General features: G+C 39.3%; 2 protein-coding genes, 1 long non-coding RNA gene and 1 other non-coding gene across 11 annotated transcripts; 2 read left to right on the forward strand and 2 right to left on the reverse strand.

The window, feature by feature from the left end:
• Nucleotides 1–1,063: 1,063 nt before the first annotated feature.
• LOC105486292 (uncharacterized) lies at nucleotides 1,064–67,052 on the forward strand. Its single transcript, XR_011621117.1, has 2 exons — nucleotides 1,064–1,317; nucleotides 66,897–67,052. It is a non-coding gene; the product is annotated as an uncharacterized lncRNA (long non-coding RNA).
• On the reverse strand, nucleotides 25,693–46,353 carry CYP2U1 (cytochrome P450 family 2 subfamily U member 1). 3 transcript variants are annotated; one of them, XR_011621116.1, is made up of 6 exons: nucleotides 45,571–46,353; nucleotides 32,312–32,947; nucleotides 30,386–30,547; nucleotides 28,448–28,615; nucleotides 27,337–27,714; nucleotides 25,693–26,779 (listed from the first exon to the last, which is right to left on the reverse strand). XR_011621116.1 is itself a non-coding variant. In XM_011749113.2 (6 exons), the coding sequence occupies exons 1-5, from the start codon at nucleotides 46,058–46,060 to the stop codon at nucleotides 27,536–27,538; spliced, it is 1,635 nt and encodes a 544-aa protein (XP_011747415.2). In that variant the 5' UTR covers nucleotides 46,061–46,353; the 3' UTR covers nucleotides 25,693–26,779; nucleotides 27,514–27,535. The 3 variants fall into 3 exon arrangements, 2 of the variants coding, with proteins under 2 accessions (XP_011747415.2, XP_070949322.1); XM_011749113.2 differs by having other exon boundaries at nucleotides 27,514–27,714; XM_071093221.1 differs by having other exon boundaries at nucleotides 25,693–27,714.
• LOC105486291 (sphingomyelin synthase 2) lies at nucleotides 66,745–153,117 on the reverse strand. 6 transcript variants are annotated; one of them, XM_071093222.1, is made up of 8 exons: nucleotides 152,962–153,117; nucleotides 120,074–120,156; nucleotides 118,251–118,357; nucleotides 80,447–81,145; nucleotides 76,782–76,899; nucleotides 73,118–73,271; nucleotides 68,683–68,849; nucleotides 66,745–67,096 (listed from the first exon to the last, which is right to left on the reverse strand). In XM_071093222.1, exons 4-8 carry the CDS (start codon nucleotides 80,899–80,901, stop codon nucleotides 66,893–66,895), a joined length of 1,098 nt encoding a protein of 365 aa, XP_070949323.1. In that variant the 5' UTR covers nucleotides 80,902–81,145; nucleotides 118,251–118,357; nucleotides 120,074–120,156; nucleotides 152,962–153,117; the 3' UTR covers nucleotides 66,745–66,892. The 6 variants fall into 6 exon arrangements, with proteins under 6 accessions (XP_070949323.1, XP_070949324.1, XP_070949325.1 ...); XM_071093223.1 differs by having other exon boundaries at nucleotides 118,251–118,360; XM_071093224.1 differs by having other exon boundaries at nucleotides 120,034–120,156.
• LOC112427491 (U6 spliceosomal RNA) lies at nucleotides 110,406–110,509 on the forward strand. The gene has a single exon (XR_003019083.2). It is a non-coding gene; the product is annotated as a U6 spliceosomal RNA (small nuclear RNA).
• Nucleotides 153,118–255,099: the final 101,982 nt, after the last annotated feature.

The raw sequence follows: 255,099 nt of genomic DNA on the forward strand, positions 1-255,099 counted from the left end.
AACAGGTGCTGGAGAGGATGTGGAGAAATAGGAACACTTTTACACTGTTGGTGGGATTGTAAACTGGTTCAACCACTGTGGAAAACAGTATGGCGATTCCTCAAGGATCTAGAACTAGAAATACCATATGACCCAGCCATCCCATTACTGGGTATATACCCAAAGGATTATAAATCATGCTGCTATAAAGACACATGCACACGTATGTTTATTGCGGCACTATCCACAATAGCAAAGACTTGGAATCAACCCAAATGTCCATCAGTGACAGACTGGATTAAGAAAATGTGGCACATATACACCATGGAATACTATGCAGCCATAAAAAAGGATGAGTTTGTGTCCTTTGTAGGGACATGGATGCAGCTGGAAACCATCATTCTCAGCAAACTATCGCAAGAACAGAAAACCAAACACCTCATGTTCTCACTCATGGGTGGGAACTGAACAATGAGATCACTTGGACTCTGGAAGGGGAACATCACACACCGGGGCCTATTATGAGGTGGGGGAACGGGGGAGAGATGGCATTGGGAGTTATACCTGATGTAAATGACGAGTTGATGGGTGCTGACGAGTTGATGGGTGCAGCACACCAACATGGCACAAGTATACATATGTAACAAACCTGCACGTTGTGCACATGTGCCCTAGAACTTAAAGTATAATAATAAAAAAAAAATAATGAAGCCATGCATCTCTCCAATTTGCCAGCAATGTCTGAAATTTCCGTGCTTAACCTAATGGGTTAATTGGATCACTCTGCCATCATTGCTTCCATTCAAAGGAGTATTTTGCACAGCATAAAAACAAATTAATTTGTATCCAAATAATTTGACATAAATTGTAGGCCTCTCAACCTCAATTGCCTTCTGGATAAAACAGGCCTAGATTCAGTATCCACATTTGTTGCAAGAATAAAATAAAAATATGTTTATAAAAAAAAAAAAAGAAATGGTTGGACAAACAGCGTTCCAGCTGTTTTCCGCTAAGAGTCTAACACCACTTATGATCTTCTAAAGTGGGAGGGCCACCACTGCCCCTCCCCCTGCCTAGTGTTGTTCAGATGACAGTTACAATAGAATCATTCTTCTTTTGCCAGAAGTGCAAATTGTTTCCCAAATGTGGCCTTGGGCTTTCAGGAGCCCAGTAGTGACTTCTGTGGTCCCTGATTTGCACCCTCACCCTGTTATTGGGGTTGTGCTTCATTTCTCTCTGTGGAAAGAGTGAAGTATTGCGAAGTATGACCCTCGTCACCAAACCAACTCAGAGACAGCAAGTGCTTTGGCAAAGGAAAGGGCTGGCACAGAGAACAGAGTAAGTAATAACTGCTTTTATTTGTCCTATAAATGGATAATTATAGTACTTAAAAAATAAACATCAAAGAAGCATTATCTAACAACATACATGATGGTGGGCTGTGAGTGCAGCAGAAGTAGTGTGTAAAGTAGGTCTTCTCCAACAGAACAGTGGTGGGCAAAAAATATCAATGGTTTTCCAGTCTTCAAGCTTTATGAAGCAGGCAGGCAGAGAGAGCTGAGCTGACACAGTACTTACACTGTCAGGTGATAGACACATCGACCCAAGCACAGGATTTTTTTGGTTGATTTGTTTGTTTTTGAGACGGAGTCTTGCTCTGTCGCCCAAGCTGGAGTGCAGTGGCGCAATCTCAGCTCACTGCAAGCTCTGCCTCCTGGGTTCACGCCATTCTCCTGCCTCAGCCGCCTGAGTAGCTGGAACTACAGGTGCCCACCACCATGCCCGGCTAATTTTTTGTATTTTTAGTAGACACGGGATTTCACCGTGTTGGCCAGGATGGTCTTGATGTCTTAACCTCGTGATCCACCAGCCTCGGCCTCACAAAGTGCTGGGATTACAGGCATGAGCCACCATGCCCAGCCCCGAGCACAGGATTTTTTAACAGCCAGGAAGGAGCATTTGGGGTTGGGATTCATTGAGTAAGTTGGGATTTTCCTTCTATTTGTGGGAAATTAATAATTTCTGGCTTACTGGATCAAAAGTGAAAAATTAATGCTGCCTCTTCTCTTTTATTGAGCAATTTAAAAATTTCATATGGCAGAAAACCAGAGGCTGGGCTGCTCAGGGTGGCATGAGAGCAGAGTCTAGAAAGTTCAATCAAAAGCTTACCTACTGCAAAATTAAAAATGGGTGACATTACCACTCTCATCTGCAGAGTTTTCAAGGAAATAATCATATGATTTGCATAATTAAGACATAATTAGTTCAGAAGGGAATGATCATAATCATGTGTTTGTATGGAAACTGAAACATGCTCTCAGGATGACTTATAAGACACATAAAGTAAAATCTCTAATAATACTGGATAATTTATCAAATAATTCTGTGCTCTTGAGCTTTTAGAAAAAAATTTATCCTGGCAGACTTTAAATATCTTGGTTTTTCTCATCATGCTAGCAGTTGTTGTAATACCAGCTACTTTCTACCTCCATTTTCTCCTCCACTTAGAAAACCTTTATTCCACTTACAGAGCATTATGGCCTTCCCAAATAACGAGTTGAAATTAAAGTCTGTGGAGTGTGAAGCATAGGATTCCTGGGATCAAAGTAGTCAAAACACATGCAAAACAAACATTTGTATAAAACGCTGCCTTTGGAAAAAAGAAGGTGATGTGTAGTACAGCTTATGCAATCTTGATTCAGGGTTTTAGGCACATTCTGCAATCTGGGTGAGAGTTTATTTGGACTCTTTTGCTAAGGAGATGAAGTGTTCATTCCACCTGAAACACAGATTTTCCACACAGTGGTTAATAATAGCCTATTTTACCATAGGTGTTAGTGGCTCTGTGGATTCATTGAGTATAGGTCAGGATTCTTTTTCTATTCTATGGAAAGGGAAAGATTTCTGAATTTTGAGAATGAACTATTTTTCTAACCTCAGCCCACAGTCTCCAGAATGCTTGCATGAGATCATAAGACTCACTAAGTGGGACAATGAGAACTGTGCAGTACACATTCACTACTACCCAAGGGGGAAACCACCTACAGAATGTGTGCTTTCACATAAATTACACCTTCTGATTTGTTTTCTTAGGAGTTCCAGGTATAAAGTTTTATACAATGAAAACTAACCATTCACTAGCTTTAAAAACAATGATAATGATGGCCATCCCTTTGAGCAATTTTTATATACCATTCAGTTAGGTTAAGTGGTTTTGCATGTAATATCAGCATTTATTGAGCCCATTATTATTTTTATACCATTCTGGGTACTTCATGTGAATTCATTCATTAAATTCTCACAATAGTCTATGTGGCAGGTACTAAGGGTACCCATCTTTTACAGGTAAGAACATTGAGACCCAGAAAGGTTCAGAAACTTAGCCAAGGTTACATGGCTAATGAATGGCACTGGCAGACTTCAAATTCAGGACTGTTTTCAGGGGTTGTGTTCTTGACTACATGCTGTTTTGCCTTTTCATAACAACCCTCAGGCTTTCGTGCTATCCTCATCTAAAATGAAGAAATAGGTTTGGAGCATTTCAGCCATTTATTAAATGTAGCTCTCCTAATACTTGACCAGGCTCAGATTTTATCCCGCTCTGACCTCAAGGCTCTCATGCTTTTCACAATTCCATACTCGTTAGACAGTACACCTGCTTGTAGAGGGGAAAAAATGAGGGAGATGTTCTCCAGTAAACATTATCTATGTTTAGATTTGGAGCTTTTTCTGTTATACTAATATTGTCATAAAAATTAGACCGATTAATATATTTGGACATTCTTACTAATAAACCCCAGAGCTGCAAGTTTCCCACAGTGATTCCCAGTGGTTCTACCTGAAGACTGAGAGTCATGTGTTTATACCATCTGATTTCCAGCATGCAGACTCTTGTTTCTCAAACACAAACATCCATTTTTAATTTTTTATTGCTCACCTCTCCTTGATACTTCAAATACATATCAGATACTTCAAATGTAACTTACCAAATTTGAGCCTGTTATTTCCTACCCTCTACCTCACTCAAATAGCTTCCACCTCTTCTTGCATTTGATGTCTCAGTTCATTATGACTCGCCCCCCTCCCCCATCCAAGGGGCCTTGTGATGTGCTGTGTATCAGCAGTTTGTTACTTTTTATTACTGAATAGTATTCCATTGCATGGCTTTACCAGGTTTTGTCTATACATTTAGCAACTGATAGACATTGAGGTTGGTTCCAGTTTGGAGTTATGAATAATGCTGCTATGAACATTCACAAGCAAGTAAATGGAGTCTTGCTATGTTGGCCAGGCTGGTCTCCAACTCCTCTCAAGCAATCCTCTCACCTCAACTTTCTAAGTAGCTGGAATTACAGACATGCACCACTGTGCCCAGCTTGGACATATATTTTCATTTCTCTTGGGTAGATAGTTTTATGTTTAACTTTTTGAGAAACCACAAAACTGTTTCCAAAATGACTACACAAATTTTATAACCACCAGCAATATATGAGTTCCTTTTTCTCCACATCTTCACCAACACTTGTTATTTTCTATAGCTTACTTTTGATAGCCATCCTAGTGTGTGTGAAAATGTACACTTAATGCTCTTCCCTAATTAATAATGATGTTGAGCATTTTTATGTGCTTATTAGCCATTTGTGTATCTTCTTTATTAAAATATTTCTTCTGGGGCCACCACTGCCCCTCTTGCACTTTTGCCAGAAGTGCAAATCATTTCCCAAATGTGGCCTTGGGCTTTCAGAAGCCCAGTAGTGACTTCTGTGGTCCCTGACTTGCACCCTCACCATATTATTAGAGTCATGCTTCATTTCTTTCTGTTGAAAGAGTGAAGTATTGGGAAGTATGACCCTGGTCAATGAGTCAACTCAGAGACTTATTTTCAGTATGTATTCATGAATTCTTAGTCTTTACAAAGGCGTATAATTCATTACTGTATTTAATTATTTTGATTTTCTAATTGAACCACATTTGGCCAGTGGGAATCTCTCCAAGATGGTTCCTTGTGACATTTCCCCACTATCTTCTCACTTCCTGATTTTTGGACATAAAAAGGCTCATCTTGTACCTCTTCTGCCCTAGCTCCAGAAACAGCCATTTCATTTAGAAACTCTGGTTCCTCTGAGTGGAAATGGTATTAGAAACCAAGGTCTGGGCACAACTGTACTTTAAAGAGAGTAACCTGGCAGCTGAGTGAAGTATGCATTAGTTCTCTATTACCCTGTGTATTAGTCTGTTCTCATGCTGCTGTGAAGAAATACCTGAGACAGGGTAATTTATAAAGAAAAGAGGTTTAATTGATCCACAGTTCCAGATGGCTGGGGAGGCCTCAGGAAACTTACAATCATGGCAGAAGGTGAAGGGGAAGCAAGGCACTTTCCTCACAAGGCAGCAGGAAAGAGAAGTGCCAAGAAAAAGGGGAAAAGCCCCTTATAAAATCATCAGATCTTGTGAGAACTCACTATCATGAAACAGCATGGAGTAACTGCCCCCATGATTCAGTTACCTCCCACTGGGTCCCTCCCATGACATGTGGGGATTATGGGAACTACAATTCAAGATGAGATTTGGGTGGGGACACAGCCAAACCATATCACTATGTGACAAATTACCACAGCTTTGTGGTCAAAAAAAGAAAAAAAAAAAGTCTCACACTTTGTTTCGATCAAAGAATCAGGGGTAACTTAGCTGGGTGGATGTAGCTAATGGTTCTTCATGAAACTATAGTCAAAATGTTGTCTAAGTCTGCAGTCATCTAAAGGCTCAACAGGAACAGAAATGTCTGTTTTTGAGATAACTTACTCGCATATAGTACATGACTGTTGACAGGATGTACCATATTCTTACTGGCTGTTAGCAGGAGGCCTTGGTGCCTTGCCACATGAGCATCTCCACAGGGCTGCTGTGTGTCCTCACATGATAGCAGCTGGCTTCCCCTGGAGCAAGTGACCCAAAAGAGAGCAAGGCAGAAACCACAATGTTTTTTTATGACCTAGCTTCGAAAGCTGCACATCTTTTGCACAATAGCCTAGTGATTACACAAGTCGGTGTTATTCAATGTGGGAGGGAACCATATAAAGAATCATCAGGGGCCATCTTGGACTCTGGCTACCACACAAGCCCAAGATGGTAAAGAGACTTTTCTATGTAATTTTTATGTTATTTTCTATGCTGTGTTTTACTTTTCACATGTAGGTGTATCACCCATCAGGAATTGTTTTTAAGATATGGTGTGAGATAGGGAGTCAGGGTTCATTTATTCCTTTACTGATAGGCAGTTGTTATGGCACCATTTATTGAAATTTCCACTCTTTCCCCCACCATACCGCAGGGGCATCTTTGTCACAAATCATGTGCTCTTATATGTATAGGTTTATTGGTCTATTTGTCTTTGTGCCAGTGCTATGCTGCCTTGCTTATTGTAGCTTTATAAGGAGTCTTGACATCTGCTACCGTGATTGTTTTGGCTATTCTTGGCCCTTTGCTTTTATAAATAAATTTTATTTAGCGTTGGCCACTTTTTGCAATTATTTCTGCTCAGGCCTAACACTGGTAAGACTCTGATTTAATTGGCCTGGGGTGAAACCTAGGCATCAGGATTTTTATCAAACACTCCAAGTGATTCTAAAATACTGCCAGAGTTGAGAACCATGGATCTAGATGAACTCTAGTCTGTGGCAGCAGGGAAAATTAAGGCCCAAGAAAGTGGAGTGCTTGCCAAAGGTTACACAGAGAGGCAGTTGCGGAACCAGGGCTCCAGTTCAGGTGCCTTGTTTTCCAGTGCAGTCCTCTTTCCAACATCTATATATACTCCTGGACATGCCACTGTAGATAAGTAGCAGAAAGGCAGAGAGGAGAGAGGTACCCAGAGACTTTTTAACTCCTTGCATCTGGGAGCTTCAGAGGAAATGGCAATTGAGGGACAAGGGGGATATTAGATGGTTAGTTTACAGACACATCCAAGATGCTCAGCAGGGAGGGCATAACAATGGAATAGTAAAGCTACACAGAGACCTGAGAGATCATCTTTCTAAATATTTGATAGATGAAGAAACAGGCCAAAGAGATCACATAACTAGTTACAAGCAGGGGCAGGACTTGGGTCTGAAGTGTGCCACACTCCTGGTTCAGTCCTCATTGTCCCACCATTGTCACAGACTGACAGGTTCTTCTTGCCTGCTGCTCAGAAAAACCAATGCACTGAGAACAGCAGGTATTGCAGCAAAGAAAGAGTTTAATTATTGTGGGGCCAGACAAATGAGGAGAATGGGAGAAATTTCTCAAATCTATCTCTCTAAGAATTCAGAGGGTAAAGTTTTTAAGGGTAAACTGGTAGTCAGGTGGTGGGGGAACTGAAACAATTGATTGGCTGAAGATGAAATCACAGGGGTGTCTAAACTGCCTTCACACAGCTAAGTCTTTTCCCAGGGAAGGGGGAAAGGGTGTTCTCAGAACCAAGTGGCATCTCTTTGTTGAAATGCTAAATCTGAAAAATATCTCAAAGACCAGTTCTTCAGGTTTCACAATAGTTATTTTATCTATAGGAGTAGTTGGGGAAGTTACAAATCTTATTACCTCTTATGTGACTTTGGAGCAGAAAGCAATGTATAGAAAAGCAAACTAAGCAGTGGTAGGTTATTGTTTAACCATGCTTATTCTTTAGCAAGGTTCAAGCCCCAACCATAATTCTAATCTTGTGTTATGAATGCAGCATCAGTCTCCAGCAAGAGGGGGGTCAGTTTTCCTTCCTTCAAAGTTTAACTGTAAACTAAATTCCTTTCATATTATCTTGGCCTCCATGCTAGAATAAACAACAACAAAAAGAAAGAAGAAAGAAAGAGAGAGAAGAAGAGAAGAAAAGAGAAGAGAAGAAAGAGAAGAGAAGAGAAGAGCCTGTGAGGTTAAAAGCAAGATAGAGTCAGTCATGTTAGATTTCTCTCATTACTTACAATTCTGCAAAGGTAGTTTCACTATGTTCAGCGTTATACTCAGGTGCATTTAGGCAAAATTGTTCATCTTGAATATTTTAACAGTGTTGCCATATGCTAACCATTCAACATATTTTTTGAATGAATAAGTGAATAACTTGAAATTTATGGATATTTAAAAACAATACCATTTCATGCAGTAACTCCCACAGGCATGAGCCACCGCACCCAGCCTAGACTAAAGACGTATTCAATTAAACATTCTTAATATGCTTTAGTAAGAGCTATTGAGGCTTTCATTTTACAGATGAATATTAAAGTATCATGAACCAAATAGGCTCAGTGCTGTAAGAAATAACTCAATAGTCCTGGCATGGTGGCTCATGCCTGTAATCCTAGCACATTGGGAGGCCAAGGTGGGAGGATTGTTTGAGCCCATGAGTTCAAGACCAGCCTGGGCAATGTGGTGAGACCCCATCTAAAAAAAATACAAAAATTAGCTGGGCACAGTGGTGCATGCCTCTGGTCCTAGGTCCTCAAGAGACCGAGGTGGGAGGCTCACTTGAGCCTGGGATGTCCAGGCTGCTGTGAGCCATGATTATGCCACTGCACTCCAGCCTAGATGACAGAGTGAGACCCTGTCTCAAAAAAAATAAAAAGAAAAAAGAAATAACACAATTGCTTCCAGATGAGCAATCGCAATCTGGTAGGACACTGTTCCTTTATTTCTCAAGGAATAGATGTTCGTTATAGAAAATTTGAGAAATATAGAAAAAAATTAAGAGTAAAACAAAAATTAAACACATAAATTGTAAGTCAGATAATGTCCCTTCTCTGCTAAAAACTCTTTTTTTTCTTTTCTTTCCATTTCTCTTCTCTTTTGCTATCAAATATGTCACTGCAATGAATAACTTACCCCAAACTATTTTTCATCTGATTATCTCCCATAGTGAATATCTTAAGAGTAGAATTTATTGGGTTAAATGACATAAATGCCTAATTTTTAAAATTTTGGGTTGATTTTAAGTTACAGAAAAATTGCAAAAGTGGTCCAAAGATCTCATATTTCCTTCACCCAACCTCTACTAATTTTGACATCTTACATAATCATGGTTCGTTTGTCAAAACTAAGAAATTAACATTGGTATAATACTATTAACTAAACTACAGACTTTATTTGAGTTCCCCAGTTTTTCCACTAAAGTCAGTATTCTGTTCAATCTAGGATGCCACTCTGTGTTTAGGAATAATTAGAATCTTGGTACATATTCTTAAATTTTCTCCAGATATGTGGTTCCAGTCTGTATTGCCAACAGCAATGTATGACTGCTTCTCCCTTATCAATAAGGGAGTGTTTTCCTTTTTCAAAAATATCTTTAAAATTCCATGGTTAAAAATGGTATCTCACTGTAATAGTTCCATTTCGATGAATTTGAAAAATGTTTTGTATTATTGGCTGTTTATATTTTTAAAAATTTTTGGCCAGGCATGGTGGCTGATGCCTGTAATCCCAGCACTTTGGAGGCTGAGGCAGGTGGATCACCTGTGGCCAGGAGTTCGAGACCAGCCTGGCCAACAGGGTGAAATGTTGTCTCTACTAAAAATATAAAAATTAGCTGGGGATGGTGGCACACACCTGTAATCCCAGTTACTCGGGAGGCTGAGGCACAAGAATCGCTTGAACCCAGAAAGTGGAGATTGCAGTGAATCGAGTTCAAGCCACTGCACTCCAGCCTGGGTGACAGAGCAAGACTGTCTCAAAAAAAAAAAAAAAAAAAAAAGTATCTCAAAATTTAACTCAAGATGGATTAAAGACTTAAATGTAAAACCCAAAACTATAAAAACTCTAGAAGACAACCTAGGCAATACCATTCAGGACGTAGGCACTGGCAAAGATTTCATGACGAAGATACCGAAAGCAATGGCAACAAAAGCAAAAATTGAAAAATGAGATCTAATTAAACTAAAGAGCTTCTGCACAGCAAAAGAGACTGTCAACAGAGTGAACAGACAACCCACAGAATGCGGGAAAAATTTTGCAAACTATACATCCAGCAAAGGTCTGATATCAAAAGTCTATAAGGAACTTAAACAAATGTACAAGAAAAAACAACCTCATTAAAAAGTGGGCAAAGGATATGAACAGACACTTCTCAAAAGAAGACATACATGTGGCCAACAAGCATATAAAAAAAGCTCAATATCACTGATCATTAGAGAAATGCAAATCAAAACTACACTGAGAAACCATTTCACACCAGTAAGATTGGCTGTTACGAAAATAAAAAAATAACAGATGCTGGTGAGGTTGTGGAAAAAAAGGAATGCTTATACACTGTTGATGGGAGTGTAAATTAGTTTAACCATTGTGGAAGACAGTGTGGTGATTCCTCAGAGACTTAAAGACAGAAATATTTTTTGAGCCAGCAATCTATTACTGGGTATATACCCAAAGGAATATAAATCATTATATCATAAAGACACATGCACACATGTTCATTGCAGCACTATTCACAATAGCAAAAACATGGAATCAATCTAAATACCCATCAATGATAGATTGGGTATAGAAAATGTGGTACATATACAGCATGGAATACTATGCAGTAATAAAAAAGAACAAGATCATATCCTTCACAGGGATGTTGTTGGAGCTGGAGGCCATTATCCTTAGCAAACTAATGCAGGAACAGAAAACCAAATCCCTCATGCTCTCACTTATAAGTGGGAGCTAAATGATAAGAACACATGGACACATAAAGGGGAACAACACACACTGGGGCCTATCTCAGGGTGGAGGATGGGAGGAGGGAGAGGATCAGGAAAAATTACTAATGGGTACTAGGTTTAATACGTGGGTAATGAAATAATCTGTACAACAAACCCCCATAGAAGCGGCTACGTTGTCTGGGGTATATACCCTGGGGTTCATGGTCATGCACCAGGAAAATGTAAGACATGGACACACAAGAGGGGTTTAGGAGTGGAGGTTTAATAGGCAGAAGAGAAGAGAAAGAGAAACAGCTTTCTATATAGAGAGAGTGGGGTCCCTGGGTGGAAAAGACCCGCAGGCGGCACTGAATTTTATAGTCAGGTTTGAGGAGGCAGCGTCTGATTTACAAAGGGTTCACAGATTGGTTCGATCAGGTATGACATTTACATAGCAGATGGGGAAAGGCCAGTTGTCCCACCCTAATCTTATTATGCAAATGGGCTTTCCAGTTGATCTGAGCCCTCTTGTCTGCTTCTTACTGTACACATGGCTGGCAGAGAAGGGAAGATGAAGCCGCCATCTTGAACACGTCTAGCCCCTAGTTCCTGCCAGCATTCACCTGTGCAAGCTCCCAGCTTGCTCGTCTATGTCCGCAGATCGACTTTACAGGCTATTCTTTGTTAGACAATGATTTGGGGCTGCTTTTCATTAAAGAGAAAAGCCTTACCGAGGACTTCCGTACCCTCACTCTCTGCCTAAGTGATTTCTTCTTAACTCCTGTATCACCATGACACAAGTTATCCTATGTAACAAACCTGCACATGTACCCCTGAACTTAAAAGTTTAACACAATAATTTGTATCTTTTGCCTATTTTTAAAATTAGGGTGTTCTACTACTGAATTATAGCACTCACAGTTCACTAGAAGAAATACTATGCTATAGTATATGAAAATACTGAAGATACTATATATTATAGTATATACAGATTTATAAGCACTGACTTATAAGCACTTTATATATTAAGGATATTGAATTTTTGGCAAGACTGATACAAACATTTTTTTCATGATTTGCCAGCCGTTTTTTGGAATACTAGAGTTTTCTATTTTTATGTCATTAAGTGTATTGTTTTAGTTTTCTGATTGATTCTATTACTTTTTTTAAGAGTTGGATTTTTTCTTTCTTTTTTTTTTGAAACAGCCTTATTGAAGAACATTGACAGATAAAAATTGTACATATTTAAGGTATACAACTTGATGTTTTGATATATGTATACATTGTGAAATGGTCTTCACAATCAAACCAATTAACATATCTATCACCTCACAAAGTTACCATTTTCTTTTTCTTCTTTTATTATTATCTTTTTTTGTGGTAAAAACATTTAAGATCTACTTCTTAGAAAATTTCAAGTAAGGAATATTGTTAACCATAGCCACCAGGCTGTACATTAGATCTGTAGAACGTATTCATCCTGCATATTGAAACTTTTTATCCTTTGACCAACATTACCATTTCCCCCTCCCCACTGCCCCTGGCAGCTACCATTCTGCTTTATAATTCTATGAGTGTGACTGTTTCAGATTTCACACATCAGTTAGATCAAGCAGTATTTGTCTTTCTATGTCTGCCTTATTTCATTTATCATAATATCCTCCAGGTTCATCCATGTTGTTGCAACTGGCAAAATTTCATTCTTTCCTGAGGCTGAATAATATTCCATCGTGTGTGTGTGTGTGTGTGTGTGTGTACACCACATTTTCTTTTATCCATTCATCCATCAGTGGATGTTTACATTCTTTTCATATTTTAGCTGTTGTGAATAATGCTGCAGTGAACATGGGAGTGCAGATAAATCTTCAAGATCTTAATCTTCATTTCCGTTTCTGTGGGTATATCCCGGAAGAGAGATTGCTAGATCATATGGTAGTTCTATTTTTTATTTTTTGAGTTTTGAGGATCCTGTATACTGTTTTTGATAAAGGCTGTCCCAATATACATTCTCACGAACACTGTACAAGAGTTCCCTTTTTCCTGCATCTTTGTCAACACTTTTAACCTCTTGTCTTTTTGATAATAGCCAATAGCCATCCTAATAGGTAAGAGGTGATGTTTCATTGGGTTTTCATCTACATTTCCCTGATTATTAGTGATGATGAGCACCACTACATATACCTGTTGGCCATTTGTATGTCTTCTTTCTAGAAATGCCTATTTAGGTCCCTTGTCCTTTTTATGATTGGATTATTTGTTTCTGCTATTGACTCGTGTGAGTTCCTTATATATTTTGGATATTAACACCTTATAAGATGTATGGTTTGCAAATATTTTCTCCCATTCCATAGGTTGCTATTTAACTCTGTGATTTTTTTTCTTTGCTGTGCAGTAGCTTTTTAATTTGATGTGATTCTACTTGTCTATTTTTGCTTTTGTTGCCTGTACTCTTGGTATCTTATTCAAACATATTATTGCCAAGACAAATGTCAAAAAGCTTTTTCCCTATGCTTTCTTATAGTAGTTTTACAGTTCTGAGTCTTATGTTTAAGTTTTTAATCCATTTTGAGTTTATTTTTGTTTATGGTATCAGATAATTTCATTCTTTTGCCTGTGAATATCCAGTTTTCCCAACATTAGTTAATGAAGAGACCATCCTTTCACTATTGTGTGTTCTTAGCACTGTAGTTAAGATTGACTGTAAATGCATGGATTTATTTATGGGCTCTCTATTCTGTTCCATTAATCTATATGTCTGTCTTTATGTCAGTACCATCTCATTTAGATTACTGTAGCTTTGAAATATCTTTTGAAATCAGGAAGTGTGATGTCGCCAGTTTTATTATTATTTCTCAAGATTGCTTTCAGCCTGGGCAACATGTCAAAACTCCATCTCTACACACACAAAAAAAAGTACAAAAATTAACTGGGTGTGGTATTGTGCATCTGCAGTTCCAGCTATTCAGGGGGATGGGGCAAGAGGATCACTTGAGCCCGAAGGTCAAGGCTGGAGTGAGCCATGATTGCGCCACCACACTCCAACCTGGGTGACAGAGCAAGACCCTGTCTTAAAAAAGCAAACAAAAAAAACCCAACCAAACAAACAAACAAAAAAGAAGACAAGCAAGATTGCTTTGGCTATTTGGGGTCTTTTGAAGTTCCGTATGAATTTTAGAATTGTTTCTCTCTACACGTGTGTAGGGAGTGCTATTTGAAATTTGTTAGGGCTTGCATTGAATCCGTAGATCATTTTGGGTAGTATAGACAATTTCATTATATCCCTCTAATTCACAAACATGGGACATCCTTCCATTTATGTAATCTTCTTTAATTTCCTTCATCAGTGTTTTGTAATTTTGAGTGTACAAGTCTTTCCCCTCTTTGGTTGGTTAAGTTTATTCCTATGTATTTTATTCTTTTTGTTGCTATTATATATGGGAATGTTTGCCTATTTCCTTTTTGGAAAATTTATTGTTAGAAACAATATAGAAACACTGCTGAATTTTGTATGTTGATTTTGTATCCTGCAACTTTATTGAATTTGTTAATTAGTTCTAACAGATTTTTTGTTGAGCCTTTAGGATTTTCCACATGTGTAAATAATCGGGGTTTTTTTTGTTGTTGTTTTTGTTTTGTTTTGTTTTTTGAGACAGGGTCTCACTCTGTCACCCAGGCTGGAATGCCGTGTTGTGATCATGGCTCCTCGCAACCTCTGCCTCCCGGGTTCAAGCAATTCTCCTGCTTCAACCTCCCTACTAGCTGGGATTACAGGCGCCTGCCACCACGCCTGGTTAAGTTTTGTATTTTTAGTAGAGGCAGAGTTTCACCATGTTGGCTACACTGGTCTCAAACTCCTGACCTCAAGTGATCTGCCTGCCTTGGCCTCCCAAAGTGCTGGAATTACAGGCATGAGCCACCATGCCTGGCCATGTGTAAATAATCTTGTCATCTGCAGAGATAATTTTACTTCTTCTTCTTCAGCTTGGATGACTTTTTATTTCTTTTTTGTGTCTAGTTGTTTTGCTTAGGTTTTCCAATATTTTATTGATAATAGTGGTAAGAGTGAGCATCCCTTCCTTGTATCAGGTCTTAGAGGAAAAGCTTTCAGTTTTTCCCCATTGATTATGATGTTGGCTGTGACCTTTACATATATGGCTTTTACTGTGTTGAGGTACGTTCCCTCTATACCTATATTGTTGAAAGTTTTTTATTATGAAAGGATGTCAAATTTTGTCAAATGCTTTTTCTGTTATCTATTAAGATGATCATGTGGTTTTTACCTGTCATTCTGTTAATGTAGTATATGGCATTGTTTGAGTTGCAGATGCTGAACCATTCTTGCATTTCAGAGATAAATCCCACTTGTTCATGGTGTATGATCTTCTTAATATGCTGTTGAATTTGGTTTGCTGGTACTACATTGAGGATTTTTATGGCTATGTTCATCAGTGATGTTGGCCTATGGTTTTCTTTTCTTGTGATATATTTGGCTTTCATATTGGGGTAATGCTGGCCTCTAAAGTGAGTATGAAAGTGTTCCCCATTCTCCTACTTTTTAAGGAGTGTAAGAGGGATTGGTTTTAGTTCTTCTTTGAATATTAGAAAAAGCCATGGTCCTGGGCTTTTCTTTATTAGCAGGTATTTGATTACTGATTCAGTGTTCTTATTTATTTTCAGATTTTAGTGTTTTCTTGATTTAGTTTTGGTAGGTTGTATGTTACTAGGGATTTTCTGTTTCTTCTAGGTTATCCAATTTGTTGATGTGTAATTGTTCATAAATTGTCTCATAATGTTTTAATTTCTGAGTCATCCATTGTAATGTCTTCTTTCTTATTTCTAATTTGTCTTCTCTTTTTTTCTTAGTTTAGCTGAAGGTTTGTTGATTTTATCTTTCCAAATAATCAACTCTTGGTTTTATTGATTTTTCTATTGCTTTTCTATTTGCTATTTATTTATGCTCTAATCTTTATTATTTCCTTTCCTCTGTTAACTATGAGCTTCGTTTGGTTTGTTCCCCCTAGTCTCTTGAGATGTAAAGTCAGGTTGTTTATTTGAGATCTTCCTCTTTTAATATATGCATTTATCACTATAAACTTCTCTCGTAACATAGCTTTTACTGCATCCCATACATTTTAGTATGTTGTGTTTAGGTTTTTATTTGTCCCAAGATGTTCCTTGAATTTCCCTTTGATTTCTTCTTTGACCCAATCTTTATTAGAGTGTGTTGTTTTGTTTTCCCATATTTGTGAATTTTTTCATTTTCTTACTGTTTTTGATTTCTAGTTTCATTTCACTATGGTTAGAAAAGATATTTGGTATGATTTCCATTTTTTTTTAATTTGTTAAGACTTGTTTTGTTACTTAATATATAAACTATCCTGGAGAATGTTTTGTGTGCACATGAGAAGAATGTATATTCTTCTGTTGGATGGAAAGTTCTGTATTTGTCTGTTAGGTCCATCTGGTCCATAGTGTTGTTCAAGTCACCTGTTTTCTTTTTTTAATTGATTTTCTGTCCAGATGTTCTATCCATTATTGAGAGCAGGGTGTTGAAGTCTCCTACTGTTATTGTATTACTGTCCATTTCTCTTTTTAGATAGATCAGTATTTGCTTTTATGTATCTAGATACCCTGATATTGGATGTGTATATATTTATAATTCTATCTTCTTCTTCAGTTGGCCCTTTTATCATTGTAAAATGATCTTTTTGTCTCTAGTTACAGTTTTTTACTTAAAGTCTATTTTATCTGGCATGAGTATAGCCATCCTTGCTCTCTTTTGGTTAACATATGCATAGAATATCTTTTTCCATTGCTTCACTTTCAGCCTATGTGTGTCCTTAAATCTGAAGTGAGTCTCTTGTAGACAACATACAGTTGGATCTTGTTTTTAAATCCATTCAGTTACTCTATGTCTTTTGATTGGGAAGTTAAGTCTATTTACATTTGAAGTAATTATCAATGGGTAAAGGCTTACTATTACCAGTTTGATAATTGTTTCTGGTCTATTTTGTTACTCTGTATGTATTTCTCCCTCTTTCTGTCTTCCCTTGTGATTTATGTTTTGGGCTTGCATAAAGCATCTTATAGTTACAACTGTCTATTTCAAGCTGATACTAACTTCAATCTCATACAAAAATGCCATTTGCGCTAACTAGAATAACCAATGCAGAGAAGTCCTTAAACGACCTGATAGAGATGAAAACCATGATACAAGAACTACTTGACAAATGCACAAGCTTCAGTAAATGACTTACTCAACTGGAAGAAAGGGTATCAGTGAGAGAAGATCAAATGAATGAAATGAAGCAAGAAGAGAAGTTTAGAGAAAAAAGAATAAAAGGAAATGAACAAAGCCTCCAAGAAATATGGGATTATGTGAAAAGACCAAATCTAAATCTGATTGGTGTACCTGAAAGTGACAGGGAGAATGAAACCAAGTTGGAAAACACTCTGCAGGATATCATCCAGGAGAACTTACCCAACCTAGTAAGGCAGGCCAACATTCAAATTCAGGAAATACAGAGAACGCCACAAAGATACTCCTTGAGAAGAGCAACTGCAAGACACATAATTGTCAGATTCACCAAAGTTGAAATGAAGGAAAAAATGTTAAGGGCAGCCAGAGAGAAAGGTCGGGTTACCCACAAAGGGAAGCCCATCAGACTAACAGCAGATCTCTTGGCAGAAACTCTCCAAGCCAGAAGACAGTGGGGGCCAATATTCAACATTCTTAAAGAAAAGAATTTTCAACCCAGAATTTCATATCCAGCCAAACTAAGCTTCATAAGTGAAGGAGAAATTAAAATCCTTTACAGACAAGCAAATGCTGAGATTTTGTCACCACCAGGCCTGCCCTACAAGAGCTCCTGAAGGAAGCAATAAACATGGAAAGGAACAACCGGTACCAGCTACTGCAAAAACATGCCAAAATGTAAAGTTCATCGATGCTAGGAAGAAACTGCATCAACTAATGAGCAAAATAACCAGCTAACATCATAATGACAGGATCAAGTTCACACATAACAATATTAACCTTAAATGTAAATGGGCTAAATACTCCAATTAAAAGACACAGACTGGCAAATTGGATAAACAGTCAAGACCCATAAGTTTGCTATATTCAGGAGGCCCATCTCACATGCAGAGACACACATAGGCTCAAAATAAAGGGATGGAGGAAGATCTACCAAGCAAATGGAAAACAAAAAAAAAGGCGGTGGTTGCATTCCTATTCTCTGATAAAACAGACTTTAAACCAACAAAGATCAAAAGAGACAAGGCCATTACATAATAGTAAAGGGATCAATTCAACAAGAAGAGCTAACTATCCTAAATATATATGCACCCAATACAGGAGCACCCAGATTCATAAAGCAAGTCCTTGGAGACTTAAAAAGAGACTTAGAATCCCATACAATAATAATGGGAAACGTTAACGCACCACTGTCAATATTAGACAGATCAACGAGACAGAAAGTTAACCAGGATGTCCAGGAAGTGAACTCAGCTCTGCACCAAGTGGACCTAATAGACATCTACAGAACTCTCCACCCCAAATCAACAGAATATACATTCTTCTCAGCACCACATCACACTTATTCCAAAATTGACCACATAGTTGGAAGTAAAGCACTCCTCAGCAAATGTAAAAGAACAGAGATTATAACAAACTGTCTGCCAGACCACAGTACAATCAAACTAGAACTCAGGATTAAGAAACACACTTAAAACTGCTCAACTACATGGAACTAAACAACCTGCTCCTGAATGACTACTGGGTACATAACGAAATGAAGGCAGAAATAAAGATGTTCTTTGAAACTAATGAGAACAAAGATACAACATACCAGAATCTCTGGGACACATTTAAAGCAGTGTGTAGAGGGAAATTTATAGCACTAAATGCCCACAAGAGTAAGCAGGAAAGATCTAAAATTGACACTAACATCGCAACTAAAAGAACTAGAGAAGCAAGAGCAAACACATTCAAAAGCTAGCAGAAGGCAAGAAATAACTAAGATCAGAGCAGAACTGAAGGAGATAGAGACACAAAAAACTCTTCAAAAAATCAATGAATCCAGGAGTTGGTTTTTTGAAATGATTGACAAAATTGATAGACCGCTAGTAAGACTAATAAAGAAGAAAAGAGAGAAGAATCAAATAGAGACAATAAAAAATGATAAAGAGGATATCACCACCGACCCCATAGAAATACAAACTACCATCAGAGAATACTATAAACACCTCTACGCAAATAAACTAGAAAACCTAGAAGAAATGGATAAATTCCCGGAAACATATACTCTCCCAAGACTAAACCAGGAAGAAGTTGAATCCCTGAATAGACCAATAGCAGGCTCTGAAATTGAGGCAATAATTAATAGCCTACCAACCAAAAAAAGTCCAGGACCAGATGGATTCACAGCCGAATTCAACCAGAGGTACAAGGAGGAGCTGGTACCATTCCTTCTGAAACTATTCCAATCAATAGAAAAAGAGGGAATCCTCCCTAACTCATTTTATGAGGCCAACATCATCCTGATACCAAAGCCTGGCAGAGACACAACAAAAAAAGAGAATTTTAGACCAGTATCCCTGATGAACATCGATGCAAAAATCCTCAATAAAATACTGGCAAACCGAATCCAGCAGCACGTCAAAAAGCTTATCCACCATGATCAAGTGGGCTTCATCCCTGGGATGCAAGACTGGTTCAACATAGGCAAATCAATAAACGTAATTCAGCATATAAACAGAACTAAACACAAAAACCACATGATTATCTCAATAGATGCAGAAAAGGCCTTTGACAAAATTCAACAGGCCTTCATGCTGAAAACTCTCAATAAATTCGGTATTGATGGAACGTATCTCAAAATAATAAGAGCTATTTATGACAAAGCCACAGCCAATATCATACTGAATGGGCAAAAACTGGAAGCATTCCCTTTGAAAACTGGCATAAGACAGGGATGCCCCCTCTCACCACTCCTATTCAACATAGTGTTGGAAGTTCTGGCTAGGGCAATCAGGCAAGAGAAAGAAATCAAGGGTGTTCAGTTAGGAAAAGAAGTCAAATTGTCCTTGTTTGCAGATGACATGATTGTATATTTAGAAAACCCCATCATCTCAGCCCCAAATCTCCTTAAGCTGATAAGAAACTGCAGCAGTCTCAGGATACAAAATCAATGTGTAAAAATCACAAGCATTCTTATACACCAGTAACTGACAAACAGCCAAATCATGAATGAACTCCTATTCACAATTGCTTCAAAGAGAATAGAATACCTAGAAATCCAAATTACAAGGGATGCAAAGGACCTCTTCAAGGAGAACTACAAACCACTGCTCAGTGAAATCAAAGAGGACACAAACAAATGGAAGAACATACCATATTCATGGATAGGAAGAATCAATATTGTGAAAATGGTCATACTGCCCAACGTAATTTATAGATTCAATGCCATCCCCATTGAATTGGAAAAAACTGCTTTAAAGTTCATATGGAACCAAAAAAGACCCTGCATTGCCAAGACAATCAATCCTAAGCCAAAAGAACAAAGCTGGAGGCATCATGCTACCTGACTTCAAACTATACTACAAGGCTACAGTAACCAAAACAGCATGGTACTGGTACCAAAACAGAGATATAGACCAATGGAACAGAAGAGAACCCCCAGAAATAATACTACACATCTAAAGCCATCTGATCTTTGACAAACCTGATGAAAACAAGAAATGGGGAAAGGATTCCCTATTTAATAAATGGTGCTGGGAAAACTGGCTAGCCATAAGTAGAGAGCTGAAACTGGATCCTTTCCTTATTCCTTATACGAAAATTAATCAAGATGGATTAGAGACTTAAATGTTAGACCTAAAACCATAAAAACCCTAGAAGAAAACCTAGGCAATACCATTCAGAACGTAGGCATGGGCAAGGACTTCATGTCTAAAACACCAAAAGCAATGGTAACAAAAGCCATAATTGACAGATGGGATCTAATTAAACTAAAAAGCTTCTGCACAGCAAAAGAAACTACCATCAGAGTGAACAGGCAACCTACAGAATGGGAGAAAATTTTTGCAATCTACTCATCTTACAAAGGGCTGATATCCAGAACCTACAAAGAACTCAAACAAATTTATGAGAAAAATACAACCCCATCAAAAAGTGGACAAAGGATATGAACAGACACTTCTCAAAAGAAGACATTCATACAGCCAACAGACACATGAAAAAATGCTCATCATCACTGGCCATCAGAGAAATGCAAATCAAAACCACAATGAGATACCATGTCCCACCAGTTAGAATGGCAATCATTAAAACATCAGGAAACAACAGGTACTGGAGAGGATGTGGAGAAATAGGAACACTTTTACACTGTTGGTGGGACTGTAAACTAGTTCAACCATTGTGGAAAACAGTGTGGCCATTCCTCAAGGATCTAGAACTAGAAATACAATTTGACCCAGCCATCCCATTACTGGGTATATACCCAAAGGTTTATAAATCATGCTGCTCTAAAGACACATGCACACATATGTTTATTGCGGCACTATTCACAATAGCAAAGACTTGGAATCAACCCAAATGTCCATCAGTGACAGACTTGATTAAGAAAATGTGGCACATTTACACCATGGAATACTATGCAGCCATAAAAAAGGATGAGTTTGTGTCCTTTGTAGGGACATGGATGCAGCTGGAAACCCATCATTCTCAGCAAACTATCGCAAGAACAGAAAACCAAACACCGCATGTTCTCACTCATAGGTGGGAACTGAACAATGAGATCACTTGGACACAGGAAGGGGATCATCATACACCAGGGCCTATTGTGGGGAGGGGGCAGGGGAAAAGGATAGCATTAGGAGATATACCTAATGTAAATGACGAGTTAATGGGTGCAGCACACCAACATGGCACATGTATACATATGTAACAAACCTGCACATTATGCACATGTACCCTAGAACTTAAAGTATAATAATAAAAATAATTTTTTTTGAAAAATAAATAAATTAATTGTATTAGCATTGCAAAAAAAAATAGATTGACCAGATATTTTCTTCACTTTCAGCCATAGCTATAAGTTTAGGTCCATACAAGGAGTTTCATTTTGTTACGCAAGGTTTCATTTCTTCCCCATTTTTAAAGCAAAGTATGTTTCTGTAAATATAAACAGTTTCCTCTAGTAAAAAAAAAAAAAAAAAAAGTGGCATGTATACAGCATGGAATACTATGCAGCCATAAAAAAGGATGAGTTCATGTGCTTTGTAGGGACATGGATGCAGCTGGAAACCATCATTCTCAGCAAACTATTGTAAGAACAGAAAACCAAACACTCATGTTCTCACTCATAGGTGGGAATTGAACAATGAGAACACTTGGACACAGGAAGGGGAATATCACACACTGGGGCCTGTTGTGGGGTGGGGGGAGTGGGGAGGGATAGCATTAGGAGACATACCTAATGTGAATGACGAGTTAATGGGTGCAGCACACCAACATGGCACATGTATACATATGTAACAAACCTGCACATTGTGCACATGTACCCTAGAACTTAAAGTATAATAAAAAAGAAAAAAAAATGCCATTCTCCCCAACGTTTGTGTCCTTGAATTCAGTGTTTAATTCTCTTTATAGTGTGTATCCATTAACAATTTTTTTGTGGTTATAATTATTCTAAATGTTTTTGTCTTTTAGCTTTTGTTGTTGTTGTTTTGTTTTTACGAAGTCTTGCTCCATCACCAGACTGCAGTGCAGTGGCACGATCTCGGCTCACAGCAACCTCCGACTCCCTTGGTTCAAGCGATTCTCCTGCCTCAGCCTCCTGAGTAGCTGGGATTACGGTGGCACAGCTAATTTTTGTATTTTTAGTAGAGATAGGGTTTCACCATGTTAGCCAGGATGATCTTTATTTCCTGACATCATGATCTGCCTACCTCAGCCTCCCAAAGTGCTGGGATTACAGGCATGAGCCACCGGGCCCAGCCGTCTTTTAGCTTTTATATTAGGGTGAAAAGTAATTTATGTACTCTTATAGTGTTACATTATTCTATATTTGCCTGTATATTTACTTTTACCAGTGAGAGTTATGCTTTCATGTTGCTATTTAACATGTTTTCATTTTAATTTGAAGAATTTCCTTAAGCATTTCTTATAAGGCGGGTCTAGTGGTAACAAACAGATTCCCTCAGTTTCATTTGTCTGGGAATGACTTTCTCTATCCTTTATTTTTAAAGGATATTTTTGCCAAATGCAATATTCTTATTTGGCAGTTTTTTTTTTTTTTTTTTAGAATTTTGAATACATCATCCTACTCTATCCTTGGCTGCAGGGATTTTGCTGAGCAATCCACTGAGAGTCTTATGGATAATTAGCCTTATCCCTTAATGAAAACTGATTTGACCCTCATACAAAGGGAAGAACTGATAAGAATATGAAATATCTTAGCCAGGCATAGTGGCATGCGCCTGTAGTCCTAGGTACTTAGGAGGCTGAGGTGGGAGGATCACTTGAGCCTGCAGTGAGGCGTGATCATGCCACCCTAGCCTGGGCAACAGAGTGAGACCCTATCTCAAAAAAATAAATAAAATAATATAAAAGTATTATCATTTCAATCATGATAATACCAAATTTACTAATGAACAAATACCCTACTTAAATGAATTTGGTTTCTAAAAACAATGCAGCAAAACTGAAGATTTGAGGGTGCCACATTATTCAGTGTTCCTCTTGTTTCACTACTGTTATTTCACTAAAACTCATACTCTGGTGGCACAGGCACAGTCACTAAGGAAGCAGACAGAAAACAATGACAGGTTTGCTTGTATCATCTCCTCTCTAGCCTAAAGGGTCAAATAATCACCTTCCATCAAACTCACTTAATTCTTCATTTGCCCAACATACTTACTGATGCCTGCTCTGCATAAGGCATCCACTCTTGGTAAGGTATCAGATACAGTTAGTCCCTGACATCCTCATGGAGTGGAGATGAGAGAGATGATAGAAACAGAAGGTTTAAGTAAACAAGATAGTTGCAGTTAGTGATGACAGCTCTGGAGGAAATAAACTGGGTGATGAGATTAGGGAGTTCTCAGGAAAGACCACTTTGGATGTCACGGTGGGTGACCTCTCTGAGGAGATGCTGTCTGAGCTGTGACTTCAGGAAGAAGAGTAGGCTGTGGAAAAAACTGGCAGGGGGTCCCTCCACAGGCAAAATAGGGTTCAAGTATGAAAAAGCTCTTTTTCCTGAGCTGGGAAATGTGAGACCAGCACTCAATACCTGGCCACAGCAGGCTCATGTGGGCCCATCTCCTCTCAACTCATGCTGGGCTTCCACAGGGAATATAAGACACCTGGGTGGTGATGCAGTCCTCTAAGAACTTCACTCCGCAGGGAAATTTTAAAAGAATTACCCTTGTTTCTAAGGACCATGCTTACATTCTATTGTGAACATCTGTCTTTGGAGGCCTATTTTCTTTTTTCATTAACTTGACATCTGGAAAACAAAATTTTGTATAGCAATTAAAACAAAACAAAAAAAACCCAGACATGACACTTTCTCAGTTAAAATAGTTTAATAAAAGCATCAAAACTGTGCTAAAGATGAGAACCAAAAATGAGATATTAGGTAGACTTATAAAACAAAGTACAGTTTTTCTTTTTTTTTTTTTTTTTTTGAGACGGAGTCTCACGCTGTTGCCCAGGCTGGAGTGCAGTGGCGCGATCTCGGCTCACTGCAAGCTCCGCCTCCTGGGTTCACGCCATTCTCCTGCCTCAGCCTCCTGAGTAGCTAGGACTACAGGCGCCCGCCACCGCGCCCGGCTAATTTTTTTGTATTTTTAGTAGAGACGGGGTTTCACTGTGGTCTCGATCTCCTGACCTTGTGATCCGCCCGCCTCGGCCTCCCAAAGTGCTGGGATTACAGGCTTGAGCCACCGCGCCCGGCCAAAGTACAGTTTTTCATTTCAAATAAACCATGATGTGCAAAATTGTAAAATGTCAACATGTCTGAGAAAAGCATTAACAGTCCTTTTAGCAATTTATATGTAAAGATTTTTTAAAGTGCTATAGCTTAAGGCATTATATTTTAAAGTTTAATAAACATCTAATTTCAACATCTCTCCAAGAACAGACTTCTTCTCAAGTAAGCTATAAACTCTTTGGTTAGGAATATTGAAAATGCCTGTAGAATTTAAGGAGTAATACACTTGTTAATGCTGAGTTATTAGTACGATTCAAAAGCATATGAATTCCATATCAAGAACAAACTGTCCTGTCCAAGGTGCATTGTAATCCACACTGTATCATCTCATCTAAAAATCTATACAGCAGCCACCCCATCCACTCAGTTCCTCTGCAGTTAGGCTATTAGCTTTTCTTTTTCAAAAAGCAAAAATTCTTAAGATACCTAAAGATTAGCCTGTATTTCATTTATCTATATTGAAAGTGCTTAATAATATTTTTAAAAAGGAAAAGAGCAGTATGGTAGATAAAGAATGTAGAGTCAAAAATCAGTCAATTATTTTAAAATCTCTTTTCTTCTTCCTCTGATTGTTTTGATTAAGCAGATATTATTTTCATTTTTTGAGCTTGCAAAAGTTTGCCTAGGCATGTGCTAAATCAAAGGAAAATCTAGCCTCATGTTCACAATTGCCCTGGAATGCCATTCCCAGACTGAGATCTAACTACACAGAGTATGGCTAACGGCAGATGAAGTCAGAGGCTGGGGAGATCTGGTATCTCCATTTATCTGGAAAACAGAGCAAAGAAGGATGATCAGTCACAGGAGGCCAGTCAGACAGAAGTGTTTAAGTTCAGGGTTTCATCTTTCGTTTAATTCCCGAAGTAACAACCATTCTGGATCTTTTCTCGCCCTCTTCTCTATCAGTAGGAACAGCAGTAGCTGCTTCTCTCCTTTAGGAAAGTGAATGAGAGGTCCCTGGATATGGCCCAGTCTTCAGGTGGTGGGAGCTTACATTCTGTTAGATATAAACAGCTAAGGCATCGTTCTAAGTTTGTTTAAAATGGTTGTTTGAAATGATAAACACAAAAGTCCGGTGATTTTTTAAAAACTGGCTTTAATGGACATTAACAAATAACATACACTGATTTATCACCTTTAAACAACAAAAATATGACTTGTAATTATTCAAATAAGGTAGGATTTTTCTCTTAAGTACACTTCTTAAAAGTCCTTCACAAGATGACTGGGCATCCACTAAGACCAAGGCACTGTGAGGGAGGCAAACAGCATGACATCCTGACCTCAAGGAGCTCAGCCTGGGATGGAGACGGACACACACAACTCCAGCATGAGGCCAAGGGGTAGCCTGTTATGGGATCAAGTGGTGGCAGAATCAAGAAGTGATTCTGAAAGTGTTCTTTAGTCACAGAGACCAGTAGGTTTGAAACCCAGTGATGTTACTTTTTAACTTTGTGCCTTACCTTCTCTAAGCCTCAGCGTCATCCACTACAGTATGCCACCCTCTTAATAGAATTTCTGTAAGAATTACAGAAATATACAAGTAAAGGATTAAGTGTAGAGCCAGCATGAGGAAAGGTTCAGGAATATGGTTGCTCATATTACTACTATGCTTGCTTCTGTACATGGAGCACTGTGGGAGAATAAAAGAAAGGGGTGGTCATTCTTTGGAGCATGTTCTCACTGGGGGAAATCCTGGCATCTTGAGCAGGACAATCCTTCACTGTATAGGACTACCTTGACATTTAGCTTCCTGGTCCCATGGCAGCAGAAGGCCAGTAGCACCCCCATCATTATGATAACCAAGAAACAAACCCACACATTTCCAAACTCCTGCTGAAGGGGTTACCACCCCTGCTGAAAACTGTTCTTCCAGAGGAACCTTCTACATTTAGAAACAATTTAGTTCTCTTAATAAAAAGAGAGTGAATTCTTTGAGAGTGTATTCAAGGATCAGATACATTGGGCCTGGTGGCAGGGAGGCTAGGACAGGAATGTTCAGTATAGTTTGAAAGCAGAATCCTTTCCTGATGAGTCCCAGCATCAAAATCCCCAAGCTCACCATTCAGGCCTTAAGTAAAAAGGCCGAGCTGCATCTTTGCAAATAACTCAGTAGAAAGGAATTCTGCCATGAAGCTACTTCTTTAGCAAGGCTCACTGCTCCTGTAGTTGAAATAGAAGGTAGACATATAAATTTATACAATAATCCTACAAGGGATTTTTTAAAATTATAATTTCTTTTTTCCTCAATATACATGACAGAGCCCACTTCATCCCACATCTACAAAAAGTAAAAACTAAAATCATAAACAAAAAGATAATAACAGAACAAGCCCAAAGAAGCTGGCATAGAATCTGTGCTGAGAAAAGTTCTCCCCCATTATAACCTAAATCCACACCCATCTCTGACAAAGCATTGCAGGCTGAACACCACTTTCATGTTGTCACAGGTCTTTAAAAGCCAGCTGATAGATCTTCTCCTGAATATCTTCTCCAGAGCTTAACAGCATTTTAGAGATACCAGAAAAGATGTAAGGCATTTGACCATCATTAGTGCTGAGAGGTAGAGAGAAGCCAAGTTTTATTACTCTCATTTTACATATGGGATGTCTGAGGCACTGAGAAATGAGAAGATCGGCCCATTGGTGGAAGCCACTGCAAGTAAAATCCAGATCTCCTGTTTCCTAGGTACTTTGGTTTCTATTCCCCAAATCACAGACCTGCATTACTAAAATGGCTGAAGCATCCTGCTGAGGAATCCTCCAAGATGAAAGCTCCCAGTATGCTTTACCCTCCTTCTGATCTCTCTGAGCCCAACCTGGATCCACTGAGTTGCTGGATTCACTGTCCCTTGCAGTAGAAAGAATCTGCTTAGAAAGATTTATATATCTTTTTACCATCTCTTCTTGGAGATGCTCTTCATCTCCTTGAAATAGTTATATTAAATGGATGTGGGGCTAAAGTTAGACCAAATCTTCCAGTCAGGAGGGGCTTCTTAGAATCCTTAGGTAAAGCAAATGCGAAACTCTGCATTAGGCTCACAAACATTAGGAATAATTCCATCTTTGCCAGTTGTTCTCCCATACACACCCGCTTCCCTAAAAATGAGATCAGAAAAAAATGAAGGATTATAACACCATTCCTTCTCCTGTTTCAAAAAGTACAAATTTATAGGAAATATCTAAATTGAGTATTCTAAATGCAGATGGAGTTTTTAAATCAAGTTGCCATTTATACTACATAGCCTCCCACAGCATATGCTGATCAGAATTTTTACATATCAAATACACATTTTAACTCCTACTCATAAAGACCTATCCTCATTCTAGACAGGAACTAGAGACGGATCCAATGTGGCAGCTACCCTGTCTCTTCTGTGCCTACTTGCCTCTTTCCTTCACTTTTACCTGGAAGATTAAGGCAAAAAAATTCAGATTAAGCATCCCTAGAGCCTCCCTTTTTCCACAGAAAGAATCCTATGTTCCTAATCTAGGAACCTAAAAGAGGAACTGTTGAGATTAGAGAACCCATCCTCTCACCCACCAGACCAGATCAGAAATTGCTCTTAACTTCAGTAGCTCCCTGGGACCCCCCAAAATTACCCGATCAGCCCTGAAAGTAAAATTTCTAATCAAATTTAGAGATTTAAAACCAACTGCTTTATTAAAATCTGAAGTGAACATAGAGGAGATGCCTTATCTAAATTATTGATCCCTTCTCTTACATTAACTTGCCAAGAAATAAACATTTTTAAAACAACATGAAATAATAAAATATTATTTTAGTTCTACTTCTTTTAAAAATTACACAGTTTAAAAAAGTGTAACTGACCTATCCCAAAAGGAATAAAGGTTTCTTTTTTAATTAGTTGTCCTTGGTCATCCAGAAATCGATTAGGGTAGAAATCCTCCGGTTTCTCCCAAATGGCTGGGTCTCTATGTACTGACCACAGGTTGGGTAAGATCAATGTGCCTTTAGGAATGGTATACCCTTGGAGCACTAAAACAAAAGACAACATATGGGTGTTATTCAGTATGCTTTTACTAGTAGTTCTCCCTAAACATCATTATCTGGAAAAAAAAAATGTAGTTATATACCTAGCACTTTAATTGGCTGAGACCAAACTGTGAGGTACTTGAGGGCAGGGATATGATCTTGTCAACTGGCATCCCTCTCCCTGCACCATCCCAGGGCCCACCTGAGACAGGGAGCAGGCAATGTTGCAATGAATGCTGAATTAATACATAAAACCATAAAAACATTACAATGAAGATAAAACACTAAAACAAAAACAATAGGGCATTTCAAGTAAACTTTCCCTAAAAATTAAAATTCCCAATATGTATAAAACTTAGTTTACAGGGTCATTTATGTACAACAATGTAGTGAGGAGGTAAACTAAGATAAAGAGATACACAGGGAAGCCAACCCTGGCTTTTACTAGCTGACAAGTCAATATGCACTTTAAACAATGCCCAAAAGATACTATAAACACGGTCTATCTAACTTGTACCAAAAAAAAAAAAAAAACCTGTTAAGTGATCCAATGTCATTTATAAGCAATGGCATGCTATAACTGTCTTAAAACTAAATCAAGCCCATTACACTATGGGCTGACTCCAGAGGTAAATTCCTTGTTAATAGGGATGTTTAAAGAGAGTCTGGACATGACCAAATAGACGTATTTCACTGTAGGTGAGAGGCTGAAACAGGTGACTTTAGAATAAGATGGGCTTTTCTATTCTTTTTTTTTTTTGAGACAGGCTGTCTCACTCTGTCGCCCAGGCTGAAGTGCAGAAGTGCAGTGGCATGACCTTGGCTCACCGCAACCTCTGCCTCCGGGTTCAAGTGATTCTTCTCCTGCCTCAGCTCCTGAGTAGCTGGGACTACAGGAGTGTGCCACCACGCCCCGTTAATTTTTGTATTTTTAGTAGAAATGGGTTTTTGCCATGTTGGCTAGGCTTGTTTTCAACTCCTGGCCTCAAGTGATCCACCCTCCTGGCCCTCCCAAAGTGCTGGAATTACAGGTGTGAGCCACTGCGCCTGACCTTTTTTTTTTTTTTTTTTGCTCTGTCACCCGGGCTAGAGTGTAATGGCACAATCTCAGCTCACTGCAACCTCCCAGGTCCAAGCGATTCTCCTGCCTCAGCCTCCTGAGTAGCTGGGACTACAGTTGTGCACCACCATGCCTGGCTAATTTCTGTATTTTTGGTAGGGATGGGGTTTCATCATCTTGTCCAGGCTGGTCTCGAACTCATGACCTCAAGTGATCCGCCTACCTCGGCCTCCCAAAATTCTGGGATTACAGGTGTTGGCCACCATGCCCAGCCTTCTAATTATTTAATATTTATGCTTCAGCTGCAGAATTTTAAAAGTTGAAGTAAGGTAATTTTCAGGCAAAATCCTTAATCCACATTTAGATTAGCTCTTCTGACCTCCATGAAAAGGAGGGAGAGTTGCCTTTGTCAATTCTGGAGCCAACATAGCCAATTTAAATTTCGACATTATTTGTTTTGCCAGTATAAGTGTGCATGTTCTGAAGGCTATAGAGCTACTAGTAAAACTAAGCAGTGGTAGAATTCTAGTACAACCAGTGATGCACAGCAGAGGGCTGAACATTCCCTAGACATTTTATTATCTAGGACACAATACTAAATCTTTAGAAGGATCAAGCTAGACAACAGTCACCACACCCCTCACCTCAACTACCCTGGATTAGAGGGCCCTGCTTCCCTCACGGGCATTCAAAGAGGAAGACCCTGGACTTGCCTGTGTTCCCTGAGGTCATATGAGGAATGGCAAGCGGAACCACCACAGTTAGCCTCTGCACTTCCATGATGGTGGCTTCTGTGTAGGGCATCTGGGCCTTGTCCGTGAGGGAAGGAGCTCGGTTGGCACCAATGACCCTTTCAATTTCTTCATGAACCTTCTCTATGTAAAAAGGGAAGAATAAACCAGAAGATAAGTGTGGGAGAGAGTTGAACCTGCCCTCCTCTGCATACTTTCCATCACCACTAATACCTAACTGGTCAGTTAGCAGTTCAGGCCTGACTCTGCCTCAGTAAAGGTGAAGCATTTGTCAGACATTTCAAGTAGAGACAGCTAGCCCCAGGGTACCTGTGCTACCCTGTGACTTAGAAGTAGGATAGTAACATACAGAGGGGCCAAAGAGAAAGCACTCTGGATTCAGGAGCATCCTAAGTCATACTCTCATATGAACATGGGATTGACTCTCTAAGTAGACTGAGACAACATGTGATAGCCTAAGGTGGCCCCCAATATTCCCTGTTCTTGTGGTTTATATCCTTGTGCAGTCCCCTCCTACTCTGTACCAAGTTGGTCTATGTGACCAAGAGACTAAGGGTGAAGTGAGGACACGTCACTTCTGAGATCAGATTATAAAAGACACTGTGGCTCCTCATCTTTGCCACTCTCTCTCTCTCTCAGGTTGCTCAGTTTTGGGGAAGTGAAGCAGCTTTATGGAAGGGTCAGAGTGGTAAGGAACTTGGCCAACAGTCATATGGATAGCCACCCTGGACCTGGATTCTTTAGTCTCAGTCAAGTCTGCAGACCCAGCCAACATCTTAACTCTAACTTCATGAGAAACCCTAAACTGGAAGTCATTCCTGGATTCTTGACCCTCAGAAACTGGGAGATAATACATGGTGGTGGTTTTTGTAAAGCTAGTAAATTTTGGGGTAGTTTGCTACCCAGCAATAATTAACTAATACAGGTAGGTATAATCACATCTATAGTAGGCAGAATAAGGGCCCATACATGTACACAGCCCAATGCCCTGGAGTCTGTAAACATAATACCTTACATGGCAAAAGGGACTAAACTGATGTAATTAAAGACATAGAGATGGGAAGATTATCTTGGGTCACTTGGGTGTGCCCAATCTAAGAACATGGGTTTTTAAGTCAGATAACCTTTCCCAGTTGAGTTCAGAGTCAGAGAAAGATGTGACTATGAACGAATGGTCAGAGAGATGCAACACTGCTGCCTTCAATGACAGAAGGAGGAAGCCATGAGCTGTGGAAGCCAAAAACAGCAAGGAAATTGATTCCTCTTTAGACCCTCCAGAAAGGAATGCAGCCCTGTCAACGTCCTGATTTTCAGCCCAATGAGACATATATCAGACTTACAATGTATAGAACTCTTAAGAAACTTGTGTTGTTTTAAGCCACTCAGTTTGTGGTAATTTGTTATAACAGCAACAGAAACTAATAATACACCATCCTCCCTGTATTCTTCTACTCTGAACTGCCATGGACTTTCAGTATCTATTGGGACTGAGGTGGTAGAACTAGCTGTGTGACCTTGTGAAAGTCACACAACTTCTCTGAGCCTTTGTTCTCCAATTTCAAAAAAACAAGATATGTTCAGATCAGCATTATGATTCCCTTCAGCTCTAGAATGTTCTTCTCTAAAGGTCTTTCACGATCATATATTTCACACAGAATCAAACCCATAGAGATTTAAGCAGGGGTAAGCAAGTTATGACCTCAGTCCTACTATCTAGAAACTTGGGTTTCACTGTTAACATCTTACCAACTCCCTGTGAGTTGCAAGTATTTGTTTGCCAGCCTGAAGACACTGCTCAGTGTTAGGAGCCACCAGATCACTGAGGTTGCTAATCCTGATTTAAATTACCTGGTTTTGCCATGAACAAAGGAAACACCTATTAATTACCTTGTACATCGGGGTTCAGTGACATATACAGCAGGCACCAAAGCAAAGAGTTAGTTGTGGTATCAGTCCCAGCAATGAACAGATCCCCAATGATATAAAATAAGTATTCTTCATCAAAACTGCTGTTACTATTATTTTTCCTCTCCTCTTCCATGTGGAGAAGGTACATGTCTATGAAGTCCTGAGGGTTCTCTCTATCCAGAGACTCTTGATGGTCTTTGATGATTTTTTTAAGGAAACTGGTTATATCCTTTTCAATTTGTCTTAATTCCTTAAATGGTCCAAAGGGAAGGTAATAAAGCCAAGGGCATATGTTGACCATGAGTACTTGACTGTTCAGACAGATTTCTAGCCCTCGTGACATAAAACCAAGCATTTTCTTGAACTCACTATTGGTGTAATCAAAGCGCTGGCCAAAGCACAAGGAGCAAATGATGTTAGAGACGGCATTGCTGATGATGGAGAAAGGGCAGAAGGGGTCTTCTCCATGCTTTTGCATTTCTGCTTTCACATATTTGAACTCCTCAATAATCTTGGGCTCCAAGCTAAGTTTTCCCAACCCAAAATGACGAAGAGTTGAATGAGAGAACTTCCTTTGTTGTCTCCAGATGGGACCATAATGTGCAAACACAACCCCTGCAAAGGGACACCAAGAAAGGAAGATGAGAAACAGCATTCCTGATAACACTAAACAGACCTACCATGGAGTGCATTCTGTATTTTTCAAGTCACTTATGGAAAACTCCTCATATATAGATAAAGACCACTAGTCAAGAAAAATGATTGGCAAAATTTAGTTATCAAGATAGTATGTGTTTCTAATAACAAAAATCATATCTAATTAAATTAGGAGAATTTGCTCTAAAGCTTATTATTATAGATAGTAACTCCTGGTGAAATGAAAAGCAATGAGTTTCCTTTTCCAAAGTTAGTGTGCATTTCAAAGTATTACATTTCATAAGAGTGAATCCAGGCTTAGAAAATTTCTCAGGTGGACAGGTACAGTGGCTCTTGCCTATAATCCCAGAGATTTGGGAAGCTGAGGTGGGAGGACTGCTTGAATCCAGGAGTTCAAGACCAGCTTGGGCAACAGAACAAGACCCCATCTCTAAAAAAAAAAAATTCGCCAGGTATGGTGGCATGCATCTGTAAGCCCCAGGTACTGAAGAGGCTAAGGTCAGAGAATCACATGAGCCCAGGGGTTGGAGGCTGCAGTCCACTATGATCATGCCACTGCACTCCAGCCTGGGTGACAGAGAAAGACCCTGCCTCTAAACAAAGAAAAAAAGACAATAAATATTTCAGGCTATATATCCCCATATTCTAAACACCTATATTCTAAACATTCTGAACTGAAGGATAACTATAGCAACAGATTAAAATGAGGGCAGAGACCATATCTCATAGTGCTCACCATTAAAATCCAGCTTCTGGCATAGTGCTTGGTACATAGGAGAGGTTGTTAAGTATTAGCTGACTAAATGAACAGCCCAACTAGATTAGAACTATTGGACATCAAAATTTGGAATCTGATAACTGGCAGGTAATCTAAAATGTGTTATTGGCAGCAGCCCTGATTTTAAAACATATGAACATGTTAAGGTCATCCACAACTACATCCTATTTGATTTTCACTTATACATCCCACCATCAAACCCCACAAAATTGCTCCCAGATATATCAGATTGTTCTCAAATATTCCTTGTTTTCTGTCACCTATTTCATCCTATTTTCCATGGTATACTCTATCATTTTGGCTAGCTCTTCTTCCTTCCCACATTACTTCTGAATTCTTACTATGTGCCAGGCATGGGGGTGCAGTAGATACAGCTGCAAATGAAATAAAGACCCTGCTCTGTGGTTAAATTTTCTCATATCCCTACAAAATGTCTTTCAATGTAAACATCCATGCAGTCAAACGTATCAGACAATTTATCAGTTCCACTTTCCTTGTTGGAATCTTCCAAATGTCTGCTCAAATCTGCAGTGGTTGCTCTGTAGGCCTTTGGTTCAGGTGCTATGACTTCTATTAGTCATTATTTGGGAATTTTCTTAGACTCTTCTGTATCAGAACCCATTTCCTGAATTATATTTCTTCCTCTTTGTTTTACTCCCTCATTTTGCTGAAGCACATCCTCTAGTAGCTTCTGAGAAAGGATGCATGGGAGGCGAATTTCTAAAGATTACGTGTGATTATTTATTCTACCATTGGACTTCCTCAGAATTTTAAAGACATTGCTAAGACTGGACTGACTGATGAGTCATAAGATATGTACATATTCAGTATGACTAGATATTGCGGATTACTCTCTGAAGTGGAGAGTACTCTGAAAGTGTATTCATAGAAGTGTTTAAATGTTCTCATTTGTTCAGAATAGTTGCCCTCACTTGATACTTGTCAATGTTTTTAGTTTTGTCAACAGAAGCCTGGAACGTATCTCATGTGATTTTTATTTGCATTTCTCTGATTGTTACCAGTGGGTCAGAGCAGCTTTTTATATAGTTATTGGCCAGATTTCCTATTCTGTAATTTGCATTTATCTACTGTGCAATTTTTTCTTATATATTTGAAATGCATAGCAGATCTTTTATCATGTGATTTTTTTACTTTCTAAGTGGTATTTGTTAAGCAGAAGTTTTAAATATAGTTGTATTTATCAATCCTTTGATTTGTGCTGCATATCTTATTTTAGAAATCTCCTCCTACCATGGGTTCATAAACATATTCTCTATTTTCTTGTAAAAATTTTAAATTTTCACATTTAAGTTTCTATAATCCACCTGGAATTGATATTTATGTTAGGTATTCCTACCTATTGTGAGGTAGGAATCCAAACATTTTTTCCGTATGTAGACAACCTATTGTTCAAGTATGATTTGTCAAAGGGTCCTCACTCCACCTCACCAAACCACCAATCTGTAATGCTGTCCTTGACAAACATTTCCTTTATAGGGGTGGGCCAGTTGACAGGCTTTCTAGTTGGTTATATTGGTCTATGTATTTATTACTGTGCTCAAAGCACATTGTCTTAACTACTGTTACCTTATAATAAGATATAAATAGACTTTAATTTTTATATCGAATAGGGAAGTCCCCTCTTCCCTACAAAACCTCGTTCTTTTTAAAAACTGTTTCAAAAACTTCAAAATCAATTTCTCAAACTTATTTAGGGATTTGGTTGGAACTGCAATTAATTTCTTTTTTTCTCTTTCTTTTTTTTTTTTTTTAAAGACAGAGGTCTGGGGGATCCACGGAGCATAGGAGGTGTTTGCTGAGGTGCAGGCAGTGGGTGGAGGAGCCTAACAGTAGTCTGGCAGCTAAGTTGTCTCCTGGGAGGGCTTGGGTTCACCCTCAGACCCCATCCCCACCCTGAGCCTGTTTGTCTCTGGATGTGGCCACCAAGACCCCAGGAGAGGGAGAATTTCTGCTGGCAGAACCTGGCTTGGATGCCCACTTTGTAGCTTCTACGTCTCCATTCTCATGCAGATACACGTAATTTCTACATTAATTTGAAAACTGCCTTCTTTATGATGATTGAACTTGTAATCTAAGAATGAATCTAAACTTGCTTGTTTTTAAGTTTCTTTAAAAAATTGCTGGATTTTGTTTCCTAATGTAAGTTTTTTAAAAATAGTATATTCACGAATGACAATGGCTTATAAGTTTCCTTTCTCATGCTGTATGTGTCTTGAATATACTGGCCTCCTAAAGCAAGCCAGGGTGTAGTCTTTGTCTCTGAAAGAATTTGTCTAAAATTGGAACATGTTTCTCTTTTCCTTTAGGTTTATTTATAATGTTGGCAATCTGACTCATTAATCGTCAGACCTCTATCTTAATAAATAATTTAAAGCTCTACATTTGCCTCTGTCTGGGTACTACTCTAGCTGCAGTCCACCAGTCTTGTTTCCATGTATTTTCATTATTTGGTTTTAAGTAAAAACAAAAACAAAAACAAAAACAAAAATATTTCTATTTTAAGTGTTCTTTGCTACCTTACCTGGTTTATCTTATGCTGATATTTGACATTTGCTTGCTTTTTTACCCTAGTATGTGGCCAATGAAATTTCTAAATAAAGTTGAGAAGAATGTCCAAGTAATTTTGAGGAATATGTCCTCTCTCTATGTCCAATAGAGAAAGCTTGATAACGGTCAAAGCCAAATTTTCTGTATCCTTAACAAATTTTTAAATATTTGATCTCTCAACCAAATACTTATATTAAGCTATTTTGCTATAATGGTGGATTTATCAGTTTCTCTTTACAGTTCTGTAAGTTTTTGCTAAAGGTAGATAAATATCAATGTAGCTATACAGATTTATATTTATATATATGCTGTTAAATATAGATATATATTAGATGACATTGTTAGGTACATTCAAGCTTAGAATTCTATCTTCCTGTTTTTAAAATTTTTTTAAAATGGATCCGTTTATCATGAATGCCCTCTTTTTCTTAACAATAAAGTATCATTTAGAGTACCTTTTGTCAAAAAAGAACCGGCTTTTCTTTTTAAAGTATTTTCTTAGTATTGTAACACCTTTTCATTTTGAACTTTTCTGTACCCTTATGTTGGGGGAATGTCTCTTTCTTGGGGAAGATAGATTATGTCTCTTAAAACAACATATAATTGGATATAAAAAATATCCATTCTGGCAAGCTGTCCTTTAGCCAGTAAGTTTAGTCCTCTTACATTTATTCTAATTACTAATTTCTAACATACTATTTTGAGATTTGTTTATCTGCTTTGCTCATTCTTTTCCCCCTTCCTTCTCATCTTCCTGTTGAGACAAACAGGGTGAATGTTCACTCTTACATTTTTAACATGCTTACTTAAAGTCTAGTTGAGCGGTTGGCAAACTACAGCCCAAAGGCCAAATCCAGCCTGCCGCCCTTGTACAGCCAGAGAGCCAAGACTAGTTTTTACATTAATAAATGGTTGAAAAAAAATCAAAAGATTATTTTGTGATATGTGAGAATCATACAAAATTTAAATCTTTCCTTTAGTGTAAAATCAAGGGGCAAAAAAGAAATTCAAATTTCATGATCTATAAATAAAGTTTAACTGGAACACAGCCAGTTCATGAGTGACATGAATTTGTTTACATATGTTCTGTGGCTGTTTTTGCATTAAAACAGCAAAATCTGCCAGGCATGGTGCCTCATGCCTGTAATCCTAGCAGGTTGGGAGGCCAAGGTAGGAGGATCGCTTGAACCTAGGAGTTCCAGACCACCTTGGTAATACAGTGAGACCCTGTCTTTACAAAATAAAAAAAAATTTAATTAGCTGGGTGTGGTGGCTCAAGCCTGTAGTTCCAGCTACTCGGGAGGCTGAGGTGAGAGGATCACTTGAGCCTGGGAGGTCAAGGCTGCAGTAAGCCGGTATCATGCCAATGAACTCCAGCCTGGGTGACACAGTGAGACTCTGTCAAAAAAAAAAAAAAGAAAAAGAAAAGAAAAGAAAGAAAAGAGAAGAAAAGAAAAGGAAAGGAAAGGCAGCATCAAGCATATAGTTGCTGCTTAGAGTGGGGGTGGGAAAACATTTTCTATGCCAAGGTCCAGGCCAAGACAGACAAACGTCTTTGTTTTCTTTTGTTGGTGGCTAGGGTTGTTGAGTGTTCTTTGTCAAACTTTCACCCAGTTGAAGCATTTCAAGAGTTCTGTCTTTGTCTAGAAACAACTTTTCATTTTGCCAGGCTGTATCTTTTCCCCACCCCCATTCTCCAGCCAAGGCCCTCCAGAGCATCTACTTACTATTTTCTGCAGGGGTGGGGTCAGTGATAAGGACCTGATCTTATTTTATGTGCATTTCACACTATCCTTCTTCTCAGTCTACTGGCTCATTTCTGTTTCCTATGATCACTGGTACCTCCAATTTCTAACCCTTTTTGAGATTCTGCATGGTAAACTAGGGGAGTAGTTCTCATTCTATCCTCTCATACTCCACTGGCATTCCCCTCTGTAGATGCTTAGGTGTAGTCATCCTCCACTCTATTAAGTCATTTGCCAATCCTATAGCCACTGTGTCTTCAGGTGTTATGGTGCAAAAATGTAGATGTGTCATTTCATTTCAATGTAGATAGAGTATGTGCTTCTGTTGAGCATCCCTCTGGTATGGTATGTGATTGTTGCGACAAAGGAGGAGTGGAAATGTCTTAACCACTCCTGAAACCAGAACTCTCCTTTTGTGTAATAAAGGCCCATAAACTATTTCCTAGGCTACCAAAGTTTAATCATTCCTCCTGTCTTTAACCATGAGCAAGTCTTCTGCTGCAGAGTATTCAGCGGCCAAGTGTTGGTGGGCCTCCTCTTTTCTTGGATAGATATGGTCTTCCACACCAGCTTTAGGATTTGATACCAATCCCACCTACCCTCTCTCTTTATTTTTATTTATTTATTTTTTTGAGATGGAGCTGCACTCTCTCACCCAGGTTGGAGTGCAGTGGCGCGATCTCAGCTCACTACAACCTCCGCCTTCTCGGTTCAAGTGATTCTCCTGCCTCAGCCTCCTGAGTAGCTGGGACTATAGGCGCATGCCACCAAGCCCGGCTAATTTTTGTATTTTTAGTAGAGATGGGGCTTTACCATGTTGGCCAGGCTGGTCTTGAACTCCTGACCTCAGGTGATCCACCCGCCTTGGCCTCCTAAAGTGCTGGGATAACAGGCGTGAGCCACCGCGCCTGGCCCTCTCCTTATTTAATATATCACATATAATATCTCTGCTTTGTCCTCTCTATCAAAAAACATTACTTTTCCTTTGTTAGGTCCTTGATCTTACCATCTACTAACGATTTTTAAACTCCATATTTGTATTTTAGAAACATTTTGTCTACCGAAATGGCTCGGAAGCAAAAATCAGGACTCTTTTGCTTCAGAATAACAAAAATATACCCTAAAGCTAGTTCATCGAACAGGCCAGTTAGGCTATGGAATGAAACAACAGGAAGGAAAGGGTATTGCCACCTCAGGGAGTACTAAATGTCACAGAACTCTTTCTCCCTGTATCTATTTTTCCCTCCTCTCTGTCTGACTTCATTCTTTCCAACTGCAAACCAGCTTTTCAATGAAACATGAGCTATCCTGAGATGCCTATTTTCCCAGTTTCACCACCAAAAGAAAAAGCCCTCTATTTTCTAGATTCAACCTGAGAAATTCTGGGGAAGGATTCAAATGCTTCAGTAGGGTGTCCTGCGGTGATACCAACTTGAGATACCTTAAATTTATTTTGTGGCTTGAGGTTTCTAACTATGTCACGCTATTCTTATCCCAAAATTATGTAGGGTTTGATGTGTAGTTGTGAATTATTGAGTTCTGTGCCTGGCCTACAGATTAACTAGTTACAAAAAGGTTAGAAATTCTGATCAGTCCACTTTTGGTCAGTGTGTCCCTCAACTTATCACTGTCGCCAAGAAGGTAAGTTCATGTAAAGATATGGCATCTCCTGTTCAATCAACAAAAGGGATTGAGGTCAGAAATAAAGAATTCCTCAGAAGAAGCGGGTATTCTTGTCCAAGGAACAGGTGCTAGGCAGTGGAAACATAAAAATCCACTCAAACCAAATAAAGGATGGACTAAATTGACATTGATACATTCTCACAAATGGATATTATACAGCTCCTAAGAACTTTAAAGGAGGATATTTAATAATATGAAAATATGTTCATAATACTTTAAGTGATAAAAAGCAATTTTTAAAATTATGAAAATTATTCCATTTTAAGGAGGCAAATATATTTCTAAAAATACATGTACATGTAGAAAAAAGACTGGAAGGTGATACATGAAAATGTCAATACTATCTCAAAATAATGCTGATCACAGATGATTTTCAGTCCGTTTTTTCGTTTTCCTCGTTTTGTTTTCCAGTAACATATACTACTATAATAAAAATACTCAAAATACATTAAACATGAAGCAATTCTACATTGACCACATATACGTCTTTATCTACTGAACAGAGAGGGTGTCATACACTGATTACACTTACCCTTTTCTTCCATGGGATCATAGAAGTATTCCTATTAGTGGGAGAATTCAGGCCATCTCAATGTGAGTGCATAACTATTTCAAAATCAGTTCAAATACCTATTTTATTGCATACTCAGTTAACTTGTTTCCCTCATTCATTTTCAAATTCCCCAGATGAACTTTCATTTTCTGTTTATCTTCATTTCCTAATTTCATTTTGCATCTTGTTGTCCTTTGAGGTATGTATCAGACTGATCTATCCCATACTTTTAAAATTCTTCAAAATTTCGTTTTACCTTCTATTTTTATGGCTTTGCAACTTGCTTTGACTCTTGCTCCAAGTCTCCAGTGATATTATCTGAGCCATATCAGGTTTTACAAGTCAAATCAGTGTTTCTTTTTCTACTTTCATGACTAGTGTCCTACAAACATTTGTGGTCGCATAGTTGGTAAGAGCAAAAAAATGTAAAATTTACCTAATTTTTATCAACAGTGAAATAGAGAATTTGATGCCATTTTATTCATTCTATTTAGTGGAATACTGCATAATATGGTTAAAACATAACACTTTTAAATAACAAAAGCTAGAGAAAGATACTTTAAGTATCCAACATATGCAAGTTTTAGAAGAACATACCAAATAAAGCTATGTGTTATTTATGAATCTGAAGCAGATCTGAGCTGCAGATAATCAAGTTTATACTGTTCTTTGAGCTTTACTTTGAATATTTTAAAATAAAAATGTATGTATACAAACCTTTTAGAAGGAACAGATCACATGTCTTACCCTGTTTTGTGTTGCTATAACAGAATACCACAGGCTGGGTAATTTATAAAGAACAGAGATTTATTTCTTACAGTTCTGAAGGCTGGGAAGTCCAAGAGGATAGCACTGGCATCTGGCAAGCGCCTTCATGCTGCATCACCCCATGGCAGAAGGCAGAAGTGTAAGAGAGGATGAAAGAGAGAGAGAGAGAAAGGGGGCCAAACTCATCCTTCTTATCAGAAACCCACTCCCACAATAACTAACCCACTCTGGTGATAACAGCACTAATCCATTGATGAGGGCAGAGCTCTCATAACCTAATCATCTTTTAAGTTCCTATCTCTCCACACTATTGCATTAGGGATTAAGTTTCTAATACATAAACTTTTGGGGACACCTTAGCAGCACACTTAAGAGTGAAACACTCCTCTGGTAGACTTAGCTCTGATTTTGTAGTTTTCTTTTTGTGCTTAGGAAAAGAATCAATCAGAATGATGGACACAGCATCTTTATGGCCTACCTAGTTTACTGTAGTTTTTATGGGCTTAAGACGACGACCAACTTGTCTAATCATGAAATTTTGAAAAATTTAAACATAACAAATAAACTTCCTACATCTGGAACTTTCAGCAAATGTATTAAGTCAACTATTTCTAGCCTCTCTTCGCACATCACTGTTTATGAAACATACTCTTCTCTGCTATTCTCATCAACTTCAGCAGCAAAGTTCTTTCAAAAAATAATAAATATTGAATAATGTTATCGGCCTCTAATTCCTAACATAATTTCTTTTCTCTTATGGCCTACACATCTTGTTTCTGGACAATATCACATTTACTTCTTTGCTACTGGGTACAGTAGCCAAAGATGGTTTGAGCTATCCTCAAGTCTTGCTGAGCTGAGCATCTTGACTGTAGTCACAGTGACCTTTCTTCTTCAGGCTGATAATGCTGTCCCTTTCTTGATCTGGGAAGTCCACTCACAACTCATCTGCTCCTTCATCCTCTGATGATCATCTTGAAATAAATTCACACCCTCCCTTTTTATTCTTCACTCTTGAAAAAGTCCTATTTAAAAAATCCTCTGCTAGCTACATTTTCTTATTCAGATGATCTGTTCTTTATTCCAAGTTAAGTCCACAAGCATTTTCTTTATGCCACATGGTTCTTGCCTTGTATTATCTTGTCAACACCTTCTCCAGCCACTGAAATTTCTCTCATTAATTCTTTGACAGCATATTCACCCAACACATACCAGAGCAGCATTGCCTAAGAAAACCCTGTCTCTTGGGGGAATACTTGAGTTGAGATACTACTGAAGCACCAAATTGCCCCCAGGCTCCCCACTCTTTTCTAAATAGAGATTTAATAGTAAGCAGTGTCCAACTAATGCTTAGAAATGACCTTATTATAGATTCTCAACCAAACAGCCACCAAGAAGCACTCTGATAAACTGTTTTTTTAAGAATTGGAAACTATACTGTTAATATCTCAAAGAAGAAAATCTAATTCCTACCTTAAGAAATCCAGAGGAAGAGACAGACACACAAAACAAATTATAATAAAATGTGATACGTACATCAATAGATGCTTGTATGCACAAATTCATTCATCTTTTGGTTCTCTATTCTGTGCCAAGAAGTAGGGATACAGTGGTTAACAAAAGGAACAAAATCTCTGCCCTAAAGAAACTCACATTCCATTGAGAGGTGGGGGTGGTAATAGGCTAAATACTATACTTCCCAGTGTTTAATGAGAAAAATATGAATGAGTAAAATAAGAGGTGGTACTGGGCATTGACCAATATAGCACTGAAAGGTAACAATTGGCCTGAGGGATGACAAGCAATCAGTCAAGCAAGAAGTTATTCCAGGCCCAAAGAAGACAAACATTGTACCTTGAGGCAGGCCCAGGCATGGCAGAAATCAGGTTAGTGTGTCTAGAGTAGGAAGGCCAGGTTGAAATGTACAAATGAAAGGAGAACTGAAAAAGAGAAATGCAGCAGCCAGATCCTTCAGGCCACAGTAGGTCAAGTATGGAGTGGGGAGGCAATTGGTTTCAGCCAGAGAGCTACAGGGTTTGATTCATAGTTTATGTAAGAGATCCTTTTGGCTGCTCTGTGGATGCAAATCTGGAGTGGAAGCAAGCAGGTTAGTCAAGAGGCTTCTAAAGTATCAGATTAGAAATGATGGTAGCTTTAGAAAAAAAGAAAAATAAATAAATGATGGTAGCTTGGATGAGGGTGCTGGCAGTAGTGATGGAGAAAAGTAGATGGATGTAGCACATATCTACTGTAGGAGTCAATAAGACTTATGGATTGATTAGAAGAGACTGGGAAGGTCTTAAAATGAAACAACAGTATCATAGAAGTTAATCTCGTTCTGCAGGGTAGGGAAGCATCTCAGGGTACACATTCTCAAAGAGGTAACATTTAAGCCCAATCTTAAAAGCAAGTGTGAAAAAAAAGAAAAAAGTGTTGGTGAGGACGTGGAGAAATTGGGACCCCTGTGTGAATGTAAACTGGTGCACTCACTGGAAAATGGTATGATGATTCTTCAAAAAATTAAACCTAGAATTACCACATGATCAAGCAACTCCTAGGGACTCAGATATTTGTACCCTTCTATTCATAGCAGCATTATTCACAATAGCCCAAAGGTGGAGGCACAAGTGTCTATCAATGGATGAATGGGTAAACAAAATGTGGTATATACAGTCGACCCTCCACATTCATGGGTTCCACATCTGTGGGTTCCACCAACCGCAGATCAAAAAACCGCATCTGTACTGAATGTGTAGACTTTTTTTCTTGTCATTCCTTAAACAATACAGTATAACTATCTACAAAGCATTTATATTGTAGTAGGTATTATAAATAATCTAGAGATGATTTAAAGTATCCAAGATCCCTATGCATAGGCTATATGCAAATACTACACCATTTTATATCAGGGACTTGAGCATCCTAGGGTTTTGTTATTCGCAGGAGGTCCTGGAAGGAATCCCCTACAGATAAGGAGGGATGATTGTACATATGATGGAATATTATTCAGTCTTCAAAAGAAAATTTTCACACATGCCACAACATGGATGAACTCTAAGACATTATGCTAAGGATTTTAAATGAGTAGAGATAAAGATCATAATACTTCAAATGCCCCACTGAAAAACAAATGTCACAGTTCACACCTCATCCACTGCATGCTTTCGTAATACTGCTTCTACCTAGAATTCTCTTCTGAGCTCATGGCTGCCTGGAGAAAACCTACCTGCTTTTCTTTTCTTTTTTAAAAATTGTGGTGAAATACATATAAAATTTACCATCTTAACCATTTTTAAGTGCACACCTTAATGGCATAAGGTACTTTCACACTGTTGTGCAACCACTGCTACTGTCCAGCCACAGAACTTTTTCATCTTGCAAAACTGAGACTTTCTGTCTCTATGAATTTCACTATGCTAGGAGGCACCTCATATAAGTGGATCATACAATATTTGTCTTTTTCGTTTAAAATCCTGATGCAAAACTCTGGCTTTATCAGATTCTGAAAAGCCTAGATCTCTCTTTGCCATGTCATAAGGACAGGAAATAGCATTCATTTATTTAATAGATACTTGAGCTCCTACTATGTTTCAGGCAGTAATGACTCTGTCCTCCTAAATGTCAGAACAGTGGTGAAGACTGACATCCAGGCCCAAGGTCATAAAGTTATGTAGCTTCAGTTTTGAAAAGTGCAGTGAAGGAAAAGTGCTTGGGTAAGGGACCTAGTTCTAATAAGGGAGCCTACCCTACTTGGAGAGACTGTGAGAAAAGGCTTCCCCGAGGAAAAGGCATTTAACACCTGACTGATGGATAGGAGTGACTCAGAAAAGAAGTCAGAGACCTAAGCCAGCCAATAAGACAAAGGGGGACGGTAGAGACAGGTTAGATTGGACATTTTATTGCAGCAGATAACACGTTTTCCAACCCGCAAAAATGTCCAATTTAGACTCCCATACGCAGGAATCAGAGGCTATGAACGAGCGCCTGAGATTTGGTAATAGGCTTCTACCGTGTTTTCTGGACTTTTTATCTTATTGGAAAATATCTTAAATTCTTGCATTTGAAACTCACAAGGTAAAAAGAACATCCTTCCCTCTTTCTAACATGGGGGCCAAAGTTTCTCTCCGAGGTCACAGCTGGTGGAAGGGAAGACTACTTTTGGAAAGATGGAACCTGGCTTGCCACCTTGTCCTCCCGCTATCCCTATTATTCTCCCGCAACCTCCGGATGACTTTTCTACTTCTGATCTTGGAGTATGAACAAGTCACGCGTCCGTCACTACTTGATGGGATCTTAAAGGCATCAGGAAGGAGAGGCGCCGCAGCCAGCAACACCTGTTAGTTCAGGATGCAGGTGTGAGGCAGGCTGGGGGCGCGTGGCCGGAAGGGGCACAGGAACTGCAGACCCCGCGCACCTGGAGACTCATCCGCTGCATCCGCATACCCACAGCCCACAGCCCACGCCCCACGCCCCCGCTCCCGCTCACCCTTCTCCTTGGTTACAATGGAGATGAGCGGCACCCGCGGGCGGTCGCTGAAGACCTCGGCCTGCTGCACCAGCGCCTCGCGCACGCTGTGGAAGTCGCTGAGGACCACCACCAGGTAGTGGCCGATAAAGAAGCTGAAGATGCTGCCGTACACACGGGCTAGGTGAGCCAGGAGCACCTGCGGGCCGACGACCGAGGGATCAATCCCTGCGGCCCTGGTCCTGCTGCTCAGCCAGCTCCGCCGCCGGAGGAAGGGAGGCAGCAGCACGTGACCGAAGTTGCCCACCAGGGGCCAGGGCGTGGGCCCGGGCGGGATGCCCCGCGCCCGGCGACGCCGCAGCCAGCTCCAGCCCAGCACCGCTACGAGGCCGCACAACAGCAGCGCGTCCCCACTCGGGTCCATCCGCAGCAGCCCCAGAGGCGCACGCAGGAGGCGCGCGGGCCAGGGCGGGTCCTCGGCGGGGGGCTGCGGCGGCCCCGGAGAGGACATGGTCGGGGCGCTGGCGGCCTCAGGTTCCCCTTGGTGCCTGGAGGAGACGCGCACGCAGCTGCCTGCCCCGCGGCGTCAGTGTCTTGCTGTGCCCTGGAAGGTCGGGGGCGGGCAGGGGCCGTAGAAGCGCGCCCGGATTGGCTGTGCCGCGCGCATTCTCCCCGCCGCCTCCATTCAGTGACGCCCGGGCGGAACCTGGAGACGCGCCGGCTGCCTGGCGGAGGGGGTTGGCGGGCGAGCGGGTGCGGAACCTGAAGTTTGCCCCGAAGTCCCGTTACGCCCCTTTGTTGGGCCGGGTCTGGTGGTGACTGTCCCTGAAACTGGGATGCTGGCAACACAACCTTGCGCTCTGATTGGCTCTTGGATTCGCTTGTGTCATTCGTTTGTGATTATCACTCGTTTGTCAGTTGACAAACGCAAACGCGTAGTTACGAAGTGCATAAACCGTGCTAGGATCTGTGCTGAGTGCGGGAAACTGGTGAGCAGGCCAGTGAGATAGCTCGGCCTTAGCACCTATACCCTGAGCTGGGAGAATGGGGTCAACGCCATATTCCCGCAGGCTTCGGTGTAGTTCTTTATCCAAACCGGGATTCGCAGCACCCTTTTCTCCACGCAGAGGCAGCAGGATGCTGGGAAGCCATGGAATGCAGAATCTGTGGGTGTCGGCTCGGCAGCCGACGCTGCGGAAGGGATGATGGCGGGAGTGGGGGAAGCGAGGGGCGGGCAGCGAGGCAGGAGTCACGTTCTGAGAACTTGCCCTGGGCTAGAAAACTTCTATGCGGAGAGCGAAAGCTGTGTCCATTCCTGCGTGTGGCCTGGGTGCAGCAGAAAATGTACTTAAATCCAGAAATAGCGAAACCAGAATTTGCTTGGGGGATTTAAGTAGCCAGAAATATAAAAAGAAAACCGGTTGAGGGAAGGGTGGCAATATTATTGGTGTTAGACAACACTTGAAAGGCTAAGGTTGAAATATTGGATATGAATTGTATAATACTTTAAAAACAAAGTCTTACTTTATTTAATCTTCCCAGATAATGGCTTTCATGATAAGGGCTTCCCTTTCTGTCTTGTTTAGGCCAAATCCTGTAGTTTCTGTTCAAGTTGGGTTGAGCATAGAACTGTCTGTACTGGGCCATTTTTCTAGCCTTTTCATTTTTCTCCATACATGAAAAGTTTGAACACCATGCTGTACCTATAAAAATGTGACCAAATAAAGCATAGTGAATCCTCTAAATAAATACATGATTCATTTTATTTTTCTATGAACAAGTGATGCCAGTAGGATGTTAAATTTCAAGTCCACTCTGTTCTCATATTCTTTTTGACAAGCTTTTCATGTTATTTTAAGCTTATGCACCCCAAACAAAAAAAAACCTCCACACCTCTCATCTTCTATAATTAACCACTACTTGTGAGATTACTTTTCTCAGTTTTTTTGAATTTTTAAATTGTTGAGAAGTTTTTAAAAATTTAAACTACTTGTTTGCAGATATGATCTTCAACATGACATTCTGGATGTCATCTGATTCTAGGGCTTTGGTCTCTAGAGCCGCTATATACATCATCCCGTACAAGCAATTTAAATTCACAAATGATTTTAAAATAGTTGAAGCTGTGACTAATTTAACAACTCCAACAGCCACCCTTTTATATTGTACAGGATGTAACTGCATGTATAGTGTTTTCCTAAATCTCTCATTTTCACTATGTTAACAGATCTGTGGGGCAGATAGGAAATCTGGGCTGAATTTGGCCTCTCCTCACCGTTCATATGTGGAAGTCCTAACCCCCAGTGCCTCAGAATAAGACTGTATTTGGAGAAAGGGCCTTTAAAGAGGTAATTAAGCTCAAATGGAGTCCTGTGGATGGGCTCTTACCACTATGACTGGTGTCTAAAGAGGAGATAAGGACAGAGAGAGGAAAGAGGATGTGAGGACACAGTCAGAAGGCAGCCATCTGCAAGTCAGGAGAGAGGTCTCAGAAGAAATCAGCCCTGCTGATACCTTGGGTTTTGACCTCTAGTCTCCAGAATGGTGAGGATATAAATATAAATTTCTGTTGTTTAAAACGTCCAGTCTGTAGTACTTTGTTATGGCTGCCCTAGCAAACTAATACAGGAAGTGATACTGTTCATCATATTATGGATACACTGTTTTATTTTATTATTATTATTTTTTGAGATAGAATTCTCACCCAGGCTGGAATGTAGTGGTGTGATCTTGGCTCACTGCAACCTCTGCCTCCCTGGTTCAAGCGATTCTCCTGTCTCAGCCTCCTGAGTAGCTGGAATTACAGGCCTGCACCACCACGCCTGACAAATTTGTATTTTTAGTAGAGAAGGGTTTTATCATGTTGGCCAGGCTCATCTCGGACTTCTGACCTCAGGTAATCTGCCCACCTCAGCTTCCCAAAGTGCTGGGATTACAGACGAGAGCCACCATGCCCAGCTGGATACACTATTTTAAACATGAAACCACACAGCTCATTCAGTGCTCCTTAAGGATGAATTCCCCCAAATTACATTCAGGGCGATTTTGCCACATAAAGGAATACTTTCTGCTTCATGTCTCTTATTTTATATAGGTAAAAAAGTAATAGCAGAAGCAGTAAAGGAAAAGAATACTAAGAGATCTTTTGGGTGGGCAGAAGTGGTAAGAAAGATAGTGAGAGGATTATGGGAAAAATCATTTTTATTGAGACCCTAAAGATAATTTTAAGCCACCCACTTTCCTACCTATATCCTTCTTGTTCTACATGGATTTTGGCCAGAATTGTTGGTTACAGTATATCTAAAATAGCTGAGTACTTATTTTGTTATAAAGAGTGGTATTAAATTACTCTATTTGTAAAACTACAATTGTTCAGTTGGTTTGTAATTCTCAGGAGGTAAATGCCACACACCACACCCATCCAGAGTCAATGAGTATGAACAGAGAGAGTGCATCGCTTAAGAAGGGTTTGCAAAATGCTAATGAAGAGAGAAAGTAGAAATGTTATTAGCACTATTTAGTTGCGCAACTCCACAGGTCATTTAAAAATTAACACCTTCGTTCCCTTTAAGTTCTTATGATTCGCTTCGTATATACTCCTTTGAGTGTCTTCTATATATGTGTTTATGCACTCTCTGAGCCTCCATGTTCCTGAACTGAAATTGAGATAATAAATATACCTATATCAAGCATAGGGATTAAATAAAATAACTAGCACAATGTCTAGCAATTAGTACTCAATAAACAAAAGCTGTAATTATAATAGTTATCACTGGGTTCTTGATAATAGTTTAAACTTAATAGGTTGTCACTATTGCTGCCTCTTTTTTGCACCTTGCAGATTTACTAGTCTTTTCCGAGCTTAGAATGTGAGACTTGCCAGGATATTGTTTCCTATATTTAGCCTTTATGTCTTGTATAATGAATAAATAAACGTGCCTATCTTCAATATCACCCACTTCATTCCTCTCCACTTGCATATATTATGTATGATTTACTTGGAGAAGAGATGACGGGAGAAAGGCCCCTGAAAAAAAAATAAATATCAGTGTAAGGCAGAATCTCAAAAGTCACAAAATCCAATTCCCAAAACATCCCTTTATTTGGTCAAGGTGGTGCCAGGATTAGGACTTATTTTTTATTTAACACCAAAATGAACACAATCCAGATGTCCTTCAACAAAAGAGGGAGGCAGGGGAAGGGAAAACTATGGTATATTTATTTGATAGATCACTATACCACAATAAAAATGAATCAGCTATGACACACTCTACAGCGTGGATAAATATCAAAAAACATGCCAAGTGAAAAAGCGAGGCACAAGAGTACATACTAAATACCTGCATTTATATGAAGTTCTGGAACAAACAAAATGAACCTATGGTGATAGACATTAGAACAGGGTGGATTGGCTGGAAAGGACATTGAAAATTTTTTCTAGGGTGGTAGAAATGTTCTATATTCTGATTGAAGTGTTGGTTACTTGGATGTATGCACTTGTCAAAACTTAACTGTACATTTCACTATAGGTAAATTATACCTCAGTAAAACAAACAAACAAAAAAAGCCAATATCTTGGTGAAAAAGACATGGTAAAGTAAGAAGACTTAGCAGGTTTAATTTATGAGATGCATGTATTGTGAAGTGGGTACCCATAGGAATAGTTAGTCACTTTAGTTAGCCTGGCCACAATTGTTACCAATTCCTGATGTTTTATTTTTGTGTAGGCCAAAGCGTTGCTGAATTCTCTGTTCCTTACTTCTTCCTCATTTACTTCCGTTTACTATGCAGAAATCATCGTGGAAACCACATGGGGACCTCTGTCCAAATCTAACTGGGTTGGCCAGGGTATGTTGTTAACATTTCTGATTTGTTTTCTTCATCTGGTCAAAAGAGAGAGTTGTAACACAAGGACTCTTAGATTCCTCTGGTGTCTAACATTCTTCTTCTTAAGTGGATTCTCAGGACTTTGACTTTGGCCTCTGATTAACAGCATGCTTAGTCAATAAAATCTGAAAGAATAAATTATATTTACATGGCAAAGTATAAGCCAGTTACTTCAATAAAACTAACACAAGGAGGCTGGGCGCGGCGGCCCATGCCTGTAATCCCAGTACTTTGGGAGGCTGAGGCAGGCAGATCACTGGAGGTCAGGAGTTTGAGACCAGCCTGGCAAACATGGTGAAACTCTATCTCTACTAAAAAAACAAAAAAATTAGCTGGGCATGGTGGCACATGCCTGTAATCCCAGCTTCTTGGGAGGCTGAGGCAGGAGAATTGCTTGAACCCAGGAGGTGGAGGTTTCAGTGAACTGAGATCACGCCACTGCATTCCACCCTGGGCAAGAAAGCAAGACTCTGTCTTGAAAAAGAAGGAAAAAAAAAAAAAACCACAAAAGAAAAACTAACACAAGGTTGTTAGCTCCTGGTTTAGGTAACTGTGCTTGGCCCTTTGCCTAATAATGAAGTCTTATTTCTAAAACTCACTAAGAATGAAGTTTTACAAAGAAAGGACATTGAAAGGTTACCTACTTCTTCTTTTAGGCAAGAACATACTCATTGCAAACCAGATAGTTCAAAGCCAATATTTTATTCTGCTTTTTAAAAGGGTAATACAGTTTTCATAGAAAATTTGAAAATGCAGGAAACTATAAAGGAGCAACGATCACCTTTTTATTCTTACCACTCAGAGGTAATCATTTATAACATTTATGTGTATATTCTTCTAGTCTTATGTATTTCTAAACTTTATAAATATTCCTATTTATAATATTCACATATTTATAAGTATATGAGGAAAAAGTATCATTAACATTTTCCATGTTGTTCTCCCACAAATTTTTTTTTACATTCTTTAAGTTCTAGGGTACATGTGCACAACGTGAAGGCTTGTTACATGGGTATACATGTGCCATGTTGGTTTGCTGTACTCTAACTCATCATTTACATTAGGTATTTCTCCTAATGCTATCCCTCCCCCAGCCCCCAACCCCAACAGGCCCCAGTGTGTGATGTTGCCTGCCCTGTGTCCATGTGTTCTCATTGTTCACCTCCCACCTATGAGTGAGAACATGCAGTGTTTGGTTTTCTGTCCTTGTGACAGTTTGCTTAGAATGATGATTTCCAGCTTCATCCATGTCCCTGCAAAGGACATGAACTCATCCTTTTTCATGGCTGCATAGTATTCCATGGTGTATATGTGCCACATTTTCTTAATCCAGTCTATCATTGATGGACATTTGGGTTGGTTCCAAGTCTTTGCTATGGTGAATAGTACCACAAATAAACATACGGTGTGGTGTGTCTTTATAGTAGCATGATTTATAAGCCTTTGGGTATATACCCAGTAATGGGATGGCTGGGTCAAATGGTATTTCTAGTTCTAGATCCTTGAGGAATCGCCACACTGTCTTCCACAATGGTTGAACTAATTTATACTCCCACCAACAGTGTAAAAGCATTCCTATTTCTCCACATCCTCTCCATCACCTGTTGTTTCCTGACTTTTTAATGATTGCCATTCTAACTGGCGTGAGATGGTATCTCATTGTGGTTTTGATTTGCATTTCTCTGATGACTAGTGATGATGAACATTTTTTCATGTGTCTGTTGGCTGCATAAATGTCTTCTTTTGAGAAGTGTCTGTCCATATCCTCTGCCCACTTTTTGATGGGGCTGTTTTTTCCTTGTAAATTTGTTTGAGTTTTTTGTAGATTCTGGATATTAGCCCTTTGTCAGATGGGTAGATTGCAAAAATTTTCTCCTATTCTGTAGGTTGCCTGTTCACTCTGATGATAGTTCCTTTTGCTGTCCAGAAGCTTTTTAGTTTAATTAGATCCCATTTATCTATTTTGGCTTTTGTTGCCATCGGTTTTGGTGTTTTAGTCATGAAGTGTTTGCCCATGCCTATGTCCTGAATGGTTTTATTTTTTTATTTTTTTTAGACAGAGTCTCACTCTGTCACCCAGGCTGGAGTGCAGTGGCACGATCTTGGCTCACTGCAACCTCCGCCTCCCATGTTCAAGTGATTCTCCTGCCTCAGCCTCCCGAGTAGCTGGGATTACAGGCACATGCCACCTCACCCGGCTAATTTTTGTTATTTTTAGTAGAGACGGGGTTTCACCATGTTAACCAGGCTGGTCTGGAACTCCTGACCTCGTGATCCGCCTGCCTTGGCCTCCCAAAGTGCTGGGATTACTGGCATAAGCCACTATGCCCAGCTCATTTGTTTTTAAATTTATTATTATTATTATTATTATTATTATTATTATTATTATTTTATGAGATAGAGTCTTGCTGTGTTGCCCAGGCTGAAGTACAGTGGTGCAATCTTGGCTCAGTGCAACCTCCACCTCCCAGGTTCAACAGATTCTCATGCCTCAGCCTCCCAAGTAACTGGGATTATAGGCGTGTGCCACCACACCTGGGTAATTTTTGTTGTTGTTGTTGTATTTTTAGTAGAGACAGCGTTTTCCCATGTTAGCCAGGCTGGTCTTGAACTCCTGGCCTCAAGTGATCCTCTTGCCTCCCACAAATCATTTTTAATTACTATATTCTAGCCCAGGGATCAGCAGTTTTTGCCTGAAAAGGACCAAATAGTAAATATTTCAGATTTTGTGTGCCATATGGTCTCTGTCACAACTGTGTAACTCTGCTTGCCGTGGGAGTAGGAAAGCAGCCATTGACAATAAGTAAATAAATGGGCATGGCTATTTCCAATAAAATTTGCTTTATGGAAAAAGGCAGCAGCTGTGCTTAGCCTGCAGGCTTTTATTTCCTCACACTTGAATTTAAAAAAATCTAGTCCATTGTTTAAAAATATTTCAAAGTTTAACCAATAGCTAGTTGTTGACCCTCGTTAAAGGTTTTTTGCTATTGTAAACCATACTGGGATATATACATCTTTGATTATTTCAGTAGGATAAATACCACAAAGAACTGGTACATTTCTAAAGCTATTGATACATAAAGTGTACACATGCACACACACATGTGCATGCACACACACACACACACACCAACTTTTGCCTTTATACCTCTCGGAGTTATTTGTATTAAAAATGTGATATATCCTTTTGGATTTCTTATGTTTACATAATTTCCCTCCTCCTCCCCCATAAATGGTGTCACACTCTGCTTTTGGTTAATTAACCTGCTCTTTTAACCTACCAGTGTATTTTGAGAATCTCTCCATGCCAATGAGAATCCATCAGCCTCATCCTTTTTAATAGCTGTCTGATAATTTCACTGAATAGATTCTTCATCAATACATTTTTACTGGAGTACACTAATTGTCATGAACTATTCTCAGCACTGGGGATACTATCTAAGCAAAACAAAGTGCTTGCCCTTAGAAGAGGTTTTTCGCGGGGGAAGACAAAAGATGGACAGGCCAGGCATGGTGGCTCAAGCCTGTAATCCCAGCACTTTTGGAAGCTGAGGCGGGTGGATTGCTCAAGCCCAGGAGTTTGAGACCAGCCTGCACAACATAGTAAAACCCCATCTCTACAAAAGATAGAAAGAGATGGACAAATGTATAATGTCAGTTGGTGATAAGTACTATGGAGGAAATAAGGCACATGAAGAGGATGGTAGGTATTTGTGTGTGTGTGTGTGTGTGTGTGTGTGTGTGTAGGGGAGTGGTTTATTCAGGTTGTTCAGGGAAGGCCTCTTTTAAATAGACAGGTGATCACCTGATGGAAGGATTTTACATACCTGGGGAAAGAGCATTCCAGACAGAGGAAATGGTGAGTGTAAAGGCCCTGAGGCTGAGGTGTGCTAGGAGTTTTCCAGGAACAAGGAGGCCACCTGGCTAGGGTGGAAAGAGCAAGGGCAAGGTGGTAAGAGTTGGAATCAGAGAGGTAGCAATGTAGGGCGTTTTAGAGATGTTGATCTTTACTCTCAGTAACATGGTGCATCACTGAAGAGTTTTTGAGAAGGAATGCAATCATTTGGCTTGTATTTTAACAGAATCACTTTCGCTGCCTGTAAAGGGGCAAAGGTCAAACCAAGGAGCCCATTAAGAAATCGATTTAAGTATGTCACAACTTATTACTCATATCCTCTACTAGTAAACATCTAAGTTATTTTCGGTTTCTTTCAATTAAAAATATGCTGAAATATCGGGAGTTTTTTGGTTTTTTTTTATTGTGGTAAAAATATGTATAACATTTACCATTTTAGTCGTTTTTAAGTGTACAGTTCAGTGGCATTAAGTACATTCACAGTGTTGTGTAACTATCACTACTATTTCTGGAAGTGTTTCATTATTCCAAATAGAAACTCTGTACCTAATAAGCAACAACTTGTCATTCTGCCTTCCCTTTAGTCACAAGCTCTATTCCATTTGTCTTTATGAATTTGCCTATTCTAGGTACCTCTTTTAAGGTGAATCATATATTTGTCCTTCTGTATCTGGCTTATTTAACTTAGAATAACATTTTCAAAGTTTACTCATGTTTGTAGCATGTGTCAGAATTCCATTCCTTTTAATAGCTGGATAATACTCCATTGTTGCATATATCACATGGTTTATCCTTTCATCTGTTGATAGACACATAGATTGTTTCCACCTTTGGGCTACTGTGAAAAATACTGTGAACACTGGTGTGCAAATATCTGTTTGAGTCCTTGATTTCAATTTATTTGGCTACATCCAGAGGAGTAAAATTGCTGGATTATATGGTAATTCTTTTGGGGACCCAACATGCTGTTCTCTACAGAAGCTGCATTATTTTACATTCCCACCAGCAACAATAAGGGTTGCAATTTCTTTTATTATTTTTTAATGGGTTCTGTAAATGGCGAATGCAATATCTTTATATCCTCACCAACACTTGTCATTTTCTGTTTGTCTTTTCCTTAATAGCCATCCTAATGGTAGTAAAGTGTATCTCATTGTGGTTTTGGACTTGTATTTTTCTAATGACTAATGATACTGAGCATCTTCTCATATGCTTTCTGGACATTTACATATATTCTTTGGAGAAATGTCTATTCAAATCCTTTGCCCATTTTTGAAAGCGGTTGTTTGGTTGTTGCTGAGTTGTAGGATCATTTTAGATATTCTGAATATGATCCTTTATCATAGGGGTCCCCAACCCTCAGGCTGCAGACTGGTACCAGTCCGTGGCCTGTTAGGAGCTGGGCTGTATAGTAGGAGGTGAGTGGCCTGTGAGCATGCATGACCGCCTGAATTCCACCTCCTTTCAGATGAGTGGTGGCATTAGATTCTCATAGGAGTGCTGACACTATTGTGAACTGTGCATGCGAAGGATCTAGGTTGCATGCTTCTTATGAGAATCTATTACCTGATGATCTGAGTTGGAACAGTTTTGTCCTGAAATCATCTCCCTCCTCCCTGCTAGTCCGTGGAAAAATTGTCTTTCACAAAACTAGTCCCTAGTGCCAAAAGGTTGGAGACGACTGCTTTATCAGATACAGGATTTGCAGCTATTTTCTGTCATTCTGTGGATTGTCTTTTTGCTCCCTTCATATTGTAATTTGATGTAATAAATTTTGATAAATTTCAGTTTATCTGTTTTTTATTGCCTATTCTTCTGATATCATACTTAATAAGTACACAGTCCAAGGTCATAAAAAGCTTCATCTATTTCTTCTAAGAGTTTCATAGTTTTAGCTCTTAAATTTAGGTCTTTGATCCATTTTTTGCATTAATTTTTGTATGGGGTATCAGGTAAGAGTCTAACTTCATTCTTTTGTATGTGGATTTCCAATTTTCACAGAGCTGTTTGTTAAAAACACTATCCTGCCCAGGCATGGTGACTCACACCTATAATCCCAGCACTTTGGGAGGCCAAAGCAGGCAGATCACTTGAGGCCAGGAGTTCAAGACGAGCCTGGCCAACATAGCGAAATCTTATCTCTACTAAAAATACACAAATTAGCTGGGTGTGGTGGCACGCACCTGTAGTCCCAGCTACTTGGGAGGCTGAGGCACAAGAATTGCCTGAACCCAGGAGGCCGAGGTAGCAGTGAGCTGAGATTGTGCCACTGCGCTCCAGCCTGGGTGACAGAGTGAGACTGTGTCTCAAAACAAACAAACAAACAGACAACAACAGCAGCAACAAAAACAGCAATCCCTCCCGCCTGCCCCAATCCTTTCTCCATCTAATGGTCTTAGCGCCTTTATTGAAAGTCAACTGACTATATATATGTGAGAGTTTATTTCAGGGGTCTCTATTCTATCCCATTAGTCTATATGTCTGTCCTTGTGCCAGTACCACACTGTTTTGACTACTGTACATTTATAGTAAGTTTTGAAATAAGGAAATATGAGTTCTCCAACCATTCCTTTTTCAATACTTTTGGCTATTTTGAAAAATTTGGCTATACTGACAAACAATTTGGCTACTATTTTAGTCCCTTGAGATTTCATATGAATTTTTAGACAGGTTTTTCTATATCTATAGAAAACACCATTGATATTTTCATAGAGATTGCATTGAATCTGTAGATTGCTTTGGGTAATATTGTCATCTTTACAATATCAAGTATTCTAATCCATGAACATGGGATGTCTTCCCATCTATTTAGATCTTTAATTTCTTTCAGCAATGTTTTGTACTTTCAGCACACAAGTCTTTTGGCTCCTTGGTTAAATTGATTCCAAAGTACTTTATTCTTTTGATGCTATTATAAATGAAATTATTTTCTTAATTTCTTTTTCAGATTGTTCATTGTTAGTGCATACAAACAACTGATTGTGTGTTTTTGTCTGCAAATTTGCTGAATTCATTCATTAAACAGTTTAAAATTTATTTTTTTATTTTTAATTTTTCATTCAGACTCATATGATTTGAAATCTACACAAGTTTTTCTGTTGAATTTTTATTTTTTAACATATAAGATCATGTCGTATGCAAATGGTTAATTTTACTTGTTCCTTTCCAATTTCAGTGCCTCATTTCTTTTTCTTGCTTAATTGCTCTGGCAAGAACTTCCAATATTATGTTGAATGCAAGTGGAGAACTGGGTATTCTTCACTTGTTCCTGATCATTCTTGACATTTCCCTTTTAGGGGAAAAGGTTTTAGTCACCATTGAGCATGATGTTAACTGGCTTTTTCATAATAACTTCCTTATGTTGAGGTAACTTCCTTTTATTCCTAGTTTGTTTAGTTTTATCATGAAATAATGTTGAATTTTGTAAAATGCTTTTTCTGCATCAATTGAAATGATCATGTCCTTTTCACCCTTCGTTCTGTTAATGTAATGTATTATGTTGATTGATTTTCATGTTAAACCATCCTTGCATTTCAGGAATAAATCCCATTTGGTCTTGTTATATATTCCTTTTAATATGCTGCTGAATTCAGCTGACTAGTAGTTTGTTGAAAATTTTTATGCCAATGTTTATAAGGGATATTAGTCTTTTTTTTTTTTTTTTTGTAGTGTTTTTGTCTAGCTTTGGTATTGGTGATAACTCTGGCTTCATAGACTGAATTAGGAAGTGTTCTTTCCTCTTTCTGGAAATGTCTGAGAAGGATTGGTTTTAATTCTTTATTTTTTGAGACAGGATCTTGCTATGTTGCCCAGGCTGGAGTTCAGTGGTATGATCACAGCTCATTGCAGCCTTAACCTCCCAGGTTCAAGCAGTCCTCCTACTTTGTGCCCAAGTAGCCGGGACCACAGGCACGTGTCACCATGCCCAATTTTTTTTTTTTTTTTTTTTTTTTTTTTTTTTTTTTTTTTTTTTATAAAGATGGGGTTTTGTTATGTTGTCCAGGCTAGTTTCAAACTCCTGGGCTCAAGTGATCCATCCACCTTAGCCTCCCAAAGAGCTGAGATTACAGGCATGAGCCACCATGTCTGGCTACTTTTTCCTTAAATGCTTAGTAGAATTCACCAACAAAGCCACGGTTCAGGGTTTTCTTTGTTGGAAAGTTTCTGATTACTCATTCTACCTCCCTGCTAATTAGAGGTCTGTTCAGATTTTCTATTGCTTCATGATTCAATACTGGTAGGTTTTGTGTACATTTGTTCATTGTACTCTTATAAACCTATTTCTGTATAATCAGTAGTAATATCTCCACTTTCATTTATGATTTTAGTAATTTGAGCCTTCTTCTTAGGCAGTCTAGCTAAAGGTTTGTCAATTCTGTTGCTCTTTTCAAAGAACCAGTTTTTCATTTCATTGATTTTTCTATTATTTTTCTATTCTCTATTTATCTCTGCTCCAGTCTTTATTATTTCCTTCCTCCTGCTAACTTTGAATTTTATTTGGTCTTCTTTTTCAAGTCCCTTAAGATCTAAAGTTACATTATTGATTTCTTCTTTTCTAAAACATATGCATTTACAGCTATACATTTCATTCAGTGCTGTGTTTGCTGCATCCCATAGTTTTGGTATGCTGTATTTTCGTTATGTCTCAAGATATTTTCAAATTCCCCTTGCACTTTCTTCTTTGATCCACTGGTTAAGTGCATTGATTAATTCCCATATATTTGCAATTTTTTTCAGTTTGGGCAATTTCATTTTATATAGCTCCAGGAGAAGTCTTGTCACCACTTCTTTTGTAAAGGCTGCTATACAAAACAACATTGAACAATTATTTCTGTTTTTGAACTGAACTCTGATATAATTTAATCTCAAAATGCTCTTGAGAATTGCCCAAACTCTGATATTCGCTCCAATATTTAGGCAGGTTATTAAAAAATCAACTCACTAGTTACTGGTGAAATACAGTAACTTTGTTGGTAGTACAGGATGGTACTAAACATATTGTGTCGCTGTGCTGGATCAGCTGTAGTTATTAGGTTGTTGCAAAAGTAATCGTGTTTTTTGAAATTAAAAGCAGTGGCAAAAACTGCAGTTACTTTTGCACCAACCTAATACTTGGGACTGGGATAACGGGATCACTTTTAATCCCATGGTCAAGGGTACCATAGATTAGTGAATGAAATCTTCCATTAGAAAAAATACATTTCCACACTAGCAATTCATCTTTCACTTTTCTGGAAGTTTCTGGAGAGATTATGGCCAAACAATTCATGTATCTGATTAGTGTGCACAAATGTAGGAAAGACAGGCAGAGTGGGGGCTTTGGAAACATAATCTTAGACATATGACATTAAAACTCATTAACAGTGAGTTTGCTTTATTCTAACAAATTTGTGGGGCTCAGACACTTGAGGATTCTTGAGGATTCTTTTGCCTTCAAGGTCATTTTGCACTAGGAGTCAACTTTTCTCCCCTTTGAAATGTAGTGAATTGTAAGAAAAATCTGTAGCATGTGACAAAGAACCTGGCCCAAGGACAGTTTGCTTCTGAAACTAATTTCCTAACAAAACCCTAACAAACGGTGATGGTGACCATAGTAATTATGCAGCAAGCTGTAGCCCACAAAAACAAAACTCAAGTTCTAGCTCTAACATTTATGAACCCTTTCATGTCATAAAATGAGGTCACCTTCTCTTGCCTTGCTTACTTCACAGGGTTTTGTGAAGATTAAAGAATGTATGTCAAGCGTTAACTGTAAAATGCTGTTTGATTACAGGTGCCACATATGGATTAAATGTGCATTATATATATATCTATATACACACACATAGTAATACATAATCCATTACTATCCTAACTTATATTAGTAATACAGCATTACACTTCTGATATTCTTATGTATTAGAAGAAAATAAAATTTACATGTCAGTCTCTGAAGCATCTGTGACTTTACTTACAAGCCCACAAGTTAGCCTGATTCCTGTTTCACTGGACACTGGGAGAAGACACAAGACTCCTGAGTCAGAGACAAAGGACTTCACTACGCATAGCATAGCAGTAGCCAAAGTGTCAGCATGGTCCCTTTGGCTCCCTTGTCTCTCAAATCCCATAGGGATGACTTGGAGAGGTCAAGACAGATGTTACATATGTAGTGGGTTTGCAACTCAACTGAGGACCACTGAGCTTGGTGTTTTTACTGCTTTACAGTAAACAGAAAAATAGACTTCTCTTATTTAGGGTGATATGCTACCTCATTACTTAACATTGCTTACTGCAAATACAATCCTGAGAAATGGCCTGGGAAACAGGAGTTAGGGCCTTGCACTCAGCATGCCCAGCAAAAAATGTCTGGATGGATGCTCAGAGACCATGGCACATCACCTCTCCCAACCTTTGGATGAGATAAAATTTGATGTCTATTTTGCGATTTTGCTAAAATACTAAATAGAAAATAATGGTAAAATTCAGTGACAATGCATCCAGAAAAGCAATTCACTTCCACTTCTGGAACATCTAGCTGGCTGTGAAGGCCCTGACCAACACTTCTTAAAACTTACAAACATTTCCTAAGACTTGCATATATTTTATGCAATTGAATTTATTATGATGTGACTTAGGAGTTATGGACGAGTCTTACAGTGCAGACATTCCCACTTTGATGTCAGGAATTTTATGTATCAGCAGCTCTAGTGCATGGCACACAGAATCACTCAAATGGTTTGTGAACATAGTCTAGTTTCCTGTCTTCCTATGTCTCAGCAGGAGATTCAAAATATCAGAGAAGGTGAACATTATTAAAAGTTGTGGTGACCTCTTAATAGCACGATCATCTGAAGAGACTGAAGGCATTGCGCAGGGTCAAGACTGTAATGACCTGCAATCAAAAAACCTTACAGACTTGAAGCTGAGTCCGTCGTTGAGTAGGCATATGGATCATACAGATGATACTTTGCTACCTTTAAATGTGGTGGGGATGGGATGGGGGTTGAAGTAAGTGAATTTAAATTCACTTTCTAGTGAGACTAGCATCTAATCCTGGTGGCAAAACTTGTTTGGACACACCACTACACTCTGATTCTAAAATCAACAGCTGTGAGGTAGAGATCTCAAACCAAGCATGAATGATCACCATTCTTTTTTGTTTCAAAGTGGTTTTATTACTTATGAAACTTGCCCATGATTAGTGTGATTGAAAATGCCACTTTAACTGCAGTTGTAAAGTTCCTATTGATTCCTTATTGGAGTAAGAGACAGAGTACTACTTTAAAAGACTTCACTATCCTCAGAACTTTCAAAAATCCCCAGAGTTTTATTCTCTCATAGGAGGCACACTCAAGAGCTTTTGTATGAAGAAAACAAATGGAACCCAGAATGAATTAGCCCCTTAGTAAAAGTTCCTGTTAGTCCCTTGCACGACAAACAAGAGTTCACATTAGTTTCTTGCACACTGCATTCTAGATAAGGGCAGCCTTTGAAGCTATGTGGCCAGCAAAATCAGCATGCCAGTGTTTCCAGAGGATAATCAGAACATCACTGTGATGAGCTTTTCGTCCAAGGTCTGAGTGGAGGTGGCAGAAAAACTATTCTGATCTATGCTCTATCATTTCTAGACAATCCAAGGATAAAGCATGGACTATCTCCTGTAACTTACTCTTTGAACCTTATTATCTTATCCTATTCACTTTACCCCACTGAATTGCTTTTACAAAATTTATCATGGAGGAGGGGCATTTGTCATCAGCAGGTTCAAAACCAACTTTCTGCACCTTGCTGTTGCAATGTCTAGCAAACTCCAGTTGAGGACATTACCTTAGGCTTCTGTCTTGTGAAGGCATAAGGAGACCTAGTGACCAAAAGGGGTCTGCTTTTCATGAGTGACTTTGTCCTCTTGTGAACAGTGAAAATCAGAATCATGGAATGTGTGATTTTCTTCTCCATGAATGACCTTGTATTGTTCTGAATTATTTTTCACCTTAAATCCATTAATTGAAAGTTATTACTTTATTTTAAAAATAGTCTTTGAAGAAAATATCCCTCTTGTGGTTTTAACAAGTACTCGAAAACTAGAACTCTTTTAAAAATGACACATTTTGTAAATGGAAAGAAACAGTAATAATTTTGAAAAGACTGTTGATATCATTGTGGTTTATTAGGTAAATACAAAGTATAGGCTCTTGCATTTTTAAAAAAGCAAAACCAAAGAGATTAGAAACCAAGTACACATATCCCCTTTAGAAGAGAAACATAAATCAGTTTCAACAGTTAGGCACTTAAAAATGTAAATGTAAGACAACATTTTAGAAGTATAAACTATAGTTACACTCCTAAATTCCTCCTGAAATGTTTACAAACACAAAATCACAAGCATGGAAAACAAATTTCCTCTTTATCAAAAAAGGAACCTGAATTTGAATCCAATGTGATAAACCAATGATTAAGGTACTGGTGGGTAGGAGAAAAGAGCTTCTGAAATTTACATACTTGATTAAAATGTAAGCATTTCATAAAACTATCACAATAGCATACAGTAGATATAATGAAAAATATATGTCAGGAAAATAATGAATTCTAGACTTAAAATTTTACTTTACAACAAGGCACTTAACACATTGAAACAGTACAGTAAATTTCCAAAAGAATGCAATTGGCTACCTCTGAAACCTTGTAATAATATTTCTTTTGTGAATATACGGTAACATAACCATACGTTTTGCAGCATTAATCATTGCATAGGAGGTAAATTAAATAATGAATTCCAACTTGGCAATTAGATTAGTTTTTGTTCATCATTTCCTCTTTTTCTTTTAAAGGACAGTTTTAAATAATTCCACAATAAAGCACTCTTCTCATTCATGATTTATTTAGAACATAGCATAGATTAATGAGTAAGAAAATAAATCAGAACTTATAAGGTGTGTATCTGTATAAAAACTTATCTTTGGGTACCATTGACATGATTTTCAGTGTTTGGGTGTTGAAGTCAAGAGCACTTCTTTATAGAAGAAATATTTTCAGCAACTGAGTCAAAGGCGTTAAATTATTGCAACACAAGGACATTAAAAACAAATACTAAAAATCTTTATATATATAAATAGAAAAGCCTTCAACACATGGCATATAACTTATAATATGCTTGATTTAAACATGTAAACTCATTAAGAAATTCCTTCTCACACTTCCTTACACTACAGAGGCTAGTGCATTAAGATTGGCTTAAAGTTTTAATCAGTTTTACAGTGCAGAACAAAAACAAAAAATAATTAGGAAAGAAATGTTCAAACTATTTAAGGGGCAAGATATGAACTTTCAATGAAAAAAGAAACTGCATGAGTTCTGTCATGTAAAAAAAAAACAAGACAACAAATTTGGTGTTTCAAAGTAAACAAAACATAGATCGTTATAAAGGGAGACACTAATGATTGTGATCATGAGAGGTAAAAATGTTCTACAAATTTCTTTGATCAAATGGATAAAAGGTTAGAATTACACGTGCCTATCATCTGAGCACATTTTACCTTTGGGAAAGGTTTAAAATGCTTTTAAAATAATTCCTTTCACATGATACTTTCAGATTATTGGCACACATAACAGAAAACAAATGCCTTTCAAAAACTTGAAAACAGGCTTTTAAAAGTGGTGTTTGCATTCCTAGTCATAAAGTATATTGCCACAAGGGGGCACTGGTAATACAGCAAAGAACCCTAATGCAATGTCATCCACAAACCAGAGTAGACTCAATGCTCACTCTCAAAACAGCCTTCCTTCCACAGCAAAACTTGTTTCCCAAGATGCCAGTAAGTTAAGTAACAAATTCACAATTAGTTCAAGTGGACTCGGGAAAGGATGCTTTATTTTCAGATCTGGTGGACGAGTTCAATGATAGGATCTGAGAGAACTTCATTTGAAATCATTTAGGAAAAAAATGTGGCATACTCTGTAGGAATTATATGTTATAGATATTTCACAGACAACCTAAATTACAGGAAAAGCTTCAACAGGAGCACAGACTTAAAAACAAAAAAAGGGATAATAAGATATGTATCTTAACTGGCAAAGAATAGGTGCTCCAAACATTTATGATTTCAAAGGCAAGATCATACTTGTTTTATATCCCAAAGTGGCACACTGGGTTGAAGGTCAAGTTTTCTTTCCTATATGTAAATGGGTTTTACTATGTTTTTTTTTTTACCATCCTGAAATTTTGATTCTCCCACCCTTATTTGCAAACCATGGACTTCCTCAACTGAATGACAGAGCTATACGACACATGCGTGTAAAGACATGGCAGTGGCAGTGGCCACATTGGCATCACAGGTGTTTTTAAAGTTCTTTAAAAGGTGATGGGGTTTTTTTTTTTAAATTAAAAAACTGGATTACTTGACTAAAATCCAAGGCTTACTGTTTCAGGGGGTCTGTAGTAATTGGTACACAATTTTTTTTTATTTATTGAGTTTAAACACTTTTTTTTATTCAATAGACGAAAGGTGGGTTATCCAGACAGAGCTGAATAAGGTTGTAAGGTGTATCGATTTGTCTTATTTGAATTAGAGGCTCAAGGAAAACACCAGTGTTAGGAGAGTAAAATCCAGGCTTCTGTGTCAGATTATTTTCTTTATAATCAGGCAACAGGAACTTAAAAATCAGTGTTTTCAAGTAGAACACCTTGTTCTTGCACAAGTTTTGCTATTTAATAAATGAATATAAGTGAACATTATATAGAATTATGTCTAAACTCATCAGGTAAACTAGGCATATGTTTATTATTGGTGTATTTAATAAGAAATACTGGAAAATTCAGTGTGCTTCAAAGCCTGCCAAGAATGTTTGGGGTTTTAATTCTTGTTTAAAATAACTGAATTAAAGAGTCTTGCTTCATGACATTAAATTCAACTACCTTTCCTTTAGTGATTATTCTATGACACACAGAAAAAGCCATTCTGAAAACATACACAAGATTTTAGCACCGAAGAATGTTGACCCTTCTGAACGATTTGCATTGTGCTTTTCTCAAGCAATTTAAAGGTCAATTTTGTGCAGTCAAGGCTGACTAGTTTATAATGATAAATTTGGGAATGTTTTCCATTCCAAATGAAAGACAAATTTCACCTTCAATATAAACATAACTGCCTCCTTCTACCCGCATTGGCCTCTCCACCCTCTGCCCTAGTGTTGATAACTTTGCAACCTTAAAACTTTTCTAAGGTTTCTAAAAGTCTTGCAAATCAACCTTCAAAAGTAGTTAAGAAATTAAGCCAAGAATTATCCAAAAGATTCAATAGCATTAAATAATGCACTAAATCTGATAACATTAAATCTGATCAGATTTTTTTAATCCATTTTTTTTGGCATCACCTTAAAGAAATTTAGAAACAGTTATCCCCCTTCACTGTGTAGCTGTAACTAACACACTGATTCCGAGAGTATATTATAGTGCAGCACCATGTTATTTTCACAGGGTAGAAGTAAAATTACTCAATTGTGGCATATGTCCTTAGGACTAGTTATGAGAAGCTGAGTCTCTTGCTAAAAGCAAGGACACATTTTTAGCAAGGATACATTAACTTTCAGGTTCCATCTTGGTTTTTCCATAAAGTACAATATAAAAAGGAAGAAATCACCTTCAATGAAATTTGACCAAATATATTTCTGTGCTCCAATTAGGAGCCCTAAAATTGATCTCACACCAGGGCCTGGCCTGGAAGGGAAACAGGCTCATTCCCCAAGTGGCGTGAGCCTCAGTTGACACACATGTGTTTTCAGCCTATGCTAGAAGAGTTGACTGCCCTGGGGCACCAGATCCAAATTTACAGGGCAGACAGCATCTAAGTGTGTACTCAAGGGCCACTCATTAACAGAAACCACCTCATGTTTCCTGTGTGTCTGTCATAGAGATTTTAAAGTGAAACGTTTACACACATGTAAAATCTGTGGGGTGTGTCAAATACTTTCATGTTTACTTGGATCAGCTTTCCTTTTTAAGATAAAATGATCTTTTAAAAACAAAACAAAACAAATTAAAAGTGATACATAGCGCGTTGGGTGGCAGCAGCAGTGTGCACTCCTGGACTCAACCCTAACTTTCCACGTGACAGGGTAGAAACAAAATTCACCCAAAGCTGACGCACAACCCGTGGATCTTCCCCTTGCTAAACCTAATGCTAGAAACCACTCTCAATATTAGGCTGTTCTATTTACACAGTGGCTGTAGATGTCCAGATATTTTATTTAAAATATTAACACATTCTTCTGACCTTGGGAGGAAAAATATCCTGAAAAAATTCTGAAGTAGAGGGTTTTGGTGGAGAAAGAATAAAGAAAGGAGGAATATGTTCTTTGGCACCTCTTTAACAAGCTCATTAGTAAAGTCCCAGGGTGGGGGCTTGTCACCAATGAATGAAGAGCTGCAAGAGAATGTATCTTTCTCGGGATGAAGAAGAAAAGCAGTCAAAGGGTAATACTTTGTTCATCTTTCTATTCATTTACACAAAATTTGGTCCATTTCTTCATTTACCAGTCAGTTCTCCTAAAATAAAAAACAAAACTATACCTTTGGTTACAGCGTTAACTCTTTTGGTGTAAGAGCTGATGCCTTTGTTTTGCTCCTCAGGTCGATTTCTCATTGTCTTCACCAATCTTCTGAACACGTGAATACTTTTTGCATGATGATTTGAAGCAGCCAGGAGGCCAAGACAGCGGCCAGGAGAAGCAGCAAGGAATTGAGCCTTGTACATTTTTCTCAAAAAAATAAAAGATGGGGAACCACCATGCTCGAGATAAGAAATTAGTCTGTGAAGAGACCTTCAAGTTCTGCAAATGGTAGGAAAAAAGTAAAATGAGACATATCTTTCTCAATTTGCATCCTAATTATTTTCTTAAATTGGCATTCACTGTAACCTAAGGAAAACAGAATTCAGATCACATAGCAGTAATGATTTTCATGTCCTTTCCCTAACTCTACCATGACTCCGGTCCCCTAACACACCTAGGTGTCTTGCCTTCCTTTATGGCTCATGCAATTTCTTCTGCCTGCAATTCCAGTAAGAATGGAGACTCTGGGAGTGGATGTCAGAATTACTCAGGAGGAATAATTTTCAGGATGTGTGAGTGATCAAATCTAGGGGTCAAAGAGTGAAAGAAGAGCTCAGAAGGTTGAACACATTTAAGAGGAAATATGAAAATTTTGGTTCAGTGTTGTCAGCAGTCAACTAGATGGAAGTGTAAGAAGGAAGATGGAAATAGGAGACTACAAAATAGGAAACAGAGCTACAAAGAGAAATAAAGTAATCCATAGAAAGAGCATTTATTAGTGGACACCAAGAGTTGGATGTCGATCCTTTGGAAATGTCATATTTCAATTGCTCACAAATTCTCCAAATTGACAATATGGCAAGTCTATTCAAAGATAAGTAAGTCATGGTACACAGACCAACTCTATTATACCAAGGACACTTACCAAGACTAGGAGAAAACAGAGACTGGGAGGAATAATTCTGCCTTGGGACCAGAGGAAGAGAGCAAGAGTTACAGAAAAAAGAGGTGGCATTTGAGCTAGCTCTTTAAGTATGAATGGGAGAAGAAAGAAAAGGGTATCTGGAAACAAGGAAGCAGCAGTAGCAAATGAGGAAGAATCGGAAGGGAAGCCAGAGAGCACCATTATCACCAGAGGATATACCAAATCCAGTCATTCATAAGCTATTTAGTTTGTGATTTTAAACAATAGCTGCTATCAGCCGGGCAAGGTGGTTCACGCCTGTAATCCTGGCATTTTGGGAGGCTGAGGCAGGAGGATCACTTGAGGTCAGGAGTTCAAGGCCAGCCTGGCCAACATGGTGAAACCCTGTCTCGACTAAAAATACAAAATAAACCAGGCGTGGTGGGGTGCACCTGTAATCCCAGCAATTTGGGAGGCTGAGGCACAAGAATCGCTTGAACTTGGAAGGTGGAGGTTGCAGTGAGCCAAGATTGCACCACTGTACTCCAGCTTGGGCAATAGAACAAGACTGTCTCAAAATAAAAAAAAATTTTTTTTTTAAATAGCTGTTACCTTCTCCTTAAAATTAAGTTGAAGGCAGGGATTATGTCTTACCCAGCTGCACTACAATGCTTTTACAGAGAAGGTTCCTAAATTTTAATTTAGTACATATATTTCTTCATTCTAGTGTAAATTACCTGAGTTAGTGATGCACTGTGCTCCATAACCTTATGGCATCTTTATCCATAAATGGCATTCATATTTGTGAAGTTCTTTATTTTAAAAAGCAGTAATGGATATATGTTTAAGTGAATGTGGCAACATCAGTTATCCCCATTAAGCTATCTAAAACCCCATGACATGAAAAGGGTCCACTGCATTCAAAGCAAAGAAATTATCCAAGCATCTTCACTGCTCTCACCTTTTCATTGGCCATTGAATGGTACCACCAAAACAGTCGTGTTGTGATATAATAAGCAATGATCACATCGACAGTGTAGTGTTCATGTGCTACAAGAATGCAGATGATCCCGGCAGCACTCAGCAGCCAGCAGATTAAATGATACCACCAGAAGTGACGAGGCGAATCTGGACAGCAGAAAAATTACAGAGTTAATAAGATTCCCAGAGATGAATATAATGATTACAGTCTGTCCTAACGACCTTAAGTAGAATAACCCAGGATCAAGAGGTCACCAGAAGGAGAAAACTGATAACGTAAACTGAGTCACTATGAACTGCCCAGGATCTGCTCAGGTAGGAGGGAGGCAGAGGGGCTCCCTGGCAGTGGGCGTAATAGTCATTCGCTGGGGAAGCTGGTAACACTAGACATTCTAGGCCTTGCCCATGTGAATAAGCTGTTTCATAAGAAAGAGAACAGAATTGTTTATTAGGTTGGCTGGAATTGCATACTGGCTCACATAAAGGAGCCACTTTCCACTGGAAAGAAAGATAGTAGGGGTCAAAAGAAAAGGTGGTTGTCTATGAAAATAAGGAGGGAAATGGGAAAACAGGAGTAATTTCAGGTTTTAAATTTATATTAGTTCTCCAGGGGTATGTGTAGGGTAAGGGCGTCAGAAGGAATGGCATTGTGGCTAGCAGTATTTTGATTCTCAGCAATTTTACACTGTTATTGCCAATAGCAACTATAAAACATTCCCTCTGTAAAGGTTAGGATTCCTGACCATTCACTTGTGGACTCAGCCTTCCTGGTAAGGCCACTTAAAAGTTCATTCTACTTATCAGCTGTAAGAAACAACTATGGCACTCACTAAGGTCTCTTAGCAATCCTGCTTCCCAATGTATAGGTCATCTGGTATTTACCTTAGAAGTTCAAAATGTTTGGGCAAACTAGAACTATTTTGCATTTGTTTATTCACAAGAAGCAAAGCTGAAGTAGGTATAGAGGTGGCCTGAATCCTCTTTTTACTACTCATGGAATTGCAAGTGAGGTTTTAGGAATGGCTGGAAACCCCAGCAGTGCTTTCACATAAAAATGTATTTCCTATTATGCTACCACATTGGGCCCACCACTCATCAACTGAGAACACTGGCTGACCCAAAGAAAAGATTGAATAGAAGGTGTTTTGAAATAGAAATGGCAAAATGGTAATCCTCTTACTTTCTCATTCATCCCCTAGGGATAACAATGAGCTAGATGATGACACAAATAGTAGTTAACATCACTGTCTGTGTGGAATTCTAGCCCTAGGAGGCATTAAATAATAGAGACAATGGACTTGGTAGGGTGGCAATGTGAAAAACCAAAAAACTGTTCTCTACTAGCCAGATGTTTGGCACTAACAGCTAGTCTGATTTCTCCAGGCTAATTTTATCAGGAATCTACACCCCAATTATAATATTTGCACGACTGTATGAAGCCCTCCCTTGTTAACCCCAAAATGGTCATGGTGCCACATTTTCATGTGCTCTCACAACTAAATTTAAATCTACTTATGACAACACAGCAAAGAAGGAAAGAGTCCAAACTGATCAAAAGGCGGAAAGTAAAAATATATATATAAATGATGCATCTAATTCTAGAAGCAGACTTTTCAAAGAAACCACTGGAACCACTGCTTACTCAGAACAAGAACGTACAGTGTAATTTAGAAGATAAATGTTTTTCCTAATTGCCTAGAAAAAAAGCAGACATAAACATGGAATGCTCTGCTTATATACAGAATTGACTATAAAATTGAGTTTGTGTTAAGTATTACAGATATGTCCCTTTATTTCTCACCAAAAATTGGAGAAAGCAAAATGGTATTCTTTGCATGCTACATATAAATTTACACAATTTTAGAAACCTCTAGTCAAAATAATGTCTTGGGGAAAAATGTCTCTACATACTGAGTGGCCTTCATTAAAGTATAAAATCAATCACAAGTTGCCTTGCTGTTGCTCTGAGGTGAAAGAATGTACAATAATGAGCAATGTCCCTGCTTATAGATAAGTATACTATTCCTTGGCAGTACAATAGAGTCAACCAGCTTGAATTTCCAAAGTTCTAAACACAGCCAAGAAATTAAAAGCAAAACCTCTGGATTCAGCCTGCTTCAACCTGAATACCTGCTTCTCCAAATGATGGCTATGCACTGTGGCCAATCACTTTCTCTATGCTTAAGTTTACTCATCTGAAAAATGGGAAAAAAGTAATGCATCCCTCAGACGGTGGTTGTAAGGATCAAATGAGTTAATTTACATCAAGGCCCTAGAATAGTGCCTGGGACAGAGTAAGTATTATGTCTATTTGCTAATATTGTTAATGATATGGTTTGGCTGTGTCCCCACCCAAATCTCATCTTGAATTGTAGCTCCCATAATTCTCATGTGTTGTGGGAGGGACCTGGTGGGAGATAACTGAATCACGGGGGTGGTTTTCCCCATACTTTTCTTGTGGTGGTAAATAAGTATCACAAGATCTGATAGTTTTATAAGGGGAAACCCCTTTTGCTTGGTTTTCATTCTCTCTTGTCTGCTGCCATGTAAGATGTGGCTTTTGCCTTCCACCATAATTGTGAGGCCTCCTCGGCCACATGAAACTGTGAGTCCATTAAACCACTTTTCTTTATAAATTACCCAGTCTTGGTTATGTCTTTATCAGCAGTGTGAAAACAGACTAATACAGTTAATATCAGTTGGTTTTCAGTTATTTTAGAAAACTGAATCTAAGTTTCCTGGGGGTGTTTTTATTACTTTAAACCTACAATGCCTTCACTCTGAAATGCCCTTCCCCACCTCCACCCTCATCCCCATCTCCTTCTGTAAGTTTTTTATGATCTTCAGATTAGAGAGAAGATCCGAAACTCAAATGTACATCTAGACTAGACAATGACTGATCTTACATTGCACACTGATGGAATTTTCCTTGGCAAAATTAGAGTTAGAACCATAGCAACATATATCCTTCCACCCAACCCCCCAGAACCAATAACTCAATATTAGAAATGGAGTGACTAAATTTAAGGAAGAGACCATCCTCTGATGATGGTGCAGAGACAGATCCAGGACCCACCCCACCACCCCAAGAGTGTGAGAATAGAAATAAGGGAAAAGGTGCAGAGGCTTCAACTTTTAAGTCAAGTATGAAGACCCCACATGTATCCCAATTTCTCCCTACCGCAGGTCTGTATGTAGAATTTACAAAGGAAGCAACAAAGAGATGCTACAATTCTCACAAAAAAAGACTTGACTTCATCTACTACAGAGAACCTCAACTCTTTTGTCATCTTGCCCTCACAGCAGAACTTAAACCAAATACCCCAGGTAATCAAAGGGGCAATAATTCACTTCTGCACCACTGAAGATAACCCTTGACTTCCACACCACCATTCAATTAGGATGAACCTATTTGGATTAACAAAGGGCCAAGTGAGGAGGGAAGAGCAAGGAGGACAGGGGAGGGGAAGCTGCCTTCTGCTGCTCTCTGCTGAAAGACCTCCTTTTAAATATGTCCAGTGAAAAGGATTAAGATAAACCTCTTAAAAATACTGGCATGAGGTAACTTGGAACTAAAGATGAAGGGTAATACTGACCAGCTTTGCAAACCTGAAGGGAGAAGCATTATTACTTCAAAAGGATTTTGAGGTAACAGGCCTAAATATACAAAACCTCGGAAATATATAAAAATGGGATCTACTGGGCAGCTAAAACAGTACAACCCTACAAAGAACAAGACATGATAGACATGATTTTGGCCATAAAACCTACTAGAAAACCCAAGGATTTTCTATAATGTGAACTAAGCACATAAATATAGAAAGATTTTTATTTTTGGCCACCACATTTCTTCTTGAGAAGAAAATAATCAGTATTGGCAAAATGGTCCATGAAGACTCCTATGAAAGCATAGAAAGTGCTGGAAAATGATGAAATTAGAATAAAGTGAGACTTGGAAATGTTTTAAAAAGAGGAACACATTAACTGAATTATTTGGAATGCTAGAATGGAAGTGTCCTACAAATGATGCAAAGGTCATTACAACTGTCTTTAGAATGTACCAATCCTTTTTGCAATAAAATTAACAATTAATTCTAATATTAAGATAGATTTTCATACCTTAAGAAGTACTAACCAAGAAGGGAGATGTTTTAGAGGCATGTTAAATGCTAGAGAGAAGCCAGGGCCAAGTTTTAAGCCTTCAGGGTTCAAATCACATATGACTAGTTGAAATATTATATATATATATATACACACACACACACCCACACATATATTCTCACACACACACACACACACACCTGTCTCTTTCACAGCTTATCAATCCCAAGAAAATAAGGGCTCCTATCAATTTCAGAGCCCAGGGACCCCTCCCACTACAGTTATCAGTTCAGTGGGAATGGGCTATTACTTACATTCTTTGATGAACAAATAAGTCAGTGTCAGCGTAACCGTGTGACCGCTGAAGAGGAAGTCTCCACATAAGATATGTGATCCAGTTATGGACAATCCACCACCAGAAATCAATCGTAGAATCCGTTGTACTTTTGCCTGAGAGTCTCCATTAAGCTGAACGACACAAGAAGGTTAAGAAGGGAATCTACAAGTGGCTAAAATCATGTTTCAGTCTAATTGTGTGACTCTTAGAAAGGACACCAGGTTGTGATTTTTTTTTTTCTTTTTAACCTAAAAAGTCAAAAAGAATCCAAGGAGAAGCTCCTCAAACTGGGTTTTATTCATTTATTGGCAAGTTTTATTGACATGTTTTAAATTATTCAATATGTTACTAATAATATGTCTTGGTGGTGGTGTGTCCTTGGGCAAAGCTTTTAAAAATATTAATAACCAATGACTTCACCATGACTATGTGCTAAAAAGCAGATCAAAGCTACTTTCTTTCCTTTTTGCAGGGGGAAGTGAGGGTTTTGAATGGTTAATATTTGATTCAGCTGCATACCACATTACCAATATTCTCTACAGTGAATTGGTACCTTGTATTAGGTGGGCAGCCTAAAGTGGACAGACATATAGCTGTATTAATGTCTGATCAAAACATTTACAATTAAGAAGAGGAGTTGCAACTCATTAAATAATTTAAATAGGTTTGAAAATGATGGATTAGGGATGCACTGGCAGCTTTAAAAACGAGTAGCTTTGATTAGGAAAAACATCCCTAAAGAAATAGCCTGTGTGCTATGGCAGGAGGCTAGGAGAGCTCCTTTGGACAAGGTGCAGCAGCCCCACAAAGCCACTGTGATGACATGAGAAACAATGCTGGGCTAGGCCAAGGGCTGGAGAGGTTTGTACTCCATTACAATTTAATCATACAGGAAGGAGTTGGTCAAAACTGTAGGCACAGAAAATTGGAATACTGAATTATTGAGGGGCTAGATTGGGTGGGGGATTCAGATCAGACGAGTGTAGAGCAAATTGATTGAGAAAATCAAAGAATAATGCTCAGAAAAAAAATCATGTAATAGAATACACGGGAGAGAAATACAGAAAGACCTTTTGAGACAGGGTCTTGCTCCTTCACCCAGGCTGGAGTGCAATGGGTGGTACATTAGGTACAGGAGAGACCAACTTGGCTACTGCCAAATAGGAAAGCTTATCATCTACATTGTTTCTTCCATTAAGAAGGTAAGTATCTGAGGTCGAGAGTTCGAGATCAACCTGATCAACATGGAGAAACCCTGTCTCTACTAAAAAAACAAAAACAAAAACAAAAACCAGCTAGGTGTGGTGGCACATGCCTGTAATCCCAGCTACTCGGGACACTGAGGCAGGAGAACTGCTTGAACCTGGGAGGTGGAGGTTGTGGTGAGCCAAGATTGCACCATTGCACTCCAGCCTGGGCAACAAGAGCAAAACTCTGTCTCAAAAAAAAAAAAAAAAAAAGTAGGTGTTTGGCCACCTGTGGCCAAGGTGAGGGATAGCTCGCCCTAGAAAACTTTCTCAGGGAAGGGGAATGTTGCTCTCCCAGCCAAACATTCTTATATGTGGAAAAATAGGTTTGCAAAGCTAAATCATTTCATGTAATCATTTTATAATAACTGGGCCAACACTCATCTAAACACACTTTGAAGAACACAGATTGTCCGACTGTCAATCAAAACTTGGATTGGAGATTAAAGCAAATTCTAAGCAAAAAATTAAAAGTGAACCATAGGATACATAAAGGAGAAGGCAACTGGAAAACTAGGAAAGCAAAGCTTTCACTATGATGGCTCTTGTAAGCATGTCTGGTGAGTTACAAGTTGTACAGGCATCAATTACTATAACAGATATGACACTTTTCCATAGTGAGTGGCTTCCATATACAAAGTTCTGATATTCCTTATAGTCATGAAGGACATTCTATAGAGTCAGCAACACAGGAGACAAGTAGATTATCTAATAGCTTTGTAACCATAAACATCTAAGCAGCACCCAAAGCCAGCAGACGAACCAAATTCAGAACACAACTCTGATGCCTGTTCTATGACACCACCTCACCTCTAGTCAAACCAACTGATTTGTGTTTCTTTTACTGAACCATGATTCAGGCATGTATAGCTTGCTTATGCTTCAGGAAGGGGTCCCAACAAGTGAACCTGGGAGATGATTAGTAAGGATGTTACCAGAGGTTCCACTGTGACTATTTGTAGCTTGGCTATCCAACAGCACTGATGTGGCTTCTGAAGATTGCAACTCTTCCACGGAGGACAATCTTTAATTTACTTTCTTTCTATAATCATAGCAATTCATCCTGCAAACCTCATCCGTTACTAAGATGGGTTTGCCTTCTTTTCTGTGGCCATTTCTCCATTTAACACATTGCAATAGCCCCTTAGAAGTGTTTATTACACTTCTGAACTTCTCCCACGCCTTAAATTAGCTTCACTAAAATCAGCCAGTGTTTAAATTCAATATGTACACTGTTTTAATTACAGACATTTTCTGCTTTGATGGCTTTGGAAAAGTATAGCTTCTCCAGCCACACCTATATTTGGTGAGGGAGACTGTGGACGTCTTCAGAGAAGCTCGATTTTTCTTTCACCTCAGACATCTGCTTAGTGTTCAGTAAAATATGATGTTAGACTTCATTCCTTTGTCCAGAAAGCACATGATTTGTAATTTTCCATTTTGTAAACCAGGGTGCACTGAAGTCCAAGATGATTAACAGCTCTCTCAAGAACTCGCTCTTTCTGGATAAACTGTAATTCCTTCTTAGGACGGTTTCAGAAGACATCCTCACGCACTGTCTCACTCAAAGGCCACTCTCTCTTTCCAGCTGCTAAAAACCTTGGAGTCATCCTTGACTCCTTTCTCTCAAACCCATATCCAAGTTATTAGCATATCCTATATCCCGAACTGAACAACTTCTCATTATTTCCACTGCTACCGCTAAGGCTGAAGTTCCTATACCACACTGCGAGACCCTATGTGATCTGTGGTCTGCAAACCCCGACCCTTCACAACTCCACTCTGACACACCGGCCTCCCTACTCTTCCTTTATTCACTGTGAATAAGCAGTGTTTTAGCCTAGAGCTCTCATGCCATCCACATGCCTCATTTCCTGGTCTTGGTTCCTGCCCAAATGCTTTGTTATTAAAGACCTCTATATCATCAAATAGAACCCTCAAGCACCCTTTCACCTTACTCAGCTCTGCTGTTCTCCATGTGACAATCACCTGACTTATCATCATGTGACAAATTATGACTTTGTTTATAATTTGTCATCCCTAATAGAATATAAGCTCCAGAAGAGGGATATTGTTTGGGTTACTACAATCCCTGGTACATAAGCTTAATGCCTGTAGAATGAATGCATTAATGAATAAGTAAATGAGAAGGTAACAAAGTAGAGTCAAACCCCCAATGGTAATTTTCAGTTAGCAGAAAATATTTTTTTTTAGCACAAAATATATTTTATAAATACATTTTAATTTCTTCCTCTCAAATCTAAATAGAAGACAGAAAAGATGCTAGATTTCAGTTAACACATAGGAAAGTGTCTAGAAGAATGTATAATAAAGGGTAAGTGATCAATGACTGTTTGCCTGGTTTCTTCTAAGTGGTAGTTTGGAAGTACTGACCTTTGGAGCACACTGGAAATGCATTCCAGGCACAGGTAGAGTAGTAACATACATTGTAATGCAGCGATACAGGTATAAAGTTCCAATAATAAAACAGAATCTGCGTCCCACTATTGACCTAAAGGAAAAAATAGGGATGGGGAAAAACAGGTTTACTGTTTGTTTTTATTCCTAATGAAAAATAAAACAATGTTTAACAGGATAAAGAATAATCGGTACAGAATGGCATTAACAAACAAACCACAGTTTCACAGAGTTTAAAGGCTTACTTGTGAGTTGCCCATCCCTACAGTTCCATGGAGAGATTGCACCACAGTTTTCAAAATGAAGATTCACTTACTGCAATAAATCTAGGTGGTTTGACTTCCAAAGGATGTGTGTGTGTGCAGTGGGGGAACTAAAGTAGACGAAGAGTCTACGTAATCACCTCTCCTCAAAGGCACTCTTTACCAGAGAATTCAATGAACCTGTCTGTATTTTCAGTCAACTCACCGCATTAAAACCCTCTCTTGAGAACATATGAAAGGAATAAGCAAGCTACGATCACAGAGGAATTAACTAATGAGTCAAGGTGACATTACATCATTAGACACATAGGGAAATGTGACAACACATTTAACCCACGGTATAAGCAGGGTTTATTTGAGGACCATCTGAAGGTATTTTGACAACACAGGATGAACTATTCTCTCTGTGGCTAAATAGATTTTCAAAAAACTCTATCTTGAAAATGTCCATAAGTGTTCTCATACAATTAATTACATTTAATAGTGAATTATAAGCTGATTATTTTATTCAATCTTGATCAAAAAAGGACAAAAAAATCCCACAAGTCATTTTTCACTTTATATTTCTGTGGGAAGAAAGTTGTCTTAACTAACATTAGCCCCTGTGCTTCATGACCTGAGTTCTCAGCCTAAGCCAGGCTTCCCAGTGGATGACTGAGGATCCTGTCTTCAAAGGGGAAGGGCTCTGCCATTGTACCATTGCCTCATGGGTATCTGAATGGGCATCACAGGTCTGAATGTCCTCAGTCCAGCTGAACAGGACAGCTCCTTTTCTGTTGTATAGTTAGGTCTATAAGCTCTGGGCTCTGGGGATTAAGAGATGAGTGGGACTCCACATAAAGCCCCTAGACTTGCTAGGTGTTATTTCCTTAGTACATAAAACATATTACTCGAGGTCTCTCATTTTCAGAGCTCTCAAGCTTTCAAGACTGGTAGTGATCAAAGACTTCGGGAAAAACAGGCAGTTTCAGGTAATGTGACATATTTTAAGTTTTCCGTAAGATTGTGGTTCTGACATGAATCAAAGTCTAACTCAGGTACCATCTGGAACTTCTAATTTCAAGAATTATGTGTAAATATATATTTCAGCTGTTTCCAATAGCTATTTTAAGAGTATTCCAAGGTTTCTGGGGTCAAAAGAAAAAAAAAAATAGAAGGGAACACTACCTAGACTGGTAGATGAGAGTATTTATTTATCCCTAAGGCATTTCTTTAAAGGTTTGCTATTCTAGTTCTGCCTTTCCTGGTACTAAAAAGGAGCAGGTAATAAACAGTGCTGAGTTTCTCCCCTCGGTTAAGGGAAAACCAATTCAGCCTTTGATCCAACCTCAGGTTCCAACAGAGTGCTGTTTTGAATTGTGCTCCATGCTGTTAGACAAGGTGAAGTAATAAGCAGAAATTATTATGAGTCAATTACATTCATCCCAGCATTCTGAGTTCAGCTGTACTCAAAACAGAAAACTTAGAAGGTGAAAGATGTACTCTACAGCCTTATTTAGAAAATGAACTAGTGCTAATGATTTTTTTACCATAGCTTTGAAAGGTGCTTTTAAAAGAGAGAGTAAGCAACATTCCTCACTCAGCTGGGATGCTCAAAACAGGTTATAAAAATTATTCTACTAGTTACTAAAATGTAAGATCCAATTCTACTTCAAATGTAAAAAGGCAAACTTGTGTGAATTGCAACTGAAACAGTGGATATCATTAAAATGTATGGTCCGGCTATGTGACCCTGTGTTTGGATATGTTGAAATCTAAGGTGGTAAGTACAGGCAGTTAACAATAACTATCTAATGAAAATTCAAAAAGAATCTAGATGAAAATATAGCTAAATTGAGGGAAAAACTATACTTCAGGGTGGAGTCCACATACTTACCAGATCCTGGACAATTTCTCGTTTCACACATATATCAATAAAACCTTGCTCTAAATAAAGAAGAAAGCAAATTATCTGCAGCCTTAGCAGGCTCTCTTACATTGTGTTAATTTCCAGACACTAAAAAGAAAAACACTGAAGTTCATAAATACATTTTTTGCTTTTAGCATAAAGCATCCTTTAACAATTTAAGGAGCAAGTTACTTTTTTAAGTAAAAGACAACTCATAGTTAAGTCTATTACTTAAGCATATTAAGGAAACACATGAAGAGTTATATTAAGGAAAATGCTTAGGAATGACTGCAGTTTGTGGAATAACGTTTTAAGACTGCAAAGTTGCATTTGGGGAACTCTTTGAATTCCTCTAATCACAAAACAGTAACAGTGTTAGGGTCTGAGTGGATATACCACATTGAGAGTCCTATAATTGATCAAGTAATGAAAAATGTTACCAACTGAAAAACAATACAGCCAAAATTCTCTAAGAATGATCTTGTGGCATTAATACTGAAATCCTATGTGACCTGGAATCTTCATATTGTATACAAGTTAGCATATATTACATTTTTAAACTCCATATTATGATCAGTGTTTTGATCAAAATCATATTTTAGTGATTTAATCACTACCATCCCAGTAGAAAACAAATGTCTAAATGATGAATGAGAGGAAAGGAGGAATTAAGGAGCCTTTGTTTTTATGGACTAGGAGTCAGAATTCACATAGAGAAGCAGAAATAACCACTTCAGGGCTATGTCCAATTCTTAAGTGTCTTCAAAGCAAAAGTACCTGACTTATTTCTTCTTGATTTCCTACTATTCCAAAAATGAGGAGGCTGAACCCAGTGAACCATGAGCTCCTTTGTGATGTCCAAGGAAAACCAGAGGGCAAGTTTACTTTAGAAATCTAAAAATCAAAACCGCATGGATTCAGTTCTAAACTCAGTTTCTTAAACTCTTGTAACTAGATAGCAAGCAAACAAAAAACCAAAACCACACCCACACACCCAGCCCCACAGAAATGTAAAATTTGAGAACTGAATCCAGGCAAACCTTAAAGCAGGCTATTGACTCTAGACCAATACAGACATCACATTATGAGTAATGGAGAAAAAAGTTTCTCAACCTATTCCTTTTCCCACTTGTCAAGAGCCTGAAATAACAAACATGATGGAAGTGAATGTTATTCCTTTCCAAGCCTCTTGATTTATCATACAAATACCATAGCTGGAAGTCAGGAACTGCACCTTAAATTCATCAACTCTGAGTCACCCACCACAGTACTGCTGTACACTGCCACTTTCATACACAGTTGCTCAACAAACACTTACTGAATAGTGACTGAATTTATTCAATGTGGTAGAGCTTTCTACTGCTTTCTTTCATCAAATGTTTGGGTAAGACTGAATTTATTGGAATAAAAAGGAAAGATGATCTCAATTACTCATCTATTCACTCAAAAACAAACCCATGGCAAATCCCCAAAACATTAGATTTACTTACTTGTATCTCAGAAACAGCCACTGGGTGATCCATAATCCAACTAATATAATCCCATTTATTTCTGATACAGAAAATGCCCATTTCACCCTATCAATGTAATCAAAAAACTTGTCTGGGAGTGGAGGGCTAAGCTCCTTGGGAGGGACCCTCTCATGTACAACTGTGATCATGACGGTTGTCAAGACGAGGTTGAAAACCGCATATATGAAGGCAATGCCCGTTTTCCACCACTCTAGTGGAAATTTGTTCCTTGATTCAGTGGGCATAGCAATTTGGATATAGTCCGGGTACTTTTTGGTGCCTTTTCGCAGCCCACTGGATAAGCTCTTGGGTTTACCATTGCCATTTTTGTTTTCTTCTTCAACAGGTTCAGTGGGTCTTGTGTAAGTGTTTGTAGGATCACTGGGTTGATTTTCCAAATGTTCTTCAAGTTTTGCTGTCTCTATGATATCCATTGTCCCGTAGTCTTCAGATCAAAAAGGAGATGGTCAAGTTCTTGTTCTTTGTGGAAATTTAGCTTTTTTCAATCCTTCTATTTCCAAGATCAACATGGACTCTTACAATGGACTTTGTTTCCTAACACAAAAGGTAGAAGGTAGCCATCTGATTACCGTTCCTTCCATGCAACTATATGCTGTACCTTCACCACTTTCAAGAAAGGAAGCCAATTCTTCCCTCAAAAAGATGTTACTATCCCACCTAAAAGAAAAACAAAATTATGTTCAGAAACTATGCTTGTCCAATTATCAACCATCCAAAAAAAAAATTCTTAAAATAAGGAAACAAATACCAAAGTCATTTGCTTTATAAACATAATGTCAGAACCTAGTTAAAGCTGCCGAGATCAAGTTGATTTACAAAATACTGAACTGTTTTATCTTGGAATTCTCATCTCTTTTTGAGCTAGTATCGGTAGAAATAGGAAATAGGAACATTTTAACAATCAGTTCCCTTTAAATTTCCTTAAAGAAAAATCAGGACCCAACATTGCAAACACTTCATCAGACACTATCACTTGTTGCTAATCATGAAGTCATAATAAGCTAGAAATTAACCAGAGATCACATCAATCCTTCCAAAGACTGTATTTTCTATGAGCCATAAAGAAAGAATACAAAACTGGTAGGTGGCTTATATGCATTGAATAATTGTTACTCTCTGCATTTGTCAAAATAGTCAATTTTCTATTTTCTAATTAAAAAACAAGTCTTTTTAAGTGCTCGCTTTCAAGAACAGATTCAAGAACACCACATTCAAGATATTTAAAATGGCACAGCCTCAGTTTATCCTTTTATATTCAGAGATGCATGCCATATACAAGAAAAGCTGGCAGTCTTCAAAATAACTCTGAAAAGATACACCAAGCTTTAGCTATGTCTCTCACACAGGTAACAAGTAGAATTTATTTGAAGGATAAAAATACCTCACTACAATTGGCATGATAAATTAGTAACTAATGACATTTTGATGCAGCCACCACAATTTCTACCAAACAATAGAAACGGGCCTCCAGAGGACCAGCTCAGGGGACTCACCCACCACGACACTGATGAGGATAACTACCTTTGGCTTCAGCTTCACAGGTTCCAGAGAGCACACATTTCTTTAAGACACAGGGTGCCACTGCCACCTCTTTTATACTTGCTCGTACACGGCCCCAGCTGTTCTCAATTTAGGAGAGCAGTCTTTTAGTCCTGCTACAGAAGCCAGCCACCTGATGAGGTTTTCAAACCTTGTAATTAGTCCCCTCCCTGGATACACTGCTCAACTTAAGCACAATCCACTGCATTTTAAAGCGCCCCCCACCCCCTTTCAGGGTAACTTCAGGGAAAACTGAGGAGGACAAACTCAAAGTGATGACAGCTAAGCCTTTATTTAATGAAAGAAAAAAAAAGTGAAAATGGCAGTCAATATGTACAGGCAATGCCTGTTTACAATTATGGGTGGCAAATAAGCCACAAGTGTTTACTGTACACCTAAATGCCCCAGTGCTGAGGGCTATGTAGGGGAAATTAAAAGGAGTGAAAAACACCTGACCTGAACATTCAGCCAAAGAGCTTGCAGTCTAACCAAAGAGACAGGGCTAAAACGATGAAAGACTACTGGAGAAGACTGATTGGCATATTGTGAAAGGAAGGAGTGGGATATGCTGGTCACTAGATAAAGTGAGAGGTTTGGTTGTACTGTTTCCCTGCTCCCGGGACAAGATGTGTCCACACACAGGCTCTGATTCTGAGAAAGCAAAAGCATATGGAAAGCTGGCCTGGTAGAGAAATAGGGGATAAGGGAGCATGAGACTAGCTAAAAGGTGCTACTGAGAATTATAAACATCTCACCTTTCTCTTGTCCTTCTGCAGAGCCCCCAGCTATCAATACATTACAGCAGGATAAGAAAGGCCCAGTGGCCCTCTGGCTTGACAGTGTCTTGGCACAATGTTGTGGGAAGAATAAGCACAATGAAGAGGTGCCTCAGGAAGGTATTTTCAACAACAAACCTTCAACACCATGAACTACTACTTCTAACGGAGGTCGGTCCGAAGCACTAACACAGCCATTTCCTGTATCTCTTTAGCAGCCTTGCCTAATCCACTTACAGCATCTTGCCAAACCATCATCCAAATTCCCTTCAACTTTACTCTTTCATATGTGCTCCTAGACTTGTGTTCATGTGTGAAAGAAGCTTGTGATTTTGAAACTCCATTTCACAGTGGATGTACAGATGGTCTTTATAAGGTAGCTACTTGGTTCTAGAACACAGAATGTGGAACAGAAGAAAATCCAATTAGTAACCTTTTTTCTTTTTTTTTCCCCAAGAGGAAACACTCAGCCACCCACCTCATGGGACTGCTATGAGAATGACTAAATAATTGTGAAGAGCTTTGTGCCTCTGGGAGTAAGAACACTATGTGAGTACAATGCCCATTTATCGTCATTAGTGTTAAAATTAATATTTTCCTTGGGATTAAGATTAAATATACACAGCACATTCATCATGTGTCAACAAATCTTGGGACAGAATGTTTGTCATCAAGACAATGATCGCAACATATTCATTCCTATTGTGAAAGGAAAATATCTCGGGGTCCCAAAATCACTAAGCTAGAGGGAAAAGTCAAGCTGGGAACTGCTTAGGGCAAACCTGCCTCTCATTCTCACACATCTGCTCACTGAGATAAATGCATATCTCATTGCCTGCTTTGGAGAGGCTAATCAGAAGCCCAAAAGAATGCAACCATTTATTTCTTATCTACTTATGACCTGGAAGCCCCCTCCCTGCTTTGAGTTGTCCCACCTTTCCAGACCGAACCAATGTTCATCTTACATATGTTGATTCATGTCTCATGTCCCCCTAAGATGTATAAAACCAAACTGTGCTCTGACCACCTTGGGCACATGTCATCAAGACCTCCCAAGGCTGTGTCATGGGCGTGCATCCTCAACCTTGGCAAAATACTTTCTAAATTAACTGAGACCTGTCTCAAATTTTCAGGGTTCACATTTTGGTAACCACAGAGGGATTCTGAGTGGAGATGCCCCTAACCTTTGACAAATCTATCAGTGCTTGGTTGAGTCTTGGGCTATCTTTATGGCTTAAACCAACAGGACAATTTGCTGAGGCCTGGAAGCACCCATTCCAGAGAATCCCTGATCTCCCCAATTCTAGTTGAGATCTAAAGTTTATTTTGCTGTCACAACTTTTTTTTTGGAGTTTTAGTTGCTTCCAATACAAGGAAGACACGTTTTCTTGCTTCCATGATGATGGAACGCAGGTAACTCCTTTACGGAGTTTCCCTTCCAAAAGGGAAGATGAGTTTTTTTTTTCCTGCTCCTAGTGACACAGAAGATAGAAAAGTTATTTAGGCAGATAGTGAGGGTAAAAGAGTCCTCAGCAAGGCTTCCCTTCTAACAGAAAGCAGCCCGAGAAACATTTTTTTTTTTGTCTAATGAAGAGCAGCCTGAAAAATTGAGCTGCAAACATAGATAAGCAAGCTGGAAGCTTGCACAGGTTGCTGCTGGCAGCTGTGCCAATACAAAATGGCTACCTGGTAGCCAGGTATGTTCAACGTGGAGGCTCCATCTTCCCTTTTGTCACCATGTGTACAGTAAAGACACAGGCAACATGGTGCTGGCCAGGAAGATAACCTATTTGCATAATAAAAGATTAGGGTGGAGGTGGCCAGTTTTTTGCACCCTTATGCAAATGGCACACCTGGTCCAGGCAATCTTTCATGCCCTATGTAAATCAAACACCACCTCCTCAGGCTCATCTGTAAAACCTCCTGCATTTCACTGAGGAAGCAGAAACCCATTTGGGACCCCTCTCTCTGCAGGAGAAAGCTCTTTTCCTTTTGCCTATTAATTCTCTGCTTTTAACCTCGCTCCATGTGTGTCCATGTCCTTGATTTCCTCTGCATGAGACAATGAACCTCAGGTATCACCCCAGACAACAAGGCTGCTTCATTAGGATAGACAGCAGTCTTCAGTCTGAGACCCACCCACCCCTAGATAACTAACTAAATCGGGTTTTGTCTTGGCTAAAGTTAACATTAACAACCAGCTGCTCTTAATGTCTCTTTACCATTAGAGCGTTCAGTAATCATATAAGTTGTGTAATCATTTGTTTTGCTTAACTGGTTTTTTATTTATTGTTTCTGTTTTTGATATTGTTTCAGTCTTTTTCCCATTGGGTTTAACCAACTTCACCCAACTTGATCAAATCCGAATGAAAGTTCCAAATTATGGGGAACAAGGCCTCTGAAGTGGCTAAATTCTCATAGACACACACAAAAAAGGTAGTATGGTAAGGTGGTATAGTGGGGGGAGAAAAACAGCCAGAAAAAGGAAAAAAAAAAAAAAAAGGAAAGATTTTTAATTTTGATTACTTAAGGGGCTTTATTTACATAACAAAGCCACCTTTTTGCTAGCCAGGTCAAACTGAAAGCAATGGCAGTCACCCCATGCTGCATTTCAATAGCTAAGGTTCTGCCTTTTCTTTTCCCACCATGACAGCCTGAGATTTGGTTACTAAATCAAGCCCTTTCTGGTTTGATACTTGGTACTTCTGAAATAGCGGCAATTTGTCCTAGTTCGTGAAATATGGAAATGAGATTTAAAGAGTATTTTTTTTTAAAGGAACTCAATGGTTAAAGTCAGCTTAATTGAAAACTACCATCCACGAGGTGGGTCTGTATGTTTGCATGTGTTTGTATTTAAGAGGACTTCATGTTTTTCTTTTTTCTCCCCTAGGACCTTGTCCTTTTTTTTGTTTTTTTTGTTTTTTGAGACAGAGTCTTGCTCTGTTGTCCAGGCTGGAGTACAGTGGTGTGATTGTGGCTCACTGCAACCTCAGCCTCCTGGGTTCAAAGGATTCTCCTGCTTCAGTCTCCCAAGTAGCTGGGATTACAGGCACACACCACCATGCCCAGCTAATTTTTGTATTTTTAGTACAGATGGGGTTTCACCATGTTAACCAGGCTGGTCTTGAACTTCTGACCTCAGTTGATCCACCTGCCTTGGCCTCTCAAAGTGCTGGAATTATAGGTATGAGCCACCATGCCCAGCACCCTTTTTAAAAAAATTTTTTCTTCTCAGTTGACTGGATTCTGTTTTCTTCCTTTACTTCTGCTGTCTCTCCTTTCTCTTTCACCCTCTGCTTCATGAGGGACCAAAAATACTTTATAATAGCCTGGGGTTCCTTAAAGAAAATGGAGAAGGCATCAGACTCCCTTTCAGGGAGAAACCTGTTTCTCCTTATGGAACTTCAAGAGTATAAACAGACAAGTTCATCTCAGCTTTTAAACTGCTTGCTTTTGTATTGTTACCTGATTTATTGACTAAAATAGTTATTGCAACAGAGGCTTAGCTTCAGTTTTTAAAGAAAAGTGTAGTTTAAACACTTAGAAATATCTTTGTGTAAAAAAATTTTTTAAAGTGCACCATAAAATCATCACATGGTCTAGCCTCACAAAAATTCTCCCTTTTTGGAAACCCAGGATTCAGTGTGGGCTCTGCCCAGGGTTCAGAGATCTGGTTAAAAGATAGATAGGTAATCTCTAAATAAAATTGGTTTCCTTATGCAATCCTATGATAGATTTTTATAATTTTACGTTTGATTTGGCATTCATCTTTAATCTCCCTCTAGACTTTTTCTCTCTGTATCTTATGATGCAAATTTTGCTATTTGATTTTCACCTGAGTTGTTTCCTTTAATATGCAAATTTAAGGCTACCTAGCTGACAACTACCTAAGGTTATGAAACAGGTTATCAAGATCCTGAAAATCTGGGGTGTGCCCAAGATGGCCGAATAGGAATAGCTCCAGCCTCCAGCTCCCAGCATGAATGACACAGAAGACAGGTGATTTCTGCCTTTTCAACTGAGGTACCGGGTTCATCTCACTGGGGCGTGTCAGACAGTCGGTGCTGGTTCAAGGGTGCAGCCCAACCAGCGAGAACTGAAGCAGCGCGAGGCATCGCCTCACCTGGGAAGTGCAAGGGGGAAGGGAATTCCTTTTCCTAGCCAAAGGAAATTGAGACACACAACACCTGGAAAATTGGGTAACTCCCACCCTAATACTGCGCTTTACCAAGGGTCTTAGCAAACGACACACAAGGAGATTATATGCCACACTTGGCCCAGATGGTCCCACGCCCATGGAGCCTCCCTTCATTGCTAGCACAGCAGTCTGAGATCTAACTGCAAGGTGGCAGCCAGGCTGGGGGAGGGGCACCCACCATTGCTGAGGTTTAAGTAGATAAACAAAGCCACCAGGAAGCTCAAATTGGGTGGGGCCCACTGCAGCTCAAGGAGGCCTGCCTGCCTCTGTAGATTCCACCTCTGGGGACCAGGCATAGCTAAACAAAAAGCAGCAGAAACTTCAGCAGAGGTAAATGTCCCTGTCTGACAGCTTTGAAGAGAGCAGTGGTTCTCCCAGCATGGAGGTTGAGATCTGAGAATGGACAGACTGACTGCTCAAGTGGGTACCTGACCCCTGAGTAGCCTAACTGGGTGACATCCCCCACTAGGTGCAGACTGACATCTCACACCTCACATGGCTAGGTACACCTGTGAGACGAAGCTTCCAGAGCAAAAATCAGACAGCAACACTCACTGTTCAGCAATAGTCTATCTTCTGCAGCCTCCGCTGCTGATACCCAGGCAAACAGGGTCTGGAGTGGACCTCAAGCAAACTCCAACAGACCTGCAGCTGAGGGTCCTGACTGTTAGAAGGAAAACTAAGAAACAGAAAGGACACCCACACCAAAACCCCATCAGGATGTCACCATCATCAAAGACCAAAGGCAGATAAAACCACAAAGATGGGGAAAAAGTAATGCAGAAAAGCTGGAAATACAAAAAATCAGAGCACATCTCCCCCTCCAAAGGAACACAGCTCATCGCCAGCAATGGAACAAAGCGGGATGGAGAATGACTTTGATGAGTTGAGAGAAGAAGGCTTCAGTCGATCAAACTTCTCAGAGCTCAAGGAGGAACTACATAACCAGCACAAAGAAACTAGAAACCTTGAAAAAGGAATGAATGGATAACTAGAATAATCAATGCACAGAAGACCTTAAAAGAATGGATAGAGATGAAAACCATGACACGAGAACTACATGACAAATGCACAAGCTTCAGTAACCGACTCGATCAACTGGAAGAAAGATTATCAGCGACTGAAGATTGAACAAATGAAATGAAGCAAGAAGAGAAGTGTAGAGAAAAAAGAGTAAAAAGAAATGAACAAAGCCTCCAAGAAATATGGGATTATGTGAAAAGACCAAATCTAAATCTGATTGGTGTACCTGAAAGTGACGGGGAGAATGGAACCAAGTTGGAAAACACTCTGCAACATATCATCCAGGAGAACTTCTCCAACCTAGCAAGGCAGGCCAACATTCAAATTCAGGAAACACAGAGAATGCCACAAAGATACTCCTTGAGAAGAGCAACTGCAAGACACATAATTGTCAGATTCACCAAAGTTGAAATGAAGGAAAAAATCTTAAGGGCAGCCAGAGAGAAAGGTCGGGTTACCCACAAAGGGAAGCCCATCAGTCTAACAGCAGATCTCTCGGCAGAAACTCTACAAGCCAGAAGACAGTGGGGGCCAATATTCAACATTCTTAAAGAAAAGAATTTTCAACCCAGAATTTCATATCCAGCCAAACTAAATTTCATAAGTGAAGGAGAAATTAAAATCCTTTACAGACAAGCAAATGCTTAGAGATTTTGTCACCACCAGGCCTGCCCTACAAGAGATCCTGAAGGAAGCACTAAACATGGAAAGGAACAACCAGTACCAGCCATTGCAAACACATGCCAAAATGTAAAGTCCATCGATGCCAGGAAGAAACTGCATCAACTAACGGGCAGAACAACCAGCTAACATCATAATGACAGGATCAAGTTCACACATAACAATATTAACCTTAAATGTAAACGGACTAAATGGTCCAATTAAAAGACACAGACTGGCAAATTGGATAAAGAGTCAAGACCCATCAGTTTGCTGTATTCAGGAGAGCCATCTCACATGCAGAGACACACATAGGCTCAAAATAAAGGGATGGAGGAAGACCTACCAAGCAAAAGGAAAACAAAAAAAGGCAGGGATTATTGTAACTTTTAATCTTGTGGCTTTGGGCAGTTTAGTCCACAGGAACTGAGGTTTGTTTTGAGAAAGGACTATTACTGTCTTTGTTTTAAAGCTAAACTATAAGCTAAGGTCCCAAAGTTAGTTTGTCCTACACCCAGGAATGAACAAGTACAGCTTGGAGGTTAGCAAGATGGAGTCAATTAGGTCAAATCTTTTTCACTGTTTCAGTTATAATTTTGCAATGGTGGTTCCAAAACTTCACATGATGGCTATCACAGTTTTCATAAATAATCTAGGTAAACAATTAAAATAATTAGGTAAATGTAATGGGATAAATGATTGTAGACAAACAGGTCATAATTTAGAATCTAAAGTTATATTAAATAATAGATATTTCATTATTTGGGTATTTTCCAATAAAAATATATTTGTAGGAAAACATTCTTTCAAAAAGAAAGTGTCCTTTTAAAAAAGGGTGAACAATTTTTGTCTAATTCAAAGCTTATTTAAAGGTCACGTATAAAACAAACCAGGAAATAAGAGAGATGTAGAGAAAGTTGTAAAAATAATTTTTTTTTGGTAAGAAAGCTTAAAAAGAAATAATTTCAAATAAATAATTTTGTATGAGATTCTTCATATGAGAAAGAATTTAGTCCTAGAGTAGAATGACTGGTTGTTTAAGAAAGAGGGATGATCAGGACAAACCAGAAAGTCCAAGCATGTAATGAATGGTCTGCATAAGTCACAAGGAGAGGATTAAAGAAAACTTGTATTTTCAAGTTGTCACATTAAGTTTTGGTTTGCTTAGGAAAAAACTGAGATTAAAGCCTTTTTTTAAATTGAGGTTATTACATGCATGTAGCTCTCTGTATGTGCTTTTAAAGTACTTGTGACATTGAGTTACAGGCCTTTGACATTTGTGTCTAAAAAAGACACAAAGTCCTGTTAAATTTTAAACACTGACAGCAATTAAACCCCATCTTCAGGCCCAGTAAAAGATGCCAATCAAAATAAACTGCATTCTTGAGACACTGGGCCAGAAATTAAAGCTATTAAACTCCTCAAGGCCCAGGAACTATCATGGAACAGGTGGGTGTATGAGACTGTAGGAATTGATTCTGAGAGATAAGTTCAGTTTCTCTACAAATTAATCATCAATGTCAAAGACACACTGATGTAAGATGAGCACATGGGCCCCTGTGCCTGATTAGGTTTTCTTGAAGCATTAACTGACTCCTTAGTAAAGGTTATAAAGCTTATAAAAGGCTTATGGAAGTTTTATCTTATGGTTAAAATTAAAATTTTATAGTTTATAAAATTTTGAAAATCAAATTTAATTGGCTTCATGCTGTTCTTATTCAGGCTTATTGTTTGGAAAATTAAGTCTCCTTTCCCAAAGAATGAAGGTATTGCCTTTTTTAAAAAAAATCTTTTTGGTTTTTTTTTTTTTTTAATCCTTGTGTTATCATTTTGGTTTTTTTTTTTTTTTTAATCCTTGTGTTATTTTGGTTAAATGAAATGACTTATTTTACAATGACTTGTGATCCTATTTTGTGATATCAAGTGTTTTAAACCTTGGATATTTGACAAGCTTTCCAAATCAAATTATAAATTATGTCTTTTTCTTACCTAATTAATCCTTTAAGATATTAGATTCCCTAAAGTCCAAAAATGACGTATTTGACTTTGGTATAAAAATTATGCAGAAAGCGTTGTCAAATATAAAATGATGTTTAGTTTTCTTTGGGCTGTATTTATATAAATATGGTATTGGTATGTGTTCCAAAATTATGAGAAACTTCCATAATTCTGATATGACTTAATGTACATTATCAGTAATAATTATAATTATGTTAAATTATTGCATGCCACAGACATAACCAATTTCCTTGTCAATTATGTCTTTGACTATGGCTGCCCTAAAACATTTTGTCATCCACAGAAAATTGTCTTATTTTGGTCCTCTTTAGAAGGGGGTTTTATAATCAGCTATAAAACCCTTACAGGTGCTCCTGAATGCAGGTTTCTGATAACTTTGGAGATTGTGACATCAGAATAGAGGAAAAACTTTCAGGACTCATGGAGAGCTGAAATGTTCATGAATATTAAGCAGAACAGGAATTAACTGCATGGACTAAACTAATAGAAGTCTGAAGTAATCTTTTTAACTTTTTTTGTTTAAAACCTGCTCATCCTTTGTTTTGTTTTTCAGAGTCAGGAAAACTTTTAAGCTATTTACAACTTTTAACAATTGAGTAATGTATACTCCTATGAACAAAATTTGGAGCATATTCGTGTTCTCTCTGATTTTTCCAGAATTGGGAAGCTACTGGAAACTATTTGTATTCTTAACTTATGGCAATACAGTTATTTGCGTATAAGTACAATAAGAATCTGTTTTCATTTATAATAGGACACAACTGGAGAAACTGGTTATTTTTCAAGGCTTAGGCTGGAATGGTGTGCTTTCCTTTAAAGAATCAAACTTGACTTATGGAGCCTATAAAAGCCTCTTGGGAAAACTGGCCTCATACTTGTCTACACAGTCCCTGTACAGGGTTCCTGACCTATGGTAAGTAAAGAATATCACTTTCTGAGAGGCCTAGGAGCTCCAAGTTTTATCTTAGAACCTCAAGAGGAGAGAATCACCCAATTCACAGGTATTTGATGATACATATCCATGGCTGGGCTTGGTTTTTAAAAAGTCTTATCTGAGATTCCTTCTATTGATGTGGTGGCTCATATCTGTAATTTCAGTACTTTGGGAGGCCAAGGCAGGAGGTCATTTGAGCCCAGGAGTTCAAGACCGGTCTGGGCAACATGACAAAACCGCATGGTTACAAAAAAAATACAAAACATTAGCTGGGTGTGGTGGTGCACCTGTAGTCCCAACTACTTGGGAGGCTAAGGTTGGAGGATTGCTTGAGACTAAGAGGTTGAGGCTGCAGTGCCAGTGATCACACCACTGCATTCCAGCCTAGGTGATGGAGTGAGACCCTGTCTCCAAAAAAAAGTTGCTGTTACCCAGTATTAGTTATGTAATGTAGCCTAGTGGTATAAACCTGCCGCTGCTACCATTTTTACTCTCTGATGAACTTTGGAATCATTTTATCAGATGATAGGAAAACTTCTATTGACATTATTAAAAGGAAATGACTCTCATTATATAATATGGCAACATCAAATCTTTACTGGGATAATACCTCAGCTTCCCATGTATGAATATAGTATAGCCTTATGCTTACTTTTATCTACATCAGCTAATTTTTATAGCTTTCTTCATATAAGTTCTGAACATTTATTTTAATTATTAAAATTTGATGCCATTTTTTCTTTGTTATGGTGGCTACATCAGTAACCAACAATCAAGTAAGTGATTTTTTTTAGCTTTTCTAACTGGTTAATACTGATTCTATAAGGATACTGTGTTTTTAATTCATAAACAAAATCTAACTTTCCAGTGGAATATTGCATGTTTTAGTTATTTTCACATATATATTTTCTGCCTTTTAGTCATTACCTGCCTGTTTTCTTTTTATTTTCTTGGCTTCATTGGCTAGAACAATGTTAAAAATTACAGATGTAGAAGTAAAACACAGAAGTACAATGGTGTCTATGGATGTGTTTTCTTGTAATTTGACAGAAAGATTCTAAAGCTCATTTAGGAGTGCAAATGAAAGCAGCAGACTTTTCCCACTAGGTATTGCAACATCAATTGGATACTGAGTCTTACCAAATGCCATTTTGGTTTCACTCCAGATAATAATATCTTTTCCTTTTAAACATGTTTGTGATGTATTTTATTACAATCATTTTCTAATTTTAAATCTTCCTCACATTTCTGGAATAAATCAGGCTTAGTTCAAAAAAAAATGTAACAAAACACTAGCAGTGTACTGGAAGGTTCAGAGTTTGCCATTTGCCTTCTAAAGGGAGATGAATCTATACAGATCTTTAATTTTTTCAGTATTTTCTAGGTTAACTTCCAGTATTTTGCAATGTAAGAGGACTCAGAAGGCTTGGCATCTGCTTTGTACTCTGGTATACTACCCTAAACAAATGAACTAATGGAACTGCCACCCACTGAGAGAGGAACTATTGTGGCTTTTTTCGCTTTCCCAGACACTGGTAGGAAAGGATAACTATAGTGTGAACCCTGAAAACCTGAAATAGATCTTAGTTAATTTAGAAAGGTTATTTTGCCAAGGTTGAGGATGCACACCCATGACACAGCCTCAGGAGGTCTTGATGACATGTGCCCAAGGTGGTCAGAGCACAGTTTGGTTTTATAAATCTTAGGGGGACATGAGACATGAATCAACATATGTAAGATGTTCGGTCTGGAAAGGTGAATCATGAATCAACATATGTAAGATGTTGGTTCGGTCTGGAAAGGTGGGACAACTCAAAGCAAGGAGGGGGCTTCCAGGTCATAGGTAGATAAGAGATAAATGGTTGCATTCTTTTGGGCTTCTGATTAGCCTCTCCAAAGCAGGCAATGAGATATGCATTTATCTCAGTAAGCAGATGTGTGAGAATGGGAGGCAGGTTTGCCCTAAGCAGTTCCCAGCTTGACTTTTCCCTCTAGCTTAGTGATTTTGGGGCCCAGAGATATTTTCCTTTCACATTTCCCCGCTTTTGTTTTTTTTAAATCTTTGGGAGAAAGCATTTTAGAAGGAAAAGTCTCTGGGCTCAGGTTTCATCTTATCTCTCATGGCTAGGGTGGTTTGTTCCAAGATGGGTAGGTCCTGAGTTATTAGGAAAGCTCATTTTTAGAAGGTCATGAAGTCTTGATGTCCTATGAAGAGAATAAAGGGGAAGGAAGGGAGAAAAACAACAACAAACAAAATAATCCTGGAAAATCAATACAGATCACATTACTCTGAAGTTTATACATTAGTAGGCAGGTATGAAAGTGGCTTATGAATGTAAATAGGTTGTTATTTTCTTCTGAGGTTTAAGTTGTCTAGCTTTAGTTCACAGGTCTTCATGAAAGCACAGCTTAGTTTTCAGTGACTTCAAATTAGGAAAAATGGGGAAGAAAGAAGAAAAAAATTGAAAACATTATTTTGAAGACTTCTAGCCAAGAAAAATTAGAATTCGGTCCAAACTGTAGAAAATATTAAAAATTGAAAAACATTAGGCAAGACTAGAATCTAAAAACAGGTGTACTATAGTTTTTGAAACACAATTTTTCTGTCTGCAGTTTCCTGTACTAAAGACAAATCATGCTAGGACTGGTCTGCTTTATTATACTTGGCCTAATTATTTGTATACAGTGCAGCAAGAATAATTATTTTTACATAGGCTTTTAAATTGGCTTTGAATAGCATTTTTATTCAGTTATCCTATTTTATGACTTTATCTTTAGGGAATTAGATATACAAAACATATTTTTACAAGCATATTTTCAACCATTACATATAAGGGAAAATTGGAAATAATCTAATATCCAAGAACATGGGGTTCGCTAAATGAATTACGGTTACCTTAATATTACATATAATGTATGATACCATAGTAACTGTAAAACTGCAAGACAGATATATAAATACTATATAAGAAGAAAACAGTGCTGAGGTAGGCAGATCACCTGAGGCCAGTAGTTTGAAACCAGCCTGGCCAACATGGTAAAACCCTATCTCTACTTAAAATACAAAAAATGAGCTGGGCATGTTGGCACACGCCCGTAGTCCCAGCTCCTTGGGAGGCTGAGGCATGAGAATCCCTCCAACCTGGGAGGCAGAGGTTGCAGTGAGTTTAGATTGCATCACTGCACTCCAACCTGGGTGACAGAGCAGGACTGTATCTCAAAAAGAAGTATCAAATTAAGAAGAAACTTCAATCTTAATAGAAACTGTAGAATCTCAATCATTCATATCAAAGGTTATGGTTTTACAAAATGGGAAAATGCTATGTGATCGATACTCATGGCTACAGAAAAAGGTGCAGGGAATGCAGTTCAGATCTGACGCTCACTGACGGCAGCTGCAGAGGCGACTGAGTATAGACATGGGTTCTAGTAGAAGGGCTTAGAAATGCTTTGTGTTCCAGATTTGTAAGTGTGCCTTGTGGTGTATATGAAGTGTTTAAGATATATTAAATATGTAAATATAACTAAAAAATTAAGAGATTTTTATCTATAGATTATAGTTTTAATATTTAGAAGAATTTAATCTGTTCAAGAAAGATGCAAAACATTGATCAAAGAAAGCATGTTCCTGCATTTATAAACTGCAATAATGAATAACAGATGTTTATACATTGAGCTTAAAGATTTAAGAAAAACTAGGTCTTGAAACAGAATTTGATTGAATTGAATATCAGTTGAAACAATCTGAGGATGAATTTCTTAACAGACACAAGAGCTTTCTTAGACCTTAAAAAAGAAAACTCTGTTGTCACTATAAAACCATTAAAAAATCAACTTGTGGAATAAAATATTCACAATATAATACTTCTCAGCAAATCTTACTTATATGGCAGGTGCTATGCTTGTGTATTATCTAAATTAATCACAATAACAACCCTAGGAAATATTGCTAGCCAGATTTTTTTTTTAATCGAAACGAAGTGAAGAGACAACCCACAGAATGGGAGAAAATATTTGCAAACTATCCATCTGACAAGAGATTAATAACCAGAATATATAAGGAGCTCAAACAACAGGGAAAAAATCTAATAGTCTGAGTAAAAAAATAAGCAAAAGTTCCAAATAGACATTTCTCAAAAGACAGACAAAGGACAAACAGGTATATGAAAAGGTGCTTAACATCACTGATCATCACAGAAATACAAATCAAAACTACAATGAGCTATCATCTCACCCCAGTTAAAATGGCTTCTATCCAAAAGATAGGCAATAACAAATGCTGGTGAGCATGTGGAGATAGGGGAATCCTTGTACACTGTTGGTGGGAATGTTAGTTAGTAAAGCCACTATGGAGAACAGTACGGAGGTTCCTCAGAAAACTAAAGATAGAACTACCATATGATCCAGCTATCCCACTGCTGGGAATATATCCAAAAGAAAGAAAATCAGCACATCAAAGAGATATCTTCACTCCCATGTTTATTGCAACATTATTCACAATAGCCAAGATTTGGAAGCAACATAAGTGTCCACTGATGGATGGATAAAGAAAATGTAGTACATATACACACTGGAGTACTATTCAGCCATAAAAAAGAATAGGATCTCATCATTTGCAACAACATGGATGGAACTGGAAGACATTATGTTAATTGAAATAAGCAAGGCACAGAAAGTCAAACTTCACATGTTCTCACTCATTTGTGGAATCTAAAAATTAAAACAATTGAACTTATGGTGACAGAGGTAGAAAGATGGTTACCAGAGGCTGGGAAGGATAGTGGTGGGTGGTGGGGCAGGCGAAGTGGAGATGGTTAATGGATAAAAAAATATAGTTAGATAGAATGAGTAAGTTCTGGTAATGAGTAAGGGTGACTACAGTCAATAATAATTTATGTATTCAGTATATTTAAAAATAACTAAAATTATAACTGAAATGTTTATAACAAAGTGATGAATGCTTGAGGTGATGGATACCCCATTTACCCTGATTTGATTATTACACACTATATGGCTGTATCAGAATATCTCATGTACCCCATAAATATATATACCCACATTGTACCCATAAAAATAAAAAAAATAAAAATAAATTAAGATGATGTATGTTGCCCAAGGTCAGAGAGGAAGTAGCAGAGCCTAGATTTAATCAGGAATCTGACCTCAGGAGCCTCTGTTCCTAAATGGTATACCACAGCCTCTAGTACCATTCCATATGAAAAGGTCAACAATAGCATCAGTGAAAAAGATTAAGAGACAATCAATTATGAACTTGGTTTTTATTTTCATTTCTTAAATTTCAACTTTTATTTTAGATCGGGGGTACAGGTTTGTTACCTGGCTATATTGCATGGTGCTGAGGTTTTCTAGATTACAGTACAGGCAATTCTTCAGTCTTTATAATTTTGTAAAGATCAATATAGACTTAGAAAAAAATTAACCTATAATTCACTATTATTGTAGGGTAAAAAGAAAAGGAGCCTGTTAAAAATTTCCCTATCACCCATATCTGCCATTTAATTATAGTTAATATTACTAATAAGCCACCATATTAAATCTGTAATACAGTTAGGTATATAATTTTATGTTAACAGCATCCAGTTTAGCTAAGAAATCTCATGCCCATAAAGTTTTTCCTAAACACCAAGACATCTTACCTTTTTCTTTTCTTTTTATCTTTTTTTGTTTGTTTGTTTGTTTTTTGAGACAGAGTCACGCTATGTCACCCAGGCTGGAGTGCAGTGGTACAATCTTGGCTCATTGTAACCTCAGCCTCCCAGGTTCAAGCGATCCTCGTGCCTCAGCCTCCGTGTAGCTGGGAATACAGGCACGCCATCATGCTCAGCTAATTTTTGTATTTTTAGCAGAGACAGGGTTTTGCCTTGTTGGCCAGGTTGGTCTCGAACTTCTGGCCTCAAGTAATCCATCCATCTCAGCCTCCTAAAGTGCTGTGATTACAGGTGTGGGCCATTGCACCCAGCCAGCTTTTTCTTATTAACAGTATTTGAGACTAACTTGTTTGTAAAATTCTTTCCAGCCAAAATGGGGAGGTACCAATATGCTTACGGATGTAAGCGTGCTTTGTGAGTGATGGGATTCTATTTCAGAAGTGCCCACAAAATTTGTTAAGTATTTTTACTAACAAGTTCTTGAAAACTGACAGAAGATTCACTGCTTACCAAAAAATTATCATGTGTTTCTGAAATACTTTCACAACAAAAGTCACATTGAAAAGAGTCCTTGTCAGATCATTACAAGTTTTTATACTGCCACTAAGTCCTACATCTTTTTTAGTGTGGTAAGATTTTTAATTTGGGAAATGGGAAAGCTTGATGGTATCTTGATGACATTTTCTTCTGAGAATGGCTTGGTAAAAAAAAAAAAAAAAGAATAAGGAAAAAGATATAATTGAAAAATTAGCTACACACAGTAACTGTACTTCTGAACTTTAGGGGAGATATGCTTGGGTAGAGGGCAGATATTTTTATTTCTGGTACTTATTTTCCATCCCATATTCAGGTAGATTGGACTACTTTGGTTCTACACCCAGTTTTCATAAGAAGAGAAAGATACAGCCTAACAAACAGAGATAGAAAGTAATTAGTGGTTATTTGAGAATGCAGGTGGGAATGGCAGTGACTGCAAGTGGGCTGGAAGTTTCTTTTTGGGTGACAGAAATGTTCTAAAATTAGTAATGATGGTTGCATAATTCTGTAAATTTATTAAAAATCATTTCATTTTACCCTTAAAACAATTTAACTTTATGATGTTATCACTCAAGTAAGCTGTTAAAAAAGGTATAGCCCACCAGGTGCGGTGGCTCACGCCTATAATCCCAGCACTTTGGGAAGCAGAGGCAGGTGGATCACTCGAGCCCAGGAGTTCGAGACCAGCCTGGGCAACGTGCCAAAACCCCGTCTCTCCTAAAAATACAAAAATTAGCCAGGTGTGGTGGGGTGCACCTGTAATCCCAGATACTCAGGAGGCTGAGGCGCAAGAATCGCTTGAACCTGGGAGGCAGAGGTTGCAGTGAGATGAGATGGTGCCACTGCACTCCAGCCTGGGCAACAGAGTGAGACTTGGTCTCGGAAAAAAAAAATAATAATAGCCCATCAAGATAAATTATTTCTAAAGAACTAGAAAACCAAGGAACATCCCATACCCTCTTATTAACTTCCGGGCTCACTCATCCCTTTAAAGTGTTGTACTTACCAGCTAAACACTACTTTTACAGTGACTCTGAAATAATAAACATTTCCAAGTTTTCTACAGACAAGATCAAGATCTAATGAAAAGCAAACTATTTAACAAAATTTGTGTAAACTGTGCTCTAAAAATAAACTTGTAACTAAACAACATGAAATGACAAAAAAGATGGATTTTCTAGCAAAATTCATCAAAATTTACGATGAGTTAAATTAAAAGGGGGAAAAATGGTCTATATCTCACACACACACACAAATGGCCAGGTAGACCATTTAATACTTGTTGAAATGAATACAGTATTTACCCACAGCAAATATTAGCTGTACAAATTTGAAAACAACAAACTGTAGAACTGAGAGTATCTCACAAGCAGGGATGATCTGCAGTCCACAGTGTAGCATACAGAGATGGTGGAAGACTGCTCACCTTATCAACTGTTTTTGCCTTAATGACGCTGATATAATAAAGTACCTTCAATACAACTGGAAGTTCCACAGGATATTTTAAAATTTGGCTTCTTTTTGTGGACATTTCCTAGCTGTGAGGCTTTCTATTGGTGACTGGAAAATGTGATGATTAACTGTGATTCTTAGCATATTTTGGAAAGACAGAAATCGCAGCCCTGGGATTGTGAAGCTAAAGCTCTCCAGAAGGAGAAGAATCTTAAAAGAAGATGGAGTCACATGGGAAGTTGCTTTAATAATCCATGGTACAACAGGGAACATGCAGTAAGGTGAATGAATGGATAAATGAAAAAATAAAGGAGTGAATAGATAAATAGGTAGGGAGGTAGATTATTTAGATAGGTAGGTATGTTAATGGAAAGATAGAAAGGGTTACCCAAACCCTGAAGATAGAAGAAGACTATAAAACAAGGTCAAAGACTAGGGAATATTTAAAATAATTCTTCACATTTCCATTCAAATTTACCCTAAATGAGAGGTTCTCAAAGTTAAGGTGTGAGAATTGGGGAGCATATCATGCATTGGAGCTTCTCCCAAATGATGGTTTATGCTCGCTTTCCCCAGCTCCATTCTTGACAAATCTAGAGTTTCAGTAGGGTGGGGAAGAGGGGACTCCCTAAATAGTGTCTTCCTTCTTGATGTAGATGTTTTCAGTGTTTAGTACAAAGAGCAAGGCTGAGGCCAGGCACGGTGGCTCACGCCTGTAATCCCAGCACTTTGGGAGGCCAAGGTGGATGGATCATGAAGTCAGGATATCCAGACCATCCTGGCCAACATGGTGAAACCCCGTCTCTACTAAAAATAAAAAAATTAGCCAGGCATGGTGGTGTGCACCTGTAGTCCCAGCTACTTAGGAGGCTGAGGCAGGAGAAACACTTAAACCCAGGAGGTGGAGGTTGCAGTGAGCCGAGATCGCGCCACTGCACTCCAGCCTGGGCGAGTGAGTGAGACTGTGTCTCAAAAAAAAAAAAAAAAAAAAAAAAAAAAAGAAAGAGTGAGGTGGAAATTTGCGACTTTCCACCCCTTTCTGGACTTACTGCTAGTGAAATATGACATCCAGAATAAGCTGGGTTGAAGGCTTATCTTTGTGTTAAAATGTTTATCTACTTAGCAGATGAACAAAAGAAGTCCCTATAATATAAACAGACATTTGCACTTTCAATAACCTAAACTATCATTTTACTAATTCACAAAAGAACTTTACAGGATAGATATGTGGTCACTAGAATCATTTCATACAAGATAGACACGTGGTCACGAGAATCATTTCATACAACTTGCATTACCTGTTCCATGTTTAATGGTCAAACAAAAGCAGTCAGCACTTGTTTAGGCCAAACACCCTGGGGGCTTTATCAGTAAGGTTAACTATAACAGCCTAACTGAACAACAGTGATAATTATCTGCTTCTACATTCCTAGCTTTCATTATATACCCCAAAGATTTATATACCTAGAAACTGATTCTCTTAGGTTTTAATACCTTAGGGTTTAATTTACTCTGTAATAGGAGGCTGCATAGATTACCTATTGAAGTGAGAGGTGTTGAAAACCTTAAAAAAATCCCATTTAGTCATTTTTGTTTTGCTTTGTTTAGAGAGGGTGTCTTTCTGACATCCAGGCTGCAGTAAACTCCTAGGCTCAAGGGATCCTCCTGCCACAGCCTCCCGAGTAGCTAGGACTGCAGGTGCACACCACCATGCCAGCTAATTTTTTAAATAATACTTTGTAGAAATATGGTCTTGTTATGTTGCCCAGGCTGGTCTCATACTCCTAGCCTCAAGTGATTCTCCCCCCTCAGCCTCCTAAAATGCTGGGATTATGGGTGTGAGCCACCACAACCAGTCCCATTTAATAGTTTTAAAATAAGATATTTAAGACTGATATTGGAGTTAATATTTTCTCCTAAGAATAATGGCTAGTCTAGGGAAGAAAGAAAAGCAAAACCTGAGTCTAATAGTTTAACATTATATTCCCGTAAACCACATAACACTCTCTAAATGAAACTAGAGATCTCCTTCTAAGTAAATAGATCACAGTCAAAGTCAACAGTATATCATCCTTGTCAACAACAAAAAATTTCCTAGATTTGAAAGAATAATCTTGTTGCAGAAAAGTCAGGATAAAAAATGAAATAAAGAAAAAGAATAGTTCCCTTAAAATAACTTTATAATTCTCTATTTTAATACAGCTCTTGTATTCCATGACCTTCAGATTATTTTAGAAATCCACATATTGATTGCTGCCTCTACCACATGGAGACCAGTGTATATATTTCATACTATTTCAAAAAAAAAAGTTGCAAAGCCTAATAAAAACAGGCCACTGAAATGGGTATTTAAAAATGACTTCTTGAAACATTGCTTGCTGTTTACTAATGCAATGGAAGAGATATTACCACTCTGTTTTGAGATTTAAGCAAAGTTACCTTTAAGCAAAAATCTATAGAAATGAGTTAGATAATCCTGCTCTGTATGGAGATAAAGGCAGAGACTTGAGGAGAAACATTTAACCAGGTGCTGTGGCCAGTACATTTGGTGTTTACAGCGGATGGCACGTGCCTAAGAACAGGAAGTTTACTCAATCCCTGTGCTGCTGCAGAAATGGCACCTAGATATACTTCAATATCATTTCCTTATAGGAGTCTAACATCTAGAATTAGACGCTGTTATTTATTTAAAATATAATGGGTTACTGGTTATCACATTTGTGCTTTGTGCTCTGTGCTAACAAAATGAGTTCAAGAAATAGCTTAATACAGCCTGAGAGGTTTAGGGGCACATTTCCTAGAAGCAGGAATTGGGCACTGAAAAATTATTAAGGAGAAGGTTGGTTCTAGAATCTGTACCTTGAGCAGTTTAGTTCCATCACTTCTGCAATTTACCAAGTCTTAGTATAGGGTATTGTGGAGTGGGGACCATGAGGGCTAGAAAGCTCCTAGTGTCCTGAAGTCCTATGCTTCAGTCCACCTGGGTTCTTCAAGATAGAGCAGGGTCTTCATTAAAAGGAAAGGAAAAAAGAGAAAGGGAGACAACACAGAAGACCTAGAAAGGACTGAAAACCCTCCATTTTTCATTCTCTTATGCCAACCACAAAAATGTTCCACAAATGAAGTAATAAACAATGTAGACCATTCACATACAGTCTATACTATTTTCTGCTTCCATTTAAAAATGCAACGCTGTTTTCTTTGTTAACTTTTAAGTTCAGGGATACAGGTGCAGGTTTGTTGCACAGGTCAATGCGTGTCATAGGGGTTTGTTGTACAGACTATTTAATCCCCCAGGTATTAAGCCCAGCATCCATCAGCTATTCTTCCTGATACTCTCCCTCCTCCCACCTTCACCCTTCAGTGGGTGGGCAGCAGTATATTTTGTTTCCCTCTATGTGTCCATGCGTTCTCATTATTTAGCTCCCACTTATAAGTAAGAGCAAGTGGTATTTGGTTTTCTGTTCCTGCATTAGTTTGCTAAGGATAATGGCCTCCAGCTCCATTCATGTCCCTGCACAGGACATGATCTCATTCTTTTTAATGGCTGCATAGTATTCCACGGTGTATATGTACCACATTTTCTTTATCCAGTCTATCATCAATGGCCATTTAGGTTACTCCATGTCTTTGCTATTGTGAATAGGGCTGCAATGAACAGACATGTGCGTCTGTCTTTATAACAGAACGATTTATGCAGAGCTGTTTTTCCAGAGTTGCTTTTGCATGAGTGACTAAATAAGCCACTGCTTTCAAATGTTTTGAAATTATAAAAAGGTATACCTTCTCTAAAGCTATTAAGTTTGTTGTAATAGGCTGTAGGTTCTCCTAGAATTTAAACCGTTATGTTGCTTTTAAATAAATAATTGTCTCTCAAAAGCACTTATTTGACCAGTGCTTCCAATCATAGGCTTCAGAGATTGGTTTCTGCAAATAACCTAATAATGATGATTTATGTTATTCAAATTTGGCTCTAGGAAGAGGGACCCAGATATCTCAACCCAACCCAACACTTCATTGAAGACATGAGGTAGAGACACAAAGAGAATAACCTTAGAGATAAAATGTACCTAAAAGATTAAAATCGTTAATCTAACAGAATGCCATTTAAACAATGTTAAGGGATGCAAGTGACAATGATATTGATACTTAAAATATACCTATATTTATCTATTGAATTTTCATTTATTCTAATAAATCAAGGAAATGAAGAAACTGCCATAAAATGTAAATTTCCACAATTTTCACTAGAAAGTTTGTATACTTAAAAAAATCACTTGGAAATAAATTTGGTTTATTCATCATAGTACTTAAGTACTGTTTTAGATAATATTAGTGGCTTAGTATATGGATATTCAGAATGGCTACCAATAGACATAGTCTCCTAGGGAAAAATAAGGTTCTTTAGAACTAAATCCCTATGTTGTTAGCTCTAGAGCAAGTAAACTAATCCAGTAACCTTCAGGGAATGACGCATTTCTCTCTTAAAACAGGCAGAACAGCTCACTCAAGACTTTCATTTCCATTTGTGACCAACTGTGCTGGTTCACAAAGTTGCAAAGCAAAGTTTCTAATAAACAAATGCGTCTTTTGTTGCCTACTCTACTGAAGTAATGCCCCCTGTACAGAGCTTGAACATTCCTCACAAAGCTCTGGTGGCTGTTGGCACAATAATGATCGTGGAGTGTCTATTTGTACACCATTAATTATGCTGTGATCCCTAGCGAACTGCCTGTTTTTCTTTTGCAAAAACCTAGAACACGGTATACAGCTTATTTTGTGTTTCTTTTAGATATATTATAATACAAGAAATTTAGTTCCAACATATCCAAGCTGTCCCTTCAGAAGGTGATCAGAAGAGAGAAATGAGTTTGGAAAAGAAAATGAATAGGTGAACAAAAGTAAGAGTTTCTGCAATAAAGCCTTAAAAGAGAATAAAAATGTGGAAAAGTGAAGGTAGACACTGGAGCTGCATTTAAATAGTTCTTAGGAGCCCAAAGTAAGACATGTTCTGTGAAAGTAAAACTTACAGGGGGATCAACCCTTGTCATTAAAATCCGGAGTATCTGGATGAAAAACCAAACTGTGGTGGGAACTGTGGGCAGGTGCTTTTACACAGCGACGTGATATTAAAATTCTACAGACTGAACTGAAATATTTCTACTGTGGCAATCGTAAATCATATACAAAACCACAATTAAAACTAATTTAACATGTGAAAAAGTCAGATACTCTATCAGGAACAGTTTATTATAGGTAAATAAACACAGCATAAGTATATAATAAATTTTAGATTAATAATATATACAATATAATTGTGATTATTTATATAATCAAGGCTTTCATTTGAGGCCTTGATGCTCATCTTTGCACACTGTCAGTTTTTCATTTTCATATTCTTTTCATATCCCTCATATATATATGAAGGCAAATGATTTCAGGAATCTAAACCCCGAGAAAACATGGAGAACAGAGAATAACTTTTGCTGTGATATCTACTTCTGCAGTGAGTAGAGAAACAGAAATAGAATATAAATCTGAGGTGAGCCAGAACTCATTTCTTTACTTCCTATTTGAAGCTGATTTCCCCTACACCTTCTCTGACAAATCACAGGCCAAAGAGTTCCTGTGACTAAATATCTCCCAATTACCAATAATATAGAACTTCCTACAGAATGTCTCACTGATAAATTAGCACACAAGCTTCTACCCTATTCTAATTCATGGATAAGGAACACTGGAAAGTTATTTTGAAACAAATCCCATTAAAATGTAATTTAAGCTATAATCAGAAAGGAGCATAAAAACTGCACTGAATTGCTGGTAGAATCATAAATTGGTACCATTCTTTTGAGAATATCTTTGTAAATACGTGATGAGCTTTAGAAATGCTTTTATCTTTTGACACAGTAATTCTACTACTGTTCAGATTTTGAAATTGCGGATAAGTGATTCTGGATCTGTAAGACTGAAAAACCAGAACCACACTGTCCATCAAAATGGGACTAGGTGCATTATAAATAAATGTATATTATATAAATAAAATTGTGCTATATAAATTACATGGTTACTGGAAGGGTGATACTACATGGAACATTTACTTCACTTTTTATCTTTTTTTTTTTGCTTTGAAAAAATAAGCAGCATGTTTTAATTTTGCTGCCTAAAAAGACAAAGGTTGTTCTTATTTTTTAAGAGAAGGGGTCTCAATCTGTCACCAAGGCTGGAGTGCAGTGGCACAATCATAGCTTACTGCAGCCTGTAACTCCTGGGCTCAAGCAATCCTCTTGCCTTAGCCTCCTGAGTAGCTGGTACTACAGGGTGCACAATACTATGCTTGGCTAAAATAATTATTCATTCAATAATATTTAGTGAGTGCCAACTATGTACTAGTCACTGTTCTAGGGATACAACAGTTTTAAAACAGTCACTTCCCTCATGGAGCTTGAATTCTGCTAATGTAAGACAACAGTAATTAAAGATTAAAAGTGCTACAAAGACAAAGCAGGATGGGACATTAAAGTAACAGGGTGACTATTCAAATTAGGCTCACCAGACTTATGAGAAACACTCAATTTAAAATTTTAAATGAAAAACCATTGTCAGAAAAAAAAAATCAGTGCACCATCAAGTCAAAAGAACATCAGGAACATCAATGTTCCAACCTACTGAGATCCAATTACAGTAAATGCCCTCTAGAAACCTGTACTAATATAACTTTCTAAAACTAAAAAGATTCCTCTGAAAATGCTCCCATACTTACTCAATTATGGATTTTTACCTTTGAGTTCTTTTCCATTTATAATAGATCAAAATAGCATGTGTATAGTATTCTAATTACACTAGTCATAATGGACTTTTATTTAATTGATCATCCCAGTGCTGTTTTTTTAAGTAAGTGTTTAATGCATATTAGGCTTTTTAAAAAAGGCTAAAGATGCAATATTATAAGCAGAGGAAGAATAAAAACAAAAGCATTATGTGGAGACATAAAAGTTAAAGCTATCAAATATCTAACAAGAATTCAGAATTTGACCTTCAGTGCAGACATTTTTCAATTTTATCTAAAGTAAATGGGATAGAAGCTACAGGTACAGAAAACTTTTAAAACTGTACCCTGGGTTGAATGAAAAACAGTGACCAAACTCAAGATATCAGTACTTGCCGGTTAAATATGTAGCAATTGTTAATACTATTGCTGATGGCCTAGAAGGTAAAGTAAATAAACAGACAGCCAACAAAGACAGAATTATTTATGTCCTCCTGTTCTGTGCAGAATTGGGTCCTAAGTGCTAAGGAAGGCAGCAGAAGAGAAGCTGGCTCCTGTCCTCAAGGCATTTTTGATTAGTAACTGCTTTCTCCCCCCTTCCCAAGCAGAAGTCACTTAAAAAGAACAATGAGAGATAAAAACTTTTACAGATTAGAAAACAGCCTGAAATAACATTTGAAGTTTAGTAAAACCATATGCCAGGTAGATGTAAAAGTGAAAAGAAAATCAAATGACGGAAATAAAATGGGAAAAAGACTGGTTATACATAACTTAACAGGAATTTTTAAAACGTCTAGGGTATATAAAAACTGAAAATAAATGCAAAAAATTAGCCAGGTATGGCGGCGGGCGCCTGTAGTCCCAGCTACTTGGGAGGCTGAGGCAGGAGAATGGCGTGAACCCAGGAGGTGGAGCTTGCAGTGAGTCGAGATCGCGCCACTGCACTCCAGCCTGGGCGACTGAGCGAGACTCCGTCTCAAAACAAACAAACAAACAAACAAACAAACACCAAACCTGAAAATAAAATCAGAAAGAAGTAAAACAGTCTCTCTGTTAATAGCCTTTTAAAATGCCAAGCTCCACCTATCAGCAGTGAATAGAAAATCAGCCAAGTAGTTATCCTGTTTGGTTTGGCACTGGTCTATCCATGGGAGTGAACTATGATCAAAACTGTTTTCTAAAGGGTGAAATGGGCTTAGAAAAACACAGGATGATTAAAATCGCTGTCTCTAAACCTGAACATAATGCCAAGAGGTAGTCAGGAAACATTACAAACTCAATGTTCAATTAGCATTAGGAAGCTAAAAGATGTAATTTTATAGTTAATCTTATTTCCATTAAATCTAATTGTCATTGATGACCCTATATAAATAAAAGTGCTTGCCTATAAATAATCACTTTAATTGCTTTTTAAAATATAAACATGCTATCAAATATTTATATTTAAAAATATCAAAGAATTATACTTCTTTGCTTCCCATGAAACAAAGAAACAGCCTAGAAAATGAGTTGTTTTTATTGTTTCTAAAATTATCTCTTACAGCATAATCTGCATCGGTAAGAATAGGACATTGGGAGCCCATTTCCAAAGCTTATACCAAACCAAACGCGACCAAAAATGACATTCTGGTTAATGTGCCTGGTTAAGATACCTTAGAGGCAATCTTAAAAATGGCAAAAGTGATTATGGGTTAATGGGGGGTATCTTTAAAGGAAAATAATGAATTCCATCTAAGAGTTCATAGCTCTAAGAACAAAGAAAAAGCAGATGCTTACAACTCATGTACCAAAACACACTTGCCATTTCCTTCCAGTCAGACACCTCCTCTTCCATTTCTTATCACAGTAAATGGTACCACCATCCAATCAGGTCTTCGGAGTAAATAAATGTTAGCTATTATCCAACTTCAAACTCCCGCCCCTGCTCACCTGAAAATCACTCCAAATCCTGTCCGTTTTAATCTCCCATCTATTTACCTCTGCTCTCTTTTCACAGACATCTCTTACTTACAGAGGACAGACGTAAGTCCAAACAAATCAACAGCCACAACAAATTTTAAATGGATTCAATCCATCCACTAACAAGATACATACAAGATTATTTTGTAAATAAAAGGCTGATAAAGTATTAGGAATAGCAGGCATTACTAGTACTTTTACAAGTAGAGTACAAAGTAAAAGTATTAAGAGAAAATAGATAATAGAGAACAGCTCACCAAGAAAATATAAAAAGATGGACATTCTTACACAAGGGAAAACTGACAGCTCCACAATCATGGTATTTAATGCAGCACTCCCTTCCTCTCTGCTTTTGTTCCTAATCTATTTCCTGCTTTACTGACCTCGTTAAAGACTTAAACGGCTCCCTATGACCTAAAAGTCCATTGCTTATTTTGACTTAAGAAAAAATTCATAATAGAAAATCTCAAACATAATGAAAGTAGAAAATACTACAGTGAACCCCATTAGCTATAACAATTATCACAGGAAATCTTTTTTGTTTCTTAATCTGTCCTCTACTCTGTATTTTTGGAAGCAATCTCAGAGACCATGCAATTTAATCTGTAAGATAGAGATTCTTTTTTCCCCAACATGACCCTAATGCCATTTTTACACCTAACAAAATTAACACAATTTCCTTAAAAAACAAATACCTAGTCAGGTCACCTTTATCCAATTACTTATTCTCAAGACTGCTTTTTAGATGGTGGCATGTCCTTCTGACATCTACTGTTTCTTAGCATTGCTTACAAGGCTTTTCATAATCTGGCCCCTACCTTCACTTCTAGCCTCGATTTTTGAAACTAGTTTTTTCTATTCCCTAAATCCTGCACTTCCACCATATTTACTGAATTTCTGTTCATTTCACATGCAATATCCCCTCTTATCAAGCTTTATGTATAATTTTTTTAGCGGCCTAAACTTCTTCCCAACCCCATCCACTTGCTTACACACTTGCCTCTCATGCTTCAGGTCTCAGCAGATGTCACATCTTCCAACAAACCTTTCCTGCTACAACTTCCTGGTATGTGCTACTGGATCAAGAAATGAACTTTCAAATACAGCACTTGCTACCCAGTTGGGTTACAAAACCCAGTGTCCCCTCTCCCCTAAATTCCTTTTTAAAAAGAAACACCAATTTATAACATTCTGCTTCTTAAGAAACCAACCTTCCCCTCTTGGGTGGTTTGTGCCCGACATGTTCATGGTATGGCTACTATTCTTTACGTCTACCTTTTGACCTATATTCATGCACGATTATACAAATCTCTTAAAAATGGTGTTCTGTAAGTGCAAATCAGACTTGTTCAAAGGCTGCCAATAGTAAGAAAATACACAAAATTACTTGAACATAATATTCAATAATCATAAAGCTTTCACATGTGAAACATATCTGGATGTGATAAAGACAGGTACAAAAAGGATAGTGGAAAAAGAAAATCCTAACTCCAAAATAGGGCTTCAGAATCCTACAGTTACAGGAGCAGAAAAAGGCTTCATTTTATTCTGAAAATGACAGCTTTTTTTTTTTTTTTGAGACAAAGTCTCACTCTGTCGCCCAGGTTGGAGTGCAGTGGCACGATCTCGGCTCACTGCAACCTCCTTCTCCCGGGTTCAAGCAATTCTTGTGCCTCAGCCTCCCGAGTAGCTAGGATTACAGGCATCTACCATAATGCCCAGCTAATTTTTGTATTTTTGGTAGAGACAGGGTCTCACCATGTTGGCCAGGCTGGTCTCAAACTCCCGACCTCAGGTGATCCACCTGCCTCGGCCTTCCAAAGTGCTGGGATTACAGGCAAGAGCCACCGCACCTGGTTGGCAGCAACTTTAAGAACAAGAATGTACTCATCAAGGGCATTATTGCTCTTCAACAGATAATGGCCTAAATACACACTTTCTTTGCAGAGGTTTTTACTGATGTGCAATCAGAAACCTTAATTTGAAGATCGACAGTCAAAAAGAGTTTTCTAGGAAATGCTGGTTGACCGCTTTGTGCAGCTTTCCTTACCTGCAATAAAATCATGCAAAACTAAGTAAAAGTGAAAATGTCTCCAAGCCTTTAACAATCTAATTTATATTGCAAACCCAAGTGATTATTATATTGTGGCTTTGTTGTTATTTTAAGCTTTTATTTGGAAAAGTATTTAAAAATATACACTTTAAACAATTTCATCAACATTGTGATCATGCAAAGCTAATTGGGCTTTATCACTATTATGCTATATTCCTCTGCCAAAAATATATTTTTATTTCAGTTTAACAACACTAGATTGGAATATTTTCCAAGTGTTTAAAAATTTTGACCATGTATCCTATTAATGATTTAAATTTATATAGCCTGTGCTTGACTCGGCAGCACATATACTAAAATTGGAACGATACAGATATTAGCATGGCCCCGCACAAGGGTAATAACACAAATTTGTGAAGTGTTCCATGTAAAAAAATAAAAAATAAATTTATATAGCCTAGACTTAAGAATAAGAGCTATAGCTAACACTCATAAGTACTTACTATTGCCCAAACACTATAGTTCTAAATGTTTTGGTTATCTTATTTAATCTTCCCCACAACTCTATGAGATTAAATATTATTACCCATATTTTACAGATGAGCACAGAGATATTAAGTGAATTGCCCAAGGTCACCAGCTAGTAAGCAGTGAAACCAGCATTTGGTACTTTGGTAGCTCTGACTCGGCAGGCTGTTCTACCCGTCCTTGGGAAAAGCATCATAAATGAGCACACACCTTCAGGGTGAATTCTTACAGCAAAGAAAAGGAAATGGGATAGCACAGCCCTGCTATGTCAGAAGAACCAACATCAAACATCAGTGGATTCTCATAGCAACATCTCTCCCGCTGCTTCCTCTTGACACACAGGAAAAATGTTCCAGAATCAACTGGGAAGACTGGCATTGCATTTATAAATGTAATTCCCAGGCTGGGTCAGTATCTCCTCCAACCTTTCCAATTACGTTCATTTCAGATATAGGGGACAGAAATGCTCCAGAAAAGAACTAGACCATACTTGGAGGAGGAGAGAAGGAGTAAACCCTTCATCTGTATTGTGAACTATGTCGAGAGCAGTATATTACAATACAGAGAGTCTTGGGGAGACCATGTGCATATGTCTTTAGGCCTCCATCTCCTTTCAACTTGAGGAGCTCTGCTTTTCTTTCTATGTTAGAAGGGTTGCCCAAAATCTCATCTGAAATATGGGTTCCATGGCTAAAGAAGTTTAAAAACTGATAGTGCCATGACAAAGCCCTGGATCAGAAGTCAAGAGACCAGAATCTTTCTCTCAATTTGGCCACAAACAAGTCATGATTAATCCTGGGTCGGTAATTTGCAATCTTGGGTTGTAGTTTTCTCAGTGTAACACCATTACTTTACAGATTTCTACGGCTCTTGGCCATATAAAAATATATCATTATATAAAAAGAAAGAAATAAAAGATATGTTAGTGACCTCACCAAAGAAAGTTTAAAAAGGTAAATAAAAATCCCATGTCTCACAGAAAGAAAAGAAGTAGGGTAAGGTAATTTACTGATAAAGAATGTACTAACCATCATATGATCTAGTGCTCAGAACACCACCATGAGATTGGTCCCATCATATAAGAAATCAGTATTTCCCAAACACTTTTTTTTTTTTTTTTTTTGAGACAGAGCTTCGCTCTTGTTGCCCAGGTTGGAGTGCAATGGCTTGATCTCAGCTCACTGCAACCTCCGCTTCTCAGGTTCAAGTGATTCTCCTGCCTCAGCTTCCTGAGTAGCTAGGATTACAGGTGCATACCACCACACCCGGTTAATTTTTCTGTTTTTAGTAGAGACAGGGTTTTGCCATGTTAGCCAGGCTGGTCTCCAACTCCTAACCTCAGGTGATGCACCTGCCTCGGCCTCCCAAAGTGCTGGGATTACAGGTGTGAGCCACCATGCCCAGCCAAGAGTCTTTTTTTAACTTGGTATTTTTATTTAGCTTGATGCAGATAATTTGTGGATAACATATCCATATGAATTTACTATTAATAAATAACAAAAGTTTATTCAATAACCATGGCCCCTACAACATGCCCTTGCTAATCTCAGAAGCAAATTAAACACAGGTCAAGTGTACATTGTAACATCTTAGAATCCTAAAATCCAGGTTCTAACCTGACTCTGCCACTTGATGAGAATTAATGCAATCTCCCAGGTTCTTAGTTTCTTCTGTCCTACCCCTATCACATTCTCAAATAAGGGGCTATGCTAAATGATTGGCCATTGGCATATCATAGTTGATCTTATGCTTTTATTTCTTGTGGCAATCACACAGTTAGAATAAGCCACATGAAAAGGAAAATACATTCATGGAAGAATCACCCATTAGGTTCTAGTCACTAGTTAAAGCATCTGAATGGAACAAGAGGAGACTATGGGGGTGCAGGGGAGGCTTCCACCAGGACTGAAACTAATTAAATAAGATCTTAATGAAGAGAGCTCCTGATTCAAGTTTATTAGAGAAGAAATAAGGCATTAAAGAGAATGAAAATATTTTTATAAAGTTGTAGGTAAAGGTCATATTCCCTAGAACAAGAGACGTTAATTAGAAGGTAAACAATGGAAAAGTTATTGGGCAAGCTCAGAGGCCAACAGGAAAGAACAGAAAAAAGTATTATGCTTTATAATGCTAACTGACCATTATACAGATGCAGATTCAAAATTAGGAAATAATATAATACCAATTAGTATAAACTGGTTAGTATTTATAAATAGTTGGTGCTTTAAAAGGCCTTTTCCAAAATACCTAAAATTGAAATATAATAGTATCCCAAGTAATCTGAAATTGCATATTTTGATTTAAAGTTGGACTATAAATTCCATTAGCATTCATGTTTAAAGGTAGACAATTTACAGTATTAAGCTAGATGAGACCTCTATTGTAACAGATTAGCAATCCCAGATTGTATATTTTGTTCTGGGTTGCAGACTATTCCAGTTTTAACATCATACATGACATACACTCCTAAGCCAGATAGCTTTGAGAAAGCAGCTGATTATGTCTTAGAATTTTGTTAATTAAAACTATAAATTCCTATCTCAAATGCTTTTTGGAACAAACAAATGTAAACAACATGAATTCTATTGAAGCTTTTTTATTTGAATCACTTGAGACATTATTTATGGCTGCTTTTGAAAATGTTATGTTTATTCAGTGATATTTTACAAATAATGTTAATACAGTTTTCCACCAAGTAACATAAAGATATCTGATGAAAGATGGAGAATCTAAATTCATGTAAATTGTAATAAAATAGAAACACCTCTGGGCTCTTTATAAAATAAACCAAACTTAAATGCATTTTCCCCAAACCAACACACACTTACAGAAAGTTATTCAAGGCATAAGACTGCATATAAAACAGGGATTCTACCTTCAACATTAAATTCAGTGAAGCACTTTATATATTGTGACTTCAAGGAAAGCTGGGAAATGTTATAGTTCAATGGGCTTTCTCCTTTACTTTTTATAGAGATTGAAAAGTTAACCTTAAGTCACGAGGCCATTATGTTGGCAATAAATAAATCATTATATCATGTTATACACCTTATTATATACAATTTTTGTCAATTAAAAACACATATTTTAGGCCGGGCACGGTTGATCAAGCCTGTAAACCCAGCGTTTTGGGAGGCTGAGATGGACGGATCACAAGGTCAGGAGATCGAGACCATCCTGGCTAATATGGTAAAACCCCGTCTCTACTAAAAAATACAAAAAACTAGCCAGGTGTGGTGGCAGGTGCCTATAGTCCCAGCTACTCGGGAGGCTGAGGCAGGAGAATGGCATAAACCGGGAGGCGGAGCTTGCAATGAGCTGAGATCCGGCCACTCGGCCACTGCACTCCAGCCTGGGCAACAGAGCGAGACTCCATCTCCAAAACAAAACAAAACAAAACAAAACAAAACACAAAACACATATTTTAAAAGAAATCTTTATGGCTATTGAATAAAACGTCATGTACTTATGTTGTACAACTGACCAGAGTTTCTACCTAATTCAAATTAACTATTATGACCGGCTTTTGAGGCAACCCTGAGAGTCACTCCCCAATCCTTTTCATCCCTTTGACTTTCAGGCCAACTACTTCCTTGGGAAACACCACCATCTCTCAGTCAGCAAAGACAGAACCAGAGAGAGAGACTGCAAGTTCAGGAAGAAAGGTTCCAACTACTTTTACTCTCTGTTGCATCTCCTAATGTCATCACTTTCTCAGAGCAGGGTTTAGTCACTACTACAAAACACTGCTTAGGAACTGCAGAGCCACTAGCCTGGCATGTGGTGACACATTCCCAACACAATTCTCTAACATTCTGATTTCCTTTCCAAAAATAAATTCAAGCAAAATTAGAACTCTTAAAGATCAGATTGAGATTGAATGTCATTGGCTTTCTCCCCATACCTATGATCCTACACATCTCTTCAGCCCAGCACAGGGTTTTAAAGCTCCCTGCTTACACAGGGCTATCTCCTCTGCTGGTTATGAGCTGCAAGGACAGAGTCCATGTCCTGTTTGTGTTGGTGTTCCTGGCCACTAGCCAAGAACTTGCAGCCCAGCCCTAGAATAGCAGCTGAATGAATGTGGCAGCCCACACACTCAAAGACACCAGAATTATCTTACCCTTTCCCAGAGAGCTTCAGGTACCTTTCTTTTCCTAAATGAGTCACTAATGTGTCTGTATAATTATGGTTTCCATATGTGACGCAGAGCCCCAAAATTTCATCTTACTGTGGTTTACTTTCTGTGATTGCATTTTTATTATAAAATATCTTATATAAAAAGGGGGATATAATGGAAGGGAAAAACAGTAAAGCAAAAACCCATATCTAGCTTCAGAGCATTACATATCCACTGGAAACCCTAAAGCAATGCTCCATGAGCGCACGGCCTTTCCACTGCGTAGCCCTGAGGTCATTTTTTGATACATAATTCTCAAACTATGTAGTGCTGAAAGACCTTGAAGAGATTCCTTAAATGATTTATGGTTAAAATTTCTATGATTGCAGTCCTGGAAATCAGAAAAGAATAAATATATCCTTGGAAAAGACCTCACTTCTCTTTTTCTTCATTTCTTCACAATTCAGGCCCCACCTCTCAAGGAGCTATGTAAAGCATGGCAGGCAAGCTAATGCATCCCCAGAGTTTATGACAGATACTAGTTCTAGTGTTTCCCAAATACTAACATTAATACACACAACTACTGTATGGGGTACAATCGCCCCTAGCTGAGGTATGAGAAGTTAGAAATCTAACAAGTGACAGAGGTAGGATTTGAACGCATCTGAGTCCAGGCTCCTGGGTAACTATGCTATGTTGTGATTTTCTGGGATCTTGGGCTATTTTTACAATTAGAGATGTGACCTAAGGGCAATGGATTTCCATCCTGGTGAGTTCTTTTGGGGAGAGACTGCACTTCTCCCAGCCCTGTCCCCAACCCTTCCTCCTCATAGTTACCACGTAGGAGCAAGCAAACTATCCATGTTTGCCCAGTAAGGTGGCATTCTTTCAAACATTAGCTGGCCCCCCCTTATAACACACAGGCTAGAAGCTCTAGGTCACTTGACCTCAGAGCACGTGCAAATGTTTATCAGGCTACCCAGTGACTTATAGAGGAGGCATTTCCTGGAAACATCGTGGTTAGACATTTCATTCAGTGAGGTGTTCAGAGCATCTGAATCACTTTTGTTGCCTAGTAACTTGTTTGTGTTTGGCAGGATGAAGACAACTCAGGCACAGATACAGTCAGACACAAGGCAGGTATCTATTCAGCACAACATCCTCCCAACACTAGACTGCTGATTTAGTGCTTAAACTTGACACTGTTCTTTCCACTTTCTCACTGTTGGTAGAGGCCCCTTCAGTCATTCTCTTTAAGTCAGGAGCATTCAAAAGGCACTATGCTGTACAGAGAATCAACAGATCCTTTGTAGCTGAAATATAGGCTACTCTTTTTCCTATAGAGTTTTGAAAAAAAAAACTTTTAAGACAAAGCTAATTACAGGGTTCTTACGTATAAAAGGGAAAGGAGTTACATGGTATCATGGAAATTACTTGTCATCCCTAAAAGAATTAGTTCTCCCACATATTCACATATCTGTCCCTTTTTTTGATAACAAGAATTGATTACCACAATATAAGTAGCTTCAGAATCAAGGAGGTTCACCCTCCAATACTGTCGTGAATACAAACATATAGCAAAGCTGGCTAAAGTCACTTTACTAACCTTCATCTTCAAATTTAAGTTAGCATGTGTGCCTGGGTTACTCTAAGAGCCAAAAGTCTAGAACAAATCACTCTGGGCTTGCATTCCATTATACATTCTCTGACAGTTATGGCTTTTCCTCTATTATTTTATGTCTCCGCTACTTTCTCATCATTTCTATGCATTAAATATTCAGAGGAGGAAAAGTGGTTTTAAAAAAGCTGCCCCGCCACCGCCGCAATACTGGGGTTTCTGTTGTTCTTTCATTTTTGCTCTTCTTGTCAGAGGATATGCCCGCTATAGAAACAAGAAAATAAGATGTAGGGTGTGCTTAAATGTTACTCCTAATCTTAGTGGGAAAGTCCTGAGTTCTAGGTTTATTTAATGTTTATGGACAGGAGGACACAAAAATTGTTTAGAAAATTTTATTTTTTCTTCCTTTCATCCAATAATATTCATCCTAACCTTGGGGTTTCAGTATGCCTGATATTCATAAGTACTATTAAAAATCAAATAGATATGAATTACTTCACTTTAACAACTATAAAATGGGTATGAGTTTACTTAGCAAAGGTTTTCAACTTAAGCATATGTTAATCCTTTATCTCCTCCAAAATATTTTTCTTTTAGAAAGGCATATTTAAGGAAAAAAATCTTTCTATATTAAAAAATTCTTGAATTCCACCAGACAAAGTCCAGAACAGACGTAAGAAAAGAATACTCTCATTATCTAGAACTGGCTAACTGTAGACTGCAATTACTAGTGGCAAGAAATAAGGGGGTTGAATCACTCTCCAAAATATTTCCAAGTCCTCAACCACATCTCTCAAGCAAGTTTTCCCACTCTGGGGTTCGTAGTTGATAGGTGGACCTCCTGAAGCCCTGTAAAATGTTTTGGCTCATGCACATAACCGGAAGTAGAAAGCTTTCTATTCTTCAGATTCTCAAAATCGAGTCTAGGTCTTGGGAAATCAAATTGCCAGCAGATAACTGAGGATTTAACCTCTTGAATTTGTTGCTGACTACCTGCTTAATATAAATTTCAGTAACATAAAAGAAGAATGTTTGTTCCCATGCTGTAACTGAAGATTTCTAATAATTAAAGAGCAGTAGAGCCCCATCTATGACAGCAGCCAGTTTACTGCACTTGTATAACCTGCGAGCTAAATTACCACTAATTGTCTCATCTTTTGAAAATGTATTTAAGCTTCATTAGACACGTGAATGTCTGTTATAGCCAGGTGAAGGAGACCGACCTAGTCCCTAGCCTCACAAAGCTTGCAGTCTAGTTGGAGAAACAAACAAATCATTATCACACAGGGAAATAAATGTTTAGATAATTGAAAATTCAAGATGCTATAAGAACACATTGCCAAGGCACCCAACCCAGTCTGGCATTTAAGCTATGAGAATTGGCAAAATATCCAGACGCGGATGACAGCAGGTACTCTTACAGGTTTCTAGCAGACATGTAATAAGAAAACCTTGGCCAGGCGTGGTGGCTCATGCCTGTAATCCCAGCACTTTGGGAGGCCAAGGCAGGCAGATCACCTGAGGTCAGGAGTTCAAACCAGCCTGGCCAACATGGCGAAACCCCATCTTTACTAAAAATACAAAAATTAGCTGGGCGCAGTGGTGGGTGCCTGTAATCCCAGCTATTTGGGAGGCTGAGGCAGGAGAATTGCTTAAACCCAGAAGGCAAAGATTGCAGTGAGCTGAGATTGTGCCACTGTATTCCAGCCTAGGCAACAGAGAGAGGCTCCGCCTCAAAAAAAAAAAAAAAAAAAAAAAAGAAAAAAGAAAAGAAAACTTGCCTCTCAGAGAGGCAATTTAATGATATCTATTAAAAGTACACATATACCTTATGACCTGCAATTCTACTTTACAAGTTTATATAGATATATTGCCTACATGCAAAATAACCTACATACAGTTACTTACTGTAGTATTGTTTAAGAGCAAACGTTGGCCACAACCCGAATGTTGTCCATCAATAGATCGCTATTTTAACTGTGGAACATCCATAAATGGACTCTGTTATTCTGTAACTGCTTTAAAAAAAGAATGAGGAAAGTGTCTTAGTACTCGCTTATTAAATCCTCCTCCATATATTGTAAGGAAAAAAAGCATACATTGCAGAGAAATATAGTATGCTATCTTTTATGTTATGAAGGGGTCTTTATGCATAAAGAAATTCGAAGGATGCATTAGACATTGACAGAGGCTGAGAGGATGGTGGGGGCAGAATTTGGGCAGACTCTGAATGCAAAATGTACGAAAATGGTATACTTAAAAAGTAATCCTTACATCAAGTGTGTGGGACATTGAAAAGGAAAAAAAAAAAAGTAATCCTTTATTTTTCAAGCCCAAGTTATATCAACCCAGCACATTTTTTTTTGTTGTTTATTATTTTAACACGCTTCTAAAATTCTGCAGTGATTAAATTAGAACATAAGACTGCTTTATTTTCCAAATCAGGGTTCCACTCTCTCCTTTCCTGCCTGTGTCCATCTGCCATCCTGAAGGGGGTTTCCCCGGAATACCTGAGAGTGAGGCAAGTCCTCGGTGTCTCCCTGCTCTGGTTTGTTGACTGAGGATATTCAAGAGATTTTTTAAAGCTCATGAAAGAATTTTGTTTTGTTCACTGCCTCATTTGCAACACTGAAAAGAATGCCTGGCGCACAGAAAGTGTTCAGTAAGTATTTGTGGAATAAATGAATTCTTTTCTTCACTCAGCTTCAATGAGACAGACACCACCACCAGACAAAGGGAAAGATATCAAAACGGTGTCAAATATTTGGAAATAGCTGCCATTCCTAGTACCAGCTCAAAACAGGCATTCTAACCTTAGCAACATTCCTAGAATTATTGTGAACTTCACAGAAGACAAATAATGTTAGAGAATACTGTGCTCAATAATACTAACTACCCACAAATATTTATTTTAAATAATTTGGGATTACACGGCCCTGGTGTCTATCTTAGGGTAAAAATCTTTTTAGGCAACCACCACACTAAACAGCAATGATAAAAAGTAAAAAAAAACAAAACAGCTATCATCAGGGTCAAATGAACCCTAGTCTTCAGGTGCCCAGAGATATAGCAAGAAAAGAGAAAATCTTTTGTACCGAAAAATGCAACTATTTTTATTTTCAATAATAAAATTATACTTGAAATAAAATTCAAAGTACTCTAGGCAGTGAATTGAGTTGTACTGCTTCAACCACAGCAAGCAAAGCCTCTTCCTCCTCAGTGGGCACAGAATGGGTATAACTACCACAGCTCTTTAATTTTGGTTTAGATAACTATAAAAAACGGAATAACTTTGCTAGTAATTTCAGTACTGTTGCTAAAAGGTGCATGGCTGGCTGATATTTCTTTGAAGATTTTCTGTTTTCTTAAGGCGTGGTTGAGAGAGTTGATTGAGTGCTCTCTTTTGGCAGTAATGCAAACAGGTTAGGAAGTTTTGGGGTTACCTCTATTTCTCTGGCTGTCATTTAAAACGGCAATCCAAGACTGAGAAAACATCCATTCACCTGAAAGAGCTTGAAATTTAAGACTGTCCTGAGGATAAAATTAAAATTCTCAGAGTTAAGACATTTATGAAATGTCTTAACCAGAGAAGGGAAGATAGCAGCAAAGCTGCAGGATAACTGATAGACAGCCAACCTTCAGCTGATGCAAGTTAGACTCATGCTATAGCAGCAGGAAGCACCAAACCTACCAAACCTACTGTTTCCAGATGGTAGCACAGTAATTCCCACCTTGGTCCTTGCAGCAGTCAACACTCCCAGTCTCTGGCAGATCCTTTCGGAGCAGAGTGTTATAGGGCCACAGGATGACAGCTCTAGGGGAAGGAAAAGTCAGAGATTAAATGAGAATGAGGCTTTGATGCTATGTTTTGCTAGTTTTCTGGGGGAGGAGGTGAAATGAAGAGCCCTCTGATGCTACCCTCCTAGAGCTCTCCAATACTGACCCTCCAGGAGAGTTGCCAGGAAAATACTGGCTCTGATAGGTACTGACATTTCAGGACAAGAACAACTACTCAGCCATTCACTCCACTAATATTTGCCACCTGCCAGCCCCTATTTAAAGTTGGAGTAGCGCGGGCAGGCAGATTCCCTTCCCTCCTGATGTTCATGTTCTAACACAGGAACACACAGATAAACAAGACCAGTCAATGCCGCTCAAAAAAGTCAGAGTCAGGGCAAGGCTGGTGTGGTTGATGTAGAGCAAGCGGTCAGGGAAGCCTTTCTGAGGAGATATTTAAGACTTAATAAGGGTTGAGGACGGGGCGGGGGCAGCTGCAAAAGAAGAGTAAGCCAGGCAGAGGGAACAGCTCATCCAAAGGCCCTGAGGCAGGAATGAGCCAGGAAGGTTTAAAAAGAACAGAAAGGCAAGCATGGCTAGAGTATTGTGAACTAGGCATAGAGAAGGGAAAAAGAGTGCAGAGGGCTTTATAGGACAGTAGAAGGACTATGTACATAAAGGGCAAACTAAGTGTCACAGAAACTTAGGTTGATGTGCTGTGCATAATCTGCCACCTACTAAATGGTAGAAGATTTGCTTTGAAATACATACAGTTGCTGCAGCCTTTCAACGGATTTTTAAGTAGCTGAAATTTGCCCTGTGGATGGAAGCAAAATATAGGCCACTGGCCAGAGGTCTCCAGTTCATAGAACCACAATATGAATATCCAAAGAATACAGCCTGAGACTACCCAGCAGTGCATATATGCATATGATTTGGTAGTGCATATATATATATATCTTTTAACTACCTAACAAATTTCATTAAAATCTATGTTTAACAACTGCAGGATGTACACTCATCTGCAACCAGAAATTGATTTTTAGTTGAGATCCCATCTTAATCAAAAATACTCAACTCTTGGAAGAAACTCAAGAACAAATGTGTCACTCTTAGGTATATACTCAAGAAAAATGAAAACACCAGTCCAAGCAAAAACTGTACACAAATATTCATAACAGCATTATTCATAATGGCCCCAAAGTGGAAACAACCCAAATGTCCATCAACTATTAAATGGATAAGCAAAATGTGGCAATCCCATATAATATTACTGAGCAATGGAAAGGAATAAAGAGTGATACACACTATAGCACGAATGAATCCTGACAACATTATTCTAAGTGAAAGAAGCCAGTCACAAAGACCACATGTTATATGATCCCATTTACATGAAATGTGCAGAATAGGCAAATCCATAAAGACAGATATGTGGTTGCCAAGGGCTGGGGGACGAAGAGAAGGGAAAGTGAATGCTAATGGGTATAGGGTTTCTTTTTGGAGTGCTGTAAATATTCTAGAATTAAATAGTGGGGTTAGTTGCACAACTCTGAATATACCAAAAACTACTGATTTGTACAATTTGAAAAGGCCAGTTTTATGGTATGTGAATTATATCTCAGTAAAACTGTTGTAAAAATAGAAGAACAAAAGAATATCTGAAATGCTGTGAACAGATGAAATAAACTTCAAGTGGCCCAAAATGCTATATTCCAGTAAGCATTACTAGACCCTATTAAAAGGGATAAGCAGTTTACACTTCAGATACTGTATACTACACTCCCTGTGGGACATGTTTATCCCTCTGGAAAGATCACCTGATCCTTGGAGGATGTTTTTCTTGTTTCACTTGGAACCTTTCTCCAGTTATTACCCTCTCTCAACTCCACCTACCATCCCCACTCACTCTATGCAAATGAAATTAAAGCAGATAGTTGCTTTTGTGCTCTAACTCAAGTCTGTGGACAATTACAATTGTTTAGGGCATGGTATTAATGATATTTCTAATATGGTCAGCTTATAGATTTTATTCAGTTACACAGCCAAACCTAGCACTTTTCATCTAGTCAAGCTGAAAATGTGTGCTCTTGTCAAAAAGGAGAATGGGCAAAAGGGTAGATACTGGAATGCAAAACAAATTCAAGCTTACTACTCTAAAATCCCTTTCTGTATACATCTTAACATGGTGTTACATTAAGACTACATTCATTTTAAATAGTATCTTACAAGTTCATGATTTATTTTAAAGTATATGTAGAATATATAATTTCACAAAGGAATAAAGTAAATTATATAACAACAGCAAAATACTACTGTGAGACGATTAACGTAGAATCAGAGAGGCAGGTAAACACAGAGAGAGGTTCTTGATGACAAGGTGTAGTGGAAGAGGGAACACTATCTCCTGGGACTGAATATTGTTCTACCTGCTCCCTGTAGCGACTCACTGCAGAGGCAGCAAAGTTTGATGTTTATGAACAAGGATTCTGAAGGCCGACTCCACACTTAGCATGACTCCACGATTAAGTATTGTGGCTCCAGCCATGATACTTAATTTCTCTGAGACTTAGTTCCCTCATCTATAAATAGTACTAACTTAACAAGGTCCTTAAAAGGATCAAAGGTTATATAAAAACAAATAATAGATCTAAAGGGAGAGACAGACTGCAATACAATAATAGTAGAGGACTTCACCCCACTTTTGGCAATGGACAGATCATCCACACAGAAAATCAGTAAAAAAACATTGGAATTAAACTATACTGTAGACCAAATGGACCTATAACAGACATTTACGCAACATGTCATCCAACAGCTATAGAATACACATTCTTCTCAGCAGCACATGGAACATTCTCCAGAATGGACTATATCTTAGGCCACAAAACAAGTCTCCACAAATTCAAAAATGTCACTATCAAATCAAAGTGTCTTTTCTGAATCCAATGGAATAAAACTAAAAATCAATAACAAGAAGAACTTTGGAAACTGTGCAAATGTATGGAAATTAAACAACATGCTCCTGAACAATCAATGAAGAAATTAAGAAGGAAATTTAAACATTTCTCGAAATAAATGAAAACAGAAACACAACATACCAGAACCTATCAGATATAGCAAAAGCAGTACTGAGGAAATCTTATAGCACCATATGCCCACATCGAAAACATAGAAAGACTCCAAATAAATAACCTAATGGTGTACACTTCAAGGAACCAAAAAAGAACAAATCCAAAACTAGTAGAAGGAAATAATAAAGATCAAAGCAGAAATAAATGGAGGAAAAAAGAATCGAAGGAGTTAATACTAATAAAGAGATCAGAAAGAGCACCTGGTATACAATAAGCATTAGATGTATTTGTTAAATGATTAAAATAGAGTATACTAGTTAAATCTTGCAAAATGACTAAAACTGTGCTGCATATTTGCCTCTCAACTCCTTTGTAGTTACAGGGGAAGAAATATTCCAAACTCAGAGACAGAAAATGCATGTATCTCCATATGTGTTAGGAGGAAGGCAAGTGGGAACCATATTTTGTTCCTCAGGAGAAAAAAGAAAGCATTTGACACTTAGCTTTAATATGGCCCGTAAACAAGAGGCAATGAGCAATACTGCAGACCAGGGAAGACCACCATATGATGTCACTTGATAGTTTTTCACTGCATTTCTCAATAAATCCCAAGGCATAACTCTCTAGAATTTCTGTAGTAGGAAGACAAGGCAATGTGATACAAATATACAACTCTGATGGTCGGCTCACAACTGCACCAGAAATCTCCAATCCATCTTTTACTTCCATTTCCCTCTGCCATGCTTCTGATAACCAGAGCTGAGGAGGAGACAGTTCCAGATCTCCGAAACAAATTCTCCAACATTAGGAGATGGCCAAAATATAGCCACATAAAAACACTAAGTAACCTGATGCATTGAAAAGCAACTCCCCCAGAAGCATGTTTTTAAGTTTAATGGACTTCAGAGTCATTGTCTGGCTAAAGAACAGCTATAATCATCTCAGGGGATTAAAGAACTTGGAAGAATATTCCTATTAGTCATAGTCATTTCAGGCTCCAACTAACAGTTAAACACAGAACTTTCATGAATTACAAAAGCTATTATGCTTAAGCCATGTTTTACTGTAAATTGACAGTAGATAACTTTTCTTTAAATGATTAGTTATACGGTGCAAACCTTAGCTAGAAAACGACCTGTGTTTCTTCAGATAGTCCCATATTGTACATGGAAGACATGATAAAGTTGAATTTCCACAGCTATTACACCGTCCTGTGACTAAGCTGATGTCCCAGTGATTTATCAGCCTTTTTCACTCCATCTGGCAAAGTATGTTGTTCTTAAGGCTATTTAATAATGTTTTCTTCAGACAAAAATGGTACTAATCTTATAGTGGTTAATCAACTATAGCAATGTATTTTCATTTGCATACCTAGGGAGTATTGCTAAAGAGAGTAGAAAATACATTAATTCCCTTGCGGTTCATGTACACTAAATGTAGCATTCTGTAAGGAAAGAGAGCAAGAGATGGCATTTATAACTAACTCCTGTGCGTTCTTGGAGAAGCCTTTTTTGACCCTCCCAGACCGCATTTGGTTTCCTTTCCCTTGCTCCACGTTACTCTCTGCTTTTTCTCTGACATAACAGCTTGCTAACTGTAACTTTGGTCAATTATTTGTAGAGATTTACTTGTCTCTTTCCAGTCAGACTGCAAGCTCTGTGAGGGAAGGGATCACATGTGTCAGATTCTCTGCTGTCTTTCTGGCACAGAATTGAGGGTTATAAATATTTGTTCACTGACTAACTCCCACTTTATAAGATAAGCTGTGTTCCTAAAGAATCACATGTCAGTTCCTCTCAAGATAAGGAAGTCACTGAAGTAATCTTATAAGGGGAGTAAGGAGAGGGAGTAAGTCCCACTAATACCATTTAATATTATGAAACAGTGACCCACAAGTTTGAACTCTGAAAATTACAGAAGCAGAGTCCATGGATATGGCTATGGCAGATGTGACTGAGGGGGAGGGAGAAAAGGAGTGGGGAGGAATGACCCACTAATTTAGATGGGTGCTTTCAGAGTGAAAGTTTATTATAAGAGCTCAAATAGTGTTTTCTAATTATAGACTGTTAAATTTAAAATACATTGAAAGGCCACTCTGTACTTCTCTCTGCCCAATGCAGACTGAATTAAAATATCCAAGAAACAGGACTTTTTTTTAAGCCCAGAAACGCTGACACACCTATTAAAAAGTTCTGTCTCATAAGGACTGCTTTCTACAGTTTCTGTTAGGTCTTCCATGGCTCAGACAATTGGCAATCTTGTTCTTTCTTTCATGACACAAAGTTGTTATATCCAAACAATTAACCTCCTAAGGTTAAAGTCATGAGCAATGACAAGAAGGTCATATGGTATCACAACAGTGAAAATTAAATAATTTTAAACAAATGCCTTCAAACCTTCTGCAATAAAAGAAAATAAACTCTTACACTTTAACATTTAAGGTGAGAAAGTGTTTAACCTTACTAGTGAGCAAAGAAACTCAAAGAAGTGAGATAGCATTTTTCTACATATTAAATTGGCTCTTTAAAATACCAACATAAAATTACTAAGCTGTTCTCCAGGGCTATTATAAAATATATTTCTTATATTCTATAAACCTCCTAAGAATGTGAACAAAGATTTAGCTCTGAGCATATTAACCATGACATTGCCGATAACAGTAAAAAAAAAAAAAAAAAAAAAAAGAGAAACAAGTGTCCAATAATAAGGGACTGTTAAAAATAACATGGTGGGTAGATACAATGGAAGAATGAAATGCTCCTATCACAGTTAGTGGGGAATGACAAGAGGTTCATTATATATTCATGGGTACAAAACAATGATATGTGTATGATCCTATTTCTCCTGTTTTTACAAGTTGCATGTGTAAACATAAACGTGACTAGAAAGACAATGCAAAATGCTAACAGATAATAGATTTCTAGATGACTTAAATTTTTCTTTTGCTTATCCAGGCATAACATTTCCTAAAATAAACATGAGTTGCTATTATAATTAGAAAGTTAAAGAGAAAAGATGACACGAAAACTCCCAAAACACATTTCCAAATAGCTACCATAGTCACATTCTCTTTTAAAAAATTATTATGACTTGGGAGGCTGAGGCGGGTGGATCACAAGGTCACGAGATCGAGACCATCCTGGCTAACACGGTGAAACCCCGTCTACTAAAAATACGAAAAAAAATTAGCTGGGTGTGGTGGCAGGCACCTATAGTCCTAGCTCCTCGGGAGGCTGAGGCAGGAGAATGGTGTGAACTTGGGAGGTGGAGCTTGCAGTGAGCCGAGATCATGCCACTGCACTCCAGCCTGGGCGACAAAGTGAGACTCCATCTCAAAAAAAAAAAAAAAAATTTTATGACAAGCACATTGTTTCATATCATTATGCTCTGGGGATAAAAACGGTACACCTCATTTTTCATTTTGGTCAGTCTGTGTGTGGGGCAAGCAAATAAAGACATTTGGTCTAGAATCTTAAAAGTTTTCCTTTTAGCAAGATGCCATTTGTGGTGATGTACCACCAAGTAGCAAAGAGGTCAGCCTCTCCAGTTAAATATAGCCTAATTACATAGTTGATAAAAATAAAGGAAAATGCACATATTTACTATGATTACCACTCATGCTCAAAGAAAATCCTGTCTTTGAAATAGAAATGAAACCAAAAGTAAAAATAAAACAAGAAACTTAATTCATAAATGTGAATTAAGATAGAAGCAAATTTGGGAGGGGGTTATTATAGAGAAGCTGCCCTCTGCTCAGGGAGACAGGACATTTGCTGGGAGGCAGAAAAACTCACCAGGATATACAGAAGTGTTATTATCAAAACTGTAAGGATCCTGTAGAATATACACCTGAGTAGGTTAACAGAATGAGCAGAATGGCTATACCTGAGTACTTTAGCCAGAGCTAAGTTTATGTTAACTATCCAAGTTAGGCAGTGCCCTTCAGCTTTCTAGCCATCCAAGTCTCTCATTGACTGGATGGTAGTTACTTGGATTACCTGATTGGCAATCCATGTCCTCTAGTTTTTATTTTCCTCTATCCTAATCTTTTGTTGCCCTTGTTCTTAAGATTTCTAAGAGGTTGCTTACTCTAGCCTCCTCCATAGTTAGCAGTTTGCTTCTCTTGTGAGAAACTTGTTTGAAAGATGAATCATTTGCACTTGTCATAACTCTTACAAAGACTTCCACCAGGTGTACCATGAGCATGGCATGCACCACAGACTTCCACACCGTGCAGGCTTCCAACATTCCTTCCAAGCAATCAAAAAGCAAGTTGCATATTAGCATATTTATATAAACCCCTATTTCACAAAGCAAAGTTTTTTCAAGTCTTCTTTTAAGTCTTGGAGGGAGGATGACATGTAGAGATAACAAAACGGGAGCTAAGAAATTAAATATTCAGGAGTTATTTGGTGATGTCCATATAAAAGAGAGTATTAAAATACTGCAATCACTGGAGCGAGAGAAGAAGAAAGTGAAATGGGGGGTATACTTGTCGAATGTTTTGCAACTGAATCTTGAGCAACATAAAGGAAAATAAAGCAAAGCCCCCAGAAGCTGGGAACATGAACGCATTTGGATGAGCATCGAGGTGGAAATCAGAGGACCTGCCAGTGGAACCTCAGAAACCACCCAAGCTCTCTCTAATGGGCTGTCACAAAATGGGATGGTGATGCTGACCATGTAAATAGGGCAGCCACAGGCTTTTACCTCAGACTTCTAAGTCACGCAAGGTCAGACGCTACACCTCAGGTACTACAGGAAGGGAAAGTGAAAGGAGTGAATGTTACTAATGTCATTTTCAGTGATCACACCACTCTTCCTGGGCTAGATACCCTGGATGCCCCTTGATCTCAGAATATGGCATCTTCAATAGAAGGATGAGGTTTAGCACACAGAAAGGGAACCTCTGAGGTTTTCCCTTACCTCCCTAAAGAGTCTAAAGCTTGCTATAGGAAAAGTAAAGAATAATTCTTATCTTTTCAAAAAGGCTTAGAGATAGTAAACAATACCAGTTTTCCATCACATTTCTAAACAAACAAAAAAGTATAAGGAAAAGGTAACCACATTGTGTTAGTCTGTTCTTGCACTACTATAAAGAAATACCTGAGACTTGGTGGTTTATAAAGAAAAGAGGTTGAATTGCAGTTCTGCAGGCTTTACGGGAAGCATTACGCTGGCATCTGCTTGGCTTCTCAGGAAGCCTCAGGAAACTTACAATCATGGCAGAAGGTAAAGGAAAAGCAAGCACATCACATAGCAGGAGACAGTGAGAGAGCGGAGATGCCATACACTTTTCAATGACCAGATTTTCTGAGAACTCACTATTGTGAGAACAGTACCAAGAAGATGGCACTAAATCATTCATGAGAAATCCACCACCACGACCTAATCACCTCCCTGCAGGCCCCACATCCAACACTGGGGATTATAATTCAACATATTTGGGTAGGGACACATATCCAAACTATATCACACATGTGTTCTTTCCAGTGGGGATACACACACTCATTTTCCACTTTGTTTTTCATGGTACTTTGGCTAAATTGTAATATGTAATAACAATGGAATAATGTAGTTCATGAGCTACTTTCTAATTGAGAGCAGAGGGAAATATGATGAAAACAAGAAGCCAAGGAGCTTTCTGGGGAAAAGACCATGGGCAAAAACTATTTATTACAATTAGGAGATCTGGTTTTAATCTAAACTCTGACATTGTGATCTTTAAAAAGTCAATTGTGATCTTTAAAAAGTCACTTTAATTCTGTGGACCACAGTGAACTCAACCACAATTTGCAGTTCATCTGTATCCTCAGGACTCAGAAATCTCCTAGTACATAGTAAGTATTATCAAGTATTTGTTGAAGGAGAAAAATAAAGACACTGATTTAATAGTCTCTCAAATCTGTTCTAACTTTCTAGTGCCGGACTGTCCAATATAACAGCTACAAGGTACGTGAGGCTACTTAAGTTTGAATTTAAATTTATTAAAATTTAAAATTCAGTTCCTCAGTCACACTAGCTACCTTTCAAGTACTCAATAGCCACATGTGGCTTATGGTTACTGTACTGGACAGTGCAAAATTATGGAACATTTCATCATTGCAGTCAGTTTTGCTGGACAGGAGTGCTCTCAGACATAACTGAGGAGAAAGGCAACACACTGTACCCTCCTATAGACATGGCTCTCTATTCTACGAAACTTCATGAAAGGTTTACAGAAGGAACACGAGGGACTCAAGCAGAAATTAAGCATTCCCTTAGAGAGCCAGTCTGTTTCTCTGCATGTTAAAGTACTGCTTCTCAGGATAGTCTTTTCAACAAATTGTGCTAAACAACTGGACTTCCACATGTGCAAAAATGAATCTAGATACTAATTTATAAGATAACATAGGAGAAAATCTAAGTGACCTTAGGTTTGGCAATAGGTTGTTAGATGTAACACCAAAAGCATGAAAGAAAGAAAAAATTGATAATTTGGACTCCATTAAAATTAAAAACTTCTACTCTAAGAAATACACTGTTAAGAAAAAGACAAGTCATAGACCAGGAGAAAGTATTTGCAAAACACACATCTGATAAAAGACATATTCAAAATGTAAACAGAGCTCCCAAAACTCAATAAGAAAGATAACCTAATTAAAAGGTGGGCAAAATATCTGAACAGATGCCTCACCAAAGAAGACATATAGATGACAAAAAATTATATGAAAAGATGCTCAATATCATATGTGATTAGGGATTTGCAATTTAAAACAACAATGACCTACAACCATACACAACAGCTAAAATCTCTACTAACACTACCAAATGCTGATGAGGATGTGGAGCAACAGGAACTCTCATTCATTGCTGGTGGGAATGCAAAATAATCCACCCATGTGGTAGATGGTAAGGCAGTTTCTTGTAAGACTAAACAGTCTTATCATGTGACAAGGAAATAGTACTCCTTGGTATTTACTCAAATTAATTGACAACTTCTGTCCCCACAAAAACCTGCACACAAATGTTTAAGCAACTTTATTCATAACTGCCAAAAACTGGAGACAACCAAGAGGTCCTTCAATAGGTTAATGAGTAAACAAACTATGGTATGTCATACAATGCAGTATTATTCAGTGCTAAAAAGAAATGAGCTATTTCAAACTACAAAGACATGAAGAAACATTATATATAAATTGCTAAATGAAAGAAGCCAATCTGAAAAGGCCGTATACTGTATGATTCCAACTACATGAAATTCTAGAAAATGTAAAACTAGGGAGACGGTAAAGAAACCAGTGGTTGCCAGAGGTTGAGTGTTGGGGAGGAGTAAACAGGCAAAGCATAGATTTTTAGGTCAGTGAGACTACTCTGTATAGTAGTACAATGAGAGCTACATGTCATTATACATTTTTCAAAACCCATAGAATGTACGATATAAAAAGTGAACTCTAAACTATGGACTTTGGTTAATAATAATGTATCATATTGGCTCATTAATTGTACAAAGTGTACTACACTAATGTAGGAAACTGAGGGGTAGGGCTATAGCTTATGGGAACTCTGTACTTTCTGCTTATTGTTTCTGTAAATCTGAAACTGCTTTTTAAGAAACACCTATTAATTTACCAAAAAAAAAAGTCCTTCTCAGAATTAGCTATAAACTCTAGTAATATCGAAGACAACAATAATCTGTTTTCAAAAAGTAAAATAAGAAACACTCCAATTACATGATTTAAGATGCAAAGCAACACCCAAACATTAGTGAAAAACAGCTTTCCCCACCCCTAGTTAGGTCCTTTAAGAATAATGACAATTTGCTCAAATACAATCACTGATCTAAATCTGCCTTATAATTCCAAAGCACTTAAGCCTTCTAAAAGTAGAAAGCATTCTAAATGCAGCTTAATGTTGATGAAACGACATTTGTGGTCAGGGCAGCATTCCATTTTGTGACATAACATTTAGATCTGTAACTCCATCACTGCCTCCTATAGCTTTCCTATTCAACATACATATTCATGAAGGTGAAGCTTTATATAACAAATGACAGGACACGCCTTATCCCTCATTCAGTGTGCAACACAAGCACATGTAGGGAAGTGTAGCACAAATCCTTAATGTGCATCTGCAAAATTGTACCCTGATGAAACAATGTCTAAGAGATGCTTTACTTCCAAAATGACATCTTTCGGACATCCCTTTAGAACATACTTGTAGTCCAAGATTCACTTTAATAGTGCCCCTAATTAAAGAGTTCAGTAGCTGCTTGTCTCAAGGAACCATACTACAAGCCAGGTTTCTCTTTTGTAGAAACCTTTTCTCGAGGAGAGACACCTATCCTATACTTTCTTTGGCTTGTGAGTCCCATTAGGTTCACAGCAGTGAAGCACTCTTGGGGACCAGTTGATTGCTTTGAGAATGTTGGGGTACAAACGACACACAACAGAGGAAGGTGCAGAGCACACCTCACAATGCTCTTCTCAGTAACCTGTTTTCACGAAATGGCCACACGCTCCTCTTCCTCCCTTTCAGATCACAGGCTCCTTTACTACTCCTGCAACATATCATGATCACTCTCTCTCTTCTTGAGTGTTTCCTGCTTCCAATTCCAAATCCAGACTGTTCTCAGAGCCTGGAAGAAGGAAGGTTCTGCTAACCCAGGCCTCAGATGCCTCTTGCAGGATGCTACAACATCATCTTCCTCATCCTGTGGCCCAAAAGACTCCATCTCTAAGGAGTTCTATAACTGGCTGCTCCCTGGCCTGGGGCATTCAGCCCAGCCTCTTGTCTCATTTTTCCTGATTAGTTCCCCTTCCTGGCTCAGCAAAACTGCTCTTGCATATATGGGCTCTGGCCTGCCCGTGACTTGAGGGGACAGGGAAGACGACTTCCAAGCCTCTTTCTAGGAGAGCTACAGTCATCTGCCACAGCTTGTATTAACTCTCTCCCCAGTTTAAGAGAGAACGAATGATCCAGTCTCCATTAGCAACTAAGGCAGATCAAAGGCTACACCAATTAGCACCCGAAAGACAATTCACCTGTATTTGACTGTACCTAGTTAAATCCTATTTACACATGAGCTCTTTGAAGAGATGGGCTGTCATTTCATTGGTTCATTTTAGAATCTAAAATGCAGTCTTAATGAGAGTAGACTTTTTTTTTTTTTTTTTTTTTTTTTTTGAGACAAGATCTCATTCTGTCGCTCAGGCTGGAGAGCAGTGGTGCAATCACAGCTCACTGCAGCCTTGACCTTCTGAGCTCAGGTGGTCCTCCCACCTCAGACTCTCCAGTAGAGTAGCTGGGACCACAGGTGTGTGCCTCCATGCCTGACTAATTTCATTTTTATTTTTTGTACAGACGAGCTCTCCTTACATTGCCCAGGCTGGTCTCGAATTCCTGGGCTCACGTGATCCTTCAGCCTCAGCCTCCCAAAGTGCTGGGATTATAGGTGTGAGCCACCATGTCCATCCAACACTTTTCTTTTTTTTAAACACCCCTAGCCACTTTAGTTACATGCCCACCCAACCTGGCCAAATGCAAGATGATTTTAAAAAGCAATTTTTTTTTTCTTTGGAGACAAGAGTCTCACTCTGTCACCCAGGCTGGAGTGGCCCAATTTCAGCTCACTGCAACTTCCGCCTCCCAGGTTCAAGTGATTCTCCTGCCTTAGCCTCCCAAGTACCTGGGACTATAGGTGCCTGCCTCCATGCCCATCTAACTTTTTTTGTAGTTTTAGTAGAGAGACTGGGTTTCACCATGTTAACTAGGCTAGTCTAGAACTCTTGACCTCATGATCTGCCCGTCTCAGCCTCCCAAAGTGCTGGGGTTACAGGCGTGAACCACCACACCCAGCAAAAAGAGGTATTTTAATCACCTCTTGAAACCATTCTTGAAACACCTCTTGAAACTGCAGGTGGTGGTCTACTACCTGCAGACTACTCTTGTACTGTCCGCAGAATAGTGAGTCAATTAAAGCCTTTAAATAAATAAAATAAAATAAATAAATTACAGTTAACATGAAGCATATCTACAAATAAGATTCTACCATAAGACAGAAAACTGACTGCAGAAATAACAGCCAGGTCCCCAAAAATAATTTTCTGTCATTTTCAAAATTCCGTGTAAGTTTTATACTGTGAGTTTAAATAACATCTCAATTTCAAACAACCTTTTGGTGTTTTCTGTGAATTACATCTAGAATTCAATGGGCTCTGCCTTGCTCCTGACTTGAGGGACAGGGAAGATGACATCCAAGCCTTCTTGGAACCTGGTTGGTCACACTGAATGCCCTTTATAACATAGCATTCTGTTGCACAATAAATTTACTCTTCAGTCCTAACCAAAAGGATGTGAGATCTTTGAGCCTTTTCAGGTGAAAGTACCCGGAGGATGGAAGTTAATCTGAGCAGTCCAAGACTCAGAGTTCCTTCTCCAATCTCTGTTGCCATGACACTCAGCTTATTTGGCTTCTCTTTGTTGACAAGCACATCCATGGCAATTCACAGCTGACACCACACATCTTCCACTACTTCTGCTTCCAAATTCCATTAAGAAACTATTAGGAACATTTGTGCTTTATAAACATTTAATAATTTGTTAAATTAGGGATAAGTTTAAAGTCTCAATCCACATTCTCTTTAGAATATAATCAGTTCTCATATAAATGAGTAAAAATGTTTTTGAGGGCAAATGATTCAAATTAAGCATTTTGTCAATATTTAAGTTGAAGGGATCAAAGGATTCTCAGAATGCCAGAATAACTAATTACTTGAATAAAAAAGTAAAGAGGAAGTTTTCATAAAAAAAAAAAGTAAGTCTATACTCAACCCTAAGACTGTTTCACAAATGACATTTTAGTAGAAGGTTCAAGCACACCATTTAAAAACAAACTGAAGGCCTTGTTTTCTTTAGTGATGATGGCAAAGTTAGGGCCATCTCAAAGTAGGGGCTCAACTGCTTGCGCAAATGGGGCAAAAAGAACAGAAATGAAATGTAGCAACTAATGCCATGTATTGTCTTTCTTTTGCCTTTCCTGCTAAACCATTTAGAAATAACTTTTATATATCACATCCTTTCTGGATGTAGTTTCATAATTTTCCTGCCCCTACTAAAGGGAATTTGCTTGTTAAGAAGGAAAATAAAACAAAAATATTAAAAGGGGGAAAAATCACTTGGATTACACCACAGGATTTAAAGAGTCGAAAAAAATTAAGATCTATCTGGCAGTAGTGGCTGATGAAATAAAAGGATGTAATACCTTTAAAATGTTGAAGTCTGTTCGACAGAATGAGCCCACCTCAAAAATTCTTTGAGGCACACAATGGAATTACAAGACAGGTTACTAAGTCGTGTACACCTTACTCTAGTTTCCATGACTGTCTACCAGACAACTAGAACTAATTTGATCTAAACGTCTCATTCACACACATCTTGACATAGTTTAGGTATCTGTCCCCTCCAAATCTCATGTTGAAATGTAATCCCCAGTGTTGGAGGTAGAACCTGGCGGATCCCTCATGAATTGGTTCAGCACCATCCCCTTGGTAATAAACAAGTTCTCACTCTGAGTTCACATGAAATCTGGTTCTTTAAAAGTGTGTGGCACCTCCGCCGTCTCTCTCTTGCTCCCGCTCTAGCCATATGAGACGCCTGCTCCCCTTTACCTTCTGCCATGATTGTAAGCTTCCTGAGGCCCTCACCAGTAGATGTTGGCATTACACTTCTTGTACTGTCTGCAGAATAGTGAGTCAATTAAAGCCTTTAAAAAATTAAATAAATTTATTTATAGCAATGCAAGAACAGCCTACTACACACCTTAATACACAGACACAGATACAGAGAAGAAGATACAGACTACAGCTTTCTTACCTAATTTCAAGTATATTCCCTACTTTCTTCACAACCTAATATGTTTTACATGATTACCCTTAATAAGCCATCTAAGAACTTTCAAACTCTACTTCCAACATCTTTATTCCGCCTCTCCCAACCTCATGGAATATTTTAAAAAAAAATTTTTAAAGGTCAGGTGTAGTGGCTCGTGCCTGTAAGTTCCAGCATTTTGAGAGGCCAAGGCAGGAGGATTGCTTGAGCCCAGGAGTTCAAGACCAGCCTGGGCGACAATGCAAGACTTTCTCTACAAAAAGACTGAAAAGCTTAGCTGGACATGATGGCATGCACGGTAGTCTCAGTTACTTGGGAGGCTGAGGTGGGAGGATCATTTGAGCTGCAGTGAGCTGTGATTGCATCATGGTACTCCAGCCTAGGCAACATAGTGAGACCCTGTCTCTTTTAAAAAAAAAAAAAAGGCCATAAGTATATACACCTACTATGCACCCACAAAAAAATAAAAATTTTTTAAAAAGTACCATGGTAGGTAGCATCTATTATTACAGCTTTCCCAACTAGTGTCGGTCTCTACCTCAAGGAACTTAAAGTCCAACTGAACATCCAAGAACAATTTCTGACTGCCTCAAAATGAGCCCTACTAATAGATGATGCATTCTCAACAAGGGCAAAGATTGGTGCTTGAAAGGTATATTTAAAAAAAATAAAATAAAATAAAATAAAAAAAGTTTGTAGTCTTCCAAAGGCATTAAAATTTCGCAGGGGAAAAAGAGTGGCTAGAAAAAACTTGTCTAAAAATGTGCCTTCAGGGGTCAATAATGAAAAAAAGATGGGGAAACTCTGCAGGAGGAACCCAGAAGCGCCTCATGTTTGCTAATAGTTGGTTAGATTACCCTGAACAAATTACTTAATGAGTCTGACCTTGATACACCACTAACTTCATAGAGTTTTGGTTTACGTTAACAACTACACATGGCCAGCACCTTCTCAACTTTAATATTCCTTCCTCAAAGGGGCCTTTTACTAATCACTCTCCAAAGTGGGTCTCTCTTCTTATTTTCCCAAGATGCGTCCTCGTCCATAAGTTGTAATTATATACCGATTTCCTTGTTTTAATTGGATATCTCTCACAATAGGTGGTAGGCTCCATGACGGTAGGGACCACATCTGTTTTGCTTACAACAGTACACTCAGCCTGGCACAAAATAGGTGCTTGCTTGGCTATCACGAAGCTCTTCCCTTCACCAACCTTGATTCTGCTGACATGTTGAAGAGTGAAACAGGACTCTTTTCTAGAGATTAACCCTGAAAGGTGGCCTCCAATACTAGTAGTTTACTAACTCTTACTTACCTTTACAATCACTTCAAGATCCTGTTGACCCTAGAGCATAACCTGCCCAAAAATTTCTCCAGGATCTTTCATTAAATAATAAAAATTTTAGTATCATTTTCAGAGTTTTTACAATAATATACTTGATATTAAGAGGAAGGTGTTAGGGAAAGAATGTGAATACTTTTTAAATGCAAAATTGCATATCAGCATGGAACTTTTTACCCCTCACTGTGTCCAAGTTTTAAAATATCTTTCCTTTCCTATTCACTCCAGTGGCTGTTAGTCTACCCTTGGGTATATCAATAACTGAGCTGCTAATAGAGAGATGAGACTATGAACAGTCTAGGAGAAGAAATCTATTGTGAACATGAGGTGAAAATGTATATGGAGGAGGGAATCAAACTTGAGATACGATCTTTTCAAATCACAACAGCTAATATTTGTACAACACTGACCACCCAAATACAGCCCTCGCCCAGTTAGGAGGAGCCAAGTCAGGCACTATTACAGTGCAGTGAATCTTAGTGAAAATAACATGAGGAAATCAGAGCTCTATCAAGAAAAGCTCTTTTGACTCGCTTACAACAATAACAAGAAAATATATATCTTTCTGCAGTTTCAAGACATTGGGGCAAGATTCTATAAGTTTAGTTGAAAAAAGTGAAAAATCACATATGTATGTGCATAAAAGTTACGTGGATTAAAACAAGATATATGAAATACTTCATTCCTTCAGTTTTCTATTAAATGTAGTCTTTAATTAGGGTGACCATATAATTTAACATCCAAACCTGGCCAGTTTTGAGAGTCAAAGACAGCCTTACTAATGAATAAGTATACTAGGACAATAGTACACACCATGACTAGTGTGAACCAGGACACAGAATCACCTCAATTATTACAGAATAAAGGCCATGGGAAGCTGCAAGAGTTCATGAAATAGAAATCAGATGGAATAATATTAAAAAATGTGTCTCCCTCTAGTAAAGTTTTAAAAAGCTTTTAAAAAATAAATTTTAAAAGATCACTTCAAGAAAATATTCTGTCTATATGGGGAATTTATGTTCAAGGGACTTAAAGAATGAACAGCAAAGTATTAAAATAGGGTATTAATCTCAAATAAGATCAGAATCTTAAGTTAATATTTTCTTTAATTAAGAAATTCAATCCCTTCTAAAAGCACAAGCAAATCCTATATAGCCATTTATATACCACAGTCTCTAGTAACATTATTTTTGTTACTAGGAAACATTTGCACAAAAACAAGATTTATAACCTCCTCTTGCTTCTACCCCTCCACCTAAAGGAATAATCCTCCATTAGCAATACACTTAATATCTCCACAGCAACTAGTATAATTGGGGTGTTGCAACAGGAGGATAATGAAGTGGAAAACAAAGTGATAGAAGTAGGAGAGAAGGGAAAAAAAAACAACAACCACTTCCAGACAGCCCTGGTAGCAAAATAACTACCGGGGGGGGGCGGGGTGGAGGGGGGAAGTTGCTAAAAAGAACCCTTTTGAAGTTGCCATAGTCAACTGCTACCAGGCAAATAGAACCCAAACTTTCTAGGTCTCTAAGCTACTTAAATGTGCAATGGAGCAAATGAAAGTTTCAAAAATGGTAAATTGTATGAAGTAAATTCAGAGATGTCTTCACCCAAAGAACTCAAGAGGTGGGGGAAAGATGGGGTTTCTGAAATGGGTAAGAAGGGGATTTCCACAGGTTTTCATATATGACTCCCAAGAAAGTACAGGGTACAAATGAAATGTCCAAGAAAGGAATGGAGCTAAGCAAGCCTTCAGAATCAATCACTGGCAATTGGCTTGGTGGTGGTGGAGGAAGAGTCAGAGAGGAGAGGGAGTGATGTAATTCTGGGCAAAGATATCCTCAGCCCAGGCAAGGCAGTGGCTACAGAAGGCAGGTGGTGCAGGAAGAGGTTAGCAGATTGATTGGAAAACAGGAAACCTGGGTTCTTCATTTGCTTCTGCCTAAGAGAACACAGTAGCAGATGATGTAAGCAAAAATACAGCATTCAAGAATATTCAAGTCACTAACTCAGCAAACATGTATGAAGTGGCATCATGCTAGGAAGTACTAAAAAAAAAAAAAGATAAACTCTACTCAAGGAGCTCTGTCTAGAAGAAATACAATATAAACAGAAAACCAGATTATAATATGGTAGTGGAGTGACAAGGGCCTGCAAACTTTGAAACAAAAAGAAGACTGGTTTTGATACTATACTAGAGTTACACAAGATGCAACCATCAGGAGTAACCAGTGAAGGCTAACAAAACCCTCTGAATCATCTTTGTAACTTCCTGCAAATGCACAATTATTTCAAAAGAATTTTTTTAATATGTAACTTCAAAAAAAAAAAGAAGAAGAAAGAAGAAGAAGAAGGAAGAAGAAGAAGGAAGAAAGAAGAAGGAAGAAAGAAGAAAGAAGAAGAAAGAAGAAAGAAGAAGAAAGAAGAAGAAGAAGAAAAAGGCCTCTGGCCCACAGGGTAAAGTGGAAAAGAGAGAGAGCAGGAAAGTTTCCTGCAGGGGATGCTGGAGGTAATTCAGCTGTGCTTTGAATCACTTCTCTAAAAATGCTCAACAAGATCTCAAGTATCTTCCACATTGCTAAACCCAATGAACATTGTGTTCTCATCTTACTCAACTCTTCAAGAACTTACAAGAGAACTGATTACTCCACCCTGTCTTAAATATTTGGTTCCTGTGGCATCTGGGACACTGTTCTTTTGGTCCTCCTCACTGGTTACCCTATGGTCTCCTACTTGACCTATTAACTGTTATTTCTCAGGGCCTCTCTGCCTACAAAATATTCCCTGGTGATTCTAGACTTCCCATAACTTTACATATGACTTCTATACTGACACAACTCTGGCCCTGATCTCACCCCTGAATGCAGGTCTCTGCATCACAACTGGCTATTTAACATCTGTCACCATTAGGATGACTAATGGGCAACTCTAATCAACGGCTAAACTACAACTCTTCACCCACACACACACAAAAAAACTAGGAGTCATGCTTAATTTTTTCTACTAGTATGCCACATATTGTACCTGTAAGTCTCCAAAACTCTCAAACCCATCCATCATTCTCGATCTCCAACACCACCACTCTTCTCCAAGTTGCATCAATTCTCATATAGAATGCTCCCAATAGCCTCATAACTCTCCTTCCTTCTACTCTAACCCCCTCCTACTCCACTCTCTGCCGGCCCAGCAGCCAGAGGGATCTATTACAGATGTAAATCAGACCTCACTCTCCCTCTTATGTCACATCACAATGCCTTATCATGGCATTTGGAACAAGGCTCATACTCCTTACAAAGCCTGCAAGCCCTACCCAACTCGATCCCACCTGCCTTGACACACCCATCTCTCACCTACTTCTGCTGCTCACAGGCTGCAGCAGATTGGCCTTCCTCCCATTCCTGTGTAAGCACACTCTTTCCCTCCACAGGTTGTACATGCTGTTCACTCTGCTGAGTCTTTCTCATCCTTCACATCTCAGTGTAAATCTGACCTCTTCTGACGAACCTTTCCTGACTGTCCTAGGGTAGGCCACTCCAGTCACTCTCTATTTCCTTCCAAGAACTAGTCCAAATCTCAGCTTATTCCTTGGTATTACTTGCCTATCATCCTATCAATCCTGCTTTCCAACACCTTTTCCTCTCTCAACATATACAACCGATTTCCATTGGAGGAGAAACCTAGACTCCTGTTTACTGCTGAATCCCCAGAATCAAAAATGAGGTCTAGCACCTAGCAAGTGCAAAAAAAAAAAAAAAAAAAAAAAGGTGTTACAGGGGCTTGGGATTGTGTCTCAGCAATCTGTGTCATGTAGGTATTTGATTAAGTCAATATATTTATGAAATCCAAGGCAACCTATCCTGGGAGCTTGATGAATGCAGTGACTGCCCCAGTAGTCAGTGAATTTTCTGCTACGAAATCCTTCATCTGCACTGAGTTATTTTTCGTCCAGAGAACTGTACTCTACTCTCCCTTCCCTCCCCTGCCCATCCTCTCTCCCAGTCTCTCTACAATGCCTGGGTCTTCTTACATTCTAATCATATCTGTTCCTGGCTGCTGAGTATTTGATATCAAGTAATATTTTCTCTGATCGAGGTTTTACAGTGGCCTTGCTTCCCAAACTGTCACAATAAGCAACTGAGGAAGAGCACAAATTAGTAAACAACATTACACACAAAAACAAGGCAAGGATAGGGTAAAGACGATGGTGGACAAGAGGTAGACAATGAGGTGATAGATCAGGAGTTAAATGTACTGATGCACTGGAGGTAAGAGACCAGACCAGATGCTAAAGAGTATGAGTGGCCATCTTTCCCATACTCATGAATCAAATAATCTAAACATTTCATTTACAGGCCCAGGCACATCTCCTGGCATGGATAGTCACAAATCGAAGGTACAGATAACCTCAGAGAGAAGTTTCACTGTAACATTTGTTAACTCATACTTGCAAAAGACTCTAGAACCAGTGTGATGTGGCACTCACTGAGTAACTCCATGATATAATTCAGTTTTTAAAATACAACATGCCAAAGTCATTGGATGGCAACGCTTAATGAATTGTCTTCAGATTTATGTGGGATATTGTTCCTTAAGGATAAGGCTGGTTAGAGCTGTACTGCCCAGTATAGGAGGAGCCAGGCACACGTGGCAACTGAGTGCTTGATATGTAGCTGGTCTGAATTCAGACATCGTGTAAGTGTAGAATATACATCAGATTTCAAAGGCTTGGAAGAGAATGTAAAAATTTCAAGAATTTTATATTGATTATAACTGGTAACATTACATATAATATTTTGGTATATTAGGCTAAATATAATGTTATAAAAATAATTTCATCTGTTTCTTTTTACTTTTTGTAATGTAGCTATTGGAAAAATCAATTACATAAATGGCAATCATGTATGGCTCACATTATATTTCCATTGACAGTACTAGGTTCTTGGGAGATGGTTAACTCTTTAGGGATGCTGTACACATTGGTCCAGAGTCTGCTCTTTCTAAGCTCAGAAACTAGTTCATCAAAGAGAAATAAGCTCTAGTTCATATTAACAAAAGATGCAACAGAGAACATCAACCTTTAAACTTATCAACAATTGCTGGGAGATGGAAAAGATACCCTTCTGGTACTAGCGAAGGTTTCTTACTTGGCTACTTATATAGCCAAGACATCCCCATTCTGTCATGGAGATACTGGCAGGACAAAGCAAACTATTAACCAAGAATTGTGCTTGACAAGGATAAAATGTAAGCAAATGAGTCAGAGTCTGATGGGATACTACACCCACAGAGCCAGGGCTCAAGAAGTTTCTAAATTAGAGAAGCAAGGGCCTAGAAAAATCTCTAAAAGCATTTTAGAATACAGACCAAAACTTTCTATCCTCCCACATCAAGTTTTTATTCAAACATGCACATTTATAAGAGGAATTCAATCCATCTTATATGTACAGATATTTTCCTCTTAAAGTCGCAAAGTGACTCCAAATCTAAAAAGAATGTATTTAAAAGAATTACAAATACGAAAATATTCTATCTCTATGGTTTTAGAGTTTCCAATTTTTTTATCCTTCTACATAAGACAATCTCTTCCCCCTAGAAACTGCTATGTATATTAACACCATCCAGCTAATTTTCCACCTGTATTTCATAAAAATTACCAAAATTCTACACTATTTCTGATTCCATTTTTTAAGACACAAGAAAATTCCCAAGATTTTATTTCTTACACTAGTGCTATTGCTACATTGTACAAAGAGAAGACCTTTAACTGAATATAGGATTGTTATCACAGGGTTCCTTAAAAAAAAAACCCATCTATTGTTAATTCTTACTCATTTTATTTTTAGAGATGGGGTCTAACTGTTGCCCAGGCTGGAGTGCCGTGGCATGATCATAGCTCACTGCAGACTCCAAATCCTGGGCTCAAGAGATTCACCTGCCTCAGTTTCCTGAGTAGCTGGGACTACAGGTCCATGCCACACCTCGCTAATTTTGGAGGAGGGGGAGGCGGGGTGGGGGGAAGGTGGGGGGGGGTTGGCGGGGGGGGAGGCCGGGGGTGGGGGCGGGAGGCAGGGGAGGGTCGGAATAGGGATGGAGGCCTGGCTATGTTGCCCAAACTGGTCTCAAACTCCTGGCCTTAAGTGATCCTCTCACCTTGGCCTTCCAAAGCACTGGGATTACAGGCATGAGCAACTGGGCCCAGCCTCTTGTTCTTTTTACTTTCAGAAGTTGACACTATGATTCTGAGATACTGTCTACTCTGAGAGTCTATAGCCCTCTACGTACTTACAATAGATGACCCAATGAATGATGCCACCTTTTGTTTACAGCTGTTGTTCTCTAGGACTTCATAATAACATTGCTAGTCAAACAGAGAAAATACAAGATCTTTAAAAATTAAAAGGAACCTGGAGTAAAAATTAAGCGATAATCTCCACCATCCCAGTATCACCATGCTGGGACTATCATTTCACCCTAAACAAATGCAAAGGCATGACACAACTACACGGGATGCAGAGACACATTCCTGTTAGGCAACTTTGACAAAAAAGGCTCAAGTGGCTCTACCTGCTCCAGAATCACTAAGACACTTTTTTCCTGGAAACTTTGGTACTGTCATTTTAAATAATTGCTAGGTATAGAAATACATAGAATTATCAAAAGTTAACTCTCCCTCCCACAAAGTGGTTAATTTTACATATAAAATAAAACAGCCCTCAAAATGTAAACCTTGCTATTCTTTTTTTTTTTTTTTTTTTTTTGAGAAGGAGTCTCACTTTGTCTCCCAGGCTAGAGTGCGGTGGCACGATCTCGGCTCACTGCAAGCTCCACCTCCCGGGTTCACGCCATTCTCCTGCCTCAGCCTCCCGAGTAGCTGGGACTACAGGCGCCCGCCACCACACCCGGCTAATTTTTTGTATTTCTAGTAGAGACTGGGTTTCATCGTGTTAGCCAGGATGGTCTCGATCTCCTGACCTCGTGATCCGCCCGCCTCGGCCTCCCAAAGTGCTGGGATTACAGGCGTGAGCCACCGCGCCCGGCCAACCTTGCTATTCTTAATGTGTCTGTAATAAATCATGAGATCAGGCAGCCCTCTCCTAGGACTGGCATAAGGAACAAATCAAAACACAGATTGCTCTGTCTTTGTTCCTACTGCTGCTCTATCAAGTTACCACAAAGTCAGTGGCTTAAAAGAACACAGATTTTTTTTCTCCTACAGTTCTGGAGGTCAGAAGTCCCAAATGGATCCCTCTGAGCTAAACATCACAGTGTCAGAAGGACTGTACTCCTTTCTGGAGGCTCCATGGGAGAGCTCATTTCCTTGCCTCCTCCAGCTTCTGGAGACTGTGTGCATTCCTTGGCTTGTGGCCTCCTTCCATTTTCAAAGCCAGCAATGGATGTCTGAGTTTTTCCAATAATGTCAACTTTCCTGCTGTGACTCTTCTGCTTCCCTTTTCCACTCAGAAGATCCCTGTGATTACACTGGGCTCATCCAGATGATCTAGGATAATGTTAATATCAACATCAGCTGGTCAGCACCCTTAACTCCATCTGCAACCCGAATTCCCCCTTCCATGCAGGATGAGTGAGAATCCCTTACCTGAAATGCTTGGGACCAGAAGTGTTTTGGATTTTTTAAATTTTGGAGTATTCTCATTATTTTTCATATACATCTTATACACACAGATTGAAGGTAATTTTGTATGTTTTAAATAATTTTGTGCATGAAACAAAGTTTTGACTGTTTTAACTATGACCAATCATGTGACATTAGGTGTGCAATTTTTCATTTATGGTGTCACACTGGCACTCAAAAAGTTTCAGATCTTGGAGCATTTTGGATTTTTGGATTAGGAATGTTCAAGCTATATACCAAAACAGATTCATAGGTTCTGGGAATTAAGATGTGAACATCTTTGGAGAGCCATTATTTTGCTTACTACCATCTCCAACAGTAATTAGAAAACAAAGAAACCTCAAGTGTACAAGCTACTCTCCTCCAATAAAGATTTTTAACTATTTTAATTTACAACAAATGAAAACCCTAAAGCTAAAAAAATAAAACGAATGCTGTTAGGACAAGAGACCCGAGATTGCTGCTCGTCTTGCTTAGCTGAGTGTGCTGAGTGGGGAATGGGAGAATGCATGCTTCCTTCCCAGACTATCACCAGGGTCGACCATGCACTCAGCTTTTACAGAGAAATGCTTGATAACACCATAGTGAAAATTAGTATCAATGTCTTTTTTCTTTTTTTGAGAAAGGATCTCGCTCTGTCGCCCAGGTTGGAGTGCAGTGGCGCAATCTCAGCTCACTGCAGTCTCAGCCTCCCGGGATAAAGCAATCCTACCACCTCTGCCTCCCAAACAGCTGGGACTTCAGGTATGCACCACCAGGCCCGGCTAATTTTTGTGTTTTTTGTAGAGGAGGGGTTGCATCATGTTGCCTGGGCTAGTCTCAAACTCCTGGACTCAAGCCATCCACCCACCTTGGCCTCCCAAAGTGCTGGGACTATAGGTGTGAGCCACAGTGCCCAGTCTATCAATGTCTTTCAATAGCAATATTGAAATACATAATCTAATTGTAATCCTCCACATGGCAAATCACGGAGTTGATCATATGTTTGAACAGGTGCAATTTTTTCTTTGGCAAAATTGCAATATACAAGGACACAAATAGGGCCCAAACTGTGAGAAACATGCTCGATTCCACAAGCAACAGTGCAGTGATTAGACTCTGCAGTAAGGCTGCCTGCTTTCAAAATCTAATTCAACTATTTACCACCTGTGTGGCCTTAAGTGACTTAACCTCTCTGTGTCTCAAGTAGGGATCCTTAAAGCGAATTTTAAGAGTAAATGAGTAACAGTTTTAAGTACTTAGAACAAACCCTGACACATAGTGAAAATAAGTATTTGTTAAATAAACTTTTAAATGCTCCTGCTTGCTGCTTATAACTTGCCAATCAAACTATATTTCAAGGGAGCAAACTTCTCAGCCCTAGCTAATTTAGCATATGGCATATATTTTATATATATGTAAATATATTCAATGACATTCATGCAGAATAAGTGGTATATTACACTAACCAAAACAATACACTTTGTTGCTATTAAAGTTTGGTAGCAATTACTGGGGTAGTAATAACTGGGTGGTTCAACAACTCGCTGAACAAATGCAAATGTCAGAAGACAGTAGCAGCTGTGTTAAATAAACTGTCTCAGGGCCTCCTAAAGAAAGACGCACAGCATTGGCGAGGACAGTAGGGTTTGTGATTCTTAGTGGCCCAGGCACTTTCTGGGACAGTGGTGTTCATGGTACAATACTCCCCAGAAGCCTAAGCTCTGTGAGGGACAGTACCAGTTGTGCTAGACTACCGCTACCAGCATCTGCTAAGAGGGCAGGCATATTGTGACTGTGGCTTCAAAAGCTTTTCAGCATTCACAACTGATGTTATACACTTCTTATGAAAGTTCTTGAATTCAATGGCAGTGTACAACCAACTTCAATCATTTTATTTTAACCCCAAAGGAAAGGGGGCAGGGAAAAATACGGGACAGGTTCCAGCTCCTATTAGCACAGCCAAGATGTAGCACATGAATGTGGATATACCATTCCAAAAGAAACATGCTACCTTAACGAGAAAGAATGGTTCCATTTGACACAATAAGACTGAACTCTGTTTTAAAAGTTCGAAGTGCAGCTTATATGCAGAAAATAACGATTGCTGAGCCCTTGAATATTTACTGTGAAGCAGGCATTACTCTCAATATTTTACACACAGGGAGCCATGTAATTCATATAGTCACTTTATGGGGTAAATATTATTTTACTCCCGTTATGCAGCCAGGAAATAGAGGTTCACCTGTGGAAGCTGCTCTGGGGCATCTAGTGGTGAGCAGCAGTGCTGTGACTCAAGTCCAAGCCCGCCTAAGCCTGTCAGGGTTCACCTCTGGCATAATTTCATGATCTTAAGGCAGCACAGACCAGAGGAATGTTCCAGAAGCACGTACACATACAGTCCTATATCAAACTATGTCTCTCAAAACCCAACATATCGCTGAAGCTAGCGGAGAGAAGACAGAAAGCTATGTAGGGTACTGGGAAGTGTATGGCATTAGAATCACTTGGGCCTGCCCTCAAATCCCTGCTCCACTTCCCACCGGCTCTGTACCCTTGGCTACTTTAAGGTTACTTTTGCCTTGTTTCACCTTTAAACACTTTCCTAATTGTTTCCATACCTCCAGAGTGGATAGAATTTCCATTTTGCAGAGCTGTCTGAAGATGAAGATAGCAGTTCATTTAATCTACACTAGTATTTACGGTATCATTATTTAACCACCACTATCTATCAACACTAACTCCATGTTCTGTGTTTGGGGAAGCTTGGAGAATCCACACAATTGACCTCTCTCTGTTTCAAAGACTGAACTTCACATTCAACTAATGCTGCAAGTCTTCCTGAACGATCTCCACCTCTGTTTGGAAACAGGATGCTATCTAAGGTCTAATACCTAGAATCTATGAGGAACTTAAATATACAAGCAAAAAAAAAAAATTAAAAAATGGGCAAAGCCACAAACTGACACTTCTCAAAAGACAACATACACACAGCCAACAAGCATATGAAAAAATGCTCAACATCATTAATTACTAGAGAAATGCAAACCAAAACCACAATAGATACCATCTCACACTAGTCAGAATGGCTATTATTAAAAAGTCAAAAAACATGCTGGCAAGGTTGCAGAGAAAAGGGAACACTTATATACTGCTAGTGGGAATGTAAATTAGCTCAGCTAATGACTGTGGAAAGCAGTTTAGAGATTTCTCAAAGAACTGAAAACAGAACTACCATTTGACCCAGCAATGTCATTACTAGATATAAACCCAAAAGAATAAAAATCATTCTGCCATAAAGATATATGCACATGTATGTTCATCACAGCACTATTCACAATAGCAAACACATGGAATCAACCTAAATGCCCATCAACAGTGGACTGGGTAATGAAAATGTGGTACATATATACCATGGAATACTATGCAGTCATAAAAATGAATGAAATCGTGTCCTGTGCGGCAACATGCACATAGCTGGAGGCCATTATCCTAAGTGAATTAATGCAGGAATGGAAAACCAAGTACTGAATGTTCTCACAAATAAGCGGGAGCTAAACACTGAGTACACATGGACCCTAAGAAGGGAACAACAGACACGGGGGCCTACTTCAGGGTAGAGGATGGGAGGAGGGTGAAGACTGAAAAACTACCTATCAGTTACCATACTATCTGAGTGACAAAATAATATGTACATCAAACCCCTGTGATATACAATTTACCCATGTAACAAACCTGCACACCCAAAATAAAAGCTGGAAGGAAAAATAAAGGAATTGTGTGGCTGAGCAGGGTGGCTCATGCCTGTTATTCAAGCACTTTTGAAGGCTGAGGTGGGAGGATCGCTTGAGTCCAGGCATTCAAGACCAACCTGGGCAGCATAGCAACACTCTGTCTCAATTTAAAAAAGTAAAATAATAACAATATAAATAGTAAATAGGGGTATAGTGAAAGAAAAGACTGTACATATAAAAGTAACAATTCAGTTAAAGTTTCTTCTTTAAAAAAATGTGCACAAGTTTAGTTTGAAAGTTTTAAGCAAGATATCAATTTAAATAAATATAAACACAAAATTATAAGGCTGAATTTCAAATTGTATAGGAGTTTGTCAATAGAGGGAAAACCAATTATAAAATAACTCATCTGATTTGACTTTAATTCTATTAGCTGTTTCTTTAAACTTTGCTTTGAATTACAAGTCATTGTTAGAAATTAATAAAGTGAACTGATCTGGGTATCCATATGAAGTGGCTGAAATGAACACTACTCATATTCTAACATCCTTTATCAAAAACTTAAAGATAAATTAACACTGGAAATCAAAATAGAAAACCGAAGGAAAAACTAAAATTTTGACTCAGAGTAGCAAAGGTGTGATATTATTGTAAAGCTTCAGAATGTTTCAAGAAATGCTTTATATTTATAATGAAAATAAACTAACGGAAATTTCTCGCACTTTGATTAAATCAGCCCCAAAATGTCAAACAACAAATGTGTAACGTTTTAAAAAATAGGTGACCTATTTAAAATGGATGGAACTTATTCTAAAGCTAGTGATAAGGCTGCTAAATGCAACACCTGAAAGTCATTCATCTATCTCACTGGGTTCTAATGCTTCATCAAACTGTAGAAGTAGAATGTCCTTCAGAGAGCTCCTCGGCAAAATTAGCAGCCCTCCATTCTGCTACACTTCCTCACAAAAGACATTTAGCTTCATGGCTAATAAAAAATCACAAACGCAAACAGTACTTTAAGAAAGTTTGTATGTTCCCTTTTCAACAGATAAATTCCTTGCATAATGAGCTACTGATCCACTGTGCAGCTCCACAGAGAAAGTTGATCCTATTGCTGAAGTCTTATGAGACACGCTAAAGGAACTCAGAAATTAGGACTCCGGAATTTTAAATTAAAGAGACAGGGAACAGTTCTCTAATTCTGAACACAGTTTAGAAAAAAGGGCAGCTAAATTAAACATTATGTTTCACTTTTAAAAATGCAAAATAACTGAAATAATCATGAACGTGTAGACAGATATCGCCATAAAGATTTAAAGCAGAGCTGCTTAAAATAGTGAACACTAGAAACAAACTAAGTGTTCAGCAATTGGGGATTGCTTGAGACACAGCCACGTAACAGAAAACTAAAAATGATGCTGTGTGAGAGTATGTTAGTGACACACAGTTGTCCATGTTTGGATGAGGAGAGAAAACCTAAGTTGGAACACAGAGAACGAACCCATTTTTGTAGAGATAAATTTTAGCTGTGCAACTTCAGGAAAGTTACTTAATTTCCCTAAAACAGTTTTATCCTCAGTAAGAGAAGGTAATAAGAGTACCTACCTCACCGGATTGCAGTGGGGATTACAAGAGATTTGATATATAAAGCAACTGTCACATTGCCTGGCCCATAGTAAGATCAATACTTGTTAGCTGTTTGTGTTATCTGTGCATAGGGGCAAAAACGAAGGAGATAGTTGCTACCCAAGGCTTACAGCCCAGTAGAGACGTAATCAAGAGGGAGCAGATATAAATGTTAAATGGGTTTCTGGGTGGTGAGATTATGGCTGATTTGTTTGCCTATACTTATAAATTTCCATAAGTAACACATTACTTATAATATGGGGAAAACTAATAAATTGGAATACTCATACACTGATAATCCTCTTAAAAATCTACCAGTGTTTTGTTCACAGCAAGTAAATCTTTTTTTGTTTTGTTTTGAGACAGAGTCTAGCTCTGTCACCCAGGCTGTAGTGCAGTGATGGAATCTCAGCTCACTGCAACCTCCACCTCCCGGGTTCAAGCGACTCTCCTGCGTCAGCCTCCCGAGTATCTGGGACTACAGGCGAGCACCAACATGCCCGGCTAATCTTTGTATTTTTAGTAGAGACGGAGTTTCACCATATTGGCCAGGCTGCTCTTGAACTTCTGACGTCAAGAGATCTGCCTGCCTCAGCCTCCCAAAGCGCTGGAATTACAGGCATGAACCACTGCGCCCAGTAACACAGCAAATATATCTTAGTTGAGCTGAGCTGACCCTTCAGATTTCATTTAAACAAGCTTGCTTTGAATATTTAAAATTATTTAAACCGAAGAGCTATCACTTGTCCATAATATTTTACTGGGTAAAGCAAGAAGGCATACTTTTATTATTCAGCCTCATAAAGAATTTATGAGCCCCTATTCAAGACCATTCAGAATGACCAGATCTCCTATTATCAGTGGGAGGCAGCCTATGACAGCCTAATCACTTCTTGTCTCTTCCCAAGTCCCCAGCACTCTCCTTTTTTGACTCCTATTTCCCCCTCTTGATAATCACAGCCTGAGGTCTCTACTGGACTGTAAGCCTTGGGGTAGCAACTATCAACTTCGTTAGCATTGCTAGCCCCTAGCACGGTGGCTGTTATGTAGTTGTTGCATACTAAAGGTTCAGCAAATAAATATCTGGTACTAGTAGTTCAAGACAAAGCCTTTAATTTCTCCATTGAGACAATGCGCTAAAGGTGAGTAAGTCATTGTTTAGTCTAAAACTGTCCAAAACTCTCAGTAATTATTCCTTCAAAAAAGAAACATCTCACCTCAAAGTATCACTTTCAAAGAAAGTTCTCACTGGTATTCCATTGTCTATTTTAATAGTTCTAAGATTATTTCTATTTTTTCCCTGTATTTTGTTTAAAGTCCCACAAAAATCTCAAAGAGCTTAAGTGAACTTGCTCAAAGGAACACAGCTCAGAGAGCCTTAGGTCTCCTGGACTCCCATGTCCACGATCTCACTACACGGTACAATGGTAACACAGCTCCCAGATCTTCTACCCTATAAGTTGTTATAGTTATGGTAAGAGCGCATGTCTTCAATAACACGTGCACAGTGCTAAAGTTTCTTCCAAACATTTCCTAGGGCTTTTACAAGATTCTGGGAGGGGAGAAACTCAGAACAGGGTGCAGCCACCTCAAGGAGTCCAAGTGCTTCCCTCTAGATTCACAAGTCAACCAGCTTTACTTAAAAATGAAACCAAAGGAACCAAATTAAACATTAACTTGTAAAAAAAAAACCCCAAAAAACAAAAAACAAAACAAAAAAACCACTTCAACCAGACTATTGTGAAGTAAGAATTTCAGAAGACCAAGGAAAGGGCCATAAAGAGGACATTTTGCACTGCTTGCACTGCTTCTATAGAGAAAAAAAAGGTAAAGGTAAAGTTTGCTTCCTACACATTCTTCCTGTAAATTCCAGGTTGTCACTTTCAGCCATTGCTCTGACATTGTTTAAACAGTAAATGGCAGTTCCCATGACACAGGATGAAAACCATAACCTTCTCAGGTATCCGTACTAAAATGTTTAACTTGCTGAAAACATCACTTCCCAATCTAAAGAACTTGCCACAGCATTTCACACGCTAACCCTCGGCCCACCAGGCTTATAAGAAGGACATTCTGTGGAAATTAATTGGTTATTAGCTAAGCCAGCTGGAACATACTATTATTTATATATAAACAGCTACAATTTGTTGGGGCTGCTTTGTACCAGACATTATGAGAGGTCTTTTGCGCTTTAATCCTCATTATTATCCTCATTATTAATCCTTATTTAATCCACCTTATTATCTGAAGTAGAAATAATCCCATTTTACTGGTTCAGAATGTTTAATGTACCTGAGCACCCACCGTTAACACAGAAGACTGGAAATGAAACCAAGGATTTGAAAAGTTAGGTACAGATTCAAAATCCACGCCGAATCCAGTGACACTAAACAGTTGAATCTCTTCAAACATAACACACACGTCAAAATGATTTTAAGGTCATTTTAGAGCATGCAAGACTTGAAATAGAGGAATGGCAACATTAATAAAAAAGACTGCAGGACATAATATTTTGAGTTGGTTTCAAGCCGCAGATAAGTAATGATTATCCATACTGCTGACTGGATGTTGACAGGGGTTCACTGCCCCTTATTTTCGCTGAGAAACCAAGTCTTCCCCTCCCTAAGGGGAGCAGCTCTGAAATGCCACACGTTGAAGGGTTTCGGTGTGGGCTGCCCAAGAGCTGGGCTGTTACTGTTCACACATCATCAGTAAGTGCCTCTCAAAAAAGAAAAAAAAAAAGAAAGAAAGAAAAACAAACCACACACACACACACACAGTCCCTCCTCCACCACCTGAACTTCAGCCCTGACCTCTAGAGTGGTTCTGGACAATCTGTGGTTTATAACCTGTGCCCTTTCAACGCCAGGACCAAGGTACCCGAAATGGGTTGCAAATGAATGCGCTGACTGCTCAGAGGAAGGAGACTAAGGCACACATCTCTCCTCCAGACCACAAAATCGAGGAAGGATACCCTGGGCGGGGAGGGTGGGGGCCGGATTAGAGCCACGTCCCCGCTTCGCAATCCACCTTTCCCCTCCCGCGCTTCGGAGGACTCGCCGCTCCCCAGCCCATCCTCCTCCTGGCCCCTCCGCGCGCTCCTTACCCGCTGGTAGCCGGGGCTCCAGACACTCCCAGCTGAAGGCACTTGCTCCCGGGAAGGGGATCTGCCACGGGATGGAGCCCGCTGCCGCAGCCGCCGCGGCCAGGTCCGGGCGTCACCACCCCCCGGCCGAAGCCGCTAGAAAGTTTGCTCGGGGTCTCGCCCTCCCACGCCGCGGCCTGTCTAGGGGAAGCAGCTCTCCAGGTCCCTCCCGTGGCCGCCGCCCCCGAGGCCGCACTCGGCGGCGCTGCAGCACCGGCCAGGCTCCGAGCGGCCGAAGGCGGCTCCGTGCACGCCGAGGGCTGGGTCTCCCCGCCCCACTCAGCCCACGGCGCGGCGCTCAGTGTTGACCGCGGCCCCGCGCCCGCTCTCCCCGCCCGCCGCGCGCGGCCCGCTCCCTGCACCCTGCGCCCAGCGCGCTCCTGACATCATTCATTCTCTCACACCCTCGCCCGCCCACTTCATTTCCAAACAGTGACTCACCCGTCGGCCCGGTGGCAGTAGTGCCTGTTCCTGCTGCCGTGGCTCTCCAGGTGCAGAGTGGAGCTCGAAAAACCTGCGCGACTTCTTAAGAAGAAAATCCCAGCCGACTCTCCCCTCGCGGCTGTTTAAGGTGCAGAGAAGGAGGGGCTTGGCAGGCAGGGCAGTTTGGCTCCCGGCCGAAAGGCTGAGGGCCTGGAACTGACCTCCCCGAGCGGCAACAGAGATCAATCTGGGAAAGTTCTTTGGGTGCCACTCCCAGCAACTTTCAGGGGTGGGGCTGGAACGGGATCCCCCACCCCCGCACCCCGCCTGTTTCGGAAAATGCTTCGGTATGAGTGGGCTTGGGAGCGCCAGCGTTGATTCAGAGGGTTGACTGGTGTTGACCGGGCCTAAGTCAAAGAGGTGGGTTTCCAAATCTCCAGCGCTGCCTGGCAAGGTTAGTCATCAGTCCGTATGGTGTGAGCTGGAAGGGTGCTCCAAGCTAATGAGGCTGGCAGCACTGTCCCTTTCGTGCCTAACCATCGTGTCATTTGTCTGTTAGTTGATTTACTTCTCACTTAAGGAACCGTAACCAAATTAAACAGTGGAAGTAGTTATTTGCTTAACTGAATACTGCGCTTTTCCATAGCTTTTGGGGCCCAAGGCAGCCGTGGGTGGTTTCTTCGAAGGCCTCAGTAGTTTTTTTTAAAGGGGGATTGCTATATTTAAAATGGTAACGGTTCTACATTGTCCTGGAGTTGCTATTCATACACCTGCTGGGCAGTTTTCAAAGTAAACGATGGCAGTCTCAAGGACTCTCACTAGGAATGACCAATCTGGGGAATCTGGCTAAATCTTTATTGACATAAATGTTTTACATTAATGTCTGCTTCTGGACAAGGTAATTATGTTTAGAATTTGCACTGGTTTATGGGTGCTTCCATATAATCAACAAAAATAATGACGGGAATCTTTGGGTTTCTAGTGCAGATATCATGTGGGTCAACAATCATTTGTCTGTGGCTATTAAAGATGATGGTAACAGAAAAGAATATACAAGGCAGGCAATCCCCAAACTCACAACTTTAAGATGTTGTCATCGTACAGGCAACCAAAGAAAAGAATGGACAAATGGGATCATATTAAGCTAAAAAGCTTCTGCACAGCAAAGGAAACAACAAAGTGAAGAGACAACCCACAGAATGGGAACTATCTATCTGACAAGGGATTAATAACCAGAATATATGAGGAGCTCCAACAACTCTATAGGAAAAAAAAAAACCAAAAAAAATCAACTAATAGCCTGAGTAATAAATGGGCAAAAGATCTGAATAGACATTTCTCAAAAGAAGACATACAAATAACAAACAGGTATATGAAAAGGTGCTCGGCAATAACAAATGCTGGCGAGGTTGTGGGGAAAAAAAAGGGAACCTCGTGTTTGTGGGAATGTAAATTAGTATAACCACTATGGAGAACAGTATGGAAGTTCCTCATAGAACTAAAAATAGAGATACCGTATGACCCAGCAATCTCACTGCTAGGTATATACACCCAAAAAGGGAAATCAGTATATCAGAGATACCTGCACTCCTATGTTTATTGCAGCACTATTCACAATGGCCAAGATTTGGAAGCAACCTAAGTGTCCATCAACAGATGAATGGATAAAGAAACTGTTACATATACCCATGGAGTACTATTCAGCCATAACAAACAATGGGATCCTGGCATTTGCAACAACATAGATGGAACTGGAGGTCATTATGTTAAGTGAAATAAGCCAGGCACAGAAAGACAAATTTCACATGTTGTCACTTATTCGTGGGAGCTAACATTTAAAACAATTGAACTCATGGAGATAGAGAGTAGAATGATGGTTACCAGAGGCTGGGAAGCATAGGGGGGATGGTTAATGGGTAAAAAAATATATATATAGTTAGATAGAGTGAATAAGACCTAGTATTTGATAGCAAAACGGCAACTACAGGCAACAATAATTGTGCATTTTAAAATAACTAAGAATGTGATTGGTTTGTGACATAAAGAAAGGATAAATGCTTGAGATGGTAGATACCCCATTTACCCTGATGTGATTATTATACATTATATGCCTATATAAAAATATTGTGTGTAACCCATAAATATATATACCTATTATGCACCTACAAAAATTAAATTTAAAAAAATATTTTTTGAGATGGAGTCTTTTGTTTTTCTTTTTCTTTTTTTTTTTTTTTTTTGAGACGGAGTCTTGCTCTGCCACCCAGGCTGGAGTGCAGTGGCATGATCTCAGTCCACTGCAACCTCCACCTCCTGGGTTCAAGCAATTCTCCTGCCTCAGCCTCCTGAGTAGCTGGGATTACAGGTGAGCGCCACCACGCCCAGCTAATTTTCATATTTTTAGCAGAGACGGGGTTTCACCATGTTAGTCAGGCTGGTCTCGAATGCCTGACCTCATGATCCACCCGCCTCGGCCTCCCTAAGTATTGGGATTACAAGTGTAAGCCACTGCGCCCAGTTCCCCCGAAATTTAAAAAAAAAAAAAAAAAAGATGTCACAATGCAGAAGTTTCCCCCAAATGAAAAATGCTCCTAAAATTAACCAAGGGCTCAACATCATTGTTGTGGAAAATGGACTCTTTTAAAGCTACTTTTAAAGGTTAGAATCCAGAGGAGACCACCAATCGAAAGTTATTGTCCTGGGGTTTTTTTTTTCTCTTCAATAAGGAGCTCATTTTCAAATTTACAAAGCCCAGGCATTTTGCCCAGAAGGCAATAGCAAATGGATTGGTTTGCTAAGATGCAGTCAAAATTCAAATCAGCAGTTTTTATAGACAATCACAGAGCTAATTCAGAAGCGTGGGTGTCCTATCCATTGGTAACACTGAATGACTAGATTCAAATGTATAGCCGTCTATAAGTAAGTTTGGGTGAATATCCCACCTACTCCCTACTTCATGATCCAAATATTTGGACATTATGGGATATGTCTAAATACAATTTTCTACAGATCTCAAATGATATTGTGGGCTTTTTGGCCTGTGTACATGGATAAAGTCAAAAAGCTCCAAACAAAGCCTGCAGTTCTGTCTGCACTGTTGCCTGATATAAACCCTGCAGTTCCCTCATAAGCCTCTGTGTGGAAGGCTGTTGAATGAGTAGTTTTGAATTAGTGGTTACTATTGTGCCTCAGTTTAAATATTGTGAAATAAATAATTAGGTCATTTTATTATACCACTTAAATATCCTCAACTACATATATTAAATAATATAATTCATAATGGATGATATGAAGTTTTTTTCAATCTATTCATCATCAACATATGAGAAAGTAAATTACTCATCTTAATTTTTATGTTTTAAAAAATAGTAGCATCCTTTTCACAGAAAGATTTTTTTTTGTTTTTTAACTGCACCTTTTGTTCTTACCATGTATGAAAACTGACAAAATTTGCAATTCATCACCTTTCAAAAATAATGGCACTGAGTGTTTCAAGGGAGAGAAATGGATGATAGATAAGTGTGTTCTTGTCAATTGTTTTCTCCAAGGCAGTGTGAATCAAGTTTTACAGATATTTCTTTGATTTGATAAAACATACTGATTTAGGAAAACATGTATATCTATAGTACTTATCTCCTCTTATAATATCTTGAATCTGAACATATCTAAAGTCATTTGCTCAACCCAGAAATTTGTATTGAATTCCCACTTTGTGCCCATGACTGTTTATCTAAGAATCTCCATGGTCTGGGTGCAGTGGCTCATGGCTGTAATCCCAGCACTTTGGGAGACCGAGGCAGGCAGATCACGTCAGGCCAGGAGTTCAAGACCAACCTGGTCAACATAGTGAAACCCCGTCTAGACTAAAAATACAAAAACTTAGCCAGGCATGGTAGCACATGCCTATAATCCCAGCTACTCGGGAAGCTGAGGCATGAGAATCGCTAGAACCTGGGAGGGGGAGTTTGCAGTCAGCTAAGATCCTTTCACTGTACTCCAGCCTAGGCAACAGTAAGACTCTGTCTCAAAAGAAAATAAAAAATAAAAAGAAAAATGAAAAGAATCACCATGTTACCTTCTAAACAAACATATGTCTCAGGAATTGAAAGGTTTTTCTTTTTTAAATTTTGCATGAGGATGTTTATTGCAGGATTTGTAGATCAGTTGGGATATGAGGATGAAGCCAAAGATGACTTCTATATTTTTTTTTGGTTTGAGCTCTTTGGTGGATGGTGGTGCCCTTTACCAAGACAGGCAGTGCTGAGACAGCAGCAGCTTTTGGGGGGCAAATTATGAGTTTCAGACTTGATGGGTTTGAGTTGTGAGATGTATAAAAGGAGATGAAAAGTGAGCAGCTGATGATACTGGTCTGGAACTCAGAAAAGAGGCATAAACTGGAGATACAAATTTGAGAATAGCCAGCATGTAATAATAAGGGAAGCCACGGAAAATCAACTGAGATGGTCTGGAAAGATTAGAGAGTGAGAAGAGGTCCAAGGGAAAAACTCAACGTTATAGTTTAGGTAAAGTAGGAAAACATAGCAGATGAGGCTACAAATACATGTCCAGAAAGAGAAGAAAACCAGGAGAATGTGGTGACAAGGAAGCCAAGGAAAAGCCTCTTTTTAAGAAAGATGAGATGCCATTTATATCAAATGTTCCTGAGACTGCAAGTAAAATAGACTAGAAAATGTCCATTGGGTTTGGTGACATTGAGGTCTTTGTTGACCTTAACCAGAGAGGGTTTGCTTATGCTATGGACTGGGGAATCCTGATTGAGTGGGGTGAGGAAGAGCTGGTTCAGCAGAGAACCTGTGAGTTGGCTTCCTGGAGAGCTGGTCAGTAAAGGGTGCACACCTGGCACAGTGGCTCACACCTATAATCCCAACTCCTTGAGAGGCTGAGGTGGGAGGATTGCTTGAGTCTAGCCCTATCCCATCTCTACAGTTGAAAAAATATAGCCAGGTATAGTAACACACACCTGTAGTCTTAGCTACTTAGGAGGCTGAGGTGGGAAGATCGCTTGAGCCCAGGAGATCGAGGCTGCAGTGAGCTGCAATAGTGCCATTGCACTCTAGCCTGGGCAGCAGTGCAAAACGCTGTCTCATAAATGAATAAACAAAAGGGGTGCTAAAGCATTCCCAGAATAGGTTTGTTAAAATATAATTTGGGTTGGTGGGAAATGAAGAGTGACTACTAATGGGTACAGGGTTTTCTCTAGACTGATGAAAATGTTCTAAGATTCATGGACCATTGATGGGAAGGAATCTGTAAAGGAGATAAGGAAAGAGGTAATGGGGAGGTTAGTGAGGAGTTGAGGTTCCTGAGAAGTCGGGAGGAAATAGCATCTGAACACAGATGGAAGTAATAGCCTGAAAGATGAGAGGGAACAACTCTTCCAAAACAACAAGAGGGAGGAAGGGAAAAGAAAAACATGGGAGTGATGCAGCTGTGTTCATAGGCTGCTTGTACAACGTTGAAAAAGTTCTTTTCAGGTCGGGGTATGGTGGCTCACACCTGTAATCCCAGCACTTTGGGAGACCAAGGTGGGCGGACGCTTGAGGCCAGGAATTCAAGACCAGTCCAGGCAACGTGGTGAAAGCCCATGTCTACACAAAACACAAGAATGAGCCAGGCATGGAACGAATGCCTATAGTCCCAGATGCTTGGGAGACTGAGGTGGGAGGATGGCCGGAGTCGGGGAGATGGAGGTTGTAGAGAGTCAAGACTGTGCCACTATACTCCAGACTGGGTGACAGAACCAGACCCTGTCTCAAAAAAAATAAAAAGTTCCTTTTGATGCTTCAATTTTTCTGTTAGGAGACATGGGTCAGTTTTTGATAGCTGCTATACCAAATGAATTACAAATTTACCAGCCTAAACCAACACCAGTGTATTATCTCACAGTTCTGCAAGTCAGAAGTTCTATAGACTACTCTGCGCATTTCTCATTTCTGAGTTTCACGAGGCTGACATCAAGGTGTCGGCCAGCTGGGCTCTCATTAGGAGACTCTGGCAAGTTTCCAAACTCATTCAACTTGTTAGCAGAATCCAGTTGCTTCCAGTTGCAAGACGAAGGTTTCTAATATCTTGCTGGCTCTCAACTGGGGACCACATTTAGCTCCTAGAGGCATCTGTTCCAGATCAGTGACAGTGTGTGGAATGCTCTCACACATGGAATGTTTCTGCCTTCTCCTTCAGCTGCATCTTCCTGCCTGAGCTGGTGAACGTTCTCCACTTTTAAGGGCTCATGTGATTAAATTGGGCCCACCTGGATAATCCAGTATACTATCACTGTGTTAAAGTCTACAATCCTAATTACATCTTCAAAGTCACTTTTGCCATGTAATATAATACAATCACAGGTTCCACAGATTAGAGTGTGCTCAATTTTGTGGGCCCATTCTGCTGACCACAAGGTGACATCATCAACTGAGAATAAGGAATTAGAACACATGGAAAGTTTTGAAAACAATGGAAACAACTTGAAGTAACCATTCTGGAAAGTCAGAACAAGAACTTTGTAAAATTGACAGATGGCACCAAAGGCTGAATCGAAGTCAGCACTATAGATTACTCTACTCTTGTATAATCAGGCATAATCTTGGTATTAACTAAAAGTGGCTTTCTCTAGTAGCACTCAGCCACCTGGGCATGAGCACAGAGAATGGGGCTGGTAGATGGAATCGATAGACCAAAAAAGAAAAAGTGTAGGATGGCATCAATAAAACAATGGACTAGGAAATAAAAGATGGTCAGGGAGACAAGCAAATAGAGGAGGAGGTTAATGAATAAGGGAAAAGTGAAAGGATCAGTGGCCTAGAGTTTCCAAAGATATTGCAAAACATATGGACCAGGGGTAACAGATGGAAGAATTTGGAAACATAAGAGGTCAGGTGGTGAGATTTATAATTTTTGAAAAATATTTAATTGACAAGTGAAGATATTCAAAGTATACAATGTGATTTGATATATGTATATATTGTGTAATGATGATCACAACACATTTGACACCACTCATGTTGTACATTAGGTCCCCAGAACTTGCTCATCTTACAACTAAAAGTGTGTACACTTTGATCAACATCTCCCCACTTCCTCCTCCCCCAGTCCCCAGCAACCACCATGCTACTCTGTTTCTACGAGTTTGACTTATTTATTTATTTATTTATTTATTTATTTATTTATTTATTGAGACAGAGTCTCACTCTGTTGTCCAGGCTGGAGTGCAGTGGCACAATCTCTGCTCACTGCAACCCCCGCCTCCCAGGTTCAGACGATTCTTGTGTTTCAGCCTCCCAAGTAGCTGGGATTACAGGAGCACCACCACACCCGGCTAACTTTATATTATTAGTGGAGATGAGGTTTCACCATGTTGGCCAGGCTGGTCTCAAACTCCTGACCTCAAGTAATCCACCTGCTTTGGCCTTGCAAAGTGCTGGATTACAGGCATGAGCCACCATGCCCAGCCAGTTTGATTTTGTTTTAGATTCCACAGGGAGAAAAGAACTTTTATCTGAGAATGCAAGTTCTTTTAATTATCAGGTGCAGAAAGACCTTAAAGTGAAACCACTGTGATGTCCCACTCCCTGCTTTGAGCTATGTATTCATGTCTTGAAACTTCTTGCTATTGCCACAAGTAGCTATAAATTAGCCTAATAATGCCACGCTGGACACTGTAACTCACACCCTATAGCTTAACAATGTTTAGCCAATCACTAATCACTGTTATTTCTGTAACAATAAGCCAATGAGAATTTCTGACAAACAACTCTGTGTGAGTCCCCTTTTCTGCCTTTAAAAATCCACTTGTAACTGCTGCTAATTGCAGTGTATATTCAGGGCAACTTGAATCTGTGCTCCTGAGTTGCAATCCTCAAGCTTGGCCCAAATAAACTCTCCACTTATATTAATTTTGCCTCAACTTCTTCCTTTTAGGTTGGCCCTGCTATGAGGATCCCTACCTTTCCCCTTTTCCTCCCGCAGGACCCAAAGACCATTAACCTGCACTTAGATATATGTGATAATGAATGACAAATCATGATGAATATTACAGAAATAGGAGAAAAACAGTTAAAAAGTACTGAGCAGCTCTTGGGGAAGAGTGAGAGAGATTCCAGTAGGGGTAGAGCTTGGGCCACTCTGCTGATCAAGAGAGGAAGCCATGGGCCCTGCTGGGATAATATACAGCTATGGATGGAGCAGGGGTGGTTAGGGAGTAAACTGATAGGGCTGGAGAAAACAGTACAAATATCCATCACTCGGGGGAATCTGGTTGAAACTTAATGCTTGAGCCAGAAGTAAGGCTGGTCTAACCTGTGGAATTCTGTGGGTGTGCTTGACTGGTTAACGTTGCTTTGTTTTTACTGTATGACCTTCACTTCCATCATCAAGGGGTAAGTGTTGGGGCCACGTAGGACCTGGCAGATATAGGCAGAGAGTTTTCTGGAGAGTAGTGGGAACACACGCCTTGGAAAATTCAGCAGCAGCGAAGAAAAGGAGTTCTGTACGTTGACAATGATTTGATTCCCAGGGGGATTGGTCTAGCACAGCATTGCCTGAACTTGCAAGTTTCCTAAGGATCATCACCATGTGGGGTTCACCCATGATTTAATGAACCCTCAGGGGAGGGATTCCAGACACTATTTCAAGTAAGTGCCTGAGATGATTTTTATGTTGAAAAAAATTTAGAAATCTTTAGGCTTAGGTGATAATCCTGAAATTTTTTGCTATGTAGTTGAGGCAAATTACATACTATCTAAAGAAATATTAGCTATAATGTTCATCAGGGATGATGCCATCTTTTTGGAAGGGGCTATCAAAATTATAAGACTGTCTGGGGTTGGATAAGAGGGAGAAGGGAAGGGAAGACAGAGGTTACTTAAGTAGTTTGAAAAGCTTCTCCAGGGAGACTGAGGCCTCTTCTCAGTGGCCTCAATAGAAAGAAGAGGCCTAAGGCCGGGTGTGGTGGCTCACGCCTGTAATCCCAGCACTTTGGGAGGCCGAGGAGGGTGGATCACCTGAGGTCGGGAGTTCAAGACCAGCCTGGACAACATGGTGAAACCCCATCTCTACTAAAAATAAAAAAATAAATAGCCAGGCATGGTGGTGGGCACCTGTAATCCCAGCTACTGGGGAGGCTGAGGTGGGAGAATCACTTGAACCCAGGAGGCAGATGTTGCAGTGAGCCAAGATCACACCACTGCACTCCATCCTGGGCAACAGAGCAAGACTGTCTCAAAAAAAGAAAAAAAGAAAAGAAGAAAAAAAAAGAAAAAGATGAGGGCTCACCATCCCATTCCCAATCTCCTTCAGTCACCAGCCTAGAATAGTCTAGAGGAAGGGAATTCACTAACAAGCTTAATAGTTATATTCCAGTTTTGAGAGTGTTCTGTGACTATAATTCTTGTAAGTCAGTCACTAGAAGGCCAGCCACCTTAGTGTTTTAGCAAAATTGAATGTCAAGCCTACCAAACTAAAGGCCAAACTCTTAACAGACTGGTGCCCACACCAGGAAAGTGACTCCCTGTAGGATACATCTGGACAGCCTGCTAGCCCTCTAGACCACACATGTCTCCATCAACTGCCTCTCCGTGGTTTCCCCTGGCTCTATTCCAATGAGAAGTACACATACATCCTCCTCTCCACAGTTTATTGGGGCACTACATATGATTAAATCACCTTACTCCAACTTGCCCTTCTTAAAAGTACTTGAATTGCAAATTAAAACAAAATTTTTTTCTAATTAAAAATGTAAAAAAGAGTGATATTGCTGGAGAACATGCTAACTTTACGCAGACCTGACTTTTCAGCAGTTATCTCAAGCTGAACTGTCTAACGAGAAATGTACAAAGTCTGCTTGATTATCCAAACATTTTCTATAATGAAGGGAAGGTAATAATTATACAGTGCTATATTTTCCATATGAAAGTATCCAGTCAATGATCTCAAACATGAATAAATAAGATGTCACTAATCTTTACAGCATCCTGGTAGTTAATATGGTATGATAAAGAGACTGAAAGAGGGTAACAATAGACTGAACTCTTGACTTCTCCTCAGCCTCTTCAACTCTCCTAAGCTTGTATGTTTTCAGATAGTAACCATTAAAGTATATATCATACATACAATCTATAAATTCAGTGTGAAATAACACCTTGCATTTGTACTAATGGTGTTACTGAAAAGAATCCAGAGCACTTGCATATGCCATTAACTCATTTGTTATATCTTTACAACACCCCCTTAAATTAAATTTTTAGTTCGCATTCAGTAATTAATATCGAATGCTTAAAGATTCAAAAGAAAGTAATTGCCTACCTTTTTTTTTTTTTTTTTAATTCTTATTTCTTTTTGGGCTCTCAAAATCCAATATTTTCTACTGAATTTCCTGACATAATACCCCAGCCCCATAGACACACCCAACGTGATAGTCTTCGTTCTCTCCTGCCCTTGCCCTGTTCTAGCAGGTTCATATAAATTAATCTTGTCTTTCTTTTAACCCTCTCTTCCTCTCATCTGGTTTAATATATTACATTTACTTTTCTTCTGATTAAATTTGAAGGAGGAATTTACCTTATTTTTGTGGCATGTATTCCAGTTTCACTATTAGCAACTTGTTGCTATTCAATACATTTAATTAAGTGTCCTTTTCACCCATTTAACCCATAAGCATTTATCAAGTACTTATTGTATGCTGAGTTTTATTATTTTTATTTTTAATTTTTTAAAAATATTTTAGTTTTTGAGACAGGGTCTCACTCTGTCACCCAGGCTGAAGTGCAGTGGCACAATCACAGCTTACCACAGCCTCGATTTCCTGGGCTCAGGTGACTCTTCCACCTCAGCCTCCTGCGTAGCGAAGACTATAGGTGCCTGGCACCACGCCCAGCTAATTTTTGTATTTTTTTGTAGATACGAAGTTTCTCCACGTTGCCCAGGCTGGTCTCAAACTCCTGGACTCAAGCAATCTGCTCACCTCGGCCACACCTCCCAAAGCACTAGGATTACAGGCATGAGCCACCATGCCTAGCCTGAGTTTTATAAAAGAGACAAAAGCGTAGCATATATTCCTGGTTTCAAAGTGTTCTCAGGCTGGGTATAGTGGCTCAAACCTATAATACCAGCACTTTGGGAGGCCAAGGCAGGAGGATCTCTTGAGGCCAGGAGTTCTGGACCAGCCTGGGTGACATAGTGAGACCCTGTCTCTAAAAAAAATTAAAAAGTTAGCCAGGCATGGTGGCATGCACCTGTAGTCCCAGCTACTCAGGAGGTGGGAGGTTCACTTGAGCTCAGGAGTTCAAGGCTGCAGCGAGCCTGGATTGCACCAGACCCTCCAGCCTAAGCAACAGAGCTCTCAATACGGTTGGGAAAAGTAAGATAAACACTTAGAATTATATTTATCATAACGTAATCATATTTCACCTGGAAGTAAATTAAAACTTAGTGTACTTGTTTCATATTTATTTTCATACATTTTCAACCCAACTCATGGACGACATGCCAATCCACTTAGAACTGGTTTCACCTGTTTCTGACAGTGCCAACACGCTAACTTCCGGCCGCCCACTGCCCCTCCTACATGCTAAGTAATTTAAGTTGTAAATAACTGCATAAATAGAAAAAGTTAAGAGAAAAACCTAGAATAATAATAGTAATTATTTTCACTGAAATGCAAAACCATAGGCATATAGCTATACATGTACTCATATAGTTAAGATCTTGGCAAGGAAAAGATGCATACTCAAAGAGTTTAACAAAAAGGAGCTTAATGAAGGGACTATTTATAAAGGGTGTAGCAGAGAGGCCAGCACAAAGATACAATTAAAAATGATGAAGAACCCAGTGTCTACTGGGAAGTCATTACCACCTGTAGGCTGTAAGGGCAGGAAAAATGTTTCCAGAGCCAACAAGAGATGGAATTATGGAACAGGGGTTGTCTGAGGGGAGCTGCTGGGTGAGAGCTGTGGCCTTAGGTGGAGGACTGTAGCTGCTCAGAACTGCAGCAAAAGAGGGAGAGGGTGAGAGATGCAATTATCCTGATCTCTCCTCTTACTCTCAGATTTCTCCCTGGTATCTCCTGCTGATGGGCCCCCGATCAGAAGCTGAAGGGTGAGGACACCCAGGCAATGCAGTCAGCATCCAGGGGTAGAGAACAGGGTTGAGAAGGGTGGAGAATGGATCTGGAGGAGCAAATGATGAGTAGCCAGCACAACTCCCTAAAGCAGTAAATTCCAGTATGCCCAGCCCAGTTTGGGATAGGAATAATAGGACAAATGGAAGAGACCATAATCTCAGAATTTCACTTAGCCAATTACTGATCAGGCCACCTCCCACTATACCAACTGCTATACAGTTTAGATATACAGTTGTATGTCAAGCTGTTAACATTCTGTCCTCTCTTATTTTATTGGAAAAATGCTCTTTTCTCAGGCCAAACCTTAACCTCTACAGTAAGGGCCAATAAGGAGAAAAGGAATCTATGTAAAGGTAAGGTGAACAGGTTTTCCCTGGACAATCCCAAGTTAAAACATACACACATGGCCGGGCAGGGTGGCTCACGCTTGTAATCCCAGCACTTTGGGAGGCTGAGGCGGGCAGATCACAAGGTCAGTTGTTTGAGACCAGCCTGGCCAATATGATGACATCCCGTCTCTACTAAAACTACAAAAATTAGCCAGGCGTGGTGGTGCGCACCTGTAGTCCCAGCTACTCGGGAGACTGAGGCAGAAGAATCGCCTGAACCCAGGAGGTGGAGGTTGCAGTGAGCCGAGATCACACCACTGCACTCCAGCCTGGGTGACAGAACAAGACTCCATCTCAAAACGCGCACACACACACACATCATGTTAAGGTTTCTAATGCAAAAACTCATTGAATGGCCTCTCCTCAGAAACACGCAGATAATCCATGCTCAGGATCTTAATTACTTACAATTAATTTGTGAGACCATTATAGGATTACAGTGATATACAAGTAATTCTTTTTTTTTTTTTTTTTTTTGAGGTGGAGTCTCGCTCTGTTGCCCAGGCTGGAGTGCAATGGCGCGATCTTGGCTCACTGCAACCTCTGCCTCCCAGGCTCAAGTGATTCTCCTGCCTCAGTTTCCTGAGTAGCTGGGATTACAGGCATCCACTACCACACTCAGCTAATTTTTGTATTTTTTAGTAGAGACAGGGTTTCACCATGTTGGCCAGGCTGGTTTCTAACTCCTGACCCCAAATCATCCATTGCGCCTTGGCCTCCCAAAGTGCTGGGATTACAGGTGTGAGCCACCACACCCAACCTACAAGTAATTCTTGAGTGTCACCATTTACCTATTGCTTAGCCAAATTAAGACTCTGAGGCCCTTTGCCTGTAGTAATGACTATCTCTGGCCACCTAATCTGAGCATGGATTCCAAGGCATTGCCTGTTGATAGCAGAGTTCTCTCAGATGATTTAATTTAGGAGACAGTGAAAGGAAAGTAGCCTTCTCTTATTCTCAACTACTTTCTGGCTTCCAATTCCACATTATCTTGACCAACCTGTGACCATTTTAACTAAAGAGTTTTCACAATCAGTAAACTCTGCTATAGAGCAGATGAGGACAGAGAAGCAGATGTTCCACTTGTCAATGGGGGCCACTAGTGTCCCTCGCCAGAGCAGCTCAGTGGAGCAGACCTTCCCACCTCATATGCCAAGGCAGGCTGGTAAGTCATGAATGATTACAGGTGAGCTGAAGATAAGCCCCTTCAGTTTCTGACATGGCCAGGAGCAGCTAAAGTGACCTTGTTTGTTGTCTTTAGATGCTGAATAAACATAATAATTTTCTTTGGGTGTCATGACATGGAAGAATTGCGAAGAAGTCCTATAGAATGATAACATTGGAAATCAAGTTGCAAATATGAAGGAATAAGTGGAAAAAAGGAGGTGGTGGCAACAAGTATAGGGATTTCTTTCAAGATATAGGTCAGTGAGTGGAGAGAGAGGAAATGGAGTGATTCAAAGCAGATTCAGCAGGCAGATGATTGAGCACATTTGTAGAGAGTAGAGAAGAAAGAAATGAAAAATACAAGTGAGAAAAAAGGTATAGTGTTAATGTTGAGAGGAAGATCACTGAAGGAATTTACTACCATGTCTGTGATTTTCTTTATTAAATAAGAGGTTGAATTATCAGCTAAGAGTAGAGAGGCAGGCTCTTGATGGGGGCTTAAGAGAGAAATAAAGATTTGAAATATCTACTGACAGAAATGAGAAAGGGAATTGGTAAAATATAAGTAAAAATTTTCCAGCGTTGAAAGCCAAGCTGAGAATGGAGCTTATACATTTGTAATGGAGCTAACCAGCAGAGTCACATGTTTAACACAGCTGTGCCAGGACACCTGGGTGCTCGAGTTCAGTCAGTGGTTTGATGGTTTCATTTAAGACCAAAACCTGAAGGAGCAACTATAGTAAGAGAACAAGCTGGAAAGATAATTGAGGCAGCTGGCTGGGCACGGTGGCTCACGCCTGTAATCCAGGAAGGCCGAGGCAGCGGATCATTTGAGGTCAAGAGTTCACAATCAGCCTGAACAACATGGTGAAATCCCGTCTCTACTAAAAATACAAAAAAATTAGCCAGGTGTGGTGGCGCATGCCTGTAATCCCTGCTACTAGGGAGGCTGAGGCAGGAGAATTGCTTGAACCTGGGAGGTGGAGGTTGCAGTGGGCCAAGATCATGCCACTGCACTGCAGCCTGGGTGACAGAGCAAGACTCTGTATCAAAAAAAAAAAAAAAAAAAGAGAGAGAATTGAGGCAGCTGATAAGAAGAGGAATGAAGAGGAATAGAATTTGAGCTTGTTAGAATATGGGCTCTGCCTTAGTTGTCTTTTTATTGATATATCTTCAGCACCTGAATCAGTACCTGCTTTCCTTAACCTTACCAGTGAATTAGAATCACCTGGAGAGCTTTAACAATTCTTATACCTAAGCTGCACCATGAACCAATTATATTAGAATCTCTAAGTGGGGACTACTCACAGTGTTGGTTTGTTTTTTAAGCTCTACGAATGATTCCAGTGTACAACCAGTTGAGAACAACCGGTCTAGAACAACGTCTGGTATAAAGTAGAAACCTAACAAATTTAATTCAGTGAGGGGAGAGAATTCAGGTTAGACTACAAAGTCCATGAAGGGGAGGAGGAAACTGGGAGTTTAGGAAAGGGGTAAAGATTAAGTCTCCATGTGAACTTGAAGTGTAGATTTGAGGACATTGTTGTCAGAGAGAGAGAAAGAAAGAGGGAGATTTACAAGTTGATTGTTTTGGACCGGGCACAGTTCCAAGTAATGATACGATTTAATCTAGTAGTAACCAAGGGTCTTTTTTGCACTAGACACGGAGCAAAGCTTGCTGTTGTAGTGGCAGTACAAATCTGAAGTTTGTGAAGTTACCTGTTAAGTTGCACAGGGGAGGGTCAGAAGGGAGGAGAAGGGGAGGAAGACCTGCTGTTCATGGCACTCAGATTGGACATTGATCTCAACTGAATTGGCTCTGACTTGCACTTCCTTCTGTTATCTTCATGACCCCAAATCCATGTTTTTCATCAGGTTCTTCTTGCCATCTGAGTCCGTGATCATCTCTGCTTCCCTGGGACTGGGCCTGTCTTAGTTGAAGGCTGGAAAAGCAAAGAGTAAAGTGAACAGTAAAGTAGGAAATGCTAAGTTCACCTCCTTTACTTACAATTTTGCTTGAGGTCATTCTTCCCAGGGTATCTATTGGACAAAAAACAAAACAAAACAAAACAAAACCCATAAATCCTCTCCTCTGCAAATCTCATAATGCTTTATGAGAAAAACAGTTAAGGTCAATGACCTTTAACATGGCATTTCTTCTTTATTTAAATAAGCTAGTTATTGCTCATTCATCTTATCACAACTCATAACCTCTATATGGATTATGCCAAGTCACATTGTACTCTGATGAAGAAGTCGGTGATTTGAGGGGGTGGGGCTCCCATAAAAGAGCTAATTTACACTCTTCCTGTTCCCCACCAGCCAAGTCATTTCCAAGGAATTAAAAAAAATTGTTTGATAGTGTATGGTCAGGTGGTGAAGAAATTTGTAACTCATTATTTGATTTTCTGAAGAAGCACTTGTACTCCTCCTCCAGGTAAGGTAAACATTAACCTTCTGGATAGAAGACTGCGGTCCTAATCATCTCTGCGGCACTGCTGGTCACATGGCATATCTGGAGGCAGCTCCAGACAACAGCATGTAAAACCCATAGTACAACACTTAAACAACATCTGATTAAGAATTGTGGGAGATAGGCAGGACGTGGTGGCTCACACCTGTAATCCCAGCACTTTGGGAGGCCGAGGCGGGCGGAACATGAGGTCAGGAGATCAAGACCATCCTGACCAATATGGTGAAACCTCGTCTCTACTAAAAATACAAAAATTAGCCGGGTGTGGCAGCATGCCCCTGTAGTTCCAGCTACTTGGGAGGCTGAGGCAGGAGAATCACTTGAACCCAGGAGGTGGAGGCTGCAGTGAGCTGAGATCGTGCCACTACACTCCAGCCTGGGCGACAGGGCGAGACTCCATCTCAAAAAAAAAAAAAAAAAAAAAAGAATTGAGGGAGATAAAATTGTGGGAGATAATAAGCACCGAAGCAAGCAAACACGTGAATGCTCCTCCAGCACCTGCAGCAGTGGTACCACATTTTGGAAGTTTCAGGAGAACATGTGATACTCCTCACTACAGAGAATAGCTGAACCAAAGAAACAGTCACAGTGAACTCTGTACATATAAGAAAAAAAGAGGACATTTCAAATGAAGATGTGAAGTGCTCAGCAAAGCAGTGTGACTGAGGAAGGATACTAGGTCTCCACCCTTTGTCACTACCCTGCCCAAGTGCCCCCTTCCATCTCTCATTTAGGATCCGCAGCAGCTTCTGAAGGCGTCTCCAGCCTCCAGTTTTGCTCCCCGCCATTCCATTCCACTCTCTAAGGCCACCAGACTCTAAGATGCTTTCTGTGCCTTCTGGTTTTATCATTCTCCTGCTTAAGCCCATTGCATAGCTTCCTTTTTCTCCTATTTCTCAGGATCAACTACAACTGCGAGTGTAACTTAAAATGTCTATTATGACTTGATTTCTGTCTATCACTTCGTTTTTTTCTTTTGCTATTCCCAGCTCCCATTCTGTGTTAAACTTCTTTTAGTTCATCTAAAATGGTGAGGCTGTCTGGCCTCCTTTTCTGGAAACTCTCTTTCCCTTCTTCTTTATCTGGCTAACTCCTTCTTACTTATCAGGACTCAATTTAGATATCCTGGTAGGTTCTCCTTTAGCACCCTGAACTTTTTCTATCATACATTATTACATTTCTCAGGCTGTTTAATTATCTGCTTTTCTTGCCGGACAATATTGGTTCTCATTGAGTGTTTAATATTCACCATACCCCATATTAAGCATGTTTCTTGGCATATCTTGTGATTTTCACTACAATCTTGTGAGAGGACACTTTATTACAAATAATTAAATCGAGGCTATGTTAAGTAATTTGCCTAAACCTTAATAAGCTGCATAAGAGCAGGATGGTGTTAGTCTTGCCTCATATGATCCATAGCAACAAATGTATACCTAACTCTTGAATGTTGCTAGCACTTACATTGCACTTAGAATGTGCTTGGCTTATCTCAATTCTACATCTCAATAGGATGAGGAAACTGAGGGAGCACCCATGATTATATAGCTTTCTTAGCCAGGCTTGAACTAAGCAGCTGGCTTCAGAGACCATGCTCTTAACTGAGACACCGTTCTTACTTTGCATGAACAGAAATGCTTAGAATTGCAGAAATATTAGGGAGGTAAATGAAATAGTCAACAAAGCAAAAAAATTTGAGATACCACCATTTAATAAGGCAATTCCTTAGTCCTTGAAACTCTTTGAGATTGTCTCACATGATGTCTGCCACTGCAAAAACAGAAAGATGGATGCAGAGTTCTGGCCAAATGAAAACATATCTGAAGGAAGGAATCTGTTTTTATCCTGGACATCCAAGCCTCACTGAGTAGCAATCAGTGATATAAAAGTATTCGCCCAGGCGCAGTGGCTCACGCCTATAATCCCAGCATTTTGGGAGGCCAAGGCAGGTGTATCACATGAAGTCAGAAGTTTGAGACCAGTCTGGCCAACATGGTGAAATCCCATCTCTACTAAAAACACAAAAAACTAGCCAGATGCAGTGGTGTATGCCCGTAATCCCAGATCCTCGGGAGGCTGAGGCAGGAGAATTGCTTGAACCTGGGAGGCGGAGGTTGCAGTGAGCCGAGATCACACCATTGCACTCCAGCCTGGGCAACAAGAGTGAAACTCTGTCTCAAAAAAAAAAAACAAAACAAACAAACAAAAACAAACAAACAAAAAAAAACAACCTCAACTAAAACATTTCCCTCATTCTTTTGGCACTGAAATATGTACTCCATTGACATTCTCTTGAGAAAACGGGGGAGAGAAATCCAATGGGATTAAGGTGAAACGTTGAAATCAACCAGCTATACCGAAAGAGGTCTGTTGTGGTCTGGGAAAAAAAGAATTGGAAAAATCCTTGCAGTTCCTAACGAGGCAAAAAAGTTTAGTTTGGCCTTGTCAAGTACAAATAGAACTTGGGTGGCGAGAAAAAAAGCCAAGGAATGCTTTTATCATTGTGTTTTTCTCCCTTCCCAAACTGGAAAATTTTACTGCTCTGTTTCTTCTGATTTCTGTATTGTTTTGGCAGTTTCTACCCCTAAATAATGGTTTTGAAAGACCATCTCAGCATTTTTCTTTTTTATAAAATATAATACATTTGAATAATAAATATAAAAATATTTTTTCTTTTTTTAGGAGATGATGATTTGGGAGGAATGAAGCCCAGGGGTTGGCTAAGAGAGTGATAGACACCCCCAATCATCAGATGATGTGTCTCTGCTGCTGTGATAGCCCCAGTGAAGGAGAACCCAGTAATTGTCACAAATTTGATTCCAGAGCCTTATTGGCTGCTGTCTTTTTTTGTTGTTGTTGTTTGTTTGTTTGACACTGCACTATCCTGTAACTTATATCTGGGGTTACATCTTGGAGAATAGCACTGGTTGGTGTTCTCAGCCCCTCAGTCAAACATATTTAACTCATTGCACTCCATGTGCATCCTATCTGACTATTGATAAGGGCTATTCTCAGGGTTTTTTTTTTTTTTAATGTGAAAGAGAAATAAACTTCTATGTTGTTTAAGTCCCTGTTATTTTGGATTTTCTAAAACTTGCAACCAAATCTACATCTAATTATATAGTAAGAAATGCAATGATTAGCCATCAAAGGGTTTTTAACAATTGATTTAGGTGAAATTCATATAACATAAAATTAACTATTTAAAGGTGAACAATTCAGTGGCTTTTAGTACATTTGCGGTGTGTGCAACCACCACTTTTATCTAATTCGCAAACATGCCATCACTCCAAATACAACTCTTACTTAGCAAGCAGTTTCTCTCCATTTCCTATTGATGATGTTTAAGCAAGGAATGATGTGATTTGATTTACATTTTCAAAAGATTACTGTATGGAAAAAAATGGATTGTGGTAAGAGTGAAAGCAGGAGATAAGTGAGGAGGCAGTTGTGACAGACCAGGCAAGAGACAATGGTTGTTGAACAAATAGGATGGCTGCAGAGATGGCGAGGAGTTCACAGGATGAGGTTAGGATTTACTGATGGGTTTAGAGAGAAGGAGGTGATAGAAAAGGAGGAACTGAGCCTGACTTGTAGGTGTCTGGCCTCAGCTTCTGGGCAGAGATAGGGAAGACTAGATTTAGGGGAGAATGGTTAAAAATTCAGTTTTATACATGTTAAGTTTGAAATTTCTGCACTAGACAGACCCAGTCTCCTACTTGTTTTACCCATACTCCATTATGGTATCTATTCACTGCACAGCAGTAAGAGGAACCTTTAAAAAATTTTTTCAGAACTATCCAATGAGTCCATGTCTAATTCTGGAGTTAAAGCTGAAGTCATTTCAATGGTATATAATCCTTATATTTTCTCCCCACCTCCAACCCACTCCTCGTTACCTCATTGCCTACGCTCTCCTTGCTCATTCTGTTCCACTGGTCTCCTTGCTGTTCCTTGAACATGCCAGGCACATTCCTATCTCAGGACCTTTGTAGTCTCTTCCTTTTGCCTGGAATAATTTTTCTACAGATATCTTAGATACCTTCTTGATCTCATTTCCTTCAAGTCTTTTGACACATTTCAGTATCTCAATGAGATCTACACAGAAAATCCTATTTAAGATCCCAACTGCTCTTTCATCCCCAGAACTCTACCCTTTCTTTTTTGTATCACTTCTATTTCATCAGCTTTTGTTATACTATAACACTTCTATAAAGTCTATTATTAATCTTTGTCTTGTCTCCTCAGAAAGCACCATGAGAGAGAGGGATTTGGTACTAATCTGTCCCAAGAACCTAGAATATTCCCTGACACACAGTAGGTACCCAATAAATGTTGGCTGGATGAGTAAAAATAATTATTTGATGTCTAAAAGCAGATGTTAAATAGGGGGTTGGGTAGAAGAATCCGGAGCTCAGAGGAGAGGTGAGATCTAGAAATACTAATCTGGAAGTAGACAGTAGTTAAAGCCATGAGAGAGGATGAAATTATCCAGAGGAAAAACACAGCTGGAAAAGAGAAGTCCTAATATTAAGACCTGGGGAATTTCAATATGTCAAGGTCAGGTGGAGGTGAAGAATCCAAGAAAGAAGGTAGATAATTAGAACCAGTAATATATGAGAAAAACCAGGAGATGCCTGGAGAGGTGTTGTATGGAGAATGGTTAACAATATCATCTCTGGCTGTGGAGCTGGGGAAGATAAAGCTAGAAAAGCCCCCACTATACTGGCAACACAGAGATCTTTGCTGACCTCAGTAAAAGAAGTTTCTGAGCAGTGGAAATGGCTCAAGGATAAGTTGGAGGATTGCACTGTCATATATCCCCACTAAATAAGAAAAGAATAACAAGAGATAATAACACACAACGTCAAAGCATGTAAGAAAGAAAAGAAGAGCAGGCAACAATGGCAATACATTTTTGGAATATGGAAAGTATATGGAGAAGTAGAAATGGATTTGACACCTGTGTACTTGGAAGCAGTAACAGGAATGAGAGATTTAATGGGGAACGAGGCAGTTTGCTGTGTAGGAACCTTTAGATGTTCTGCACTTGGATTCTCCAGGTACTCCAGGTACCAGGTACCTGAAGGCGGAGGTGAGAAGCCTGGATGAAAACAGGAATGCTTGCTGAAAGTTTTATAGAATGATTGAGCTCACCAATCCCCTTCCTTTCATGGTCCAGCCAGAGGACCGTATCCCCATGTGCTTCCAACCTGCCCAAGGAGTCTTATTCTCTGGAGAAATTTGATTAGAGACTCTTGACTTTGAGACAGTAGGACCAGCAAGACAAGGCATGGAGTCCTAATATGGAGAAAATTGTCACACTGAATTGTAGTTTCTGGACTCGCTTCTCCTGCCCTACTCCCAGAATTTTGGCAACAGACTGGATAGCAGATTGAAGGATTCTTCTCTGGAGAATCTAAATTACCCCTGAGGAAAGACTGACATGTACTGATATTTTCAGAATCATCCAGGGAAAAGGTACTGTCATCGTCAGTTTGGGCTTTCATAACAAAAAACCATATAGTCTGGGTGGCTCAAACAACACATATTCATTTCTCATAATTCTGGAGGCTGGGAAGTCCAAGATCAAGGACCATAAAGATTCCATTCCTAGTGAGGCCTTCTTCCTGGGTTGTAGATAGGCACTGTCTTTCTCTGTCCTCACATGTTGCACGCACACACACACACACACACACACAGAGAGAGAGAGAGAGAGAGAGAGAGAGAGAGAGAGAGAGAGAACTCTGGTCTTTCTTCCTCTTCTTATAAGAATAAGGATATCTTTATATCCTTATAATTGTATATAACTATTACTATATAAGGATACTAATTCCATAATGGAGGCCCACCTTCATGTCCTCATCTAAACCTAATTTCTTCCCAAAGTCTCCACCTCCAAATACCATCACACACTGAGGCTTAGACCTTCAACAAATATTCTGTCCATAACAAGCACCCTAATATTTGTAGCTGACAAACACCCCTCAACCTTCACATGCATGGATTCCTTTCAGAATATAGAGTAAGGCAAAGCATGATTGCTTTATTGGGAAGTGCAATCCCAGGGTAGAAAATAAGGGAAAAAGGAAGCAAAGAAGAATGGGCAGCAAGTATGACGTGATACAGTGACCTCTGCTTCCCAATAAATCACTAAAAGAAATAGCCATCAGTTGACAGGTGTATCCCTTGGCTATATGGAACATCTTCACATAGGTTATGTGGGGAAAAACTGAACACCCAATAGACTGTTTCAAAGCTGTTTTTCCAATAGACTTTTCCAAAGCAGTAGGCAAGGAAATTAGAACAATTCAGTAAGTCCAACTTCTGACTAATCAGAATTTGAGAAGGAGGGAAGAGGGAGCAAATTATCAGTGAAATAATATGTCTAAAACTGAACTTCATGGGTTTCCACATTGAAAGAGACACTTAATACCTAATACGACCAATAAAATATGGCATTTCGGAACCAGCAACAAAGATGAGACACCAAAAGATTTTTAAGAGAAAAAAATAAAGCAGGTGAAAAGGATGAGCATGCAGAATGGCATGGACTGCTGAGTAACACACAAAATGCTGGATGAGGGTGGAGCTGTGACTTTGATATGCAGAGTCAACTTAGTCAATATGAGGTAAAATTGTTTTTTGACATGCAAAGACTGAAGAATTCCCCTTCCATGTGCATTTGAATTAAAGAAAATTATTGGTGTATAAATTCTAGCAATACAAAAGGAAAATGAGATCCAATATACAGAGGTGCAGCAGTCAGTCAACCACTTATCCTGACCCATGCTCCTTTCTTCCTGGGACGCACTACTGTATTCCCTAGCTCCTCTTGCTATTAAGTGTGCCCACGTGGCTGACACATAGCCACTTTAACAGTAGTGTTTATGAATGGCACCATTTTCAGGTCTGGCCTATAAAAACTTCCCACACGTGTTCCTCCATGCTCATTTCCACTTTTGGCAGGCTGGAATGGGAATGGCTCCCAGGCAAACCTAATGGGTTGTGTTAAAGATGGCAGAGTGCCCTTGTCCACCTGGTCTCTGAGTGGCTGCATGGAAGAGGGCTTCCTGCCAACTAGTTTACCCTACCCACTATACAGTTATGTATGTGTCTTAGTTTGGATTGCTATATCACTATACCACAGGCTGGGGGGCATAAACAATGAACATTAATTTCTCATGGTTTTGGGGCTAGGAATTCCAAGATCAAGGTGCTGCGATGTCCTCCTTATAAGGCCATCAATCCTATGGGATTAGGACCTGGCCCTTAGGACCTCATTTAACCTTAATTACCTCCTAAAATGCCTGTCTATAAACACAGGAGTTAGAGCTTCACTGCATATGGCACAGGAAGGGGAAACACAATGCGGTCCATAGCAGTGAGCAGGAAATAGACTTCAGTAGCGTGTTTTTATACATTTTGAGATCTATTTATAATGGCAGTTACCTTACCTTGATTAATAGAAGGGGATGCAACAGAGAAAAAGTGGGTTTTCATGCACTGGTCTTTCTAGAGGGCAACCAGCTTATCCTACCTGGGGTAGAAGACAGAGGTCTTTAGGAGGGAGGTTGCCAGGTGAAAAAGGAACTGATGTGTTCACATTTCTGGCAAAAATTATTAGTAGAGTTTCAGCAGCTCTATCAGAACATTTAGAAAAAAAAATGTTAGCTCCATGGAAAGTTAAGCAAAGACAGTTTAAACTCCAGGATAAACCACAATATTCATAAGGAACAACTTGGGTCAAGCAGTGAATACTTACTGCTCATAGTAATGTCAGTGACTGTGACTACTGACTTAGCCAAACCTTATAGGAAATTGATATTGAGAGGATGAAGAAAGGGAAGTTCTCTGTGTGTGTGTGTGTTTATGTGAGTGTGTGTCTTGACAGAGTTCAACTTCTATAACAGAAGGTGAATTTTAAAAAATTAAAATAGATCAAGAAATAGCAGCAAATAGTTACCAGTAAAAACAGCACAAAAGTTGAAGGTGGTTTCCTCTGGGAGTGGGATAGGGGAACAGGAATGTGGGCTGGGGGGGGGAGTGTGAGTTTTCATTAAAGCCTTTTAGTACTAGCCAAATATTTAAAATTCTATGCACATATTGATAAAAATCCTTTATACATTGCAACTTCTTTTCCTTTTTTTTTCAGTAAGATTGAAGGAGAGGTGAAGAAGGAGATATAGGAAGTGTAGACAATTCCTTCAGGAAGCTTTGCCTGCAAAGGGTAGCAAGGGGTTGCGGCAGCAGCCCAAACATTTAAGGGAGGACTTAAACTTAAAAAAATTATACTAATAATATTTAGTTAACCCATCAATTAGTGCAGGGTTTATAATGAAGAACAAAGTACTCTGCTCCACCCTTTCCAACTCATTGTTTTCTGTTGACTTATAAACATTTCAATGCTGGCTGCTCTCAGTGCCCTACTGTCCACATGAGTGCAGTTTCCTGCCCCATGAGAGGAAGGCACAGACAGCAATATCTGCTAAGGGACAGGGGCAACCCCTCTCCAGTGAGGGAGCGACTGCTGCTGGCACAATCTTCTGCCCTGTTCTTCCCACCACCCAAGCCCTTCAGAGGGAATGAGTGCCCAGAGGGGAGGTTAGGAAGTCAGAAGTCAGGGCATTTTCACAGTACTGCTCTGCAAAATCCTGTGGACTCTCAGAGTCACAATGTCCCACTAGGAAAATGCCGGTGCAAAGGTGAAAGAAAAAAGTCAATTCTGTTTGCAGCATTGCTGAAAGTGAGAAACGAATTTGACTGGGGAAGTGAAATGAGTATCTCTGCCCCTCTTGAGAAGCAAAGGAAAAAATGAGCTCAAAATAGCTTTTCTGTTGACATCATAGTCCAGACCTCCTGTGACTGTAATTATTAATATAAACAGGCATAGAGCAGTTCTTGTAGTGACGCTTCTACTGAGAGTATTGTGGGTAGGGATGTATTTTATTGCACTCAAGTGCCTATGACCATACCAATATGTTGTGAGCATATAATGTTTACTTTCTGAACATTAGTGAAGCAACCATACTGGTATAGAACAACCAAAACTATAAAAGATTTCAAGACAAAAATCTCCTTAGGAAAATGACTTAGCTGGCCTGCAGATCATTATCTAATGATTTGTAAAGATTACATTTTAAATTACTTGGCATCCTGTGCCTCTCCTTTTCCCACCACATTTAAGAGGATGATAGATCTATCTAGTTTAATGTAATATAATCCATTATATAAAATACTGAACTTGAATACTGAATAGACAGGACTAGTGTAAATATATATACCACTATTATAATGGTATATATGTATATATATATATATACACCATTTTGAAGGCAGGTTGTGGTAAGTAACAAAACATATATGCTGAAAATGGTTGGGAAGAACCTTCCTCTCTGATGTTTCCCATGATACTGTCAGTCAATACTGAAATATTGACAGGGGCGTAAAGGCACATCATCTTTTAGTTGTGCATGTGATTACATCAGCCTAGAAAGGGGAACTCAGATGACTTCTGGGACTGGACAGGAAAGTAAAATGGGAGAGATGGTGAGTCCCAGGAGTACATACGTGAAATTAAACCTACACATACACATACACATACGTATACACACATGCCAACCACATTGTGTTGTCCAAACAAGGATCTGCTGGTCACATCCTCCCTAAGGGCTACAATTTATAATCTCTGCTTAGCTGTAGGAAAATTACTCTGTCCAAACTGTGGGATCAAAACAGATCTCAGGAGTCAGCAGGATATCTGACCCCATCCTGGAACAAAGTGATTTTTTCCTCAGGTAGTTAATCCAGAATGATTGCCTGAAGTCACACCCATCCTTCAAGGCCCACTCAAGCCCAGCTCCTCCATGAAATCATCCCATCCTCCTGTGAGGCTGTGCCTTACCTTCCGCAGTCCTTGCTGTGTTCCCGTGTTGCAGTCATTCCAGTGTCTTCTATTTCTGTGCCTGGGACATGTGTCTGCTTCAGTGCATGGATCTCAATGCCCAGCCTTCCCTATAAACCCTATAAAACTCTTTGTAAAATTTAAACTAAGGGATTTCTAAGCATTTTCACTGGCTTATAGAAATTACAAAAGATTCTAGAACTATATCCAAATGAAAGAGTACTTCCCACTCAAAATATTCTCTCAGTGTTTCCCAAATTGGTGTTCTTCAGAACACCAGTCCCAAGAAGTGCTCCCTGAAAAGTGCTCTGTGGTCAAACGCTGTGCTCCATATCCTGATTAAGAGTCACAAGGCATGTTGGCATTGTAAGGACTCTGAGGAGATTAGAAGAGATTAAAGAAAACATTTCACTCAGGGTTCTCTTCATAAATTTGACCACAGAATCTCTTTTATTTTATTATTTTTTTTAATTGGAGAAAAGGCATACAAACTTATTAACATGTACATAGGGAGGACCACAGTGATTACCCTTAGAATCCCTTTTAATAGAACGATTTAACGACTTATTCCTTGGAATGTAGCCCTTGGGGAGGTAGCACCCCTTAGTGGGCAAGGACGTAGACTCTGGCCCCAGGCTGCCTGCAGTTCAGTCCTCAGCATTCATTGTCCTTGGGAAAGTTATGTGACCTCTTCTCTCATCTATAAAACGGGCATAATAATAGGACATATTCCTATAGGCTTATTATGAAGGTTACATTCATTAATACATGTAAAGTAGGTGCCTCAGCCTAGATTTGGGGTTTAGGCTAGAAAATCAGGCCTCTCTCCCCACTCAAAATTCAGGAACAATTGAGAAATAAGATACACATCAAATGATTCGCTTTGCTACCAGTGAAATCTTTTGAGAAAAGGGGACCCCCTTCCTGGCCATACCCACTTCACATCTATTTACTTCAACACTTTTAGTCACTGAACAGGATGAACATGCAGGTTTCTTTGTAGGGGAAGGCACTCTATGGCAGGGTGAATGGAGAAAGTGTCTTGGGTACTAGTTTGCTAGAGCTTAGAACAACAGAAATGTATGGTCTTACAGTGCTGGATACTGGAAGTCTGCAATTAAGATGTCAGTGGGGCCATGCTCCCTCTGAAGCCTACACAGGAAGAATCCTTCATTGCCTCTTCCGGCTTCTGGTAGCCCCACACATGCCTTGCCTTGTGGTGGCATTAACTCTTATCTCTTCCTTCATCATCACATGATGTTCTGCCTACCTCTTGACTTTACCTTCCCTCTTCTTGCATCTGTTTCTGTCCAGATTTCCTCATTTTATAAGGAAACCCATCATATTGAATTAGGGACCACACTGATAACCTCATTTTAACTTGATTACCTCTTTAAAGACCCTATTTCTAAATAAGGTCACATTCTAAGGCATTGGGGGTTTGGAATTTAATATCTCTTTTGTAGGGGAACACAATTCAGTCCATAGCATCCTGAGATCAGGCCCTCTAAAAGAGAGAGAAAAGTGACCAAAGACCAACGCTATTTCTTCTTTCCTATGTCACCAATCAGAGATATCATTCCCCCTTTCTTGGGAAGGAGGAGTCAAGAGAGTCCGGAAGTGTTTCTAGTCCTTTCCTCCAAGGGCTGGAGTTTAGAAATTTCCCTCTTTCCCTATGAAAAATGAAGAGGTAGGGACGGACTTCCTCACCCCCATCCCCAAAATATAACCCAAAGATAGCTTTGGGATTAAACAAGTATTTGGAACTGCCTGTGGCCATGCCTTAAAATTTATCAGTTGGAGTCCCTTCATCTCTCCTGGGGCTCAACAGTATACCTGTTTGTACTGAAAAAACTTGTTTCCTAGACCCTGGGAGACTTGAGTACTCTTTCATGTTGCACTAGCAGCCACCTCCAAGGGGCTGTTTTTGGGACCTACACCCTTTCAAGCCTGATTTTGTTGTTGTTGGTGTTGCCAACACATTCACTGGTCTTGGAAACAGCTTTTAACAGCTAATGCTCAACAACAATTTGTATTTATATTTTTAGCAAAGACTTGGGAGAGTAGAATTAATATTCAATAATGAGAAAAAAATGGAGTTACACATCGGGCAAAGATCATTTCAAATAGTAATGGATAGAACAAGCCTGATAGCTTCATTCGGGGAGAAGAGCTAATAACTGTTGAGTGTTCACCAAGTGCTTGTATTAACTCATTTAGTCCTTTAGTCTTCGTGCCCTGTGAGGCTTGATACTGGACTGTGGGTTGGGGCATCTGTCTCCAGAGCTTGCATTCTTAACCACTGAGCTACACAGCCTCCATTGTATAAATTAGAGCAGATTTTGCATACCTCTTTACTGTCAGAGCAGTTTGTATACATTCTTCCACAACACTTAATAAATTCGGAATAATCTCCCTTCCTCTGACCTCCTCTTACTCCTTAGATTGTAAGTCCCTCCAGGACAGGAACCCGTCTATACTCATCTTTTTTGGCTAGTTTGCTGTCTCTCACTTTGTAGGTAAGTTTTTAATTAAATGAATGAATACTATTCTTGCCAAAGAAGCTTTTGAAGAGTTCTCTGTTCTACACAGTTATCATAGCCTTTTTTCTTATTTATTTATTTTGCTGTTTTATAATCTGCCAGAATTATCATAGTCTTGAAAGTAACATGATTCATGTATGGTGATTGCTTCAAACCCAGATACAAAAATGTTCAGGCTAATGATCTATATGCAGACAAATGACATTATGTTGATCATTCTTCTTCACTAACTAGAACTTTCCTCTCAGTCTTAATGGACAAAGCCCGATTTCTCCCTAGATCTCTAAGTGGAAGCATCCAGGGGATGGTACTTGGTGCTGAATGTCCGAACATCTTCAGGGAACCTCCTGAGTAATCACTTAAATAGGCTCTTCCTAGGCTCAGGGGGACGGGGTGACTCTTTGAGCCATTGTTAGTAAAGAATTGCAGATTGATTCTATGCCCTACTCAAATGTGGAGTTCACATACATAGTGAATTTCAGGACACAATAATCACATTTTTGTTACATTCTACTTCCTATAAGGCACCAGATTTCTGGGTCACCTGAGGCTCAGGACTGATCTAATAAATTCACAGAAGAAAATGCATGTATTAGATAAATCTCAAAAGCTAGCAATAACCCACCACGTGACCTGCTTTGGGCGATAGAAGGGGAAGAAGCCCCGGCTAATTACCTGCTTATTAAACTAAACAGCTTGCTCCTTGTGCTACTCTGGACAACTTTTTCATATAGAACAAATGAAAGAGCAGGAGGAAATAATATGTTCATGGGAAAATGGCAGGTTCTGGAGGCTAGTTGGGAGCCAGATGTCAGGAATCATGGCAAAGATTAAGTCTATTTTGTTTTCTAAACTCAAAGAGAGAGAAAAATGGATATTGCTTCTTAGTCCAATGGTCTCTGGGCTACCTAGATCTTTAGATATTTGTTCAGTAGCCTCTAGTTCTTAGTTCATTCCTTTGTTTATTTATTCACTTATTCAACAAGCCTTCATTGTGGATCTATTGTTTGCCAGGCACTCAGTAGGACACTGAGAGTGCAGAGATGAATGAGACCTAGTGCCCATTCTCCAGAGTTTAATGAAAAATTCAAATGCAGAAATGGAGTAGACTGAAAGCAGGAACTCGAAGGCAGGGAGAGAGACTTATTTCACTGTTGTATCACCAACACTATGGTGACTGGTATGTAGTAAGCATTTAATAAATATTTATTGAGTGACTTAATGAAGGCATTAGCCATATATTAATTAAACAGTTACATGGTAGTGTTAAACTACCAAATACATGTAATATGGATAAAGACTTCAATAACTTTAATAATTACCAAAAAGTGATTTGCAGGGTAGGAATTTAGTTAGGATTTGCTAGTTGGGAAAAATATCTCAACATAATGTACACAATAGACATTCTTTAATATATTGAATCCTCAAATGTGCTACAGCACTGCTGAGTTTCAACTATGCTTTAAATGATTCATCCTGACTTACAAGTTCCAGAGTAGCACGTTCTTCCTTAAGACGAGCTAATGTTTCATTTAGCTGTGGCTCAACCTGAGCAAAACAACTGACATAAAAAGGACATCAATTGTTCTAGTTACCGCTGCGAAAAGAATAACATGGCATGGGAAAACAGTTGCTTTGAGAACATTTATAAACAGTTGGTGTGTTTATATTCTTATTGATTACTGATAGCGCTTTAAAAAGAGAAGTAATAAATTATGCATAGCCAAGACCAATAGGAACTGCAAGGGAACGACATTTAAAAGAAGTGGCCCAAGAACTGTAAAGTCAGCTGGCTTCAGCAAGAATTTCTGATAATAATTTATTTGTTATAGCTACTAGCCTTGCTTATGGCCTTGGAAGATGCTAAGGAGTGTCTTTGGTGATTACAGCCATGGGTCATAAGCCAGCTATGGAGAATGCACACCTGACCCAGGGCCTGCCTAGAGTTAGGAGTTGTTAATGGGAGTGGCTCCAGGACTATGCTATTCATCACAGATTGCCTTTGGAGGGTCACTGAGTTCCTCTCATGAGACTTTGTCCTCTATTACTAAGAAGAATTCTCCTCATGTCATGCAAAGGGATTGACAGAAATTCTGGACAAGAAAGTGATAGGGTTGAAACTGCTAGTTTGAACATTCTGTAACCATGGTTTGTGCTGTAGCTGCATAAGAAAGTCTTGAGGCAGTAGCAATCCTGCAACAAAGTAGTGGCATGCACATTAATCTCCCCTAGTTAGAGAGCTCTATGGATGAAGGATTGGACTTGGAGCTTATATGATGTGGTCTCCATGGAGTCCAGGCTTAACAACGTGTGACAATCTGGTTTGAGGCATTGTGAAAGGTAATATTCCCCAACTCCACTTAACAATGTTAGAAGACAAAGATAGTTATTGGGAATGATTAATGCCTTCTAGCTTTTCAGGTGGAGAAAGATGTCCAGAAGAAAGTGGGGAAGGACTAAAATCTGTGTGGAGAACACAGGGAAACATCCAAATAGCTTCTACCTGTCATGCAAAGGGATTGCATGGCCACCTGCTGTTAGCCCTCTCCTACTAGGACCAGACAGGAGGTGAGATAGCTGCTCTTCTGAAGGATGCCTGAATGATCCAAGACTGGATAGCCATCTCTGGACATGCTACCCTGTAATGATTAAAAGGCACATCTCAATTTTTTTTTTTTTAAACTTCATCTTAGTGCAGGGACCCAGAACCTTTGGAAAATGTTTGACCAATGTACTGAGACCTTTTCTCCTGACATGCAATGTGGAAACAAAATTTATTCTTTCAACAAATACTTATTTATTGAGTGTTTGCTACATTCTAGTTGCTGGGGCTACAGTGGAAAGTGAGAGACCCAGACTGTCTTGATGGAGCTTGCTGTTAGCCTAGTGAGGGAAGACACTTTAAAACCAAGTCACAACAAATATATATGTATTTTCAAATAGTGATATTTGTTGTGAAAAAGAAGTATCAGGTACTTGAGTCATTGCTATAGGAGATTCTAATTTAGAAGTGTGGGATTGGGGAAGGCCATAGTTTGAGTAAATGATATTAAACTGAGAGTTGAAAGCTGAGTCAGAGTCAGTAAAAACGTACGTGTGTGTGTGTGTTCGAGGGGTGGGAAATGAATGTTGGACAGATGGGAAGTATCCTAGGGTAAAGGAACAGCAAAGGTCTTATGAGGGAAGATGGGCCCTTCTGAGGAACTGAAAGCCAGTGTGCTGTCCCACGGTGGTGGAGGTGAAGATGGCCATGTTGAGCATCTGGGATATTATCATAAGGGTAGGGGTGTGTTTGCCAGTGACTCACAGTGGGATGATGGAGTGGAGCAGAACAGTGCTTATCAGCAGAGGTTCTTCAAAGTGTGCAGGGATTAGAATGTGACTGTGGGTAAAACACCCATGAAACAGGGTCACATTTTACAGCACATTTTGTAGGTTATCAACACTGGTGATAGTACTTTTATCAATATTATGGGAAAGGCATAAAATCATGCATTGTTATAAAATGTCAGATGCCATGAACATGTATGTGACCATCGAGAAGGCAGAGGCAGTGAGCAGATAGGCTGCTAGCCGAAAGGGAACCGAAGAGGTTTTTACCTGACATCCCACCCTAACAGAGCCTCTCCTTGCCCCTCAGCTCAAGAAATAGAAAGGACATTTAAGTAAATCATAAATCAATCACTAGACTCTTTGCCTAAGCTTGAAAAAAATGCTGTATGTTTTTTAGGAAAGAGTAACCAAAAAATACCAGGCTGTGAAATATTTCATATTCCAAAGAATGCCTATGGGTCTGCCCACATTTGCAAAGCCTGGACTGGGATTTTGTTTTCTATAAATATCTTAGCAATAATCCCAAGGAGCATGTACTTTATGTTTTTTGTAAGAATGCAATTCAACATGCTTTGCACTTCACCTGGAAAGGGATTTCTTTTAAATTTGGTGTATTGGAAGCATATGTACAATTGTATTTCAAAACCTCCAACCCCAGCGAACCAGGGGAAACCATATGGATTAGCAGAGGAAAAGGCTATCATTTCAAGTTATGGTTTTATGAGTTCAACTGCCAAATATTTCTTTAAAAGGAAGTTGCATAAAAGCATTCTATATAGGCCACCAGATGGGTCACATGATCCATTGTTTGCAGGTGTATTAAGTCAGAAGAGTAATACATTCTTGGCTTTTAGCAAATATTACAGATCACAACCATGTCTGCTACAGAGTGAATCTGAATGGGTTGGAGAGGCAATGGACTAATTGTTTCAGAAGATTGGGAATGAGAACAAAAATGTGCTAGGAATGTACAGTATATACGAACCCCACGCTCTGTTCAGCAGATGACTGGCAGTCTCTAGTCTTAACACAGTAAATCTGAATTAATACATACCCTATTATATGCCTTATTTCATAGAAAAATAACTTTCCTTTCCTCTGTCTCATTTACATAATCTTAAGAAAAATGGGAAAATAATCGTAACCTATTTGATAGCTAAGAAGTATGGCCATGAGGAAAAGTGATTATAAAGCTATTGGCAAATGTAGGCTGAACCCACAGAACTGAGCAGAATAAGGTTTCAACAAATATTTCTCAGGCTCTACTTGCCACAGGATTGTGAAGTTGGCCTTCCAGACAGCACAGCCATACTGTTCTCATTGCCTTGCAAGGTTTGGATCCTGGAGACTGGATATAGCCAGCTGGACTAGACAATCTAACCATAAAATGTGAAATAAACAAGACCACTACAGACTCAGTATTATAAAAATAATTGCTGATTGAGACCCACTTTAAAAATCCAAATGATTCTATACTACAATGCAAGTAAAATTAGCACCCCTCAGCTGTGAAAATGGCATGAAGGTGAGAGAGTTAAATTCTGATTACCATTTAGAGCCCAAATGATTTCAAATGCTTATTGCCATATTTTAATTGTTTCAAAATTAATTTGTTCTTTGCAGTTACTTCAGGTTCAATGATTTTAAGGTCCCATTTAGGCAACATGCTAATCTTTTAAGGAATAATCCCTAAAAGGGATTGTTGAAGGATTTAACAATTAATATTGGGGAAGTAGTGCTAACAAAAAGGGAAAGGATTATTTTGCTCATGCTAAGCACTATTTTATTTAAAATTGGATAGAAATCTCTTCTGATTTAAAAATTGGTGCTGGTACTTTGGTATTACAGCTAAAGTAGATTATGGTATTATGAAAATGGAAAATGCTCTTTATCTATTTATTGGGTTTCACAGTTTATGAAGTTTTTTTGTAAATTTCCAACAAGTAGTGAAGTCCTTAAAAACAAGTAAATGCGAGGGGTGCCCAAGATAGCCAAATAGGAACAGCTCCAGCCTCCAGCTCCCAGGGTGAGCAACACAGAAGACGGGAGATTTCTGCATTTTCAACTGAGGTACCGAGTTCATCTCACTGGGGCGTGTCAGACAGTTGGTGCTGGTCCACAAGCGCAGCCCAACCAGCGAGAACTGAAGCAGGGCAAGGCATTGCCTCACCTGAGAAGTGCGAGGGGGAAGGGAATTCCTTTTCCTAACCAAGGGAAACTGAGACACACAACACCTGGAAAATCAGGTAACTCCAACCCTAATACTGTGCTTTACCAAGGGTCTTAGCAAATGGCACACCAGGAGATTACATCCCATGCCTGACCCAAAGGGTCCCACATCCACGGAGCCTCCCTCATTGCTAGCACAGCAGTCTGAGATCTAACTGCAAGGTGGCAGCCAGGCTGGGGGAAGGGCACCCGCCATTGGTGAGGCTTAAGTAGGTAAAAAAAGCCTCCGGGAAGCTGGAAGTGGGTGGAGCCCACCGCAGCTCAAGGAGGCCTGTCTGCCTCTGTAGACTCCACCTCTGGGGACAGGGCATAGCTAAACAAAAAGCAGCAGAAACCTCAGCAGATGTAAATGTCCCTATCTGACAGGTTTGAAGAGAGCAGTGGTTCTCCCAGTATGGAAGTTGAGATCTGAGAATGGACAGACTGCCTGCTCAAGTGGGTCCCTGACCCCTGAGTAGCCTAACTGGGAGACATTCCCCACTAGGTGCAGACGGACACCTCACACCTCACACGGCTGGGTACACCTCTGAGACAAAGTTTCCACAGCAACAATCAGACAGCAACACATGCTGTTCAGCAATATTCTATCTTCTGCAGTCTCTACTGCTGATACCCAGGCAAACAGGGTCTGGAGTGGACCTTAAACAAACTCCAACAGACCTGCAGCTGAGGGTCTTGACTGTTAGAAGGAAAACTAACAAACAGAAAGGACACCCACACCAAAACCCCATCAGCATGTCACCATCATCAAAGACCAAAGGCGGATAAAACCACAAAGATGGGGAAAAAGCAATGCAGAAAACCTGGAAATTCAAAAAATCAGAGAACATCTCCCCCTCAAAAGGAACTCAGCTCATCACCAGCAATGGAACAAAGTTGGTTGGAGAATGACCTTAACAAGTTGAGAGAAGAAGGCTTCAGTCAATCGAACTTCTCAGAGCTAAAGGAGGAACTATGTACCCAGCACAAAGAAACTAAAAACCTTGAAAAAAGAATGGAAGAATGGATAACTAGAATAACCAATGCAGAGAAGTCCATAAACAAACTGATAGAGATGAATACCGTGACACGAGAACTATGTGACAAATTCACAAGCTTCAGTAACCAACTCGATCAACTGGAAGAAAGATTATCAGTGATTGAAGATCAAATGAATGAAAGGAAGCGAGGAGAAGTTTGGAGAAAAAAAAGTAAAAAGAAATGAACAAAGCCTCCAAGAAATATGGGATTATGTGAAAAGACCAAATCTATGTCTGATTGGTGTGCGTGAAAGTGATGGGGAGAATAGAACAAAGTTGGAAAACACTCTGCAGGATATTATCCAGGAGAACTTCCCCAACCTAGCAAGGCAGGCCAACATTCAAATTCAGGAAATACAGAGAACACCACAAAGATACTCCTCAAGAAGAGCAACTCCAAGACACATAATTGTCAGATTCACCAAAGTTGAAATGAAGGAAAAAATGTTAAAGACAGCCAGAGAGAAAGGTTAGGTTACCCAAAAAGGGAAGCCCATCAGACTAACAGCAGATCTCTCAGCAGAAACTGTACAAGCCAGAAGAGAGTGGGACCATTATTCAACATTCTTAAAGAAAAGAATTTTAAACCCAGAATTTCATATCCAGCCAAACTAAGTTTCATAAGTGAAGGTGAAATAAAATCCTTTACAGACAAGCAAATTCTTAGAGATTTTGTCACCACCAGGCCTGCCCTTAAGAGATCCTGAAGGAAGCACTAAACATGGAAAGGAACGACCAGTACCAACCATTGCAAAAACATGCTAAAATGTAAAGACCATGGATGCTAGGAAGAAACTGCATCAACTAACGAGCAAAATAACCAGCTAATATCATAATGACAGGATCAAGTTCACACAGAACAATATTAACCTTAAATGTAAATGGACTAAATGGTTCAATTAAAAGACACAGACTGGCAAATTGAATACAGAGTCAAGATCCATAAGTTTGCTATATTCAGGAGACCCATCTCATATGCAGAGACACACATAGGCTCAAAATAAAGGGATGGAGGAAGATCTACCAAGCAAATGGAAAACAAGAAAAGGCAGGGGTTGCAATCCTAGTCTCTGATAAAACAGACTTTAAGCCATCAAAGATCAAAAGAGACAAAGAAGGCCATTACATAATAGTAAAGGGATCAATTCATCAGGAAGAGTTAACTATCCTAAATATATATGCACCCAATACAGGAGCTCCCAGATTCATAAAGCAAGTCCTTAGAGACTTACAAAGAGACTTAGACTCCCATACAATAATAATGGGAGACTTTAACACCCCACTGTCAACATTAGACAGATCAATGAGACAGAAAGTTAACAAGGATATCCAGGAATTGAACTCAACTCTGCACCAAGCAGACCTAATAGACATCTACAGAACTCTCCACTCCAAATCAACAGAATATACATTCTTCTCAGCACCACATCGCACTTATTCCAAAATTGACCACATAGTTGGAAGTAAAGCACTCCTCAGCAAATGTACAAGAACAGAAATTATAACAAACTGTCTCTCAGACCACAGTGCAATAAAACTAGAACTCAGGACTAAGAAACTCACTCAAAACTGCTCAACTACATGGAAACTGAACAACTACAGGAAACTGCTCCTGAATGACTACTGGATACATAATGAAAAGAAGGCAGAAATAAAGATGTTCTTTGAAACCAGTGAGAACAATGGTACAACATACCAGGATCTCTGGGACACATTTAAAGCAGTGTGTAGAGGGAAATTTATAGCACTAAATGCCCACAAAAGAAAGCAGGAACGATCTAAAATTGACACTCTAACATCACAATTAAAAGAACTAGAGAAGCAAGAGCAAACACGTTCAAAAGCTAGCAGAAGGCAAGAAATAACTAAGATCAGAGCAGAACTGAAGGAGATAGAGACACAAAAAACCCTTCAAAAAATCAATGAATCCAGGAGCTGGTTTTTTGAAAAGATCAACAAAATTGATAGACCGCTAGCAAGACTAACAAAGAAGAAAAGAGAGAAGAATCAAATAGATGCAATAAAAAATGATAAAGGGGATATCACCACCGACCCCACAGAAATACAAACTACCATCAGAGGATACTATTAACACCTCTACGCAAATAAACTAGAAAACCTAGAAGAAATGGATAAATTCCTGGACACATACACTCTCCCAAGACTAAACCAGAAAGAAGTTGAATCCCTGAATAGATCAATAGCAGGCTCTGAAATTGAGGCAATAATTAATAGCCTACCAACCAAAAGATGTCCAGGACCAGACGGATTCACAGCCGAATTCTACCAGAGGTACAAGGAGGAGCTGGTACCATTCCTTCTGAAACTATTCCAATCAATAGAAAAAGAGGGAATCCTCCCTAACTCATTTTATGAGGCCAAAAGCATCTTGATATCAAAGCCTGGCAGAGACACAACAAAAAAAGAGAATTTTAGACCAATATCCCTGATGAACATTGATGCAAAAATCCTCAATAAAATACTGGCAAACCGAATCCAGTAGCACATCAAAAAGCTTATCCACCATGATCAAGTGGGCTTCATCCCTGGAATGCAAGGTTGGTTCAACATATGCAAATCAATAAATGTAATCCAGCATATAAACAGAACCAAAGACAAAAACCACATGATTATCTCAATAGATGCAGAAAAGGCCTTTGACAAAATTCAACAGCCTTTCATGCTATAAACTCTCAATAAATTCGGTTTTGATGGAACATATCTCAAAATAATAAGAGCTATTTATGACAAAGCCACAGCCAATATCATACTGAATGGGCAAAAACTGGAAGCATTCCCTTTGAAAACTGGCACAAGACAGGGATGCCCTCTCTCACCACTCCTATTCAACACAGTGTTGGAAGTTCTGGCTAGGGCAATCAGGCAAAAGAAAGAAATCAAGGGTATTCAATTAGGAAAAGAGGAACTCAAATTGTCTCTGTTTGCAGATGACATGATTGTATATTTAGAAAACCCCATTGTCTCAGCCCAAAATCTCCTTAAGCTGATAAGCAACTTCAGCAAAGTCTCAGGATACAAAATCAATGTGCGAAAATCACAAGCATTCTTATACACCAGTAACAGACAAACAGAGAGCCAAATCATGGATGAACTCCCATTCACAATTGCTTCAAAGAGAATAAAATACCTAGGAATCCAACTTACAAGGAATGTGAAGGACCTCTTCAAGGAGAACTATAAACCACTGCTCAGTGAAATCAAAGAGGACACAAACAAATGGAAGAACATACCATGCTCATGGATAGGAAGAATCAATATTGTGAAAATTGCCATATTGCCCAAGGTAATTTAAGATTCAATGGCATCCCCCTTAAGCTACCAATGACTTTCTTCATAGAACTGGAAAAAACTACTTTAATGTTCATATGGAACCAAAAAAGACACCGCATTGCCAAGACAATCCTAAGCCAAAAGAACAAAACTGAAGGCATCACGCTACCTGACTTCAAACTACAAGGCTACAGTAACCAAAACAGCATGGTACTGGTACCAAAACAGAGATATAGACCAATGGAACAGAACAGAGCCCTCAGAAATAATACCACACATCCACAGCCATCTGATCTTTGACAAACCTGACAAAAACAAGAAATTGGGAAAGGATTCCCTATTTAATAAATGGCACTGGGAAAACTGACTAGCCATAAGTGGAAAGCTGAAACTGGATCCTTTTCTTACTCCTTATACGAAAATTAATTCAAGATGGATTAGAGACTTAGATGTTAGACCTAAAACCATAAAAACCCTAGAAGAAAACCTAGGCAATACCATTCAGGACATAGGCATGGGCAAGGACTTCATGTCTAAAACACCAAAAGCAACGGCAACAAAAGCCAAAATTGACAAATGGGATCTAATTAAACTAAAGAGCTTCTGCACAGCAAAAGAAGCTACAGAAAAGCTGGAAATTCAAAAAATCAGAGAACATCTCCCCCTCAAAAGGAACTCAGCTCATCACCAGCAATGGAACAAAGTTGATTGGAGAATGACTTTAACATTGGAGAATAAATAACTGTTCAGAGTGAACAGGCAACCTACAGAATGGGAGAAAATTTTTGCAATCTACTCATCTGACAAAGGGCTAATATCCAGAACCTACAAAGAACTCAAACAAATTTACAAGAAAAAACCAAACAACCCCAACAAAAAGTGGGCAAACGACATGAACAGACACTTCTCAAAAGAAGACATTTATACAGCCAACAGACACATGAAAAAATGCTCATCATCACTCACCATCAGAGAAATGCAAATCAAAACCACAATGAGATACCATCTCACACCAGTTAGAATAGCGATCATTAAAAAGTCAGGAAACAACAGGTGCTGGAGAGGATATGGAGAAATAGGAACACTTTTATACTGTTGGTGGAACTGTAAACTAGTTCAACCATTGTGGAAAACAGCGTGGCAATTCCTCAACGATCTAGAACTAGAAATAGAACTAGAAATACAATTTGTCCCAGCCATCCCATTACTGGGTATTATAAATCATACTGCTATAAAGACACATGCACACACACTGCAGCACTATTCACAATAGCAAAGACTTGGAATCAACCCAAATGTGCATCAATGACAGACTGGATTAAGAAAACGTGGCACATATACACCATGGAATACTATGCAGCCATAAACAAGGATGAGTTCGTGTCCTTTATAGGGACATGGATGCAGCTGGAAACCATCATTCTCAGCAAACTATCGCAAGAACAGAAAACCAAACACTGCATGTTCTCACTCATAGGTGGGAATTGAACAATGAGATCCCTTGGACACAGGAAGGGGAACATCACACACCGGGGCCTGTTGTGGGGAGGGAGAAAGGGGAGGGATAGCATTAGGAGATATACCTAATGTAAATGACGAGTTAATGGGTGCAGCATACCAACATGGCACATGTATACATATGAAACAAACCTGCACGTTGTGCACATGTACCCTAGAACTTAAAGTATAATAATAAAAAAAAAAATAAAAAAAAACAAATAATGCTCAGCACATCAAGGTGTATAACTTTTTCAATAAACTGAGTGTTTCTGATATAGCTATAATCAAGAAAAGAAACTTTTAAAATAGTAACTAAAATTTAACTTTGCAAATCATATACTAAAAGTTTTACACGTGTTAATAAATTATATTAGATGAAATCCAAATCTTGTTAATAATTTAAAAAGGAGAGGAGAGAATGTTTAAAAGCTGAGTCACAGTAGTTTGGAGTTACAACAATTGAGATACTAGTTTTAAGTATACAGTTAAGCGCTTCATCTTCTTGCCTTGCTCCCATCAGCTGTCTTTATTTGAATACCCTTCATGTGACACAGTGAAAACCAGAGGAAAGGATGGCTATTTGACACTGTTTCTTTGGATTCCTTGGCAGAGAAACAAAGTCATTGCCTAAAATATCATAAAGTCTTGCAGTAGGTCAACAAAAGCCTTTTAGATACGAACCATGCTTATTTTCAGGCACTTAACACATTTTAGATGCTGAAAAAGGAGGCCCAATGAACAAACACTTTTTTATTACATTTCTATCCTGATGCATGAGAACATAAACTCTTTTTGCCAATTGTGGGAATTAACTTCAATTAATTAATTTTACAAGACTTAAAAGGATTTAAAACATTTTTAAATGTTAGGTAAAGCATAATACTGTTATTTCTAGTCTGATTAATTTCAATACCTGAGACTATGTTTCCCGCAAGGATCTGTGCTTGGTCTTGGATTTGCAGGTTTTCTACATTCCATCTTCCAGTTCTCTTTTTGAATGTTTCATTTATTTTTTCCTTTGCCAAGTCCTGCTGGAATCTCTTGAGGTTATTTCATAGGTTGTTAGACTCTTTTAGAAGGAGGAAAGTCAGTCCAATGTTTTGTTAATTTAGGAGTTGCAGCAATTGAGGTGACAAGATAGGAAACTCAGTAACAAATTCCTTTCTTTACACTATTTCAGGAGTTTTGACCCACATTTCTTTTCCACCTCAGTTCCAATATTATTTCTGTACAACTTTTGCAAGTTGCACTAAACAATAAAATAATACAAGTCTGAAGATATGGTCCATATGTTCTGGGCAATTTCTGTCTAAAGCAATTAGTAAGAATATATGGGACTTGGTATGGTCTTTAAATGGGATTTCTCTCAGCCATGCTTTAGTAAGCAAATCTGTGTTCAATAGCTTGTAAAATACTCCAGGGTTTGCATATTATTGCACAACTTGGTCTACCTTCGGTCTGTAATTCACTTTGGGACTTTAAAGCAGTTTAATTCCATTGTCATTCTGGATAAAATAAGCTGTTATAAATCCAAGTAAGATGGAAACTTCCAGCTGTTCAGAGATTATGTTCTTTCTTTATTCTAAATTATAGAGACGTATGTGAGCCCGTGGCTTACAAGCTAGGGATGCTATTTCCAAACTCCCTTGCAGCTAGAGATGGCCATGTATCCAATGTCTCCCTGATGGAGTACCAGTGGAATTGACATACGTTATTTCCAGGTTAAGACTTGGAAACACGGCATGTTCACTCCTCCATTCCCTCTTCCATCTCTGGGTGGTAAACATGGACCATCCTGGGACTGAGTTTCAACCATGAAGTTGAAGAAAACAGACAATGGAGAAGAAAGTTGAGGAAAAGTAGACAACGGAGAAGAAACAACAGTCATTCATTCTTTCAACTAATATTTACTGAGTCTACTTCATGCAGGCGATGGTGGCAGTGGCCTGTGTGGAATAGCCGCTGTGGGGATGCCAGCTGCAGCAGGGGAGGCATGGACAAGGCTGCATGTTCTGCAGAGCTGGTAGGGGCAGCAGCCCTGCCCCCTACCAAGTTGGTGGTGGGGCAAGGGAGGCCCTGTGCTCCTGGGCACAGCTGCAGCCACCTAGCTTCAGCTCCAGTTCTGGGAATCCCTGTGCTCTTGGGGGACCCAGGAAGCCCCTTGCCCCTGCAGGCTTGAAAGTGCCTGCTCCTGCTCCCTGGCCTCTTCCCTGCTCCTGGCATCCACTCCAAGGCAAAGCAAAGTCGTGGCTGAGCCTGGGTGCTGTCACAACCCAGCTGCATGTGTGTGCGCTTGGGGCAACACTGACGTGCCATGCTGACTCGACTCCCTCCAAAATTTGGATGCCGACAAGCATGGGAGGGAGGCCAAAGTGGGGATGAGGGTGGTTCAGCACTGGCCTGCAGGCGCCCCCTGGACATGAACAGCCTGGGTGCCATGGAAGGCATGTTAATGGCAGCAGGAGACAGACAGGCTCCTGGGTGGAAAGGGGTGGGTCCCTGGTGAAATCCCACCTACTAGTCAGGGAAGGCCTGAAGCCTGGGGACCAGGCTGCCGGTTCTGGGTGGAGTCTGCTGTGGAGTGAGAACTTGCGGTACTTTTTCCTATCCTGCCCATGGCCACCTGTGGACGAATCAGCATGCACTTCCTCCCTTCTGAGCCCATAAAAACCCTGGACTCAGGCAGACCCACACAGATGTCGGGACTACCAGCTACAGGGGGGAGCTACCAACTTCAGGTCTCCTTGACTCCTCAGGAAGACCTGTCTGTGGAAAGGAGTTACCCACTCAGGTCTTCTGAGAGCTGTTCTGTCATTCAGTAAATCTCCTCTCTGATTCGCTCACCCTCCAGTCGTCCATGAACCTCTTTCCTCCTGGACATGGGACAAGAACTCGAGACCTGCTGAATGGTGGGACTGAATGAGCTGTAATACAAACAGGGCTGAAACACACCCCCCCACCTCCTGCTCACCACATTGCTGGCATCGAGAGGGAGAGAAGAGCTGTGGCCCTTTGGGGAGCTCACATCTAGGGGCTGCCCGAGCCAGGGCTGTGACAACTTCTTTGGGACTCTGCACTTCCTGGTGTCTCCAAGCTTCCAGGCGCCACTGTGTTCCCCTCAGCCAGACGTCGGTACCTGAAGCAGAAGCTGCTTGTGGTACACCCTGATCCAGCCATAGCCTCGCACAACCACCCACCCTGTTGAAGCAGCCAGCATGCCTGGCTGTGCACAGTGGCTGGACCCCACACTTGCTCACTTACACACCCCTTGCTGTTCTGCACCTGGCTTGACCTTGGCAGGTGTGGGAGCCAGGCCAGTAGTGCAAGCCAAGCACAGCCTGCCAGGCTGAGTGGGTGTGATGAACCCAGTGGGCATGAGTAATGCTCAGGCAGAAGGCACTGCCAGCCACAGAGGTTTCTGGCTGGTGAAGGATCCCATGACACAGGCAGCTTTCAAAATGCTGGTGATGTGTCAGTGAACAAAAGAGGACAAAATCCCTGCCCTCCTTGAACTCAGACAATAAAAAAGGTAAAGAAGTATAATATATAGTTTATTAGGAACAAATGCTAAAGAAAAAAATAAAGCAGGGAGGAAAGATTTGAAATGCCAACTTGGTATTAGGCCATTATAGGAAACAAAATGAGAGCAAATAGTAGCACAGACAAATTAATGGCAGTGGGAGGAGAAGCTGTTGAATTCTGGATATTCTGAAGATAAAGCCATGAAGATTTGCTCAGGGATTGGATAAAGGGGATAAGAGAGGAAAAAAAAGAGTCAAAGGTGACACCAAGATTTTTGGCTTGAGGAACTTGAAACAGGATTAGTGTTAAGTTAAATTGCGAAGACTATAAGAGGACTTGGGGGGAATACTTGTAACTCTATTTTGGATATGTCATGATGATGATGTCTATTAGACTCCAACTGAGGTGACGAGTGACCCATAGAACATCTGGGTCTGTAGGTCAGAAGAGGGATCCAGACTAAAAGTATTAATGTGGAAGCCATCAATATAGAGGCTATTTAATACCACAGGACTAGATGAGATCACTTAGGGAGTGAGTAATAATAGAAAAAAGAAATAGTTCAAGCACCATTTAGAAGTAGGGGAGATGAGGAGAAACCAGCCAAACAAAAATAAACCACAGAAAAACAAACAAGACCACAGATTTTAATCAACTGAGACAGGACAGTGAAAAAGATAGGTGGTATACCAGATAAGTATGATATGATGTTCTCAAAGGCAAATGAAGTCAGTTAGAAAGATGGAGAAAACTTGGATCCCTGAATGACTATGTGGAGCAAAGTGGCCCACTTATTCACCTGTGGGAGGGTAAATGACAGAAAAAATAGACTTCATTATTTTGAGTCCATCTATATGTTGTCTCTTTGACACAAAATTTTAAACTTTTATTCTAACATCAGGCAAATAGTCAACAGTATCACTAGATAAATATCCAACAACAACAAAATTTACATTTATAAAAGTTCTTAGTGTTAACTTTGAAATGTGCTGTGTTTTTGTGTTTGTGTTGAGTTTAAATGTTTTATGATTTTTTTAAAAAAACATAATTCAGAATTCACTACCACTTTTTTAGTCTTAGATAAAGACTTGTTTCTGGGTAAACACAATCTTCTTATATATCTAACAACCGTTTCCAGCTTCATTTTGCAGAGAACTCTTCAGAGGGAAAATTGAGATCTTGAGAGATGGTTGATTTGAGGAGCACTTTTTGTGATCTTTGACTCCAGGCATCCTATGGTTCTCTTGTATTTAATTCTCCTGACTTTCAAGGGCCAAGAAATCTACCTCCTCAACCAGGTTCTACTAATTATTCTGTCTGAAGGAAATAAACAGGAAGAGATAAATTAATTTGGATACCCATAATTTGTTATGTAGCCTTCAAATTTTGTTTCTGTGTCCAGATATTTTATAGTATGCACATATTCACAATATAGTGGCTGAATATTACATGAGAAAACCAAACTAAGATTTTTAGATAAAGTCTGTTTGCTATCATCCCTTTTCTCTCACATCCTATTATCATTTTGTACCCTGAAGACATGAGGATCTTTGCCACCATTTTATTACAGTGCTGATTTTGTACCCCTGTAAGCTTCCATTTTAGGAAAATAATGTTTGTCATGGTCCCAGTGTTTTATATGATTTAAATTCCATTAGGTGCTCCCTTTTAAAGATGACAGAGAATGCAACAACAGTAAAAACAAAGCAAAGTTGCTAATGCAAAGCTGACATTATCAAATATGTAGTAATACTAGGAAATATTGGATAGGAACCACACTTTTATATGTAGCCAAAATGGAAAGATCTTAACTCAGAGAAATAAAGAGGAGAATAAGTAAGTACCTTGAGTAGTAGATTGCCACATTTCTTAAACTTTTATCCTAAAATGGCAAATTTCTAGAGTTTAAATGGCATCATACATCGTGAGTCAGAAGACCTGAGTTTCAGTATCAGCTGACTTTTAGGTTTGGGGGACTTTTAGGTTTGGGGGAAACATTAAATCAAGTGAGTGATTTAAATCAAGTGAGTGAGCAAAACTGAGGGCCAAGGAGGAAGTGCATTCCTCCTTGGAATGTGGTATGTATTCATGTTGCCAAGATTGAAGGAACCATAAGCATTTCTCAAAGCTCAGTTTATATAGTCAGAAACATGCAAGTCAGGAGATGAGACCTAGAAGAGAAGAACAGTTAACTGAGTTCTGTCAAGAAGGGAACATTCCAGGAAAATGGTCTAGAATAGGTGTTTGGCAGTGATCAGAATGAGTGAGATATGGGATGATCGCTGTGTGGGTGCACTATATTCATATGAGATGGTGCCTATCCCACAGCCATTGTTTGATTTTTTCCCCCTCATTTCCTCATTTGTACATTTATTCCTTCACTCATTTAGCAAACATTTGATGCCAAAGACACAGAACTAGGCAGGGGACATAAAATGGTAGGCAGAGTAGACATGATTCTTATCCTCATGGAATTTACAACCTAGTAGAGACCACAAACTTTAATCAAATAATCTACAGAGCTTGTAAACACAGTGCTTACTATTTGCCAGTTATATTATTCTAAGGATTTTATGAATATTAACACATTTAGTACTCATAGCAACCTATGAGGTAGGTGCCATTATTATCCTCATTTTATAGATGAGGCAATGGAAATACAGAGAAAACTTGGCCAAAGTCACCTAGTACATGTTAGAGCAGGATTTGAATCCTGGCAGTCTGGCATCAAGTTCCACCCTCTTAAGCAGTTGTTTACAATCTCTGTTAAGTGTTCTGTGGGAAAAATGTAGCATTCTATAATAACTTCTAATTAGGGTATCTGATCTAATTTGGAAAGAAGAAATGAAATTAGACCAGAAGTTTAAGAAAGGTGTGGTTATTAGTGTCAAATGTTCTACATAGTTTAAGCCAGTGGTTTCCAGCCTTTTCGGCACCAGCAACTGGTTTTGTGGAAGATAATTTTTCCATGGATCAAGGGAATGGCTTCGTGATGAAACTATTCCGCCTCAGACCATCAGGTATTCAATGGATTCTCATAATGAATGTGCAACCTAGATCCCTCACATGTGTAGTTCACAATAGGATTTACGCTCCTATGAGAATCTAATGCCTGGGCTGATCTGACAGGAGATGGAGCTCAGGCAGTCATACTCCCTTGCCTGCCGCCTACCTCCTGCTGTGCAATCCGGTTCCTAACAGGCCATGGACCAGTACCCAGTCCGGACCCAAGAGCGTTGGAGAACTCTGGTTTAAACAATAGGAAATTAAAGATGGGACATTGAATTTTACAATAGAGATGTCAATGGTGAATGTATTGAGAACAGTTTCAGAAGATTCTAGAAGGAGAAGATAAATTGCTGTCAGTTCAGGGATAATTGCTAGAGCTGTCCAATGAAGAATGGCTGCTCTGGGAGGTGGAGAGTTTTTTCTTTTAGAGGTTTTCTTAAGAATAGAGTAGAAATCACCTACCATAGGCTTGGTACATGATATGTGCTCAATGAATATATGCTTATGAATTGGTAAGAATGTTATAGAATGTTGGATGTTCAACTAGATAAACTTAAAGATCTCTTCCAGTCTTAAGATTCTATGATAGCACTAATTCTGAATTTGTGATAACACAGCAAATTTGGTTATGTTGAAGTTTCCTTTTGCCCTGTCAAATGGCTTGATTCAGAAATTTATAACAGATGTAATTTTTTTCTCTTGATTTTTTTTTTTTTTGCATTATAAGGAAACCATCATTTCAGCAAGAAAGATTATTATAGCTACAGGTTGGCATTGGGTCATATTTTAGGCTATTTATGATGTAATCACATTTTCCAGCTCAAGAGTTTTATGTGGAGAAATTTAGATCTAGTATTTTATTTTGAAGTACCCAAACCATCTTTGCTCTTGCTTTTGGTATTTATCTAACTTTTTGTGTGCCATCCTAGTTCTCCATCAGGGACTTTGATTTTTCTCTGCAAATATAGTACAGGGGACTTGTACAGGCACAGGGGCCCTAGTCAAATCTGTATTTAAGATTTTAGAGACTGTTTAAGACAAATTGTTTTTAAACCCTGGCAGTCTAATTTGCATACGGTTAATGTACTCATCTAAAAAAGAATATTCTGTATCCTTTGTTAAAATTTTTGACATGATCCTCATGGAAGCTATATGCTGTTACTTTATGCAGATAATAAAATGATACTTACATAAGTTAAACCTATAATCTAAACATTGAGTTCTACCGAATTTTTCCCAAAGTAGTTGTATTTGTGAAAAAGGTAGACAATTTCTAGAAAATAACACAATGGCTGGTTGTAATCTCCAAGCAAAGATGAACAATAGTTGTTGCTTAATTCCTTTACAAAGATACATTTTTCTCACATTTTGAAATAGTTGACTTTCAGGATATAAAACACATTATAATTCTTGTTCTTGGACTACTGCCTGGGGGAAGTGGCAAGGAAGAAATTTCCCTCTTTTTTTTCATCTTTCCACAATTTTTGAGAGTCATGGAAATTCTGAATGGACCCCAGTAGTGACTCTGGTTTTAAAATCTCATCTGGATACCCAGCTACCACTGTCATCACAAGAGAATCTGGAAAGCAAACAGAGAATGTGAATTCCTCGTCACTTTGGGGAGAAAAACATATATGTTTTTTAAGGGTTTCAGTGGAAAAAAAATTTTAGGTAGATTAATTTTATGTTACTCTTGGAACATTTAAACAAACGGAATAATGCCTCCATTTAGTTGTTCCTGCTGTACTGGCATAAAAAAAGCAACGCTCTTTCAGTGATACCATTTGAGGTAGGAATGGAGCAGTTCCAGAATGCAAACTCACAGAGTGTATTTTCTTTTTTTTTTTTTTTTTTTTTTTTTTTTTTTTTTTGAGACGGAGTCTCACGCTGTTGCCCAGGCTGGAGTGCAGTGGCGCGATCTCGGCTCACTGCAAGCTCCGCCTCCCGGGTTCCCGCCATTCTCCTGCCTCGGCCTCCTGAGTAGCTGGGACTACAGGCGCTCGCCACCGCGCCCGGCTAATTTTTTGTATTTTTAGTAGAGACGGGGTTTCACTGTGGTCTCGATCTCCTGACCTTGTGATCCGCCCGCCTCGGCCTCCCAAAGTGCTGGGATTACAGGCTTGAGCCACCGCGCCCGGCCTCACAGAGTGTATTTTCAATGAAGACAGCAACTGCAGGAGCAACTGCCGGGTAAGTTAAACATCCACAAGAATGAAAATTCCACAGGGCAGACACCTACAAATCCTTCATCAATGGATATATAAGTGATTTCTAATTCCTCTCAATTATAAACGGTACTCTACCAATATCCTTGTACTTTTCTACTTTTTGTGCACTTATCTGAGTAGGTCAGAAGAATACATTTCTAGAAAAAACCTGCAAATTAAAGAGTAAGTGTATTTTAGATTCCAATAGTTATTTCCAAAATGCCCTTCAAAGAAGTCACAGCAATCTACACTTTCTGAAATTTGTGTCTCAGAAATATTGGCTCAAGAAGAAAATCACGAGGGAGACAGTTATAAGCTCTATATATATGTGTGTGTGTGTGTTTATTAGAAATTAGAGCATATATCATTAGATTCCTGTTGAACTTTGAAAATACCAACGTGCCCACTATCCATTCTCAAGAGACCTGGATTGATGACAACTTTGATCTCTGTGCTGAGACCAGAGACACTGCTTCCCAGCGACTCATTATGTTACTTTGGTGTGTCTTCAAAAAATCCTAGGCTTATGTGATCATCTGGATTTTTGCTTCGTTCCCTTTGCCAGTTATTGATTAGGAATAGACAGGATAGAGGGAATGATAACCATGGGGAAGGTAGGAAAGAAGAACAGCAGGTGCTCACTCACCGCACATTTGTGTGTGCTTCTAACTGAAGTATACGTATGACCAGAATGGACAAAGAATGACTAGAATTTCCCAAAGGACGCATTTTGAGTACACACAAATGAAAGCATTGGGGGGTTGGCAGAGCTTCATATTTAGGAGCACAGGCACTGGTGAAAAAAGCACAGCAAAAAAATAATAAAATAAAATAAGAGGAAAATATACTGAAAATTATTTCCCAGTTATCTTTCAGAGTCAAACTTTTAATCCTTTTCAAATTTTCTGTATTTTAGAATTTTCCTATAGTAAGCATGTGTTTTTGGAATGTATTGGATTTCCACATTGGAAAAAAAGAAACAGAAGACTAAGAAACTTTGGTTTTAGTTCTGCCACTTCTTAATTTTGTGATCTTTGGCAGATTTAAAAGTCTTGCTTAGTCTCAGTCCTCTCATTCTTAAACTATGAATAAATGAGTTAATTGTGAAGATTAAATGAGACAATATACAACATGCTTAGTCTACATTAAGGACCCGGCATATAATAGGGACCCAGGAATTATCTTCACAATCACTATCATCATTGTTAATATTATTGGTAGTGTTGATGGTAGTGACCAGACCTTATACAGGCATAGTGGGCTATTCCAAGGATATCTAAGAACTCCTTCAAACAACTCGTAATTGAAAAAGCATTGACATTCTCAAGGAAACAAGTACAAGAAGACTAGCAAATAAATGTTACATGTTTCCCTCAAACAATGTCTTTCTTTCCAGATAGACTTTGAATAGAGATTCATTTTAAATCTGAGGAAACTATGCATTTTAAATCAGTATCTTTCAATAGGTGTTATGTACCCTCCAGATTTTCCTCAGGAAACATAATTATTAGCACTAACTTTGGAATCAGACCAATATATGTGACTGCTGATTGTAATGCTAATACTAATACTTATTATTTGGACATCCAATTAGGGTGCAAGATATTGTTTATGTCTTTTTCTTTCTCTCTTTTTTTTTTTTTTTGCCAGACCTGTTGAAAAGAAAGTATGGTTTTTTTAAGGGCAATTTCTTGGTTTTTGTAAACATGGCCCCTTATGGTTCAAATCTTTGGATTTATTCAATTGGGAACTCTAATTCTTTGAGCTTTTAGTTGGTTTATTAATAATCTACTGATAATTTCAGTTACCTTTGGAGGATGCTTTTATTTTCACAGTTGAATATGTACTATTGTGAGGTAATGGATGTGCTTTGGTCAAGGATAGGCCAAGGTAAACCTCCTGTATGACATAGCAGGACTGCAGTGCAGGTACACAGTCCCATGTGTAATGTAAGCACAGCTATGTAGACATACACAGGGGCTCATCACCTGGCTTGGAGCCACTATTGTTTGTGAGGTGCATAAATGCAGCACTGACCATGTGGATGAGCTGCTGAATAAAACCATGTCTTATCTGCCTACTGTCTCTTGAGTATTCTTCCAACTCCCTGCTCCCCATCCACCCACTCCCCTCAGACTTCAGCTAGGACTTGAATCTAACAGCCATTATGATTCTTTAGAATTCACATGTCAAGATAAATAAAACCACATTAAGTTTCTGGCTGAGGAGGCTGAAGAATTTTTTGGCTTTTTAAAATTTAGTTGTTTGGAATCATCTCACCACTTCATTTCTCATGGTAAGCAGCCTCTTCTTTCTGACTAGCAATAGCTTGAGCTAATTTCTTAGCATTTTCTTCCTTTCTTTTTTCCAGTGTTTGTTATTTTCATCTCTCTGTGTTGTGGAAAGTCTCTGGTTTATCAGAGTTAAGTGATGACCACTGTTACTCTTAGGATTTTTCATTAAAAAATGATTGTGTATGAATCTGGAAAATGATGTTTTTGGCTATCTGCTTTGAGCTCACCATTCTAGTGTTGATCTAAATCCTAGAGCCATTAGTCCTCATTTTTTATTAGTAAATATTTTGTTTGTTATTGCCATTTATGTCCTTATGTTTCAAATTATGGTTTATTTTCAAATCAAGTGTTGCCTTTTAAAATAGTTCACTTCATCGGAAATATGTTAGTGTATATTTCTATTATAGCAAAAAAGGAAGATTTTTAAAAATATTACTTTTTTAGAAATTTGAATTGCAAGTATATTATGAAGTCTTTAATTTTCAAATATTTTTGTATCCTCAGAGCCTACCACAGTGGCTGGACTGTGTAGGCCCTTGGCAAAGGTTTGTTGGTGCTGAGGCAACCAATTGCTCTTGTTAAAAATCTGCCCAAGTATTTATTTAGCAAGATTTGGACCTGTGGTTCTCAGCTGCAGCTGCATATTAAAATCATCTTAGTGATTTTTAAAATGCCCATGCTTAGGTTCCACCACAGGACAATTAAGTCAGAAACTCAAGGGGACTGGACACAGACATTTTGTGTTACTTAAAAGCTTTCCAGGTGATTCTAATCAGTGCCAGGGCTGAGAACCACTAATGTAGGCCAAACGTTTTTGAAATTTATTTTAATGTATACCTGAATACGTTTTTTTCGTTTTATTATCATTACATTAATATCTAATAACATAGACTTCCTAAGAGATTTGATATATGCATTTGCCCTATTTTTAAGGCCAAGAATAAAATAAATTCCCCTACCCGTCATCTCTCCTTCCCCTTCTGTTTTTAGTATACTTAAGAATTCAACGTGAGAAAAATGGACTAGGAAAGAAACAGAGTTTTGCTCTTTTAGCCTTTGTTCTACCCACTGGGTTTATTATGACTTTACCCTTTGGTCACTAGTACCACAATTAGCTCTAGAAATGGCAGTTGGCAAGTACATGTGCATAGTTAGTGAGGGGCCTATCCTGCAAATGCTATTTGGGATCAAACAAATAGTGACTTGTGGACTTGAAAAACTCAATGAGAGAGTAGAGTCAACATTTAAAAGCTATTTAAAGTTCAAGGAGTTTTTACCCTTCAAAGGCAAAACAAAGTTAAATGAAGGGGTTTAAAATCATAGTTCTCAGTGTGATGTTTTTAAAAAGACTTACTTTTGTAGCTAGTTTGGGGTATAGTTTTGGATAAGATGATAAACACTGCTTTGTAATCTTTTTCCTCCATAATCCCAGCCTGTTTTTATAACTCAAGGGTAAGAAGTACCAGAATTAAAGGGCTTCCTGGTGTGCTTTTGTAGTAAAACACTGTATTCTTTCCATAGCAAATAAAACAGCCGCAAAAGTTATGATTCCACTTGTAAGATAAATAAATGAATAATTCGAGGGGTTTATAAAGAGCTGTCCCACACAAAAATACACAAAAGAAAATGTTTATCAAGTGAATAAAAATAGTTTATCAGTAAAGCACAAGATTTTGAGGAACTATTTGTTCTGAAGGAATTAGTGTTACTGGAAAATCATGATAAATAGGTCACTTTAAATTATAAGTGAGTACCTTTGTACTAAGTTTATCAAGTACAAAGAAAAAAATTAACTATTAAGAGAAAATCTAGTCAGTCAAACTAGATCATTTAGGTCACCCAAATTCATTCTAATTAGATTTAGTTAAATTAGCAAGATAATTACCAGCTTTGAGTTTATTTTTACATTTTATTATTGTTACTTTTTTCATTACCATGTATGATTATAATTTCACTATTCAGTAAATAATCAATTCAAAGAAATTTCTTAAATGACTTAAATGGAATAATGGTTTTATTATTTCTTAAGATTATGACATTTTTATATTAACAAACTACCCAGTTGTTTGGTCAGTATCAGCACACGGAGATACTTTGAAGTAAACAAGTCTAAAAGCTAAACTTTGAGTAAGCCTGTGTACATGAATTTATATTTCATTCCATGTTTTCCCTTATACTTTTTAACATTTGTGTACGAACTAAATGCTTGAAAAATTTTAGGAACTAAACCATGAAGCAGGTCTGTAATGTATTTAAACTGTTGTGATTGTACATGTTTGTTAAATGAATTAAATAAGTAGATTTAGAAAAAGGACAATCAAGTTACCTGTGAAGCTAACAGAACAGTTCTCCCAAACATGAAATCATGGCATATTACTATTGGTCTTCTACTCCTGACTATGAGTTTTCTGTTTTACTCTTTTATTTTGTTCTCTTTCTTTGTTTCTTATCTCCTTCCCTCCTCTCTTTTCCTCTCCTCTCCACTTTTTCCTTTCTTTCCTCTCTCGCTCCTTTCCTGCCTTTCCTCCTTCTCTTTTCTTTCTTTCCTTCCTTCCTTCCTTCTTCCATAAAATATGCAGTGAGTTTATGCTATGTGCCAAGTATTGTGCTAGCTGTGGAGACATGAGCAAGAGAGACCTAATGCCCCCTTGATGGCAATATTTATTTATTTATTTATTTTCACTTTTATTTAAGTTCAGGGATACATGTTCAGGTTTATTACATAGGTAAATGTGTGTCATGGGAGTTTGTTATACAGATTGTTTCATAACCCAAGTATTAAGCCTAGTACACATTAATTATTTTCCTAATCCTCTCCCTCCTCCCACCCTCCACCCTCCAATAGGCCCCAGTGTGTGTTGTTCCCCTCTTTGTGTTCATGTGTTCTCATAGTTTAGCTCCCACTTATAAGTAAGAACATATGGTATTTGGTTTTCTGTTCCTGCATTAGTTTGCTAAAAATAATGGCCTCCAGTTCCATCCATGTCCATGCAAAGACATGATTGCCTTCTTTTTATGGCTGCATAGTATTCCATGGTGTATATATACCATATTTTCTTTATCCAGTCTATCACTGATGGGCATTTAGGTTAATTCCATATCTTTGTTATTGTGAATAGCGCTGCAATGAACATACACATCCATTTGTCTTTATTATTATTTTATTTATTTACTTATTTTTTTGAGGCAGAATCTCACTCTGTCCTCTGTCACCCAGGCTGGAGTGCAGTGGGGTTATATCAGCTCACTGCAACCTACACCTCCTGGGTTCAAGCAATTCTTGTGTCTCTGCCTCCCAAGTAGCTGGAATTACAAGCACGCCATCACACCCAGCTAATTTTTCTATTTTTAGTAGAGATGGGGTTTTGCCATATTGGCCAGGCTGGTCTTGAACTCCTGACCTCATGTGATCCTCCCGCCTTGGACTCCTGAAGTGCTGGGATTACAGGTGTGAGCCACCATGCCTGGTCTGCATTTGTCTTCATAGTAGAATGATTTATATTCCTTTGGATATATACCTAGTAATGGGATTGCTGGGTCCACTGGCATTTCTATCTTTAGGTCTTTGAGGAATTGCCACACTGTCTTCCACAATGGTTCAATTCTCACCAACAGTGTATAAACCATTTAAAAATTCACATGGAACCAAAAAAGAGCCCTTGTAGTCAAGACAATCACAAGCAAAAAGAACAAACCTGGAGGCATCACGCTACCCAACTTCAAACTACACTACAGGGCTACAGTAACCAAAACAGTTGGTACTGGTACAAGAACAGACACATAGACCAATGGAACAGAATAGAGAATCCAGAAATAATACTACACACCTACAACTATCTGATCTTTGATAAAACTGATAAAAACAAGTAATGGGGAAAGGATTCCCTATTCCATAAACGGTGCTGGAATAACTGGCTAGCCATATGCAGAAAATTGAAACTGTACCCCTTCCTTACACCATAAACAAAAAATAACTCAAGATGTATTAAAGACTTAAATGTACAACCTAAAACTATAAAAACCCTGGAAGACAACCTAGGCAATGCCATTTAGGACACAGGCATGGGCAAAGATTTCATGATGAATATGCCAAAAGCAATTGCAATAAAACAAAAATTGACAAATGGGATCTAATTAGAATAAAGAGCTTCTGCACCTCAAAATAAATTATCAACAGAATAAACAGGCAACATACGGAATGAGAGGAAATTTTTACAAGCTATGCATCTGACAAAGGTCTAATATCCAGCATCTATAAGCAACTTAAACAGCCTTTTTTGTTTGTTTGTTTGTTTGTTTGTTTTGAGACAGAGTTTCACTCTTGTTGCCCAAGCTGGAGTGCAGTGGTAAGATCTCGGCTCACTGCAGCCTCTGCCTCCCCAATTCAAGCAATTCTCCTGCCTCAGCCTCCTGAGTAGTTGGGATTACAGGTGCCTGCTACCACACCCAACTGACTTTTTGTATTTTTAGTAGAGACAGGGTTTCGCCATGTTGGCCAGGCTGGTCTCGAACTCCTGGCTTCAGGTGATCTACCTTCCTCGGCCTTCCAAAGTGCTAGGATTACAGGCACGAGCCACCATGCCCAGCCAGTAACTTAAACAAATTTATGAGAAAAAATCCAAGCCCATTCAAAAGTGGGCAAAGGACATGAACAGTCACTTCTCAAAAACAAGACTTAAACAAATTTACAAGAAAAAAATAACCCCATTGAAAAGTGGGCAAAGGACATGAACAGACACTTCTCTAAAGAAGACATACATGCAACCAACATATGAAAAAAAAGCTCATGTGAAGAAAAGCTCAACATCATTGATCATTAGAGAAATGCAAATCAAAACCACAATGAGATACTACCATCTCACACTAGTCAGAATGGCTATTACTAAAAAGTCAAAAACAAACAAACAAAAACAAAAACCAGATGCTGGTGAGGCTGTGGAGAAAAAGGAATGCTTTTACACTGTTGGTGGGAGTATAAATTTTTTACTGTGCTTTTTTATAAATAGAAATTTGACAGTATATCTTTCATCTTGATTTTGGGGTTATCAGTTGTTTTACTAAGGTTTGGTTCATATTTTTTCTTTTGGATCTGCTCGGATACATGCTCCAATTTTTTTTTTTGTTTTTTTGGTGAGACAGGGTCTCACTCTGTCACCCACACTGGAGTGCAGTGGCACAATCTCTGCTCACTGCAACCTCTGCTTCTCAGACTCAAGCTATTCTCCATCCTTGGCCTTACAAGTTGCTGGGACTACGGGCATGAGCCACCATGTCTGGCTAATTTTTTTCTTTTTTCACTTTTTTATAGAAACAGGTTTTGCCATGTTGCCCAGGCTGGTCTTGAACTCCTGAGCTAAAAGCGATCCACCTACCTTGGCCTCCCAAAGTGTTGGGATTAGAGGCGTGTACATGTTTTGGGACTAGGTGTTTTAAAGAGATGATTCCTCTTTAACGGGGGAATGCCACAATGCTGAAAAAAATCATCGGCCCATCACATTGTTTGTGAAGATAACTGGTATGGCGTCAGCTGAATAGACTTAGCAAAGTCTCTTGAATTTGGACAAATGTTCATTTGTTTAAATTTTGCTTTTGCCAAAGAATGTCATAAAGGATGTCTTTCGTTCAATTTTTTTCATTTTCTATAAGTAGTACTTTCAAGTTTTAATTATAAAAATCTAAGTTTCAAAGATGATAAAATTTCAGAATTGTGGTAAGAATTGTCTTTGCCAATCCTTTGGCAGGTTTTGAAGGACAGGAAGGCCTTGGCAAGGTACAGAGGAGATGGGTCCAGATATTCAACAGCCTGACCCAAAAGATGAAAGTAGGCATGGCCCATTGTATGCAGAGTTCTCAGAGATTCATTTAACTTGAGCAGAGGGTGCCTGTTGCAATGTGAAGGACAGTAAGTTTAAATAAGCAGACTGAGGGTAGTAGGAGAGAGAAGCAGGCATTGAAAGCCAGATTGAAAAGAGTTGGGATTGAATGCATTCAACTGGATTGACTGGAATAAGCAGACATTGTAAAGTCCTCAGCCATGAAATGAAAAAAAGTGAACGTTCTCTTTACAGATAGATGGCGAAGTATGTTCTTAACTAATTCTGAAAGTAGGGGCAAGCAAGGGTATGAACAGTTCGAAAACAAAACAGCATTTTGTGTAAATTGTTTTTAGTCACAAATTTGCTTTATTCCAACCTCAAAATAATATTTTTTAAATGCATGGTTTTTTTTTTGACTCACCAAATGCAGTTATGGGTTAAAAATTGTTGAGAAACACAGAATATAAGCACAGGTGTTATGATTTTTCACTAATGTAATTAAAATAATAGGATATAACAGAGAGTTATAATTTTTTAAAAATGGCCCACCTGTCCCTGTATCCACTCTTACCCTCTAATTTCTAATCCTTTCCTGTGTCTTTTGGCATTTATCTGTATATATAAGAGCTATACATTTACACTGCTATATCTTGAAATGTTCATCTTTTACATAATCTATTGAGTTTTCACATTGGAGATGAAGATGTAGTTCTCTTACACAGCCACCCTGTTTCCCTTACCTCCAACCTCCCACCATAAATAAATTAATCACAAATTTGGCTAAATTTTATTTTGCATTTACATTAGTTTCACTGTCTACATGTATTTCATTGCTGAATCTAGTAGTGTGACATAATTATGTTTCCTTCCTTTCCCCTGGTGTCAATAATTGTGTCAATTATTCATTCACTTGTCTTCTAAATATGATTTCACATAGTCCAATGCTTGTCAGATAATCTGAGTTCCATTTTAAATTTATTTCCAGAAATCTTTATTCTCCTCTCCAATCTTGACTGGTTGCCTTGTAGTTCCATTTTATGCTTCGTTACTCTGGCACTTTCTTTTGATATTTTCCTGGGAAATCTCCTCAGCTGTCTTCTCTGTTGAAGCCCATGTTTCTAGAATCCTAGCTTCTTCTTTATTGATTTTCTCCCTATTTGAGACTTTACATACCTGAAAATGTCTTTGAATCTGTAGCATGTTCTCAGGGGTCATTCAGTTTCTGTCTTGAAAGTTTCTCAAAGTCTTGTCCCTGGGATGTGTGTATACCTGGCTGTGGGTATTTGGGGACCTGGACAGGGAATGAGGGCTGGCAGGGTTTGGGGGTGTGTTTCTCTGATAAATACATAGATTCCACTTAATCCACCTATCTTCAGTCCCATATCTCCTCTTGAGTCTTTCTGTTCCCATTGTCTGTAAGCCTAAATTCTTTGTGATTCATGTTCCATAAGGAATAAATCTCAAGTCTGAGAATTTGGAAGGGGATGTTGAGGCTTTTCAGAGTCTAGCCACCTCTTACACAGAATTTCAAATGATTCTCTTAATTCCAGACCTGGGCTTTACACTCCCTTCCTGCAAAACCCAATTCTAGAGCCTTTGCAGCTTGGTTCTCTTTCCTCCTTCTAAAGAAACCGGTTCAACTTCCTCTATTCTCCTGAGTAATCAAGCTTTCCATCCTCCAAAATACGTTGACGTTTCCTGACCCCCTGTGTCTTCTCTCCTGTCATTTTGATTCTTTTAGGCCTATATGTTTTAAATATTACTATTGTCATATTAATAGGCATTCAGGAGAGAATAGAAGTGATACATCTATTCAATTCACCACGTCAAACCAGAAATCTCCATTTCTCGTTAAATAATCCTGTGGCATTATCTTTTTCTTTTCTTTTTCTATTAAGAAATTTTTTTCAAAGATAATTTTGGCAGAAATACAAGTAATGAATTAAGACATTATCTTTCTTTTTTAAAACATAGTGATTAAAATAACAGTAGCATTTTCATTCTTTGAGCTATTTTGAACATGGGATTTTTAGTTGGTCACAGATTACTTTTTATTATTCCCCTGAATATCCTTTTCTTCCCCTATGCCTCTTCATAATCAGTTTGTTACATCAGTTCAAATGCAACATTGCTATGTCTCTGTTTGTATCATCTCTTCCTAAATCCTTCAATTTCTCCAAAATTACATTTCTCAGGAAATTCACTTTAGTTGTCATAACTTCTCTACATAGTTCTATTTGTGGAGAACACAGTGACTGTAGCAAAGCTGTCGGAATAAAAACAAGACAATGGTTAGCTTACTAATTCTTGTACCTGTAACTCCCAGAATGTTATAGCGAATTTCTTTTAAAATCCTCTACTTGAATACCTGCCTTCATCTCTGAAGTTGTCTGCATTTAGTACAGGAAGCAAGGAAAGGAGAAAGGATAGATAACATTGTGTTAATTAATATGTATCATGTTGGGCTGGGTACATTGGCTCACACCTATAATCCCAACATTTTGGAAGGCCAGGGCCAAAGGATTGCCTGAGACCAGGCGTTTGAGATCAGCCTGGGCAATATAACAAGACTCCGTCTTTACAAAAAATAAAAATAAAAAATTAGCTGGGCATAATGACCCATACCTGTAGCCTAGCTACTTGGGAGGCTGGGGTAAGAGGATTGCTTGAAACCAGGAGTTGAAGGTTACAGTGAGCTATGATTGTACCACTCCACCCCAGCCTGGGTGACATAGTGAGACCTTGTCTCTTAAAAAAAAGTACCATATTGATATAAAAAGAAGATAATGATAAATAGTTGATGTAAGATAGAAATAATTAATATTCAAGAAATTAAACACAGAAACAAGTAACAAAAGAATTTCCCACATACCAACAGCTAGTATAGTACTTTGGCAATATTTCTATTATTTTAGAGAGATAGATTGTCTCTATATACTATTTACATAGAAAAAATGTCAGGTTTCAATACCAAACAATTGATGTTATTTAGTTTTTTCACTGAATTGACTCTTGGTGATGTATAAACATCATTAAATTTGCTCTAGTTTTCATACTTTTTGAGTTTAGTTTCATGCATGGTGGGCTTAAATGAGCTGTGTATATATGCTCATTCCTATAAAGCAATTGACACTGAAAAATTAAAATTTCACTCAATCATTGACTTATAACAGTTATTTTATTATATACCTTATAGTGAAGCTGTCCTTGAACAAAGTGACTGCTCAATATATATTTAATTGAGTTTTAAAAATTTGTGTAGGGATGTTGGTACATAAAAAGTGGTAAACTATAGGGGAAATTGTACAAGCTAGTTGTACGTATATTATGTAAGAATGAGTTTTCGTATAGTGACTTCTTTTTCTCTGGATAGACACACAGTAGTGAGATTCCTGGATCAAATGGTAGTTCTACTTTTAGTTCTTTAAGGAATCTCCACACTGCAATTGCAAAAATATGGAACCAGCCCAAATGCCCATCAATTAATGATTGGGCAAGGAAATTGTTATATATACAACAATGTTATATATAACAATTGTTACATATACAACAATTGTTATTGTTATACTACTACATATATATATATATACACACACACACACACACACATATACACACACACACACACACACATATAATGGAATACTACTCAGCCTTATAAAAGAATGAATTAATGGCATTTACAGCAACCTGGATGGAACTGGAGACTATCATTCTAAGTGAAGTAACTCAGAAATGGAAAACAAACATTGTATGTTCTCACTCATAAGTGAGAGCTAAGCTACCAGGATACAAAGACAGAAGAATGATACAATGGACTTTGGGGACTTGGGGGAAAGCATGGGAGAGGAGTGAGGGATAAAAGACTACAAATTTGGTTCAGTGTATACTGCTCGGGTGATGGGTGCACCAAAATCTCACAAATCACCACTAAAGAACTTACTCATGTAACCAAATACCACCTGTTTTCCAGAAACCTATGGAAATACAAAATTTAAAAAAGAATAATTTTTTAATTTCTTGTATAAATTAGAAATGAATTCACATATTTTGTACTGGAAAACTATTATTCTGTTAGGCATTCTTTCATACACAGTCTCTAGTTAATCTACTAAATTATCAGCTCACTTTATATCATTGACTTCCCCTAAATAGTGTCTCCTTTCCCAATATTTTAAATAAGAGAAAGCTTACTGCCCAGGCAGAATCTCCTGACCAGCTGCATTTGCCTCATTCTCTGTGGCCCCTTCTGCTTTGTTGAGCTTCCTCTAGACCTTTCAATATAAATATCTGAGGTTTTGTTTCCAAGTCTTACTTCCAGACCATAGAGTACAGCTGAGAAAAAAAAATACATAAAGCTCATTGGCTCTATCTATGTCATTCCCAACACTGGCTCAGTTTTACTCCCTAGGTAACCTCCTTACCAACTGATAATGAAGAGCATTCCAAACTTTCATCACTTTTATCAAGCCTATCATTGTAGGTATTCTCCCTTTATCTCTGCCCTATCAGAGAAAATAACAACAGCTACCATCTAATGAATACTTGCTGCCAAACATTTTACACAAAACAACACAATAGGTCTTTTTATTCCCTTTTTTTGTAGGTGATGAACCAGAACTTCAGAGAGAAAAAGAAACATACTCAAGGGTATACAGCTCATGAATTCATACAGCTCATCAGACATATTTGATTCATGCCTCATTATCCTTTTTTCCCTTTATTATCTTTTAAAATATAATATTGGATACATACACAAATATATAATGTATAATGTACAATAAGCCCACAGTATCCATAGGGAATTAATTCCAGAACACCCTGGGATACCCAAATCTGTGGATGTTTGGGTTCCTTATATAAAATGGTATAGTATTTGCATTTCACCTGTGCGTATTCTCTTGTATACTTTAAATCATCTCTAGATTACTTATAGTAACCAGTACAGTTTAAATACTAGGTAAATAGTCATTTTAATGTATTGTTTTAAAATTTTGTATTATTTTTATTGTTGTTTTAGTTTGTATATTTTTTAAATATTTTTCAATCTGCAGTCAGTTCACTCCAGGGAGGCAGAACCCATGAATATGGAGGGCTGACCACATAGATAATTGTTAAAGCTAAATAACACAATGGGTGTTCAAAATTCCATCTTCTAATGTAGAAACTAGAATATAACCAGCACTGTTGCACTTACCTATGTTTTCCTCCCGTCTCTCACTCTCCGGCCCCCCCAACTTTCTGAGGTAACCACTGTTTTCAGTTTTTTGTTTACCATTCCCTTGCTATTGTTTAGCTTTTAATTTAAAAAATAATGTAAAGCATAGGAAAGTTTCAAGAACATTGCAAAATTTCCTGTACACGTTCACCAGATTCAATTATTATCACTTGCCAAATTTGCTTTCTTGATCCCTCTTTTTATGCATGTTTTGTTGTCTGAACCATTTGAGAATAAGTTGCAGATATGGCATCTCTTTGCCTAAATACTTGAGCATATGTTTTCTAAGAATGAGAATATTCAATTATCAAAATTAGAAAGTTTAACACCAATGTAATACTATACCTATTCTATAGTTTATTTTAATAATTCTTCAGTTGTCCTATAAAATAGTCCTAATAAAATGTCCTTTATAGCCACCCTATTCTATCCTTCCATCTCCCCTTCCTATGGTACAGGATCCAATGCAGGATCCCATATTACATTTAGTTGTCATGTCCCTTTTTTTGCCCTTAATCTGGAACAGTTCCTAAGTCTATCTTTATATTTCTTGACCTTGGCGTTTTTTAACAGTTCGGACCAATTATTTTGTAGGAGGTCTTTGAATGTGGGTTTTCTTCATGGGATGTTTCATCATGATTAGATTTAGGTTATCCATTTTTTATCAGGAATACAACATAAATGAGGTTGTGTCCCTTCCACGCAACACAACAGAAATAATAAAATATCAGTTTTTTCCAATTTTGATATTGTCTACTTTGATTACTTGGTTAAGGTGATGTCGTCAAGGTTTATTCACTCTAATAGTACTGTTTGTTCTTCTTTGTAATAAAGCAATTTAAGTAGAAGTAGTTTGAGACGATGTAACTACTCTGTTGTTTGCCAAATTTCAACCCACTAGTTTTGGCATTGGTTGGCAATTTTGTCTGAATCAGTTATTACTATGATGATTGCCAAACAGTGATTTTCTACTTCCGTCTTTCCATCTACATGAGATTTTACTCTAAGGTAGAATGATTTTTTTTCCCTACTTATTTATTATAAATAGAAATTTATCTGTTTAATCTCAATATAAACTTTTCTTATTGATCACCATTGCCATCTGTTACATATCAAGTTTCCATATATTCTTTGGTGTTTCTAGGTTCTCTCTTTCGTTCAGTTGGTCATTTGGCTTTTCCCTATGCCAAAACACTATCTGAATTATTATGGCTTAATCATTAGTTTCAGTATTTGGTTGTCCAAGTTTCCATTTTTAGTTGAGGGAGGCCGTGAATATTCTTGCTTTTCCATAAATTTCAGAATTATGTTGAAACTGTCATGTTTCACAAAACTTCTATTGATATTTTGATTGTGATTATATTAACTCTCTTGATCAATTTGGGGAGAATTGACTTTGAAAAAATTGAGTTTTCCTTTCCATGAACACAGCCTATTTAGATCTGAGTGTATTTTAATATCGTTTCATAAAGTTTCTGTACAGGCCTTATTATTCTTTATTAAACTAATTTTAGGTATTCGATTTTTGAGCTATTTAGATGGAATCTCTTTTTACATTAAATTTTCTTTGTGCTTGCTATGCTATAGAAATTTTTATTGAGTACTTGTTAGATTTTTATAGAAATGTGGCTGAATTTTGCATAGCAATGTTATGGCAAAGTTACTGCTTCTAATAAGTTGTCTTTTGGAATTTTTGTATACACTATTGTATCATTTGTAAAATAATGAAGTCCTTTGTCTTCCTTTCCAATCTTTCATCTTTGATTTATTTTTCTTGTTTTTCAGCGGGAAATTAATAAAATGAGTAGGAGAGTGCACAGTCCTGGAGATATTGCTTCACTATGCAAATCAATCCTGGTCCTAACAGTTTGGCACCACCTGGCGGTGATTGTCCACTCCAACCTAAATATTGATGGGATTGATTCAGGGCCTGTAGTTGACTGGACATCAGGAAAGCAGTAATGGTTCCAGGAAATTCCTAGCTAGATAGTGCTAATTTTGTTGGCCCAGTTTGGGAATACTGAATGGGGCAATTACTGAGCAAGCAGGATTCGAACCCCACTTCTCCTGTGGATTTTGTGCTAGTTTGCTGCCTGGGTGCCCTCTCTATTATGTATCCTATTCCATCCACCAACCTCAGAACAAAAACATTATTCCTCCTCCCTATCTGTTCTACATGTAGGATAGAGTGGTGGATGGGAGCAAAACATCCATTTTATAGTTTTAGAATGTATGATATCCTGGATATATTTTCACAAGGTTTTACTACATTTATGTATTTGTATATATTTTCTCTCTCCTTCCATTATAATCTAGGCTTCAAAAAGGTAAGGATTTTTGTCTTATTCCCAGTGAACAGAAGAGTCCCTAGCATGCAGACACTCAAAAATAGTTGTTGAATAAGATGAGTGAATGAATATTGAAATCTTCCATTATATGGTAGATTTGTCCATTTCTTCCTGTAATTCTATCAATTATTGCTTTATATTTTTAAGGCTCTTTTATCACATACATACAAAATGGAAATTATTAAAGCTTCTTGGTGAACTTAGTTTTCCTTAATAATGTTTTGGGGTGGTTTGTTTTTGTTTTTATATTTTTGGTCATAAACCTATTTCAATACTAATATTCCATCAAGATTTCTTTTAGTTAATATCTGTCAGATATATCTTTTTACTAACACTTTACTATGTCCTTACGTTTTATGTCCCCATGTTCTAAATAGTATTTAGCTGGATTTTTAAAACGCAATTGGACAATCAGTCATTGAACAGTGAGTTAAGTTTATTTATGATTATGGATATTATTGATGCATCAGAGTTTATTTCTAAATACCTTTAAAACCTGTTTAATCTGTTTATTGATTAAAAGATTAAACAGTTACATTTCTAGAAGATCCTTCTGTTTCTTTTTCAGATAGTATTTCTGTAGACTTTTTTGTCTACTTATCTTTATAGTTCTGTTGTTTATTTTTTTAAACATTCTATACCCAATCCACCACTGGAATAAAATTATAATATTTATACTATGTAATGTGTATACAATGCTAATATAACTGGTACATATATTAGGTAAACGCATATGTGCCAGGTATTCTTACAAAATTAATAATATATTCTCTTTAACCCAGTGTATTCAAAATATCATCATGCCAACCAGGTACTTTTTTTTTTTTTTGAGACAGAGTCTCACTCTGTCACGGGAGTGCAGTGATGCAATCTTGGCTCACTGCAACCTCCATCTCCCAGGTTCAAGCGATTCTCCTGCCTCAGCCTCCCGAGTAGCTGGAACTACAGGTGCCCACCACGACACCCAGCTAATTTTTGTATTTTTAGTAGGGACAGGGTTTCACCATGTTGGCCAGGATGGTCTCGATCTCTTGACCTTTTGGTCCACCCGCCTCAGGCTCCCAAACTGCTGGGATTACAGGCATGAGCCACCATGTCCGGCCCAGGTACCCTTGTTTAAACTTTACATAGGTTAACATATTTAATCCTCACTTTGCTGTTTAGTCCTATTTTACAGATTAGGAAACTGTAGCAGAGAGAAGCAAAAAAATTGGACCAAGTCTAGATAGACAGGTAGATTTCTGAGCTGGGATTTAAACTCAGGCTGTTACTACAATCTTTTGAATATTCAGTATGATAAGGGGGAGAAGAAGAAAGCAAACACTGTTTTTATTTTTGCTAAGCTTAAAGGCAAAAGAGCATTTGATTGTTGCTTTGTGAAAATGCTGGTGATTTTAAGCTTTTCATGTGGTAATTAGCTTTCTGCATGTCTTCTTTATCGTTCATATTCTTTGTCCATGTTTGTCTTGGAGTCCTAAGTGATGTTTTGTATTGAAAGCTCCTTGCTGTAAAATATATTTTTATAATAAAGTATATTTTTATTTAATGAATTTTACATTTTCACCAGGAATGAAATCCCAGTTCACATTTTCACTTCCTAAGGAAAATTAGATTTGCAAAACAACTGGGTTTTCATAGAAAATACACCCCCACTCTCCCTCATCCTCATGACAGGAAATTCTCACCTGTTGTTTTTTAGCCTCTGAGCTCAAATTTCCATAAGAAAACACATGAGGAAAGAAAAAAGTATGTATACTTCTTTATATATATGTATATATGTGTATTAATATATGTACACAATACAATTATTGTATGTATATACATACAATGTATGGATGTATACAATACAATTATATATGTATACAATTATAAATATGTATATATTTATAATTATGTATATTATATAAAATATCTCTAGCTGTCTATAAAATTAAATTAAATAAAAACTCATTATTTCAAAGAACTAAACTACTGAAAATACCTTAAACAGAATATGGCGCAATTAATAAGTAAATACAGCTTAGATTTGTTATTTTAAGAAAAAAATAAAATTAGAAAATATTTTAGAAAGAGAAAGACTAGGGATTATATAAGATATAAAAAGAAATACTTTATTTTTAAGAATTAAACACCATACGGTTCCTTTATGGAGATATCTAAAAGCTTATTTGATGTTTAAAACTAAAAAGAAAAAATGTTGCAGAAACTAAAGAACTCTATACTCCTATTTTGAGGCTGTCAGCATTTGTCATCTATCAGACACAGTTTTAGAACAGCATAATTTTAAAATGTTGCCATCTAGTGTTCACCTTTAGAATTATTCCCATAAAATTTGTGTAATATAAACAGGTTATTTCAAAATATAATTGGATCTTGACTCTTTAAAATTGGAACCAGAGATCAAGAAGGAATTTCCTGAGGTAACTGAGGAGAGTTTTAAAAATTCAGGGAAGAAAGGAAGAGGTTGCTAATGATGTGTGTATCTATACATGTGAAGACAGCTGTGAATGAGGAAGGCACTAGAAAGAAAAAGTAGCAAATGCCCAGGCTCATTTAGGGTAAATAAAGAACATGAAGGGAAGGTTGGGAGAAAAATCTTTGAAGTGGTAGGAAAACACTGTACTTAGTCATGGAAACGTATTGGATGGGAAATAAAAAGGAATAAAATATATTGGACGTTTACAACTTCTGAAGGAATTTAGTTTGTTTTAGGTAGTAATAACCACCTAAAGTGAGTGTTTAGTGAGTGCCCATGTATTAGTCCATTCTTGCATTGCTATAAAGAACTTCCTGAGACTAGGTAATTTATAAAGCAAAGAGGTTTAATTGGCTCACCATTGCACAGAGTGTACAGGAAGCATGGCTAGAGAGGCCTTAGGAAACTTAGAATCATGGTGGAAAGCAAAAAGGAAGCAAGCATTGCCAGAGCAGGAGGAAGAGAGCAAAGGGGGAAGTGCTACACACTTTTAGACAACCAGATCTCGTGAGAGATCTCATTCACTATCACAAGAACAATAAGGGAAAATCTGCCCCATGATCCAATCTCTTCCCACCAGGCCCCTTCCCTGACACATGGAGATTACAATTTGACATGATATTTTGGGTTGTGACAGAGCCAAACCATGTCATTCTGCCCCTGGTTCCTCCCAAATATTATGTCTTTCTCATTGCAAAATATAATCATCCCTTCTCAGCAGTCCCCAAATCTTAACTCATTTCAGCATTAACTCAGAAGCCCACAGTCCAAAGTCTTATCCAAGACAAGGCAAGACCCTTTCATCTGTGAGCCTGTAAAATAAAACACAAGTTAGTCACTTCCAAGATACAGTGGGGATACAGGCATTGGGTAAACACACCCATTCCAAAAAGGAGAAATCAGCCAAAACAAAGGGGCTACAGGCCCCATGCAAGTCTGGAACCCAGCAGGGCAGTAGTTAAATCTCAAAGCTCTAAAATAATCCCATTTGAGTCCACGTCTCACATACAGGCCACACTAATGCAAAGTGTGGGCTCCCAAGGCCTTGGGCAGCTCTACCCCTGTAGCTCTGCAGGGTACAGCTCCCTCAGCTGCTTTTATGGGCTGGCATTGAGTGCCAGTGGCTTTTCCAGGTGCATGGTGCAAGCTATTGGTGGATCTACCATTTTGGAGTCTGAAGGACAGTGGCCCTCTTCTCACAGCTCCACTAGGGAGTGGCCCAGTGGGGACTCTGTGTGAGGGCTCCAAGCCCACATTTCCTCTCTGCACTGCCCTAGTAGAGGTTCTCCATGAGGGCTCTGCCCTTGCAGCTGAACTTCTGCTTGAACATCCAGTGTTTCCATACATCTTCTGAAATCTAAGGCTCAACTCTTGCCCTTTGTGTACCACAGGCTTAATACCACGTGGAAGCCACCAAGGCTTAAGGCCTGCACCCTCTGGAGCAGCAGTCTGAGACATATCTGGGGCCCTTTTAGCCATGGCTAGAGCTGAAGCAGTGGGGAGACAAGAAGCAGTGTCCTCAGGTTGCAGAGAGTAATGGAGTCCTGGGCCTGGCCCAGAAAATCACTCTTCCCTCCTAGGCCTCTGGACTTGTGTTGGTAGGGGCTGCCTCGAAGTTCTTTGAAATGCCTTTGAGGCATTTTCCCCATTGTCTTGACTATTAACATTCAGCTCCTCTTTACTTATGCAAATTTCTGCAGCTGGCTTGAATTCCTCTCCCCCACCCCCGCAAAAAAATGTTTGTTTTTTTTTCTTTTCTACCATGTGGTCAGGCTGCAAAATTTCCAGATTCTTATGCTCTTCTTCCTTTTAAATACAAGTTTCAATTTCAGATAATCTCTTTTTTCACACATATGAGCCCATTCTGTTAGAAGCAGCCAAACCACATCTCAAATCCTTTGCTGATTAGAAATTTCTTCTGCCAGAAACCCTAAATCATCTTTCTCAAGTTCAAAGTTCCACAGATTGCTGGAGCAGTGGCACAATGCCACCAGTCTCCTTGCTAAAGCACAGCAAGAGTGGCCTTTGCTCCAGTTCCCAATAAGTTCTTCATTTCCAGCTGAGACCACCACAGCCTGGACTTCATTGTTTATATCACTATCAGCATTTTTAACAAGTCTCTAGGAAGTTCCAAACCTTCCCTCATCTTCCTGTCTTCTTCTTAGCTCTCCAAACTGTTCCAACCTCTGCCCATTAATGAGTTCCAAAGCTACTTCCACATTTTGAGGTATCTTTATAGCAATGCCTAACTGCCAGTACCAATTTTCTGTATTAGTCCATTCTCTCATTGCTATAAAGAACTACCTAAGACTGGGCAATTTATTTAAAAAACAAAAAAAGGAGGTTTATTTGGCTTATGGTTTCACAGGCTGTACAGTGAGCATGGCTAGGGAGGCCTCAGGAAAGTTACAATCATGACAGAAGGTGATGAGGAAGGAGGCATATCTTACATGGCTGGAGTAGAAGGAAGAGAGTGAAGGGGGAGGTGCTACACACCTTTAAACAACCAGATCTTGTGAGAACTCACTCACTATCACAAGAACAACAAGGGGGAAATCTGCCCCTATGATCCAATCACCTCCCACCAGGACTCTCTTTCAACATTGGAGATTACAATTCAACATGAGATTTGGGTGGGGACACAAATCCAAACCATATCAGCCAGGTATTATAAATGTTTTGCACATAATACCTATTTGACTTTTAAAATTATGCTGTTAATTCCTCCCATTTTACAAATGAGAAAATTGAGGTACTGAAAACTTGCAAAGCTGGTAAGTGGCAAAACTGTGATTTATGTAAACCAAGAGACTGGCTCCAATGTCCATGTTCTTAATCTAGGAGGGCTATACTTATTCCTACAGTAAGTACAGAATTTAGGTTGGGGTCACTGTATAACGTTCAATAGAAAGCTTAGTCAACTATCCAAATAATTTTGACCCAATTTTATTATTAGGATCTAGTGTCTGCACTGGTAAACTCATCTAACAATTGCTCGGTTTTCTCTTTTACACCATGCTATACCTGTGGTAAACTTCAGTACATAAATTTGTCTTTCCAACATAAATATTTTAATACTCCTCTTTCATTTGTAGAGTATGTACATTAACTTCTTTGATAGCAATGGTAAATTTCTTCTCTGCAAATCTTGGTCCCCTTTGTTATCTCTGGAACAGTTATGGTCACTGTTACAAGCTGATCTGTGTCTCTCCCAGATTTATATGTTGAAGTCTTAATCCTCCAGTACCTCAAAATGTGACTGTATTTGGAGATAGCATTTTTAAAGAGGTAATTAGGGTGGGCCCTAATCCAATATAACTAGCGTCCCTATAAGAAGTGGAAATTTGGACACAGATGGCTGCAGAGGGAAAAGCATGTGAGGACACAGGGAGAACATGGCCACCTGCAGGAGAAGGAGAGGGGCCTCAGAAGAAACCAACCCTGAAGACTCCTTGATCTCTAACTTCTAACCTCCATAAATATGAGAAAATAAATTTCTGTTTTTTAAGCCACTTACTCTGTGGTAGTTTGTAATGACAGCCCTAGAAATCTGATACAGTCACTGTTTCAATTAGGGTCTTAGTTTACAAATTAAGATTCTTGCTGGTTTAAGCAGAAAAAGGATATTTCTTAAGGAATATTAGATAGCCCGGAGAATCTTTGGAGGGTTAAAGAGTTGGGTTTGGAGACTATGCAGTCAGAAACAATGCTCTAACCGCATTGTGAAATTGTGCCAGTAAAGGCTCTGATGCAACTAGACACTAAAGCACACACCACTCACTCTGGACATGAAACATCAGGAATTCCATCATTCTGACCCTAAGAGATGACATGTCAGCTGCTACCTATGCCAAAATGTGGATTTCCTTCAGCTCTTACCTTGTCATGTAGCTCATTTCTGGGATGATGTCTCACATGGGTGTGTGTGATTGGGGTAGCTTAGGTTATACGCCTGTAGCTTCCCCGCAAGTGAGTGTGAGAAAGTGAGCTTTCTGGCTTCTACCATGTGGAGGTGGATTAAAAGGCTGAAAGTTGCCTACATGTGAAAAGGATGCTCAAAAGGTGATGCTAGGTCAGAAAAGGCAAAGGGAATCAACTGTAAAACTTCAGTAGTATGATTTTTTGGCCAGTTGCTCTTTGGTACCATCCCTGAAAGCTAGTTATTCTTTCCGCAGTCCTTAAACTTTTCTTGAATCTACTTTTGTTTTCATTCAACCAACTCTCCCTTCTCTAGAATTCAAATAACTATCAAGTACAAATAACTGAATCTTCACACCCCATCCTGTTGTATACCTTTCTAAGAAAGAAATTAAGCAGGTTAATATGAAGGTGCTATTTGTCAAGTATTTATCCCTCCCAATACTGGTAGAAGAACTTCCAACTTTCCTTAGTGAATTATTCCATCTTCCATCTTTTCCTATCATTTGTGTGGGAATAACATCTCTTACTGTGCAGCCCCTCCCCAAGTTCCAGAAGACCTGTGGCTTAGTCTGGCCAGTCAGAACATTCCATACACTGCCCTCACTCCAGCCCTGTGATAAGTTCTGGAATAGGTGGGTTTATTGTCCAGGACAGACAGATAAGATGCAGTCCCTGGACACCTCCTAGCACGACAGACCTGCATCTTTCTGGTTCCCGTCTTTCTGCTGAAGTTTTTAGTCTAGGATGGCAGCCTGGAACTGCTGCGGGCCAAACTGATACTCCTCATTAAAAAGTTTTTCCAGAGTAAAGCTGACACAGAGGGACGGAGAGCTGAGGGGTTCATAGAAACAATCCTCATGTATTTTGAGCATTCAAACCAGCTGTGTTAGAAGTTTGTATTACATCTATGTAATGACATCTTTTAGGATAAAAGATAAAATGACATCTTTTAGGATCTGATGAGAGATAAAGCATATTTGCATATGTTTTTCTGTAGCTTTTGCTTTATCCAGGTTTACTCCTGTCATGGTTAATTTTACGTGTCAACTTGACCAGGCTAAGATATGCCCATACAGCTGGTAAGACATTGTTTCTGAGTTTGTCTGCGAGGACGTTTCTGGAAGAGATTAGCGTTTGAATTGGTGGACTGGGAAAAAGAAGACACATCTTCACCCACGTGGGTGGGCATCGTCTAATCCTTACAGAGTCCAGTAAAACAAAAAGGTGGAGAAAGGGTGAATTCACTCCCTCTTTCTCTTCTTCTTCTACTTCTTCTTCTTCTTTTTTCCCCCAGGCAAGTTCAAGTCTCCCTCTCTCACTCAGGTTGGAGTGCAGTGGCATGATCATGGCTCACTACAACTTCAATCTGTAGTGATCTTCCTGCCTCAGCCTCCTGAGTAGCTGGGACCATAGGCACATGCCACCACATCCAGCTAATTTTATTTTTTGTAGAGATCAAGGTCTTGCTATATTGTCCAGGCTGGTCTTGAACTCCTGGCCTCAAGCAATCCTCCCGCCTTGGCCTCCCAAAGTGCTGGAATTACAGATGTGAGCCACTGTGCCTGTCCTCACTCTCTCTTCTTGAGCTGGTGGAGTCATCTTATCCTGCCTTTGGACATCAGAGCTTCCAGTTATTGGGCCTCCAGACTCCAGTACTTACACTAGTGGTCCACCCTGGTTTTCAGGCTTGCAAACTTGATTGGGAGTTTCACTGTCAGCTCTCCCAGTTCGCAAGCCTTTGGATTAAGACTAAATACTTACACCAAAGACTTTTGTAATTCTCCAGTTTGCAGAGGGCAGATTGTATACATACACACAATAAATCACAAAGTTAATGTAAAAAAAGAAAAAAAAACTAGAAGAAAGGAAAACATTGTGGAGCATCAAAGAGAAACTTTCTGTTCTTCAAACCAATGGGTCACAGTACTCATATCTATAGTTTCTTCAGGGTACTCTTTCATGTCTTGGTCAGTTCATTGTTTATGCAGAAACATAAGTAGAGAGCAGTTTCTTGATATATTCAGGTGCAGTACCTTTAATGAAATAATTCCTTCTAAGTAAATTTAGATTGAGTTATAGTGATCTGTTTCCTTTAATACAACAGTTTCTCTTAAGATTAGCATAGTAGAATCTAATTTATGATTAGAAGGTGAAGGAAAGTTAACACTAGGCACTGTATGCTAACCAATGAGATAACACAGAGTACTACTGTTCCTTGATAGAAATAAATTCTTATGGGAACCAGAGACATGCAAGTCTGCCTGAATTACAATACTTCTATTAAATATGTGTTATATGCCAGCATTTGTCCTGGAATTGTCAGATGAAAGAGAGATCAAAAGGTCAAAACTGAAAAGAGTGAAGCCAACATGTAAAAAGAAACACAAAACAAAGTAGGCAACCTCATGATAGCCTCCAAACACTTAGATGCAAGAAATAGGAAAAAAATGCCCTCTTTCTTCCAGTTTTTCCTTAAACAACATTATTAACTTTGCGCTTTATTGGACATAATGTTATTTAGTACATCTTTTTGTATTCTCTTGAAATATGTTACTGTAATTCCAAAATGAAAACTTACGCTTAAATATTTAAATTCCTATTAAACAACTCTGCTTTAATCATTTGTATATACTAAAACATCCATATGAAATAATTTGTGTGAATATCAGAAAGTTATGCCCAGTAAAGTTAACCAAGAAGAATGCAGCTTTAATGTAAGGACTGAAGAACTGTTATTTAGGATCCTGTGCATCTTATGCTGCTAGGCTGCTCAGCCTAGAAAAGGGCAACTTCTAAAATGGGGAAGATTCTCACCATTATAACATAGTCTTGCAACATCTGGGCTTCTGAGTGGCTTGCTTGAAATAAATGTGTGGGTTTTTCAGGACTCTGCATCACAAAAACGCAGGATATTATAACCTACTCAGTATTTTGGACATCCAAGGAAAAAAGGACTAGAAGTTATGGGAAGGTTGAGAAAAGGGAACCAGAAAGGAAGAGGATGAGGAGGAGAAGGAGAAGAGAAGAGGAGGAAGAGCAGGAGGAGAAGGAGTACTGTATTCACTAGTGCATTTTACCTTCTGCAGGGTAAATAATTAGTACCCCCCAGCTTGTAAATAACAGGATGGTGTTCTCTGACTAAAATTGGGCTCATTTTTATGTTAGGAATTTATGATTTCCTAATTGCTATTGAGATTCGTTGCAGCATAAACAAACAGATGTGCTTTTAATTAGATTAGCCTCTTACAAACAAATGGATGTCTCAAGTTCAATCCAATTCTTTCTTAGTTACTTATCGTATGCAAGCATTTTAATGTGTTTACTGCAAAAATATGTACAATTAAATTGGTTTCTCTGTGATTAAATATTTTATAACTTCCTTTATTTGATCTTTAATTTTTACTGATAAAGAGGTACAAAAGTAAATGAAGGACAATTATTATAATAAACAGTGAAATTATTTAAGTCTCTGTAAAAAATGATATTTAAAGTATTTCCTCTAAAATGGGTCATTTCTGAAATAGATATATGTGTTTATAAATGTAATCTAGGTGCAATACATTGTTTATGTAGTAATTTTTCCAGAATAGTTAATATATTTTTTGTTTAACCATTGCTGCCTAATAAACTACTTGAAAACTTAGTGGCTTAAAACAACAAGCATTTTCTCATCTCACACAATTTTGTGCATTGGGCATTTGGCTTGGACATACAGAGAGGGCTCATCTTGGATTTGCTTGATAGCTACCGGGACTGGAACATCCAAGAAGGCTTCTTTACTCCCATGTCTGTCACTTCAGCTAGGATGGCATGAATGATGGCGTCTGGCTAATGCTCAACAGGGTCATATATCTGGGACTTTGATTCTTTCTGCAGGGTGGGTTCCGTGGTCTTTTCCAAATAGTTTGAGAATCTCTTTTTCTCCATGTGACCTCTTCATGCAGTTTTTCCAGCAAGGTAGCCATACTTCTTAAGAGGCTGTGAAGCTTGAGTCTGGAATTGACATACAGTCACTTCTGCCACATTCTTTTGGCTAAGTAAGTCGTCACAAGGTCAGCCTGGATTCAAAGTAGGTGAGGACTACACAGGAGTATGAATGCCAGGATGTGTGGCTCATCAGGGGTGGGGGGTAGCTGTGGAGACTAGCTACAATACAGGTATCCCTTGACAGTGTGGTTTCCTGGATCCTCAACTGTATACTTAAGTGTTTCTCAAGATGTATGTTTTATTTAATATGAGGCTTAAGAAATGTTTTTCAGAAAAAGAGCACTTGTATTATAAATTTGAGAGATAGTATAATCTATAGCCCTTCACTTGGGCTCATTGGCATGCTAAAAGTGGTAAGAGTTTTGCAGCATAAAAATCTGTTTAATTTGTATGACACAGCATTCCTCAAATATTTAAGAGTATAGAACTGTGCCTGGCACTTAGTAATTGTTCATAAATATTTGTGGAATGAAATTTATAACAAGATCCTTTTTCACAAAATGCACACTGCATTCCCAATGGAGTGGTGTTTCCACTGAAGGAACTTTGGGAAAACTGGTCTATTATGGAAGAGAGTAGTATGTGACACGTTTTCTTCCTGACCCATGGCTTCTACCTGGGTGCTTCCTAGTGAATTGGTTGTTGCACTTTAAATGACATGATCCCATCTCCTGGTCCCAGGTGACAAGACCCAACTGAGCACCTGACCCAAAGGCAGCCCTCCTTAGCCCAGCCAGCAATGATAAGGAAGCCTAGCACAAGATCTTTCTAAAAGGGGGAAGATTCTCACCTTTATAAAATAGTAATGCCACACCTGGGTTTCTGAGTGGCTTGCTTGAAATTAATGTGTGGATTTTTCAGGACTCTACATCACAAAAACTCAGGATACTATGACCTACTCAGTGTTTTGGACCCCCCAAGAAGAAAAGGACTAGAGGTTATAGGAAGGCTAAGCAAAAGGGAAGGAGAAAGAAAGAGGATGAGGAGGAGAAGGAGAAAACATGAGTACCTTAAATTGGAATGTGATAGGGAGACCAAATTATATATTCTGTTTTGAGTAGTATGAATTTGAGGAAATCAGTCAATTAGTTGGTAGGGGTAAGACCAATAGAAGCAGAAGCTTAGAGTAACTGAGTTTCCATTATATGCAGTCCTAGGGTGCTCTGCTTATTTTCTGGTTGTGTGGCTGCTGAAAACACCTCCTTTCCCCTTTTCTTCCCCCCATCTTTAGAATAAAACTCCATTAACTAACATAACCTGTCTCAATTTCTTATTATGGAAAAGAGTCTAACTGTATGTAACGTCAGGAAAAGAGGTATATGCACTGTTATTCAGAGTCAGAAAACACTCCTTCAGTTGTTTAGCTCGGGGAGAAGTGCCAATATTACATGTCCCTTCACCAATGTGCAAGCCCAGTGGGGACTTTACTGGGAAACTCAACCACAAGTCATGCTGGTAAACCAGCTGGTTAGGCAGCTTTTTCAACTGCTGGAAGAAATGCTTTTGTCAACAGCTGCAGAAAAAAAAAAATTTGCTCTAGGTGAGAATTTTTCTTTAAAGGATCTCTGAAATATATGCTGAAAATTGTACTTTTGAGCATGTTACTTGCTCTAGATGACTGTCGGAAAATAATGAGAAAAGTAATTATTTATTTAATTAGAAGAAGGAGGTGAGGAGTGGAAAGAGAGAGCACATGGACACCCATGAAGCTGGAACTGTTGTGCCAATGTTAGCTAATTACCAAAAAAGAGCTATCTAGGGAACAATGGAAAACCAGGAGATAGGTTCTGCTGGCATGCTCCCTAGTCTGAGTCTATGGTGAAGTCAAAAGGCAACCACTCTCTAGGATATTTATTAGAAAAAGGGAGCAGGAAATATCACCCAGATAATTCATTTTAAGTCCACAGAAGAGAGAAGAAGCAATAGAATACTGATATAACACCATGTCAATCACTGGCAGGGCTGCATTAATGAAGTTGAGATACCAGAGGTAAACAGAATTTGCCAGCTGTTGTTGTTTGAAAAGGTTCAGTGGATGTTGAGCATTTGAGGATTTAACAAGAGAGAAGTGTATTTGCATTGGGCTGCCAGGATTCATTTTTTTTAAAAAAAGTAGTCTTTTTTTTTGACAATTTTAGATTTATAGAAAAATGAAGCGGACAGTACGGAATTAATACATACCCCCAAACCCAATTTTTCCAAGACTAAATTACATTGTCTAAAGATATATATTTAAATGGTGAAACTTAAAAAATAAAGCAAGGAAATTATTACTATAAAAAGTAGTAGTATTTAAAAAGGCAACTTCAATTTCTAGGCAGATAAAGAAAGTAGCAGGGATGGGACATACTCTTCCACCTGAAACAACTAAAATAACCTCAAGAAAAATGCTATGTGGAATGATGGTTTTCAGACTTTGAATAACAGGCAATGAAGAACAATGATCCTTGAGAGATGAGAAAACATATGAGGTAAGTCCTATAATTGCCCCAGCTTACTAGCTGCGGGGAGTTTTCAGGCCATTGCTATGGGAGGAGGAGCCTAGACAAAAACCAGCAGTTACCCTGAGTTAAGGATATGAAGCTGGGAGTCCAAGAGATAGGAGAAAGTACCAGCGAAGAGGGAGCTACCACAGAGAGAGCTCCAGAGATTACAGAAAGGCCACCTGAACACAGACAAGTGAGAAAACTAATGCAGGCCAGAGAAAACACCACCTAGAAGGAGCAGAAGGAAAATGTCTGGAGCTCACAACCAGCAGAAAGAGTTTGTGTTCCCACCAGCCAGAGTGCAAAACCTTGGCATTGGGCAAAGTACTCAAGAGGGTGTTCTGAGTAATAGAGAAAAATTAACCCTAAACAAAAAGCTGCTCTGGTACCACCTAATGATGCTACAAACAAGATATGAATGGATCAAACTATTTCCAAGTAACTTAACTGTGACCCAGAACACAGCTCAAGAATATATTTTTAATAGAGTACAGAAATACGCAGTGTTCAACAAGGTAAAATTCACAATATCAGGGGATTAACAAGGAGTAGGAAAGAAGAGAAGAAAAAGAGAAAGATATGACTCTAATGAGAAAAATGAATCAATACAAAAAGATGTAAACACGTATAATGAATAGATAATGACATTAACACAGTTATATTTCATAAATTCAAAAGGATGGGGAAAGATTGCTCATGTTAAATAGAGGCATGAAAGATATTTTTTAAAAGACCCAAGTTGAACTTCTAGAGATAAAAAATAAAATGTCTGAGGTGGGATGTGTAATTTAAAAAATCTAATAATAAGAGAATGAACTCAGTGAAAAATAGACAAAATATCTAATCAGACCCTTAACCAAAGAAGATATATAGATAGGAAATAAGCACATGAAAAGATGTTCAACATCATCAATTATTAGGGAAGTGCAAATTAAAACCATAGTGAGAAACTGTTGCATATGACTACAGTGAGTAAAAAGACCAACCATATCAAGTGTTGGTGAGGACTTGGAGCAACTACAGCTCTTATATGTCACTGTGAGGAATGTTAAATTGTACAACCACTTTGGAAAGCAGTTCTGGCAGTTTCTACAAAAATTAAACATACACCTATCATATGGCCCAGTGATTCCTCTCCTAGGTTTACCCAGGGAAAAGAAAGCCAATGTCCACACAAAGGTTTGTATGTGAATGTTCATGGCAACTCTATTTGCAATAGCCTCAAACTGAAATGACCCAAATGTCCATCAAAAGATGAAAGACTAATCAAATCATGGTATATCTGTAAAAATACTATTCAGCAATAAAATGGAATGAACTACTGATACACATGAAAAATATTGGATGAATCTCATAATTATGCTAAAAGAACCCAGGGAAAAGAAGACATGCTGCATCTCATTACTTACTACTCAGTTACTTTAACATATAGAAATTATTAATATTAAGACAATGTTTTATATAGAGTAAGGGGTACAAAGACCATTTGTGGTTTTGATTAAATTACTATTCTCAGATATTACTGGCACCTAAATTAAGAACCTAGAATAATTTTAGAGCAGAAAGAATATCCAGATAAATTGATCCACCTCCACCCCTTGATCTTACAGATTAGAAAGCTGAGGTTCATGGAAGTTACATGGTTTACTCAATGCCACATAATTGGTAGAAACCTAGAATTTTAGGAAGCTATTTCCACTCACAGTGAAGATCTCCTTTAAATTACAGGCAAGACATAATTTAAAAATACATTTTTTAGTAACCTGGCCTTATAAAATTCATTATTTGGGGAAATTTTTCTAAGAAAAAAAAAGTGACTATGTTAACCATAAGGAAATACTTCAGATGAAATTAATAAGTGATATTTCAGGTTTCCTTGAGCCCTATTCCTCTTACCTTGCTTTTATTCAAGTAAATTTCCTTGTTGGAGAAGATGTACCTCCACAGTTTTGCTGAGTCGTTGGTAAAATGAAACTGCTTGACTAGAGGGGTAATTTTCTCACAGATTGACCTAGAAATCTTCTGGCAAGTCCCAGAGACTTGAATGGGTAGGCCGCATCTCCTATTCCATCACTTTGGGCATGGAGTAGGATTTCAAGATATGAATCATAAGGTAACACAAACATTCAGACCTTAGAAGCATTTGTTATTGGTTTCTCACAACAGAAAGTGAAAATTTATTTCTCCTCTCCTACCAGCACCATCACACACACATACTTATTCTCATATCCCTTCAACTTTTCCATCTAGTTATATTGCAATCTTGTTAAGGTTTATATTCATAGTTTACATTATCATGACTATGTATGACTTAGAACTGAGCTATGCAGTAAAACCATTATTACCTTTCTTTTAGCAAAATATTTTTCCTCTGAATGTTTGTGTGTACATATACACGTGTGTGTACGTATTTATAGTTTTCCTTGCGGAATTCTTTGTTGTTTTTTCTATTCTTAAGAAGTAGTAACTTCTTGTGTAAACAAAGAGAAACATTACAGAAATATACCCATGCTATTTTTTTTTTTTAACAAATACTTCATGGGCGGTACAGGAAACACTGCTGGTGCCCACCTATACCCCCTTAATTCCTACTATCATGGCAAATATCATTCTGACTTCCACCTGTGGGTAGTTCCATTTCTTTGCATGAGGGTTTCTTTTGGGTCCAGAGTCTTCTTGACCTATGTGCATGCAATCCAAAAATACCAGGGAATGAATATTCCCTGAGAGTAGTCCTTGACTAACAACTAAAGAGCGTTGCATAAATACTCCAACTCCCTCTCCTCTTAGGTAATATATCTGAGGCACATATTCAATGCTGTTTCTTAGTGTTCCCTAGTGGCATTAAGCTTCAGTTTCCTATGATGTCTTTTTCTTGAGTCAGTGTCTTGCTCGGCCCAGGCTGGAGTGCAGTGGCGTGAACTTGGCTCACTACAACCTCTGCCTCCTGGGTTCAAGCAATTCTCCTGCCTCAGCCTCCCGAGTAGCTGGGACTACAGGTGTGCACCACCATGCCCAGCTAATTTTTGCATATTTTGTAGAGAGGGGGTTTCTTCATGTTGGCCAGGTTGGTCTCCAACTTCTGGGCTCAAGCAATCTGCCTCCCAAAGTGCTGGGATTACAGGCCTAAGTCACAACGCCTGGCCCTAGGATGCCTCTTTGATGAAACTCTATTGGTTTCCTTCCTGTCCCTGTATCACTTTCCTACTCCAATAGTGGAAACTTACAGGATCACCTCCCAAACAAATTATTGTACTAGAATTCTTCTCCCCAGGCCTGCTTCTTAAACAATCCAAACTAAGACAATTAATGCTGTGCACAGCTAATTATGTCACATTATAAGGCACAAGATATTTGGCATCTCAGTTTTAGAGATGCTAAGATTGATCAGTGGATGCAGGCAGTATCAGCCTGATCCCCTCATTATAAAATTCTCTTTCCTACCTTTCACCTAATACTTTTTAGCACTCACTGATGATCATTGCCTATATCTGTTAATATTACTTCATAAGGTATTTTAAATGGTGTTTTTTAAATCCAGTATTTTTCAAAAAATTAGCCGGACGTGGTGGTGGGCGCTTGTAGTCCCAGCTACTTGGGAGGCTGAGGCAGGAGAAAGGCGTGAACCCAGGAGGCGGAGCTTGCAGTGAGCCGAGATCGCGCCACTGCACTCCAGCCTGGGTGACAGAGCGAGACTCCGTCTCAAAAAAATTTAAAAAACCCAATAAATAAAAATAATAAATCCAGTATTTTTTTCTGCATTAGCTAAAATTCTTCTGTCAGCACAAACTTTTCCTTTATCAACTATTTGATTCCCCTGAAATATAGTTTGTACAGAGAGGGTAGGATAAATGTGTCCTTTTTGATGACTTTAAGTAGTTACCATGAATTTAACCCTGAACTATTGCCTGTTTTCTGAATCATTTTTAATATGGTTATTCCTAGTGAATACTCTATCAATTTCATTTTTTTTCAAACGAGGTTTCTGAGGGCTTCTGACCTCTCCGAGAGCCATCTCACTGATCACCTTCTAGAACTGGGACACAGAGTCATCCTGGGATTCCCTTCCACCAGTCTGTGGATTCCCTTCAGCTGTCTCCAGTGTAAAAATTCTTGTTTTCTGAATGCCTTGCTTTCATTTTTTGTGGAACATGTTCCTGGAACCAAGCCGGGCCAGGCTGTGTTTTCTCGCGGCCCAATAACGAGAAGCAGACAAACTAGGAAAGAAGGGAATTTATTGTTGCAACCAGATACAGGGAGAAGGCCAGAGATAATTCCACCAGACCAACTCAAAGTGTTACAATTTTCTTCGTGCTTATATAGGTTGGGGTTATGTGCCTACATGCAGTATAGCATTTGCCTAAGTCTACTGGTAACTAATTTTGTTTTGACTAGAAGATCAGAGGCAAAAATGCTTGCTAAGTCTGATTAAAAGGGCCCCAGTACCTTCAAGGCCTGTCTACTGTGGTACGACAGTGATGACTTCTATCTTATCTTTTTTACAGCTTAGTTTGGAGATCTGCCTTAGGCTCTCCAGTGAATTTATTCAAACAGCTGCCTCTCTTGCTTTGACTCGTCTCAGATTTCATCGACCTGAGATGGGTCCTGGCACTAGGAATGCAAGACTGTCTCTTTATTTTGGTTTGCTCTAGGTTAGGGAGAAGTCTTGACCGCATGTTTCATTTCTAGCTTTGATGTCTGGGCACTGATTTCCCTAGGCTTAACTATTTACTCAGTGTTAAGGCAGCTCTGTGGAAATTAGTCTGTGTAACTGAAGTGCTGTGCAGGCCTGTCTGTGTGATTGTCATAGAGACTTTTCTGTGGGATTATCAGGGAGAATTGACCTGCCGCAATCCCCACTGTCAATTTGTGCATGATTTTTGTCATGCTTGTGGCAGAGGAGCTGCTGGAGTGCTGGACGTTGTGATCATTCTGGCTCTTTCCTGCTGAGAGGGGTCGTCATCAGGGGTGCTTGAACTGGGGTTGGAGTGGAAGAGGTCCACCTGTCCTCTGTTCATTTCGGGGTCTTAGGGGCAGTGCCTGTTGGAACATAACTGCATGAGTCCAAGGAATGTTCTGAAACAGCACACAGTAGCAATACATTCCACAGCATAAAGTGACACCTATGCCTAGGATAATGGCTAAGAACGTCAGAATTTTCTGCCACCAAGAGGGCCTTCCACCAAACCATGATGGAAGAAATCACTTAGTGACAACTCTGGGCTGGAGATGACCTGAATTTGCTGGTGCATATCTTTTAATACCAGGGAGATGTTCCCAGAGTTATCTGGAATATATACACAGCATTCAGTTTTGATGAGGGCACAAGTTTCCCCTTGAGCTACAGTAAGGATGTCCAAGGCCATTCGGTTTTGTAGAATAGCCTTCTGCATGTGACACATTTCAGTATTTATTAGAGAGATGCTCTGGAGGCTGTCATTCAGAGTCCTTTTGGTAAAGTTAGCTGGGGCTTCTATATGCCATATAACAGTTCCTAGCCCTACTGAGGGCTTGAATATTGCAGCTAGATGATCGTACTAATGAAAGACTGACTTAGTCCACCTATTAATCATATGTGGAAGACAGGCTGGATTTTTAAAAATTTTTTTTGTACCCACCAGCCTTGTGCTCATGGGAGGCCTAGAGTGCAGCATCCTAGCCAGCCTACAGGGAGCCATGGCCACAAATTGGTGCCACAAAGCCACTGAGTCCTGTTGGGAGCATACTGGGCTGTTGCTCCCAATATTTAGGTTGGGCAGTTGAGACCAGTCTGTGGCAAATACATCCCTTTGCTGGAGTGCTATAATATGTTGGCACCAATCTGGGAGAATCCATCCCATAACCCATGTGGCATTGGGCCAGTGGTCAAGGGAGTGGTTTCATTGTTCCCAACACAAGGGGGCTAGTTGACTCGAGTGCCCAGTAGAGGTGGTTAACCGTATGAGCCCATCCCAAATTTGGAGAAAGCCACTCTGGTATCAAACATTTTGGGGTTTAAAAGTTTGCATGGGCACTTTTGGTTCTAACAAGCTAGTGCTATAACTTTGTCTATTGTTTTGTTAATCAAGAATGACTTTTCATGTCCTGGGTCATTTAAAGTTATGTTTATGGGCCATTCTGACATGTTTGCCCTAGTCACTCCTATCATTTGTGACCCAGGCCAGTGTTTTAAATCCAGGAAGACTTGTAAATGTCTCTAATCTTTCCCTCGCGTAGGTGAGACCCACCACAGTAAACCTGTGGTGCTAGAAAGGGGTAACAGGCCACAGACCCAATAGGAATCCTGCTGGAGGCTGTCTGCATAGTCCTGTGCCCATTGTAGAAAGAGGTTAGCAGTGTGTGCAGAAACAATACTAGGTATAAAGAGAAAGAATAGGAAAAAAGAAATTCTTATCATTTTCTAAATAGAAACTTCAGGCCCTCTAGGGGCTCTGCCTCCCATTGAGTGGTTGCAGGTATTCCCATGGTGGAGTTCTCGGGTGACTGGAATTTCTTCACCCACACATGATGAACCCAAGGCTGGATGCCTGCTAGTGTCAGTGCCGAGTCAGTGGTGGACAGCCCATCATAGGGCTCTTTCCCTTTCTCTTGTAGTTGTTGGGCAGGACCAGCTTCCTTCCATTTCTTCCGCAGCACGTGATCACCAGACTGGAGCGGGTGGTGGGCTTCCGCAAAGTCTACGACATTTCTGTTAGAAGCAAAGTTATGCAAAGGGTTAAGAGTTTGTTCCAAGTGAGTGGCATAAGTTTTAACAGTTAGTTCCTTGTCTGGAGACATTCTAGCCACCCGGGACAAGTTGGCTGCAAAAGGCCTCCTGGAAAAGATTTCATAGGGACTTATTTTGATCCCACTTCTGGGAGCTATTCTTACCTGGAGCAGAGCAATCCCAAGCAACTGAAGCCACTTTAGCTGTGTTTCCTGACATAGCTTGGCGAGGGTTGTTTTTAAGGTATGATTTATTATTTCAGTTTGTCTGGAGGATTGAGGCCTCCAGGCTGTGTGTAGCTCCCATTTTTCCCCTAGTACTTTACTTACTTGTTGGGCTATTTCCTATGTGAATGAAGGTCCATTATCACTCTGGATAATGTCAGGAAACCCATATCGAGGAATGATTTCCTTTAGCAGTACCTTCACTACCTCCGTTGCCCACTCAGAGCAGGATGGGTATGCCTCTACCCAGCCTGAGAAGGCGTCCACCAGAACTAGGAGATATTTGTACCCTCCTGGGGCAGGTAGCTTTTGAGTAAAGTCAATTTGCCAATTCTCTAGGGGTTGTTTCTCTCTCCCTTGCTGTCCAGGCTGTCCTGTATTATGGTTGTTGGGCTCATTTTTAACACAAAAGTGGCATCATAGGATTATACTTTCTAAATGGGGCCTCATTCCTTTTCTTTTCATATACCTCTATACAAAAGTTAACGAGACATCTTGCCCAAAAGGTGTGCCATCATGAATATATTTTAGTATCGGGTGAAGGAAAGACCCATGTCCTAGGTCATTTAAAGTTGTGCAGCCATTCTGATATATTTGCCCTAGTCACTCCCATCATTTGTGACCCGGCCCAGTGTTTTAAATCCAGGAAGCCTTGTATATGTCTCCAATCTTTCCCTTGCTTAGGTGAGACCCACCATGGTAAACCTGTGGTGCTAGAAAGGGGTAACAGGCCATAGGCCCAACAGGGATCCTGCTGGAGGCTGTCTGCATAGTCCTGTGCCCATTGTGGAAAGAGGTTAGCAGTGTGTGCAGAAACAATTCTAGGTGTAAAGAGAAAGAATAGGATAAAAGAAATTTTATCTCTGACACCCAAACTAGGCCTTTGCCATTCAATTTCCAGCCATTTTTCATCCTGAATAAACCCTTTGTCTTTGGTAGTCTTTTCATCCTCAAGACTGTACCTGGGTCTGAAGGCTGCCAAATCTATTTGGGGAATTAAAGGAGCCCGGAGTTCAGCATTGGAGCTGGCCATGTGCCTGGCTGTGTAATCTAAGAAAGCATTTCCCCTAGCTACTTCAGAATTGTTGCGCTGATGGCCTGGGCAATGCATAACAGCTATTTCTCTTGGGGCCTTTATTGCCTCTGGTAGCTCTAACACTTGCCTTGTGTATTTGATTTCAGTATTGTCAGCCTTCAGTAGGCCCCTTTCTTTCCAGATAGTACCCTGTGCATGGACTATTATGAAGGCGTTTTTGGAATCAGTGTACATGTTGGCACTCTTACTTTGGGACAGTTGCAAGGCTCTAGTAAGGGCGATTAACTGAGCTTTCTGTGCAGAAGTCCCCGTTGGGAGATTTATTGCCTCTATTCCCTCTGAGACTCACTACAAAATAGGCAGTGTTCCTCCTTCCATTAATGGCTAAACTGTTCCTGTTCCTGAACAATGTCCGGTTTGCACATGAGAGGGCTGCGTCCTTCAAATCTGGGGGGCTAGAAAACTCTTGATCAGTAGCTTCTAGGCAGTCATGTATTAGTTCCTTTGATTTCCCAGTAGGTGGCAGCAAAGTGGTGGGGTTTCAGGTTCCAGGGGTCTGCAGTCTCACTGCAGGGTCATCAAGCAGGATAGCCTGATATTGGCCTAATCTGCCTGCCGTTAACCAATAACCACCTTTTGTTCTAACAACGCCAAGACTTAGTGTGGCACAGAAATCGTGGTGGGCTGACCTACATCAGCTTCTCAGCTTCCTTGAGCAACAGGCAGGTGGTGGCTACTGCCCTAAAACAAGGGGGCCAGCCCCTAGCCACGGTATGGAGCTGCTTTGAAAAATAGGCCACTGGTTGTAGTATTTCTCCCAGGTTTTGTGTTAAGACCCAGAGTGCTAGACCTAGTCTTTCATGCACATAAAGTTGGAAAAGTTTGTGTGGGTTTGGCAGTCCCGGAGCCAGAGCAGATATTAATTTATGCTTAGTTGTTCAAATGTGATTTAGTGTTTGATTTCCCATGGTCTGCTCCTTTTAGATATAGCTGCTTTACTATTAACCCATAATTGGGACTCCAGATTTTACAAAATCCTGCCATTCCTAGGAAGCCCTTTAGTTGCTTCCTGGTTGTGAGCGTTGTGATGGAGGCAATTGCACTCGCCTTTCCACCGTCAGAGCTTTAGTTGATCTTGTAACAGAAACCCTAAGTATTCTACAGTTTGCTTACATATTTAGGCCTTCTTACTTGAAACTTTATACTCACAAGCTGCCAAGTGGTTTAGGGCCTTTACAGTGTTTTCTTGACATTCTTGTTTTGAGGTGCTAGAAATTAATAACTCATCCATATATTGAAGTACACCCCATTTTCTAATTGCAAGCCTCTCAAGGCTTGAATCAAAGTCTCTCCAAATACAGTTGGGGAGTTTTTAAACCCTTGAGTTTAAAATACAGTCCAGCAATATTGAAACTGTGCAGCTGTCTCAGGGTCTGTCCACTCGAAAGCAAACAATAGTTGGCTTTTTATTTCCACTGGTATGCAAAAGAAGGCATCCTTTAAGTCTAACACTGTAAACCGTTCGTTATACTTAGGTAGTAAAGCAAACATAGCATATGGGTTAGCCACAGTGGGGTGAATGCCTTCCACAATATCATTAATTGCTCTGATATCTTGCACAAACCTATACTTATGGGAATGAGGATTCTTTAATGGCAGGAAAGGAGTATTGTATGAGGACTGACAAGGCTTTATTAAGCCATATTGCCATATTGCCAAAACCAGATTAGTAACGGCTGGATAACTTCCAAGACTTCCTTCTTTAAGGGGTATTGCTTTTTTCTGGACAGGCTGGGGCCCCTTCCTTCAGTTTGTTTTTTATTGGACTCACATTAATTTCCCTCCCAGGTTGATCTGATACCCAGACCTCTGGCTTCACCTTGTCAAGGACTTCTTGAGGAATTGCCTCTGCCTCAGGGTGTGGGGCCTCAGTGCTCGCCAGCAGTGCTTGCAGCCGCAGTCCATGCTCTGGAGGCATTTGAAGGCACAGCTGACGTTTCTCTGAGTGGAAGATGATCTGAGTCTCTAACTTGTGTAGTAAATCTCTGCTAAGTAAAGGTATCAGGCAGTCTGGCACATAAGTGAATTGGTGAGTTATCGAATTGTTGCCCACTTTACATGAAAGGGGGTGCAGGAACTGTTCTGATTTCAATTGCCCACTTACCCTGACTATATTGACAGAAAGTATCAGAAAGCTTAGTGATTGGTGTATTAACTACTGAATAACGAGCACCAGTATCAACTTTACCCGAGGCTCCTTTGGGGAAATTTTGGTGTCAGTTAGAGTTGGAGCTGCTGGGAGTCTTGGGCACCCTCAATCTTCCTCGGATTCATTTTTGGGTTTGACAGCCATAAGTGACCTGGGTTCCTTCTGAGTTAACTTGGGGCAGTCTGTCTTCCAGTGTCCTATTTCCTGACAGCAAGGATACTGGTCCTTTTCTACTTTCCCTTTCTGCCTTGGGGGTCCTTTTTACTTTGGGTTTCCTCCTGCAGCTGCCAGGAGTACAGCTGCCTGCCGAAGTGCCTTGGTTTCCTCGGCCTCCCTGCTATTATGTACCTTGAATGCAATGTTGATTAATTGGGACGCTTCATTCCAATAGCCCCCTCCACTTTTTGTAGTTTCTTCCTAATGTCTGGGGCACTTTGCCCTATAAAGGTCATATCCACCATTCTAATTCAGGGTCCTGCGGGTCTAACTCTGTATACTTTCTATATGTCTGAGAGATCTGTTCCGTAAATTCTGAGGGGTCCTCAATAGGTGTCTGCTAAAGTGCCTGTACTTTGTTCAGACTTTCAGGTCTTGGCACCCTTGATCCAATGCCCTTTAGGATGCACTTTCTATAGTGTTCCAGATGATTCATCCTAGCTCCACCTGCCTCATTAGGATCCCAATTTGGGTCAGTTGGGGGAGTTGCCTCTTTAGGGTCCGGGCTATCATTGGGGCTTTCATCATGAAGGCACGGTGCCTCCTCCTTTGCCTGTCTAACACTAGCCTTCTCTCATCTGCTATGAGCGTGATGTTTAGGAGGGCTTGCACATCAGCCCATGTAAGGCGATGGGTGGCAAAGATAGCAGTACACAATTCGGTCATCTTCTGGGGATCCGCCCTGCAGGAGAATTGGAATTTTTCCAATTCAGTAAATCAGACATGGGAAAGGACTATATGCCAAATAATATCCTGCCGGCTCCTTGCTTATGAACTCCCACAGGATATTGTTGGAGGGAAAATTGCCCTACTCCTGGCTCAGTATCTCCCTGGTCAAATTTAGTGCCTTGCCTAGTTTGGGAGGAAGAGACTATTTTTGCAGCCTCCTCCTATTCCAGGGGTGAAGGTCCTTCCCCCTTTTGAGTGAGTGGCGGGGCATTGACTCCCTCTGGGTCGTCACTTACTGGGTTAAGCACATTTAATACTTGTTGAGTCTCTAATTCCTTTTCTCCCTCTCCCTGGGACTTGAGACAAACCTTGTCTGAGCGCTGCACCATTAGCTTATTTCCTTTGACTTCTTGATTATGCGGTAACATAAACGCTTGTGTATAAGGCTCCTCTGCCTGTCTCCCCTGACACTGACAAAACTGTTCTGATAGATAGTAAAGTAGCTTAAAGATACAAAAATTGGCCACCATTCCCCAGATCCCAAAACATATGTTGGCTAAGCCATATTACAACAGTAAATCATTTTATTTTTAGTAATGGGAGAGTACCCATACTGTTTCCAATCCGACAGGATCTTTCCCAGAGGGCTCCCTGGGGGAAGGGAGCTGCATTCCCCATCTTAGATTCAACAAGGCTATGGGTACAGACACAGAGATAGTTTCAGATAGACACGGACACAGAGATAGTGTCAGATAGACACAGAAGGAAGAGCGCCTAGGTGAAAAAGGCCTGCAAACCAAGTAGCAAACGCGTGTACAAAAAAGACCTATTATCTTCCTAATGGTACTGAACGAAAGGCTTAATAGCCCAGATAAGGAAATAATAAATGGTCCGGTTTTCACTGACCCTTTGAGCATGTCTGCGCCTGCCAAACTTCCGTTCTATCCCAGTGATGAAAAGGATATGCGGTTTTGTCCACGGGACAGCCCTCAGTAGAGTCCCCAGGACAATCTTACCCAGTAACTGCTGGGAGTTTCCTCATGACTGTCTCCTCGCAAACTGCCAGTCTCCAAAGGCAGCACCATCCTGGCGGCCTCCTGGCTGGCTTGCCAAAATTTTTGTTCCTGGAACCAAGCTGGATCTGGCTGTGTTTTCTCGAGGCCCAATAATGAGAAGCAGACAAACTAAGGAAGAAGGGAATTTATTGCTGTAACTGGATACAGGGAGAAGGCCGGAGATAATTCCACCAGACCAATTCAAAGTGTTACAACTTTCTTAGTGCTTATATAGGTTGGGGTTATGTGCCTACATGCAGTATAGCATTTGCCTAAGCCTATTGGTAACTTATTTTGTTTCCACTAGAAGGTCAGAGGCAAAAAATGCTTGCTAAGTCTGATTAAAAGGGCCCTAGTACCTTCAAGGCCTGTTTACTGCGGTACCAGAGTGATTATTTCTATCTTATCTTTTTTACAGCTTATTCTGGAGAGCTGCCTTAGACTCTCCAATGAATCTATTCAAACAGCTGCCTCTGTTACCTTGACTTGTCTGAGATATGGGTCCTGGCACTAGGAATGTAAGGCTGTCTCTATTATTTTGGTTTGCTCCAGGTTAGGGAGAAGCCCATGCAAGCCTCCTACTGACCATATGTTTCATTTCTAGCTTTGATGTCTGGGCACTGATTTCCCTAGGCTTAACTGTTTGCTCAGTGTTAAGGCAGCTCTATTGAAATTTGTCTGTGTGACTGAAGTGCTATGCAGGCCTGTCTGTGTGATTGTCAGGGAGAATTGGCCTGCCACAGAACATATCCTCCAGTATTTCCTTGAGAAAGCATAAATAGCAATTCCAAATTCTAACTGAAAATACTTTCAGAGCTCTGAAGGTATTGGTCCATTTGTCTTCTAACTTGCAGTATTTTTCTTGACAACTTCTAAGTCATTTTTATTCCTGACTCTTTGTTCGTGAACTCTTCCTCTCTTTGGAGCCTTGTAGAGTTTCCAAACAATTTCGAACTATTGTATAACAGTATTCTGAAACTTCATGGTGCTATGATTTTTCCATGCTTGATTTTATCTGCTGAGTTAGGCATTCAGGGAAGCATTTCAGTTCTAGGAAATTTCATTAAATAATTGCCATGGTGATTGCCTTCTGTGAGTTTTCTCTCTTTTTTTTTTTTCTTCCTAGCACTTCTAATACTTGGATGTTAGATTTCTTGGACTGTTCTTTTCTTTCTTTTCTAAAAAATTATACTGTATTTCCCATCTCTTGGGATTTTTGCTCTGCATTCTGTAAGACATATCAACAATTTCTCCCCATTCCTGCTATCATATTCGAGAACCCAATTTTGTTTCCTGAATATTTATGGCATTGCCATTTCACTGATAAATCTTTCAGCATGTATCTCACTAATATGTTTTGGCTCTGTGTCCCTACCCAAATCTCATCTTCAATTGTAATCCTGACATGGAGGGAGGGAAGTGATTGCATCATGGTGGTAGTTTCCCCCATGCTGTTCTCATGATAGTGAGTTCTGACAAGATTTGGTGGTTTTATAAGTGGCGGTTTTTCCTGCTGTTTGTTCTCCTACCTCCATGTAAGACGTGCTTGCTTCCCCTTCCATCATGATTGTAACTTTCCTGAGGCTTCCCCAGCCACGTGAAACTATGAGTCAATTAAACCTCTTTCCTTTATAAATTACCCAGTCTTGAGTATTTCTTTATAGCAGTGGGAAAATGGACTAATATACTCTCAAATGACTTATTTAAAAAATATAATAACACTGCTGTTTCTCACACCAAAAAAGTAAGTCTTTTATATCGAGTTCAGAAACTTCAAATTTCCCATACAGTCTCATAAATTTTTTAAAAAGTTTTTTTGTTTGGATCAGTGTTCAAATATGTTTCAAATGTTTCAATTGCTCCATTTTTATTTTATAATCTTATTTTGTTCTTTAGTTTTTCCTCATTTATTTTTTCCTATCTTTGAATTATCGAAAACTTAGGTCATTAATGATGTAGTTTTTCAGAGTTTGGGTCTGACTAATTGCATTTGTAGTGTTTTCACCTCTTCCTCTTTCCTCTGCATTAACTGTAAACCTATAAATTGTCCTGAAGACTTGATTAGAACCAGATTTGATTTGACTTTTTCATGATTTTCATCAGGAGACAAAAAGTTAGTGTTCTTTATTTTCATGATATTTGCAGCCATTGAGGATGCGATGGTTAATACTGAGTGTCAGTGTGATTGGATGGAAGGATGCAATATTGATCATGGGAGTGTCTGTCAGGTTGTTGCCCAAGGAGATTAACATTTGAGTCAGTGGGCTGGGGGGAAGACAGATCTACCCTTAATTGAGTGGGCACCATCTAGTTAGCTGCCAGTGGATATAAAGCAGGCAGAAAAACGTGAAGAGGCAAGATGGGCCTAGCCTCCCAGCCTACATCTTTCTCCCATGCTGGATGCTTCCTGCCCTTGAACATCAGACTCCAAGTTGTTCAGTTTTGGGACTTGGACTGGCTCTCCTTGTTCCTCAGCTTGCACACAGCCTATTGTGGGACCTTGTGATTGTGTAAGTTAATATTTAATAAGATCATATATATATATGAGTTTATTAAGTACAAATATGTATATGTATATATATGTATATATCCTATTAGTTCTGTCCCTCTAAGAGAACCCTGACTAATACAGATTTTGGTACCAGGAGTGGTTCTAGAGGAACAGAATATTAAGGATGGAGTTCTTTCATTGGTTTTGGGGTTTCTGGAGTTGGCTGCTTAATATGATTCGACCCAAAAATGCTAAGGACTCTATTTCTAATAGTATGGAGAACACCAATAGTCCTTGGCAGAAACTGTTTAGAGAGTTATGCAAAATAAATGCATTTGACACTCCTGATTCACCACTTGTGAGAGGCAAGGAGTTCAGTGACTATACATAGTACCCATGACCATATATGGAACACCAAGGAACATAATGAAGCTGGCTGGTTGCTCCTAAGTTCAGTGGACAAAGTGATAAAAGAAAATAATAAACTCAGGGATTCTGTCTCCCAGCTTCAAAAGTAGATACTGAGCCTCAGATCTGCTAAGATTGCCCTGAGTGAGATTCTTATCTCCTACAGAGAAACAGCTGAAATTGTGGAAAAAGAGACACGAACTCTTATCATGCGAGTGGCTGACCTGCAACGAAAGATGCATGTAGAGCTTCGCCAGGTGCCTACTGTTAAAGTGAAGGCATTGACTGGAAAAGAATGAGACCCTGCAACTTGGAATGGGGATGTGTTGGAGGGGCCCTGATGAAGCTGGGGACACTAAGTTTGTAAACTCTGATGAACCTTTTTTGCCAGAAGAAACAGCTTCCCCATCTCCAGTAGTGGCAACATTCCCTCCGTGACCTATGCTGCCATCAGCTTTTCCACCTTTGACTGAGGAGATAAATCCTGCGCTGCCTGAGGCAACAGTGATGGCCTCCCCTGAGGCAGTTGCCAGTCAAGATAATATTGGTTTTCCTCAGAAGCCACCCCCAGCACCTCTGTTTGCCTCTAGATCTGTAAATAGACTGAAGTCCCAGTGGCCCCCTAGAGGTGAGGTTGAGAGTGTGACTCATGGGGAGGTGCGCTACATTCGAAAAGAACTGTTTGAGTTCTCTTATTTATTTATGTATTTATGTATTTATTTTTATTTTGAGATGGAGTCTGGCTCTGTTGCCCCGGCTGGAGTGCAGTGGCATGATCTTGGCTCACTGCAAGCTCTGCCTCCCAGGTTCATGCCATTCTCCTACCTCAGCCCCCCACGTAGCTGGGACTACAGGCACCTGCCACCACTCCTGGCTAATTTTTTTGTATTTTTTAGTAGAGATGGGGTTTCACCGTGTTAGCCAGGATAGTGTGGGGAAAACAAAGAGAGATCAGACTGTTACTGTGTCTGTGTAGAAAAAGGAAGACATAAGAAACTCCATTTTGATCTGTACAAAGAAAAATTGTTCTGCTTTGAGATGATGTTAACCTGTAACTTTAGCCCCAACCCTGTGCTCACAGAAATATGTGCTGTATTGAATAAAGTTTTATGGGATTTAGGGCTGTGCAGGAAGTGCCTTGTTAACAGTACGTTTGCAGGCAGTATGCTTAGTAAAAGTCATCGCCATTCTCCAATCTCTATTAACCAGGGACACAATGCATTGAGGAAAGCCGCAGGGACCTCTGCCCAAGAAAGCCTGGGTATTGTCCAAGGTTCCCCCCACTGAGACAGCCTGAGATATGGCCTCGTGGGAAGGGAAAGACGTTACTGTCCCCCAGCCCGACACCCGTAAAGGGTCTGTGCTCAGGAGGAATAGTAAAAGAGAAAGGCCCTTTGCGGTTGAGATAAGAGGAAGGCCTCTGTTTCCCGCAGGTCCCTGGGAATGGAATGTCTCAGTGTAAAGCCGACCCTTTGTTCTATTCTGAGATAGGACAAAGCCACCCTGTGGCTAGAGGCGAGATATGCTGGCAGCAATACTGCTCTGTCACTCTTTGCCATACTGAGATGTTTGGGTAAAGAGAAACATAAATCTAGCCTAGTGCACATCCGGGCCCAGTACCTTCCCTTGAACTTATTTATGACGCAGATTCCTTTACTCACATGTTTTCCTGCTGACCTTCTCCACACATCACCCTGTTAACCCTGTTCTGCCACACTCCCCTTGCTGAGATAGTGAAAATAGTAATCAATAAATACTGAGGAAACTTGGAGACTGATGCGGGTGCAGGTCCTCACATGCTGAATGTGCCGGTCCCCTGGGCCTACTGTTCTTTCTCTATAGTTTGTCTCTGTGTCTTGTTTCTTTTCTCAGTCTCTCATCTCCACCTGATGAGAAATACCCACAGGTGTGGAGGGGCAGGCCCCCTTCAGATGGTCTCGATCTCCTGACCTCATGATCAGACCGCCTCAGCCTCCCAAAGTGCTGGGATTACAGGCATGAGTCACCACACCTGGCCTGAGTTCTCTAATTTATATAAACAGCAATCTGGAGAACAAGCATGGGAATGGCTATTAAGGGTGTGGGATAATGGTGGAAGGAACATAGAGTTGGATCAGCCTGAATGTATTGATTTGGGCCGCCTAAGCAGAGATTCTGCATTCAATGTTGCAGTTCAAGGAGTTAAAAAAGTTCTAATAGTTTATTGGCTTGGTTAGCTGAAATATGGATTAAAAGATGGCCCACTGCCAGCGAGCTGGAAATGCCTGATCTCCCTTGGTTTAATGTAGAGGAAGGATCCAAAGATTTAGGGAGATTGGGATGGTGGAGTGGATTAGTCACTTTAGAACTACTCATTCCAGTTGGAAGGATCCGGAAGATATATTCTTGACCAATGCCTTGTGAAATAGATTTGTGAGGGCAGCGCCTGCATTTTTGAAGAGCCCTGTAATTGCTCTTCTCTGTATGTCAGATCTAACAGTGGGAACTGCAGTCACTCAATAACAAAATTTAAATGCAATGGAAATAATTGGATACTGAGGTGGTAGGGGCCAAGTGGTGGCACTCAACTGTCAAAGGCAAGGTGGGCATAGCTAACATAATGGATAGCAGAGGCAAAGTGGTAATCAGAATGCAGAATGGTCTGATGTGTGTAGAGCTCTGGCATTGGCTAGTTAATCATGGTGTTCCTAGAAGTGAAACCAATAGAAAGCCTACTGCATTCCTACTTAAATTATACAAACAGAAAACTTCTAGGTCGAATGGACAAAAGACTAATTTGAATTATAAAAACAGAGAATCATGCCCCTCAATCAATTTCCAGAATTGAGCCGGTTTATAGATCCAGAACCCCTTGAATGAAGGGGAGGCCGGGTCCCTTAAGGAAGGACCCCACTACATTACTGAGAAATTATACAGTGAATCTTTCTCCCATCCTTCCCCAAGGAGACTTCTGGCCTTTTACCAGGGTAATTGTGCATTGGGGAAAGGGAAATGATGAGATATTTGGGGGACTACTGGACACTGGCTCTGAGCTGACATTGATTCCAGGGGACCCAAAGCATCATTGTGGTCCTCCAGTTAAAGTTGAGGCTTACAGACGTGTGGAGGAAACGTTAAATATTAATCTGAACTCAATTGAACATGGACAGAAACAATGGTCACCAAGTCCCGGAACAGATTGCATGAACCTCTTGAGGGGTTTATCTAGCATTGTTTCAGACAAATCTGTTCCTGTATGTTAGTTATTGAAAAACAAAAGACAATCACAAAAACAAGTTGACCTTTTTGTGTTTCTTGAAGCCAGGCACGAAGGGCCCTCGTGACTGGGCCTCATACCAAACAACTCGTTACAAATGAGCTAGGGTCCCAGACCACACTGAAGCTCCACAAGACCCCTCCTTGTCTGTGCATAGATGGGTGGCCAACTCTGGAGCCTAGGCTGTTGCTTCCCAGTCTGGTGATGATTTCTCCATAGTCTGGTGAGTGTGTGTGTGTATACATACATATATATACACACACAGTTATAGATACATATATGCATATATATATGCCCTCTCCCTTTCCTGCTGTGATTATAGCTGTATTGCCATATACTTGGAAAAAAGGCTGTTTACACTTAGAAGTATTGTGTGTGTGTTTTCTTTTCCCCTCGTGCATTTCCTGTAAAGAGCAGGAGGTTAGTAATTAATGGAGTTTTAGCTCAGGTCCAACTTGCAGTGGGTCCAGTGGGTCCCTGGACTCATCCTGTGGTCATTTCCCCATGCCAGAATGCATAATTGGCATAGACATACTCAGTAGCTGGCAGAACCCCCACATTGGCTCCCTGATTGGAAGGGTGAGGGCTACTATGGTAGGAAAGGCCAAATGGAAGCCATCTGAGTTGTCTCTACCTAGAAAAATAGTAAATCAAACCAAAAAGTAAATTTAAAAACTAGTAAATCAAAAACAATATTGTATCTCTAGAGGGACTGCGGAGATTAGTGCTACCATCAAGGACTTGAAAGACACAGGGGTGGTGATTCCTATGGCGTCCCCATTTAACTCTCCCATTTGGCCTGTGCAGAAGACAGATGGATCTTAGAGAATGACAGTGGATTACCGTAAGCTTTACCAAGTGGTGACTCCAATTGCAGTTGCTGTACCAGATGTGGTTTCATTGCTTGGGCAAATTAACACATCTCCTGGTACCTGGTATGCAGTCATTGACTTGGCAAATGCCTTTTTCTCCATTTCTGTCCATAAGGCCCACCAGAAGCAACTTGCCTTCAGCTGGCAAGGCCTGCAATACACCATTACTGTTGCCACCTCAGTGGTATATCAACCCTCCGACTTTGTGTCATAATTTTATTTGGAGAGCTCTTGAATGCTTTTCGATTCTGCAAGATATCACACTGGTCCATTACATTGATGACATTATGCTGAATGGATCAAGTGAGCAGGAAGTAGCAAACACACCAGACTTATTGGTGAGACATTTGTGTGCCAGAGGGTGGGAAATAAATCCAACTAAAATTCAGGGATCTTCTACCTCAGTAAAATTTCTAGGGGTCTAGGGGTGTGGGGACTGTTAAGGTGTTCCTTCTAAAGTGAAGGATAAGTTGCTTCATTTGGCCCCTCCTACTACCAAGAAAGAGGCACAACACCTAATGGGCCTATTTGGATGTGAGAGGAAATACATTCCTCATTTGGATGTGTTACTCTGTCCCATTTATCGAGTGACTCTAAAGGTTGCCAGTTTTCGGTGGGATCCAGAAAAGGAGAAGGCTCTGCAATATGTCCAGGCCATTGTGCAAGCTGCTCTGCCATTTGGGCCATATGACCCAGCAGGTCCATTGGTGCTTGAGGTGGCAGTGGAGCTGTTGACAGGTCTCACAGGTGACTCACAGTGGAGGCCTCTAGGATTTTGGAGCAAGGCCCTGACATCTTCTCCAGATAACTACTCTCCTTTTGAGAGACAGTTCGTGGCCTGTTACTGGGCTTTGGTGGAAACTGAGTGTTTGACTATGGGTCAAGTCATCATGTGACCTGAACTGCCTATCATGAACTGTGTGCTTTCTGACTCATCTAGCCATAAAGTGGGTCACACACAGCAGCATTCCATCATTAAATGGAAGTGGTATATTTGTGATCGGGCTTGAGCAGGTCCCGAAGGCACAAGTAAATTACATGAGGAAGTGACTCAAATGCCAATGGTTCCCACTCCTGCCACCCTGCCTTCTCTCCCCCAGCCTGCACTGGTGGCCTCATGGGGCGTTCCCTATGATCAGCTGATAGAGGAAGAGAAGACCAGGGCCTGGTTCATAGATGGTTCTGCACGATATGCAGGCACCACCTGAAAGTGGACAGCTGCAGCACTACAGCCCTTTCTAGGACATCGCTGAAGGACAGTGGTGAAGGAAAATACTCCCAGTGGGCGGGACTTCGAGCAGCGCACCTGGCTGTGCACTTTGCATGGAAGGAAAAATGGCCAGATACGTGATTATACACTAATTCATGGGCTGTAGCCAATGGTTTGGCTGGATGGTCAGGGACTTGGAAGAAGCATAATTGGAAACCTGGTGACAAAGAAATTTGGGGAAGAGGTATGTGGATGGACCTCTCTGAGTGGTCAAAAACTGTGAAGATATTTGTATCCCATGTGAGTGCTCACCAGTGGGTGACCTCAGTGCATGAGGATTTTAATAATCAAGTGGATAGGATGACCCATTCTGTAGACACCACTCAGCCTCTTTTTTCAGTCACCCCTGTCATTGCCCAATGAGCCCCAGAACAAAGTGGCTATCATGGCAGGGATGGAGGTTATGCATGGGATCAGCAACATGGACTTCCACTCACGAAGGCTGATCTGGCTACGGCCACCACTGAGTGCCCAATTTGCCAGCAGCAGAGACCAACACTGAGCCCGCGATATGGCACCATTCCTCAGGTGATCAGCCAGCTACCTGGTGGCAGGGTGATTACATTGGATCTCTTGCATCATGGAAAGGGCAGAGGTTTGTCCTCACTGGAATAGACACTTCCTCTGGATATGGGTTTGCCTATCCTGCACGCAATGCTTCTGCCAAGACTACCATCAGTGGACTCACGGAATGTCTTATCCACCATCATGGTATTCCACACAGCATTGCCTCTGACCAAGGCACTCACTTTACCACTAAAGAAGTGTGGCAGTGGGTTCATGCTCATGGAATTCACCGGTCTTGCCATGTTCCCTATCATCCTGAAGCAGCTGGGTTGACAGAACGGTGGAATGGCCTTTTGAAATTACAACTACAACACCAACTAGGTGACAATAGTTTGCAGGGCTGGGGCAAAGATCTCCAGAAGGCCATGTAGGCTCTGAATCAGCATCCAGTATATAGTACTGTTTCTCCCATAGCCAGGATTCACAGGTCCAGGAATCAAGGGGTGGAAGTGGAAGTGGCACCACTCACCATCACCCTAGTGATCCACTAGTAATATTTTTGCTTCCTGTTCCTATAGCATTACATTCTGCTGGCCTAGAGGTCTTAGTTCCAGAGGGAGGAATGCTGCCACCAGGAGACACAACAATTCCATTAAACTATAAGTTAAGATGGCCACCTGGACACTTTGGGCTCCTCCTACCTTTAAGTTAACAGACTAAGAAGGAAACTAGAATGTTAGCTGGGTGATTGACCCAGACTGTCAATATGAAATCAGTCTACTATTCCACAGCAGAGGTAAGGAAGAGTACACATGGAACACAGGAGATCAATTAGGGTGAATCTTAGTATTACCCTGTAATTAAGGTCAATGGGAAACTACAACAGCCCAATCAAGGCAGGACTACAAATGGGCCAGACCCTTCAGGAATGAAGGTTTGGGTCACTCCACCAGGAAAAAAAAAAAAAAAAAAAAAAAAAAAAGCCACAACCTGTTCAGGTGCCTGTGTTCAGGTGCTTGCTGAAGGCAAAGGGAATACAGAATGGGTAGTAGAAAAAGGTAGTCATCAGTATCAGCTATGACCACGTGACCAGCTACAGGAACGAGGACTGTAATTGTTATGAGTATTTCCTCCTTCTTTTTTTAAAAACATGTTTGTGCATGTCCTTTTCCTTTATCATGTGACATAAGGTTTATTGACTTCATATCAGCATTTAAGTATTGCTAACTTTATGTAATAGTATGTGGGTTGGGGACTGCATTTCCAGTTGTACAAAGTATAGTTCAGTTATGTTAGACATAATTATGACCTTATTATTGTCTTATTTGAAGATTATGAATGATCTCAGGAGATGTGTATGGGTTCAAGTTGTCAAGGGGTGGACTTGTGATGGTTAATACTGAGTGTCAACTTGATTGAATTGAAGGGTGCAATATTGATCGTGGCAGTGTCTGTCAGGTTGTTGCCCAAGGAGGTTAACATTTGAGTCAGTGGGCTGGGGAAGGCAGATCCACCCTTAATCTAGTGGGCACCATCTAATCAGCTAACAGTGAATATAAAGCAGGCAGAAAAACGTGAAGAGGCAAGATAGGCCTAGCTTCCCAGCCTGCATCTTTCTCTCCTGCTGGATTCTTCCTGCCCTTGAACATCGGACTCCAGGTTTTTCAGTTTTGGGACTCGGGCTGGCTCTCCTTGCTCCTCAGCTTGCAGACAGCCTGTTGTAGGACCTTGTGATTGTGTAAGTTAATACTTAATAAACTCCCAAACTCCCATTCGCATGTATGTATCCTATTAGTTCTGTCCCTCTAAGAGAACCCTAATACAGAGGATCATTGTCTTTATCCATTACTTCAGTAGAAGATGAAAAGTGCTGTTATTAAAATTATATCATTTCTTCATTATTTATTAGTGGTACTTCTGTAAAGAGAAACGTCTCCTTATCAACTTTTTGGGTCCCTGACAGTCCAGGGAAAGCAGAGTTAAATGCTTAATTCATCCCCTTTATTTACCAGTTTTCAAAATAATGAGTTGGTTTCTTAGCATTCTCTAAGAGTGACAAATTTTTTAAAATCATCATCATTGCAAACACCTAGGTTTAAACATATTTGATATGTTTTAATATTTTGTAGTTCTAGTCCATTTAGTGCTTTAATTCTCCCATCTTTGACATGGAAAAATTTCTTTAAATTGGTTTCTGAGTCCTTTTGACATAATCCAAGTAGCTTTTGATAGTCTTTTGTTATGTTTCCTGTTTGACAAGATGTTTCTGGTTCATTTGCATGACCCATATCTGGAATCACGAATTTGGATGGACAGTATCAATGTAAACTTATGATATATTTTACCTTAAAAAATAGTCTTTTAACTCTTAGGAGAAATAAGGTCAAACTCACAGCAGTGATCACTCCGAGAGCCAGATCGTTATAACTAAATACCATTTCCCTCTAATAAGAACCAGAACTCAGAGAAATGGCTAACTTCAGATGTGGCCCTATTTTCTCATATGAAACTTGAGATCTTCCAAGCTCATTCTTGTTATTGGTAGAATTTGGAATTATATTGAAATTCTGTTCTATATATGAACCCCAGATTAAAAATTCCCTAGAAAAAGCTGAAGGGAACCATTCACATTTCAAGTAGTCAAGTAACAAGCTCAGATTTCTGTTTCAGAAATACCACTCTGACAGCAGGCGCAAGAATGGGGTGTGTGGCGGGGGTGTGGAGAGCAGCTGCACAGGTGGGAGGATGTCCAGTGAACGGGCTTAGTGATAACTCAGATTGGATATGCGGCGGTGGGCTAATTTAAGACAGTAGCAGTGGGGTAAATAGATGGGGGGCTGATTTGCTAGTCACTAACAGGCAGCAGCCTCGGGTCTTGGTGATGGTGGTTGATTTGCTAGTCACTAACAGGCAGCAGCAGCAGCCTCAGATCTTGGTGATGGGCGGGGGCGGAGGGCAGCTGTGTCACAGAGGGGCAGAGCTGCAAGCAACTCTCTTGGTACCAGGGGCAAGCTACGGAAAAGAGAACTCAGAGTTATGGGGGGTGGAGGGAAGACAGCTCCTGGAGGAAACTCTCTCATGCCCCCAGCTCATCCTCCTACGAACTAGCCCTGGAAATAATTAGGTGAATTTGAAAATGCCCTCCGTAGGCGGGCGTTCTATTCGGGGTTACCTGCGGCCTCCCCGGTCCTGGATTTCAGCCCTCTAGGGATTTCCTGAGTAGCATTAATAATACAGAATCCCCTTTCCGGCGTAGGTCGGTAAGAAGCACTGCACAGAAATCTGATGCGAAGGGAGGTCTCCAAGTGGAGAGGGAGGTACCTTATAAATAATCACTAATCCCGTTGAGATATTAATTATTGATGTCAAGAAATCGGGCTTTTACATCTTTTTAAAAACTGTATCTTGAGGCCAGGCGCGGTGACTCACGCCTGTAATCCCAGCACTTTGGGAAGCTGAGGCGGGCGGATCACGAGGTCAGGAATTCGAGACCAGCCTGGCCAACATGGTGAAACATCGTCTCTACTAAAAATACAAAAACTAGCCGGGCGTGGTGGCGCACGCCTGTAGTCCCAGCTACTCGGGAGGCTGAGGCAGGAGAATCGCTTGAATCTGGGAGGCAGAGGTTGCAGTGAGCCGAGATCCTACCACTGCCCTCCAGCCTGGGCGACAGTGCAAGACTCCGTTTCAAACAAACAAACAAACAAACAAAAAACGTGTCTTGAGTATAATTTTAAAGTGAAGCGTTAAAATGTGGAGAATGAGCTGTTCAGTAAATCAATTCTTCCCTTTGCAAAGCTGTAAAACATTTAAAACATCTGGCCAGGGTGACAGGGGCACAGAACGGGCGGACAGGAGGCCGTCAGCCAGCCTGTGGAGGGGTAGCCAAAGGGGCAGGAGCCCGCGTCAGCATCCTCCCAACCAGCCTCTGCTGAGTGAGTGCCACGCGTGGCCAGCCGCGCACTCCCC

Source organism: Macaca nemestrina, chromosome 3, assembly GCF_043159975.1.
Source record: "Macaca nemestrina isolate mMacNem1 chromosome 3, mMacNem.hap1, whole genome shotgun sequence".
Taxonomy (NCBI): Eukaryota; Metazoa; Chordata; class Mammalia; order Primates; family Cercopithecidae; genus Macaca; species Macaca nemestrina.

Coding starts and splice junctions, on each gene's coding strand:
- CYP2U1 (XM_011749113.2), bottom strand. CDS start 46,060: ATGTCCTCTCCGGGGCCGCCGCAGCCCCCCGCCGAGGACCCGCCCTGG. Junction 30,548..32,311: donor ACTGAACCCCGATGTACAAG/GTAATTAATAGG, acceptor CTTTTTACATAG/AGAAGGTTCATGAAGAAATT. Junction 28,616..30,385: donor TATGACCTCAGGGAACACAG/GCAAGTCCAGGG, acceptor CTTTTGTTTTAG/TGCTCCAAGGGTATACCATT.
- LOC105486291 (XM_071093222.1), bottom strand. CDS start 80,901: ATGGATATCATAGAGACAGCAAAACTTGAAGAACATTTGGAAAATCAA. Junction 68,850..73,117: donor TTATTTGTTCATCAAAGAAT/GTAAGTAATAGC, acceptor TCTGCTGTCCAG/ATTCGCCTCGTCACTTCTGG. Junction 67,097..68,682: donor ATTCAATGGCCAATGAAAAG/GTGAGAGCAGTG, acceptor TACCATTTGCAG/AACTTGAAGGTCTCTTCACA.